This window comes from Acipenser ruthenus, chromosome 23 (assembly GCF_902713425.1).
Source record: "Acipenser ruthenus chromosome 23, fAciRut3.2 maternal haplotype, whole genome shotgun sequence".
NCBI lineage: Eukaryota > Metazoa > Chordata > Actinopteri > Acipenseriformes > Acipenseridae > Acipenser > Acipenser ruthenus.
Window position 1 is genome coordinate 21,249,579 of NC_081211.1, and position 288,358 is coordinate 21,537,936.

The window sequence follows — 288,358 nt, forward strand, 5'->3', positions numbered from 1 at the left end:
ACACCTTCAGGTTGAAATTCAAGTTCCAATCCTAAACCAGCAGTCCCCTTCACCGATAATATTTTTAAAAGCTAAATTAAACTGTGCTAATGTTACAAAACTAAGAAACAAACAACCCAAATGGTTAATACAAAGAACCAAAAATATTCCAAACAGGATTGTTATTTATCTTATAATAGTAACATTTTCATTCTTTTCCACAAATAATTGTGCTGATTGTATTTTGGTGTAACGTTTATTGATATGACCCCTAGTCTCACACCTCTCCATAAACACACAAATTTATAAGTGTGCTTCAAAGTAATGTTTATTACGATTTACCGGAACTAGACAGGACTGGACATCTATTTTTTTCAATTGGATGTGAAAGCCACAGGCTTCAGTCCTGTGATCACATAGTCTTAGTTTTGGAGAGGTGGAGAATCTATGCATATACTACAGTACATATGGCCTCCCACTAATGGGCTCAACAGTGGAGAAGCCAGGTGGTGTTGAAGCTCTTCGCACAGCCGCCTTCTCCTTCCTTGTTTCTGGAAACGTTCTGAGTTGAGCTGTGGAAGTGGTTGGTTCTGATGACTTGTGAGATTCCTTCTTGCCCTCTGCATTGTCTGGAATCAGCATGGGCTCAGTGGTGGTGTTTGTGGTGGTGGGGATGGAGGTTCTCCCCAACTCTTTCTGTGCCTCACCGGACTCTGCCACCAACATGGGCTCTGGGATGTTGGAAGCGGTGACGTTGGAGACTCTACGCACAGACTGGCGCCGCCTCGTGTCTCTGAATGCCTTGCGCTCCACCTCGTCCTCTAGGAGCTGCAGATGGGCAGTGCTCTCTGCCAGCATGTCCACCAGCAGCTCTGTGCGCACCTGCAGGTAGTTGTTCTCCTCCTCCAGGACTCGGTTCTTCTGCTTCAGATTCCGAAGGGCACGTTTGGACTTGCTGGGTCTCTCCCCTCCCTCTGATATCCACTTACCATTTTTGAAGGTGAGCTTCGTCCCGCCGAGGTTGAGTGCAGGAGGCCCAGGTTCCAGGCCCAGCTCTCCCGCTCGGGAGGTGTAATCCAGGATGTAGAGGGTGGAGAGGGAGGTGGCCTGTCTCCTAGGAGCCTTCTTCGGGTGGAAATTTGTGCGGAGACTATCAAACTCAACTGGCAAAGGATGGCTATAATTAGTTGAGGAGACAATACCGCACACCTTTGCCAGAAGATCCTTGAGGAAGTGCATGCTTTATCCAACGGCAAGCTGCTCAACTGTGGAAATATAAACCCAATCTATCACTGTCTGCTGTCTGCTAAATAGGACTCTTAAGGTGTATAATCTAACCCCCCTCCTCTCCCCTCTCTTCCCGTCCCAGGAATAACGGTTTAATTCTGCATACCAGCCAGACCCTAGCACGAGATCTCTATGCAGGCAGATGTGTTGCGTTGTCAGTAAAGTGATTGACAGACTTTAATTTACAGTATTACCTAAATAAAAAGGTGCTTCGCAGATTACCTAATCAATTACTGTTATTGTCGTTGCTACAGAAACAGGGGTAGAACTTTCACAATCAAGTTCTCATTCCAGAAGACAATGGCCATACAGTATTCTGAATTCTAAAAAAAAAAACTTGGCAAAAGAGAGGCTTCATTTGTTTATTATATTCTTATTATCTTACTATTGTTACTTTTATAAAATATATATTTAATACTATACTATCTAAATAGCATTTCTGTTTTGTAATACAGTAATTGAGGCTCCAGATGTATATGTGTATGTTAAATATCTGTAGTAGTGTATGTATGTAATTTGAAAACTTAATCAAAATGTTTAAACAGAATAGCAAGTCTTGTTATCAAAAGAGTTCTATTTCCAGATGTGGGGTCCTATTTTATCTACTCTGTCTCCAGATGTGGTTCTGTTTTTATTGCAATCTGCCCCCTTTCCAGATGTGTTCTTTCTGTTTTATCTGCAGATGCCATATGACGAATCCATAAAATTCAGTAAGATTGCCAGGCAGATGGCTTGGCATTCAGTTACTGTACAAGTATGGAGTGATAGATTGTGATTTAGTATACAAACAGTAAAAACTAAATTGGGTGTGGCATTTAATCAATGGTGATGTTCTTTATCTGTGTTACAGTAATATTTAGCAAATGAGACCCTGTTTTCTATTATTATAGATAGATATTTTAATATATTAACTAACTATAAATACAAAATGAACATTTTATACACATTAGTAATTAGTTGCTCACAGTTAACTAAAAATGTTCCTCTCAAAATCAAGCATGACACAGGTTTGTAAAGAGAAAAATAAACTGCTACATGTCACAGAACTAGCAGGAAACAACTACTGTAGGTATGAGCTGGAGGAAAAATGTCTTACTCAGTCTAAACTCCCATTTGGCAAGTTTAACAATTCCCTCATGCACGACAGTACAGCAAGCTGAGCAGTACCCAAAGCCTCCTTGTGCTACAGCGCCACACAGTGGGAAATATGTGTACATGCGATACAAGGGCTCAAACTCCGCCCACTCTTGAGCACTGCACCTTAACACAATCAGTGACGTGATACACACTCTGCAAAGCCAATATAGCGTGTACATCAAACCAAACACATGAAAGTAAACATGGACAAGTCACTGGGACTGTATTGAAAAATGGGTTAAAATTGATTTAAGACGGAACCTGCTTTAAACCAATGCAGATCTTTGACCAGTAATAACGGAAAGTCACAGTCAAGCAGACAATGTGCATTGCCATTTCTGTAGACCCAATGTGGTTGGAAGACTACGTTCTTGATTATGTTTCAAGATTTAGTTTGCTTCTGTTTTGTTGTTTTCCAGCAGATGGCGCTCACAGCTTTAATATTTTTGGAGCTTTGAATCGGTTGTGGGGATAATCATGGAAATAGTCAGAGTTGGGGCAATTCGTTATTTACGCGTTAATGTAATAATATTACTTTTGTCAATAACGAGGTAATATAACGCGTTCAACTTCTGATGGGAGTAGTAATATTACAGTTACTTTTTGCAAAAAAATAAACGACCTCGTCTCGTGTCACGCGCATGTCCGCCCAGCAGCCACTTAGTCGACACTCAGTTCAAATGAATTTCAGTGAGGGTGGCAAATATGAGATTGCAGTCGGATAAGAAAGGAGGCCAGTTGTAATCTTTAAATCAACGTAACCTCGACAGTATTAACGTGTGGCAAAAAGGAGGTAGGTAGCATTAAACAAATAATGTATTTAGTCCCTTAACAGTCTTTATGATTATATACAGTACTGTGCAAAAGTTTTAGGCAGGTGTGAAAAAATGCTGTAAAGTAAGAATGCTTTCAAAAATAGACGTTAATAGATTATATTTATCAATTAACTAAATGCAAAGTGAGTGAGCAGAAGAAAACTCTAAATCAAATCCATATTTGGTGTGACCACCCTTTGCCTTCAAAACAGCATCAATTCTTCTAGGTACACTTGCACAAAGTCAGGGATTTTGTAGGCATATAGTCAGGTGTATGATCAAACAATTATACCAAACAGGTGCTAATGATCATCAATTCAATATGTAGGTTGAAACACAATCATTAACTGAAACAGAAACAGCTGTGTAGGAGGAATAAAACTGGGTGAGGAACAGCCAAACTCAGCTAACAAGGTGAGGTTGCTGAAGACAGTTTACTGTCAAAAGTCATACACCATGGCAAGACTGAGCACAGCAACAAGACACAAGGTAGTTATACTGCATCAGCAAGATCTCTCCCAGGCAGAAATTTCAAGGTAGACAGGGGTTTCCAGATGTGCTGTCCAAGCTCTTTTGAAGAAGCACAAAGAAACGGGCAACGTTGAGGACCGTAGACGCAGTGGTCAGCCAAGGAAACTTACTGCAGCAGATGAAAGACACATCATGCTTACTTCCCTTCGCAATCGGAAGATGTCCAGCAGTGCCATCAGCTCAGAATTGGCAGAAAACAGTGGGACCCTGGTACACCCATCTACTGTCCGGAGACGTCTGGTCAGAAGTGGCCTTCATGGAAGACTTGCGGCCAAAAAGCCATACCTCCGACGTGGAAACAAGGCCAAGCGACTCAACTGTGCACGAAAACACAGGAACTGGGATGCAGAAAAATGGCAGCAGGTGCTCTGGACTGATGAGTCAAAATATTTGGCTGTAGCAGAAGGCAGTTTGTTCACCGAAGGGCTGGAGAGCGGTACACGAATGAGTGTCTGCAGGCAACAGTGAAGCATGGTGGAGGTTCCTTGCAAGTTTGGGGCTGCATTTCTGCAAATGGAGTTGGGGATTTGGTCAGAATTAATGGTCTCCTCAATGCTGAGAAGTACAGGCAGATACTTATCCATCATGCAATACTATCAGGGAGGCATCTGATTGGCTCCAAATTTATTCTGCAGCATGACAACGACCCCAAACATACAGCGAAAGTCATTAAGAACTATCTTCAGCTTAAAGGAGAACAAGGAGTCCTGGAAGTGATGGTATGGCCCCCACAGAGCCCTGATCTCAACATCATCGAGTCTGTCTGGGATTACATGAAGAGAGAGAAGTAACTGAGGCTACCTAAATCCACAGAAGAACTGTGGTTAGTTCTCCAAGATGTTTGGGCCAACCTACCTGCCGAGTTCCTTCAAAAACTGTGTGCAAGTGTACCTAGAAGAATTTATGCTGTTTTGAAGGCAAAGGGTGGTCACACCAAATATTGATTGGATGTAGATTTTTCTTCTGTTCACTCACTTTGCATTTTGTTAATTGATAAATATAAACTATTAACATGTCTATTTTTGAAAGCATTCTTACTTTACAGCATTTTTTCACACCTGCCTAAAACTTTTGCACAGTACTGTATATATATATACATATATATATATTATATATATATATATATATATATATATATATATATATATATATATATATATATATATGTGTGTGTGTGTATGTGTGTATATATATATATATATATATACACACATACACATACACAACGTATTACTCATGCACAACGAAAACAATGATTTAATGTCATACAAGACTTTGAAAGGCGCTTTATAAATAACAATAGATTTTGTGAAATTGATGTTCAAAACAATGTAATGTTAGGCACAAGTAAAGAACCCGCAGTTCTTACCTGCCTGTAAACTGACAATTCATGGTTGTACAGCTGCCTTGCTGTACCCGTCTGTAGACTGTTATGGGACTATAAACATTATTTATTTAATGCTACCTACCTCCTTTTCTCCACACGTTAATACTGTCGAGGTTATGCAATACTGTTGATTTAAAGATTACAACTGACCTCCTTTCTTCTCCGACTGCAATCTCATATTTGCCACCCTCACTGAAATTCATTTGAACTGAGTGTCGACTACAGTGGCTGGTGGGCGGACATGACATCACAGAAAGATGCGTTCTCGGTTATCTATCTGTCTGGTGCCTCTTATATCACACGAGTTCTAAAGGGATAGATTTTACTGTGGTCTAGACACATGCCTGGACACTGCTTATAAAAAAGTTTACACATAGTATATTTACTGTACATAAACAACGCTCCATAGGAAAAAAAACATTCTTAAGAAGACGTTTTGTTTTCACATTGAAGACAACATGCTTGCAGGCTGTTGGACAGGTTGCAGAGACCTTGTGGAATTCCTGCTCCCTGGATTTCAAGCCTTTGGATCACTCCTTGTGAGGCACCTGCCTTGTAGTCAGTAGTGTACACTCTAATATTACAGGACAAAAACATCACACTCCACCAATGAGACCCGGTTAGATTTTATTACACATTTTCTATGAGTTTATAATTAGTTAATACATTGTATGACCTGACAGTAAGGCCTTACCAAGTCTAGACTACCATTTTAATAGCTCTACTGCTAATACAAATGTTTACTCAGTGCATAAACTTCATTATAAAATGGCTTGGATAAATTAAGTGCTGTGATTGGCTGAACAAGATCACATGAACATGCGGTAATAATTGTCTTACCGCACGGCTATGACATCAAAGACCAACCAGATCTATTAATATTGCAGTGTTTCAATAACTCAGCATTTAAATAACTCAAAAATCTGTTTGTTTTTCATCTCTGTTACTAGGAATTACAGAAAAACTGGCAAATATACTGTGGTATTTATTTAGTCAGAGAACAGAACAAAGAAAACTGAGATTGCATTTTTGAGGAAATCTGTTCACTAACGATAAGGTTTTACAGAATTACAATGCTGGTGAAAGGTGGCTTTACGGGAAGCAAGTTCCTTGCCAAGTTGTTATTTTCTTTGTTCTGCAAATGTAGTTACTATCATGAACATTCAAATTAAAGTATGCAAATTACTAGTATGAGGTAAAACTATGCGAAACTACGTCAAGTAGATTAACTCTGTTATAGTTTTACCATAGAAATCTAATTGAGTGATTTTGAAAATAATGCTAAAATAATCATATACAAAATGTACATGTATATGTATTTGTTGTGTTCTTTTGAATTATTAGAATTTTCTTTTTTTGTATGGTGTCACATTCTTGATCAGGTCTCTGTTGAAAAGGAGATTTGAATCTCAATGGGACTTTCCTGGTTAAATAAAGGTTAAAAACTAATTTTAAAAAGAATACTGTCCCATATATAATGGATATACTGTGTATGTGTTTAAAATACAACAGAACTGAAGAACAGCGCATAAACTGCTAGTTAAAATACAGACACAGTATATATATATATATATATATATATATATATATATAAAGCTTTTTTAAAAAACGTACATAAAAAGGAGGCAGACTGCTCTTCTGAGTGAGTTTTGTGGATTATGATTGGAAATAACTTCAGATTTAGTTTTCTTAGTTTTTCTTACTGCTCGGTTTTATAATGTCTGCAGTCATACTTACTGGTTTTTATTGCAATATACAGGCAGTGGACAAAAAAATGAAACACCTGGGTAAATGAGGGACACCAAGTATATTGAAAGCAAGGGCTTCCACACAGGTGTGGCTCATGCGTTAATTAAGCAAATAACATCCCAGCATGCTTAGGGTCATGTACAAAAATGCTGGACAGGCCTGGTTGCCTATAATTATGGCTAGCATGGCTGCAAGAGGAGACCTCAGTGACTTTGAAAGAGGGGTGATTGTTGGGGCGCGCTTGACAGGAGCTTCAGTGACCAAGACAGCTCAACTTGCTGATGTTTCACGAGCAACGGTGTCTAAGGTGATGTCGGAATGGAACTCTGAGGGAAAGACATCAGCAAAGGGTAACAGTGGGCGGAAGCGCATACTCCAGGATCATGATATCTGTGCATTAATTCGAAGTGCAAGGCAAAACAGGCGAGCAACTGCTGAAGAGCGGCTTACAAGCTCCTAGTTAAAACACACAGACACAGAGGTTATATAAAAAAAAAATGAAAACAAAAACGCAATAATATTTCTGAGTGATTTCAGTCAACTGTAACACAGCACCCACTACCCAGTCCTCCTAGAATGGGATCCAATACGATCGGAGGAAGACTTTCAGTCCCTGAAGAAAAGCTACTCCGAAATAAATTTTGCTCAGGTCGCTGAGGACCCCCACTGTGGAGAAACCAATCAGAAGCCAGAGAACCCGAGCACTGAAGTACATTGGAGCCAGCCTGCGGACACAAGACACACAGAGAAGAGGATGGTTAGGGAGTAGAACATGGGACTGTAGTGCCAAAAGCACAAAGTTCAAAGACTGGCTTGGGAATTGTGACATTACAAGTGTCCCTTTCACTACAAACAGTTCTACTGTAATTAAGCAGTTTAAAGTTTATTCTGTTGTTCTAGATCATTGTTTAAATTCCATTCCTTATGATTTCTTTGGAGCTACCCTTTGAATATACACAAAGTTGCCAGCAATGTGCATGTTTGTTTTTGCAAATGTTTTGAGTTTATGCTTAAGATAATGCACTAAGATAATAACCACAACCACCTCCGGTACAGGGGACATTACAGACCCACGAGGCGGGGGGGGGGGGGGGGGGGGGTTCGTGATAAGGCTTGATTAAATCAATTAGGCAGGGGAAGAACAGAAACACATCATTTGTTAATGCTAGTATGAAAATAAATACATTATTATATCAAACTATTATAGTAATTACTGTAAGTATGAAAAAAGAATCTTAGTGCCACTGAAAGTACAGGTATTATAGTGCTCCCTCGCTATAAGGCTCTCGGTTATAACGCACCTACAACATGTCCCCCAATTCCCTATACTAGTGATTCATGCAATATTTCTACAGTAAATACAGTACCGGTGTTGTTCAAACTGTAAACAACTTCTCAGTCTAACCTCCGTTTCTGCCTCTCCTTTTTGATACAGTATCTGAACTTTAGAAAAGCTGTACTGACACGTTATAACACAGACATCTTATTCAGCATTTGTTTTATAACTAAATAAACTTTTTTTTTTTTGTAAAAAATATAGCATGGATTACTGCTTTCCCTTATTCATAAAGATCAACCCCTACACCCAAGCTTTAGTAGCCCAGGCCGCAACAAACTGGTGTTTATAGTGAAGGGATATCCTAACACCTTGTAGCCTCTTCAAAAATAAATAGATAACTGGCATAAAAAGACAATGTCATCAACCAGTCCAAAATATATGCTTTGCTCTTATTAGGACTAAAGTCATTGTATTTTGTATCTTGCTCTTAATTGTACTGTAATTCTTGATATGTATTTTTTGTATACAACTGTAAGTTATATCTTTATAAAGGCAGTTGTTACTTAAAGGATGCCTTTCCCTTGTGTTATTTAACCACAGGTTAATAATTACCACAAGGTTCCCAGTGGATATGCAGTAGTTTAGGAATATTACCTCACTAGCTACTACAAATATGCTTAGAGGGATTTGACACTTTGACAGATGAAACTTTCATTCTATGCTGACCATTAAAGCCACAAGCCTGTAATAACTGACCTAAGAACATAAGAAAAGTTTGGGAACACGAAAAGGCCATTTGGTCCATCAGGGTTCATCCTCGTTAGCACACCATTCTCCCCTATTGGGGGGGGGTGGGGGGGGGCGGGGGGTCTACGTTAAAAGCACAGAATCTAGTCTTTTTTAAAATGTTCCCAGTGTTTTAGACTTGACTTTGATTGTTCCAATTCAGTCATAGGTAACACTTGGTAAGAATGACTGTCCTCACAGCTAGTGCTGAAGAACGGAAGTCATTACCTCCCCTGAGAAGACTGGGCGTAGCCATGGAAGTATTGGTATCTGCCATACAGGTAGAGAAGTCCACAGAGAGGTGCAACAACTTGGAAAAGAAACAAGTTAAATAGCAGCTTTAGATTACTGATTTTATTATTATATTGATACATTTTGCAAGTATAGGATACACCATATATAACTTTGTACACCCAACACTTGACAGTTTCTTAGAACACTTATAAAACTCTTATAAAACGTCTCCCTGCTAAGTTGTGTTTAATGAGCCTGTTTCTGTAATTGCAGAATTTGCTATGGTTGTGCTCTCACATCTTTTTCCAGTGTGGCTTACACAGGATGCTTACCTTGGCTAAAATAGAGGCTAGCCACCCAGAGCATGGAGACGAAGAGTGGAAAATATTCTGCACAGTTCACCCTGAAAAAACAGTAACAAAAGCACTAAACACTATTAGATGTGATCAGTGATAATCCACAGTAGTGTAATTGAAATGCATGGATGTAGTCTAGGAATGTACTATGGAATGATTAGGCTGTCTGGCCCAGGAGTTCACTTTCTGCTTTCATTCCATCCCTGCATATCCTATACACCCCCTCACCATAGAAAATGCGCCTGGTAGTTTACAGCATCGGAAATAATTTAACAGAGGCTTGATATGTTTGGGACTGCAGACGGTGGCCTTAACATCGAGAATGACTTTACCTTGCCGTCTATAGGAGCAAATCAAAAAGTGGAGTTACTTCAAACCCCCCAGTTTGAAGCACTGCCGTATAATAATTTGACCGAATTGTTTATATACAAGCCAACCTGTAGCTGGACATTGTTTTTCTGCTAATAACACAAAGACTTACAAAAACACCACAACACTGGTATAGAGAGGAAGCCAAGGAAAGGCTTACTGTGCTCTGTAGACTCTCTCAAACTCCGGGGGCCCTGCAATGGACGGAGGAGACACAGAATATTTCCGCCTGGCATTGATCACTTGGAGGGAGAAGTAGGCTGGAACAAACAAGATGTGTTATACTTTGACACACTTCGTACCCGGATTGCGATTTCATAATTTGATGGTTAAATTATATATCCATTGTGGTGAATACATCCAAGTCCATAACGCATTACAGATGGGAGGTTGATCCCAAACAGTGTATAGAGGGTTTGCGTAGTGTAGTAGGTTCCTGGAGTGGGATGACTCTTTTAGCGAGGCTAGCTCACTTTAGATATTTTTTTTGTTTTCTTTATTAAATCTGACACTAGGGCTAACATTGCTGGTACCCTAGTGGCAGCCCCTGTATGTTATTAAATCTGCGTGCCTGTGTGGCGTATCAACACCCAATGCTCTGTGTCTGCCTCAGTATTGTTCAGCGATGACCCACACATGTAACAACCCCCCCCCCTTACATGCCTGAATTGTTGCTTTGTTAAAATGTGAAAAGTCTAGGAAACGTCTGAGAGCTTTAACAGATGATTACCAGGAAATTACTTTGTGTAATAAATCCAGATAGTTCAGTAATACAGTGCTGTATAGTAACAGTAACAAAAAGATGAGACAAACATGTTGGTCCTGGTCTACTGGCTAGCTGCCTTTAAAACACAGCAGATTAGTTCTGTGTGTCCCCGAGATGAACCATATGAACTATTGCACCGATATTATTTGCATAGATTACAATTAGCATTAAGACAAAACCCAAATGACATTTTGGGGGGTTATCTGATCAAACGTCAATCTTACGTCAATCTTGCTTATCTTATATTTTCAACCAGCCTCCAGCCACAAAACAGTAAAATTATTATTATGATGATGATGATGATGATGTGTAATTCTGGGTGCTAGGCATGTATTTTCCAAGATACAGTACATGGTAAACTTGAACATCCGGTGTTTAGTGAAAATGATACCCTTAGTTAATTGCACCATATAGTTATACAATACAATAGAGATTTATAAATTGTCTTCCGTGAAACACCTCAAAGCACCTTTAATTGAAGCCTCCCAGAGAACAGCAAGAGCACTGTGAGCATAGCTAGTTCACATGTAGTTATATTAGACAGGCTGTACCTGCTTGAGCCCATTGTGTTGATGAGTACTGTAATGAACTGCTTGAAAATCGAGGTTTTAAAACCACAAGAACATTTCTTAAGGGAGGAGGTTTTAGAAATGAGCATAGGAGTGTTCAACCTTAATCTGTGATTATTTCCCTGTTGAGGAGTTGCATACTGTTTTCATAGCAGCCTTTATAGTATCATAAGCATTATCATACAAGGCTGTTCAGTTCCAGGACTTGGGATTCTCCAAGTTCAGAATCAACGTAAATATAGAGAAAAATGCACCAGTGAAATGCAAAAAATAAAAAGCAATTAAAACAACATTTGAAGCTACTTCCTCCTTAACAAAATGTTGATGCTAAGAAGTATCCCTTTAATTATGTTTTTTGTTACTCATGCAAACAACTTTTGGGATTTCTAATCTTACAGTTTTTTTTAGGGCAGAATTTAAAGAAAAGAGGTACTTTTGCTTCCTTTGGGGCTTTTCTACTACATTATGAGGAAGGTCATGTAAATTTAAGTTTGCTGATTTATATAATAAATAAAGGAGCGAACAAGGAACAGCTTCTCTCTTGTGTCGATGAGAACAGTTTAGTAAATTTACAAGACGCACAGTACTGTACGAAAACTGTACTTAAAGCACATTTTAAAATAGTACTGTACTGTGCTCATTTTATGTTCTGCACTTGACATGACACCATTAACAATGAATACAGGTTAACCATTTTGTGATTTAATCTAATAAAATCACAGGCAGAAGACACAGGTACAGTAGGAACAACAACAACAACTTTCTTTTGTGATCATATTACAGTGCACTTGACAACTGAATTGTCCACAGACTATTTGTACATTTATTTTTAAGTTTGCGATATTTATGCCAATACTCTCTTTGCTAGGCATGATTTTACACACACACACACACACACACATATATATATATAACAGTGAGTTGTTGTTTTTTTTAAAAGCGCACACTCTACATTCGCTGACATGAATCCGTATTGGATTCTGCAGCACCCTTGACCACCAGTTGTTACAGATACAAGGGATGTACGTTACATACACGCAACGGAGCAGATCGCCTCCTATGGATTTTACCAGTGTTAACTTCTGTAAAAGTACCCTTATTATTTTCTCCATATACTTCAGATCTTCACTAAAACCTGTCAATCACTGAACATGTTTCAGAGGTTTTGCCATTAATTGTGATAACTTTAGTTTTATTCCTTGTTTCTTCAGCTGTACAATGACTGAATGGGCGGAGGTAAGCTATGCAGATTGCAGGCGAGTTGGATCAGACCCTAATAATGGTCAGTTTTAACAGGGAATCAGAAAGACTCAAAGGAAAAGTGGCAACCCAAACAACATACAAAAACAAACCCCTCAATTTAAGTAGGCGTGGCTTTAACAATTTATAATAACGTTTTATACGCAGTATATATTTATATAAATTTTGATTTTTGGACGCAAACAATTGTTCTTAGACAGAATTTGTTTTTATTCCAGATTTTTTTTTTTTTTTATGGTTACCTGGTAATTGTAGGCGGAATAAAATGCACAGATTTGAAATTCATATTCATTAATATTCTAAAGCTATGCATTTACAAAGAGAAAACAGTAGATTTTTACCTTGCTCCATTGCGCCTAACACCGTTACAGCAGCCACATACACCATCTGATCCAACATAATTCACTTTGTAGTTGAACTTCTGAGAACAAATGGAAAATATATCAGCTTCAACTATTAGTCACTAGATGATTTAAGAACAAGCCTGAGGGGATCTCCGCTCATCTGTTTCAATCGGCTAAGTGACGATATTATGAGGGTGCCTCCTCCAGGTTGCAGAATTTTAACATAGCGGTAGTGTTTGTTTTTTTTTGTTGTTGTTGTTTTGCCTCAACCATGAACAAGCAGGTTTCCAGCAGGGGTCGCATGCAGCCTATACACTCCATTCGTAAACTTGGTAATTTGACACATTTAAACCTTTTGGTACACCGTTTACTGCGGTGTCATTAACAAACCAGCACCATGGGGTGGTGTGTTTGGTTTTTCAGCAATTCATTTTAGTAAATGTTACAGTGTACTCCTGTATTATTTCTGTAACTTTAGTTACCTTGTCTGTATTTCTATTATCACCATTATATCATTTATATATGTAACTGTATTTAAATTATATATATATATATATATATATATATACCTACATTGCTAAATCATTCTTAACACATCTGTATTTTAACAAGACTAACCAAATTATTTTTGATGTAATGAAATAGTGCTGACGCCCATTCACAACTCTATAACAGAATCATCTGAAACCAGGTAATTTATGTATAGAATGTTTGTTTGTTTTTCTTTTGATTTGTTTTATCTCAATTAAATATGAATAAATATAACATACATAGGCTACTGTAGTTTATGTAAAAGCCTATACATCGGCACTAGAACGAAGAAAATACAATTTACTTATCATTTTGCTTATAAAAATTAACATTACATACAGTATAGGAAATGTTCAAAACAACACGTAAAAAACGAATGGAGCCGTGGTAAATGGCAGCTGAAATGATTTCCTTAAGCTTGCATTCACACTGCCCAGCTGTCTTGGTGCAATATCCACCCAAGCTAGCAAATACAAGCATGCTTAAAATATACGTTTTAAAAATTAAACCCTGCACCAAAAGAAAGCATGTCTTCAGCTGAGCAAGTAACTGATTTGACTTCGACTGATATGGAGACAGACAGGTAATAAAACATGCCAAGCAGTTTGGCGACAAGGAGGATAAAACACAATGTTTCTGAAACATGGTATTCAAATAAGTATTACAAATATTCAAATTATTATTAATAATAATAATAATAATAATAATAATAATAATAATAATAATAATAATAATAATAATAATCATCATCATCATACAAGCCGTTCCCATGATTATATGTTTGTGTGAGGTTCAGAAAGTGCTGGTTAAATTATTTTTAAAGGTGACGTTAGAGAGCAGATAGTATTTTGGTAAGTTCTTACACAGCATGTATTAATTTTAGTACGAGACAGTTAATTTGTTATTATTATTATTATTATTATTATTATTATTAACAATAATATGCACAGACCTATCACTTGTCGTTTTGTAAAATGTCTTTATGATGAAGCTCCATATTCAAACGAAAGACAATACATGGCTTTGCATTTGTAGATCTATTGTAGTAAATAACACATTTGTTGTAGTGCAAAACTAGTCTGTATTTGTAAAGAACTGTAGTGCTGACATAAAAAATCAACGTCACCAGCTTAACTGCATTAACCTTAAAAAAACCACACTTCCTGTGTACTTTTATTTACATTTAAAAAACGAAGTCTCTAACGTGCCCCAGCAAGTATTAGTTCCTCTCTTTGTTTACAAAATGTTTTTAAAAAGAAGAAAAAAAAAACTTAATAATGTAGGTTAGGAAACATCAATAATAATGTTGTTTTTATAAGCTCTGTAAAAAAAAAAAAAAAAAAAAAAAAAAAAAGTCATCAATGGAATATAATGCCATGGCTAAACATTTCATAAATAAAGTAAATTGACAGCAAAAATACGAGCATTCCACTGCTGTTTTAACACGATAGTACATTTAGATCAATGCAAGGAGAAAAGTTACCGACCACTTAGAAGTGTCGTTTCCACACTGGAAGTGAAGTATAATCAATTCAGAGAAGGCCCTTCTGTTAAAAGCTAATCTGGTTTATTAAGCTTTCTCCAATCACTTTACAGGACTAGAGAATTTGCTCAAAAGGGATAATCAAAATTTAAACATATAAAAAGTGGCATTCAACCTACTATCAGTGGTATACATATAATATAATCATCTGCAATACTGAACATCCTTCCTATATATTGTGTATCTAATACATTATTGGTAGAGTTTAAAGTTACAGGACATAAATAACATTCTTACATTGTAATAACTGGGTAAATACCAATGGTTTCTGCTATTAAATGGTACCAAAGCTAGTTGATTCTAGCATATAACTGATAGATTGTGACAAAGGCCTTCAAAAAGAATTGCCCTTCACTAAGAACCCATTCTTAAAGTAGATCCAGTTCTGATAATTTTCCCAATAGACAGTAACATGAACAGCAAAAATATTGATACACAGACTACATCTTTACTGTGCATTGTTGGAAGCATTTCTTTATACACGTGAGCCAGTGAAGTAACAACAAACTGCACAGGAGGTTATCCTTCAAGGGAAACCATTGCTGATAGAAAGTATTTCCTTTAAACGTTATCACAGATCGCTGACTTTGCTGATATTCAAACTCTACAACAACATGTTTACGTGTTGCATGGGCTGATGCTTTGAGAGGGTTCTGTATTGTTCCATTTTTTTTGTGTAAACGTGAGGATTATTTATGCAACCTTGTAGAGTCTGGGCAATCAATCCTCTTCTAGTATAGGATAATAATGAAAACTTTGCTCATTTGTATGGTTTTGTCTTGGTAGTATTTTGTTCATTAACTTTCACTTCATTATTATTACTACAATATATGATTTGTTCCACAAAAGTAAAAATACAAGCAGGCTAAGCACCTTTTGTGTTTGCAGCACCCAACACCAGCGTCACCCTATATAAAAGCATAGAGGTCAAATAAGTATTTGAAATACAAAAACACATGTGAATGATTTTCAATGGCATTACAAAGATTTATCTGGTATAGTTTGTATAAGTATTTTAAAGTTATTTACTGGATAATTAACTTTACATTTAACCCTTAACATACTACGCATTGGCTAAACCCAATTAAAACTTACATGGTCTCACACTGTTATGGAATTATGTAGTCACTGTAGACTGAACAGAAAATCCCAGGGTTTGCTTAATTACCAGAAAGCCAGATTCAGATTAGAAAGAAAACTGTTAGGCTATACAAATTGGTTATATTTTTCAACTACAGTGGTTTAGGACAAGAAAGTAGTGGTCTAGTGAATGCAGAAGATACAGTATTACTATTATTTCTTTATTTAGCAGACGCCTTTATCCAAGGCAACTTACAGAAACTAGGATGTGTGAACTATGCATCAGCTGCATAGTCACTTCTAACAACGTCCCACCCAAAAGACAGAGCACAAGGAGGTAACGTGACTTGCTCAGGGTCACACAGTGAGTCAGTGGCTGAGCGGGGAATTGAACCAGGGACCTCCTTGTTACAATCCCTTTTCTTTAAACCACTGGACCACAGCCTCCAGTATCTGGTCATGATGTTTTATCATTTTGGACAGGACTAAACATTTTCTTAGAAAACTCATTTTACTGACTTTTCCCCATTCCCTGGCACAGTGAAACCTAGAGAAAAATGCAGACAATGATATATGTTCTTCATTTAAAGAGTTGACTAGTGTAGTATATTCAGGAGAGTTTATTAAGTGTACTCACTGGGCCACCTGCCTTTGCATCAGTGTGTAATGGTTTCTTCAGGAACAACATGGTATGACACTTTCGAATAGTAATACAGACCTAATTAAAAAAACACACAAACACACTCTACTATTCTAAATGACTGTATTTAACCATTTTTCTTTTCTTCTAGTATAGGATAATAATGAAAACTTTGCTCATTTGTATGGTTTTGTCTTGGTAGTATTTTGTTAATTAACTTTCACTCCTTTCTCAGGCCGATGTGCAGACATACGAACTTGGACAGGAGTGGCTGCTGTGCTACCGTTTAAAGTACAAAATTCACAATTTATCCAAACTTTTTCAAATCTAATTTCGTTCTGCTGATAGAGCATACTGATCAAGGCATTCTGTTCTCATGAATGCATTTCATTTTCCATTACTAAAGCCTTTTTTCAATATTAGATCAATGACCTCCCTCATACCCAGCTTCCTGTAGCTTCTTCCTTCCCCTGTTTCCACCTCCTAAGATTTGGTGTGGTTTCAATCTCTTCATGACCTCTAAAAAGACAAGCATATTGCCTCATTTGAACAGTTCACACATAAACTGTAAGAGCTGAATATCCAAAATGTATTCCACCATTTTTCCTTGTCTTTTCTAGTCACCCTCTTTTGGATGCACCAGACATGGGCTGATTCAGCAAAAAAATTCTTCCGCACTTTAATCTGGTTTTGGGCCAGGTTGGCCCTCTTCTGGGCAACTATCTTGGAAATGAGTGGAAAACTGAAACCTGGAAATAAGAACATTGACACTCACTACTTCATACAACATTGCTTCACCTTGGGAACTATATACTGTTGAAATCTAATTTTTAAATATGTTTAAGTACGTGTCATTGATATCTACAAGTATGCAGGGATGTGCCTACATTCTAAACACTAAAAAACCCTCAACTTCCTACATCAAATATGCTTGTTTTGATTTTTAACTTGAATTAATGGGTTCTCAATGTAAAATATAAAAACACACCCCTTTACAGATTTAACTGGTATAATTTTAATAAATGTGAAGTCATTAATTGGATAACTAACTATCTATAAAGCTTTGTTTTTGTGATTTGTAATGTTGTCACCAATAGGCACTGAGTTGTAAAAGAGAGCAGGAGTGTGTGGAATATTTTGTTGGTTTCAGATCAGTTCATTGGAAGGTGGTGTCAAATTCATAAAATAAAAATAAAAAATTGCAAGGCAGTGTTAAACATCAGGGGCATAGTAAGTAAATCTAGCTTCATCCCACAGCACAGAGGAGTTCCAGCAGCAGTTATGATTGGTTATATTAATCTCTGCTGCACCTCACTGAACAGGGATCTTGGATAATAAGAGATGACTTGAAGTTTCCACAAGCATTAAAATTCATCAAAAAATGAATATATGCTTCAAAATTCATCAAAAAATGAATATATGATTCCACATGAACTCACTAGGGCAGCCTTATAGGGCCTGAGGTCAATGTCATATGGAGAGGCTTAAACATTTCATCGCTTGCAAGGTATTCCATGGGTACCCAAGACCATAAACCAATTCAAAAGTTTATTTATTTTTTGTTTAAAACAGCAGAATGCTTAAGCATTCTCCTAATTGTCCCTTTTTTATTATTGTGTACATCATTACTATATATTTGTTTTCCATGCCAACCTGTTATTAAATACTATAAAACATTTTAAATCCACCGTTCATCTGTACTGCACTTTAGATATAAGTTTGCATGATCGGCATCCGTGTTAACCTAGATGCATAAATTAATAAATGTTTAGTGGAAAAAAATGCATGGTAGCACCAAAATGATTAAAAAAACACTACATAACATGCACAATGCATGTAGATAGTCATCTATCTATTATTCCCTTACTACTGTACTTGGTTTTTAAGTATATCAACTTGGGCCCATTCATTTTGTCAAATGTGAAGACAAAACACAAAAATAGACTTGCAGTGTTATGCACTGATTTTCAGAACCTTGTTACTGACAGGGCTTATCACCAGGATACTGCAGTTCAACATCTTGCTAGTTTCCTTCCTTTTTCTAATTATTTTTATTTTAGCAGATGCCTTTATCCAAGGCGACTTACAGAGACTAGGGTGTGTGAACTATGCATCAGTTGCAGAGTCACTTACAACTACGTCTCACCCGAAAGATGGAGCACAAGGATGCCTAATTATCACTTTGCTGTTTTTTTAAGGTCAATGCTGTCTTAATCACATATCTTTTAATTTGACCATATCCTTGATCCCTTTTTTGTATAAAAGCATTTACATTGAAAATGTTTACCAAATAAGTGTTTATTCAATATTTACTTTAAAATATCAAAATTATTACATTTATTGGGTTTGCAGGTGTATCACTGGGCAAGTTTAGGGAAAAGCGCACACATTTTCCAGTCTTTTACTATCATTAGAACAAACTGGGCATGGTCCTAGATGCAATGTCCTATTGTAAGTGACTCTGCATATAATGCACAGTTCACAGCCTACCTCTGTAAAGCGCTTTGCGATAGTGGTCCACTGTGAAAGGCACTACATAAAATAAATATATTATTATTACTACAATATATGATTTGTTCCACAAAAGTAAAAATACAAGCAGGCTAAGCACCTTTTGTGTTTGCAGCACCCAACACCAGCGTCACCCTATATGAAAACATAGAGGTCAAATAAGTATTTGAAATACAAAAACACATGTGAATGATTTTCAATGGCATTACAAAGATTTATCTGGTATAGTTTGTATAAGTATTTTAAAGTTATTTACTGGATAATTCACTTTACATGTAACCCTTAACATACTACGCATTGGCTAAACCCAATTAAAACTTACATGGTCTCACTGTTATGGAATTATGTAGTCACTGTAGACTGAACAGAAAATCCCAGGGTTTGCTTAATTACCAGAAAGCCAGATTCAGATTAGAAAGAAAACTGTTAGGCTATACAAATTGGTTATATTTTTCAACTACAGTGGTTTAGGACAAGAAAGTAGTGGTCTAGTGAATGCAGAAGATACAGTATTACTATTATTTCTTTATTTAGCAGACGCCTTTATCCAAGGCAACTTACAGAAACTAGGATGTGTGAACTATGCATCAGCTGCATAGTCACTTCTAACAACGTCCCACCCGAAAGACAGAGCACAAGGAGGTAAAGTGACTTGCTCAGGGTCACACAGTGGGTCAGTGGCTGAGCGGGGAATTGAACCAGGGACCTCCTTGTTACAATCCCTTTTCTTTAAACCACTGGACCACAGCCTCCAGTATCTAGTCATAATGTTTCATCATTCTGGACAGGACTAAACATTTTCTTAGAAAACTCATTTTACTGACTTTTCCCCATTCCCTGGCACAGTGAAACCTAGAGAAAAATGCAGACAATGATATATGTTCTTCATTTAAAGAGTTGACTAGTGTAGTATATTCAGGAGAGTTTATTAAGTGTACTCACTGGGCCACCTGCCTTTGCATCAGTGTGTAATGGTTTCTTCAGGAACAACATGGTATGACACTTTCGAATAGTAATACAGACCTAATTAAAAAAACACACAAACACACTCTACTATTCTAAATGACTATTTAACCATTTATCTTTTACAGATATCCTCTAGTTATTAAAGTATAAAATACTTACAAAAACATCTGAACAATGTACATATAAAAATAGGATCTATTTTTTCCCTGACCATGAGGGAATACATACTTTCAAAAAGGATAATAGTATTATTTATATATATATATATATATATATATATATATATATATATATATATATATATATATATATATAATGTGACACACACAGGGTGATTAAAAAGTAAGTTTGCCACATCATTTATGTGGTAAACTTATTTAATCACCCTGTATATAACACATAAAAAACAGTTTTCTACAAGGAGCCTCGACATATACAAGGATGAACAAAATACTAACAAGTGAAACTTGATTATAATGCCCCCCACCTCCCACCTTTTTTTTTTTTTTTTTAAACAAGCCTCAGTTAAACATCTTTTTAAATCTTATTTCCACCCATTAAATATAATTCCGGGGGGGGGGGGGGGGGGGGGGTTATATATATATATATATATATAAAACACGACTTATTACAAGTCATAACTAAAAGGAATTGTGTGTTCATAATTTAATAAGTAATACAGTTTAAAGTTGTTGATTTTTGAGACCTGAAATTATTTAACTTTAAAACTAAGGATGATACACAAAATAGTGCAATAGCTTTGCGCAGACAAAAACAAGTTTTTGAATTTCTCAATTGCACTTAAATTCTTGACTGGGGTATTTATTTGATGACAGTGTTTCAATAGCGGCACACCCTGCAGCTTCAACCAAATGGATACTTCAGCAGACTTACTAATAAAATACAGCTTCACAAACCGACTGTGGAAAAGTGCAAGTTACCATGCAACCAGGAGTACACTGACTACAATGTTTTCCATGAAAAACAGTTTCAGGGCATTAATACAGCACCCACTCGATATATCGCCGATGTCGGGGTCCAATATAAATCTGCTATATATCGAGCGCCGCGACATAGCAAGAGACCCATAGAAAAACAAATAGGCTGACAAATACTGTACAACCACTCCTTCATTTTATCGGGGGCATCAGGGTCCAGTATAAATCCTCTACGCAACCTGTTTCTTCTAATTTTTCATATAAAAAGCAGCACACCATTTTAATTTGTAGAGCAGAGTGTAATTGCTTCTAATCCAACTTCAGTCTCCAATTAATTTCATGAGTCTTCCTCTCCTTTCTGAAATGCACAAACCCACTACATTGAAAGAATCCATTCCCAACAAAGGACTGCCTTGTGACTTTTGCTAGTGCATTGCTTCCACACGTGAACACCTCGTTGGCTAAAATAAAAACCGCTTCAGCAAGTAGATATTTAATTTGCTTTGTGTTATTGGTCAATACATGTGTATGATAACAGTACGATATTAATGCTTTGTTTTTAATTGTTTTGTATATTGTTGTTTGTGGTGTTCAGTACGAAATAAAACGAAAAGTAATTCTAAGTGTCTATGTATATTGCAGCGAAGGCATACGCAGTTAGACAGTAAAAATAGGGAGCCAATTCCAGGACCGCGATATATCCGAATTCGCAGCATATCGAGGGGCGATATAACGAGGGGTGGGTGTAGTTAGTTTCTAGGTCCTGGTTAAAATACATTATAATATACTGATGGCTGCGTTATGTAATTTGTTAATGATGAATTATGATTGTAAATACTGTGGACACAATAAGCAAGTTTGTTCATTTAAATATGATTGCCATAAATAAATTCTAGTTTTGCTTATGATTACAATACATTTGTAGTAGTTCATTTTTTGTTTACGTAGTACATTTGTGTTGCAATCTCATTCCGTATATAGGAAGTATAGCGTGAATCCAGAACTACTAAACACTCAACATTGCTACCTTTAGAAATTCTAAAAGAAACTAAATACATTTAAATGAATACAGTGAATCTCTCGCAGGGTCTTCAATGTTAAAATGTTTGTCACTGAATTTATTACGTTTCTTTTACTACTTCTATAAAGTATGGTGTGCAGTGTCCACCTTTCACCCCATTTAATACATTTTCAAACTAAACTTTATTTTCAGAATTAAGAGAAATAACCTTGGAAGTCATGCAAGATATGTTTTGATCTTATTTAAATTTCTATTAAATAAATAAATAAATACCCCCCCCCCCCAATTTCTACAAAAAAAATATGGCTCCCAAATAAGATTACATATCTTAAGTATTTTAACATGTGTAAAATGTGCTGTAACCTATTTGATTGGCTCTTGCAAAATAGTGAGCTCATTGCAGAGGTTTTTAATTGAGAGTATTCTCTGAAATACTCATCTTGTTTTCATGCCAGGTGAAAATCCAGCATTAAATCTAGACAGCATAAACTGCAGGGCCCAAAAGAAACAGTTATTTTCCCCCAGTACACAGTGAAATCAAACATGCTACGGCAATTCTTTACAGGATTACCAGCATTACCCCTTTGCAGGGATAACTTTATTATTTTTTAAAAGAGATACCTGGGCATCTGACATTCTTACATAAAAAGGGAGGGGGGACACTAAAAAAGCACGTACAGGTTTAAACAGAGCTGGACTGAGCTAAGGAATTTTTCAATCCCAGATTTTGGCTCCACACACTGGGCCAGCCAGCCAGCCATTTTGTTCATGGGCTTTAACACCAACTTAGGTATTCTGCCTTACAGTCACATACACACAAAGTGTTACAATTCCTGCATTGTAGCCCACATTAACTACTACATTGAAGAATAGTAATATATATATTTATTTAAAACATGTTCATCCCTGCATACATCATGGAATCAGTGTTTTAATACTGACCCACACGATCAGTAGTAATTTAATCATTGTCATTTCAAGTCCTGGAAACCACAGGTTTTTGGTCCTTTATAATTGTTTTTTTTTGTATAAAAGATTTTTACAAAATAGAAGTTTCTCTCTTCCACTCAGTGTTGAGTTCTTAATAACTCATCCAGATCATTCATCCACTCCTCTGTAGTCCTGTTTTTCATTAACGAGTCCATCAAGTCGCTTTCCCCAGGCAAACTCTGTAAGCTGCCCGACTGAGCACTGTAAATAAACGGCAGTTCCTGATTGGCTGGCCTTACTTGGTAACCCTGACTACAGTGAAGATTAGCCCGGTTAACCATTTGAGGGTTTTGAGCTTGACCAAAATTGGTCAGGTCAGGCATTGGCTGATTCATTCCAGATACAACTGGTTGCTGTGGTTGCTGCTGTTGAGAAGGAGGCTGGTTGGTCCTTTGCTGTGCCAAAGTTGGCATCATCTGCCCAGCAACAGCAGAGTTCATTGCAGCCATTGGCCGATTGACATTGAGGCCAGCTTGGCTAAACTGCTGATTGGCCATTTTTGGTGGCTGTTGCTGCATGTGAAAGCCAGTGTTATTAAATACTCCAAGACCGTTGTTTGCTCCCCCTGGTGTTTGGTTGTTCATACTCTGCATACCTTGGTGCTGCCAACTCTGAGCTTGGGCACCCATAGCATTGGGCATCCTTGCCATTTGCTGCTGCTTGATAAGTGCTTGATTAGTGGGTCCCTTGTGCAGCTGCTGTGTCGTTAAACCAGAACTGCCCATTAAGTTCTGCCTGTAGCCTGTTGGCACAGTGCTACTTTGGCCCATTCTCACAGGCTGTCTCTGCAACTGGGCATCACTCATGGCACTCTGCTGGGCTACGTGAGGGTGTAGCTGGTTGGCAGCACCCATGTTATTATACATTACCGGCTGGACATTATCCATGCTGTTGTAAGCAGGCATGTCCAATTCAGGTTGGTTTGCTGTGGGGTCAGCAGAGGAGGGGGCACCTGCTTGCCCTCTGCCCATCTGCATCATGCCCTGACTCTGGGGGAACATTCGCTGGTTGCTGGCACTCTGAGCTCCCAGGTTACCCATGTTGACCAGACCTTGAGAGGGTGCTACAAGGAACAGAGAGGAGTTGGGATTTACATAATGAAAGGGAAGGCAATTTTGAAGTACATGCATTTTCATCACAAATATAACATTAACTTATTGGCAGAAATCCTCATTTAAAAAGCAACACATCAAAACCTTCCCAACACTCCTCCTTTTTACACAAATATAAACTGAATTATTAAATGTCACTCTGCCTTTGAAATCTACAGTAACATGTAGCAATTATAATTTTTACAACTTCCTCATTTGAATTACTTCTCTGGCACTGTTTTTTCCCCCTGGATGTAAAACAGGCCTCCTATTTTGGTATTGTTAACAAAGACACCTTGTTGTTCCTATTACTGACAAACAAAGTTGGTCCACTGTTCACTCATTCAAATCACTGGTTTTGCGGGAGCACTTTGAATAAATGTGGTATTTATTTCCCTTTCATTATGTTTAAAGTAGTAAACCCCCCCCCCCTTCTTTTTTTTTTAAGCATTGAGACACATTTGTTTAAATATTTTTATTAAGGATCCTGAGAATATAATAATGGACCTCTAAATGTGATAGAAAAGAGATGTCGTAGCTTGCCTGTGCCTTGAAAGTGGTTGACCTGCTGTTGCTGCTGGTAGGGGTTTTGCTGTTGGTCCTGGTATTGGGGAGGAGGCCGTGTGAGGTGCCTCTGGAGCTGCTGCTCTTGTTGGTGACGCTGCTTTTCCTGAAATACACAAACAAAACTATTTAATACAAAAGAGGCAGGATATGTTGACCACTTGCCAATAAGGTATGAATTGCAAAAAAAGGGGACTGGGCCAATAAAACTGAACAAAAATCTATAAAGCAAGTCTTATTAATTAGTGGTTTTACGGGTAGTGTGTGAACTGATTACATTGAACCCTCAGGTTATGATACTGGGGGCAAAAAAAGAAAAATAAAATCCTTACCTGTTCTGCCATTAGCTGCTGTCGTTGTCCTATAAATAATTGTTTCTGCTTTTCCATAAGTTGCATGTGTTGCTGCTGCTGTTGAAGAACTGCTGCTTGTTGCTGGTTATTAAGATAGGTGGCATTGCCATGTTTCCCTACTAAGGCAGTAGCTGGTGGCTGGGGCCCCATGCCTGCAGTTGGGACAGGACCTGGAACCCGGGCGACAGTCTGCACAGAGTTTTGATCCTGTAAAAATATTCAATAAATAGAATTAAAATTGAATTATTATTGTTCCTGGTCCCAGTACAATAAGAAGTGGACAAGTAGTTCAGAAACAATAAAATAGGATTGAAAAAACAGAAATGCAGTAGAGCTTCGACCTGACAGCAACATAAGAATGATTAGCTGTATAATGCCGTTTCCACTGCCTGGTGCTCCCGGTATCTCATACTCAGTGTAGCCAAACTACTAAGAAAGTGTGTCATCACATAGCCAGGAGGTGTGTGTAGAAAAGAAACTGAGGGAAATTGCTACCACTGTGGCCATTTTTTTTTTATATAGGTAAAGCCCGCATATTACATTTTCTTTAAGCTTTACTGATTCACCGAAAGCAGAGAACTTTGTCAAATTGAACAATGTTCATCCAGCTTTGGCACACAAGACAAAAGTCTGCCGTCTCATTGTTTTCTTTTTTTATTCATGATAAACACAACAACCAAACCTGGCTGTTTGTTTGGTTGTGCTCTCCTTCTCAACCAGATTCCTTTGCATTTGTAATGCGCCTATGATCCCAACACTGACCAGAGAAAGAGGGGTGGCTGGTAAGCAACCAACATCCTCATGTTTAGAATTCATGTTTTGAAATATTGGAATAAAAAAACTAGTTTAAAAAAAAAAAAAAAAAAAAAAAAAGCAATACTGCCTACTGCCATCTAGTGACTACAGTACACATTGTTACTGTCGATTTATTTACAAGGTTGTTTTATTGGTCACAGCTTTCAGATTCATCACAAAAAATACATTGTAATTTACTGATATACGGTTTGGTACCAATGCTTTTTACATGAAAAGCTTTTTCACATATTTGCGGTTTAGGTATGTGATAAAGACGGTGTTTGTTAAATTCCTAACATACAGCATACTGTCCTACAAAAACAAACTAAGCTGCTACAGCATTATAGCATCATGGCTAACCTGCCATGACCACTAGCATTAAATATTATACAGTAGAACCTGAGCTTGTAAGACATGATACCCTCCATTAACCGACAGACCTCTGGTATGTGTCATTTACACTTGCTGCTACCAATTGAACGGTACTGATAGATTAAAAACCTCATGTGTTTGTGTGTGCTTTCTTGCCGTTTGTCTCGGGGTTAACACGTATGGTAAGAACTGTTTAAGGAATGCTGGTTCATAAATTGCCAAATGCTACATTACAGTGCTTTGTTTTGCAACAATTTGCAACGCTTCTCATTGTATAGTACAAGAGTAGTACTTCATTTTGGAGTTTTAGACACACTGATGTATCGGTTGATTTATAATGCCGATGTTAATAAAGCAACTACAATGTAGTATAACGATTCCCTCCGAGACACGATACTTTAACATATTCGATAGACCCCTGGAACCAACTAAATCAGATGACAGCTTGTACTGTAATGTTTAAATGAAATACAAATATAAAGCATCTTCAGCAAACTGAACCATGCCCCACCCACCCCATAAATATAGGTACACTATACTTCTGTCACTGGATGGGCAAAGCAAGAGAAAGATGGATCTTACCTGAGTTTGGGGCACAATAGGTCGGTACGGCAGCCCAGGTTTCTGTTTGATCATCCGTTTCTGTTCCTCGGTGAGATGAGCCAACTGCTGTTGCCTTTGCTGCTGCTGCAAATAAGCCAGCATGGCAGCTTTGTTCTGAGCCGGCGGAGTCACTCTTGGCCCTTGGTCCAACTCGTAGTGGGATAGAGGCTTGGTGTTCCTGTAGTTCAACACCGACACCTGGCTGTTGACAGAGTTTTGGTTCAAGCTTGTGGGCGGGTGGGCCATCACATTGGGGTTCGTGGAGGTTTGGAGGTATCCAGCGGTGGCCGCTTTGGGAGAATTCTTGTTCAGCACATTGGGCATCATCATCTGCTTGGAGTTGGAGAAGTCCTGCTGGTAAACAGATGGGCTGGTGGGCTTCTCCATGCCATAAGTTGCAGCTTGGGGCCAGTTGGGCTGGTGGTTGGTTTGATGGAATGTCTGAGCTTGCTGCTGCTGCTGCTGCTGCTGCTGCTGTACCTGTTGTTGCTGCTGTTGGTTCTGCATGAGCTGAGCCCTCTGCTGTTCCCGGGCTGCCAGCTGCTGAAGCTGCAGAGCCAAGGACAGCTCGTTGGAGGAAGGTTTAGGCAACAAGACATTCTGTGGCAGTTGCCTTTGGGGCTGGCTTGGAGGCTGCGAGTTAGGCATCGCTGGTGAAGAGGCTTTAATGGTGTTGGTCGAGGAAGGGGTGTGTTGTGGAGGACCAGAAGACATGGGCCTCACCTGCGGGGACACTGTCCGCTGCTCTTGGTCAAAAGATGTGGCTGCCGGGGAGAACTCTGCCTTGATGCTGACTGCATCCTGCGGCAAGAGTGTGTGCGTGGCTGGAGTCATGGGATCAGGGTCTTTCCGGTCTCCGAAGTCATCGTTGAAAATGTCCTGCATGTCCTCGTCTGGTACAGAGCGGTTGAGCTCCTCAATGAGCTCCTTCCACTCTTGCTCATTCAGATTCAGGTCAGGCATGAGGTTGCTGCCGGCCGGCGGCAAACTTGGCAAAATATCATCCTCCGGCTCCTGTTTGAACTCTTTGAGAAGAAATCGGTCATCCAGCTCCTGGTTCTCGCCTAGGCTGGGCTCATGAAGGCCTACAGTGTTTTTGTTGTTCAGCCGGTCCAGGCCCAAAGAATGATTCCCATTGGGTAGCAGCCTCTCCCTACTGCCAGAGTGCTTTGTGTCCAATTGGTGCAAGGGGGAGACAGGTGGTAAACCATTGGATACCCCGTTGATGGTGTTCTGAGGATCATCCAGCCGGGGCTTCTTGTTTGCAGAGTATGCATCTCCAAAACCGTTCGTTTGATCCCCATTCAGTGGAGATGAAGCATTCTCCAACTTCCTCTTAACCGTTTCTTGGAGCTTTAAAAAGAGAGAGATACAAATATATTAAACATGAAATAGTTAAATTGAGGACAAAGCATTAAAGGTAACAACCCATAAGTACAGAAATGAAACAAATGAATTCCTACAGTATAACCTGCTCAATACAAATTGGCACACACAATGATTCACTTTTAGTTTTAAGTGGACTCTGGCTCCCTCCAGTGGTAATTATGAAAGTTTTTTTGTTTGTTTTTTTTATGGACAACTTTATAAAACTTTATGAATAAAAGAAAATAGCAGGGTTGGCCGATTTAAATCACTTGACTTTTTTTTTAAATTATTGACGCACAAATGGAGTGAAGACGTAAAAATCATTTGCTTTGTTTATGTATTATGTAATTTAGTTTGGTATGTAACTATTCACAAACCACCATTTCCAACATCCTTAAATGTACAGTTTGGAGGTACTGTAGAGCTACAACTACGGTACTACAAAAAAAATTCCATACTTTAAAAAAAAAAAAAAAATTTAAATTAAAAAAAAAATATGATTTAAATCAAATAAATATGATTTATTACATTTTAAAAAAAAAATTTAAAAAAAATCATCAACCCTGGAAATTAGGCTACATAACTTGATAACAGAACTGGATAATCCAGTAAATGCAGTTAGCAGAAACAGGTGATGTGTCAAAATGCTCCCATGACTCATTACACATTTATAGTATCTGCAGAAAATAAATGTCTGCTTGACATTCTGGTAAGACCTTAAAATGTGTGTGTGTGTAGCCACCCCCGAATCCCCATCTACAGTACTGCATCCATAGAATTACAAGACTGTGACAGCATCATATGAAACTTCACACTATAACATGGCATGCAAAATATCCCACACACAGTGCTAATACTACAGACTATAAAAGTTTCTTATTGACATAGCCCATATGACTTGTAGCAATAGCACCATGATCCTGATAACATTACAAATGGTAACATATGTTAGGCCTTTCTTTCCGTGTTCATGTTATTTCTGACTAATTAATATGCTTGGCCTGTTGATTTTGTTGATGTTGATTTTACACTGCTACGTACCATACCATTCAGTGTCTCAACATACTGAAGTTCACCCACTAAACGTACTACAAATCTGAGAGAGAAGCTTAAACAGGGCCTGGTATCAGCCTCCATTGTTCACGTGATCAGTCAGAAGGGACGAATGCAAAGAGAAGGTGTTTTTGTACCCTGAAAAGGGAAATGGCAAGTGTCAGTGTCCATAAATAAGAGTAAGCATGACTTACTGGGGCTTGAATGGGGTTTTTACAAGCAATACAAAGACGATCAATGTTTCCCTTTCCATATTGTGTACATTGAATAGATCACAACCTCACTGGTAATAGCTGCTGTGTGCCAACACAAGCACTCCACAAATACAAATACTGCAGCTGTTATACTAACAAGCCAAAACAGCTCTTACCATGCGTGTTAACCCTGAGACAGAAACAGCAAGAAAGCACACACAAACACATTAGCTTTTTAGTACATCCTAAAAAAAAAAAACACATGGCTTAAATTTGATGAGGTATTGCATTGCAATTGCAGACCGACTTCTAACAAGCAAACAGAATTTACTGCTGTAGCGATTATATCCAACCCCATACTCTGCAATGCTTTTGGCAAATAACACTCTCAGCCGGTGCTCTTCCTTTCACACAGAAAGATAGCTGGCCGGCATTCAAATTCTTCATGATCTCAAGAAACCAGAATCCCAGTGGTGTCAGATTTATGGGGACTGAGGCAGTGAAATACAAAGACAATGAAGGCAGGCAGTCTCCTGAAGCCACATCATCCACGGTTCACAGATCCTCCCTACAATTAACATACAAGCTCAATAGGGATCGGATTCATTACTGTACTGTAGTTCTCCAGTAGTATACAGCAAACTTGCCACCAGACTTACACAACTAAAGTAGCAAGTTGGAGCACAACAACTGCAGTTCAGTCCAAAACTGAACAACAAAAAGTCTGAAAATGTTAAAAGAAATCACAGGTGTAGGAATTTAATCCAAAAAAGAGACAGGTCTGAAAAATTAATTCTAATCTGGTTCAAGATTTTACAGTACAGTATCTCTGTCTAGTTTAAGAAATAGAAAGAGCCATCACTGAAAACGATGATTAACACTGAAGGGATAATACAGTTTAAGATACAGGCAGGGCTCACACCTGCACCAGAAAACTTTACAGAAACATCCTCCCAGGTTGTTCTGTACAAAGGGTCAGGGTTGTCACCTTAAACAAAGGTCACATTTACAAAAGGAACCATAAAACAACAACACATGTCATTTTTCATAGGGAACTTTAAGGGACTTGGATATGTAAAATGTCCTGTCCCCTGGGACAGAAAACATACTTAGCTTGTTTAGGGGACAATCAAGGGATTCATTTTTTTTGCAGGATTTACACACGATCAACTTCTTGTGTCACCAGTCTTACGTGCAAATTTTAAACAATGCTGCTAACTACTAAACATTGTTTTAAAATACATTCATATACTTTTTTAAACTTTAAATGCCAGATCAGTGTGCATCAGGCATTAAAACAGCATCAAGCTAGTAAATAAGCAAGCAAGGATTTTCTCTCCATTCTAGTCCAATTCCATCTGTATTCTCAATGCAAGCACAGAAAAGACTAAATAATGTACTTCAAGATGCAAGTGTGCTTCCAAAAGCCCAACCAAAACCCAAACAATAAGCCTTTATTATAGCTATCTGTGTGTCAGTGTGAGAACTGTATGCACGCAGAGAGCACCCTGAATGAATTCACTGATTTGCAATTGCACAACTTTTGATCTCTCCTTTTGATGGTTGTTTGGAAGGGCAAAGGACTGACTCATCACTGCAACCAGCAAGCACACTAACTTAAGGCCTGAAACCAGAAAAATGAGTTTCCTCCTCCACATTCCCTTTCAGTCCAATACTCACCACCCGCCTCAAACCATGTGACCTAAACCACTTGAAACAAATTACATGTGTATAGACAGGGGGCCGCCAACAAGAAAGCAAAGCAGAAGTGAGTAAGCGTGCCGAATTCCTCCTCCAATACAGTAAAGACGGATTGCATTCTGAAGCTACACCAAAATGCTAAATCTAGGGAGGATTTGCAGGACTGGCTGAATTTAACTAAATACTATGCTTTACATTGAGTGAAAGTTTGTAAAGAAATAGGGTTAGGTTTACAGATGCCAGAACTATACTGTCTAATCTCCAGCATCACTGTAGCACACTTCCTTTTATCATTCTCCAATGGAGTCAATGAAATCATTTCCCATAACACAGACCTCTTGTGCAAGAACCCCTTCTCTAGAAATCTGCTGGTGGTAGTGTAACTTGAAAAAAAAACTGACCAAGTCTGACTACAACAAACCCAGATTGGGAAACAAAAATAGCTGATCCTGGTTGGGTAAACTGATCATTAACTGGCCACTGGCTTGCTTAACTATTTAATAACTTGTTCAGTTACCTTTGTCTGTGTGGTTGGATGTTGTATGTAGTTTTGTTTTAACCCTTCACAATTTTGCATAAAGAGAAAACATTTAATTCATACTTGACTGCACCCTTGTAGTTTCAAGACTTACATAAACAATATATAAAGTTGGAGGTGTGCAAACGAATCAAGCATGCTGTTTATGAACATACAAAGAAATTGTGAAATATCAGTTGATTCTGACTGTAAAACCAGTTTAACAGAAAATCACTGTCTGAATCATCAAGGCTTGCAGACAGCAGCTTGCAGACTCACTAGCAATCTGAAGAGAATCCGCCTTACTGTGGCTCAACTCATTTCCTGGTTCCAACTGATTTTAACGTTGTTGTTTTTTTTACCAGTCTAACTAGAATGACAAACCATCCCATGCTCACACAAATCAGGGCAAAAAAATAAGAAAACTTTCTTCAGTCTGCATTACATTTAGTATTTATGGTGCTAAGGAACTGATATTAGCCAAACATTCAATATTGGATTGTACAGAAAGTTTTAGATGGGGCGTACTCCATCACTGTAGCAAGAAAATGCATTGCTATACATATATACTGTACCTAAAACACGCAAAGTAAAAAAGTAAAGTTACCCTCTGTAAAATACCTAGCATTGTTTACTTAGAAACCATTAATTACATTGACTGTCAATGCACTTGGGCGAGTGTCAAAAAGGAGCAAGCCATTAAAGACAATAGCATGCATTCACACCAATACGCTGTATCCCGGCTGGAATTCAGAATGTGCTGCATCTGCACCAACTGCAAAGTCAGGATAATCCCATTTTGCAAATTTTGGCAGATCATGATGAGTAAATATCCCCAAAAGTTTAACTGATAGAATGAGCACCAAAATAACCATCAAACACCAACATGTTACAGTTACTGTAACAGTAACAACAACCCAAGCCTATCTGGTACAGTAGGCCAAGTTACATTAAATTTGACCAATTATGTATGGCAAATCTATTTGGTTAAAACTGTGTCTGAAATAACTTTGTTATCAACAGTATGGCAATCCAATAATCTAAAATATATTAAACTGCAAAGCAGTTAAGAGATATAGCTGTTGTACCTACATCTGGGCACAACCCCAACTGTCTGTCAGCACCCTTTGACTGCTCAATATACGGTACTGAGTGTGGATGCTAATGACACCCTTCAGCTAGTGTCCATCCCTTGATCCAGTACAAACTGTCAAAACACTGATACAGTAGCATCATCTCCGGTAACAAACCCAGATGGCATCTGCTTTTAAATCACGTGCCAATGTTTAGCAAAAGACAGAGCTAAAACATTTTCTGATATTGGCACCATTTGCTTTAACTATCAACATTAAGTTTGTGTTCACATGCCATGTTTGTTTAATATTAATAAGTTGATACAAAGTGGGAAAAACACAAAAAAGAATTGGTCATTTTTGAAAAACAGAATTTGCTATTCCCCAGAATGGAAAATCAGTAGCCCTACACTAACCATCCTAATCAATCAAGTGAAGAGAGCTGTTAAAGCTCCTGACCAGTCATAAATACTATAGCTGTTGACTGCAACAGCATAATAGATTAAATCGCCCTGACATGAAACTTCAGATGACCCTATCCACCAGGTGTTTCTCATATTAGGGATAGCACACAAATCTTTTGAACTTTTTTTCAAGTAAAAGGAAAGCATGTCCAGTGCAACACCTCTGCCAATTCTGTAGGATATACTGTAGCACTCAAATATAGTAAACTGGTTTGATTTTCTATTAGTCAAGAAATATGTAGACTTCCATGTAGGCTAGCATGACCTTAAAATGTACAGTACCCAGCATTGGCTCCTGACATTCAATGTTCATTGATTTGGGTTAACTGTGTATGTTTTGTGTCCCCCTGTTTTAAATAAATCCACTTTGGAATAAATATTTGTTCCTCTTTTCCTCAAAAAGATGAATGACTGTTCAAACAAAATGTTTCAGGGGGTTTAAGAAAAAAAAAGAAAGAAATGTGCAAAATAAGTAGCTTAAACAGTGTCATTTGCTACTGCCCTCCAGAAATAAGAAAAGGCTGCACAGAATCTGGCAATCAATATTGAAAAGCCCATTTTACGATGGAAACAAACAGGTCTCCTGTAGATAACCTCTGTGTTAGCAAAGTACTTCTACTTTTATTGCAAAACTGCATTTTGTTTCACAAGAAGGAAATTGCAAGTTTATGCACAGTCTAGGCAGATATGTATGTCTACTTTTGTCATCTCCCTTGATAAAATGAAGTTAACAAACTGTTCTCACTACAGAATTCATAGACTTGCATTCAGAAATTGATCCAGAAACAAGATATCAAAATAAGTGTGAAACACCTCAACAAATATACATTCTGTGTCGAGATCTGATATTGTAGCTTCAATGACTTTACATGAACTGTTCATGCAAAGTTTAATAAGAAAATCAGCCAGACAGTCACTGAGATACAGTAAGTAGGTCGCAATGAACTAGATTGAGAACTGCTGATACTTGTGGTAGTTTAATTACAATTTAACTTTTAGTTATGAAGTACAGGCAGACTGATGACACTTGCTATTTAATAAACAGGTATTATATTTAATAATTCACTTCCTGGAGATCTAAGAACTATACAGTGTAATCACTTCAATATTACCAGAGTAAAACTATCTAAATAGAGGACTAGTCCCAATGGATCTTCAGATCTCCAAATGATAAGGAGCAGGTAAGAGTGGTCTTAATGGAGATGAAGGAACTAGCTGAAACTTATTTACTTTCACAGTATTTTTATAGTGTCTACTCTACCTATTCCCTTCACTTTAATTAGTAATAATTTCTTGATTTCTACTGAAATAACCTTCAGAATTCTAATAAGATGTCTTTGTATGGTTGCAGAACAGTAGAACATAGCCTATCCTCCAAGATCAACAGTTTGAAATGCCCAATGGTATTAAGTAGATAAGATGATTGCCCTAAACTCTATAGCTGTGATCCACAAGACAATAAGTACTTCCTTGTGTAGTATACTACTGACACTGCAATACAAGAAAATGTGTGGCTAACAATTATATTTACTTGTAGGTAAGTACTTAATGTGTGTTATTCAAACGGTTTTGACGTAAAACAAAAGTGTAAACCTATTGTTACTGCTGCAGTCAAATCGTCAGTGGACTGCAATTATATAAACAATATTAAACTGTGGTTATCTATTTGCTAATAAACAGTAATGACTTCCTTTTTTTGTTAACATGTGGTACTGATGACAAAGGGATTTGATTGCTTTTATTCTTTTTTATTATTATTGTTATTTTTTGAGTACAGCATTACAGTACCTAATCAAATCTGTGCTAAAAGCTGAAGCAATAATTGGCACTGGAGACTGTGGGAACAGCATCAGTATCTCCCACAGTGAATCACAACACATATTGTAGCAGAAAATGCATTCCTGCTTTACGATTTTAGTCTCACCTAGTGGATTCTTTAATGGAAATATACATATAACGTGTCAAATATGAAATCTGGTGTGTTGCTTACCGCAATTAGGGTGCTGTTCCTGCTCTGCTCGGTAGCCCCACTATCCGGCACGTCAGAGTTGCTGCCTCCAGTGCCAGCCCCCCTTAATGCAGTCTGATCGGGAGCAGGCTGTGGCTGCCTGTGCTTGCTGCCTCGCTTGGCTTTGGTCTGGAGACAGCGCTGGTGCAGTGCAAAGGTGTGCTGTCTTTCCATCTCTAGCCGCTCCATAGCCGTGTTGTCGTAGCGGCTCTCGCAACCGCTGTGATGCCGCCGGCAAAGCTCGATCCGCCGCCTGAGCCTCTCCATCACCGCGCTGTGTCGCGGCACAACAAAATCCGCCATCATCAAAGGGCATGTAAATAATCAGTTCCCGACTAAGAGCTCTGGTTTAACTGGTGTCAGGCTAGAAAGATGGTGTGTTTCTATTGATTTATTAAACAAAAAAAATCATAACAAACTATGACAGGCGGAGACGTCCCTTGTTTCTGCAAAACTACATTCACAATGGATACTGCACGCCATAAAAAGTCGATGCGTTCTGTTCAGTCTACATGGTTTTGCAGTAACGACTCCAACTATTGAAGTGCAGTTTTTAATTTAACAACCCAGTCTCCTTAATATTGCTTGAAATACTTAACACAGGCAATGACAGAAATTATATAGACAGCGAGTTGAAAATACGTCCTACAAAAAAACAAAAATCATACTTCAAAATAAAACGAAATATATTTATTTAAAAAAAAAAAAAAAAAAACGAAACTGTAGGAGTAAAATCGTGACAACTGCTGCTAGGCTCCTGAAGCAAATCACAGCACATTCTCTTACTGACTGGAGACTATGTCTTGATACGATGGCAACAAAGTTTCGCATATTCAGCTACTCAATCACATACTCTCTAGTTTCAGCCGATCCACTATGAGCTTAAAAAAAAAAAAAAAAAAAACACTTAAGGAAACAAACCAAGAACACCTACATTAAATCAAAAAACATTTTAAAACTCACCGACAGTCAAACTAATAAGTAGTTTCGGGTTAGGTATAAAAAAATGAAAGTCTTGGAAACTGTACTTGTTTTCAGTTGCACAGAAACTTCTCACAAGTTATACACTGCAGTCCAACATGCTACAATCGAAGACCTCCGGATTTCTTTATTAACAACTGACGCTGATCTTGGCCAGTAAAACAATTAAAAACAATAGCAAAAAAAAAAAAAAAACCGCTGAAAATTACATCGACTAATAACAGGACATGCTTTATGAAAAAAAAAAAAAAGTTAATTTAAACTCACTTTTGTTACCCTGTCCGGTTCGATACAATACAGATTCAAAACACTGCCTGGCGCTTCCCCCAAATACACAATGAAAATTCACAGACCGATTTAAATACCAGGCACAGACATTGACAACCGTTGATTTAAAAAATATGTATATATACATATATGAAAATAACTTTTTTACTTAGTAGTTGCTGCTCATAAAGTATCTTCTTTGGACAATTACATGGATGTACACAAACAAAAAAAAGTGCATGTTAAGAAAAATAAAAACGCCGAATTACCAAAAAAAAAAGGCCACCAAAAAAAAAATACTGAAATTCCGAGGCCTGGATTAACATTTAAACAAATAATTATAAAAAAATATATATATCTGAAAATCCAAACAAACTCTTCCTCCCCTCGTTCGCTATTGTTTTCCAATGGACTCACTCTTCTACGACGCCATCTTGGACACAAGTTTTTTCCCTTTGCATCACAGCGGCGTCACAGCCTCTGTAAATCCCGCCCCTACGTACGATTGACACGTGCCAGAGTCAATTGGAGACCTCAGAATTTAATCACAGACCGTTATAAATCAATGCGCCCCCCTTCTCCGACAGAGAATGCAGGCCATACAAATGACATCTTGTTCAATTCAATGTTGTTAGTCAGAACCTGACATTTGTGGATAGATGTTGAAGCCAAGGCAGTGGACATTTCCACACCATATTCACGCAATACATGATATTAAGAAGAAAAAAAGCCAGTTAGCTACTTGATTTCAGTGTCACAGTCCCTGCATTCCTCAGTGGGATGCTACCTCAAAATTACACCCATTTATTTATTTATTTATTTATTTATTTATTTATTTAGTTTTGTTTCCACAAAACAATTAAACATGAATTATCTGTAACAAAGGTACAGTAAGAAAGTGAAGCTCAATAATCCGTGCTATTAAATATAACATAATTAATTTCGAGAAACACAATGCATTCGAGAGAGAGAGAGAGAGATCCAAATATTCATCAATCACTATAAATACTTAACAAAAAAGAAAGGTGATTGATAAACTGGAAAATCAATGTTTTAATAATTAGCTAGAAAAATAGTGACTTTTCAGTTTATCAATTACTCTTCTTATATATATATATATATATATATATATATATAGATAGATATAGATATATATATATATATATATATATATATATATATATATATATATATATATAGATATATATATATATAGATATATATATTGTGCAGTACTTGTCTTGTGTAGCACTGCTGTTGGAGATAATACTGACCCCTTCAGATGAGACAAGGTATAGAGGTTCTAAAACAACTCCTCCAGGAGATGATCCGATCCGTGCTTTAAAATTTAAAATCCACCTTCTTACTTATTAATTATAAGCACATCAAAGCTCCAGCTTTTCTTGTGTAGAAGATCTTTTGGTTCTTTGCTTAACTTTACGCAATTGAAGATATGCGATAGGCTGTGGATTTGATTTCAGCTTGACCATTGCAGTGAATCTGAGCTACAGCACAAACTTTTAATCTTCAGTTTATTATCATTTATCATCTCTCTCTCTCTCTCTCTCTCTCTCTCTCTCTCACTATATATATATATATATATATATATATATATATATATATATATATATATATATATAGCAGTGGGGATCAGATTCATTATGAAATAAAATGACAATTGTGAGCAATTGCTCTGTTAAATGCTGTGTTCATCATTACCTGTGCCTTGTGTAAATTCACGTATTACAGATAAGGAGTTGTTTTTTGCTGTGCATGTCACACCATTTACAGAGACTATAATGCTATTAAGTCTAATTTAAATTACAGCTTCTTTAGAGTGGAATGCATTACCTAACAAGGCATGCTCCTGCCTGAGGGACTGTGGTGTTTGTGATGTCTACTTGCACACTTGAGAAAGAGCCAGTTTCATCTCAATGAGTTGTTCCCTTTGAACATATTTCAAATAACAAATTTGACTACCAAAACGAAAGATAAAGAAGTTTTACGATGGTCTTTTACATGTCTTTGAAGGCCACACCAATATTTCCTTTAAATTACTTTGTAATTTATTGCTTGTCATTGTGGTGCACCACTCTAGGTCTTATAAACAATATACCAAATGACAGTCTCTTTTTCTTTCAGGTTCACAAAAGGCAGTCCTATCAGACAGGAGCACACACAGTGTTGATGAATGTGTGAACTAAATTCAAGTCACATCCAAAGTGCTAGTAGTGCAGCCAAGGCCTTTAAGAATATGCAAGCATCACTCTGGATCACGGCCAAGCAAACTGGAATCAAAGTATTACCATGTATCAGGCCAATAGAGGAGCTCAATGAAACATCCCCTAATACGACTCGGTTGATTATGTGACATCTAATCTGGTCCAAATCCCATTTGTATAACAATGACCCATTAGGAACCTGCTTTATTTGCTTATAATAGTTCCTAATATTGTGACCTTACCCTACAGGTAAACTTAAACATTAAAAAACAGGATTAGCCTTTAAAACCTAGAACTGTCCTGGTGAACTAAGACGGTCAGTTGCCCTATTGGGGGGTTTCAGAGGATGTACAAAAAAATGGTCTAAAAGAAAATAGGTGGTTCTGCAGCACACCCCATTCACAATCTCAAGAATAGCATTCAGAGTAAATGGATGCAAATAATATTTAACACACACACACACACACACAAATACAATAGACATAGCCAAATTGGCACAGACCAAGAAATTACTGTGCTTGCCACTTATCCATGTGATTGCCAGACAACAAACAAACAAACCCAGCTATTCAGTTGGGTATTAGATGGCACAGGAATACACACCCACAGGATTCATTAGAAACACTCTGACATCCTGTACTATTCATATGTATGTGCTGCAGGAAATGGGTACCTGTGCTTTGTATTGATGACTCAGGTAATGCAAACCACTCCCTGTTAATAGGCACACTCAGTATAGCCTTCATTTAAAATAAAACTTGAAAGCACGAAAAGATACAATGTGGATTTGTATTTAGGGATCTGAAATATAGTTCAAACTTTGTCTGTCACTCTATATACTGTATACAGTTGTAATCAAAAGTTTACATACCCCAATGGAAATGTATTGGAACTAAATTTCCTGTGCCATTAGAGGAAAAACAGCTCCATAGAAGGATATTACCATCTCCATGCTTGACAGTAGGTATGGTGTTCTTTTCTTTGTACGTCTCACCAGGCATTCTCCAAATGTAACGACTATCAGCGTGACCAAATAGCTCGATTTTTGTTTCATCACTCCACAAAACTTTTGACCAGAACTCATATCCATCATTCAAATGTCGTCTTGCAAACTTTCGGCAACTGTCCTTGTGATGTTTTCCTAAGAGTGGCTTTTTCCTTAGTCTGCGACCATTGAGACCGTCACCATGCAATACTCGACCTATGGTTGAAATGGAAACCCCAGTCCCACTTGCAGCCAATTCACTTTGAATATCTTTGGCAGTTAATCTCGGATTGTTATTAACCGTTCTCACAATTCTTCTACTTGTTCTTGGTGAAAGAACCTTCTTTCTTCCAGACCGAGGGAGTGTTGTGACAGTACCATGAGTCTTGTACTTCTTGATAATAGAAACAATAGTTGAAATTGGAATACTCAGACGCTTGGAAATCTTGTATCCTTCTCCAGCTTTATGACAATAAATAATTTTCTTTAGATAGCTCTTTACTTTTTCCCATACTTACTGGTAATGACAGCAATCATCCTATGCCTAACCCTTTTATACTCTCTAGGAATGTTCACCTACAATCCAGCATTTTCTAGACTTTTCTAGAATGAGGTTCTGCATTATTATATTGACATTTCTAGCACCTTGTAGACAATACGGGTATGAATACTTTTGAATTGCATTGTTTTTTTCTTAGTCAATTCCAATCTGTTCTACTATCTGTAGGAAGATAAGATGGACTCACTTGGTGGCTGATTAATTGCCATTAACTTAAAACTGCAGTATTTCACAAACATGCTCAGTACACGTGGGAATGCTTTCTACATTCACGAAACCATTGTTGACTTACCAGTTTGTTTATATCAGCTGCAGTCATTTCAGCTGAAGGCACACACGCTTCCACCATTCTGGTGGCTTGCATGGACCTCTTGCAGTCGCTCCCCTACTTGTAATACCACAACCACAGATGTGTTTAATAGACATTAACACAAAGGATGTTGTAAAATTCTCATTTTCACAACCAGAACATTTATTTTAAAAAACTACATTTAAGTGTTCAGATTATTTTTTTTTTTACAAGACAAGGTATACATTTTAAAATGAAAAGGTATGCATATTCCTGTTATAGTTGTTTTTTGAAAAGGTAGGGCCTGCTGTTAAAAAAAAAAAAAAAAAATCTATAGGTTTACTTTTGACTAGAATCCTGTGTTAAAAGGAAACACATGTTAAATATATTAAATATATGTTTACTTTGTGCAGATACTAAAATTTTACATTACCTTAATAAATATATATTTTTAAGTTCAAATCTTTGCAGCTGAAATTGTCTATTTTTAGCCGTGACTGTTGTGAATCTTACATATTCTTACCGTGACAAAATCACATCCCGAGATTTATTTCTAGCAGACAGCCTAAAAAAACCTTTTCAAATGCCAGCACTGTAGTATACTGTTTAGGAGTTTTTTTCTGATGTGAAGTTCATTGTAGCACTTTATAAAGGACACTTAGAAAAACACTAACAAGATGACAAGGCAAAATGCTTTTTTGAAATGGCATGCGACTGTAATAGCAGCAAGATATCACAATGGACCCTTTGTTTTACTTGACTCAAGCTGGGCAGGGACATCGTAACAGAATAAAACAGATCAGTACTTGGACTTGGCCTTGTTGATCTTCAGCGGTGCCCTCCGCTGACCCTGCCTTTATATAAAAATCAATTATATAATGCAGATCTGTTCTGTAACACAGCAGAACAACTGTTTGTCTGCTTAAATTAGATCTTTGGACAAGGGTTATCATTACAAATCACGAATATACTATACAGTGTGCAACCTATTTTCATAATCCTTCTAGACTATGAAGATACATGTATCTATATACAGTACTGTGTACTTCAATTACTTTCCATGAACCATCGACCTTTGCAAGTGTTCAATCATCAAGCATTATAGCAGAAGGCATTGAATATGGTTTTCCTTGCTAGACTCATAATCAGACCACTAAGATTTGAGGACAGCTTGTCGCACCAGCCCTCTCTTGTAAGATTTGAGGACAGCTTGTCGCACCAGTCCTCTCTTGTAAGATTTGAGGACAGCTTGTCGAACCAACCCTCTCTTGCAAGATTTGAGGACAGCTTGTTGCACCAGCCATCTCTTGTAAGTTGATTCTCCTATGGTGAAAGTGGAGTACTTTTTTTTATCAAGTATATGCAGTACTAAACACATTGATGGGATATTTTATGTACAATACTGTACATTTATTATTGTAAACTGAATTGGAAAGACAGTAAACTTTAACAAGCAAACCTACAACTACCAAACCAAATTGTTACGGAATTGACAAAGAAAACATCAGGTTATCAGTATTTTTATTTTTCAATAGCAAGTACATCTCATCTTTCTATTTATAAATGATAGCATTTGAAGTTCAGAACAGTTTCTTACTCTTTGTTATGATTTGGACATTACCTTTCTTCAGTGAGAAATTCAATTATTAAAACTTTTCTTTTGTCCCCACTCTTAAAATTGAATTTCAGATATCAAGAAATGTAATAGCTGACAAAATTTCATTTTAAATATGCTGAACTGATGATATCAAGAACAATACTTGTTTTCAACATCATCAATGTAGTTGTTAATGTTAAAAAAAGCATTGCAAAATGTTTCTATTGTTCTACTCTGCATGATTAAAGGTTCTGTAGGGTCCAGTATGCTACTGGTAAGGTACTCTGCAGGGCCCACGCCCATACAAAAACTCACCATAACTATACAAGATTGACAGGCAAGCCACTCAAATTACAGGGAATAGTACATGTGGGAAGATCTGTGGTTAGTAGGGAGTTCTAAGGAAAAGCAAATCCAGATCTTTTATCCCAGATTAGACAAGGTTGGGAGAAAATCAGCTAGTGCCCCCAATTCAAAACTATTTGAGGCATTGGATACTGGTTTACCAGGGATATTCATTTTCCACAGACACAATATTAATGTAGGATGGGGAAAGAACCCAGGCAAGATTGACTAAGCCTATTGTCTAAAAGGAAGGCAGATGAACAGTCTGTCCAAAGGGTTGGCAAAAAACCCTACTTGGTTAGAAAAATAAATATATTCAAAAGGATAAAGGGGGGAAATGCTACAGGGACCAGAGCAAGAGCCTCTTGTCCCTTAGCTCTCTGGAGCATAATTTAGCAGTCTTCCACCTCTGCATATCAAACAGGCTCCTTCTGTAGCAACAGGCATCCAAACAGACCCAAGGGAAAATAAATATCTATATTGTTCCCCAATCTGCCACATGATTTAAAAGTAGCTTATCAGGACAAAATCTGATGTCATTATATTATCCGCACTTCTTATTTAAGAATTTTCTCAAACTGTGTACATTTCATCTCCCCCATCCCATCATAATTACAGAATTACCTTAAAAATGAATGTATGTTAAAAAGATGTTTAACACTCCTAAGGCAAAAATCTATCACAAGTAAATACTGTACTTAGGTGTTGTAGGGTTAGGAAGGCTGGAACCAGCACACTAATGTTGTTTATATGGGCATCAATCACCAAACTAACTACATCTCCCAGCAGATTTTCAGGTACAGCCAAGTACAAATTAATCACATAACAAATACTCCTCAAAGTTACTTCAAAGTGCCTATTCTTAAGTCTTGGGGTTAGAGCTCAAAGGGCTTCCGATTCCACTGGCCAGGATGTTGTACACAGTGCAACTTAATTCATTAGTAACTTAAAAAAAAAAAAATACATTCTAGTCGTCTACAGAGGAGTTGCAGTGTAACTAGCAATAGTGTCATCAGTTATTTTGTACGTTTACTGTGAAGTAGTTCTAGATGGTGTTTGAGAAGTGCCGGCTGAATTGTATACATTTAAAATGGGCAAGCCATAGATTTAACATGATTTCTGCTAACCCAAGGTGAAATACATGTACATACAGTATACGGGGCTGGGTTAAACAGAATTATAGTACCACCAAGAGACATGTTAGTGATGCTATATTTATCGTTGCTATATAACATTGCCAATAAGTACAGCCATGCCTGTTCTTATTGGAGCAATCTCATGGAAGAGGGGTATTATTTGCACCATTAAGGCAAAGAAGATTAAACAGATTTATTTTATTTGAGATTTAAACCATCCAAACGTTACCATTGCTGCACTGGAATATATTTAGAGAGGTTAAATTTAGTGTATTTAAAATGTGTTTCAATGACGTGTGATGCTAGGACTATTTTAATGAGCAAGAAATAAAATGACAGATGAAGCTGGATAGACACGGGTGACTCTGTCGCAGTTAAGTCACACCCATTCAATAATACATTGGTGTGGAAAATTCCCAAACTGAGTCACAACATCAGCCCTTTGGTTCATTGCTCCCTGTCCTCCCTTCAATTTTAAATCAGCAATGATCGTCCTTGAGGTATATTTCTTTAGCATGGTGCTCTACAGGGAGATTCTGCTGTGCCTTTATATCCTAGGAGTGTCAAACCAAAACAGAACCCATTTCTTCCCACGAGTCTTTTTGTTTTCTTTGAAAGATGCATATCAGGAAACTGTCGTTTTACATTAAAACAATTTTAGAATGTGTTAAAGAATTAAAAAAAAAAAATTAAAACAAATGTTGAAACTACTATTAAAGTAACAATATATAAAACCCCCCTTTTTCACATTACATTCAAGAACTCATTCATCAATCCTGGCATTCAACTCCTCTTTTACAATAAGGCAGCTTTCTCTAACCTGGAGGGCAGGGGGAGGAGCAATTGGACTAAGCAACAGAGAAAAGAACATATCAAAACAAATGTTAAATTTAAGGATTGCAAAAAAGTGAAATTTCAGCTTTTGGATCTTGAGCTATTAACAGGAAATAAGTTAATGTGCTCAACCAAACCCTCCAGAGAACACTACTCCCAGAACAAAGCCCACCAATTAACGTCAAATTAAGTAAGGTTTGTCCCTTTTCAGACGACTTTTTTTTTTATGTATATCACTGTAAATACAAATGAGCTATGTAAACCGTGATATTCAATTCAAGTTTCCACCCACAAGCTTATAATGTTAAAGCCCTTGCTTTAACAGGAATGTTTCAAAATATGCAAGTTTAACCTGTGCCATGTACCTCTTGTTGCTTTATTTGAAACCATTACCTTTTGGCTAAATAAAAACATGCCACACTGCCTCCTACAGGCCACACATAGGTGAAACAAGCAAAGCACATTAGAAGCATAACAGTTGCCAGTGGCTCCTGCTAATTCAAACCCTGGAGGTGCCTGGTGTTATCTGTCTTTTGCTTGAGTAATAAAGATTTATTGGGGCGGGGGGGGGGGGGGGCCCAAGGCTAGTTTCTGCTGCATTAAAATGAACGGTTTTTTATCTAGTATTCTTTTTATAAAGCCAGTCTCTATTCTATTTGGAATCATGATGTCCATAGTTTGATTGTTTCCTTTTTTTGTGGTGATGGTTGTTGCTGCTGCAGTGAAATAGTCCAGAAGATGTTGCAAATTGAAGACTGCCAGACTGCTACTTGAGGTGGCTGTAGTTTAGTCTTTTCTCTGCTTTCTGTTTCTAGGGGATCTTCGTAAGACATCGTCGTCTTTTATCTAAAAGAAATATAAAAAAAAAAAAAGAGGAGAGGGAAATTCAACAAAGAGACAATGAGACACTGGGCCATTCTGCTTGATTCCACACAGGCTGTACTGAAATGCCATTTCAAATGCTTTTACAATCCTCCTCCTCCTTCAACCCGCAGCTGCTCACCATGGCTGCCTGGGCAGTTCAGCAATCAAATAAAAATGAGCACGTCACAACGTTCACACTCCACTGGCTGCCAGTCCTACTGCAAATCCATTTTTAAAAAGAAATGCAGTGAACTGTAACAATTCAATAACCTGCCTGTGCATCTGTCTCTTGTGAGAGATGAGGGTTTATTAAATTATATTAAAATGTTCTTATCAAGGTTCCCGAGGTAACCATATTAAAAAAGCTTCAGGTATTATTATTTTTTTAAATAGCTTTCTATTTATATCCGTGTACAAACTTGTTTGAATGACATAAGCTTTGCCTTATCACGTAGCAGTGACCACTGAAAACAAGCCGTTGTTCTCATTTCTTCCTTTCTTTATTCATTCACTCACACCAAAAGCTTACAGTAACCAAGACAACTTATAAATAATAACCACAGGCCCATTTACAAACAGGCACCAAAAGGGGACTTCTTAACTACAGTCAAGCAGAAAAACAGCTTGCTTCTTTGTAAATTCTTTGTGTAAGCCCTTTCAATTCCACATCTCTTTACCTCGTCCGTTTTGTTAGCAGCATCATCATCATCATCATTTTCTTCATCCTCTTCTTCCCCCTCGTCCTGGCTTTTGTTCGCAGGACTGTCCTCACCGTCACTTGTCTGCTTCTCTTCAGGAGCTGGGAGATGAGGACAAGTTTAACCACATATTCATACAAGGCTTTCATATCGAGGAAGAGAATATATGTTACAGCAGCTCCATTCTTAGAACCCCTAGAAAAAAGTACCATATAAACCCTGTGGACAAGAAAACGGAGTTCATAAAAAATGAATGAATGGTATTTGGTACTTCTTTAAAGTCAGGCTAAGGATAGCAGATGAATACTTAAAATCAAATCCCTAGACCCAGTGTATGTATTTCTACAAACTGGAGGTGGGTATTACAAAATGTAAAAAACTGGATACAGAAGTTTAGGTAAACCTTTCTGGTAATTTAAACCAGGGTTTCACTTCTATATAACCAAGGAGAATGGGTTACATACAGTTCTTACCTGGCTTCTCCTCCTCCGCCTCCACCTCCTCCTCCTGCTCTTCCCCCTCAGTTTTCTTCTCTTTCTCCTCTGCATCATCCTTCACATCAGGCTGTGGTGCATCTGTCTTCTTGTACTTGGCATCAGATGGAGTTTTCTATAGAATTAGAGGGGAAAAAGAAAGAAGAGTATCAATAAACAGTAAAGAAGAAAGTCTCACTAACTTTCTGCAGCAGTAATACATGCTGACAGCAGCGGCCAAACTGAAATTGCACAAGGGATCAGTAGGCATAATAGTTCTGACGAGTCCTGAAATCAGTAAACGCATGTCTATCTTTATACATTAACTGGACATCAGAATACGGGCCACAATTGTGCCAACTGAAGGGACATGCAACTATACTACACCCCACCACATACAGATGAAACAAGTGCAACATAGATCAATACTGAATCTACATCTCACCGCAACAAAACAAACCCCACCCTGCAAACATAACACAGTATAAAACATGTATACACTGGTCTGCATATACCACATTTAAAAAAAAATTAAATAAACATAAATAATATGCTAAAGCTGGAATATTAAGACTGGATGTATCCACCTCCCACAATCCCCGTGTCCCTCACCTTTCCAGAACAGCAGAAGACGACGATGAGGAAGACGGGCAGGGCCCCGGTGAGGACGTAGACCACCCAGAGCCAAGGACGCTCCTCTGCAGCCGTCATCATCTGACCCACCAGCCCGGGCTGCATGAAGGGACAACACAGGAGTCACACAAACTACTCTCAATTCAATTGCCATACAAGCAATTTTGTTACGTCAAGATCACAAAATACATTATCAGGATCTTGTGATCGACAACCAAAATAAAAACGTGTTCTCATCTTAATACTAAAGCATTGTTTAAAACAAAAACGCACTGATCAGATCTCCTCATCTCTAATACCACCTCGACATCTAGTGCCTAAAATCATTAGCGATATAATAAAACAAGGTTTAACATGCATCCCCTACCCTGACTAAATATAAAATTACTTAATATAAAAGGAGTACTTACACAGACCAACACCTTTAATCACCATATTCTGATACACCAAAGTAGGAATTATTTGCAGTTAACGAGTTTGTGTTCAGCAGCCCTTTGAGACCAGATACCCTCTTCATAACTCATCTCATCAGATTTAATAATTGCAGCTGCTAGAAACTAAAGACTAATTCAGAGCAGTTCAGTGTTCGAAAGGGAGCTGTTACCTCAGCGGCTCCCTCAGCTGCCTGCTTCAGACCCCAGCCATCGTTAGCCCACTGCTCTGCCACGGCACGGTCCGAGCACACAATGAAGTTATCGAAGAAGATGTCAGAGGTCATGGACCAGAGCTCCAGGCCCACGGCACTGAACGGGGTCATGCGGAAGGGATGCAGGTCCTCAAAGAAATCAGGGTTTGGGATCTTCCTTGGCTTCCACACTCCCTGCAGAGGAAGAGGCAATGGTTTTATTGGCAGCGTTGCATTTGGCTTCCTGGTGGTTTTTAAATGTCTTAACATTCCACACTAAATGACATTGCTAGCAGTAATATCTAAAATATGGTATGGTCATGGTTAGCAAGCAAAAAAAATAAAAAAAAAATAAAAAAATAAAAACACACTATACGAGTATCACTTTAAATCTTACATTGTACAGCTCAGGCCAAAAATTTAGGATCACCCTATATAACTAATTTTGCTTCATAAAGTCGAATGAAACTGCTGACTGATGTTTTTAACATACTGAATTGCATACCGCTTTGTAGTTTTCCATATACTTAACTGACAAATTGATCAATTTTACATTTCGAAATCTAACATGAAATACTGTACTACTATTATGGCTTCTGGTAGACTTTTGCAAGAACATTTCCTTTGACTACATGATGTTAAATAAACAAATCAGTTTTGTCCATATCATTTCTTTTTATTTTATTTATTTTATTAATGGAATGAATGTCTCAAACCTAAAATTCTAGGCGACGCAAAACTGTTGCAGAATACCAGCAGTTATATCGGTACTAGTCAAAGACTGCAGCTGAACCTTTGCTTGTCATTTCAGGAACTGTAAAGGCTCTATTACCTGGTAGTTGGGGTTGTCCATCATTGGTGCCTTCCACTTGCCCTTGTAGTCGGGGTTGTCGATCATGGGGCGCTCCCAGGTTCCACAGCCTGGCGCTGCCTCACATTTAGGGTTGGCAATCTGGGGGGCTTCCCACTCTCCGTCCATCTCTTCATCCCTGGGAGAGGAAAACAGAAACAGAGCTGCAGTGAAATCACCTGTACAAAAGTGAAGCGTTAATAAGGGTATTAAATAATAAATACACCTTCTGGATCTTTAACATTAAAACAGAAGGACATAGAGCTTGGGCATTTGATTCTTGTTTTATCCAAGGGCGATCAACTAGGTATATACAAATAAACCTTAATCACATGAACAGGCCAACTGCCATTCTTCAGAATTAATTGGTTCTCGTGTATTCACAAAGTTAATTAGAGTGCACCAAGCCTAGCAATGTACATTTTAAATGACATAAAACAAGTATATTGAAAATCGGTGTACACAAGCAGACATCACATCATAATGACGAGTGCTGAAATAACCTTGGCTAGAAAGTGAAAAACATTTGAGCAGTCCTGCAATAACTGGTGAACAGAAGATGCGAGCATCACACTGAAAAAAAAACAAAAGTCAGAAAAGCTGCCAAGAACCTATGCCTCCAGCACTGGTATTTGAACAGAGTTATAAAACTGAATAAGAAAGCCAGTATTTACCAGTCCTCGGGCTTGAGCGCGTCAGGGTCAGAAACATATTCAGACTCCTCATCCAGCCAGCCCTCTGGTTTGACAGCACTCTCGTCGGGGATCTTCGCTGGGGCATCTTCATCCCTTCAGGAGAAGAGAACAGAGAACAGTGAGTAAACTGGAACCAGACCTGCATACGTTCTGCACACCAATGGCTAACATGATTATGCACACACACTAAGCAATTTCTAGCAACACAAATCACCATCCACAATCACTGCAGCAGGATACATACAATATATATGCTTTAATGAACTAAGAGTAGTACAACACAAAAAATCCACCCTCTTTCGAGCACGGACTGCAGATATTTGTTTGCTGCTACCAACAGGACATCTTGCCGAGCCACAATAATGCACTCTTTGATATACAGACGTGCTCAAATGTGTTGGTACCCCTCCACAAAAAACGAAGAATGCATAATTTTCTCTGAAATAACTTGAAACTGACAAAAGTAATTGGCATCCACCATTGTTTATTCCATATTTAATAGAAATCAGACTTTGCTTTTGATATTTTATTCAACATAATATTGTAAATAATAAAACAAATGGAAATGGCATGGACAAAAATGATGGGACCGCTAACCTAATATTTTGTTGCACAACCTTTAGAGGCAATCACTGCAATCAAACGTTTTCTGTAGCTCTCAATGAGACTTCTGCACCTGTTAACAGGTAGTTTGGCCCACTCTTCCTGAGCAAACTGCTCCAGCTGTCTCAGGTTTGATGGATGCCTTCTCCAGACTGCAAGTTTCAGCTCTTTCCATAGATGTTCAATAGGATTCAGATCAGGACTCATAGAAGGCCACTTCAGAATAGTCCAATGTTTTGTTCTTATCCATTCTTGGGTGCTTTTAGCTGTGTGTTTTGGGTCATTATCCTGTTGGAGGACCCATGACCTGCGACTGAGACAGAGCTTTCTGACACTGGGCAGTACGTTTCGCTCCAGAATGCCTTGATAGTCTTGAGATTTCATTGTGCCCTGCACAGATTCAAGGCACCCCAAAACATAACCGAGCCTCCTCCATGTTTCACTGTAGGTATGGTGTTCTTTTCTTTGAAAGCTTCATTTTTTCGTCTGTGAACATAGAGCTAATGTGACTTGCCAAAAAGCTCCAGTTTTGACTCATCTGTCCAAAGGACATTTTCCCAGAAGGATTGTGGCTTGTCAATATGCATTTTAGCAAATTCCAGTCTGGCTTTTTCTTTCAAAAGTGGAGTCCTCCTGGGTCTTCTTCCATGGAGCCCACTTTCGCTCAAAAAGCGATGGATGGTGCGATCAGAAACTGACGTACCTTCACCTTGGAGTTCAGCTTGTATCTCTTTGGCAGTTATCCTTGGTTCTTTTTCTACCATTCGCACTATCCTTCTGTTCAATCTGGGGTCGATTTTCCTCTTGCGGCCGCGCCCAGGGAGGTTGGCTACAGTTCCATGGACCTTAAACTTCTTAATATTTGCAACTGTTGTCACAGGAACATCAAGCTGCTTGGAGATGGTCTTGTAGCCTTTACCTTTACCATGCTTGTCTATTATTTTCTTTCTGATCTCCTCAGACAACTCTCTCCTTTGCTTTCTCTGGTCCATGTTCAGTGTGGTGCACACAATGATACCAAACAGCACAGTGACTACTTTTCTCCATTTAAATAGGCTGAATGACTGATTACAAGATTAGAGACATGTGTGATACTAATTAAAGAAACTAATTAGTTTGAAATATCACCATAATCCAATTATTTATTATCTTTTCTAAGGGGTACCAACAAATGTGTCCAGGCCATTTTAGAATATCTTTGAAGAATAAGCAATAATTCATCTCTTTTCACAGCTTCTTTGCTTTATTCTATGACATACCAAAGGCATGCAAGTATACATGATAAAATAGCTTTTAATTTCATCACTTTTCAGGAAGAATGAAACATTATTTCAATGAGCTGTAAGGGTACCAACAAATTTGAGCACGTCTGTATATTCATTCTGGCCAGTGTCAAAGAAAGGTTACTTCCACTTTAGAAATTCAACATGAATGAAGACATTTGCAAAAAATGTGCCTACCAGTCCTCAGGTTTGACGGCGTCAGGATCCTGGATCTTGGGCCTCTCGTCCCAGTCTTCAGGCTTCTGGTCATCAGGGTCTTCAATCTCTGGCAGGGGGTTCACAGCAGGGCTCATATCGCTCAGCAGGTTCCCACTGTTGATCACTGTCTGGTCAACCAGGATCTCAAAACTGTTGTCGGGGTTCAAGACTAGAAAGAGAGGGGGAAACATACACGCAAGAAATGACAAAACACACTGGTCTATAAACAGATGAGAGCTCTCCTTAAAAGGATATTTTAATTCCAAGTGTCTGATACAGTAGAACCCGTCATATTTGATTTAATTGGTTCCATGAGTCCATCAGATATGTCAATATCTAATCTCAGACAGAGTGGTTTATTAACGTCAGGGGATTATAAATTAAAAATGTCAGTTACAACAGTGTGTCTGAAAACAAAGTACGGGACTGCACGTATACTATACAAAGAAAATCAGTGAAAGCAAAAAAAATATTGTTTCAGCGTTAACGGTATAGTAATTCTACTAATCCTTTGCTTTCTTTTATTTAGCATGGTTAAACTGGGCAGTTACGTAAAGTAATAGCATATTAAAAAAGTGAAACTGCATTCCCAAAGGTCTTTTTTATCTGCAACTGAATCCATTCTGTTCTGCAAAGAGCTGAATTTCCAGCTTTAAACCCATACTAAAATGTGCATTGATTAGTTTCCATCAGTACCGTTCAGTTGGTAGCAGCATGTGTAAATGACACCTGCCCTAGGTCCATCAGTTAAGAGGGTCTCGTATCTTACAGGATAAGAGAACAGGTTCAGCTGTACATTAAACTGTTGTACTACTTGTATATTGTATACACAAAGACCTCCATAATAGGAACAATATCTATACACACAGTATAGATTAGATCCAGGGGGAAAGCAAAAGCACATTCTGAAAGCATGTCACATACCCAAGGTGTAGAGATGGGTTTTCTTGTCGCTGTAGTACGTCCGGAGGTCAGTTTCTGACTTCTTGGCGTGCTTTTCCTCGTACTCTCCTGTTTTGGGGTTCTTGTGTCGGAAGATGAAGTGCAGTTTGTAATCCTCACCGCACTTGTCAGGGCCAAACATGATGGTGTATGAAGTCTTATCCACAAACTGATCCTACAAAAAAATAATAAACTAATGCTATTTTCACCAGAAAACAAACAAACAAACAAAACACATGCAATAATGAAGTCAAGCCTGCCCAAAACATGACTTAACATGTATGCATATCCACCAAGCTCACCCGTCATTTAAGATTCATTTGTTAGAAAGGACACAAAGATCAAACAAATAACTTCACTAAATACTGAGTTAAATAAATGTGATTGGAAAGTAGTTTTGTTCCATAAACTGCTCTAAAACGCACAAGCTCTTGTAAAATGTTTATGGTTTTGTTTTATTATTTCAGAGGCAGACAGGCTATGAATGATGTCAGATCAACAGGGATTACAGAACTAACCAGGTCCAGGTCTGGGGTTTTGGAGAGAAGTTTCACATAGGCACCACCACAGTCAATCCCATTCTGGAAATTCACCTCATACCTAAAAATAAAAAAAATGAAAAAATGTCACTGCTTACCATAATCAGTTCCAACAGGCTGGCCAACATTTACTCAATGCATTATCTATATAGCTGGGCCAAAGACAGCCAACCAACCTGCAAAAACAGACTTGGTTTTAAAAGATCAGGATATCTTGGTTCCAAATCTCAGAGCAAATATCCAACATTAAAAAAAGAAATGACAGATTGGCACTTACTGAACGATGAGAGGCTTGGTGTCAAAGACAAAAGGCCTCTTCAGTTTGCCAGAGATGGCGTGGTGCTTGGCCCGAGACTTCAGAACCAGACCTTTGTCCCCTGGAAGTCTGGAGCTCTTCATTTCTTCCACAGCCCACTGTCCTAAGAATCAGAAAGGGCAGATTTTCAATGTCACATTTAAACTCATCTGTTCCCTGAAGTGGCAAGCCATTCTCTTTAATAGGATTGTTTTAAAAACAAGGTTGAGACTACCGATGACCATTATGGTTCAAGACGAGATGGGTCATCAATGCTAGAATCATCCCAATTGGCACAGCGGGGTCTCATTCTCTTAACAGGCTATCAGGAAGGCTAACTGGATGGCTCAAGAGGCTCCCCATGTGTGTGTGTTTACACAGTGGCTGCTAATGGAAATACAAAGCACTTCAGTCTAGAGACAAAACACTGATCTTCCTATTTGAAAAAAATGGCCTTAATTAAGGCAAAAAGACATTATTTATTGTGCAGGAAAGTGTACATTCAAGTATTATAGGCTCTTGATGCAATTTGATGTCCAATGTGCTTCATATCAGATAAGCTTACCATCATACTTTGCGATCTCCTCGTCAGCGTCCTCCTTCTTAGCTTTTGACACAACCCATCTGAAAAAGGGTTGTAACAAGTTTTTTTACTTTCAAAGATTGAACAAAATCCAGCACATTTGTCTATACACTGCAACACAAGTTTAACAAATCTGGGCAAAGGACCACAGAAGGAACTGCCTGGCAGCATCCCTGAAGAAATCCTGTCACCTACACCCTTTGTACTGTGGTAAAAGTTTAATTTGCTCTTATTTTAAAATATATAGACTTACCCATCCAATGTTCCTTTATCGAAGGACTCGGCAAAGAACACATCCCCTGTTGGAACTGGAGGCTTATAGGTAACCTAGAGTAGAGGGAGATAGAGACAGAAAAACATATGAAAATAAAAACAAAAAAGGAAATCAACATGGACCATCTCCGTGTCTATCCCAAAGCTTGTCTTCAGATTTTATTTTCCTTTTCATTCCACTGCTTTCATATGTATACATGTACTTTGCATTGTCTAGACAATGACTTGCCATTCTTCCTGTCAAGGAGGGTAAATAATAATAAACCACCCCCTATTTAGGGTGTCATTTTGAGGCACAATCTCCCTCCTCCCTTTCCCACAGTGACTCACCCTGGGAGGGGGAGGGGAGCTGGGGGCGGCATCTTCACTCTCCACTGCTGCCTCATCTGCATCCCCCACCTCATCCTCCACATCGATGTCCACATCATCTCCTTCCTCCTGAGCCAGGGTAGCACTCCAACTCAGGCCCAGCAATAGGACACACAGCATCCACTTCAGTTCCATATTCTGCGGGGGAGAGGAATTGAGAAAGCATTAGAGGATCGAACCCAGAGCTGATAAACACTGCAAGCAGTTTGGCTTGTCACAAAGTCACAGCAGATGTGTTAAGTCTCTTCTTGGCATCCCACTCGTCTACCCAGTCCCAATGCTTAACACTGTTTGGGTAGCTGCGATTATCAAAGCCCAACCCCTCTTCTCCCCACCCACACACAAGCTAATGCATGAATGAACACAAGCCAGTGCATCAATGAGGCTGAAGCTGTTTTGGGTGTATGCATATTATTTGGACAAACTTATTATCTTGGGCACCCAGGCTCCCCCAGCGCTGGTTCCCATGACAACAGTCCCTAGGATCTGCACTCTCAGACTGTTTCTCTAATGAGATTAAAGCCCCAATGAGATTATCATCTCAAACACACAGGCCTACACCTCCCTTGGCTAGCTGTATTTACATATGGGAGGCAGGCTAGAATTGGTGGCAGGCTAAAGTCCCTTTCACACTGGCATGATCTACCCGGGTCAGAACCTACCCGGGGAGGACCCGGTGTCATGCGGGTCAGGTACGCAATTTCACACTGCTTTTGATAAAGCAGGGTTGACCTGGGTGACAAGACGCAAGTACACAATGTGCGTATCAATGCCCTGGAAGCAGCTTGTTACCGACCCAGGTATGTGGTTTCACACTACGTGGGATTGTGACCCCGGTTAGCCACGACCCGGGCAGGAGTGCCAGTGTGAAAGGGGCTTAATAGTATCTGCATTTGTGGTTCCAGAGGTAATGCAGCCCCCTATTTGAATAAGGATTACATAACGCTGAACACTGCGTTCAGTCGCAAATGCACAAATGGGTTTTCAGACATGGAAAAACAATCCAATCTGAGTGAATGCTTCCAGCACGTTAAATATGTCTGGTATGCTGGAGGCTCCAACGATAACACCTGGCCATGCTGCTTTAGGCACACGGCATGCCAACAAAAATCTGGGCAAGTTTAAGTGGACTGGATACAAATAAAAATGAACCTTAGTTACAGGTAGATTCATGACATTGGTCTTTCTATATTATACCAATTAAAATACACTAAAAGCTTGTATTAACTTTGAATGAAGTGTTTTTAAAATCTACTATAGAAGGCACAACCTGCATTAAATGTTCATATCGATACTGTAACTTACTACAAGCCCTGCAACTGGAAAGCGAATAGTGTCTGAAAATTACATTAAAAGGTAAGGCTCCATAAATTGACCTTCCTGCACTGGGAAAGAGTCTAGTCAAGCATAACATTGAAAAGCTGTAACGTGCGAGCCCCTTGATGAAACGTTTGTGCGGCTTCTTGTCTTGACACAGTCGAGCTGATTTATACGAGGGAGAGACATACTTTTTTTTGCTAATACTGCTAAAAATACAAACGCAGTATAATCAAGATACAACAAATCCTATACATACCAATCATTGCCAGTCTCGTAGTGAAAGAAACATCACACACTCAAGTATTATTTAACCATTTTATTCCATTGATTGGCGTTTAGGTACCAAACGCTAATTGCTTGCTGCATGAAGCACAATTGGCATTATTCTGAGATATGCGCATGCGTCAGCGGTTCATTGCATTTTGTCCGTGTGATTTACTTACGCTATTATTAATGTATTTTTAAAATGTGAACTTTCGGTATTATAAATGAGATGTCCTTTTGAAACATCAAAACACATCTCAAAATAAATGCAAAATTCAGCCGTGAGTCGTGAGTCAGCATTCATAAACAGCAGCTAGAGATTCAATTACTTCCGGATTGGATAGAAAATTAACAGCCCTGAGTCTGTGTGCAGTGAAGTATAGAAATATTTCAGTTTTGATGTGGCTGATGATGGAATAGTAACACAATACAACAAGACCTTGTTTTCTCCATGGATATTGTTAACAAATCTGTATACAAGTTTCATATTGCAATTGTGTTATTATATTTCTGTGTTTTGGAAGACCGATATTATCGAAATAAGTGCATGCTATCGATATACAATTTTGATATCGTTACCAGCCCCTAATTTATACCGTGTACTTTGAGCAAGACAAGCCTGAGAATGAGCAGCTGTATCAGTTCAATAATGAAGCCAAGGCAACATTTATAATGACATGGAACTGAATCTATATAAATACTGTTGCTGTTTACATGATTAACTGGACTTGAAGCCTAAATGATCGATTCCCTGACCCTCAATTCTACCCTTTGGCTAAAACATGAATCAAATTCCAGGCTCTGTGGGAAGCACATTAGCCTCTGAGGCAGCAGGCCTAAGGTTTGAATTCTACTCCGAGATAACTTGCAGCAGCCATCCCAAGATGCACAGATGACAAATCAGTCCCATCTGCTTTGCAAATGTAAAACAAATATCAGAAGTATAAGACCATGGGTGACTGCCCCAATCCTCAAAACCACAAAGCACTTAATTGGTGTCACAATCAAGCTAACCTACGCACTCAAGTGGCACATACAAACAGCAGCTCACGAGACACCTGCCTTTAATCAGACTTAACTGAAATCTCCAGGGAGGAATTACTGGGCTATTTAGCCACTGTTTTATTATCGGCTCTTGAAAACAAACAATCTGAACATGTCTTGGGTATGACCTGAAATATGCCTGGGAGTATTTAAATTGCACTATAAACTATTTACAGTATGATCAACATATAAAAGTCAAGGAGCTTCCTGCTGCTGTATGAGATCCAACCGATTTCCTCAGACTTGTTAAAGGGAGGGTGCACAATCCTTTCTACTGTATTGATGACAGCCCACAACTGGCTGTATTTAAGGAATATTTTTTAAAAGTACACCTGACAACATCTCTGCCCAATCTATCATAGAAAACTACCTACAGCAGACAGTTGACTTATGTGGTCTTAGTTTCTGTTTTGACATTTCACATTATCATATTCTTACTGCTCCACTGACCACTTTTTCTAACAGCAGTACTGTGGAGTATGTACTGAAAGAAGTTTAAACAGGAGACATAGTTGAGGTAAAACTGTCCCACCAAACAGTAACTATGCCTGTGCAAGTGAAAGAAGTTGAAATAGCCTTCCTCTGGAGAATGCCTAGTCAAAATCAGCCACTAACACTACATTCATTGACTCACCATTCAAATTTCAACAGCTGTCAACAGCCAATGGGGGAGGGTTACCCCCCCACCCCCCAAAAGCAGTATAGCAAGGGGAATCTAATGATTTGTCATGGAGGTAACTAAAGCGTTTCACTGCATTGTGTTGCAAGATGCAGCAACCTCAAAATCACCTGACCTACACAAAGATCCAAGTAAAGTACTCCATATTAGTGTACCCCCCCACAACACACAAACAGCTGGTTTTTAAAGTCAGTGAGAAACCCAACAAACCAGTTCCAGAAAAATAGGCCAAACCCTGTTTTCCATTAACTGACAGCTGTAATCATTTGTAACCAATAAATCCCTTTAACAATATCATCAATTGTATCTTCGCAATATACAATTATGTTACTGTATTTAAAATGAATCCCATTTTCTTGAAGTGTGAGATTTTAAAACCAGTACAACACATGTGTCCCCCTCTTTAATACCTAATTTTGCATCATAAAATAATGCTAATGATTAACTGTATAACTTTATAAGTATTTATATTTCCTGTGGATTTTATTCCAATTAACATTTTAGTACGGAATTCTGAAAATAAAAAAATACTACAACAACCCGATTTAAAACTGTACACTACCGGTAGATATTTAGAAATAGGATTTATTATTTTCAAAAGAAACGGTTTATAGAGTATTCCACCAAAACCCCTGTTTGATCATCAGCACCTGATAGACGAACAACGGTGTGTTGTCACACTGACGAGATTAAGCCATTCATCTTTCTATGTATTAGAACGAGGAAACGCATGTCGTCACCTAAATGACCTCTAGATATCGGTCTTTCAGTTTGTTTATAGTAATCCCAAACTGCTTTAACTTGCTGCCGTATCAAATCTTGGAATAACCAAACAGATACAAGACGTTAAAAAATGTTAGTCAGTAGTAGACTCCATGAATAATATTCCTTTCAACGAAGCCGGGCTATATCATTTACACTTTCACTAGTTCCGATAAGACAAGGTTTGGAAATAAACAGACAACGATGATTGGTCTTTCCCTTGGTTTTGCGACATTGCTATGGCGGTCGATTAAAAAATTCCTGCTTTACGGTACCAGTACTACCATTGAAGTACTGTAGTAGTACCTCATCGGATACGTAACAACATGTAACATTAATTAAATACCAGGTCATTATTGTTTAGTTAGTCCAATAAAAGCCATCGCCTGTCCGTCTCTTTGCCTATAAGACCATGCAAGAATCGCCTTCCGTTAATACACATTATAGTAGATTACCTGTTTTTTTACACATAAGAAAAACGCTAACTTTAAATGGACAGCATCAACGCTTACGCCAGTTCTGAGCCGACAGCAAGCCATACATAAACACACTACCAGTACCATCCCCCATCAGCACCGCATTTAGAAAATGAATATTTTACTTAGAAATCCGTTTTGTATTAAGATCTATTTTAAATTCCATCGTCTAAATATATAGCCTGTATATAGAGTGGATTCATTTCCTTACATGTTTTATACTGTAATACCAGTTATTACGTCAATAGCTCTTTACACTAGCGATGTTTTTAAGGGCACAATTTCGCATACTGAATATTCCACCTTCCACAAATAATGCAAACACATATTACGCTTATTGTGCAAATTATATATATATATATATATATATATATATATATATATATATATATATATTTCCATTGTCCTCATCATTACTTTTATTTGATTAATTACTTAAATATATTTTTGTCTTTTCACTCACCTCCCTTTTAGCTCAAACCACCTGGAACTGCTGCAGAGTCACGTGTGGGTTGCAATGAAGAAATCTCACGGCGTGGTTCCTCCCATAGCCTTCTCTGGTTGGCCGCTGCTGCCGAATTGACCACGCCCTCACCCAAAAATAAACTTTTGGTTGATTAATATTACTGTCACTCGCCAATAATGACCAGCCCCTCTAGCCTGCATCTCGTGGACGGCTTTGATTGGCCACGCAGATGGAGGAAGTGGTGAATGATTGGTTCTTGTGACGGAGGGGGTACGATTTGGAAAGAGGAAGCGGGGGCGGGGACAGAAAACCCGAGAATTCTATGATGTGTATCGAGGCAAAAGGTTGTGCTGCATAGTGAAGGCGTCTGTTGGGAAATGAATTAAGGAATTTGTTTTATACTCTGGCCGTCCAAAAGGGCACTTACTCCCCGTCTCCTCTGCTCAACCTGACTTTATTAATCTGTAGCTAACATTCATGTACATTCATGTACATTAGAACTTTCACTAACAGATAGCGTTGCGCGCACTCCATCACAAAGGACCGTTTCTTGCTCTTTAATCACTTCCGTGTTACTGTACACAAAACAAAGCACGATAACTTGGTTTTCTAGTAGTTTCTAATTGCATGCAATGTACATACAGACAATGCAAAATACCAGGCTACTTCTGAGGGTCATATATTCGGCCGATAAAAAAGGGAGGGGGAGGGGGCATTTTTAAAATGATAGCCCACCAAAATGGTCAAGAAGCAAATGCTGTTATCACAATGCAGAACGAAAGACTTTTAGTTTACCCGCTTTTAGTTTTTAAGTATGCATAAGGCGCTTTGCTTGGATGCAGATGAGCCATTGTTTTTTGTAATATAAACTGACAGTAATTGTTTACAGCTGAGAAATGCCTATGTGAGCAATGTCTTTTTGCACAAATGGTTTGGAATGTTTGGAGAACCTTAATGAGGTCAGACAGACGCCTGAGTTGAGATGAGGGTCATTTGAACAGTCTGTAAATATAGTATGAGTAATTATTTTTAGCATTTTCTAATGGGGAAATATTCAGCAGAATCTGCATTCTGAAACACGTACAGTACATATATACGTTTGATTATATATACAATAAATACCATTTTATTTTTTATTTTTATTTTAAATTAAATTAAGCTCTGATTCAATGACAGGCAGAAAAAAAGGATCATAGGTATGGTAACCAAATGAAGCATGTTCTTCTTTGTTTTGGCTTGAAAGACTGATTTATTAAGCAAACGCTGCTCACAATGACTTTCTTCCACCAGTTTTATTTTCACGTCTCACTTTAATAAGCTAAATGAGTGTTGTAGGATTGAACTGACAACCCCTCTGTTTAGGAGGCTGTGTGGTCCAGTGGTTAAAGAAAAGGGCTTGTAACCAAGAGGTCCCCGGTTCAAATCCCACCTCAGCCACTGACTCATTGTGTGACCCTGAGCAAGTCACTTAACCTCCTTGTGCTCCGTCTTTCGGGTGAGACATAATTGTAAGTGACTCTGCAGCTGATGCATAGTTCACACGCCCTAGTCTCTGTAAGTCGCCTTGGATAAAGGCGTCTGCTAAATAAACTTATAATAATAATAATAATAATGGTACAGCCATCAAGCTATAGGCATCAACTGTGTTAATCTAAGAAGAAGGGATTATAGGCCCTATTCACAATTTTTTTCAACAAGATGGCTAAGAAAGAAAAAAAAAAACTTCACTCAAATTAGAAGGCTGTCAGTAATCTCCACTCAGGTTGAAGACAAGTAACTACTCCAAAACTATTCTATAATGCAGTCTAGGGAAAATGCGCTTCGCACATCAGACCAGTGAACCAGTCCTGGACTTTGGTATGCCTCTATATAACTTTCTTTTGCATAAACACTGAAACTATTTATTTACTTGTAAGAGGGTTGGCTTTTTGGCCAAGTTACTTAGTGCTGAAGAGCTTTTAATATTTTTTCAACACCTGAGCTTGAAGAAAAGTTTCTAATTTGGTAAGCAATTTATGCATTTACTGCCAGCTTTAAATATGTTTTTTTTTTTTTAGTCAGAGTGCTCTGGGGTTGTTTGTTAAAGATGATTATAAAGTCTCTTGACCACCATACACTATGTTATGGATATATATTCCAGGCCAGTTGCTCGGGGCAACTGCAAATAGCCACTGTTTATCTCCAGGAGGGCTTCTGTCTTATAGGTAATATACTGTCCACCCCCACCTTTTATTGAGCTGAACATCTTTCAGTTATTTACATCACATTGTATGTCTGTTGCAAGACCATTGGAGAGAGTTGAAAGTGAGTTACATCATATTAACTAATTCAATACCAGGAAGTAACAGCAAGTTTTCCTCTAAAGCCTTGTATTGGAGATATCTGCATTGAAGTTTAAAATACAAGCAAAGAACCAAAAGCTATTAAATTAAAAGGGGAACAGGTTGTTGTGATAATTGCTTGCTATAAGAAAAACAATCTTTGTTTTGCAGGTTTAAGTTATTATACAGAATAAATGAGCCTATAGTTTTTTTTTTTTTTTTTCAAAAATCATAAAATAGGTCAACATAGTAACAGATAGCACAGCTTATTCCATATCAGTTGGAACATGTCTGAAAAATAAACCTGCCTGGTTGATTCTTATTTTGTGTGTAAATATCAATACAAATATATAGAACGGTAATTTAGTAGCTATTAAGAACAGAAACACTCCTCTCTCATCTCCTTTGCCTTTTCATCTTAATGAGAACCTAATGCACTGAATGGATGATTCAGTTTAATAAAGATGGATCATCAATTCAGTGCTTTTAGCAATCTGAAGATTCAGGGTTTATTTACTGAAGCAACAACTAATTACTTTTCTCTTTGCCCAATTGTAGTATTGAGATTTTCTCAGTTCCAGTCATTGTCTCTATGCATTTTATAATTAGTCAAATAATTAAAACGGCAAATCAATACACCATTTGATCTTAAACTGTTTCCCACCATCATGCTGTATCTTAATAGATATTTATAGTAGAGAAAAAACAATGACAGAACAGTTATTCTTCTTGTGCTACACAAAAACAGAACATCTTTTTTATCAGTGATTTCAGTTCTTTTATTACAATACACAAGTAGAAGATAACATGAAAGATCGTTTTATCTAAATGATACAAAATACAACACACAATATAATAGCAATGCATCCCAGTGCATCTCAGATAACAAGATTGTGGGATTTCAATAAAGGAAACCCAGTATTTCCACAGGCTGTTCCCAATTCCTGTTGATCTGGCCTTGCTGGGGTAAGCTCCAGTTGTTTGCAGAGTCTTGTGTCTGATCATCAAAACACACTTGATTTTCCAAGAGAACACAATGATAGATACTACTTTGTTGTTGTTTATTCTGTCTTGCATAGTTAATTTGATTCACCACATGTGCTGGTCCACACTTTCCAGTAACACTACAAATTCATGTGAGTTTCAGTGGTATACACCATGAAGGTAATATCTAAATACAGTGTTCATTTTTTTGTTAATATGTTAGTTTGACTTTAAAAGGTGACCACAAGTTTAGAATGGATCTCAATGAGACCTCACGGGGACAGCAAACTATTGTAATTCAATTCATGTCACACATATGGAGCCAGTATTTTGAAGTAGCCACTTTTTAAACAAATTGCCTTTTCAATAGCTATTTGTATAAATGAATGCAGGTACTGTACACACTGAAACAGGCTCTTGAAAGTGAAGTCTTTTAGGTAAATTAAAATGATCTTGGAGAGTGTGCTTACAAGCCATTGGCAAAGATCAGACAACTTTTGCTGGCAAATTTTCCAACTAACATTTTCAGAAAATGTTCTAGTAGCTTAAATTAAGATGGTTATCACACATGGTGTTGGCTTCATATGCTGCCTTATGTTTTATGGGCCACACATCACAATCTCTCTCTTATGCAAAAAGAATAATAAACACCTCATATTAGATCACTTAATTCTGCATGCTTCTCATAATATTGCAGAACTGTCAAGGTGTGCCTGAGATACAAATTGAGACCCAAGAATGCGGATGGATACAAGACCCAGGGACTGCAGTTGGATGCCAAATGGAAACAAGGAACTTCACAGCAGTGTTCAAAATACTTTGTATATAATTGGGAATAATGGAGTTACAGCACCTTCCAAGATACTTCAATAGCTGCAACCCCATTGGCACTCCATATAACTGAATAGAGCAATTACGTTTTGACGATTTGGACAAGTTCTCTGTACAGGATGTATATCTGGGGGGTGAGTGAGTTTGTACAGTTTCAATTGAGTTTTTTCCAATATCCCAGTATCAGCACTGAGTTCTTTGTACAGGATGTATATCTGGGGGGGTGAGTGAGTTTGTACAGTTTCAATTGAGTTTCTTCTAATATCTCAGTATCAGCACTGGGTTCTCTGTACAGGATTTGCTAGAATAGAATACGGAGCTCTCTGAAAATGTTTGATTCTTTTATCCAGCTTTATATTCCTAGGAGACTGATTGTACTCTGTTTTGATATGTGTTTAAGTGATATGATGATGACCTGTGTAACCTATAAATGTCACAATAGTATAATCACAATAAGAAAACCCAGCAGAGCTTACTCCGAGCAGAGCATCAATATTAATGAGACTGGCTGATGGATTTCACAGCTGTTGCAGGTGGATCAGAGAAAAAGCTGTTATACCACACATTCAAAAATGACCAATAGTTTATACCTCAGTTGAAAGTGAAATGGCAGTGTTGTGTGATTGTACATCATTCATTTCCACACACTATAATTTACAGTTCAGCAAACCTCAGCTAGCAGTAGGATTTCTATGGGTTTAATCAATCAAAAATAATTGATTTATAGTAGGTTTTCATAATCTTATTTTTTAATTAAGCAGATATGACAGTTATAGAATATAGCATTTTGAATTTGATCCTTGTTTTTTTTTTTTTTTTTTTAAATATTATTTTAAACATAGGGCTGGTTTTCAACACTTAGTTACTAGATTTACACTGCAGTAACAGAAATGTACATTTATTCACTTAAGTACAGCAAACCAGATCCATTAAATGAATGTGCCTTTCTATAACTATTATATCTAGACCTTGTATAATAATAATAATAATAATAATAATAATAATAATAATAATAATCATCACCATGTCACAATATAATGCTACATCTTATCTGGCAGTGAGAGAGTTGATGTGAAAAGGCTTTTTTTATATGTTGTGTATTTAAAATAATAATACAAAACTAAATTATAATTTGGCAAAAGGACAACATCATGTTTTGATTGGTTTAAAATATTGTAACTGGTAAAGATTTGATCATTAAAGGTGATGCAGTCAGTTTGTAAGTCAGTGGGTAACCTTTACATTATTACATTACTGTATTTTGAACCAAGTCTTCCATCCCCAAGCAGCATTCTTATTTATTATTTTTTTTTAATGGTCTGGGCTATCCAGCTAGCCCATTGTTATCACCAGTGTAATTACAAGTTTCCTTTATTCTCAACATACATTTATATACACATAATTACAGTTTATAAAATACAGCTATTTGAAACCGGTCCCACTTCTTCGTTATGTCTTTGTTTACAATTCAGGTAGGTCCTCAATTATTACAGTGACAACAATCCTGCTCTACCAACTTTGGGCCAGCAGGTGGCGCACTCAGCACGTGCTAGAGAAACAAAGTACTGTCGATGTAATGTTGTGACAACAAAGGCTTCCGTCCCCTATGGAACGGTCAGAGATTTCCAGAGGTATTGCAGCTGGAGGTCACTCTGCCTTCTTAATGAATACCTGAAATTAAAAGCAACATTAAAATCACTTTCTGTAGGCCAAGTACTGACGTACAGTATAAGGTGTTAAGATTAAGAGGTTAAAAATAATCTCTGAGATAGCCATCAAAATATTATTGTGCAGTCATTATTTATTCCCATTTTCTGTGTTTACTTTTAGATCAGTTTTTTGTAGATGTCCGTGTTTATCACTTATGTAAACATAGGCGCTTTAGCTTAAATGAACACCAGTACTGTAGTTTTAACACATTAAGATCATTTTATTTAGCAAGTGCAAATTGTCTGAGAGGAACAAAACAAAATCGCAATGGTACATAACTAGCAAGACTGGAAGGAGCAGTAAAAATTGCTTTACTTCAAAATGAGGCCTCAACATTTTTCTTTTCACAATGACTCAGACCTGAATATCAACTGTCTACTCCCAGTTACAGACAGACAGACGGACATACCTCACTGAGGGTAACCCAGACGGGCGAGTCCGTCAGGACAGACAGACGAATGGCCTCCAAGGGTCCAAAGGTGGCGTCAACCTCACCCTCCGCAATGCCATTCAAGAAAGTGCCTGAAACACAGGTCCACTGAACATTAGCCAACAGTCCAGCCTGCCCATGACTGTGTGGCTCCCTGAATTGACCAAGTCAGGGCGATACACAGTAACACATACATGCCTATTGAAATGACATCTCTGACTATAGATGCAGAAATGAAGCCAAGCCTGCAACATGGACAGCCCCAGGGAACCACAAGCATCTGACAACAGTTGTCCTTTTCAACTCTGCAGTGAGGCTCCACCGCAGCAGGACTGGGAGGCATGGTAACCGACCTGATGACATGATTCACCTTTTACCTTGCGAATCAGGTGTCAGGGTGGAACGTATTGATGTGACTATAAGCACATTCAATTATGTGCAAATATAACAGAAATTATTCAGGGACCTGGGATTCTTCCCAGATCCCAGTTTCTAGAGTAGAGATCTCCTTGCTTCACTGTTCTGCGCACAGGCACATGCACCTTTAGTCAATTACTTATAAAATACATTTATATATACACTACCGGTCAAAAGTTTTAGAACACCTCAATTTTTCCAGTTTTTATTGAAATTTACGCAGTTTAATGTCTCAATGTACTCTGAAATTAAAGCATAGAACAAATAAACAATTGGAGATAAAGAAATCATGGAATCGTTTTGTTTAACAAAATTTAATCTAAATTTTTGACTCATCAAAGTAGCCACCTTTTGCAGATATAACAGCCGAACACACTCTTGGCATTCTTTCTACAATGGAAATCAAATATTGTTCAGAAAGTTCTTCCCAACACTGTTGCAGAAGTTCCCACAAATGTGTTGCACTTGTAGGTTGCTTTGCTTTCACCCTTCTGTCCAGTTCATCCCAAACCAGCTCGATGGGGTTTAAGTCTGGAGACTGTGCTGGCCATTCCATGATTTGAAGCCTACCGTCTTGTTCTTTTCTTCTAAGGTAGTTCTGACATAGCCTGGAGGTATGTTTTGGGTCATTATCTTGCTCTAGGATGAACCCCTGACCAACTAGGCGTATACCAGAGGGTATTGCATGGCGCTGCAAAATGCTGTGGTAGCAGTTTTGGTTCAGGGTGCCACTCACTCTGTGCAAGTTGCTGACTCTGGATCCAGCAAAAGAGCCCCAGACCATCACGCTTCCTCCTCCATGTTTGACAGTTTGTGTCACACACCGAGGAACCATCCTTTCGCCTACTCGACGGCGTACAAAAACCCTGCGTGATGAACCGAAGATTTCAAATTTTGATTCATCGGTCCATAAGACCTTCTTCCAGTCTTCAGTAGTCCACTGGCGGTGCTTCATGGCCCAGGCAAGCCTCTTTTTCTTATTTTGCCATCTTAGCAATGGCTTTCTTACTGCCACTCGACCTGTCAAACCTGCAGCTCGAAGTCTTCTCTTCACAGTTGAAACAGACTTGCTTACTTCGACCAGTGTTAAGCTGTGCTTGAAGCTGTTGTCCTGTGAGCCGCCTATCACGCAAGCTGTTGACTCTCAGAAACTTGTCTTCTGATTCTGTTGTGGCTTTGGGTCTGCCAGATCTCTTCCTGTCAGAGTTTCCTCCAGTTTCCAAGTGCCTTTTGATGGTGTAGGAAACTGCACTCACTGACACCTTGGCTTTCTTTGCAATTTCTCTAAAGACCTACACTTTTAAGGGTTATAATGGTCTCTCTGTCTTCCTTTGTTAATTGCCTTTTTCTCGCCATTATGAGAGCAATATACTACTTCCTGCAGTACAATACTGTCCAAATAATGCTTAAGAGGGTGTAGTAACACAGTCTGTTCCAACACTGCTTTTATACAGACAGAGGGTTTGTAAGTAATCAACAAAAGTTGGGACACCTGTAGGAATTGTTAGCATCAACTTTCAAGGCTTAACCATTAGGGTATTAGAAACTGATGCAACTCTCCCTCCAGACAGACCTACCAATTCGGATGAACCCATCTTCTGTTCGCTGGTACTTGGGGGCTTTCTCTCTCCCCTCCTTCAAAGTTTCTTTATCAGACTGGATATTCTGGAGGAGATCAGCAAGAGGATGAGAAAGATTCGTGGAGATACACATACAGAAAAACAAAAAGAACTAGATTATGCAATCTGCTTTATTTCGATAATACTAGGCAGTGCTACGATCGTTTGGATTACATTTCCTCAGGTGTAAACTGTAGACAATTAGGGATATTGCCTCTGTCTTAACTGCCAGAGCTCTTCCAGTGAGGGCTTAAGGCAGGGGTTGACAATTGAATTTCATGGTGGGCCAAATGACCTGCAGGCAGCCGCAGAGCAGGCCACTTACAGTGTAGTTGTGTGTCCTTGTAAACTCCAAATACATATCCGTAAAAATAATATAGCATCTGTGTTGCATTTATTAAGAGACAAATTAGTTTACTTTAACATTCTGATATGTTGAAAGGGAAACGTAACTCACACCCACATCTGTCAAGTGGTTTTGAGTGACATATTGTGCGATTTGGCATTTCAACAAAATAATGAGGGGTGTGTATATTTTTGGAGGACTGCCCATATTATCGCTGTCAAGTCTGTCACACTTACACCTGATGTTTTAAAGCTGATTGCAAAAGTAAATACAAATGTATGCTACTTTAGGCCGGATTTGGCCCACGGGCCGCCATTTGCCAATCACTGGCTTAAGGGTTTGCTGAGGAGCAGGTGGATGGGAGTAGGCCGAGTTGTTGCCTCCAAGGAGGGATTTAAATCTGTGACCCCCCCCCCAAGAGTTATTTTTACTCTGGCACTGGGTGACCAGGTGGGAGAGAGAGAGTGCGGGTTTATGCTTGACAGGTTTATTTGCAACTCACATCGAAAGGAAGGACCTCGACTGTAGTGTTGAACAGCTTGTCCCCGGGGTGCTCAATGTTTCCACTGCGGAAGAAGTACCTGCAGGAAGAGATGAGAAACAAGAACAAGAGTCGGGGGAGAGAGAAAACCCTCCAGCGCCGAGATCTGAACCTTCTAATGTTCGTTTTCAGAAACACAAGGCCTATTCTGATGTATACTGCCCTGATGTTCTAAAAAAGTACAGACAGTGTTTCACACCTGCTATCATACATAATTGTTATTCATTTAAAAGTAGCCATGGCTAACACAAGACTGTCTTGCACTTCACCTGGAGTGTAAAACTGTACCCACCATCTCATTGGTTTCTTTCCTGTCAATAACCAATCAACTGCTTCCCCTATTGACTGACATGCTTTCAGCCATGCCGAGACACAGATGAGGTGAAAAATTCAAATAAGTGCAAACAGAAACCCGAAAATAAGGCATAGAAACGGAGAGCTTCCTTTAACCTACAGTAGTGACAGATGTTTTAAAATGAAAATACATGTGTTTCTTTCAAAACTGCACATTGGAGACCTGTGTAGCCAAGGGAAGTGCAAAACGGCTAAAATGTTTGTAATTCTTTTGTCATCTGCAATTACTTTAAATCTACTTTACAACAATAGTTCAGTTCACTCAATACAGCATCTGCGAGAATTATTATTTTATCATCCAACAACAACTATCTTAAAGCCACAGGGCCACATTTTGAAGCAATAAAAAAACTGATATAATATTATTGTTATTATTATTTTTTTTTAAACATTAAAATGATTTCTTTCCTGTCTGCAAATCTGCCTTGGTCTCGGATTAAAAGGGAAGTGATTTTAGTCATAATAGTCATCGCTAATCCTTCCTCTTGCTGTCTCGAGACAGCACACTAGGAAGGCAGTGTCTGGAAACAAGACAAAGGTTTCCTGGGATACTAACTTCTCTATGCGGACAGGCTGGAAGAAGCGGATGCGGATGAAGTCGCCTGCCACGGGAGTGAAGGCCCAGAAGAAGTCCTCCCCCAGGTAAGCCTTCTCCAGGGTGAAGTGCTGGTAAGTCTTAAGGCTGGTGGTCACCTCAGCAGGAGGGTTGGCGTGGCCCTTGTGGAGAGTCTGCTTCCCAAAGTCCTTGTCCTAGAAAGGGTGGAAACCAGAGACGCAAGATGAACATCATACCAGACTCTGGTGAGGCCTAGTAAAGTACCCTGTCCCTTCACATGCTTTGGTTTATTGAGCTCTTGCACTCCAATAACAAAAACAAAATTACCAAGCTTATCTAAACAGTTACATTTGTAAAAGTAATACAGTACAAATTGGGTGGCCTTTAGACTTCTTAAAATTTAACCTTCTAAGTTCTTTTAAGTTCTGCAAACTGACAATTTCATCTTCCTTTCTTAGAAAGAGTGCACATTGTACAAAGCTTTCATAACTCATGTCCAGAGGGGGTTATTAATTACATTTCATTTTCATTTTAAAATCATCCATTGTTTGGTTAAAATTCACATATTGAATATCTATAGCAACAATAGTCTGATTTTGCTGAGGATTTCTGCAGGTACTTTGACACAGATTAGTGCACAACTTCAACATGTTAAGGCGTTTATGCAGAGGTGCACTGAATCAAGCAACCTAATTTTTCCTGAATGCATACAGGATATAGATGAGTAAACATGCTAAATCTGTGCTGCTCTGTTTCTGTATCTGTGCAGTTCATATGGTGGTGTCTGCCACAACCCCTCCCCCAAAACAGAGAACAAATCCCAACCTTCAGCTTCTGGATTTTGCCGGCGAGGGAGGAGTGTGTCCCCACGTGCTGGAACAGGGATGGCTTGAACCGGATTCGAAGGTTTGCCTTCTGCCTGTCGCAGTGTTTCTGAGAACAACCAATCAGATTCCAAAATTATGGAAAAACAAATCCCTGTACTGGACTTTTAATATCCCAAAATATAAGAGACCATATAAAAAAATGATCTAATGGTGGGTTTTTCCGTAGTTTTGCAATGTGAAATAAAAAAGCAGCTGTTGATTTAATCCCACTGAAATACACAGCGAGCCAAGTTCATTATTATAACTCTTTGAAACACAGCCACTAGAAAATGGGACTAACCCTGATCTCTCTCGTCATCTGGGGTAAAACACAACATTTTCTGGTGGCGCAACTGGACTGTCTTCCAATTTCCTAACATTTCTTAAAATCAAGACAGTTTTAATTGACCGGTCATGAAAAAAAAAAAAATCTTTGCATAATGACCTATGCAACCTATGAAACGGATGTGGTTTGAACGCTGAATGAGGAAGCTTCAGTAGCAATCTCCTTTTCAAATCTCACAAGAAATCAATGGCTGGGGCAGCAGTAGTGGATTGAGTGAGCTGTGTAAACTATTTGATTTTCTGCCATGAAATGGGTTTAATTATTAAATAGCATTTATACCCAAGATACACGACAGCTCTCTACCGTAGTGATCTAATTTGGGCATTGAGTACAATACGGGGTATATTTAAATCCTATTCATACAGTTTCCTTTAAACTTGTAACCCTTATTTCCATCATTCTTGTATGGCATTCAGAGATTAAGAAGGGCAATGCATCATCCAGGCTGAGCGCTCACATGCCGTATTTAGATGCTGTTTATATCTAGGTAGGCTCCCAGTAGTTCAATGGAAGCACACCGTCTAATCTGAATCCAGATACTCACTGCATCCTTCTCTGGGTTGCACACTTTGACCCACAGGATGTGGTCCAGCAGCCAGTCAATGGGTTTGTCCTTGTAGAACATCAGCATGAACTCCACTATGAGAGATAGGTCGAGGGACTTGAACATCTTCCCTGAAGAACAACAACACGATGGCAACTTGGTAACACTGCAAAACCATCACAGCAAATCTGCAGTTTGAAATGAACAATGTGATACATAGGGAGGGAACCATTGCTATAAATTTGTAGTATGGTGTATGCATGCTTATTAAGAAAAAAAGATCATACAAACAGTAAAATAATTATGCTTAATTAAAAACACGAATTTACATATCACAGAAGTTTAGCACAACAAAGACTAAACAGGCGACTCCAAGTCCATTCATGGGTGATAAACGGACCAATAAATATGTGAAATTCAAGGTCATTATCAAAGACTCACAGTAACAGTCCCCTTACACTGACAGTGGAGCCAGACAAGTCATCTAGTTTATAAATGCTCACTAACAGCTGCTGCTGTAGTCCTAATCCATATTGATATACAACTGGAATTAAACCCTGTGCCTGCCACCGATTCATTACATTGTTTACCTCAGGTAGCATGAAATACCTCGCTGCTGCTAAGCATTCTTGTGTCTCCAGTTCTCATAATTGAAGAGGCTGCAGCCTAGATTGCAGTACTCTATTCTCTGCATTTAATCCGCTGGTTCAGAGATCCTAGCCCACAGCTCTTTGCATTCACTTTGCTGTCTCTCGATCCCTGCTTATTGAATCTGCTGTCATGGAACTGGCTGGCTCTGTCAAGGAAGTCTTCATACTGTAACATTTCAGTGACTTTCAGTTACACATGCCCTGTCAGTGGAAACCATTAATCTCCTTCTCTACTGCCTCGCCCCGGTATAAATCAGCTTCCAATCCAATTTAGCAAACACACTACCAGCAAAGGGCTTCAGCAGATAGCTATTTATAACATAAGGCTCCGGCATTCTGCAATGGCTTATCTGTTATTGTTCGATTAGATCCTTGCATCCAAATGAGACTGTTCGCCTCACTGAACAAAACACCTCTCAGCTCTGTAGCCCACGATTTACATTTAAACACAGACACACATGGAATGGGTAAGAGAACAAAGTTCACACGACTGGTTAATGTGCTATGCGAATGGCATTCCTGGCATTTTTCAATTGTTTGTCACAAATGGGAAAGACAGCAATTGGAACAGACTGTGATAGATATAGGTGCCTACTGATGGTGTTATGGCAGGTCTACTCCCTGTATGATCTGGCTTTGTGCCGAGAGCAGATTACTCCATTTGACCCACTGCCCTTTGTGGGATAGCAGACTCTGGCTTTACACCCTTGACTGGCATCAAACCTGTTGACTGCACTTAAAATGTCCTTTTTAACATCCAGGCAATTTGTGTCGACTATAATGGAAATTTCTCATATGCAGCACTTGTCCCTGCAGGGAGTTTTCAAAGGGTTCACAGTCATTAGGGAAAGATACTCTATATAGCCAAGCCTGGCTGCAAATAATAAACTGCAGCTTTTAGATATTCAAATCCACGTAAAATTGCCTGTCGATCAAAGTCCATCTGTACATACAAGTACCCACTGAACATTACATGATTATAATATTCATACTGTAGATTAATAGATGGATTTACAAATGGGTGCATCATACATACCTCTCTACATGGACTAGCAGAGAGATTTTCCCTATGGAAGGTACTATAGCAAAAACAGAACATGAATGAATACATACAGTACAGGCACCTACAAATAAGCAGATCTGTAAAACCTGTCAACAGAGCAGGGGATATGAATACCTTAAAAGGGGATTTTCCCCTCAATCATATATATATATATATATATATATATATATATATATATATATATATATATATATATATATATATATAGTGAGATAGCAGTTTGTGAGAGACAGCAGGGAGGGGGTTAAAACCTCCCTGCGAGAGAATGCACCTTTTGTCAATTGTTTGATTGTATTGCTTTATTGTTTCATTTAGTTTGCTAATTGTTTTATTGTTTAGTTTAATTGTTTTATTATTAATTATCATCCGCACCTGGGCGTTATTGGGGGAATTAGGTCCAGGTGTGGGGGTTTAAAAGGAGAGCAGGCAGTCTGCTCGAGGCTGCTGAGTAGAAGGAGGCAGGAGAGGTGCTCTGTCTCTGAGTAGCCAGAGAAAAAAAAGTAAGTGCGGTGTCAAACCGGTGTTTGTGTAAGGACGGGAAAACAGCTTAGCTGTCCCGTGTTAGGTAGTGTGTTCCTGAAAGTTGAGTTAGTGCTCCAAGAGGAGTTAGGTGTTTATTTTCATTTTGTATTTGTTTAGTTTGTGTTTATTAAAATATAGTGCATCAGCGCTTGAAAACGCCATTTCTGTGTGCTGGGTCGTGTTTTTAAAGGGGCAACGAACCCGAGTGAGTGCCGCTCGTTTACAATTATATATATATATATATATATATATAATTGATTGATTGCTCTTCCCTACTGCTGACTGAAGACCAAGTGTTGAAAGACTGTGACTGTGTGCACCTGCAACCATGCCTGTGTCATCTCTTCAAGCAGTTTCTACACTGTGAATTGGACTGGGGTATATATCTTACTATCAATTCAAAGCAATTCCTGCACATGAGATTTTGAGGAGGTGCCACTTAAACTGAATGCCGTCAAATTATTGAGTTCAGAATCTCCTTAACACAACAGCCCAGCCCCTTGGCGGTGTAATTCATGGCTGGAAGATCACAGTCTCTAGTCAAGAATTATGGTGTGTTCTTAAAAATCACAGGATGAGTTCATCCCAGCTGAGCACAAAGCATCATCTTTCAAGGTGCACTACAGAAAGAGAATTGATTTTCAGTGCTATACTAATATATGGTGTACTGTAAATGGGTCATATATTTTATATAAAATATATGGCATTACACTACATACAATGAACCTATCATTTAAACTGCTCCCAACAATTAAGGGCTCTTGTAGAATCCCCAAATAATACCCCTCGAGTATAAATGTTGGGCATGATTTCAATATAGGATTTATGATCGCATGGATACTGGTTTTCAACAAATGTCTTTGCAAAGTTTGAATTCAATTTGGGAGTGCGGTTAGCCAAAGCTCATCTGTATATGTGCAGTTGGTCAAAATGAGCTACATTCTGCTACCCCCAATAAATTGTACTAGGAATGTAGTGTTCCATCTGTTTTCAAGGTAAGAGGGACGTCTACGGAAATGCAACTAAAGCTGTGTCCTCACGTCACAGTATATTTACATGTGCATTATTCTGCACTGCCTCCCAACTCTCACAGGTCTTTTCGTTTGAGTGGTTTCTAAATTTCAAACAGGCTGTTTGTCTTTTCTAGGTCAGCCTATTAATCCCCCACCACCCCCCCAAAAAAAACCACTTATAATGAAAAAATCTAAACCAGTCTCCAAGATGCGATTTCCAATGCGCAAATGAACCAATTTCACGGCACCTGCCCTCGAAAGCTTCCCAGTCCCTTGATGGAGCTGGACCTCCATCTCCACAGGTGTCTGGAATCCTATTACACAGGCCATTCACCATTCATATTCACTCTGATTGAAAGTGGGGCTCTCTCTAGCAAGATGCAGGAACCCAACAGTGATCAGCAGGAGGCGCCAGTCTACCGGTCAGCATTTTAGCTGGAGATGTGTGTCTTTACGCTTTTTTAAAATCCTAATTTGAATTGCCGATCAAAGGGATTTTTAATTAAAACCGAACACGGTATGGAAATTGGTCATTTTGCAGTGAAAGATGTAGTCCTTAATTTCTCTCTTTATTAATTAAGTACCTCCTAAATCTGTCCACTCAGTATTATACATCCAAGAGAGAAAAAAAATAATATAACATGATGTACAATTCCATCATGTATGAATAAAAATAAAATGATATATATATTTTTTTCTAAATACTAGTTTTTTGCTATGGTAGTGTTTACACATATGCATTGGTTCTGTATACCATCTCAGTTAAAAGAAAGCAGTCAATGTGCTGAGAGAGAGAGAGAGAGAGAGAGAGAGAGAGAGAGAGAGAGAGAGAGAGAGAGAGAGAGAGAGAGAGAGAGAGAGAGAGAGAGAGAGAGCAGCGTCAGCGAGCAGCGTCACCAGTGCTGATAAAGTGATTAAGGAAACATCAACACATTACTATTCTTTTAAAAAGACAGGTAGAGAGAACTGTGAAAGTACAAGTCAAAGGCAGATCACTGACTTGGTATCCCTGGATGTCATTTTCAGTTTACGGAAGGTAAAAATTTGGCAGACTGTGCATTTTCCTGTATTTATATGTTGGCGTGTCATCCTGGTCTAGATACAACCTTTTTTTTTTTTGGTCAGCCCTCTCTTTCTTTCCTGTCTAACACATTCTTTGGCATGCAATAACCTGAGTGCTGAAGTACGTCACTCTCCTGTCCCCTAGATCAATTACCATCCCGTCTCTCTTTAAAGGACATGGCCTAAGATGAGTTTTCAAGGGAAACACTTTGAAAACAGCTTTATTTTTATGGCTTCATTCCTCCAGACTGACAGAATAAAAACATTTACAAGTTTACAAAATCATAGGCCAAGAGGGCAGCCTGCACCTTACATCCCACCAGGCACAGTCTGATGAAAACAGATGCAGTTACACACCTACTAAATTGATGGATATCAGAGAGCTACCCTTTTCATTCTTCTGCACCTCCAGCTAGGTGATTGCAATGAGTAAGGCTGTATTTTTTTCACAGTTATTTACAGATTTCACAATTGATGTGTAATATGTAGTTGTTCAGGAAAATTTATATTTCTCACTTAAAAATAAATACAGCAAACATTTTTCTTATTGACGTACTACCTGTTACACTGCATTTAGGAACCTGTCGGTCTAGTTTGCTTCCGGTAAATGGGTCAACACACTGCATAGCGCTGCATGATTTCTTTAAAATGTCTTCAACAACAGAGACGCCAACTGCAGCAAAGGTCAGAAATATTTCTGCTAAAGATCGCTCTGTCTAGTACAAGGGGACATTTCACGTTGTTATTTTAATATTTATTGATGTGTTTTTTTGTTGTTTGATAATTCACTGATGGTGAAAATAGAATGTCTTTAAAATGTGGACAACAATTTAGCATTTACTGTTTTTCAGGTAAGCATTTAAATATTTAGGAAGATTTGTTAAAATCTCTGTGGCTATTTAAAGAAATATAAAGAGTATAAAAAGATGGCTTTGAAGACTTTCCCTGCTCAAATTCCTCAGGTTTCACTCGGATTTTAAAGCTCTCCTTTCCATTTGTTAGCTTGAATGAACCTGTGGAAAGAATGGGCACCTGGGAGGCAGAAGGAGGAGTGCATATTTAAATCAAGATGTTTGAGTGCAGGCAGAATGAGTTGGGGAGGAACCAGCATTTCACAATGACATATTGAAATTTCTCACCTGAAAAGCAAGCTGCCTGGGGCTCAGGTTTAACAATAAGACAGCAGTTCAGAGATGAGGGGGGTGAGAGGGGAGCTTTTATATACAGAGTAAGACTATTTCTTTAAGATCACAGGTAGCTATGTGGTGCAGCAAGATTATCCACAAGCCTTTCAACTGGGTTTGAAATTAAAAGAGGTCACAAGTAAAATGGTGTCTGTGGTCCTGGTTTTGCATAAAAACAGTTCATTTATTTGAGATACAACAGTACCCTTCTACTCTTAACAGATCACAAGATCCTTTTGTCAGTGGCAAACTGCAGCAGGCTGGATGTAGTTTGCTGTGGTGCTCAAACAACTGCAACAGAGCTGTGTTATATTCGTGTTTGCCATGTGAAAGTGCAATTATAGAGCTTTTACAGCAAACAAATAAAAGTTGTTCTCAGTACAGGAATTAAGCAAAAAGACCAGACAGGCTGTGCATTGTTTGCTTTTGATCAGCAGTTGAAGGCAGTGCTTTAATCTTAGCCGAGTTATACTGTAGACATGGAAGGACTATCCTTGTCATGTTATAGGCCTAATGAGCAGTTTAGAAATGAATGCATAAGAACTTCATAAGAAAAATGGTCTGTTAATGTTTCCAATAAAGCAATATTCTACACTCCCAAACCGTTAATCTGCTGTGCCACACTGTGTTTAAATAAAGCACTCTCTATATACAAACTACAAATCAAGCCACTCGCAAATGGTCATAGATCTATTAATAATTACTATAACAATCTGCAATCGTGTGTATAAGTTCCCCCAACATAATGAAAGGCTTTTGATCTTCTTCAAATCAGTCAATACTTCTTAAGAGTTACCAGCTGTTATGGAAACAAATATCCATCCACACAAGAAAACATATATAAACAGTATATGTGGCACACATAGCAAGCTCTGTGCCACCCAACAACACCCTACAGTACTGTTTAATAGCCATCTATTGTGAAAATGAAATAATCCATAAGGCAGGCTAAGGACCAGCTGTTTGTAGCAATCAGATCACACCAGCTTCTAGAATAGAGGCAGAAGTATACTGTACAAGACTCACCAATTAAAAGGAGCACTGGGACACAGGGACCACTGACCCAAACAAGTCCAGAAATAAGAGATATCACAGGGCACGCCCAGAATAAACACAAGCTGGTGGGCTAATTTCCCTGGTTGGCATTTGTTTCTTTTGAAATAATCTATAACGAGTAGCATGAGCCTTGTGTATGATCTTTAAATAAATCTGTGAGAGCAGTGCACCTTAATGAGTGCTGAAGCACAGCATTCCCCACATTGTTTCACCTTAAATGAGCAATTATACAGTTGTTTCGCATTTCTCCGGTGCTCATTATATCCTATTATTTCACAGTGGAAAAAATAAATGTGTTTTGGAAAGCAAGCCCTCTTCCTTGAGACACAACAGAGTATTATATCATACCCACAAAACCTGGCTGACGGGAATGAAATTGAGATTGGCTTGGTTTTTTTAATCTAGACTCTCTTATCAAGCATTTCACCTGATTGCAATACAGATCCTTACTTTATCTATGTCTATTTTTTAAAAAAAATTCAGAGCGAGAGAGAGAGAGAGAGAGAGAGAGAGAGAGAGAGAGAGAGAGAGAGAGAGAGAGAGAGAGAGAGAGACTGGCTATTGAATGCAGCTTCTGAGTGTATCCAATCACAATAAGCAGCAGCAGCACCTGCCACCTGTGCCCCCCTACAGCCAATCAAATGATCTCATATTAAGACATGAGCGATGAGCAATGAATCGCTCTGCGACCAATTTTACAGGTCTGAAAATAAAATAAAACAAGTCACTATAGTTTATTCATTATTTTATAGACTCTATGGAGACCCAGAATTCCACTGTGACACAAAGGACCAGCCCATTGCCTAATTGTGGCTAAAAATAAATGTATTGCCATTGTAACTTAAGATGGAAACAAAAAATCTAGTGTATCAACTGACTGTGTTACCGTCAAATTGACATGAATTCTGGCTTTATTAGTAAACTGCATTTTTTCTTGGTCTGTTACTAACTGACAAACCACCCTATCACAAGACATGACAAGTTAATACGTCACATGTAAAGAGCAAATCTGTGTTTTGCTACAATTACATCTATGTTGCAGAAACCACCAGTTCAATAGAAAAGGGCCCTCATGTGGCAGTGTTTAAAAAACAAGAGAAGGTGAACAGATGGATTAAAAATGAAATGCAAATGAGAAATGCTACTTAATGACAGTGTCCAATTGGTAGCCAGACACCAGTATAGAATTAGAAGTGTTGGATTACTAAACATCCACCCTATCTATCTACTGAGCAAGCCCACAGTGTGTATATACAGAACATGTACATTTCATTACCACCAGAAATGAATGGTATAAAAATACATGTAGCCTTAGATTACTGCCACTAACTCCCCTTGCTGGTATTTAATCTTACCGAATGCACAAGTGGAGACAATACATACACAATCTAGCACTTCAAGTCAACATAGCTTGAATTCTCCAATCTTAAAAGCAGGTTCAAATCGATCCTGAATAGGCAAGGGCTGAATGAAAGGAGTCCAGCTGACCACCACCCCACCCTGGGCCTGAATCCCTCACCTATGAAGCCGAGCTGGGAGAACTCCAGGATCATCCACTCCTCGGAGGGCTGCTGCAGCGCAAAGTTTTTCATGGTGGTGAAGTAGTTGGGTCGAGCCACAATGTCATCTTCCAGCTGTGGGGAGAGGACAGCATTAAGAGCTGGAGACAGGAGTGCATACAGAGGAACAGGACAACTATAGGCCTACTCCAACCTTTAATCTGGTATGAAACGCCACACAACACAGACACAGTGGCCGACTGACTTCTGTTCTGTTTGACTGTTAATTGGAAATCCTCAGCCAAGCACACAGATAATACACTTTTAAATGAATCAGACATGTCGGTGAAAAGAAAGAAGATCCCTCTTTGTTCCTCTCTTGTTTAATATAGCTCTGTCAGAATGTGCAGTAGATCTATACAAAGGAGAGTGTTCATGCAAGTTAAGATATCTGAACATAATGTGTTGTACATTATGGTGCTCCCCAGTTATTTCACGACTGGATTAATGTGCTTATTTGGTGAATTCACGTTTGACGGTAATACATTCAGTCACTTTGCTTTGACGTTTTGATGTGGAAGTCTGATGTACACAGTAAGTACTGTACAAGGACAGCGGTATGTTATGAATCTGCATAACATTTTGGCTGTTGCAATTTCTTATCTAAAAAAACACTTCCCTAGGATGTCAGAAATTTCAGGAATTATACAGTTCAGATTAGCAATGGGGCAATTTCCAAGCAAAAAGAGAAATAAGTCTCACCTTTTTCTCACTCTGTTTTGTTAGTACTTTCGGGTTGTGTGTTTTAAGCCAGAGAAATTCTAGTTCCAAATGCAAATAACCTCATTCATATTAAAATACAGGAGGCTAAATGTTTGCGTCTCCAGTTTGGCCTTGCGAGTCGTACATCTTTCTTAAACTGGGTTTCCACATAGTTGTTAGGGTGTGTAAAAATCATAAAACCCCCCCAAAAAAACACATTCCATAAGAAAGTGCTGTGTACTGTCCTTGTACTATTTCTCAGTGCTGTCCACCGGGACTTCTGGAACTTCGTTATGTAGTATAGGAGTCGAGTCTTCTGGAACTTCGTTATGTAGTATAGGAGTCGAGTCTTCTGGAACTTCGTTATGTAGTATATGAGTCGAGTCTTCTGGAACTTCGTTATGTAGTATAGGAGTCGAGTCTTCTGGAACTTCGTTATGTAGTATAGGAGTCGAGTCTTCTGGAACTTTGTTATGTAGTATAGGAGTCGAGTCTTCTGGAACTTCGTTATGTAGTATATGAGTCGAGTCTTGCAGCAAGCTGCTTTTATGAATTGTATTTGTCTTTAACAAACCAATTTGTCTCCTCTTTTTCATGTTTTTAGACTTTAAAACAAATCTTGCTCAATGAATTTGCTCAAGCCTAGTGCCAGTGGTAGACAGCAGCAATAATACAGCTACGCTAATTTAATAGACATTTCGTTACAAACGTGACTTTTAGGTGGTACTTAACACTGACTGAAGAGTTTTTGGTTAATTGTACGGCTTTTTAGTGCGAGAAGACGAATTACCCACCCCTTAAAGTCGGAAAATGATTTAAACACGCACTTCCTATAGTGTGTGGAATGTGTGTGCTACATAATATAAAAAATGACTGTGGCCAGAAAGACGACTTTCTAAGCTGCATGGAAACCCGGCCAATGTCTGTACAGGAAGTGAATAAGAAGAGATAAGCAGAGTTAACTACAGTGAGTAGTGTCAAGCTTACCTGCACATAGTATGTCCCCTTGGACTGGGCATACATCATTAGAAAACAGTAGTCAAGATTCTGTTTCGTCCTCCATCTGCAGAACAAGACATTCACGAATTGAAAACACGTAAACAAGTTGAATACTTGAAGACAGAGCACATTCATGGCTCATTTCCTACATGCTAGTCATCTTCACCAATCACATTCCTCATTGTTTACCATACTTGCTGGGTAAGGAGTGGTTGACTTCTATTTAAGGATGGAACAGTTACCATTTCAAAACCGACACTTGCATAAAAAACTCCAAACCAAAAGAAACTCCAAAAAAAAAAAATGCGTAGGCAGCCCCAGCACTACTGCAGAGCTCACTGTATACTTTCCAGGCATGTTGACAGTTCATATTAAATATCCCTTCATTTTAATATAGCCACAAGTTATAGACCTACCACATTGATTCTGCCAGCCCCAGCACGATTTGTTGATGAAAAGCTCTGGTGCAACTAGCACTGTAGGCATACTGGAAGTTTTTGTTGAAAAAAAAAAAAAAAAAAAAAACATCCTAACAAGTGAAAAGCTCAAGCTGGAAGTTTTATAAAACATTTTATAAAACATCAAAACAATTGTAAAAAACAGCTTATATAGTTTTATAAGTGCTTTAAAAGAGACACCTTTGTCTTTCATGGCATCAAGTGCACAGAGCAGCACGTTTTGGTATTGTGAAGTGTCAGATAAGGCTTTATCAATGATTTCCTTTGTTTACTAGGATGTCACTGGTCACGATGGTATAAAAAAAAGGGAACGATTTTTTTCTATAACATACGTATTGTAATGATCCTCAAGTGAAAGCCCACAGCCCTGACTATGGTAATTCACAGCAGTCAACAGAAGGTTAAGCTTTCAAGGGGCAGTGGTTAAAAACCTGGTGCTAACAGAGGGAGATATCTTAAATACACAAACAACAATACACACATATTCACTATTCTAATACATTTGAACTGACTGGCCAAAACTTCTGAGCATATATATCTTGGTTAAATTGTACAGACTGTAGTTTATTGTTGTGAGTCATCCACCATTAAAAAGGAAAACCAATGCACCAGTTTACTTACCGTACTTAAGCCAGTGCTAAATTTGGTCTCAGTTGCTAGACAACATTAAATCAGCTTAATGCATTTTGCTTCCAATGCTTGACCACTCTTTTGATTTATATCGCTTGATGAGTTTATGCACTCAGATTTCTACAGCATTCAAGGAACTCAATCATCTGTGATAATCTCTCTGCTACATAATACTGGTGGGAATCAGTTTGTTTTTAATGAGCTGTAGATATCAATCTTTCAAAACAAGGTCTAGTGTGTATGTATCGATTTTAAGGCAACATTCTAGATGTAAATATCCAAACTCTAAACTATTAACAAAGAAAGAAGGAAACAAACAAACAAAAGCAACAAAAGAAAGCGAGAGAGATCTTTGAAAACTACACTAACATTTCTCATTTCTGTTTGTTTAATCTTTCACAGCAGGAGAGATCCTCGTGATAAAACATCCAGTTTTCCAGGGAGTCCTGGGAGACTCTGACAAGGGAGCTAGAGAGACGCAGACAAATCACCCTTAACAGACACAATACAAGCAATAACTACCGAATAAATCTTAAAGCTGCTTCCATTACTCCCGTACCGAGAGGGTTTTAACAGAAACATCTTTTAGTTAGGTGTAATGCATTCAGCTTCGTCCAACATCTCTCGTCATTTCAATAATGGAATACTTAAAGCTGCACAATCAGGTTGTATTTTATAGTAATAGAGGATTCTTATTTACTAGATTCATATTTACTAGATTCTTCCTTGCTTGGATTTCTGTATAGAAGTATTGAGGGTGTCACATAAGTGACGCATTATATAGCCATAACTTAATATTGGCGGTGTCACAAATTACTTCAGTTAGAATTAGGACTTCATAGATCTGTTTCAACTTAATTTTCAGATCTTTAGATGACAGAGAGGCAGATTAGAGAGACAAATACAGACTGTGCTAATTTTGTTTACAAAAAATTGTGTTTGGCTGAAACACGACATTGTGTCATCAGCAAAACAGCCTGGAAATAACATACAGCCAAACATGAACCAGACCCAGAATCACACCTAGCTCAATTTCTCTACTCTTGGCTTATATGTTTTTCATTTTTGTACACTGCAATTATAGTTATACCTCCTTTCAAACACACACAGTTTGTAACATACAACCCCACAAAGGATAAATAAATATGAAGTAAATCCGAGTGGAGAGTGGCTTCTTATGCTTTCTATATAAAACAATTCTTGCAAGCTAGTTTAATGTTTCACTATTTGTGGGAATCCCAGGAGCTGTGGAGGGGCTTGAAAACCACCTTCATATAGACTTCAATATCTAGGCCTGTCAATTGCTAAAAAATTAACATATAAACTTCCACCAAACTAACCCACAGAGACAAAACAGACCACACGAAGCAGTACAGTGACCATCTGTCACAGGATGGCTTGAGCAGTGACATCAGACCCGGAAGAAGACAGGACACAGACAGAACTGGCGAGTGATGAAATTGCGCTGATTTATTGTAAAATAAAAAAAAGGTTTAAACAGAAAACAAAACTCTGCATACAAAACAAAATGGCGCGGTGGCCAAAACAGACTATTGTGTTGGTTTAAAAGCTAGCACGCTAGCAACTGTTATTTATATTTTTTAATTACTCTCTCTCCCGTACCTCCTCACCGTACACCCAACCCCGTGTGCGTGATTTCATTCTTTCTTTTATACAGCTGTGCCGAGACTCGATTGCTAATCAATCATTCACTTGAATCTCTGCACAGACTGCACATTGACTGATTGTGCAATCCCCATGCCTAAAAACAAATACACATTTTACATCACCTGTGATACATAACCCACACTCTGTGCACCACTATAATAATACATATAACAGACAACATGAAACACACCACATACAACATAAAACACAAACTACGTGCAGGGGATCTGCCCGAACAGTCTGCCCACTCACAATATTCACTACGGGGGAGGGTATTGTAGAGCAATTGGGGGCAAGAGATATGGCGTCCGTCTGTCCTTTTAATTCCCAAGATTTAATCTAAACCTCTGTAAAAAGGATAGAACTCCTCAGTCAAGCACTTTTCAGTCTGAAGAGTTCGTATAAAGCTACTGTTTATGAAGTTTATACATAAGTTGTCATTTGTAAGACGAATGCCCTTTGTGAAACTACTGTTGTGTGTTTGTGTGAGTGACAAACAATATCCAAGAGCGAGTTTATTATTAGGGAGGGCCCTTTTTCGTATTGATTATCTCCTCTTAATTAATCCCTCTAAAATTCAAATGCGATTACTCAAGCTAGAAGGGACAGTTCTCTCCTAACGCTGGCCTACCTCTGGTCATTTTTACGGGTTAAGCTAAAAATATCTCTCTCTCTCCCAACCCCCTGAGAAAGATGAAATTCCCTTGTCAACATTTCTCTGTACAGAGAGCCCTGAATGCCCTCCAAGGAGTTTATTTTCAAGCAGCCAACCATTCTTCACTTCCATTCCCCATTCTACCAGCAGGAGCGCTGTGATCCAGACACCTCCAGCCTTTGTCTCCGAGCGAACCCCTCCTGGAATGATGGCACTGAAGCCGATGCTAACAGTTAGCTACAACAAAGGATCCACTTCTGCCAAGATATCTCTCTCCATATAAAAATCTTCTGCTTTAAAACAGACCTCATGAATTAAACATGGCATTAAGCAGCGCAGACCTGGGGATTATTTACTCCGGCTTGCCGTTTTATTAAACACAGCCATAAATCACGAGGACCAGGCCCAGCCATGTGATGCTAAAATTAGCACTGAGAGCAGTGTGGGTCAGGTTTAAAAGGCACGCACACACACACACACACACACACACACACACACATATTCACATGCATATAGACATATGAGAAAGTACACATACAAGGACACCAATGTAATGAAGTGCATACTTCAATATTGGAGGGACTGATTACAATTTTTTTAAAAAAATCTTTTAAATTTCATCCAAAGATAGATTTGCACAGGTGCATGCATGAATGTACAGATGCATCTAATCTTCAAAAGGTTGTGTCCCTGGGGACTGGCAAGACAACAAACACGCACGATGCTTTTGAAGGAGCCATTATTTTTTATCTGCACCAGCACTGTGCAAATGAGGCTCTTGTCAGCATAAAAAGTGTGTTTCTCACTAGTTGCCATCATTGTGCAGACCCATTAGGACAAACATTATTTATACACAAGTTACATACACTCACACAAAGCCGAATGCTTGTGATTATGTTAGTATGTATGAATTGTAATATGGTAGGAAAGTTCCTATAAATATGCTAGTAGACTAGCAGGCAAGCATGCCTCGTTTGGTCAAAATGCAGCAGAGAGAAGGCAGCAGCAAGGGTCCTGCTCGTCTCAGTGCACTGAGTGATGTGAAGTTAATTCGGGGGAGGGGGGGTTGGGGTGGTCAACTTCACCCTCATGCTTAAGAAAAATGTGGATCCTCCATAGCAGGTTTGAAATACCCACAATTGAGAAGGCCACTGCTATTTTAATTTTTTTGCACGGTTCAATTATATATATATATATATATATATATATATATATATATATATATATATATATATATATATATATATATATAATCATCAATGGATTAATCTCCCTGGTGATGGGTATATTGTTACTGGAAGATTTTGCTTCTTGCTTTTGAATAGTGTTCTCCGTGCATCGATTTTTGTCAATTATTACCTCTCCGATATTCAATTAGGAAAATGTATGCTGATTTCACCTCTAGAAAAGTTCCTTTTAATAAAAGCAGCAACAGTTGCATGAGATGAGTTGCCCCTACCTGACTCTCTCCTTGGGGTCTCCGAATGACTCCTTCAGTCGAGAAAAGTCAGGGTAGAAGTTCACAGAGGGGGAGATGATCTCCAGGAGGCCAGACTGGATCTCAATAGGAAACCTTGTGGATGAAAACATGCAAGATTGGCAGCCAGGTTTATATTAAACAAACAAAGTAATGATCTGGTTTAAATTTACAGCAACACACACAGTACCAACCACAACTAAATCTAACAGTACATAAAATCAGTGAGAAATGTTATTAAAAATCAATAAAAGGAGGACAATCAACTTGTGCTAGGTTTGTAGCATCTGTTTTTAGTGACTAATGTTACACCGCTAACAAAAAACAGCTTTGCTACCACATTATTAAACTTAAAAAGCTCAGATAATTTTGATTTTATTTAGAAAACTCTAAATAAAAAAAATAAATCAACTTGCATCTGCCAATTACTTTAACCCATTTAAGTGAAACCAACTGACTTGCCATTTTCTGCTTAAGAAATGAAAATTTAGTCTGAATTACATACATTTTTTGGTATCAAGGAAATTATACCTTCCCCTGTCGGTCACAAACGAGATATCATCTCTGAACGATTTTATCAAACACACAGGCAGGCTTGAAAAGGAGGCAGATTTTTCAATCCCATTCCAGTGACAGCAGGTATAACATGCAGAGACTCAGTAGAAATCCAATTTCTACATAATAACAGCCCTCTGATTTAAAAAAGGGGCAAAGTCGGGTGGATGGCTTTTACGCACCGTTGGAATTGCTGCTTATCTATCGGAGCAATCGCTCTGCCAGGGCTGGTTTAGGGACTTGTCAAAATGACAGAAACCAAGAAACCCGCCCGTCACCAAAGGTATTTAAATAAATAAAGTCTGCAAATACAAAATGAAAGATATAGGTACCTGACTCAATCAACTAGCCCTGCAACAAGTCAGGCTTCAGAAGCTAACAGGTCTAACATGCGGTGTAGTCTGATCTGGGACAAGTCTAGAGGAGGATTATCAGTTCCTTTCAAAGGAGAAGCACAAACTAAGTTCACTGGTATCTTAATTCATAGCCACGTTTCCCCATTTACACATGGAAATGTTTTGCCTTTTATGTTGAGTTCTAAAGTAATTGTAAATGCAGCTGTATTGGTTTGGTTTTCTTCCAGCTGTTGTTGTGTAGTCAGTACCACATCCGTGACAGACTTTGGTTGATCACAATGCAGCATAGGCTGGATGTCTTAAAAATCCTTCAGCACTCACAGGTGTTTTCTACAGTGCAAGGTTAAAGGATCTTCCCACTCTTTATATGATTTCTGAGAGGTTCCCAAGATAAAGCCTTTAATATCTCCATCATAACTAGCGTTCACGCAACTTTGTGTAACAAAAGTCCTTGTGTCAATTCTAGATGGAACACACACAGGAGGAGTGAGTCAACACTGCAGGACCTTTCCTCAACAATGCAGAATTACTTACAGGTGTTTCAAGTTGTCTGCCACACTGTTTGCATATTGCTGATCTGTCTGAAATACAAGAAGAATGTATTAATATAGTTGCACTGGTAAGTCTATTGTTTAATATTTTTTTTTTTTTTTTTTTTTTTTAGTCGAACATCCTAAGGTACAGTGGAATTTAGTAGATGATAAGACAGACATTTGTCCAGGGCTTAAAAATAAAACTTACAGTGAACAAATGGATATGAAACACTGTTATTTACGCAGCTACCCATTCCCAGTGTCTGCTCCGGCTTTTCATTTTGATTTGGGAACAAAAAATGTTGAACAGTTAGATAATACAGCAAGTTTTTATTAATTTAAAATCATCATAAAAAAAGTGTGTATGTGTATCGTGGGGCTTCATATGTCTCTGTCCTATGGTAGATGTACGGTAAGCTCAGTATTTTAACTATTATGACCTTTAGTTGAAATGTTTGTCATTGAATTTACTAAGTTTCTTTTAGTGTTTATAAAATGAGTGTTGTGATTGTAAAGATAGCTTGTAAAGAAAAAAAAAAACAAACATTTTTAAGGTGACTGAATACCCTCCACTGGCATCATCCGACTTACAAGTGTCATTGTCTTTTGTAACCCTCTTCACCTTTGGATGAAGGTACTCCTAAACTACTTTTGCATTCTCTAGCTGTCTGCGAGACTGCTTCAAGTGTTAGAGGAGACTCTGCAGTGTGTTCAGGAAACACAATTCTTTACCTTTACTTTACCCTACTCTCTGGCACACTTTCTACTGTGGTTAAGAACTCAACTGTCTCCCTACCCAGCCACATCCTAATGAGCTTCCTCTGGTTAAGACAGGAAGCTCTTTTCTCTTCTCTGCAAGGATATGCTCTCAGTCCCGCCCAGGTTACTGGAAACTGGCTAAATCAGCAGTCCATCAATCAATGCCCATTCCTTGCTTTTAGGTTTAACTCTTCCAGTGCCAGATACATTTTCTAAAACTAAGTATGTCATTAACATACGGTACATCCCCTCAGCTGTAAATAAAGAATTTAAACTGCTGGTAAGATGAAAATGTAGATCACCCCGGCCTCCGTACAGATTCTGACATGCTAAAACTTGCACTAAACAATGCCCTAACCAAGTTTAATCAATTGGTTAAGCACTTCTTTAGTTACATGTTCAAATGTAAGTGTGACTTGTGCAACATACTGGTAGTCAAGAGCAAAGAAATATAAAAAGCTTACAGTACATTAAGAAGTTGAATTTGTCGGTTTTGTTTTGATGAACATTTTGACATGGGCAGTGTTAAAATCTCTGAGTTGTTACATGACTAAGATTCATGTAATTCGATTTCATCATTAAGGATATTGCAGATACAAATTGGAGAGTAAGTCACATGGATCCAGGTTTAACCAGTGCATTTGTGGCATTTGCTACCTGTCCTTTTTCAATAAGAAATGCAGGATTACAAGTCTCCGAATGGTTACACTAATTAAGAGAGCTTCTAGTTTATCCACCCTCCGTACCTTAAAAGTTGAAGGTATATGACAGCAGCCTAAGGCATTGCCCCAGCCTCAGTGATGCTCTCAGACAGAAGGTTAGAAAAGGCTGAGAGAATGGGTAGGCAGGAAGCACCTGTGTCTGCCATTGATTGGTCATGCCTCAGAGCTGCCTGACCATTGACTGCTCATGGTTGACTATTCCTGCTGTCAGAGACCCAACAAGCTGAAACTAGAGAGCAGAAAGGCAGACATCTAGAGAGAACCAAGATTGCACTTTTTTTAAGTGAGATGTTGTTTGAGTGGGGTTCTGTTAGAAGTCCACGTTGACACCGGTGGGGTACAAAGGGGTCAGTGCATGCACTGTGATATCAACAGCATACAGTTTTAACAGCATTAATAGTGTTTTAAGATTCTGTTACTACTCTACTAGAGGAGTCTAAAGCAGAAAATAAGGTCAGCAGAGGAAGGTTCTCATGTGACTGCAACAACGTGGCTGCACAGTCTGCGTGATCAGTCTTAAACTGTTAGGCTGTCCCTTCGATAAGCTTTCCAGTCATTCATGTTGACATTGCTTGAGTATTTTTCCTGGATTTCGACTGACGCCACTTTGTTTGTATCCTGTCACCATGTGCAGTTTACGGTGATGTAAACAGGTGACACAGTCTGCCTAATGCATGTGTCTCATGATTACAGTCAAGGGGGCTCACATACTTTTTAAATAAACAAATGAAGTGTAGCTTGTTTCTGATAATTCTGCTCAATTCCTGAGTGTCTCAGACTATTAAATACGCAATTATTTCATTTCCAGCCAAGTCAGTCAGTCTGTTAAAAAAGTCATTAAAATAAGCCATTTTCAAACAAAGTGCTTCAAGGAAGCCTATCTTTAGCAGGATGATGATTAAAGCCGAATCAGAAGTCATATTTCTGTAAGGCTACCCCATTTCACGTGAATTAATTGCCAGATAAAAAGCAGACAATTCTATTAAAATCAGTCTGTTAGAAAGGCATTAGCAAAGCCAGCTAATGATTTCCTAATGCCCGTTGTTGCTTCTCAGCTCTGGAGGGGCTGTTGGTAAAAGAAAACCTTTTCTTTCAGAGCTGATCTTTTCCAAACTAAAATGTTTAAGATTTAGACAGTAGGGTTCCTGGGCTGTGATATGCTCCCGCTCTCAAAATGCAGAATCATCATTTGACATATCTTTTCAGGTGTTTGAATAATTACAGCTGGAAAAGTTCGTAGTAAGCAGAGGTGTAGCAAAAAATCAGCAACATTTGAGATGGTGCGGTTTCTAAAATAGAGTTGCTTTTACACTGACTGACCACATTAAAAGGGTAAACACTGTTATATACCCTAGTACAGTAGAACACACTAGTATCTTGAAACCGATAAAGGCATAACAACTGTGGGGGTGCCACGTTGAAGTTACAAATGAATTAAGTGTGGCTGCAGACCTAATTTTTCTCACTCATGCCTACTTGGTTTGTTGGTTTCTGTAATCAAATGATGATATTGAGCTGGTGGTTGTCCTGTCTTGTACCAGCCTGTGCAGCGAGTGTGAGTGTACGCATGTCCTCTGTATTTGAGCGGCTCACCTCAGCGATAAACACCACAATGACACAGTCCTCCTTCTCGGCGACAGTGAGCTCCGACATCAGTGAGTTGAGGGTGTCTGTCAGGTAGGAGTGGACCTCCCTCTTCACACTGGGGATTCCCATCACTATCGACACTGCCAACACACAACCAACCAGCACAGTCATTCAGTGGCTCCAATAGCTAAACAATACACCTATCTGAGATGCCATTTGTATCCTTTGTTTACAATAAAACACTACTAAAAAGAAGTTATATTTACAACGCCGGCTGGTGTGTCAACCACCTTCTTAAATATGTAAAGATTTTATTTTAAAAACGTATGTGACATAGCGCCTTAATTATCCTCATAACTGGGTACATCTCACATCCCTACAGAAGGACCTGGTCCTCTCTCCCCTGCTCCCCTCACCTCCTGTCCTCCCCTGGCCCACGTGCACGGCCGGCTGCAGGCTGTTCTCCTTTGCCAGCAGGTGGGGGAGGTGGTGGAAGATGGTGGGCAGCTGAAGCACATTCTTATTGGTGACGTTCCACAGCTTCAGCTTGGTTTCATCTAGAAGAAAGCAGAGGTTAGTGAAAACGTGAGCACCAACATCTCTTACCAATACAAAACAAGGTGCCCAAACCCCTGAACAAGTGGTTCCCCAAGTAACAATAATGATTAACAGGCAACCCCCAAAACAGTACGCGAGTAACATTCACCCCTTGTAATTCAATACTAGGGGTTTCAATAGGATGAAAAAATGCCTACATTTAACGTATGTGCATACAGATGAATGGGTAGGTTCCACTTTGTATTCCTAGATTCTCCCAGTAACTTTTGATAAAAGAAACGTGAACACAATTGGAGAAGTGGTTCTCAAGATGAAAATGCACACAGGATTTGCACTACTTTCCCCATCGCCAGGGATAGGCAATCACCAGTAAGTTGCTTGCTGCTGTTGCCACAGAACAGTAGCACACCCCAGTACAGCAGAATACCTGACAGGCTGCTCCAGGTGTGGTTAATGTCCCTCAGTGCCTGCTTCTCAGCAATGGCCCTCTTGATCTCATCCAGGACCAGGTTGAGCTCCTTGGATCGCTTCAGGTTCTCCTGCTCCGCAGTGTGGAGCCGGTCCCTCAGTGCCAAGAACTCCCGCTGGTAGATATCCACCACATCACCTGGAGAAGAGAACAGAGGAAGCAGGAGCAGTTAGCTCAGGCAGGAAACTTACATGCTTGTTTATAAGGAGGCCACAATATTTTCTGCACATATTTTTGACTACCTCTTGACAGATGGCACTCTTGAAAAACATTTAGGCACAGCAGTAATGCAAAGTGGTCTACTGACTTTAAAAACTACTTTCAATTGTAAGCATTTTCCAGTAGAACGGCCCACTTTAGATAAGGGTTTCCAGGAATGTTTCCATAGCTATTCTGATGCTCTTCAAGACTGCTTTATAACAAGGGCCTCATTCAAGCAGTAAGAAAATCAGGTTCAGAAAAAATCCTAATTCAAGCTTGATTCAAATCCAGGCCCTCAGTGCTGAAAGGCTTGTGCATGAACCTACAGCGCCCACTAGCCTCCACGGTAAGCTTGTGATAATATCAGGCAAGACAGCATTCTGGGGAAAAAAGGCAGGATGTTCTAAATCCTTAATGCAATTTGACCCCAAATCTCACCACTAATCCCCATGCACTCTCCCTACCTTCAAGATGCACACAGCAAATGAAATCCACCCTCAGAGATTTATTACCCACAGCTGACCTCATTCTTATTCTATTTCAGTCAAAAAGACCAATCATGACAAGCAGGCAGTATACAGAAGAGAAAACTGAAGGAAAAGCCCCAAATCTGAGCCAAAAAACATTTCATAGACAACAAGGCATTTGCATAATGCTGCGGTAATCCGATATAAAAGGGCACAATATGATGTTGAATTACTTCAGACCACCCTGTATTACTGTAATCTTCATACATTAAAACCAGCCTAACACATTTCTGTCAATGGTATTTAGTATTGTTAAATATATGAGCCTTCTGTGTATTACTCGATTATAAATCCATTTTCTGCCAATTTGTTTTAATAAAACTTAAATATCTAATTCTCTCTCCATTTGTTGGGTATCTGATACTGTTCTTTGGTTAAATATTCCTCATTCCCTCAGAGTTGGAAATTGATCATTTTGAAACCATAGTCTATCCTGAATACACTGCATGGTTAAGAGGGAAGGGATAAGTGACGGATGACACATTACTGCAAAGCCTTTACAGCAACGCTTCCAATATTATTATGCTACTGGAGATGCATTGCCTGGCCACTTCATTAGGATGCATTTACTTGATTGGATTTGGCATCGACCCAGTTTGGGGCACATTCTCCACTCTTACCCTGGGTCCTCAGATTACTCTGAACAAATGGCTGTAGTTTACTTAAGCATAGTTCCATATCAGGTCCACCCAACAATTCCGCATATCAGATCAGAAATTTCAGGAATCCACCATGGCCACCAAAATCCCTGGATTTCAATCTAATTGAGCATGTTTTGGGATGAACGATGAACGGTGAATTTATCCCTACCTGTCTGCCTACCTCTGAATTGAACAACATCAATATCTTAGGGAAGGATGAGTCTTACAATGTAATTAAATTTAATAAAAATCAAACTTGCCACACAGAAAGGTATTAAATCGGATTAAAGTTCGGAGTGCACTCATGCCTCAAGATGTATTCATCATAATGCTTTAACACCAAAATAGCAGCAGGGGGTGCAGTTAATTGGGACAGAACAGATCACATGATTTGTACCACTTAAAGGGCACAGAGTAAGCCTCTTCCAGCACAACCTACTTGGACCTATTAACTCTAGAGACCAAGACAAACATCAGGTAGAGTATGATGGTGTGTCAGTACTATCAAAACTTTCCACTTACAATAGAATAAAAACAATGTGAAATGCACACAAAATGGCCATGTATTTAACAATTGGGGTTAACTTGGCCTGTTTTTACTGCAATGGAATTTTCTAGCAATATGAATATAAAAAGGGAGGCCAAGTTGCATTCCCTAGTTCATCTCAATCTCTACAGGTATGCCAAATTTCATGAAGGTCTGTTTTTGGTGCTTCCAAAAAAACCACACACACACACACACACACACACACACACACACAGAGACCGGAATATCAAGAAGGTGGACTGCTTATTTCTCCCAATCTTTAAATAGGAGAGTGCTTTTTTCATTTGTTTCTTCAATTATATTCAAGTAAATGTGAATAATCTAATTTAATTACATTTTATAAAAAGGCACCTGCGTTTGTGTAATTATTATTTTGTGTATGCACAGAAAGCTGTTCCACTCTGATCAAATTAAGACACTTATGTCGACTGAAATTAAAATAATTCCAACAAAAACTAAAAAAAGTCACAAAAGGCCCTTGGGAGAACGACGTGTTTTACAACAGATACAGCCCTACATCAGCTGTTGTTGACAGGAATGAGTATGAAGGACCTCTGAGTTCTGATTCAGGGGCTCCAAAAAAATCCCAAGGAAGACAAAAAGAACGGAAGTAGCACTCAAGTCTCAACAGTATTCTGAAAGTTCAAAACCTTGATTGTAAATGGTGATCTTCCAACACCGGTTATTAAATCACACTTCCCCACAAATCCAACATCTGCTGTGTGAGAGAGGATAAATGTGTTGTGTTTACGGCTTGAGCCTTCTAAGGCTCCTTTACAGTGATAAGAGTTTTTATATTCTAGGCTTACCAGGGGGATAATTGCAACTGAACTGAAATCAGATGGCTGAGAGGAGCTTTGATTAGACAGTCTGATTCATCAGGACTTGTGTTTAGAGTTTAGTATATTCTAGGTAGGCAGACACTTGCCAACGTTTTAAAGAAATGACTGGAAAAAAACCTACTGGAGAACACTAAAAAAACACGATGCATAAAATGGGCTTCTGAAGATATCAAAATGCAAGGAAAAGCAATTGTCAACCCAAGATCTGGACAGAATCTCACCAACCCCCTTCAGTTCAACCACTTGAAGATTAAATCAGCACACATTCCTTTATTTTTAATGCTGGAAAAAAGGTTTGTTGGGTAGGATCTATACACAGAAAATGCAGACCTGTTCAGGGAGAAACCAGACACTTCCTGCAGTCTCCATTTAACTCCCAGCACCTCCAGTACAGATTTCCTTCCCACAATCCAATGGCTTCCCAATTGCTGGAAATTAAACTTTAATCTGGATCACACATGCCGATAATTTTCCATTAAGTCATTACATTGTATACAACGGTGTGTTACCTGTGCCAATTTGAGAAAACGCCACATTCCAGTTTCAATCTGGAAAATGGAAGGAAAATAGGTTTCAAATATATAGCAAAAGCATCCAAGAAATAAGCAGCAAATGAGAAAGTCTTTGTTTTTACCACTGAGCAGATACAGCACAGACTTAATATGTACTTCCCCCAGAACAATCTTGCCCTGGAGGGACCAACATTACAGAGGGCTTGAGTGTAGTTCAGTTTTAGTCTGAGATACTGCTTGCAAAAGTGCCAATCAGTGCCTTAAAAACAGCCACAAGATTGAATTTAAATTCCTACCAACTTGGTTAGATTTAATACAGTGCCCTACAGTAAATACCTTCGTCAGTCTATTGAGTCAACAGCCTTTCCATGTAGACCTTTAAAAAATAAACAGCTGGATGAATGAAGTGTTTGTTGAAGGTACATTCCAAGTACAGCAGTTAAACCTTTTCAGATTAAAGCCAAACTTTAGATAAACTCGCATCACACCTTGACTGAAACTGTGCCCTTCCCACAAGCAGACCTCCCCTCTGGTTAATATTTTAAAAGGTTCAATGTACAAATTAACTAGCAGGCCACTGTTTTGGCCCACTTGTGTTTTCCAGTCATTCAAACTTAAAGTTGTACAATCATCTGTATGTCCACATACTAACATTTACTGACATGAATTACAATCAAATTCCCCCTTTTTTTGTTTCATCGTTCTCTTGTTAACACTTTTTGTATAACAAGTCTTGAGGGTTCAAGCATTAAATAACTCGTTTTCATTTCTAAATAGATTTGTCTTGCATTCCAATCAAATCTAAAAAGTCGACAGAACGAGTAACCAAATCGCACAGTTCCCAATTCAACTGTGTTGCTGAGCTTGCTAGAAGGAATCCAGATAGTTAATTTAGGTCTGAGTGAACCCTATCTAATCCAGCCCCTCTACATACTGTGATTCTGTATAATTTGGGCATGATTTGTTGACCAAATACATATTGAAATGAACGGTGCAATAGAGTCTCCAATTTGGAACCTGGCATGATTTTTAAGTCTCTTCTGTCTAAAACTAGTATAAGTTTAAAACTAGTATAAAAAGAAAACAAAGTGTTGCATATATATTCCCATATCCTGCCAGCGTCATTCTGAATTGTGCAATTGTGAGCATCCGCACAATGAGCATATCTGTGGCCATATATAGAGGTTTACATATCAGACTTCTCATCAGCTCTCCTTTGAAACACTTTCTGAAAACAGTTTTGTTGGGAAAATTCTCTCGAGGGTGCATTTGAACACAAACTCACAATCTGACTATTTTAACAGTGCCATATGGAAATGCAAAGTGCCTGTGAATCCATGATTTATATGCAACGCAGACTTTGCAGAAGTAGTTTTTATTTTGTTGTTTTTGTCTGCCACTGCTTTTTTTAAAAATAACATTTAGGTATTTTTCCAGCACTGCATTTGGCTGAGAAGCCCAGTCAGAAGACTAAACGTAATTCTGTAGTTGCAAGTTGTAATAAATGAATGCACCGAAAGTATAACACTGCAGAGAGGTTATTTATTCTGCAAACTGTCTGCTTAAAAGCATTTTGGTGTGAGGAGGATTTCAATTATTACTTTTTATATAATGTTCCAACACATTGATTATATGAAGACCAGATCTAATGCTTAATTTTTAAACACTCAAATCAGAACAAATAAACAAACTACATTTACTGCCCATTGTTTTAGGACTCGCACCCAATACTGGGTTGGTAGTGACCCATGGAGGCATCTTGCGGCCACAGATTCAAGTTCATCCATTGGATGCTCAATTGTTCTGGCCAAGGAAGAAGACTGAAATCTTTTTCTTTAAGGGGCAACACCAGCACGGCGGCGGGTTGAATTTTCACCTTGAAAGGTACCCAGTCCCTCAGCATTGTGGGGTGGATCATCTACAATTGTCAGGAACACACAGGAAGTTGTTCAGCCTTCCAGTGGAATCAAAGTAAAGTCCCAATTTAAAGACAATACGTTTCACTGTAGCCCTTGGGATGAAATTGTTGGCTAGGTGGCTATTTTTTATTTATTTATTTATTTTATGGTTTTTTTTTAATTAGCAGTGGGAGAAAACCTCTTCAGCAAGTACAGTAGAATCTGCCAGAACTGACGTATGCTGAATCTACTAGGTTGGATACTAATGAGAGCATAACAAATACTTTTCAAGAAAGCTCTGAGACTTTGTATAAATGGATGTTATATTTTTAAATGCTGCAATAACAGTTCTGTTTGTGAAGCATCCACACTATAATTTGACAGAACAGGTGGTTTATTTGCACTGTGCGGGGCCTTATTTTCCCCCATTGGTGCTTGAGCCCCGGAGCACTCATAGAATCACCGCCTGTGCTCCTGTTATCAGTGATTAAAGCCTGGTTTTCAAACACACTGATTATCGCTCACCAGTACTGTATTGGTATAAGAAAACTGTGTTTTAAAAAAGTAATTTCAGCTTCCAATCACTTAAATATACTGACGATAATGTAAACAACACCAAGCTACAGACAGCAAGTCCCAAGCTTTAAATGTGTTACTGTTTATAGATAAGAACTCAGCTTTATTATGAATATATTGTGTTATTATGTTTTAAGCAACATACTACGATAATGTTCATTATGGTAATTGTTTTTTTATTAGTTTTAAAATGTGGCCTATTACCACGTTTGTACAACCGGCCCCCTTTGCTCATGACATCACAAACGTAAAACGTTTATCTTTATGCTATTTTATTGTTTCATTCTGCGTGTGTATTATGTTTTCTGTAAAGCACCTTGGGGTCTATGACGTAAGGTGCTATATAAATGACAAATAAAATAAATAAATTAAGTGGGGTTGGCATTGCCGGGGAGATGAAGGGAGGTTTCAGTTCAGTGACTGTTTTCTAAGCATTATATGTGAATGCTTATTCACCATTGCTACACCCCGTTAGAAAATTGACTTCCCTGCATTTTTTTAACGCAAGACTGAATGTGAGAGTATGTGTGTATGTTTGTTTTAAGTACTCGCCCAGACGACTACTGAGATACAGACATCAACTAGTCCTCATCAGATTTAATTAGCCTCGGGCGAGCAGGCAAGAGTTTCTAACCCTGCATTATATTTTATGCCATCTTAAAAAAAATAAAAAAAATAAATAAATATAAAAAAAAACCACACACATTTCCTACATACCTACCCAACTTTAGAAACAGCCAGGTATGTGATATGTGTCTGAGAGTTCACTCTGTGAGCTAAAAGTTACACTACATCATATGCTACTCCCACTAAATAGCTTTAGAACACATGGAGCAGTTTACTTTTGAAACAGCTACTGAAATGGTAGTTTTGTGCTTGTTTAAGACTTTGTTTTGCTTTTTTTTATCATTTCCACTGACAATGTTCTGCTTTATCCCTTACCCGGTCATAAGACTCCTTAAGCAACACCCACAGAAGCAGCTGCTTGGAGAAGGGGCCAGATTTATTTTGTCACAAAGTGAAATCCCACGCTGGGATTGAAACTGGACAAGGGTTTACGCACAGCACTAAAGCAAAGGGCTGAAGTGTGTTGGGCCTCCATGCCAGAGAGTTGAATGTGCTGACCAACACCCTGAAGGCAGTGCTACTGCTGTTCACAATCTCATGACGTGGGTAACTTGCTTTTAGATATTGTTTTGTCTGTACAAATAATGCATCATTCAGCTGTAGACACTGGGTGACGGATTGGAGAAAGTGGATCTCAAGGCAGCCCATAGGTCACAGTTTATTTTTCCATTAAGCTGGCACAGCCAGTTTGTTTACAAGCGGGATCCAGGAAACCAAGAATTAGACAAACACACATTTGTACTATTCTCACGCACATTTCTCATTTCTCAGTGATTACATATACTTTAAAAACAAGAAAATAATTAATTATATTTAAATTGTGAAGCTGCATTTCAGATATCAAATGGTAACCGATTCCAGAAGTCAGGCACTCTGAACCAGTCAAGTCTGTTTTTTGTTCTCAGAAGAGAGATTTTCAATTTACATTGAAGTGTTCCTTAAAATATAACCCTCATTAAAAGAAACTGCAACAGTAAAAGACCAGAATACATCAGACAGTGAGGAACAGAACCACGACAGCTCAAGCCAAAGGGGTTGACCTTGAGCAAAACAGTAAGTGACTGGAGGACTTTGACAGATTTCAAGTGCAACTAAATAATTTGAAGATTTTTTTTATTTGGCAGCAGGAGCTTTCAGCATAATAGACAAAAGCATGTATAAATAAGGAGAAACATACAATTTAAGAGGAATTCAAATTCATAAACTCATTCAGATACAAAATATAAAAAACACATTCTGTTTAATATTCTGGGTGCAACAGAGTTAAAGTTCATGTTGGTTATATGGAATTAAAGAATTGCTAGATTGATTCAGTGAACACTTAATGTCCATTATATATTACATTTTGTTTTTCATTAAAAAATAAAAAAATAAAAAAATAAAAAAATAAAAAAATAAATAAATAAATAAATAAATAAATAAATAAATAAATAAATAATAATAATAATAATAATAATAATAATAATAATAATAATAATAATAATGTGGTCTAGTTAGTTCTAAAGTAAACTACCAGAAAATTGGGTTATACATTTTAGTCAGTGAGTAATGTAAATTTAACTTGATAATTGTATTTATTTTTGCTAATTTAATTTCGGAATATAGTTCATAATACTGACTGTTTGATGTAATCTTCCTAGCTCAGAAAAATTTAACATATTGGACTGTTAATTACAAACTGGCAAAAAAAATTAGTCAATCCTGTGTCCAATTTCTTTATTGAAAACTGAAGATGGAACCACAACATCAGAAACAGCGAAAGAACCAACAAAAAAAATTAATAAAAAATAAAACAACATTTCCTCCAGTACTTCCAGCTCACCCATACAAAACAAGACTGGGCAAACTTGGGAATGAAGTAATTCAGATGACAACTAGCAAACTGGATCAAATTCCCCAATGCCAGCAGTTTGAGTCATTCATTGGTCGCATTTCATCTTGTTTACTTTTAAAATGTAATCTTGGATGCCTGCAGTGCTGCTTCCTTTATGTACAGTGCTTTACTGTAGGAACTCCCTTGGCTAATTTACTGTTTTCTATTTCTCAATATACTTTAATCTACATCCAATTATTTTACCCCTTTCCTCCCCGATTTAGACTATCCAATGATGTACCCTCATCGTAGCTACTCCCCTCAACAGTTAGGAGAAGGTCAGAAGATCCTATCACACTACCAGCTCAACTGCCTCTTTATACCCAGAAGCTCTACAACAGCTGCTGGTGTGCTACCAGCCCCTGAAGGACCAAAGACAGCCCTGCAGGTGACCACTAGTGCTCATTAAGCATCTGCCCAGTAGGGGGGCGTACAGAAACACTCTGACAACCTGCCTCCCCAAACTAAGAGCACCGGGCCAATCCAAAGATCAGCAACTTGGCACAGCCAGGATGTGAACCTGAGCTTCCCTGATTGTATGACTCACTCTACTAACCACACGGTCCACCAGGTGAGCCACTGGGATTCCAAAGCTACAGTTTTTAACTTGTGGCTCGTAAGGCTGATTGAAGTTATGATTCAAAGAACAGCTACACCTGGAACTTGCTTCTACTGAGAAACGGCTCCCAGATACATCATGTGTTACAGTAGATGATAAAACAGCAATCACATCTCTCCAGGGGTCGTTTAAATATTAGCAGAGCAGACTGGGTGACACAGAGCTAGGACTTCAGTCCCAGGTCAGGACAACAGCATGTGTGAGTGTTTATTTAGAGCATTCAGACAAGGTTAGTCTTTGCCTTTGCAAACTCACTTCTAAAAATGCCAATGTGGTTCTTAAACTTGGTCTAAAGTTCTAACTCCTACATTATGTAAAGAATGTTTTTTTTTTTTTTTTAATGTCTGTTGGATTCAATTGCTTTCCGAATTGAATTTGTTTTGGGTTTTGGAATAACCACATATGACAAATGAATGTGACTCCAGGGGCAGACAGCACACTGCTCAAGAAACATTTGGAAAGCAAATCAACTTTAACATGTGCAATACATTATTATTGAGTTTTGTGTGCTGAAAAACTTACAAAGCTTGTTCAAAAGGTTTGAGTCACATTAACAAAGGCTCTCTTTGAGGATGCTCTTAATATAGCACAGTGACTGAACTGAACTGCGATGCTGCTGGGGAAACCACAACTATTTTGTTTTTACTAAACTGCTCTAATTGGCCACAGTCTACAGCTCTAGCAACTGAGACTTCGATTTGCAAAAGCAATTCACCGGGTAGCACCTTTAACTGTTCAATATATTCTCCCTTCCATGTCCTGTTCTCTCGACTCGTGACCGTGTTTGTTTACTGATAGCACGAAATTGGGAGCTGCGGAACGACAGATAAGGACTCGGGTTCATACCTTTCCTGGTACTGAGGAAATAAAGAACATAATATTCAGCTTCAGAAATGGAGTACAACAAACCACAAACACGTGCTCTATTAGTAACAGACTGGTCACACCACATTTACATAAAGCATGTCCAGCATAAGCACGCACCTATACACAAATACAACTGAATCTAGTTTCGATAAGCTAAAACAGAAGCACAAACGCATGCTACATAGCAAATCACCTATTTCAGATAACCGTCCCCTTAACCCTGTACTTCATTAACATAATTAATTACAAGCCACACAGGACACCCTAATTTAGTATTTACAATTGTGAATGGAAGTCATAAAAAGTGCAGTATGATTCTAGAGATAAATTCAGAAGCAGAACTGGTCCTGTAAGAAGATATTCATTTGGGGGGGCGGGGGAGGGGGGGAGCTGTCAGGGAGCTCAGAGGCTGTGTCAGGTTCACTTACTCAGTTACTTTCACCATACCACCTCCTTCCAGGCAACCCAGACAGATACACAAATCAGGCAGCTCAGTTTTATATGGATTTTACAAGAGCTTAAGAGAAATTAAAAAGAAAGAAATGTCATCATACTTTCAAGCAATCATTTAGCAAAGATACATTTCCCTTATGGCCAACATTCATTTAGAAATATAAAACTCATTTTAGAAATGACTGTAGTCCCAGTTTTGTATATATAAAAAAATAACATATATTAAGTGTGTACATATTTTCTATGATACTGTAAAATGTTTTACCCTAAAACAATAAAATGGGGTTCCATTCTATAAACCACTTAACCTTGAGCTTTTTGGTTTATGACACTCTCATTCTCCCCTATCTATAATTACTTCATTATAATGCACTTCGAGACATCTATTATCCAAATTAGCATCATGATTATCACTGGGGTTAACAGACCTGCAATGGCTCTGATTCTCTTGTGCCTGTACAGGATGCACGCTGTGTCTTGTCTCCTGTAACTACACGCATCCCTTATAGCCTCACCAACACATCACTTTGTTTTGTTGTTTAAAATCGCTGATGTCCTGTTGGCTAAAATCCCAGACAATCTCTGTTACTGCAGATCTTCTCTCCAGATTACACAGCCCTTCCTACTCGCAAAGCAAAGTCTCCATCTGGGAAAAACGCCAGACTAGAATTCAGCTTCCAGAGACAAACCAGCCTCCTAAACAGGCATCTATGAAAATCACAGCTCAATCCAAAAGGCCCTGCTCTTTGAGTCCTCATAAATGCGCCAGGCCTCTTTGCTACTGACCGAGGGAGAACGCCTTTCCAATGCCACTTTGAATAGAAAATATCAAAGTGATTGTCCGGTATGTGCTTCCTAAGTATACACACATGCGTGTATATATGTATACTTAAGAATGGATGGGGGATTAAATCCTAGATTTAACTTTGACAATGTTGATTTGGCTGCAAATTGAGTATATTACTGCTCAACAGCTTTGGCTACTACGGATTCAGTGACAGGAAAATTCAATTTTCCTGATTAATCTAATGGATCATGTGTCACAAATCCATAGTTTTGAGATGAATTTAAAAATTAACCAATTTGAAGACCAAAAGATGATCTCAAAGAGAAGTTTTGGCTGTGGTTTCTCAAGCATCAGTTGAAGTAGTTGAAGCCGCACCTCTGTGAAACTGAGAAAGGTGCATCTCAAGTTTCTTAGTTACTCGGGTTGTAATAGTAGTAGTAGCAACACATTCTTGCTCATACTATTAAATATTGGTCCAAGGGGATTGACACTTTGGCAAATGAAACTTCAGTTCTACAACATGAACAGTGCTTCAAAAAGTACTACAGCACTAAGAAATGTAATGTGTGTAAATCCTCACCTTATAAAAGTTTACTATAGTAAAAGCACAGCAGTGTAATTAAATAAACTGAAAGCATGGTAAAGCATAGGTGAGAATTATAAAGCCCAAAGCAGAATTGGTAAAGCACATTACAAAACAACTAAATTCATAGTATAACCATGGGAAAAAGTGCAAAATTACTGAGCAAAAATACTGTGGTAAACTTTTATAAGCGTCAGCAGAGCCCTGCTTCATTGGCAAAATGGTTTTGGGAGTACAGTGCTTCTGTATGCATGGATTATCCCATCTTCTCAGCAAGATCAACTAGAACTAAGGAAGACATTGCTGGATATGGTGTTGGCCATTTTATGAGGTGAACTGTGCTTGTGAAGGACAGGAGAGCTTAAACTTGGCATGGAGAAAATGTGGGAGTTATTTATACAATTCACAGCTGCTGTGAAGTTTGTTTTTAGGACAGGGACACCTGCCATGCACTAGATAAAAGCAATTGCTTTTAAAGATAAAAAAAACTGTTCAATTTCCTTTCTATTGTTCAGCTTTAGTCCCAAGGGAACTGTTACTTCATTCCCGAGGCCCAATGGTTCACATCCTGAACGAAACAAAAACACATGCAACAGAATGCAGATTTAAGTATGCCACAGTTTTACTCTAATAAATCACAATAACCACACCAGTTGTTATGTATCTTCTTATAACACAAGATTAAGTGAATGTGTTATTTTAAATTCAAGTCGCAATCATTTTTGAGACATGTATCAAAATATTAAAATGCAGAACCGTGTTACTGTTCAGGAAAACAAATAATTCCAAAGGATTTAAAGCCACCTGTGTATTTTCCTTTAAATGGTAAACATTACAGGTTTGTAATATGAAGAGGCAATCACAAACTCTCTTCCTCCGCTCCAGTCCAGTACCTGTGTGTGTGTGTGTTACAGATAGCCCCCGCCCCCCTAATCTGTGAGGTTTAATACCAGCTGCAGTACTGCAGTTCACAGTGTAACACCTCATCCCATTAAAGCATCATTAAATACACCTTAACGCTCTAAAGGGATTGGAAGATTATTACAAGATTATTACATGAAGTCTCTCCTGATTAGAACACACACAATAATTGCTTTTACTTAACTGGCTGGTTGCCTGCTTGCCTTAATCTTAACACTTGCTGTGCTGATGTTAATCGTATGAATACAATTAATCGCTTTGTCTGGAGGCAAATGCTCTAGAAACATCAGCGCTTGCAGGAACCTCTACACACAAACCTAATTGTAACCCTGGGATGGAAATATGATTCTCGTTGCATAGCAGTTTGATCCAGTCCTGGTTTTCCTTGGAGTTTAAATCAGACATACCTGAGCTTATTACCTATACACGGAGGCTAATTAAACTTGTATCAAAACCTGGAAAGGATGACTGCTATGCAATGGGAGTTTATCTCCATTCCTGTTACTGTTAATCACACTTTTACCCCAAACTTTGAACTTTCTCCTAATCTATTAGAATGTAAAACTGTTATTCAGTACCCTCCTCAGCACAACTGAAATAATATTCTCTACACAACAGACAATATTCAAAGTGTGCAACTCCCATGGCATTTAATATAAGCATAAATCAATAACCTGCAGGAACACACAGACCACTAGTTACAATAGAAACACATGAAATGTTTTACATATATGAAGCTTGGGCCAGCCTTCCATTTTTGCTTTGTGCAAAGCGTTCGCTTGTTGCAGGAGCTGTGGATTGTGTTCCACTCTTGGGAAATTGCCCTCTGAGGTGCCTATTTTAAACCAGATAATTAAGAAGCAAAGGAAAATGTTAAACAAACAACATGTTTACTCTAGCGTCTAGGTATATCACCAAGCAAAACAATGTCAATGTCTGTGCAGAAGTGTTTCTGAGTTGCAAGAAGAGCAGAGGCAAACAGCAGGTTTTCACAGTAATTGATGTAGTTAGAAATTAGAATCCTAGTGGTAAAAATGATTTCCGTAGATGTATTACAGTGTTTCTCTAATGAAGAATAAGAGCAGACAATGGTCTGTGCACAGCATATCTCTTACACAGTACAACAGGTCAGGCGCTTCCTAGTCACTTGGGAAGATAAAAAGGGAACAGCTTGGTTGCCGTGGTAACATCTCCTTGCCTGACTCCTGCTTAGCTTGCTTCTCAAATGTCACAGTAAGATCTAAATTCAGGAAATTAAATAAATAAATAAATATTGGTTGTAACTGGAGCGTTGATTTCTACTGGCTACTTTTCTCTCTCGTTCTAAATTGACTATCTTGTCAAATGAGTGACCACAATGGATCAGAATGATTTGATTGTGCTCTGCAGTTAGAGGCTCTTAAGGTAATGAATTACTCTCTGTATACATTCTGTATTAAGAGTAGGTAGCATGAAGCAGCATTCATACAGAGTTAGGTGGGGGGGGGGGGGGTCATCAATTACTGCAAACTAGCACAGGAGATCTTGAGATCTGAACTCAGAACCTTTTGGTTCTAGAACAAGGACAATTACTGGTGAGCTAAGGAAATGGCTTCTTCGGTTAAGACAGTAGCTATTCCATATATTCCTTTCTGATTAATCTCCCTCCCATTAACCAGGACTATGGATGACAATGGATTAAATACAGAGTTCTGTGATTTTTCTGTGGTTCTCAAACCAGGCAAATGGGGTCTGTAAGCTAAAATGCTATGTATGGAGTATTTTATAATTTATTTAAGCAAGACATTATTTATATAGTAAATTTTTATGTTGACAAATAGTTTTTAGTTTTTGGAACAAATGTGCTTTATCTGGATAGATCTGTCAATTAGGTAAAAATAGATATTTGTACTACCAATCAAAAAGGGATGTTTAAATAAAACACAATAAGATCTGGCAACTCATTTTACACCAAAAGATGTATCTCCTTATTCCCCATCGTTCTCTTTTAGTTTCTCAACCTAATCATTATATATTTGTCTTTCATATCTTTCTAAGCATCTAAAATCTGAAGTGTATATTCAATGCATCGACGTGCATCGACGTGCCGAGATTCTTACTTGTTAAGACAAAGAAACGGAAGTGCTGTCGGTGCCGATTAAGAAATAGAGGGAACATTTACAAATAATTAGAAATAGAACAGAGATTTCGGTCTACTTCGATGTACACCGCCCGGATCAGGAAACATGCGGTCGGAACTGCAGGAGACATTAGATAAATCACAAACTACTGTAATATAAAATCAATTAGATTTAAAAACAAAAACACAATGGCAACAGAGTTCTGAATAATTTAGAATGACTGATCCATGGATAGAAGAATGCTGTTTTCTAAGCAGGGTATTGTTACTCAAGGCTTAGACAGTATAATAAAAGGACTGTTTCCCAAAGACTTATTTTATTTTGAAGAGCATTGATTCTTTGCATCCTTCAAAGTTCTGGCCAAATGCCAGTTGAGATGTTATTTTGGAAGTGTGAGGTTTTATAATGAATTAACACATCTGAGCTTGTTACCTCTGCAACATTGGGGATTAAAGTCATAGTAAAACACAAACTGGAGGGTTTTTCTTGCTATCCCTACAAATGTATGATCATATTTACACCAGAAAGGCATCCAGTTTAATTTTCACCTTCAGCTCAGACATGAAACTCTTATCATCCCCAGATTTGAATGAGGTATCAAGAGGGGAAGGACAGTGTAGTATGAAGCACTCAAAAGGAGTTAGGTAAACATAACCAGTACAAGCACATATAGAGGGTCCTCACGAACAAGTAATACATGCACAGAAAAGGAAAGGTTATAAATAGTTTTGAAGTTCATCAGATTAGAACCAAATGCAATCCAAACATCTACAGAAGGCTAGGAGTCTGTGATAAAAGTGTGGTAAAGGTGCAAACCAAAAACAGAAGGTTTTGGTAGTTTCAAAAGCTTTCAGATTGAACATACTGGGTGACTCATAAAACAACATATAAACCCCAACAATACCCTGCCACTTTGGGAATTATTAGAGATAACTGAAAGGTTTGGGTAATATCTGGCAATTCCCGATGTCAAGGGTATTACTGTTTTATAGGTGGACTGGCTAGGTAAAAAAAAAAAAGGAAGTTCACGATACAGGAAGAAGTGCCATCATGTCTTGCAGTGCATTGAATGATTTCCTTGTATATTATGAACACAGCCTTTAATTTGCCTGTATTCTGGTTTGAGTCAAGCACTCAGTATGCAGTGGAGTATCTAATTTCACTTACTACAGTAGTTAACAGCATTGCAGGGGTGTGTGAACATGGTGTAATGAACCAATCTATGGTATAAGTCTAGATTATACTGCCCAGAAAATATGCAAAGGCAATTCATAAACAACACACACCATGAAAAAAAAAAAAAGTATAACATTATAGATATTGGCATGACACATGGTAACTTATTTAGTTAGATATAAAAAATGTCAGGAACACCTTTAAAAACACAGCTTTTCAGTTTACCTGTGAAGTGTCCAATAGGTAAAACAGGCAATATAAATTGTCACTATATACGAATTATTAAAAAAATTCTAATTAGTCAAGGCATGGGCAATCAGAATGTATCGAAGCATAATGATGCATAGTCACACGAGAGAGAGAGAGAGAGGAGAGAAAGACAGGGGGCTATAACGCCCGAAGCCACAGGCTTATATAGTAAATAACTTGCCCCTTTTTCGTAGTGATTAAGGTGGCAGCTCTCACCAACACCATCTTCTTTCTTTAAATAATAAAAAGTCAAAACACCAGGATGGACGGAAAAGCTGTTGCGTGTGTTTATTTTTTTCAAAACCAATCCAAAAAAAAATCTAAATAGGGACAGACTAAACCTGTTTACACCAACCAAAAACAAACAAGTTATTTATTTGTTTTGTCAGTTTCTTTCTTTCTCTCTCCCTCACTTCAATCCCCTCCAATTCTCCCTCAGCCACACATTTCCCCCAATGTGCTTTTAAAGGTCAAACAATCATTTAAATTAACCGATATCACTAAACAATTAATTATACAATTTAGAATGTTCCATTCTTGCACGGGTATAGTGACTGCACTTTGTAAGGGAGTATTACACTATCCAAACCCATTATTTATTTTACCAGGAAAGTTCCCATTGAGAATGAAGCCCTGTGTACAAGAGGGTCCCGGTTCCAGAATGGTCAATGGGAATTCTTTGAAATATGCAACCAAGTTTGTATGAGCCGAGGTTACTGTCTACAAGTGTGAAAGTGCAAGCTCAGACCACTTCGCACAGTGCCAGTAAAAGTACCCACAGGTATTTCAGTGGTATTCACACACATTTACAAGAGCTACTCTGGCTGGTAAACAGGCCTGTTCACAACGCCAACGCCCCTGTGCTGCTGTACTACCTGGAAGAAAAAACAAAGTGTCAAACTTACTCTGGACATGGGCTTCTCTACTGTCTGGGTTCAGCTGATCTCCCACCATCTTGAAGCCAACAAGATAGTGTGAAACCCTCATTAAGACACCATGCAAGCACGTTGTTAGAGAGCCAGGAGAAACAAAGTTCCTAGGTAAATATTTATGAGGCACAAAAAAGGCAGCTTATCAGGAATGTTAAATCAACTGTATAATGCCAATGCATTTTTGGCTCCAGATGGGTCCTTTTAAAAACACCAGTTTGGTGCCAGCAATATGGCTTCTACAAGTGAATATCAAACTGATACCATGTTATTCTACACATATTCATGCTTGCATATGGTATTTAAAATTCAGAGGAGCATATACACAGATCTGCTGCCTGTCCACAAAAGGAATTAAACTGCACCATGCTCGAGTGGCCCTGATGCCTGGCAATATGAAACCTGCTGACCCTTATAAGAGGTACAATTCAGCTCCAATCGCTGACACTGTGCCTCCTCCTTCAAAGAGTAAAGTGAGATCTGGAGTGGCAGCTCATTAATGAGGAGTCCTGTAAGGAGAGGTTTCATATGCATTATCAACTGCTGCCTAATATTGTCACAGATAACAGCCGACTGGAAAAACCACAGATCACTGCAACCCAGGAGGCTTACACTAAAGGACTGAGAAATGAGGTACACCCTGACACTTCAGGCTGCTGCACAGAAAAGAAAGGCTGCTTGCAGCTGCCCGACAGCATGGGGTCGCCTCAAGCAATAATTGTGAACAGCAAGACTGCAGGTTCGTTTGAAGGTTGTAATGAGCGAGGGATGTTAAGAAGAAGAAACAAATTAAAAACACCACAGGTTGTCAAAAGTGCCCTTGCAGAATAAAAAGTAGCCTCACGGAATGACTGAGAGGTGTATTTTGAAAGTGTATGTATGGTGGGTATACTGTCAGCATATTTATACTAAGCATTTCAGCAAGGTGCTTTGACTTGGACTCCTTATCAATTCATTCTGTCATTGAATGGTACATTTCTACTCTTTCTGCTGCAACGCTCTCTGTAAAATTGGAAACCCAGATGGGTATTTAAGAAAGCATCTATCAGGTATGGAGGAGGCAGTTTTCAAAGCAGAAGCTAATTAAAATGGAATCTGCTGTAGAGCAGGTGATCACAGCAGTGATGGCTTGTGAGGGGAGGCACTGCCTACTCAATCTTGAAATAAATAAGCTGTTTTATATATTTATTTAAATGTACTATAACAATAAACACATAGCTTTAACGCAGAGGCAGATGCCTGATCCAAATTCTCCACTCAGTCACCGTTGTACGATCGGAGGAGGCAGATGTGCTCTTGTCCCCTCTGTAGTTATGATTAGTACATCTATTAGCCAATCATATTCTTCAGCTGGCTTGCATGGAACGCTGAGTAAAGCCATCTAAAAAAATAGCCAAAGGGAGCATGCCGCCCCTCCCCTCCCCTTTTGCCTGTTTTAGCCAATCACCAGACGTGTGCCCTCCCACATTGATGACCTCGGAATCTAATACTGATGAGAGTGAAAGTACTTAGCGAATGCATACAGATTGATAAATCTAAATTTTAATACATTTAAAATTATATATATATATATATATATATATATATATATATAAATTAAGAGTACTGTTTCTTTATTCTAATTGTAATGTACCTTGCTCCGGGATTAAAGTATGGCTGAATTGCTTCCATTTTTGTTAAATATCACATGTACAGAACAGTATAGAAATATTTTGTTGGCCATTTATTTATTTAAGTTTAGTAAATGAAGTCGATAGGATGTGCTTGATTTTTTGTGTCTTCCTTCTGCTTTTAAGAAATTTGTTTAGAAAATATTTTATGCAAAATATGGTAAAGTGACGTGGTCTTGAAATCTAAAAGCTATATTAAATGTTGTATACAGTGAATTTTAAACATACACTGGCAGTGTGTAACAGTTACATTTATTAGAATAAACTATGATGGTCTTCTGTTTTCTTTTCCATGCTGGCTAGTGGAAAAAATGTGTTTAACAGACGTTTTGGGATAAAACGTTAAGAAAAGTGTTGTCAGACAGAATAATATGATTCTACTGCTGCTGGGGGCTTAAGGGGACCCTTAGCCCTATGTCTTTTTTTGCCTCCCATTTTTTTGGCCACTGTGATCCAGTGGTGGAAAGTCTCCTACACTGTAGGTACCAGTTCAATTATTTCAACTCTTCCTACAGGGATGTGGGAGTCAGACCCCAGAGCGTCATTGCATGGCTTCTCGGACTCAGAAAAAACACTTGTGGCTCTTATCAAAATAACCAGGTGGTGCTTCCCACACAGCACTATAATTGCCTGTTTTGCAGCAGTAAGTGAAATGCGGTCCCTGAAGGCAATAAAGTGAGCCAGACCCTGGGGACAGCTCTGGTAGAGCATGCCATTTCACTAGAAATGAGAGATACAGCACTGAATGCACTTTTATTTTGAGAACAAGTAAACAGACTGAAAAAAGCACAAGTCGCTATAATTTAAAACTATGTACACCTTTTATTGTGTAATTATTTTTGATCAATTGCTAATCAATGTTATCCTTTTTCCAACCCAATTTGAAATGCCCCTATACAAATGATAATTACCGATCAAGAGGACTGAAGATGAATGGGCCCGTTGCCAAGCTGATCACCTCTTTACACCCACCAAACCCAAGCAACAGCTTTTACCAAGCTAGTGAATCCTGGGAAATCGCTGCCTGAACCTGTGGGGGATGACTGGCCAGTTACAAGTTTCTACATGATGCTATCAAGTCATTTCAAATGGGGCAGAAAACCAGGGTACAATTGAGCACACAGGGTTTAAAACCAGGAGGAAAGGACAACAAAGGGTTAGCTACTACCAACCTTCACAAGCACTGGCTTACACTTTACAGCAGGTGCATATGACCTTGGGGACTAAATGATGACTTTGAATTGTGAGTTGAATGAGAACGGCACTATTCAAAACTGAACAAGGCAAATCAATGTGTACTGAGACTGTGCTACTTGAGGGACCATGCTTAACAATCTGCTTTCTGGATAAGAAATTCCTCAAAGCACTTTCTGCAGAAAAGCAGCGTTTCAGACTGTGTGCTGCAAGCAAAGGTTCAAATTTGTACTTACAAGATCTTACAAAACATGTAGTAGATTAGATACCAGAGCAAACACTGCAGACGCAAGGGCAACCCTGGCTAAAAACTGTACAGTAACAAACCTGGAAAGCAAACGGTACTGCAAATTTCCCCTTTTGTTCTGACTACTTTCATCAGAATACACCGACTGGAGGCAACACAGGAGAAGGGTTACTTAAAGATAAGACAAAATGTTGGATTAATGCAAGATTAACCTGGCAATACAGCAATAATACAGATTTCCTAGAAGGGAGCGCTGTCTGGCACATTCCGAATAAGGGTCACTGTGGCTTGGCGAGGAGAACCAGCCCCAGTTGGTTTTCTTCAATAGCCTGCAGGAATGCTCCCTATTGTGCAACAGGTATTGGAACCTTCAAGTTCTAAACTGCATGGCTCCTGCAGTATTGCCTTTGCTAGGTAAGACCCTGGGGAGCCCATAGTAAATCATGGTGACTTTTTACATACATGACACGCAGTAAATTACATAGTAGCTGGAGCAAACACAGGATGCAGATCCATAACCTTCCTATGTAACACTTGTGTGTGTACATTTTTACAATTCCCCATGTTGGCACATTTTTATTTTGTGCTTTCTCGTCTTCCTATTAAAAATAATGTGAAATCGTTTATATCATCAAAAAAAAATGCCAAGAGTGTACTTTATTCTTTGTTTCTTGTGTATCCTATTATATTCCATTGCAACCCAGGGTCCTATACAATCTATTGTGTTTTGTACAGTACTGGGGGTTAGATATAAATCATAATGAATGCTTTGGGGATTTCATATTGCTGTTATAAAACATGATGGTAGTATGCATAAATAAATGATATTTGTAGTTAAAGTCCTGTGGAAAGTATGCAGAGTGTATTGTGCGTCAGTAACTGAAAGCTATCATGGGACCTGCAATATGTATGATTTAATTTACTGGCAGCCGCTGTATCTCCAAGAGTTCTAGAAACAAGTAGCAGACACCATCACTCGAGCCACACAATAAGCATTACAGCTGTGTAAACACTGCAGCCCTACACAATGCTTATGCTGCTATTTTCTACTTCAAACCCATCTGTCCTACAAGATAAAGATGCAAATAAGAAGTGTTTTTACAATTGAAATTCTTTGCCTTTGTTAACGTTGGCGTTGCTGTCATGTCTCGTGTGCACTTGTGGCAGGTTGTTGTGTGGAGAGGCTGCCAATGTATTTTAATGCAGCCTAGGTTTTACAAGCATTTGCTGGTTATTTTCACTACCTGGCAATGGTGTTGAACAAGGATTGACCATTCGGTGGATATGTATAGCGAGATTAGATTCAGGAGCTGTCCAGTTTTGCTTCTGTTGGCTGTGTGTGTGTACTGAGGATAAGAAATGGGTAAGCCAATTAAAAAGCAGCTTTAAACAGTACTGCATTGGGATCCAGTGACTAAGTGCATTCTGGGCATTAGGCCCATTGGCGTAAGTGGGCAGTACTTGATACTATACTGTGATGTTTTTGTACATTGTTTTCCTCCAGTTAAAAACATATGAAGCCAAGCAGCAGGCAGTGGGATCAGTTCACAGCACTGGGTACCCTGCCTTCCTGGAACAACATTCAAATCTCACTTTCTCTTTACATTTGAATAACACCTGCACAGTACCAGATTGTTATCCATGATAACAACTCATTCAACACTACAGACCTCTAACGGGGCTTGATAAGAAACTGGTTTTTCATGATTTTCAAAGAGTGACCTTGGGCGAATGACCTTTGTTTATGCAGGAGTTGCTTTGCTAATTATAATGCTGATTTTGATCACAGGTGCGAACCACAGTCAAGCCTGCTGAAGCTGGTTCTGATCTACAAAGATTTCAGCTAAAGGTGTCATCCATGGAGGCGGGCTTTGTTCTGTATATAACCTCTGTAGACTTGTATTTCGTGACTCTCACTCAATGCATTTCCACCGATAAAGTCCTGTAGATTTGGACCTGCAGTTTTGTTTGTTCAAGATTGTACCTACAGCTTTGCATGTGACTGCGTGCTGTACTGTCTTTTGGATTTGCTTTGTTCCTTAATTAAACTCTTCTGACTGAAGATTACCTGAAGACTGCCTTATTATTTTTAAGGAGTAAAGCAAATCTTACAGTGCTACTGTAATTACATTATGGGGCAAATTGGAGCCACGACCATGATGTCTTATAACCGACTCTGTGGAATAAAGGGAGGGCACCTTATTAGTGCTTAAGTTACACACTAGCAGTGCTATGACAAGAGTATTCGTTATAATGCAGTAGCGGCTGGTGAATTCCAAGACATGTAGGGCGTTAATATAAAAATTAAAAATCTATATATATATATTTATATATTAAGAAGGATGGGTTTCGGTAGAGTACCTTTTTTCAAAGCTACATGCATACAGTAACTACAGATTGGGGGAAACAGTCACAAAAAATAAATTAAAAAAAGGTAAGTAACACGATAACGTTTCTCTTTCACACGCACATTATATATCACAATTAACATAATACAATCAGGAATTTTAATACAGCACAATAATATGTAACAGACAAGTCTGTACGAGCATCATCTTATATCTTAAATCAAACTGTGCTCGCCTAGTGACGGCTGTTTTACCCACAAAACACTGCGCCTGGGCGACAGATAACGCGCCCCACAGAGCACTGAACACATACAGGCATTGCCATTCAACAAAGAGCTCAGCAATCACTGCTGCGCATGTGCTACAGGGGCGGCAGGGAAACAATCCAAGGTCCTTGCTGCACATGCTCATGCTTGTTTGCAGTGGTAGCAGTAGGCAATGTAATAGCAGTAATGATTTCCGGAATGATGTTACTAGCAGCCAGCGACAAAATTATCATTGAATTCAAACTGGTGGGGCGCTGCCCCAACACACCTTATATTATTATTAAAAATTATTTTGATTTATTTGTCAAGAACATCACCCCCTGCTTCCAAGACTGAATGGCAGAATATTAAAGTAGTTAAAAATGCAAAAAAACAAATGATAGACCAGGTTTAAATTATTGTTTTATTTGATCATTTTTAGCACTACTAAAATATATTATAATTATGTGTTTCAAGCTACGAATGGAGTGCAGAATACATGACAAGTTTACAGTCAGGTAACAATAAACGGCAAAAGGAAAAGTGAAATGTGTGGTTCAGCTACAGTTTCAAGGCTGCCTTCAAAAGGTTAATAATTAATGAAGTTATTTAAGTGTGATTTTATGGCTTAACTATTTCACTGTGGAAGCCGCTGCGTTAGAACACAATAACGGAACGCAAGTTAGAACAAGAGGCGGCTATTTCACCCATCAATGTTCATTCGGGTCCTCATAGCTGAGGGCTACTAAAATATCCAGATAAATAAGAGTAATAACATAGTTACAAATGAGAGGCGGCCATTTGGAGTGCTCGGAGGGAATTTCAATTTTGAAACAAACTGCAGGGGGGGGGGAGGAGCTACAGAAGTAACTAGCTAAAAACCCATTTCAACATAACCAATAAGCTAGTGGTATATGTTGTTAATGCTGCAGTATAAACTGGCAAACCTTGAAGACTGTTACTAAGTATCCTTAATGACCAACATAGTTTACTGCTCCAGTTAATGACTGTTTCGAGTCTGTCATCAGCGGGTAAATGAACTGCCTTCCTGTCTACGTGCACGCCGAATTAAATATTTACACTTCAAAGATAAAGACTTGATGATTTCTATCTTTTAAATGGAAAGACCCCTGGGGTTCTACAATGACGCATGGTCATATTGTACAGTATGTTGATCACTTGGAATCTATATGCTGTGTAATACACTGATTCGTTGAACAGAATAGATCACCTGTTTCCCTGAAGACTTTCTTCTGCATCCTCAGTGATATATACTAATTCCCAAAGAGAAACAGGAGTGCAGTTATTATGCGTAGAAGCACTGGTTCCCTTATTGTCATTGCAATCTTTTTACTGAATTAATTCGCACTGTGGCTGAAAACCAAATCAACATTCAACACAGCCAGGAAACAGAAAACAATTAAATAAAAAAAAAATGAGTTTAAAACAACTCTAAGTGGGTAGAAAACTACAGATCTGCAAAAAAAATGCAGTCTGCAGCTGATTTAAACAGACGCTACTTTCAAAGAAAACGAGAACTGTCATTAGTTAACAGTTTAGCATTGGGGCTAGCCTGGTATCACAAAAGAGTCATTCAATAAAGAGTTAATTCATCTTGAAATAGTCCACATCCACAGGGATCGCTCCAGGTAGATCAGAAGCAACGATGCAAAGTTGAAACAAAAACCTGAGGTTGTTTATGGGTGCCTGTAAAAATGTCAATCCCAATTGACAATGGAACCCCTACTCAAGATGAACTGTTACCATATTAAGCAGCTGGTATAAAGTATTGGCTACATCCCGCATTTAGTTTTTAATACCAGATGATAATAAATTAAGGGATCCCAATTACAGAACATTTTTAGTCATTTGGTTGTTGCATTTCTAGAGAAGGCAACATACCACACTGAAAGTGAAGCCGAGCATCTTTGTCTGGCTGCTGTGGGTCTCTGTCCATTACTCATTTTTGTATCCATGAGTAATCATGTTCCCTATGCTGTTGCCTATAATCAGCCAAATCTGGCCCACTGAAGTGATTTTGTAGCTCCCCACCAGACGTGCAGAGGGAGAGGAGGGATGAACGCCACTCTTCATGAGCAGTGAATGGAGGGTTTTGTGGCACTGCAAACACACCATATTATCAATGGGGATGCTCTTCAGACTTGTCCAGACTTAAGCTTCTGACAAGGGCCTGCTGGCATGTGTCTTCAGGATGCTAGCCAGTCAAAAAGATAATACCTTCTTCAGCCAACCAGTTCTCAGCAACCATTGCCTATAGCTCTTTTATTTCTTCTTTCTCAACACCAACTGTAACGAGAACAAAGATAGCAGCCAAATCTCAGGAATATTTGTGTTGAAGTGCAGCTGCTCCGAAAAGTACTTGGACAACGCAACTGGTTGGTGGTGCTTGGGTTGAGGAGCAGTGGTTTTATCGGGGTAGAACATTTCGTGGTCCTTAACCCTGCTGAGATGACTTGGTATGCCTGAAGAGATTGATTACCAATGTGGAATCTGCCTACTGTAGATTAATAAAATATTCATGATACTGTACCAGTGTTGGAAGATACCATAAAAAAATACTATAACAAAAAACACAAGGCATTTAAAAGAAAATCCATATTGTATTGATACAAATGAAGGTGTTGTCCTGTTGTTCTTGTCTTGACTAGTCCTGCAGCTCTCAGAACTTATTTAAAACTCCTGAATACGCACACCCATCAATGAGGCTTCCTTGTTGTTTTTTATGACTGTTTTTAGCTGCATTAAAAGGCAGAGAAAATGTAGAATTTGCTTTAATAATTCATGGCTGCCTTGACACAAAGGGGTTATTTTCAGGATTCCTGCACACTAGGGAAGGTGTCTTTAGCTGATTCCCATTACCAAGACACTTACACACAAAAAAAGATTAAGAAACATGCACAAGAAAGACGGCGAGGTACCATGAGATAGCCGTGCACATCTTGAGGAGTTATGAGGTGCGTGGAAAATCTCCATCTGCTGCTCCAACACTGAAAATGATTCAGCACATTACATTGTTTATGATTAGGGCTGGGACATGCCTAGAACAGTGAAAGCTGGTATATTTATATTTTAGTGAAAGAGATTTAGCCAAGGAGCAGCTTGCTTCCTTCAGGAAGGATGTACATGCAGACACTATTGAGTTTAAATAAGAACCTGAGGCCCTGTCTTACTCTCTTGTAAGTTATTGCTATTAGAAAATGTTTTTGAAAAGTGCTTAAGACTAGAAAGGTCCCCAGGCAATATAATACACATTTACAATAACAGTAGGCCAATCAGAAAGCTAGCCAAGATAAATTAGTTCAATAATTTAAACTGTGTCTGTAAACACACACGGGAAAGTACTACCTGTTATTTGGAGGTTTTGACGCCCTTTTTGACCAAGGCTGCATCTGACAGCACCCTTACGGGACACTGGCCATCTATGCTGTAATCCATGTCTGAATTTATTCTGGGGTCCATTTCCAATGTCATGAGCCATACCTTAACTAAATCACAGCTCACTTTTATTAGTTCATCCCATTTTCATGGTTTCCTGACTCTCATTCTATAGGTCACCTGCAAGATAAAAACTACAGTGAATATCTGTATTTTTTAAATGAGATGCGTGGAAAATCTCCATCTGCTGCTCCAATGCTGAAAATGATACAGCACTACAAGCAAATACATTTTTACATGTATTCCTGCAAAAAAGTGGACAGATGGGACAATTGAACCCTAAACTAACTACTGACTCCAGAGAGCTGTGAGGCAAAGGCATTGGAGAGCCAGGACACAACTTTCACTTACATAGGAATACAATTTGTGAATTATTTCAAAGCACTGGCTGCAGCCACACACTCAGCAAAAGCACCTGGAAGGTAAAAATGATGACAGACAGACATGTTTTAAGATGGTTTTATGATTGTGCTGCTGTCCACTGCGGAACAACTTTAGACCATTGTGGACATTTAACTCATAATGAACTAACTCAGAAGAAGAGATGAGAAGATGAAGAGAGACACCTTGCTAATGAACACTCAATTCAGGCGCTGCACTGCATCTGTTTCAAAGGCTAGTGGGTAAAGGGTCAAATGGTTGCACTGGAATTAATTCGAGCATACTATAAAAATAAATCAAATATTTTTTTTAAAAATGTCAACTGGCAGAACACTAGGAAAAGAAAATGGTTAAGCAAGGTTTTTAATTTTACTTGTTTCCTGTTCTTGGTTCTGTCGTTAATATTTGGGAACTCTATTTTGAAAGCATTGTGTTGTGGCTACCAGCCTCATTGTCATATAAAATGTAAAAAAGCTGAAGCTGTCTGGGAAGGTTTGAGACCAAACATGGTATTACTGGGTTGGATACCTTGACACAGACTGCTCTTTGCCTCCCCCTCTCTACACATTTCATGGCGTATCCAATTCCCTGACACTGCCTCGAGGTACATGCAGGCCTCACTTTACATTTCCTTAACAGACAATGGAAGTGCCCTAACAGTTCTGAATATAGCCGATTCAGCTCCGATTTCCATGAGCTCCGGTTTGTCAGCCCCAGTCCCAGGACGATCACAGCTCAGTGAGAATCTGTCATCTATTGAGCTGTTTAACCAAAGGAAAGCCAATATGAGGCTGCCCACCTTCTGACCAAGGGAAGGAAATTAACAGAAACATGAACTCAAATCTGATATCCACTTCTACAATAAAAGTACAGAAGTGTTGTAGTAAGAAGGGGACAGGGGGACAGAGGGGACGATGGGACACAGTTGAAAACATTACATTGGATCACAGTGGTCCAGTGGTTAAAGAAAAGGGCTTGTAACCAGGAGGTCCCCAGTTCAAATCCCACCTCAGCCACTGACTCATTGTGTGACCCTGAGCAGGTCACTTAACCTCCTTGTGCTCTGTCTTTCGGGTGAGACGTAATTCTAAGTGTCTCTGATGCATAGTTCACACACCCTAGTCTCTGTAAGTCGCCTTGGATAAAGGCGTCTGCTAAATAAACAAATAATAATAATAATAATAATAATAATAATCACCAATACAAGACTACTGGCGAACTTTTTAATGATCAACAAAGTGTACCATTTACATGGAATGGCAGCTAAGCCTATTAATAGAAGTTTTACAAGAAAATTGTAAAAATTATATTCTGCTATATGGTTTGTGATAGAAAAAAACTCTAAAAGCACTCTTTTGTAGCTACAATTTTATTATTATTATTATTATTATTATTATTATTATTATTAAATTTAAATGATAGGTAGGTGAGCGAAGGAAGTTTACCTCAAAACCTACAGTATAAAGAATGTTTTATTGATTGCTATAGTTTGGAATAAACACTATGTGCCTTTGCAAACAAAGAAGTATCCATTTTGTGCAATGAGACAAGCATTGTGTAACTACCTGGGCTTTAATGCAGGGTTAAATTCCAAAACTATACTTTGCAAAACTAACAGCTGGATTTTGGTGAAATACCTAACTCAAAATTGTTCAGAACAATGAATAACTTCTCCACCTTTTTCTGTAGAATTCCAATACATCTGTGCAAGGTCGAAATGACCTTATCTTTTGACCCGTCTTTATAGAGCAGTCTGTCGGATTGGATAATTGGATTGCATGCTGCTGTAGATTCTGGAAAGGTTTAGAAAACAGAGGTATCTAAGATTCTATCCACCGCAGGCAATACAGTAAGAAGTCTGGTATATCCGACAAGCTGTCTTCTGCTGACCACCACCAAATAAAGAACGTGGGAACACCCCGGCGCTTTATATTCTCCCGTTAAACAATTACTGTTCGTTTTCAGTTCAACTCTGTCTAGTCTTTTTCTGTAACAATACAGTTTGATTGTCTGATACTGTATCACCACTCTCAATTGATTTCTGAATGGTGACTAGTTAACTGCCACTATAAACGGCACTTCTAATGCATTTAAATGATGGCTTAATTATGTTGTGTCAAAGTAAGTGGCCCACAATTATGAAAGAAATTGTAAATGCATACTTCCTGAAAGAAAGACTCGGCTGCTGTGCAATTCCTTAGTCACTCAAAGAATATGTCTCTTAATCAAAATAGTTAATTCTGTTGCACAAACACCCGTTTTGTTTTAACGTGGTCCATGCCTTTGCAATTATGCATAGATTATTAAACTGGTAACGGCCTTTGTCCCCCTGCGTCTTTGTAAAATAGATTAATTGTTAACGAAATTGACTAGTTAACAAAATAACTGCACAAAGCACAATATTTACTAAAAAAAAAAAAAAAAAAAAAAAATGTAGACATTACTAGACTCATTACTGTGTCTTTGGCTAAACGGCAGAAATGCACATGCCAGCATACTACAGAGATCTGTCAAGTGGTCGAAAAAGCTATTGGAAATTCCACAAGGGCCCACACGTCTACTCGATGGAAATTGAATTGATTTGTATCAGGTTTATTTACCGAGAGCGTGATTGACAGGGGAACAACTAGAGCCCTCTGTTCTAAACACGATCCATGGCTATATAATTAATCATCTTGTTCGCTTTAGGTTACAATGATTCTTAATACAAGGGGTTACGTTTCCTTTCTCTGGTTTTAAAAGGAAAGTTAAATTACCCTTTAAATAACATAACAACGAAACAGCAATTAGCCTACCCGTTAAAGCCTCAATCAAACAGTTACACACAATGCAGTTAAAGTGTTTCTACTGATCCACTGCGCTATACACTACAGGTACCATAATGGCAAAAAAGGATGATATATCGAGTAGGCTTACCCAATAAAATAGCTTTAAGACCCAAATTGAGACGCACTAATACAGCACTTGTATTCCGGCTAATGTAACTGAAATTATATTAACACAAGATAATAAATTGATCCAGTCATAGTCATGCTGCATATGAAATACAATGACCAAGGTAAGCTGTACAATAAAATAAATAATAAAAGACACTCGAGACAAGTAGCCTATATAGATAACTCAACCACAAAGGAAACGTAAAACAACTGCTTTGAAAAACGCTGAAATAAATATGAATTATTATTAGTATTATAACATACCGCTCACACAAAACGCATTTGTAAATATCCCATCTTGAGAAACGTTTACCTTTCGGGTTGCTGAATGCAGTGTACCAGGAAATCGAGATGAAGCCGCAAAGACAGAACAAGAAGACAGTTAGGAAGGTGCCATTTCGGAGCCTCATCTCCGGATCCCGGGGACCATGTCCGAACCGAAAGCGGGGTAGCGGTTGCTCTGCTCGGTTGCTTTCCGCCAGGAGAGGGAGAATTCAGAAGGCGGTGTACTAGCAAGGATTATTTTTCCACTAGTGTCAGATCATGCACACAGCACCGTGGGCGCAGGGAGATTGGGGAGGAGAGTTGAGAAAGGGGGAGAGGGTTTGTTTCACGGGGGCGGTGTGAGGAGGACCTTAAAGAGAAAGTCTCCTTTTGTTAAAATACAGTTTCCTCTGCTGCGCAACGGATACACATGGCATCATTATCTTTTTTTATTATTTTTTTATTTACTGTCAATATTTGCACTTTAATTAGTTTTGAGTTCAGACGTTTTTTACACTTTTGTGTAGGACATTATATCCAAATATTATTGTCGAAATTGTAATTAACCTCGAAATCTGATTCCTGTATCATGCAAAATGATGAGCAAATACAACAAGCGTATACAGGGTGCTCTTTTGGTTCAGTCTGTTGTCGCGCCTGTTAAACTAATGGCCCAAAAGTATCAAAGGAAGCTGGTCCGAAACAAGAGTGAACCTGGAATAAGAACGATGCTGCGAACCAAGAGACAGGGGTGCAACACATATTGTATTTGATGTATTTGCTTACGATTGTAAGTCGCCCTGGATAAGGGCGTCTGCTAAGAAATAAATAATAATAATAATAATAATAATAATAATAATAATAATAATAATATTGGCAACCGAAGTCGAAGTAAAAGAATGTGCTTACTAGCCGGTTCGTAAATTAGAAGACCTGTCAACTCTCCCGTATTCACCGGGAGTCTCCCGTATTTTTTAGCCTTCTACTGGACATCTCCCGGGACAGATTTTCTCCCGTATTTTGCTCAAAACTCTACTGTTAAACCCCCTTATGTCAGCAAACCTTTAATGTCGGCAAAAGTCGGGGTCGGTGTGTGGTTGCTGCAATCCCAGTCTTACCTAGCAGGGTTTAGGACCCAGGGGAGGCCTGTGGCAGGCATGCGTGCAGTGCGCTGCAATAGGCCAACTAACATTTTAAGACCCGCATCCCCTACAGGTAAAGGTTTGGGCTGAAATTCGAATCAATCAATCGATCAATCAATCAATCAATCTTTATTTTATATAGCGCCTTAGTGGCTCACCATCACAAAGCGCTTTACATCCATAATACTTTAAATACAGAGAAATGCATAATACATGCTATACAGTAATAATAATAATAATAATAATAATAATAAAGCACAATACATTAAATACAGTGGAAAGTGCAGAATACATGATAGTAGCATAATAAATTAAATAGTAGCAGCAACACAGCAGCTAATAGCAGATATCAGGCTTAAAGAGCATTGCAAGCAAGAGAGAACAGGTGGGTCTTGAGAGTGGATTTAAAGTGAGCGACGGTGGGGACATCACACACCAAAGCTGGGAGAGAATTCCAGAGTCGGAGCCATGAAGCTAAACGAGCGTTCTCCAAGTGTGGTGCACTTTTGCTTGGGGATAACAAGCAGGCCAGAGTCGGAGGAGCTCAGCATGCAGCTCAGCATGCAGCCAGGGATATAGCGGGGCAGCAGGTTGAGGAGGTACTCTGGACCTGTGTGATGAAGGGCATTGTAGGTGAGCAAGGAGAGTTTTGAAAATAATCCTGAATTTTGCAGGTAGCCAATTAAAACGCGTCACTTACCTCTCGTCTGGCAACCTCTTAGGTGCTCCTGGTATTTTTTTTTTCTCGAAAGCTCATTTCATTACGAGTCGAACGAGGTGATAATGGCAGCTGAGCCCAGGGTGATTTTTCTGGTCATATTCACTTTGGGTTTACCTTTACCAGGGCACAGCTCGAGGGGGAGGGGGGGGGGGGGGGGGGGGGCATTAAATTGTAAAAAAAATAACAAAGCGTACATTGTACAAAGGTAAGATTTTGTGGCAAATTGATTTATTTGTTAGAATGTGTTTACAGGAATACCCAGCTAGCACACAACGTTGCTACAAGGTTGCTGATAGGTTGTGGTTTGGTTATGTCAGATATAAATTTGCAGTTAAATAACGTTTTCACATGGGATTCAGTGAAGTGTTTTGTGTAATTTCCAGGATGAAGCAGCACAAGATGATCAGGAAGTGTACAATTTACATTGTAGAAGCTGTCTGTGTACATTTAAGCTGTATAATTAAACAAAGGGTTCCCATTGGCTAAAGTGAATGTGCATAATTCCTCAAAGAAAGGCTATGTCACATGGCAACAGTGATGTAAATGACTAGATCACGGTGACATGTTTTAATTCTGTGAGCAATTAAATATATAGCCTATAAAACTGGAACACACACACACACACATAATATATATATATATATATATATATATATATATATATATATATATATATATATATATATATAAAACAATGCTAAGCAGGGAAGGAAAGTATTTCTCTGTTAACATTTGTTTATAGGGGTTATAGCTAATGAAATAATTCCATATTCCTTACTTGTCATGCAGTTCCATACTCTATTTAGGTATGTACTCTATTTAGGTAAATATATATCTGATACTAAAAGACGTTCATGTTAAAGTGATCTATTATTAGCCAAGTCAAAGTTACTTTAATTAGATAAAATCTTCTACATAATGAATCTAGAAAGATCAAACTATACACAGGACTAAACTAAGCTATATTAGTAGGGAAACATCGCCACCTTGTGCAGTATTGATAGAACAGAATATTTCAAAAGCTTCAGAGTGTAATTTGTAATTTCATACTTGATTTAATAAAACAAAAGCACAACATAAATATATCATATCCCGCTATTGATGGAATTTATTTTCATGTTATTTAAAGTTATTTTAAAAAGAACAAACAAAGCAAAACTCAAACCTTTAAACAAACAAAACAAAGTCTCTCTCTCTCTCTCTCTCTCTCTCTCTCTCTCTCTCTCTCTCTCTCTCTCTCTCACTCACACACACACACACACACACACACTGCTGTGCAAAAGTCTTAGACATGTTGCATTTTTCTACTCTGATGCATTATGAGCAAAAACAATTTACTCAAAGCCACCGCTAGTGTTTTCTACTATTATAACAACCTTGACTTGCATAAAGAAGGAAAAACATTGAGTGAAATAGCTCGCATCACTCGATTTTCAAGGTTTAGTATCAGAAGCATAATCAACAAGTACATAGAAACATCATCTGTAATTGACAAACCCAGGACTGGAAGACCCAAAAAGCTGTCTAACAATGATAAGCAATACTTGAAGATAATATCCTTAAGGAACAGAAAGAAGACAAGCGTTGAATTGACAGCAGAACTGGCAGAAAGCACAGGTGTCCTTGTCCATCCAGCAACAGTACAAAGGTCACGCTTAAAATCAGGACTTAAAGGATGTGTTGCAGTAAGAATACCTCTGTTAAGAAAGGGGAACACGACTAAAAGGCTACAATATGCACAAGAACACAGACATTGGACTATGGAACAATGGTCAGAGGTGTTTTGGACTGTTGATGGATGACCTTTGTCATACTATGTTTTGTAATAAAATAAATAGGGTGACTGAAACAAATGTTTATTCTGTATGAATAATTTTTGTCTGGTTAGGGCTCTGGACTCCTGACCAGAGGGTTGTGGGTTCAATCCCAGGTGGGGGACACTCCTGCTGTACCCTTGAGCAAGGTACTTTTCCTAGATTACTCCAGTAAAAACCCATCTGTATAAATGGGTAATTGTATGTAAAAATAATGTGATATCTTGTAACAATTATAAGGCACCCTGGATAAGGGTGTCGAATGTTCCTGCCCCAACAATATAAATAAATAAAGCAAAACAATAAGGGTCTTGTGCAAAAATAAAATCTAATACTTGTTCATACAGTTTAACAGAAGAGGGCAGGAGGAATCACGAATATAAAATACATACTTGCCATTAATTCATTGTTTTACTTGTATAAAAAATAGAAACAAGTTGAAGTTAAAAAAAAAAACCGTGGTTATAATATAACACGTCCACTGGTTGGTTGCATTGTGTTACATCATGCGGCAGATTTGATAAAAAAAAACAAAAAAACAAAAAAACTAGTAGGCCTGCTTGTTAGATATGTAGTTTCTAGAACCCTCCTGAATTTTCGTTAGCGATTTGTCATCTGTGTATGTAACCATTTATTACCTGTGAGCTAATGTCTGAATGTGATGTAGGGAAAGGGCATGGTGACCATATGACGCATATGAGTCAAAGTCAGATGACTGAGTTCCTCAAGATAATTATACAAGGGGGGATCAAGGGGGTGCTTCAAGGGACACAGATGACGTATTTGTTTGGTTTTTTGACCAATTCCTGATAAAAGAAAAAAATAGGCCTATGACACAGCAGTTACAATCACCCTTGCTGTTTTACAAAACAGGGCCATTTTGTCTTTAATATGCATCTCAACCTTTTCAACTTTTCTGCTTTAGATACTTTAGGACACCAGAGAAAAGTTAGATCTTCTAGACCCAAGTTTCAGTCGTCCCTTTAATTTGACATAAAAAACAACAACAAAAGATGGCAATGCAATGTACTGTTACTCATGGCTTGTCAGCTATGTAGCTAGCTTCAAAGAAAAAAAATACCAAATGTATTTATGTATTTGCAAAATAAATACATGGATATGTTAATGTAAATGTGTATGTATGTATGTAATACTGTATTTATGTAACTTAATGATAATTAATGCATTACTAATCGTTCTCTGTACTTAATCATTATCTGCTACGTGAATATGTTACTGGATTGGTTAAGGGAGCAAACTGGTTCCGTCCTAGTTTAATGTTTATTTTAGAATAGTGTCAGCTCCTATGAAGAGAGTTAGAAAAATCTGCTTTGTCATTCATCGTCCATCCCAAATCCCCTTGCGGTACCCTTGTGTTTACAAATCTGCAAAAACGTAGTTTGCATACAACAACTGATCGGCTTTTTTGGTACATAAAGTGGAATTTCCCTTTATTTAATAAACAGTCAGTTATTGCTCTCTCATTTGTTTTTTGCTGAATAACACTGGAAGACATCTTGATTGGCCAGGATATATAAAAGGGAGGCGGACCCGAACACAACAAAACCAGAGCGTAAGCTGAGGACGAAACAAACGTCTCAGACTGCATTGAAAACAATACAGGCGAGTCCCGTGACAGCATAGAGAGAATTTCAAGCTGCGCAACAGCTTTTTGAACCGGTCTAGCTAAACTGAGGAGCGAAAGTAATACAAGTGACAATGTCGATGACTGTAAAGGCCTATCTCCTTGGTAAGGAAGATGCCCACAGGGAAATTCGCAGGTTTACCGTGGATCAAGGGGTTTCGAGCAGCTTCGAATACCTGTCCAGAAAAGTGGTGGAGGTGTTCCAGTGTCTGAAGAGTGTGAACTTCAATATGTACTACAAAGGTAAGTGTGGAGGAGGGGAACCACAACTGGATTGACAATGCATAGAGCAGCTTCGAGGTCTATTTATACAGTTTTGTAGATGGAAATTAGCGAAACAGATTAAATGTAAAATATTTACAGTAATATGAAATCTCCTAAGTGGGTGTATTTTGTATTCCAGAACCTTATTTAATTTATACACTCCGTACATTATTACTGTGTCCACTGGAACAGCCTTGCCCTTACATGATCAATAGCACCTGTAATTTTCACTTTCCACCCCGCTGTCCGTGTAAGAAGAAAACCTGCTAATACTATGCGGTGGAAACTATATAGAATGACCCAGTAAAGATTCCGGAACTGAAAACGTGTAGCCTGCTGTTTTGGTGACCACAGAAGAGTTTTGGGTTTGTGTAACAACGCACTGGGCGAATGAGAAAAGGGGGAGATTCTCCTTACAATATTTGCTTGTGTTTATAGAAATAAAAAAAAATAATAACAAACTATAATTATGTATCAATTTGTGAAAGATACAACGCAGTGGTTACGTTTTCGTAAGTTGTTACAAAGTTTCCGTATAGCATCAAAGGCTTTGAATTTTAAACCGTTTTGTAAGTGAGACACTGTCTTGTTTTACGCTTTAACAGTGGGTAACATTCTGTTGAGATTTCCACTTCTCGCCGATCAGTACCCTGTAAAAGCGTGCTGTTTTCATGTATTTCATTGTAAACAAGAAGTCATTTTATTTAGTTAAAAAAAAAAAAAAAAAACATTTCACACTGCAATACCAATGCCCACTGCTTTAAAAGTACAAAATGCAATATAAGGTACATGTTTATGAAAAACAAGTAGATTTAACAGAAGTTACAGTATAACATACCTTTATAAAGTTTATTAGCTAAAAGGCTGGTCAACTAAGAGTTAACATGTGTTTTCTTACTGTACTGTAGGTGCCTTGTGCAAAACAAGTTCAGTCTTATTCATAAGGACAGCAGTGTGGAGTAGTGGTTAGGGCTCTGGACTCTTGACCGGAGGGTTGTGGGTTCAATCCCCAGTGGGGGACACTGCTGTTGTACCCTTGAGCAAGGTACTTTACCTAGATTGCTCCAGTAAAAACCCAACTGTATAAATGGGTAATTGTATGTAAAAATAATGTGATATCTGTATAATGTGAAATAATGTATAATGTGATATCTTGTAACAATTGTAAGTCGCCCTGGATAAGGGCGTCTGCTAAGAAATAAATAATAATAATAATAAAATAATAAGTTATGAAACCAGATTTCAGTAGATATAAGCAATGTACCTGTGCTGGCCCTGCGGGCACAAAGTGAATAAACTAAAGTATGTACTGTATCTCGGACGATCTGCCAGCCCAGAGATCATGTTGTGTCCATGGTGGCGCCAACACAGATTATTTGCCTGGTTCCCAGCTAGAACGTGCATTTTTCAATGCAACAGTACTGGTCTTGTAATGTGATGCAAACTTGACAGACATAGATAACAGACAGATTATTCTGAACTCGGATGACCTGCGTAGAAATGGATGAAACCCGATATGATTGAACACCTGTATGCAAAATCCTGTGACACTTAAGAAAAGAAGAATATGAAGCCATTTGAAGAGTCAAAGGCTTGGTTTAATTTATTTTGCCTTGCTCGTTATGTACTGATTCAAGTGCAATCGCTGCAATACAAGGGGGCAAGTGGTGAGTTTTTGAAATTGAAATGCTTAATTTTTTTGCAGATGAGGATGGAGACATGATCGCGTTCTCCTCCGACAATGAGCTGATGATGGGACTGTCCTGTGTGAAGGACGACACCTTCCGCATCTTTATTAAAGGTAGGCTCAGCCATTCTATGATCAAGTCTTCTAATATTATGCACAGTGAAGTGTAACATCCCAGATAAATGATCATCATATTAAAATACATGATTTACACAAGCAGCCATAACTTACAAAATATCGTATTGCTTGTAATATTCATTTTGTATTTCATGAGAAAAGATGATGTACTACTGCCTGTACTTATCTGTGTCTCTCTCTACGTCTCCTGAACTGTAAATGCTTAATGCAGGATGACTTGGTAAAAGAGTGATTAAACTACACTTCACACTATTGGTATACAAAAATATGTAAAATGGGTTTTAGTTCAGTAATTTAGAGACTGCCTAGAGCCAGATGTATTGTATAATGTATTCTAAACCACCTTTAAGAACATTACCTTGCTCTAGACATTCCCAACTCTCTGACATAATCTCTGTGCAGCTTGGTGTACAGCATCATTAATTAATACATCAGGGATGGGGAACCCTGATCCTGGAGGGTCAGTGTCCCTCCTGGTGTTTGTTCCAACTGACCAATTTAAGCTTCTAATAAGCACTTAATTGGTTCAGTTAATTTTAGGGTACAGTTGGAACAAAAAACAGCAGGGACACTGGCCCTCCAGAACCAGGGTTGCCCATCCCTTCTAATTTTTATATATATATATATATATATATTATATATATATATATATATATATATATATATATATATATATATATATATAAAACAAGAGAGAGATCTCTTAATCTTTTGCAGATTTTCTATTCCGTTTCAATCAACCTGACAGTACATGATTTTCATTCCTAGATAAGAAAGAGAATAAGCGTGAGTTTCAACCCGGTGCAGCACAGGGCACGGATAGGTCCTGCCCTTTTCCACCTAAGCCCTACCCTAACATGGTGCACCCCATGGTGACATGCGATGGCTGCGAGGGTCAGGTCGTGGGCACGCGCTTCAAGTGCACTGTCTGCCCAGACTATGACCTGTGTTCCCCCTGCCAGGCGAAGGGGCTTCATCGGGAGCATCCTCTCCTCCCCATCTGGGCTCCCTTTCAGAACATGTCGGAGGTGAGGAGCGGCTCCACCACACATTAACTCTGTGTCTGAGGGCTTTAGTTTGAAGGATCTGTCACAAGGTGAACTGCTCAAGAGCAAGAAGTCAGTTTAGCGTAGAAACTGCAACCGGCTTGAGACTTGCATACTGCATCTGCATAAGCGGATACAATACAATAAAGAGGGATGATTAGTAAGGCTGTACAATTAATCCATTTTACAATTAATTTACACTGCGTCACATTTTACATTTAATTTTAACATAAAACTTGTTGACTAAATTCAGTGAAAGAACCTCATAACAGTATTTTTTAGTTTAATAAAGTATAATGCCGGATAGGATTGGTATTTTTGATACACATTTAATTTGTTTGACGAAGTGTGTTTTGTGGACAAGTTCCTTACAGTATAAATCTGTTGGCTGTTTTGAATTTCTTAGTTTTAAAGCAGCTTATTTGGACTGTTTCCCCAGTGTTGACGTTGTTGTGTTCCTGCTTTCAGTGGCTCCCTAGGGGGAAGTGGATGCGCAAGATGAGACATGGCTTTCCCCACTGCATGTGGGCCGGAGCCCAGAACAGGCCCCACTGCAGCCAGCCTGGCCCACAGCCTGCTCAAGAGAACGCTACGGGAGAGCCAGGTGAGGCAACCCAGTTAAAACCTAACATTTATATTCCATGCAGGTTTGCTGGTACAGCTCTTCTTTTAGCAATTCAGCTCTTTCAGAGTAGCTTTCAGTTAACAGGATTTACACAGGTTAACAAGAGAGACTATTACTATCTCATAGACAGGCACTACTTTAATATTTAATGATTTGCTTACCTTGAGCCAATATTTTTTCCCCCCCAATTTGTAGCAGGAGCTTCTGAAAACCAGGCCAGTGTGGATTTTCTGAGAAACATTGGAGAGGGTGTGGCAGCTTCGCTGAGCCAGCTGGGTAAATATCTTCCAGCAGTCTTGTCATATGACTTAATTTCACATAAACATCCTGTTCATTACAGTGGATAACTATCCAGGGGTGACATTCACCCAATATAAATCCGAACTATGTGACTGCTAATTCAAATTATTACTCTCGTTTTTGTACATTGTTTGCTTAGTAGTTGGTGCACATGTCTGTTAGCAAGTAGGTTACTGCATTGCATGCAAAGAATGTAGTCGTCTTCAAGCTCTGGTCTAATGCTCTCATTTTTCCTGCAGGCATCGATGTTGACATTGACGTGGAGCATGGTGGGAAGAGGGAAAAAGTGACCCCGACCAAGCCTTCCTTTGATGGAACCCCTACTGCAGACAATGGAAAAACAGAAAAGGGTGGGGCGAGCAGCGCTGCAGAGCCCATGGACAGCGACTTGGCAGCAGACGGGCATAGCGATGGAATACAAACGGACAACAATGGAGCCTCCAAGGTGCATGTTTAAATCGACATTGCTTCTTTTGTAATAAAACCAAGATATAAAATTAAAAGCACCTGATTCCGTTCTTCTACTATTGAAATGTTCTATCCGGCCGACCATAATTAAACAGTGAAAGCCTGTGTTTCCAACACGTTTGCATGAGCTGTAATCATTTTGCTGCTGTTTCTACAGGGGCAGAAAGAACCAGGCTGTGATGAGGAGTGGACCCACCTGTCCCCGAAGGAAGTAGACCCCTCGACCGGGGAGCTGCAGTCTCTCAGAATGGAAGAGTTAGACGAGGGGCCCAGCTCCCTAAACCCCTCCCTGCAGGGCGCCACCGGGCTGAGAGAGGCTGCTCTTTACCCACACCTGCCACAAAGTAAGCCTTCATTATTATCCATCAAGCAAGTAAATTAAATCAAATGGTGATAATGTTGTATAAAGGATTCAAATCAGGATGTCTGAAAAGATATTTATAATATTGTACAAATAATTGTTTAGCAAAATAATAAAGGCAAGGTACATAGTCCAAGGTATTAGACCATCGGGTGAACATCTGTGTATCTAACATTACATTGAAAGACTGCAGAACTACACTTTTGATGCTAAGTCTAGCCTTCTATATCTGCATTGTAGTTTAATTTGCTCACACCGTAGTGTGGTGTATTGATATACTTTGTTAGGGTGTGGTTTGACTGTGCTGTATTGCCTGTTTTCAGATGCAGACCCACGCTTGGTCGAGTCTCTTGCTCAGATGCTGTCGATGGGATTCAGTGATGAAGGTGGCTGGCTGACTCGGCTCCTCCAAACCAAGGACTATGACATCGGGTCAGCACTGGACGCCGTCCATTACTCCAAAACCACTGCTCCGCCCCGCAAATAGAAATGAGCCTGTCTGCCCAGAGCTTCAGAGAAATAGTGTTTCCTGCATTCCACTGACCTGTAGCCACTTCAGCACACTACACTGGCAATAAACTACACCAAGTTGCGTCATTACATTACTGACTGATTGATTGATTTGTGTTATACGGTTTTCATTCGCCACAGGAGGATGTCCCAGTAAATCACGAGCTCTGACAGGGACAAGTGGTTTATGTAAGGACATCCTCCTAAGGAGAATAAAAACTCTATACCACAAACAGTCAGTATTCTTTTTATACTACAAGTACGGACTTGAAACCAGAGGGAAAGTTGGTCTATAATTTAAAGAAATACTGAAGGAATTATCAAAATGTCAATTAAAAATACATTTAACAAAATAGTAATGTCCTTCTAAACTGTGTAAAGCAAATGTCCGAAAGTTAAACATTGTTAGTTTTGTTTGCTGAAGTATGTTTTGGCTTCTATTAAAATAAACTGGGCAAAGGTTATTACCCATTATAACTATATACATGGAAATTTCAATATAATACTCTGATCTTTATGTTTCTGTCCTATCTGCAAATAAACACTGCTTGAGAAGCAAAACATTGGTTTGGATTAATTTATGAATTTGAATTGTTTAATTTATTACTTTTATTTGAAGGCATACTTACGTGAACAGGAAATACCAAATATATATTTTTTTAAATCAGAGTTTTGCTTAAACATTGTAGAAGAACAAACCATGCTGATGGTGCAGTGGAACAAACCACTGAACTCGGACAAGCTAAGCCATCGACATCAGCAACTCAGGTTAAAAGGTCTCATCAAAGTCCTCATCTGTCTGGAACAGCGAGCAGAATGAAGGCTGCAAGGGATCAGTTGTAAGTGCTTGAGTAGAGACAATGGGTGAAACAAAGGAAGATGTTGGCTGTGTGCAAGATGGAGGAAACTCGTTAGACAAACCACCTTCTGCAGTTAATTTAGACCTCTTCCTCTGCAAAGCTTTATCTACTAATGTCAAGGATCCTGTTCCCTTGAGCTGTGAAGGCATGTCTAGTGCACTGCAAAAAGCCAAGGGAGTTGTGAAGGTTTGTGAATGCTGAAGATCCTTCTCTGATTGAGGGGAAAAGTCTGACTCATCTTCTCTTGTGGTAGAAGGAAGGAACCTTTCCCACTTGGAAGCTGTCATCCCAGTAGAGTTGTTTGTACAGTACTCTGGAATGGTTGAATCCTTAAGTCCCAGAGAGGTTTTCTTATTAGCAGTAGCTTTAGGAGGAGGCAATGGTTGACCCAAGATCATAGATTTACCAGCATTTTCTTTCAAAGATATCAGATCTTTTTTATCCTGCGGTGAAGGTCTTCCCCAGTTCTGTGATATACAGGAAACAGGTTTACAACAAAATAAATATACATCGTGTTCATATTCTGAATGTACATTAATACAAGTTTCTTCTGCTTTGTTTGAACATACAAATCAATAAGGGTATTTGTGTAAAAGCATCTTACAGGTTCAGCATACATGTAGAAAACTAATCTTAAACTCTTAACCACCCCCAACTGCCCTTTACAAACATGTCTTCTCCCTTGTCCTTCTTACCTCCCATTGCCTGGCTTTCTTCCACCTGGTCCTGAACTCACAATGATCGGAGTTAACAGACTCTTCGAGGGATGGATTACAAGAGTTCCAGTCTTTTTCACATTTCCTGACATTTTAAAAGGAATCACTATTAACTATCACTGTATCGGGACAAATGCCTTGTTTTAGATTCTTTGAGGAAGTAAAGGGAAAGATGTTGGATTAGAATATGTATCTCAGACTAAAACTGAAATTTGGACTTTGGTGCCCCTTTCTACTTGAATGAAAAATGATGGTACAAAAGCTTAGTGAATCTATTTCAATTTACCTAAGTGTCTATTGACCTATACAGACACTGATTAAAAATCAGGACTCTTAAGCGCAGAAACATAGATTGTGAATTAGCTGTCAGATTCCTGACCGCAAAAAGAACAGGAAATGGCCCATCAGCTTAACAAGGTTATATTTTTTTAATGCACTGATGTTTACACAGTTCAATCAAGGTCACAAGCAATCAGCACAAATAAACAGTGACAAAACCTTCTCTGAACGTTCATAAATGTACTCATGGCAAACTGCCAACAAGCTGGCACAGCTTGTTCAGGTGGAATTTGTTTTCTTGTGTTTATCCTGAAGGTTTAAACATTTAAAACTAATACAGGGACAAAGGGCTTTTTTTATATTAGGTGCCATGGTCTATAAAATAAGTAGAGACTATGCAGTTAAATATCTTTTTAATAAGCTGGCATATTGGACACCTCGTGGTAATGCTTTTTGTGTTGGTTCAGTAAATTTGTGGGAAAGAAATAATAATAATAATAATAATAATAATAATAATAATAATAATAATAATAAAACCTTGTACCTCTGATTCCTCTTGACCACTCTCTTCTCTGTGTAAAAGTGATCCTTGTCTGTGTACACATTCTCCTCTTCATCCACCAACCCCTCTTCTACTGCTGGCTCTCCACGGCTATTATCCAGGAACTTAGTCCAGCGGCTGATCCCAGCTCCAGCATCTGTAGCCTATAAGAATAGTTATATTAACAACACATTAGCAGCTTATTAAAATTCACTATGGCTGTAAAGTGTAAATTTAGAGCAAACAGTACGGACCCATGTCAGTATCTTATGCATATATTCAACTATGTACAGTACAACCAGACCCTGATTCTTGTGCTGCAGAATGTCCTACTCATGTTTAATCACAACTGGATAAGCAGTTGTCAAGATGAAACTCTCCACCATATCCCCATCGGCACTGATGTGAATTCCACTGGGACATAACAATTACATTATGGGATATGAAACCACTCTATTTCTTTTTTTAAATTATACAAAAGTGATAGATCAAGTTGCATTCCCTGAGCCTCACATATTGCATAATGCAACACCAAATACAAATAAAAACAAAGACTACCACTGCTGCATTTGGGCTCTCAAAGGCCAAGAACAAGATACACTGAGACCTGACATACTTATGAACAGAATGAATTACTTTAACACTGAAATATTATTTTTTGCCCCCCAAATGATTGTGAAAATAAACGATCTGCAGTGGAGATGTCCTACCCGTTGACTGTTAATGCTCAAACAGTCATCTTGTGGTAGGATTTCCTCAGGAAACTCATCTTCTTGTCCACTTCATTTGGAAAAACATTTAAAAAAAAAAATAAAAACATAGTTTTTTTTACACTGTACAACAAAAAAAAAAAAATTTCCACCAAACGATTTTTTAAAAACAGAGTAGCGGTAATAGTTTTCAATTAAAGAGTTATTTTTCTTTATAAACTGTTATCAAAATAATGTAATGCAATTATTTGTCAACTTCCTTAACAATGTAAGTGATTAGTCGTCTTGACAGTTTTACCACACGTTTATTTCAGCTGCCTGAGTCGCTTCTCCCTGCATCATATTCAGTTTCTGTACATGGCCCCGGCAGTCTGCGCCAGACCCCTGTCCATAAACCTGAATATAAAAAAATACACGTTAATATTCCCATGCAACGTTACTTTATTAACACGTCTACAGTATCATCCTGCTCTAGATTGACTGCATGTCTCATAAGGACGTACATTTTCGCACACAGACGGTTCTGGAGTAGTGAGAGAGACACTTATTGATTTCATTTGGTTTCATTTAATCTGAACTGAATGCTCCATAGAAGAACAGCTCACAAAACGGCCAGCTATACACAGAAATTGATAATAACAGTTGTCCATTCTTGGAGGATACTACATACCACATTCTAAAAGGGTAACTTAATGATAATTGCCGTAGTTTTGATAATGAAACACAGCCATGTGATGGATACACACAGATACCCTGGGGTTAAAATGCAAATACTGTTATGTGATTTTTATTATTATTATATATTTTTTACATACCTTTATTATTGATTGCTTTTCCCCGCAAATTTTGCAGTTCCATTTCTTACACTTTTTCACCTGTTAAGAAATCCAACAACATGTGTCAATACTGTATTAGTTTTCTAAACAAGTGCCCGCATGATTCAGAATTAATTTATAATATTCATTCTGCATAATGTAGTCTCAGCCTCTAATAAAGCCGGTCTACAATATGTAAAGCATGTGTTTGAACGTCTGTCGTCAAGTGATAATTTCTATATGTACATTAAACACAACTGCAATTTACCTGATGGACCTGGAAGGTTTTACAGGAAAAACATCTGAGAACATGAAACTCTTGCACCATGGTGTGTTATTTTTTTAATTTATTTTTTTAATGTTTCCCGGTTTTTGTTCGAACTTTATCGACATCAAGAGAGACCACTATTTCTTTCTACATTAATAATCAAACACTGCCCCCCTCTGGCTCGGAGGGATTTAGTCATGTGCTGGTATTTTCTGTCATCCTTGGATTTTAGTTCTTGTGAAATTCCTTATACTTTGACTACAATGTAAGAACAATTCAGTATTTATTAATAATTTAGAGTTTTTCTAGGGTGATTAGTTATCTTATAAAAATATTTAATTAACGTGTTACAAGATCGAGGATTTACTATGAACACATACACACAGTAGACACAAGGGATGTTTAATCAATAGTAGTATTTAATTAAGTACATAAATTTTAAACAGAATTCAGAAAAATAATGTTCTTCGTTTCTATGTACAGAAACACAATTTAAAGCTCTCATAATGCGCCAAACAGCTAGCAGGTTTGTGAAATATTGCTAAACTCACATAGACTCACACAGCCTAAACTGAAATTATTATTTATTTCTTAACCGATGCCCTTATCCAGGGCGACTTACAATTGTTACAAGATATCACATTATTTTTACATACAGTTACCCATTTATACAGTTGGGTTATTTACTGGAGCAATCTAGGTAAAGTACCTTGCTCAAGGGTACAGAAGTATCTGGGATTGAACCCATGACCCTCCGGTCAAGAGTCCAGAGCCCTAACCACTACTCCACACTGCTGCCCGTAGTGCAGACAATCTTAGAATATATCACATTAAGCTTACTAATGGTATATAGATTAAGGATAAAGCAATTTTACTTTTAAAATATATTCTTCATACAACAATATGAGGTAGATTACTTATAGTTACTTCATGAAGTTTCCCTAAAAGTTGTTTCATATGCAAGGTGTGCAAACTAAATAATATTTCAATTCAATGTGAATGTGTTACAATTAATGAATGTAGTTCCATGAAAGGAAAATGCAACTGGAATTATACTCAACTGTTCCTTGAAGCTTAGACTTTTGGTTGGCTGGTTTGGAAACTCAATATGTTGAAGTGTCCTGTATAAAAGGCTCTCCTCTCAGCAATGTCTTCAATCCCCCAATATGATCAACAAACAGCTGCAACGAAGTCTTCAATCCCAATAGGATCCACACACAGCTGCAACAAAGTCTTCAGTCCTCGGTATAGGATCCACAACAGTACCTGTCCGCTCTGTCCTCTTCGCTGAATCTTTAGCTACGCAGGTAGCAGGGCACAGTCTCTTTTGGATACTGTGGTTTTAGGTGCACAGCAGACTCAGACTGGTTTGTCTGATAACAGTCTCTAAGTTTTATAGCTGTCCAGCCAGGCTTCAATCTCTTCGCATTTGGTTGTCGATTCACTTGCAGCTTGCTTGCTCTTCTTGGGTCCTGTTTTCAGGATCAGAGTTGCTGCTTCCTTTAACAGGGTGACAGCACCTTGTTTAGCAATCGATATGGAGCAAAAAAATGTTTAGTTTTGCCTAGATATTTACAGTCTTTCCACTCCTTCGAAGGAATTGGAAATTATATTTTAGAGACATGGAAAAAAAGGAAACAACCAAGAAGCATTTTAAATCAGTATTTTTTATTTTGTTTTATTAGGGATCATAGATATCATTGCCATACAGTACATACAGATAATTAAAAACCTCAGTTAAGCACTGAACAACAGTTTGTAAATAAATAATAAATTGGTTGTTTTAATAATAAAGAGGAGGTTCAGCAGTGACAGGTTACATAAACTGTGACTGGTATTCATAAACGGAATGCCTTAAATACTTGGATGGTTCTAGTAAAGCTTAAAAAAGAAACAGAAATGTGTTATTTTATAATCCATATTTTGCCTTTGATCACTTTTTGAGCAGCATTTTCATTTAAGTGCAGGAACAAACCCATGTAGCACCATGCTACAGTATGTGGCTTTCTGGCCATCATAAAGCTTGCAAACCCAGTTAATAAAAGAACGAAAGTACTGCAGTTTGTCTCAGTCGTCTCATATTCCCTGGTTACATACGGTTCTCAACCAACTCTTGTGTCTGAGGGAGTATTTATGCAGAACTGTCATACATTAGTAACATGGGATGGTCGTTTTCATTTTGGATTCTAATGGCATCCATAACTGTTCAGAACGCAATAGTGCTAAATATAGATATAATTAAAGTAATAGATTGACAAAACATCAATTTCTTCAATGTAAAAAAAAATAAAAGCCTTTTTGACATTCTGTCACTGTAACCTAAACAAACAGTCACATGATAAAGGTCAGCAACAGCTGTGCTGGGTAAACAAAGCTGTAAACAGAGAAGAAAATAGACTTCTGTTTGCTGAACATTTAACAGAAGTTGGGATTTTCAACATTGTCTAAGAGAATCTTCTTCAAATGTGTAAACTCTACTGGTTCAGTCAAGTGAGGCACTGCGCTTTCAAACCTCCCACATGGAGGCTAAATGGTCATGAATATTAAACGATCCTGCATGTGTGTGTCTTACAGCAGTATTAATCCAAAGCTGCAGACTCATTAGGGGACCAGATCATCCTTACATTTTCTAGGCTGCTTGTTTAAAATTAATTAAAATGGACCTGCAACAGATCTGTGACATTTTCTTAAAACAAATAAATAGATTTGGTTTATCTGTGGGATAAACCCAATCAAACTATTGAAAACCCATTCAGGTAGAGATGCATTATTAAAAATCTAGCCACAATGCACAGCTTATTGGCATGACTACAGTTAACAATATTTTAGGTTACAAAAAATAAATTAATTATGACACGATGATAAAGCTCTCCCACTTCTGGCTAAATTTTTCACCATTTGTGGAACAACAAGAAAAGACTGCAAATTGGTCAATGGGTACGACGTGTTCAAGATACAGAGCAAAACAAGTTAATAATAATAGAAAAAACAAATAAACTACAACGAAGAAACATTTCACAACACCAATGCAAAGATCTCAGATCTCCTGCTTTTAAAATACTTACGTCTCTTTGAAAAGCAACAGCATTGGAAATGCACTGCAGAGTTTAAACATACTGAAATAGCTCTGCCCACCTTAAAACATGAGAACTGGTTGCTTGACACACGTACTGTAAAGATGTTTAAACTGACAGAGCAGCTGATACAAATTCAGGAGTAGAGTGGTGTAGGTTACCTTTCAATACATTGCCAAACAACCTGTGCAGTATTATTAGTATTCGGTGGAGCTAAAACAATATCTTCTTCATCTAAAACACAAGCACTTAGTCACAGCACACTTCTTAAACTAGTGTTACACACAGCACTGGTACACGCGTGTAGCGAGCAAGCCCCCAGCAAAGCGCTTTAACTACAAAGACACGAGACAGGAGGCCTGCATTCACAAGAGAAGGAGGCATCTGTCAGAAGTCATCTTTGCAAACTGCATTGTGGAGCCGTCAGAAGCCATTACCAGGCTGGTTTGTAAGCTGACCAAATTGTCTGAGATGCGAGCAGCAAGCGCGTGCCCTGATAAGTAGAAGTGATCTGAGAAGCCAAGGGCACATGCACTTCCTTATCCTTTTTTTTCAGTTCTAAAGCTGAACAATAGTGCTTTCTCATTTAAAAAGGACAGCATGTTGCACTGGCAGACAAGTTACTGTAAGCTGTATTATAAGAATATGTATACCACTGTGCTCCAGTGTGTCTAATATTAGAAAACAAACCATGCTTTAAAACACAAACAATCCACAATAGAATTGATTTCTTATGATCATACTATGTGTTACTGTACAACTATAAAAAAAAAAAAAAGATTTCTTAAACTTTGCTGTGATTAAAGAATAAATAGCTTCAAATACAATTTTACATTTTCTGCCTATTACTGATGGGCAAAAGCTCACCAGTATAACATGACACAGCCACACTGTTACAGACACTGCTATACTGAAACCAATCATCAGGATTCCACCAGGCTAAGGGGTTGATTTGCCAGGATAAGTCATAATGCCTTCAGTCTGTCAACGAGACTGTCAAGCTTACCAATTATGACAGAACTGGATGTGTGTGAGAACAGTACTGTCAAAATCATAGGAACTTAGAATGGCTGAATCTTGTTCCATGAATTATAATCTACAATACAACAGGCGGCTCCAATAGTGCTGAATGGCCAGAAACATGCAATTGAACTGGCAAACGCCATAACCGCTCACAATGACATGAATAGAAAAAACGGCCGAAGTGAAATTAAGAGGTGGGATTGAATGCAAATGCTGTACACCCAACTGAGCGAAAAAGAAAATGAAAGGGAAAAAAAAGGCATACAAAATTTAAAGTTTTTGTAACTTATTCAATTGAAATGAACCGCTATAAAACACCGTATTATTTACCTGCTGCATTAAGGACACTGTTCTGAGCAGAACACAGAAAAAACACCTTGATGCCGCTGTGCAAACCCAAAATTATAAAAATCGGTAATGTTGACACCTATGGAGTTCTGTTCTCTCTTCTATACTGTTTATACTTTATGTGTGTACTTTAGACACACTATAATCAATGCATTCAAATACCACATGCACAGACTCACATATTCCTCACCTTATCAGGCAGCAAATGATTTTTCCTTCTCACAGGCTGTAAAAGTGCTAGAATATGTATGACTATCCAAGCACACACATTCTTAATGCTTTATGACAGATATGGACAGAATTAATGAGCATGTGTATACAGACACATGTTTAGATACATACATACACACTTACGTACCGTATACTTCATACAAACTAACATTGCAAAAGATAGGTATTTATATAGATACTTTAAAATTAAAAATGAAGTGTGCCTGAAGCCAGCATGTGAGGCTGAAAGCTGATGCCTGCAGCAGGGCAAGCATTAACCAATCATAAATCCAGCCCCGGATGAGAGTCTGGAGGAGTTTTTTTTTTTTTTTTTAAGGGCAAGCGAGGGTGCTTTGGAGCCTGGAGTCGTGTCAAAGATCACCTCTGGGATTTCCCGTCATTCCACCTCAGGTGGGGCATTCAGCCCGAAAGCAGCGAGAGCTCACAGTCGCTGGAGGAGCTGACCTGCCTCTCAATGGTCCTTTGGCCCTTGCAGTCGGCTATTTTGATGCGAATGTCTTTCCGTTTCTCAAAGAAGTCGACCAGGGGCGTCTCAGTCAGGATGGAGGCCAGGATCTGCTCGAAGGAGATGGACCAATCAGCATCCAGGGTGCTGCACGTTCGCTGCTCTCCGCAGCCAATCAGGACCGTGTCCTCAGCAATGTCCTCACACTGCAGGGAGCTAGCGCTCACGATCGAGAAAGAAGAAACTGAAGTGTCGTCTTTGGCTTCCTCATCTGATGTGGGCGGCTGAGGGCTCTCTGCCTGCTCTACTGGGGCCTCTGGAGCCTGGACCTCGCCTGGATTCCCTCCCTTGCTTTCCTCTTGCATACTGGTAGAGGGCTCCTTCTCTAGAGCAGGCAGTTTAAGAGAAGCAGGGTGTGTTCTGTGGTGGTTCTCTGGCTTCTTTGGGGTGTGGTTTGTGAACTTCTTGCCAACTTCTCCGATTCTCAGAAGAAGGCTTGCCACTGTTGCGATGGAGTGATACAGCTCCTGCTCAGAAGGGTCTTGGCTGAACATGTTGTACAGGGTTTTACAGAGCTCGATGAACTGTTCCTGGAGTATACAAAGAGACAGAGAACAAGTTAACAAAAACAGAGCCTGCAGGTATTTTAAAACAGGAGCATGAAAATATAGGACATTAAAATACATTTGGCAATCATTCTAAACCTGACAAAATGAAATTAACAAACTGTTAGTCACACCTTTCTCTTACTAAAATGGTGTGCTCCAGACCGACTGTTGTCTCCCAGCTGTAATTTGTGTCTCTTGCCGTGATGAGACACAAACTACACATGAAAAAGGGAGTTCGCATTGTACCTGGTTCATTTTGGGCAGGTCTTTGATGGTCTCTTTTTTTTGCTCCTTCTCTTTGGCCCACATGCGAAGGTAATACCGGTAATCCTGGATCTTCTCCTCTGGAAAGGAGAAGAAACACAATGGTCGCTGTCGCTATCTCTATAATCATGTACAAATAATGGGTGCTTTTGAGTGTAATAGTCTAATAGACGGAGGGCATTATTTCAAAATGAAGGCTGCTTTTGTAGACCAAGGGTTTTGGTTACAAAAACAACCCTGATTGTGCAACAACCCTCTCGACTATTGGCATTACAGAACACATTTCTACCACCAGACAGTAGTTTATGGTCACTGCTACACATCAGTTATAATTTGTATAATTTATTGTCAAATATTAATACTAATAACAATTGTTAAAATTCAGTATTGCAATGGTAATGGCAAATATAGACAGCACCACCTTCACAAAATAGCAAATAAGAATTTTTGCTCTCTCAGACCTCACCAAACCTTGTTTTCAACACTGTATAATTGTGTAATTTAGTTTATTCTTTAATTTCAACAGCAGGTTACCTTTCTTCTGTTTAGAGTCGTCATTCCTTGTCTCGTCTCTGGGTTCTGCAGCCTGCAGATTCGTTGCTAGGGGAAGCAGACAGCAAGTAAACATTGAGAGGGATAACGAAGAGTTCGCCAACAGTCAGCTGCAACAATGATCTGCAGGAAAGCTCTGTAACTCTAAACCGTCAATGCTATTTCGAGGTTCAAGCACTTCCGAGGCAGGACTTTGACCCAAAAGACCTGTAGCTTATTTTCATACCCTGTCTACACTATCATCAAGGCGTACTGTTACTGAACTAGGCAGTCTACATTAAGAAAAATAGACTCAAAAGGTATCATCGCAACTCAGCACCCGTCCATGGGCCTTTTAAATGCTGCCCTCTTGGCCACAGAGATCAGAGGGACCAACCTGAGCCCCCTTCCTGAAGCAGGAAGTCCAGGTCGGAGATGAAAGAAGTCTCTGGAACAGCGGAAAGAGAAATACAATGTAAAGAAAATGCACAGAAAAGGTAAAGCAAGGTAAAGAATGTAAAGAAAATGTAAAGCTCATGCAACAGTAAGGATGTTCTGCACACTGATGAAAGACTTCAACTATTCAGCGTAGCTGACTGACCTTGTGGACTGGGGTCATCCGTGAAGTATTGAGTGGCTTCTAGTGCTGACTCTGCTTCCTCTGGACACAGAGCTGAGGGAAAGAAACAGGCACAATTAAAATCACAGGCTTACAACACACACAGCTGGTTTCAATAACCTTGGACTACCGGTACCTAATGTTACTTTACTTTTTTTCTTTTAAAATGAAAAACAGAAAACAGGTGCCGCTCTCGGACTTCACCCGAATCAATCATTCAGTGACAGGCTGCTATGCCAAGTGCCTTTGTGACGTCCCTGTATATCAAAGGTTGACAGTGTCCTTTGTATACGATTTGCATGTCCAATGAAAGTGCATGACAGCGAGTCCCAGGTATATAACATTAAGAAGATCGTATCATTGTTCTAATTTCGTCATACCTGGAGGCAGGTGGAGTTTGTAAAGCATCTTTAATTTCTCAGTCAGATCTCCGTGGTACATCCCACCTGGCAGAGAAATCAATTTACATTATAATTATTATGATCAATATTTGAGATCACATCATTTCAAAGTTCTACATTAAATAATCTGACCCAGTTTCTTTAAATATAACAGAAAAAAAGTCTAGTCTTTTGATAAAGTACGGTGATGGGAGATAAAGCACAGCTTGATAAAGTAGATCACCCCCAACATAACCAAGCCCATGTTCTATTTAAAAATCGAGTCCAAATATCAGAACTCTCAAAGACATTGCCAAAAATCAGAGGAACAAATAGTTTGTATCAGATACTTATGAAAGCTGCCACTACTAATAAATAGAGTATGTGGGTTTTAAACATCAGTAACCCAAGTACTGACTATACCAGAGGGGATGTTGTTCATTTGTCTTAACCAGTAATGCACACGATTGCAATAACACTTAAGAACCCATATGCTTTTTTCCTAAACCACACAGATCTGTTACCAACAAAACAGAGCACAGGTGCAACATACAAAATAAATACAAATAAACTGATGAATGGATTGGTGCGTACTGAGGCCAGTGACGAATTCCTTGAAGTTGATGAGGCTGTCCTTGTTGTGGTCGAGCAGGCGGAAGAGGCGGGCAGCGAGGACGGGGGTGTGCGTCCCGCAGCCCCAGGGGGTCAGTGCTCCGAACAGCTGGCTGAACTGACCCAGGTCGATGCGATACTGCTCCAGGTAGGGCAGGCTGGGGTCATGGTGCTCCGCCGCACTCGAGCTCGCTCCCCAGTAGCAAGTCATGATGTGCTTCGCCTGCAAACCACAGAACAGCACATTGGATTTAAAACATATAGGCCCACTGTAGAGGTAAGAAGATTCTCAAGTCTTCCGACAGGAAATAGAAACCGTATATTAAAATACTTTATGGTTTAATTGTTCTTTTAAAATAGCATTATCAGTGTATTTTCCTTTCAGAAAGAAGAACTCTAAACACTCAAAGGAAATACTGTAACCTTTTGGGGTGCAGACAATCTAATCATATGTGCTGTCATACATACTGTGCACACAACAATGTTGGGAGCAGCAATGCTGGACATGTGTTGGCACCCTTTGCTGTAGAATAAATATGACAGAGAGAGATACTTCCACTCCAGCGCAGAGTCCACTAACCTTGAAAAGCACATAGAGCTCCTCCAGCTCCTCAATGGTGAAGGCAGAGTCAGTCATGATGGAGCGTACCTGCGGACACAGGGAAGGGGTTTCAGCCTCCACTGCTGCCAACATTAACTACCAAGAAACTCGCACATAACTATTAATGGAGTTGTTTCTCAGATTAAACATTGCAGTATTCCAGGTAAAATGGGTTCATACTCAGTTCTGCAAGTCGATAGTAATAGACACAAGCACTACGCACCACACTCCTCTTGGCTGTGTCCTCCAGTGACTGGATCACTTTCAGTCTCTGTTTAAACCTCATCTGCTCAATGACGTCTGCACGCAGGCTGCCAAACTTCTGCAAGGAAGATATGAGATTGAGACAGAAAGCATGCATCAGACAGTGCTTGGTGGCAACTCTCAAACACAGACTTACAGGTGCTACTTCAGTGCGTCAGTGTTCTCGAATAATATATGATGATGATGATGATGATGATGATGATGATGATGATGATGATGATGATGATTCGACCTGTAATGCAAGACCTTGGAGAATAAAATACTTTTCACTTAAATGAAAACTAGATTTTTTATTCTAAGAATTACCATATATAAAATTCTAATTTTCAGACACAGGCAGTAAGGTTCTAGGTGTGATGGGTTATTGAAAACATCTTGGAAACTTTGTATGCATTTGAAACACACAATGTTATTGGTCGTTTGAGCATTAAAAATAAATTCCACTACAGGTGGAATGGTAAGAAATAAATAATATAATAATAATATAATAATACCCACTTTAGTTAAAGGGTTTAGGTTCTGTGTGCCACAGTGCTCAGTCCCATCCAGATGCACAAATGAGATCAGAAGCAAGACTGCACACCAACCTCGTAGGATGCCTTTATGAGTTCGAAGACATCTATTTCAGGAGGGGGTTCATCTCCACTGGTCAGTAATGCATGGAGGTGAGGGATGGGTGGCGACACGGTCTGCTTGTTAACAACATTGTCCAGGTACCTAATATTTAAACAAACAGGACAAAGACCAGAAAAATGGATTCAGTAATATCTCATAATAAAGTATTTTAAAACGTATAGCCCACACCACGCCAAGGCTGTAGGTACAAAATTCTAGCCGTCAGCACCATGAAAAAAAGATGACCTAAATCCACTGTCTGTACATGTAAAAATGCAAGTATGGTATCATATGGATGGACAGGTTCCTCAATATATCTCTAGGTTCTCCAAAAAGGTCCTAATCAAGTTTTACAACAACTGTAAAACTGGTTCCAGGGATGGAAATAAGATTGCTTTTAAAACAGCAGTTTCACCCACTCCAGGTTTTAATATGTGCTTGATGTGCCCCAGTGTCTTCGTTAACATGCTCAGGTGTGTTTTATTAAGCTCACAGTAAAACCAGGAATGGATCAAACTACTGTGTAATGGGAGATGTATTTCAATCCCTGGGTTGTCTTGATATAAGTAAATATGTAAGAGTGACATTCTGTAAGTTTGTATATGGACAGTCATCTTATATCTCCTGACTCAATACCTTCAATACCACTTGCTAAAGAATGTCCTAATGAGTGGTTCCCTTGATATCTGTAACGCATGACATCACACCTACGTCCTGTATTTGCAGGTGTCTTCAGTATATCCCTGTCGTCAGGGGTATATGAATCCAAACAGGCGGAATTTATCATCTCGTACTATTAGGGTCTGCATTCCAGCCAGAGACCCCAGAGACCCCAGGCCTGTGCACTGACCTGCCCAGGATGGTCATGGCCTCTCCCTCGTCATTGCAGCCCAGCAGCTGATCCATGTTGGCGTGCAGCACAGCCAGGGACACCTGGAAGATGAGCTTGATGCCCTCGTAGAAGAAGCAGTCGACCACCAGCACTGCACTCTCAAAGGGCATGACGCTGAGGAAGAGGGTGAGGAACCAGGACAGCGAGATGGTGGAGATGACCCCCAGATCCTGCATGTGCTCGTACAGCAGGGGCAGGCACTCCCGCGTCAGCTCCTCGAACACCCCCTGATCCACCAGGGCACCTGGGAGCACAGACGCACACGACTCGTCAGCTTTTACAAGGGCTTTTTAATGTAAAACACCAAACAAACTAACTTTACCACACCAACGCGTTTTACTGCAGTGTTATTTTTAAGATATGTCATTGGCATGCAGTAAAACTATAACACACATTTATTGACGTGTATACACATAGTTATAAATGCATGGAATAGCCCATCAGTCATGAAGTAGGATCTAAAACATTGGGAACATTTAAAAAAGGACTAGATTCTGTGCTTTTAAACGAGATCCCCAGGTATGGGAGAATGGTGTGCTAACAAGGCACAGGCCTCGATGGGCCGAATGACCTTTTCTCGTTCCTGAACTTTTCTTATGTTCTTGGCTTTATTAGTTTTACCTCCATCCATCCATACATCCTTTTCCCCTGATAATTATATAAAATACATGCTGCAGGTGTCAGTCATAAGAAAGCCACAATGACCTACATCTACAATATCGAATAACCAATGCCGATATGACTTTAAATTGTAAGTGTAACTGTACAGGAAACGGTGCATAAGTGTGGCAGTATTTAGATAATTAAAAATGACCTCCTATCCCTGTATCCCCCCAAGGGGGTCACATCTAGCACACATGTTTTGCCATGTGTGCATACTAAAATGCAGTTTATATCCCTAGGAGTGTCTTGGCTGTGTTAACAGCAATCTGCTCTACTCACCCACCACCCGGGTGTTGTAATAATCTGGCAGCATCCTCTCACACAGAGCCACCAGCAGCCAGAAGGCCTCCTCCTCAGTGCAGTACAGCAGCAGAACCGAAGTGACAATGTTCATAGCCTGGAAAGACAAGAGTCCAGGGTTAGCCCCTGATTACAGTACTGTGCGTGCACTTAAAACCTGCCTGTTACTTGCAGCAGTACCACAATCTTGATCACAGAAGCACAACACATACAAGTCTGTTGAATCCCGTGCTCTGAGCCCCATGCTCTGACCTGGCAGTAGCCGATGCCTGGGTTGCGGTAGGCGTAGGCGGTGAGGACGCGGCGCAGAGCAGCGATGCCCATCTCGTTCTGGAAGGCGCGGTGCTCAGGCATGGAGCGGTGCAGGTCCCTCTCAATCTCCTCCGTGGCCAGAGTGCACCGGCCCATAGACTGCTCTACCAGATCGGCGTAGTACCCAGGGTGCATCGCCATGTCGTTCAGGCCACCTGCAGGGGGCGAAATAGTTTCCATTAGTTACAATAGTGTCAGTGTTAACTCCTATTCTATATACAGTAAAAGTTACAGAATGATTTATTTTCTTTTTTAAAAGAAGTGAATGACAACACAAGCACACATCTGTATACTAGTAGATTATCAATTAAATACAATAAAAAAAAATAAAAAAGAAACAAGTTACACCAATGAAAGAGACACAGGGTTTACTGTTCAGTTCATCCAAGTCAAATGTACGTCACACTGTCATCAGTTCTTTTTCTTTTTCACAGCAATGTTAAATCTGACCTTTTCATGTTGAGGATAAAGAGCTGCTCTTCATCAGGGAAAGACTGGGTGGAGTACAGAGCTGAAACGTCACAGCGAACACTCACTAGTGCTTCAGACTAAATCACTGAGCAGTGCAAACTCAATTTTTCACTTCGGTTTTATCTTCTTTTGAAACATGAAACAGCGTGCAGATTGCCAGACCTCTATATCAGGCTGGCTTTATTCCTAGAGCACCACAATACATATTTCACATGTGTATCAATTTTGTTTAATTATTAATGTTTTAGTAAATAAGTAGCTCACTGGGCATAGCCATATTCAGGAACCATATCCATAAGGCACACGTCAGCAAGTGTGATTTAATGCTGCTCTTAATACATTACAAATCAATTACCTATCGATCCGGACAGTTTCCTTATCAGATTGTACAATCTTAAAATGAAATGGTAGTCAGATCCACTCTTCTGAGTACAGACTTTTTTTTGCATTACAAGGAACTGCAAAGCCAGCTGTCACTAATGCAAGCAGGGCAGAGGCTTCTCAATGTAACCCCTTAGTTTTTACATCAGTATTTATGAAGCTACAGTACGGCCATCAAATATGACTGCGGTCAGCATAATTATAGTCTATGATGAATTAAACAATAAAAGTACAGTCTGCGCCTCTTTATCGGGACGCCTCGGGAGAAGTACAAATATCCGGAATAAGCGGCTGTCCCAAAAACGAGAGGCATTTGAGACGACATGTGGTCTTTGCAACAGCAGCCTGAGAACCCACAGAGGACTCGGCTCATTCACATGGTTTACACAATTTATGCAAGTCAAGGGTTTTCACTGTACTGTGCTACGCGAAACTGTCGTGACCTGAAAAGCGATCTCCGTTCATCATTTGGAAATACTGTATCCCAATTAAACAAAGTGACGTCCCAATTAAATGAAGAACCGTCTCCCAGAGTTGTATCCCATTTAAGCAGGCATCCCGATTAGGCGGCGCCAACTGTATCAATTTCTATACAATTATGATGCATTTAATTAAATTTAAATTAATAAAAGATAAAACCCTGTTCACCGATGACTGGGTCATGTCATATATTCATGAGCAGCAATCTATATGTTTGGAGAGCACACAAGGAGAGAAGGGTGTGCAGTCATGAAATTACCTGAGAAGAGCAGCCACAGCTCCCCACGCAAGCCCTCTGGAATGCCATTTAGCACTAGATCTCGGGTCCTGGATGTGCGATACATGCACACCCCCCGACCAAACTCAAAGAAGTGAATGTTCCACGACTCCTCCTTCATCTTCTCCTTTGCCTTTTCAAAAAACAACACACAAAAAGACAAAACGGTTACCGATTATGTTTAAAAGTGCATAAGTAACCCACCACTGACAGCGAGCCGCGCAGAGGAGGAGAAACCCTTGCTTGAGACTCACCGCCTTGGGCCCCAGCTCCTCGGGGGCGTCCCTCTTGAAGATGCTCAGCAGACCCCGGGTAGCGGTGGCCAGGTCAGGGCTGTAGTATTGGGCAGGCCGGCTCTCCAGGGAAGAGGGGGGGCTGCTGGAGGCTGGGAATACAGGGCTGGAGGGGTCCTGCAAGCAGATGTCAAAAATATTTTAAAAAGCATTTTGGAAGTAAAGTCATGCAATAAAAAAGGAGCAATATTTATTCAGGTGATTTAATACAGAGGTTCTCAAACTTCAGAGTTTTGGTGTTTGGGGGATCCCTTTTTAAAGAAAATATATATTGGGATCCCCAACTGAAAACTGAAGAAATGACAAATCCCAAACCAAGCAACAAAACTGCACTGCAATAAAAGTGATGTAGATGTTTGATGTATATTTTCTGTTTACATACATTTAATACTGTAATTACCAGTATGTGGTTTTGCAGACCCCAGTTTGAGAACTAATGATTTAAGAGGCAATCCAGACTTTGTGTAACAGTTTGTGGGTCATTATTTCACACTGAATACAGACTAACAGGGGCTTCAAGCCTTATGCTCAAATCTGTATCAATTCTCAGAGGTTACATGTCAAATTCCTTGTTACATAGTGAGCCGCTCACATGCTGTTCTTTACTATTATGCTGTTGCTTATCTGGAGTGCGCTGCAGGAAGTCAGAGATTCTCTGGACCAGGAAGTCCCGGTCCTTCAGGTTGGCAAACAGGAAGGTCATCTTGTTCTTGGTGCTGATGGACAGTGGGCTGGGCAGGACACTAGAGCTGTCTGCCTTCTCCACTACTGACACCTGGTGGGGGGGGTACATGTTTTAATAAACAGTTTAATCTACAGTGAATGTGTGTACCAGCACTGCTTCTTTATAATGGAAATAATATCCTTATTCTCACTATTCTTTAATTTCATATCAGTATTGTATGCTAAGCATGACACCTGATTGCACACGTTTTAGTGACATCCATTTACAAAGCGAGTTTTTATTCAGAAATCAATCTCTCACACCAAGGATGGAGGATGACAGCTAGAGATGGTTAGGGATTGCACTGGCCTCTCGGAGTGGGATGATGAGGTGACACAGGTCTTCCCCCTTGCTAGAGAAACAGATGTAGTTGTTGGAGACGAACATCTGTCCCACAATGTGCATCTTGCTGAAGGGAGTCCAAAGGGTGCAGTCCGTGTGCCCGTCCAGCTTCTCGCTCTGGGGCAGCCTGAAGGTGGCCCGGTACCTCTCGTTCTTCGCTCTGGCATCCAGGTCCCTGAAATCAGTAAGCCGCACCAACTTGAGGTTGACAATGTCAACAGGGTAGAGTGTGGTTGATCCTGAATATAATAGGACCCTATCTAGGTACACATATTCTCCAGCTGATGCCTTGGAGGCTTAGTGGGCAGTAAGCTTGCCTCTTGTTTATTGTACCCCACAGCCAGGGGACAACCTTATTTGTATTTATTTAAGTGTGTGTGTGTGTGTGTGTGTGTGTGTGTGTATATATGAATATGAGAGAGCGAGAGAGAGCGAGAGCGAGAGAGGGGAGAGGAGAGATTACCTGACACTGAATATTCGACAAACACCATTGTATGTGGGATAGAATGTGCTGCATCACGATCTATCCAGCAGATTAGCAATAAAACTGTGATTCAAGGTCTCACAGCTTACATTGAATTAAGCACCTCCTCACCACAACAACGGCTGCTCGCTTCCCTTCCCTTTGCTTCCTCAAACCACCAGGGAGAGGTTGCCTCTTCACAAACAAGCTTATACTGCACCGTATGTCTGCAATGAATAGTATGTACTCTAATAAGAATGAGGGCCCTCAAATCTGCACTGCTGTAGTTCAATAATGACAGATACTACTTCCTAAACGTTCTTCACTTGCATTAAAGATTGCTTAAAATCAGGGTCACTTTCTACAATACATCACAGTACAGTTGTATGTAGGTAGGTAGTTAGGTGTTCTGTGTGTCCACCTCAGAACAATGTGAGAGTGACTGTGTACCTCTTCAGTGTGGAGATGTTCTTGTGGGCCTTGCGCGGCTTGGGCAGAGAGCGGTCAGCGGAGAAGGCCTCGTTGTCAAGTAGCTGCCGCATAGCGATGTTGGCGAGCTGCTCCATCAGCTTGAAGGTCTCGTTGATGTTGAGGAACATGGAGAAGTAGTCCTCGGTGTCCCGCGTGCTCACTCGGATGCTCTCCGGGAACAGCAGCGTGGCGTTCTTCTCAAGCTGAGTCACGTCTGTCCACTGGATGACCAGCGTCACTGGGAGACAAACAGTACAGCATTCACAGCTAACTGTACAGTGCAGCGGGACAGGTATCTGCTGAACGATGGAGCTCCTTTTAAAAGGTTGATGTAAAGTTGTAGAAGATCTGATTAGCCAATCTAGACTGACTTGTGTAAATGACTTGTGGTCTGGGGGAAAATTGTTACAAATGTGTTACAAAATAGGATGTTAAAAGTGTGCAATGTGTATTTTGGATAATAGATGACATTAAGCAGGTTGTAGGTCAGAAGAACAGAACCATTTTTGATGTCATATACAATAAAGGTGGACTCTTATTTTTCTGTCCTGTGTGTACCTGCTCACAACTTCCCCCCCAACCCCCCCAACGGCCTTCTAAAATGTATTCAAATAGAGTAAACCAGTCGGTAGGTTGGGGAAAAAATGAATCATTTAATTGCAAGACAGATTAAACACAGCTGTGTTAAAAAAAATAAAGGGGTCTTCTTGCCATCTAACTCGGAGGGTAGTCCTAATCCTATATCCTCACAGTGAAACAGACTAGCTGCAGTACAGTTCACAGTCCTTATCTCCACACTCTCACCTTCCTTTCCCAGCAGGAAGGAGTAGAAGCAGAGGTGATTGACACTCAGGTAGACCCAGCCCTGGCGAGGGACCCGCCCCTTCCAGTAGCTGCAGGAGTAGTAATTCACCAGCTTCTCCTCGTCCGGCATTCCGAACAGCTTCCGCATCTTCAGCTCCGCCTCACGGAACTTCCCAGAATCCTCGTCCTCAGGAACCTCCTTATTCTTGTTCTCCTCGGCAATGATGCCCTGAAATCCCCAAAAAACACACTATCATCCCCGGCCTGTGGGTACAGTACACTCTCAGACAGCATACTGTAGAGCTGGGATGGCTGATTGGAGCATTGAAATGGTTATCCACACCAATTGAAGAGCAGTTCCAGCCATCTGGCCCTTCACTTTAAGGTGGCATGTGCAAAAATACATGTGTGATTAATATGCATTATCCATTTTTTGTGATGAATCTGGTCTCTTATTGGCTGGGGGTGGTCATTATCTGCCAAGAATGAACTAGTTTCAGCTCCAACCAGTAAATCATACAGTTAAAATTCCAATAATAAAGGCTACTCTACTGCACCAGCAGCACGTTTGAAGGATGCTTTAAAAAATGAAACTGAGGCATTAAAGGTCACAAATCGGAAGTGGAGTTTTTGGAGTAAACAAAAAACAAACAAAGACTGACTTTATTTAGTGTGATTAACTGAGAAAGAGGTCACTGTCTACTGGGACCGCACTGATTTCTCAGGGATTAACACCATGTGCAGGACAATATTCTAGGTCTACCCGTTACCACACAACCGAACCACCAACATGCAAGCCCATAGTGTACCTGGATCTTGCCCTTGACGAAGGTAGTGATGTCCTCCTCATTGTCGAAAATGGACAGAGTCTGCAGCAGGTTCGCTTCCAGCCAATCCCAGTGCTCTGTGATCTCCTTTCGAGAGGAGCCTGAGGGAGGAGGACAGGACAGCCTGGTTTTACAACTGGAGCAGTAAAGAGGGGTTGAGAAAAACCAAATGTTCAGCTGTCGATTTTTATTTCCAGACTTTATTGCAGACTAGTGCTGCATGAAAATGTTATTTGATTAGTCAGTTCAAGGGTCATTGGTTTTGAATGGGCTAAATTTACCATTCAAAGTGAAAAAAAAACTGAAGAGACAGTTTCTAGGGTTTGTGTAGATTGCTGTTCTCCAGAGTCCAAGAAAAGGAGCAATGATCACAAATCCAAGCAGCTGTTTCTTCACTTGACTGCAAGCACCTAATTTCTGTGAAGAGCTCAATCCGAATAATCGGTTCATGTAGCACTACTAGGTGTCAAAGTTCTTTTTTATCATAACACAGCTAGATGATTTGCATCGATCAATATTGTGTTCAGTATGTTTATACATGCGTGTCATTTCCTGTAAAGCAACATGGCTCAGTATGGCTCTGTGGAGTATCCATTTGCACATGCGGATGCCCGGTCCTCACCACAGGCAATGCTCCAGTAGATCTGTGAATCGTGCGTTTGATGAAGAATCCTGTAGGGGGCGACTCTCGCACTGGAGTCAAGCACCACATCCAGGGTGCCCACCAGCAGACCTGAACACAAAATAAACCAGTTTAAAAAAGCAACTAGAAGCAATTCACATCTGTGCACCCAGTCAGGAATCTTAACAGACTGTGCATACAGTAGAACATGAGACAATTCTTAAATTTAAAGAAAACACTACTTTTATTTATTCAATATTAATGCCAGAGTACAAGATATGTTTTATGCTTAATAATAAGCTAACAGATATCATTTCACACAGTTTGAGCAGCCAGAACCACTTAGCTTCACTTTGCAATAATTCTGGCTCTTATACAGGAAGAGACACTTTACACACCAATAAAGGGGCATTCAGAACAGAAAATTGAAGGCACTTTTTTACACAGAGAACTGTGAGTGTCTGGAACCAACTCCCCAGTAATGTTGTTGAAGCTGACACCCTGGGATCCTTCAAGAAGCTGCTTGATGAGATTCCGGGATCAATAAGCAACTAACAACGAAACGAGCAAGATGGGCCGAATGGCCTCCACTCGTTTTGTAAACTTCATGAGTCTGTTTCATGTCAATCCTCCTCTGCAGCTAATTCAAATGCTAATATCTCCAAATGCAGTAAAAGCTTAGCAATGTGTGGTAGGCATAGGTAATGCCCAGCGAGGTAAGGTAAAGTATATTAACTGGTAAATGCATAGTACTGTACCTGTATAACCATAGGAAAAGCATAGTAAAACTGCAAATAAACTGTGGTAAACTTTTATAAGGGCTAAGATGGCTGCCATATTATGGCCATCTTCTATTGAGATTACTACAGTATAAGATGGATGCAGTATATTATTGTAACTTTTCCTATGAGTTAATTTTTTTATGCTGTTTTGAAGGCAAAGGGTGGTCACACCAAATATGGATTTGATTTAGAGTTTTCTTCTGTTCACTCACTTTGCATTTAGTTAATTGATAAATATAATCTATTAACATGTCTATTTTTGAAAGCATTCTTACTTTACAGCATTTTTTCACACCTGCCTAAAACTTTTGCACAGTACTGTATATATATATATATTTTTTTTTATTTGTTTATTTAGCAGACGCCTTTATCCAAGACGACTTACAGAGACTAGGGTATGTGAACTGTGCATCAGCTGCAGAGTCACTTACAATTATGTCTCACCCGAAAGACGGAGCACAAGGAGGTTAAGTGACTTGCTCAGGGTCACACAATGAGTCAGTGGCTGAGGTGGGATTTGAACCGGGGACCTCCTGGTTATAAGCCCTTTTCTTTAACCACTGGACCACACAGTCTCTCTCTCTCTGTCTCTCTCTCTGTCTCTCTCTCTCATAATTGCATGTCAAAGATTAAAAATTACTGCTGATCTGAATTACATCAATTTTGACTTACAGACAAACCAAACAAACAATACACAAGCTGTCTTAATTTGACAAATACATACAGTTTGGATGTGGTATCTGATTAAGTACTGTATAGCTGGGTACCCTGCAGTATTAACAGTAAATGAATAATGAAAAACGTTACATTTTCTAGGGTGAATTTAACTGGAGACACAGTAGAAATCCCTTCCTGTTTGGTTTTCCCAGCCCTATGTATTCTTCCTGTCTGGATTAAAAAGGCCAAACTAAGTATAAATGGTTCACTATATTTTCGACATACAGGATCTGTTTCTTGCATGTTCACTCGCTAAATGCAACGGGGTTATATTAGTTTATAAACAATTACACCGACGCTTTTAGCACAGTACTTTTAGGTCAAAATACAAAATGTGTCTTGCAGATACATTCTAAAATGAAAACGCTTGCAAACCTTGTTACGAAACCTCCTGTCTGAAGCTTCCTGAAGATTAAACATTTCAACAGTAATTCTAAGATTAGGCTAATATATTATTTTTTCCCCCATCCCTTTTTAAGTTTTCACATCAGTGGGTTAGTTCTAGAATCATGTCATGTTATTGTTATGTGCAGACGCGTGGGGTCTCACAGGTAGTGAAGAAAACGCCACAATGTTGTTATGGTAATTGTTTCTCAGAAGCATTTTATTATTTTTATTATTATTATTTTACCTTATTGTTTTGTAACAAAAGAAGTACGTACATTAACTAAGAGATCAGTGTAGTTAACTTCACCTGACTTGACAAAATATCGTAGAGTTCACATACAAGTTCTCAGCAAACCTCTCCCACCTAGTACGTGCAATCGTCAGTAAAACGGCTGGTGATGTCACCAATATTGTTTATTTTTATAATTATTTTGATGTCTTACCGGCGATTCCCCCTCCTTTTCCGTGTCCTTTTCTTCGCTGGAGAATAAAGAAGGGGTTCGCCCTCTCGCTAACCCAGAGCGCGTTAGCCAGTAAAACCTCCTCTGGAACGATCCACATTTGCCCGTTTAAAAACCCTCTTGTTACAAATTAAAAGGGGCCTTCTTCTTGTGCTTGTGCACTGGTAAAATGTATCGATTGCCGTTTGAAGTCGTTTTGGTGCTAGACTTTCGGCTCTACTCCATGGGCCGTCAGTGTATTCGTGTGTGTTGTCGGTGCAGAATATAGCTGTCCCCTTTCGGCGCTGACGAAAACACAGCTCAACATTTCTCACGTGACACTGCAATTTGCAGTCAGCAACCCTGCTGCTGTAGACAAGTAAGGCTAAAGGGTGCAATTTGCAATGAAAATTCCTTGAAGTGTGCATTTCCGGTGTGAGGCATGAAACAGAAATAGGCATATTGCATGTAAATATACTTATTTATACATTATCTTAAACAGAAAGTTGGAATACGTACGTTTTGTAGGTTGTGTCACATTAACTTGCAGAAATATGAAGGTGCAACATCTGTGGTAATACTGTATATGTAAGCGTGTGTATTGCAAAAAAATAAATAAATAAATAAATAAATAAATAATAACAAAATCATTTATTATTGTGTCGTGTGTACATTTGGAGATGAAAAAATACGTTATGTATATTGTATCCTGACTTCCAGCAGTTGCAAATGAGTTTGTGAGACAAATCTGCCAAACTGAGAAGGAAGTGACAAGCTGGATGGGATGTAGCTGCTCTCAGTTGAAGCAGGGAGTAGCCAAGTATGTACTTACTGTGTCACTTCCTCCTTATACAGTACACAGTGGAGCATGTTTTCAATATTTAATGAACTAGGAAATAGAGAAAAGAGAGACAACCTGGAGTAAACAGTAGTGTAACATACAGGGGTCAGTGCTTCCTCAGTAGCATAATTAGAAATGAGTGAAAAGTGGGGGTTAGCAAACAGTACTGTAACAGGAAAGTGAAGGAAAGAAACAATATCATAATAATGCATCTGTAGTAGTTATTTTCATAGGCTCTATGTGCAATCTCTTTCTTTATTGCAGTTTTTGCTGCAGTTGTTTGTCATTAAATACTGTCCCAAGCAAGTGAAAAGAATGTATCCTTAGGGCCACATCAAGACCTTTAAACAAATATGAAATTGGCACTTAAATTTGGTGAAAGAAAAATCTAATGTTGCAGAACATACAATGCTAGCAACTCAGATGGTTATTCATAAGTGAAGTAGGTACAACGTGCATGATGTATGATATGGATAATAAAATAAATGGGTACCAAATAATTAGGTCTCAGCCTGAACAATTTGAAATCAGATATACGTTTGAGATTTCTACAAAACACTGGGTGGGAAATGAATATAACGTTTTAAGTGTAGGCCTCATTCTTCCTTTTGCTGTTTTGCTGTCTGTTGATAAGCATCGGAAGTTAAACTAGTTTAGTATATGGGGGGCACTTTTAAAAAAAATACACACACAAGCTCCAAGAGTTGCCTCAATTAACTTTTATTTGAAATATGTTACATAAGTAAATGTTATCTTGTAGGAATACACTAATATTAACATAATATTGGCAGATAACACTTAATTACAACAGTTGACTGTACACATATCAAAATGTTCAGTGTATATAGTTATCGCTGCTTGCTATCCTTACATTGTATACTGCAAGTTTTATATTGGTTTTAGCTTTGATTGTCAGTACAACTGTCCAGAAGTGTAGCTCTACAGTTCTGAAGTTGTTTCAGAGGCGAGTCTTCCCTATCTCTTTGGCTGCCAGTACAGTATGGCACAAGTCCAGGGGTCAACAGTCTGATTTCTCCCCTGTAGTTTCCAGATTGGCGAGAAATGGGCATACATTTTTGTGGGGGTGTGGGGGACAGAGTGTGTTACCTTACCGGAGTGTCTCTTACAGTGCTTAACTCAATCACCTCCCTTCACAGTTGGAAACATAAATAGTTAAATCTCTTAGTGCTGGTCACTTTGATTAATGGTAATAATGATGCCGGTCACTGGATTCAAAGATCTGTGCTGGTTTGGGGGAGGTGTGTCACCACCCACAGGAAGGAAAACCACAATGCAGCACAGGGTAATCGCAGGACACACTGCTGGACTAGGGCAACAGCCATTGTGAGGCAGAGGCAGACATACCTGCAACTGCATCACTCTCATGTCACCCAGCAGTGGTTGCTACAACTCAGTAGAGTTCAGACCCCTGTAAATCGACAAAGGGGACTAAAACACAGGGGAGAGCGGACATACAGTACAGAATTTGGACCCCCTCTGAAAATTAATTTAAAAAAAAAATTACAACCCTATCACAAACGCAATCGTGTTAACCCTACATCACACCATGTTACAGGATGTAGATTTATAATGATTTGAATATCCCCCCTCTTATAAAAGACAGGACATTCACTTCATGGAAAACTATGGAGAAACACTGCTTTTATTATTGTCACCAGAGCCCCTCCCCCCAAACGGTACAAATAGTAACGAATATCACTGTACCCCTTCAACACATATTCAACATGTACACGAAAAGTTTCAATGTATATTGGTATTTTACATTTTACACAAAGGTTGCAGGTAGCATTACAGATTTAAGCTTTAGCTTGTTGGCCTGTTGGCTTTGGAAAAAAGCAAAAGGAGTTGAAATAAACTCTGAACAGAAGAATGAGACTGTGAGGACATGGGCTTCAAAGGTCTCTTCCAGAATGAAGGAAGCAAATTACAGTAATTCGGAAATCAGTACATACTGATATATGGAAAATGATTATGTACAGAACCCTAAAAGAGAAGTAACATGTACCGTACTGTAGTTCTCCAGCTCCTTTTATGGATATGCAAAAATCAGGGTAAAAACATCTTCCTACATCCTCCTACATTCACCTTCTATTCTAATGACATTTTGGCGCCATTCAGTAGTTAAATGTTACAACTGCTGCCTCACTGAAAGTGAATGCAACTTCACATATACAGCCACATGGTGGTCGAATGTTTTCACACCCAGTCCCATTTGTCAGGTTTTCCCAAACTCCCTGTTTCATTTTTGTTTGAATCACTTGTCAATCAAAATGTCTGTTTAAACTGCAACTCACACTTTTTGAATTCCGCTTGTTGTGCAGTATTGAATGTTTCAACACAGAAATACATTCGCAGCATTCATTTAATTAGAAACTAAACTGTGTGTGTTTGTGTATAAAAGCTCAGATAACATATACAGTAGGAGTGGATCTGCATACGTATTAAGTACTGTATTTATTGTATATACCTACATACAAACCTACTCTACATACAAACACACTGACTGTACACATACGTAAAACCAAGGGACGACCACTTGTTTCACAAACATACCACATGTTTAAATAATAAAGTGCAACACAATGCCACTCTCCTTGTTTTTGAAAAGTTTAATCTCTAGTTTGTATACTGCAAAACACACAGAGAGAGAGAGAGAGAGAGAGAGAGAGAGATAGATTTAAAGGCACACAGTGAAACACAGATATTGAACCAAAAGCCTCAAGCAAAACATAACAAGCGGCCATTACATGAACAAAGTACCAGGTTATTTTAAACAACAAAACAGTACCAACTCTATTGTGCATATCTGCATGGCCTTGGGTGCTGTGGAACGTTTCTATAGAACAGTCAAGTTTAAAATAAACTCATTTGGAATGAAACACTCAATTCCAAACCTTTACATCCTGTGGATATGTTTATGTGAAAATATATTTTATAAGCCTCTTTGCATTACTCTACTGCTACCAAATAAGCATTCCAAACACTTAACTTGGCCTAAATAACAATTAAAATGAGTAAAATATGCAATAAGAAATCCTTCTGAAAAAATACTGGAGCTGATAGTGTCTCAACCACCAATGAACTTACCAGACTTACCAGACTTCACTACCGTGGTCAACTGCAAATTCATAATACTGTATTGTACTCAAAAGCTGCCGTATTGAGCTTTTCCTCGACGACGTTACAGTAGAATCCTGTCTCATTTAGGGGACAGGTTGTGTTGCTTTTGATCCCAACATTTGCTAAATAAATGGCCCAGCCTTAGCATGCTACCCAGGCAGTGTTGTATATATGGCTTTGTGAACTACTGCTCTGAACTTGAGACTATCCCTGATCAGCAGCTGCTTCCAGCAGTGAGCCATTCATATTTAATGGGTTAGTCATATCAATTATAAATAATACATTGATTCGGTATATGCATTTTGATTAATATCTCTAGTTTAATGGTGTTTTGCAGCATCATTTATACAATTGTTTTACACTGGCCACAAACAAAGATAGGGCATTTTAAATTCCAAATGTGTTTCTTCTTCAGAATCTCCATACTTTTAAACTACCTATGAAGCAATAGCAGTCCGATTGTATGGAGTTTAATCAGGTGTTAAATAACTACCTCCCCCCCATTGTCGTTGTGACATCTCAATTAAATCCACATCCATTCAAAATAGCACAGGACGCCAGTTGATTAGGGGAGAGGGGAGAACTGATCTTTGAAAAACAGTAATAAAATACATAATAACTGGGAAATTACAATATCAGTCTGCACCCTTACCATAACCCCTTTAGCTGCTTGTGGTGGGACACTTAAGCAATGCTGCTTTCACAAAAGAATGTTTTGCCAGGTTGAGCCCAGTCAGGTACAACACAATGAACTAAATCTTGAAAAACCTTTTCCTTTTTGAGACCTTCCCTCCAACAACCTAACAACTACCTGCAGCTCCCTGTCTTTTATAGATGAATAAACACCAAATTTAAGGGGCAACTTGAGCGACACTGCAGAGAGAGCATTAAAGAGCTTACAGGTTTCAGGAGGAAAACAACAAGACAGAGAGGACAGGAAGGAAGTTGTGTATGGAGATGTATCAGTTACCACAGGATTTATCCGCGCTCTGATACTGGGTATTCCTGGCTCAGTATTGTAATACCCAAAATAAGGTCAGGATGATACAGCAGGCCAGTCTCCCCGGAATCGTCCACTGTGACAGCTCTGACCAGATAGGAATAGCAGTTTTTTTTGGAAGAGGAACAAAAATGGTTAGCTAATAATATTTCAGATGGGCTATTTAAATCCACTCAAAACACAGGGTTATTAGGTAATCAGTCAAATTTAAGAAAGAGGATTGATTTGGTCAAAATGTTTGCCTCTCGTTACAATTTTCTGCTTAAAAAATAAACGACGCTAGAGCACACTCTTAACAAAAGCAAAAACCATCCAGTCATTCCAGCACAAATAGTAATCATAATTAAAAATAACATTAAATTAAAAATAAATCAAGTATGTACATGTACACAGAAAACAAAATAACACCCTCAGGATTGTTAGGGCACATTCTGTAAGAATTGATGTTGCAGGTATGCCTCGCAGCGCAGGGATTGTACTCCCATAGTTTGTCATTGTGCTGTATTTTTTTCTTCTCGTTTTTTCGTTGTGCATCTGAGAGGGGAAAGCCAGAGAGGCAGACAGGAGGTAATCTCAAGACTTATTATCGTCGTAAAGGTCCAGGGAAGGCTGGATGTCCGGAAGCTCGAACTCGCAGACCAAGTTTCGAGGGGATAGGGAGCTGCGGCTGAAGAAATGACCACCTGTGGTGAGAGGAGGGAGAAGAAGAGTGTTGAGTAGATGACAACACAGTGACACTGGTATCAAAGACCATCTGTCTGCAGCTACAGAATGAATTCATGTGTATTGTATACATTGTATGATAACAATGGACTTTTTCCCCTTTAAATTGGAGGAACTTTAATCATTAATCTAAAGTTTTTAGCCACTATTCTATGCTTGTGTTATTTGTTCAGTTTTTCAGACACCTAATCACTAATTCAACTTAGCAGGCACTCAGATGCTAGTGATAGACTTAATGCATCTGAATGAACTGGCCTTGTATTACTGTCATCACAACCAATTATTCACTGTGTTGGACATGAATGTTTAATTGGTGAGCTCTAAAAATCAATTTTTGCCGTTCTTCCTATGAATCATTTAAGCATCTTTTGGGTAGAAACCCAAGTACCAAGTACCCATATTTCAAAGGAAGCCTCCAATGATGGCTTATTAAGCAAATGATTTCAATTAGATGGTACTGCCTGCTGATCTAGCGGATTGGGCTACAATATACAAGTAAGAATAGCTACTACAGTAGCTGCTACAGGCAGCAGATCTGCATCGGATAAAAGTAACAGGAAGTTTGACTGTCCTCCAAAAATCTGAGTGACAAATGTCTACAATCTTTGTAATACTAATACAACAACTAATCACAGTTTTATTATATGTAAAATGACTACAGGAAACTATATTGATTTATAACTCCACAGTGTGTTGAATAGCATTAAAACCAACATTCGTGAAAAGTTAAATCAAATTTGAACAAATGGTTCTGATTTCATTAGCTATGATGATGGACACAAGAGAAACAAATCTGCTTAAGAGGTGGCACAGAACATGAAACCATGTACGAGATGTTATCTGGAACAGTATCAGTATATCCATTTTTTAACAGTTTGCTAGACTAATATCCAAGGATCTAAATTTAAACCATGTTTAATTATGTATGTAAGTCTTGTGGGAACATTTCTTATTACTATGGAATGTCTAATCCAGAGTCGTCAAATCTTTTTTGACAGAAAGAGCTGTATTGGTGACCGCAGAGCCAAAAAAATCTAATAAAAATAAAATCAAAGTTGAACTAGACTCAGATCGCATCAGCATTTGTGGGCTCATTACACTTACACAGCATTTGTTTTTGTACTTTGAATGGCTTCTCCCAAAACTACTGAATAGCCAATCTTCATCTGTGAATTAAGAGAGCCATATTGTGGAGCTTAATGAGACACCCATATGCCAGCCCTGGTCTACTCAATCTATTTATCCAAACGTTCAGAGTGTATTTACGGTAGTTTAACACCGAAGCATGAACTGGATGAAATCAATTCCTGTCACAGTGTGAGAATGAGAGCTGCTCTTTCACCCCTAGGCTAGGATGATGGTGTCCTTGGCAGGTTTGAGCCACACGCTGGACTATGTGGAAAACTTTCTTTTTCACTGCTTGCGTTGCCAATATACTGCAGATCTTTTCACAAATAATCACAAAAGGTTTAAGTCCCACAGCTTCCTCTGGTGATAAGAAACAGAAAATATTTGACTGTATATCAACAATGATGGAAACTCAGCTGTGGGCCATTCACAATGAGTTGATGTCATTCATATTCTGTGGAACAAAGGGACACCATTTACAAGTGGATTTTTTTTTTTTTTTTTTTTTTTTTTAAACTTTAATAGTTAAAGCACATAGACATTGCACATAAAACACATGATTAAACTACCTTTACAAAACCGTAAAAATATATAAAAAATGAAAACATGCTGGTCCTCAATTGCCAGTATTTGTGTTTCAGTCACTATGCTGGAGTCTTCAACACCACTCGGCTCTGCAAAATAAAAACGGGAAGAAACCGTATGAGAGAAATCGGATCTTACAGCCACTGACTGCACACAAAACAGAAATTAACAGTGGTGGTTAAATTCTGCTTAAATTCAATTTAAATTATGTTCTAAAAACAGATAAATTACCAGTTTTTTAGACCCATGGTTAAAACCAAAACCTGGACTTTTAACAATAGCCAGGAATAGAGTTAAGAAGCAATCCAAAGACAGCGAATATAAACTGGAAATCAGAGTGTTTGAAACCCTGACTTGACAATCCACAAATTACCTCAAAACAAATTATTTTTGGTATTTACTTTGTGATATGAACATAAAACCCTGGATTCTAGGAAGCACCACACTTTGTGTACATGCAGGCCCAGACATATATAACACAAAGATGAATTATGTTTTATTGCCAGTGGTTATATTTTCTTAGTACTACTGTAAATGTTCTTTAAATGACCATTTTGAAATGGGCTGCATGATTTTGTTTCTTTTGGTATAAACTTGGATTCTAAATGATCAAAAACATTTGGTTTTCATTGGCTTTATTAAATGTATTCAAACATCTAGTCAAGTTCTACAAAGCCTACAAACCCCACTTTAAAAAGACACAAGACCCTATTTTTAAACAAGTGTTTTAATGATATGAAACTTCTGAGAAAAAGTTACTAGTTTTTGTTTTATTATTAAAAGTATAACATTGCAGCTAATGTAATATAAAAAAATAAATGCTGCGAGTACTTACACGTTTGTAGAGTAGCTAAAAGTGGCTTTGATGATCATATAGCAGAGAGTGAGGGCACTGAGCAGGCCAAAGCTGGCGATAATAAACCACTCTTCTGTTGACAAAGCAAAGGGGAAGTCACTCTAGAGGAGCTACGCTATTTGAGAAAGATGCCCAAGATGCCCATTGAAAGTCCAGCGACAGAGGGAGAGGATGGCCAGAGCCGCAGCATCAGAAGAGAGCGAGGAGAGCTCGTCCGGGATAAAAAGCAAGAGAGTGGAAATCGGCGAGATAGAGACAGCGTGTGTTAACTTAGAGAACAGAGGTGATGCTGAGAGAACACAGGAGGACACTTTGAGCACCAAGCTGGGCACCCCTTCTCTCAGAGGTTACAAGAAGTGAAAGAAGAACACTGTGAGAGATACAAGATCAGAGCAAAGGGAATTCAAGTACATTTCAACAGGTGTGCGAGAAGAAATGTGCTATTTGTTTCCGTCTCGCTTCGTAACACCTACAAAAATAAGCTGCAATACAATATCCAACCACATGGTGGCATGTGTTTTCTTTTTGAAGAAATTCCATAAAAAACAAAAAACTGTCATCTAAAAAGTGCAGTTGCAACAGAAACAACAGAAGCAGCACAGTGAAAGAAAAAGCAAAAAATGCCAATTTGAAGCAAATAGTTATTGCTGAAATTCTAAAGCAATTTTCACCATGTGCAAAGTTTACATTACATACAAAAATGCTGTCAACTTGGTGAAAAATGTCACATATTACAGTATAGGCTGATATGCTCAGGCATAGGGACCGATACATAAGATAATGCATAGTACTTCAATGCAGGATTTTAGCAGTTGAAGTTATCTTAGCCCCCTGGTATTTGTACATGACAAAGAAACCATGAAATTTCCACAGAAAACAGTACATACCTAAAAATAAGCCCATGTGCCGTTTGTGCAATACTACAGTACTTCAAAAGTTGTGGTTTAGTGCTGCTAGCTGTCATGTCTGCCAAAGTGGAACACAGCCTCTAGATCAGGGGTGGGCAATCCTGGTTCTTGAGGGCCGGTGTCCCTCCTGGCTTTTGTTCCAACTGTGCTCTAAATTACTTAATTGTACTGATTAATACCAATTATTGGTCTAATTAAGTAATTTAGAGCACAGTTGGAACAAAAGCCAGGAGGGACACCGGCCCTCCAGGACCAGGATTGCCCACCCCTGCTCTAGATCATGTGGTCATGTCATTTGTATGTTGATTCTGGTGAAATACTGATCCGGCACATTTGTAACTTACAGTTGTTCTATCATTAGTTTTCAAATAAATGTACCCTTGAAATTAACGCTAATTTTGAAGCAGCACAAAATTCCTAGATGCGGGTCAACTGAACCCTGCTAATTTCCCATACTGTATAACAGGGCTACTCAACCCTGGTCCTGGAGGGCCGCTGTCCCTCCTGGTTTTTGTTCTAACTGTACACTAAATTAATTGGACCAATTAAGCTTCTAATAAGCACTTAATTGGTCCAATTAAGTAATTTAGGGTATAGTTGGAATAAAAGCTATGAGGGACAGCGACCCCCAGGAACCAGGGTTGAGTAGTCCTGTTGTACATTAAGCTCTTACATTGTGAAAAATGAATATGAATGAATATCAATATATAGCTAGAGCTGGCAAAACATATATGATACTGAAACTTTTTAAAAGCATTGCCTTCACTTTATATCTGATGATTCTAAACCATTGAAATGTTTCCTACTTGCAGGTTTTCAATGTGCCATAGTATACTAGCCTTCATATGTGATGGCGTCTGACAGCTTTCTCCCTCTTGCCTGAAAGCATTAGTGTGGCATTGTGGTTGAAATCGAAGATTGGCAGCTGTGAAACCCTGGGCTGACTCTGCACAGCCAGGGGCTAACTGTGTATCCCTGAGGGGAAGATCATTGCATTTTTGGGGCATCAGTCTAATAACCTTTACTGAGAGTCGTGTTTACTTTCATAATTTTAATAAAATGAAAATAAAATGCCTTCCTAAAAAGGAAAAGCAAGACTGGCTTTATACCAATTGCTATCTAAAATAATTTCCCACACATACTCCAAAGTCACATAAAAACAAAAACAAAACAGATATCATTTTACAGCCTACTAAGTAAACAGGATATTTCATACATATTACACTACAGTACAATTCAAAACAGAACTACTGTATCTTCCTGGAACTGTACTTCATAGCTCAGAACAAAAATACGTAAGTGTTAAGTACATTGCTTGTTTTTATCTGGTATCAATTCTTAAATGTGTAGATTTCTTAACTGAAGAAACTGATTCATTTCCCGAGCCACAGCTATACTTGATTTTCCCTACTTCAGTTCAGTAAATAGTTATTAGTTGCAGCACTACAATCCCCATATACCATTTAACTCCTTCAACACTGTAGGCCTGTAAATAAGACCTTGACAAATAACTTCCCTCAGCACAGCGGTCATTTTTATGTGACTTATTTCATACAAGACCCTGAGTTATAGTTTTCTTTTCGCAAGGAGTTAAAAGTGGCACTAAGCTGAAGAACATTATATCAGACAATGTAAAACTGCACATTCTTGCAGGCTTAAATGAACAAACATGGTCTCTTCTACTGGAAAGGGGGGAGTCTCATCAGGGCCGAATTTTCTGCTCTTGCGGCAAAACTGATCAAATTTCCTCTTTCGATTCTGCTGGAGAAATAGGACTCTCTGCATTTAAAAGCAAGTTTGTTTGCTTCCTTAATAAGAACATGATTTGCTTTTAGACATTAAGAGGAACGAGTGATGAGAGACCTATATTATTAATGTTATGATTGCTTGTTACAGCACTTTCATAATCTAGCTTTGAGCTATCAAGTCTCCCTCGAAAGCTGACATGAATTTCTTGTTAATCCTGGTAGCCAAGAAATGCTCTTAAAATGTCAAATTTCATTATTAAAATCAAATTAGCAGCATTGCCTGCAGCTACTGTTTACTTTTCAACATTGTCAGCATCCAGTAAATGAGAACAGCAATAACAGAAGTGAAGAGGGGAGGAGGAGGGGAGTGGGGGGTGGGTATCTCTGATAGGATTTTGTTTTTAGTTGGTTCTACTTGCCCCAAGTTACAGGTTTGTGAGAAGACTGAAGGAAGATGAGCAGCAAGACAGTTTACTGAGCTGGGAGATGAGATGAGATAAGATAAACACCATCCACTAGACCACATTTACCATCAAAACAGTTGTTTAAATGCTGTATGTAACCTGGCGGCTTCTGTATTGGCTTCTTAATTATCGTACTGTAACCAATCACATGACAGAAATGACACAAATAGGTCAGCATGAGATCAATTCTGAGTAAATCTGTGACAAAGTAAAAATTTCATCACGCTTCCATAAGATATAACTACAAAAATGTAAACATAATACACAGACAGCCACACCTTGACCTACATTACATTTTACAGCATGTTGAGCTACTCTTGTAACAAATGTCCTGGCAAGATTTCATTAGCCCAATTTGAAGCCTGACATATGTACAGCAGATCCCCAGAAAGAGATAACTACAACCTGCTTTTAACTCCTAAGGGGACGATCAAAAAGGGGTCTTGATGGACAGACAGTGATTTAAAGTAACGCTGGAAACATATATCCAGGTAATCCTGTTAAACCGGTGGTCTTTAATCCAGATTTTACTTTGCCTTTACATTCTACAGTTTTAAAATGAACACATCTTAACCCATTGTTGGACAGTTTCTCAGAGATATTACATTACCGTCTATACTAGTTTGTAGAAAGAGTAAGTTTAGGCATCAGACCATGAAGCTTTAAAAAAAAGAAAGAATAATACTGGAATCCCAGATCAGCAGATGTTAGGCCACATGGATATAAGGCGCAAGCAAAGCTTTTGTCAACTTGACGTCATTTCTTGGTAAGTTTTATTATGATTGCATGTTCATGTTGTATTGTATCTAGTATATTACAGTACAGTGCAGTTACCAGCCTTTTAAAATCAACATAGCAAAGTTAGCTAATGTGAATTGTATGTGACTAGACAGGGTTCACAGGGAAATGTCATTCATTGATTAATGCTCGCAGGTTATCATAAAGTTTCTAATGGAAAAGGTAATTCTCAGGGCGACACTCAAAAGCATCCATAAGGTCCAGTGCATTGGCAAAGTTAAAGTTATGCTGACAAGGACGGGCTCTTACTGGTGACGGCGATGTTAATCTCTCCAGAGCGAGACGTCAGCTCTGCCTCCAAAGGGATCTGGGACGTCCCAGAATGTCTCAGGGGCTCCATGCTGATTGAGTTTTCATTGGTTGAATCTCCTAGAATTGATCTCTGACTGGATGTCTGACTTCTGGATATCATGTCCATGTCAAAGGCAACATTGTCCACACAAGGTAGGTTTGGCTTTAATAAAACAACAAAAACAACAAAACTGTGGTCAATATAGATTGAATCAATTGTGCAAAAAACCTTTGCATGCAACCTATTTATTACAAAGTGTGTTTCAATAACATTTCTCCCACTAGGTGGCACCAGCAACCAGTTTATTTCAAATATGAAAAAAACAAAAAAACTGTGGTTTACTGATAACGGATACTGACTATTTGGTAAATAATAATAATAATAATAATAATAATAATAATAATAATAATAATAATAATATAAAAATACAGGAAATGACTGTCGTTACTCTTGTGTGCAAAAGCCACAAAAACATGGAGTATATTCACACATGAACAAACAAACGGGAAAGATTTTAGCCAAGACTCAAACTTAATGCAGTGTTTTTAAAGATTCAGGGTTGAGAAGGAAACAGTACCCAACTATGGAAAGGCTGATCATGCTTACCATAATCCCGAGGGCCTTGAGAATGTTGAGCTTGCACATGGGGCAGGTACAGTGTTCGTTCAGCCAGGGGTCCACACACATCTTATGGAAGACATGCCTGAAGAAAAACAAAACCAAACATGTTGAATGTTATTCAAATGTAGGATATGGATAACCAATAGATAGAAGGTTCTCGTCATCTTCTCTAACTGTCCTATGGGCTGCAGACCCCCACTGCCCCTTGTTCTTTCAGATATACAGTTTCATCAGTTGCATACTAAGGCTTGGGGTTGAGAACCACAGAGAAATAACATCTGTGTCCTGTGACTGACTTTCACTAGTGAAATGGAATCCCTTTATTTGTTTTAATACAGTCCATTACCAGCATGTGTCTTCAAGGTATGTGTGCATCCAACAGCTGTGCTGCCCTGGCTCTTACCATTTGTTTTATAGTGCCGTTGTCATCTCATCTGAATGAGATGACAACTGTCACACATTAACACACACGCACCATGCTGGGTTGTGGCTCAGTGCCCTACAGGGCTGGCTCAAAGAATCTGCTACCTACCTGTGACGAGGAGAGAAGGAATCTGAGCGGCAAGTCTACCTTCCAACCAGGAAGGGACCTAGGTAAGGTTGGAGGTACGCTTTTACAGAGATGACCCGACTTGATGGTAGCATGGAACCGGAAGTCGGCCATTTTGGAAAAAGAACATAGTTGCGAGACTGCAAAACAAACCCTTTTTTTTGTTTGTTTTGTGTTTGTGATTACAGAACAATGGAGACTTGTGAGCTGCCACCATGGAGCCAGCATATACACCTGGAGCACCACTACCCCCCTGTACAGCACTCACCACTCGGAGCACTTTTCTGTACGATACAGGATTTATAACGTGTGATTATAATTTATTAATATTTCTGTTTGGGACCGTATAACCCCTATACCATTACTGGTTTATTGTTTTATTAAAATAGACGTTTTTGAACAACTGAACTGCTGTTTGGACACTCAATCCTTCAAATCAAGAGTGACTTGAATCATTGCTGAAATAATCAAGATTCTTTTGCTTAATGGTAACAGGATTAATTCACTTATTTCAAAACTTGTAGCTTTTACCCCTTACAGATGGATTTGCACTTTCTTGGCTTAGCGTCATGGAGTCTTCTGTTCTAATGCAGAAAACAGTCTCTCATTTGTACATGTATGCATCAGGGACGTCCACGTATTTATATTCCATTAAAGCTCTTTCAGGCGAATTAAGATATTAGTAGTTTGGTCCACTTACAAGCACCTCAAATTAATAAAACACTTGAAATAACTAAATTATTAGATCTTACTAGAACAGAACCCCACAGCAGGTGTGACTGTGTTTGATAAAAAAATATTTAGTTAGCTATTATCCTGAAGCTGGATGCAAACGTGTCTTCTTTGACCCAAATTTGTGCAGGTAACATGCCAAGACACCAACCACCGATTCACACCTTGACACAGATCCTGGGACCTATTTCAGTGAACATACATATGCCTGAATATTTTACATAGGGATGCCCTGCAAAAAGCAATCCAATTTCTGAGTGTCTTTAGTTTGAGTTGAGTAAGCTTTGAAAGCTGACTTTACCTAGCAAGAGCATTAGTAAGTAACCTAATATTCTCTGTAGGAACCTAGAGAGACACTAAGGCTCCAAAAGACATCATTCTGGCTGCAGCTGTACAATAATTAACTTCTAACCGTCAGCTCCTGGCAGACCCCCAACCAAGAAGGGACAAAAAAGGCAGACTCCTTTGTACCCGTGCAGATACATGAGAAACTAGCACACAGGTGCTGCATGTGTACAGCAATATATACAATTTGTCAAGTTAATTTAAATTAAAATAGAAAACTGCATCTGAATTGAACAGCTAGTTGTTCTATAGGAAACACATTCCTTTTAAAAGGAAAGTTTTTCTCTTTGGGAATATGTTGGTTAAGAGAATGCCGCTGCTCTCTGGTACTGAATCACTTCCTGTGCTGTAGGTCACAAAGTCGGACTGCGGCTATTATCTAGACTAGGTACCAGGAAGAAGCAGCTTCTACATGTCTGCATTATTGTAAAAAAAGAAATAAAAGAATTAACAACCAAAAGCATGAAAAGATCTTTAGCACCATTGATAACACCGTGTAACAAATTATTATTATTTTTTTTGTTCCTGGGTAGTAAGTGTTATTTCCCAATTGCTTATGCCTCAAAAGTATAGAAAATGGCTATTATTCCCCACAAACTTTGCTTTTGTGACCAGGACAGTGATATTTTGAAATGTACCTATTTTCCAGAACATTCCAGATAGATTCAGTGCTGAGTAAACTTGGAGTAACTTCTAGACTTTCTAGAACTTTCCAGTAATACCAATAGTAGTATAAATACAGGGGCCTTAAGCCCACCAGTTCAGTTTAGTTCCAGCTGCCTAAGTGGATACATATCTACATTTTTCTGAGATGGCATCAAGGTCATAGGAGACTTCAAAATGGTGGCATTCCTGATGGGTCTCCAAGGCGGTTTTACCAAGTTTCCCTGCTATCTTTGCCTTTGGGACAGCAGGGACACCAATGCGCTCTACCACAGGTGGGACTGGCCACAGCAGACTGAGTTCTCTGTGGGGAGAAACAACGTCAAGTGGGAGCCACTGGTGAACCCCCGGAAGGTGCTGATGCCACCACTGCACATCAAATTGGGCCTTATGAAACAATTTGTCAGAGCTCTAGAAAAGGAGTCGGCAGCCTTCAAGTACCTTCAAGACTTCTTCCCTAAGCTGTCTGAGGCAAAGGTCAAAGCCGGTGTCTTCGTCGGACCACAGATAAAGAAGATCCTGGAGTGCAATGAATTCCCCAAGAAGCTCACTAGTAAGGAGAAAGCGGCTTGGAACAGCTTTGTCGCAGTGGTTCGGGGCTTCCTGGGCAATCACAAGGCCGAAAACTATGTGGAGCTGGTTGAGACTCTGGTGAAGAACTACGGCACAATGGGCTGTAGGATGTCCCTCAAAGTCCATATCCTTGATGCTCATCTTGATAAATTCAAGGAGAACATGGGAGCGTACTCGGAGGAGCAAGGCGAGCGCTTCCACCAGGATATACTTGACTTTGAACGCCGCTACCAAGGACAGTATAACGAGAACATGATGGGAGACTACATTTGGGGGCTGATTCGTGAAAGTGATTTACAGTATAATCATAAATTTCGAAAAACTACTCACTTCTAAATCTTTTGTAGTCATTTTTGTATTACTTTAGTATAAATACATATTAATTTGGATTCATATGTTGTTTTTTTCTGACTTTATGTGAACGAAAAGACACAAATTTGCCCGTTTTCTCATTGGAAATAGGTAAATTTCAAAATATCACTGTCCTGGTCACAAAAGCAAAGTTTGTGGGGAATAATAGCCATTTTCTATACTTTTGAGGCATAAGCAATTAGGAAATAACACTTACTACCCAGGAACAAAAATTGTGTTACATAGTGTAATGTCACATGCTCTAATATTCCTTTAAGGAAAAAGAAAGGAGAAGCAACACAGCTGTTTCCAGATGTATAACAAAAAACTATGTCAGAATTCATAACATGTGTATTGTGTCAGACCAGAGTTTATTGTCTTGTTTATTAGTCATCCTCTGCATAGATTTCAAAACGATACTGCATACTGTATAAATTGAGAACAAACAAACTATACTAGATTACTGCCTGTACTCCGAAAATGTATTTTTTTTAATGATGTTTTTATTCACATGTTCCGGCGGACGCGTTCATACAAACATCCACAGAAAGACTTTGCAGGGGCTTGGCATGACTGTGGCAGCCTTTCAGCTAAACAGCCACACACAGCTTTTGCTCACATATCATTTTGATGCCGGGGAATGGAGGAGAGTCACTTGTTACCAGATCAGGACAAAACTCTGGTCCCTCAAGAAATGACAACATTCCAGTGAAAGCAATGTGCTTCAATAGAGAAGATTTATCAGGCAGTCATGAGATGGAGCACGTTTTAAATTACTTGTAAAACCATTTCTATTTTTAAAACTGATATAAAAAGCTGCACAAGGTTACATGGCAGTCATACCTGAGAAGCATGGCAGATGAAATAGTTCATTATGCATCGTATGTCTTGTGGGAATGGATACTACTATTCAAACAACCACCATCCATCAGCCAAGTCCCGTCAGCAAGAGAGGTCAGCTTTGAGTGTCCTGAAGAGCACACATCTCTGTCTGCCCCAATCCCAAATTTTAGTCCAATATAGACCCAACTGGATAAACTTGACCCACCCCAGCCTTTCTTTTCAGTACAGTACTTAAGATTCAACTATTTGATTAATCTTTATTTATTGCCATGTCTTTTTCTTTGCGAGTCTCAATTAAACCTTAATTAAATCGATGATTCGCCCTGGTGCCTATTTAGAGACTTACGTACTGTACCTACATTAGTGACCCAGTATCACATGCTCTCCCTGTGCTTTGCTAGTCTAAAGCTGTTGTGTTTGTTTTTATTGAGATGAGAAATGTCAGAATCTAAAACAAACAAAAAAAAAACACACAACACTTTCTCAATGCATGTATGCATTCAATGTTTTCAGTTGTATTTTGTACAAATACACTTTTTATGAATACTAAAGTGTTCTCAATGCATTGATTAAGTAGATTATTACCAGACCGATAATCGTTTTGGAAAATGAAGTGTATGCATGCTAGTGAATACCAGCTTAGATCTGTAGAAAGGACTCCCTTTCTTCCCTCAGCTCGAACAGCCTTCAGCTACGCACATCAACAAAAACAATGATCAGTGAAAAATGGCAGAAACATTACCATAGCTCACTAAAACTTAAAGCAGAAGCAATTTATTTTGTATATAATAATTTTAAAATAATAAACTCATTTCATTTCGTTACCAAAGCAAAAATGCAGTAGTTTTAATCTCAGCTATTAGGTAGAAAACTGCCCTCATATAACCTAATAAAATAAGGGAGGGCTGCATTCCTACCAGAAAACAAGCTTAGGCTAATTCTTATTTAAGTTATCTGATACCATGGAGATGGGAATGATATCACTGCTTCTACTAAATGTCAATAGGCATAAAGCACCCCAATGCAATTAGGCTCCAATTACCCCAATGCTGAACTGAAGGACCATAGCTGTGTAAAACACATTACAATGCCATTAGGGAAGGTCTGGATGTGAACCCTGGTAGTTTTGCTAACACAATAAAGAACATAAATGTGAATGTTGACATGTATTGAAAGTGTACAGTAAATTGAACATTATCATGGCACTGGAAAAAACAGCTACATAAATAAATCAAACATTCATGATCATTTCTATTCTTTAAAAGGTGTATTGTGCACAATACAGCTTTGATCTTAAGTATTGCTACTAGTGATGCAGCAACTCATTGATCGTTTATTTTGCAAGCCTCACTGAATCAATAATTGATTGATTAATCGACCTGATGATCATGCTTTCCTTGTGCAGTGCATGACTAAAGCTCTTTTGTTGTAATGTGTTTCGTGATGAGAAACGGCAGAATCTAATAAAAAATAAAAAAACAGACATCTCACTGGGGTGGAAATACCAAGATTCTTGGTGTTTGGTCCAAGGGTCAGACTATCTTTAGATCTAAAACCAATCGAGCATTGCTGGAATTGAAGAGGCTGTTGAAAAGAAGACAGCCTTCAAGAGCTATGCAACTGAAACTGATTATCAAAATATATCCCTTAGAGTTGTTCAAAATGCTTGGCACATGCTATGTATGACAGTCACCTAGAAGCTGTGACAAATCCAAAGGGCCCATTTTTAAAACCAGTACTTATCTTCAAGACTTGTCTTTACAAAACAAATTGTTGCTATTTTTTATTCTGTGCTATTGGTTAAAAATAGGTATTGCAATTGAAAGTTATATGATTGAAAGTTAATTATTTAATAAACTTGTAAGTACATTCAGGCAGTAAATGATTGCTACAAAAGCACACCCTGTTTCTATCCCTTATTATATTTCACTGCAAGTAAAAACAATGAATACAGTGTAGAAGACGATGGGTTTGGTTGCTCTGTTGTTACAGGGCTGGTTTTTCATGTGCGAGGTAAAAATGAATGTACCTCATTAGAGGTTTTCTGACCACTTTCTGCAAACTGCACTGCGAGTGACTTTACAATGTCAAATTTACCCTAATGTGTGTGAATCTGTTGTGTTTGAAACTCGCGTGCAAGTCTATGGTTTATAAAACAACTAGATTCGACTTTAAGAATAACTTTTCTAGTTGAAGCACATTAAAAACAAGTTTCTTTAAATATATGTTCATACGTACACCAGCTTCCACTAAATCCCTAAAACACCCAAATGTTTTGCAGATTACCCCAATCATTAGGTTTCTATACACTGACAATCTTCCCAAACAGATTGCATAAAGAAAACAAGTCCGCTTGGTTGTGTAAAAGAAGGTTGACAGTTTACTTGGGAGTCTGCGGCAAAGGGGACAAGCTGCACTCGAATGAATGAGCATGCAAAGTGATGAACAGTAGTGCAACTCCCCTTAGGGCCAGCTGCTATGGTTATGAAGTATGCTCTCTGTAAACCATGTATTTATACTATATATATCCACTTAATGGGGTTCTGAGTCTTCATTAGACACCCACCTCACCAATATGTGTATCTGGTGTAAAACCTGGCAAGGCAATTGTCCACATCACAAAAACACCACACAATTTGGCACACTTAGTAGCCTATGCTGAGAAAGGCATAGGAATGAATGTCAGGGAGTGTTCCGTGTTCATTGAGTGTGATTACAAAGCTCTCAAGGCACCATTAACATAACATTGTATGTTAATTTGTGTGCTCATAGTAGGCAGACTTACTTGCAAGGTAGAATGCGAACCACATCATTTAGCTTGTATCCTTCAATGCAAACTGCACAGTGGTTAAAGTCTGGGTCTGTTTCCTGAAAAATAGACAAAACAATAATGATTTTAGGATATACACAGTACAAACATACCACATGTACCGAAAAAACATTTAACCAGTAAAGAGCAAATGAGATGAGTCTTGTTCTTGTTTCCCGTGGGTTCCTATAACTGGTAACAGTAGTGGCTGGGCCTGATCAAGAAAGATGAAATAATTACTCTACACCAAGATAACATGGCTGCTTGGATGTTTATATCTTACAGCACTATGGAGATAGCCAGGAAGAGCATATTATGTACTTCTTAGAATTTTGAAGCAAGTGCAAAGTGTGTTTGAAAGAGGAAATAATAGCAAGTAGCATACCGATCCTATCTACAATAAGGCTATTTCTCACTAGATTAATAATATTGGATACATCTTTGCACTTGCATCTGTATCAGGCCTGTGGAATTTAATTACACAAGGTTCTTCCTAGATTGTGATGTCTTTAGACTGAATAAATATATAAACCGTACAGTGTAGATCAGTTTATAACAGTTACAGTAAGGTACGTGTACAAACGTGGCTAAGTGTGGCTGTCTAATGTCTGGGAGCTCTGAACCAAAAAGAATACTCGGTTGGGAAACAGAAGGGTTAAAAAGAGCACAACCACTTCAGCTGCTTTATATAGACAGTGCTTCCTTTCCTCTTGCGCCTCAATTAGCCTGCTCTTTAACCTTCCAAATGAACACTGTGCATTTTACAACTGCACATCACTCTGCTCATTCTTCCAGTGAATGCGTGCACACAGTGTAACCCAGCAAGGTATGCAAGACGATAAAGAAAATGGAGAGGGAGAGAAGAGAAATGTGGATCACTGGAGCATCACTTATGTAGCGCTGACACCCAGAAAACTTGCTGCCAGAAAAGAAAAGAAGGAAGCAAGGACATTAAAACCTCAACGGGAGACAGGAATAGCAACCAGGCCCCTTGAAACTCAGGGATCAATGGCTCACTAAATAAACAGGGAGAAGCAGGCATGTTCTGGAGAATGAGAGAGATATTTTTTAAATACTTGTGCTGAAACACCACGTATGGGTAATTACACTCAGGACATCCTATTTATAATTCACTATTGCTGTTGACTGCAGGTAGACCTGCAGCTGGTATATTAATTCTGGTTCTACTCCAGGAAATGTACCCTGTGCACTGCCTATTATGCTCGTGGGTACCTCAGGGTATCCAGCAAGGCCTTACACATCAGTGTGAGCTGCAGAATGGTTTTGGCATGGCTTGTCTATAGTATGTGCAGTTAGAGCCCAGAATCCCTTTGCTGAGTGTGTAACCCGCTGAGCCACACAGATCCTGCAGCTTTACTGCCTTGTCAGCAGTGATTCATTTCTAGTTCTGTCTGCTTGGTTGCCGTAACCTGGAATTATCTCCCTTTCTTTTTTTTTCTCCTCTCAAACATGCAGACTAGACCCTGGCTTTAGAGCTTTGACACATTCAACAACTGTTTGGCAGTTAAATGATTGGCAACAGTTAGAATCAGTCAGGGCATTAACTTCTCTCATAAAACCATAACATATTTCCTGATATAAATGCAGCCCAAAACATTTTCCCCGTCATGGCTATGAATGACAAATTAGAGCTGTCGGTATCATAAAAAGTAAATTATCATGCCCTACTGCATAGAATAGCACATTGCAAGAAACGGCAATGCATAGTTTCATGGGAACCAAACATTTGTCAGTCCTGTCAGAAAGACTAACCCCAAATAAACTACTTGCATCATGCTCCAAGTGGGATTAGGAAGACAGAGAAAAATGTAAAGACGTTAAGGGAAGTGACACAGTGATAATCCCCCATCCTCCAGTGATTATGGATTGTTGATGTGTCAGAGACCAGTTTAAAAAAAACAAAAAAAACAAGAGATCAATAAATAGCTTGAGTTAACTTCACTTTCAAGAGACAGTGCATAAATTATGTAAAGGCCATATCTTGACAGCTCATGGTCCACCAAAGGTCCATGAAGGAGTGATGTTGCAATACTTCTGTGCTGCCTGTTTATGAGAAATCTCAGGGCTTCAGAATAACACAAAGAGAGACACCAAAAGGGCAGACTAAAGTAAATCACTTCAGTAACATTTAAAAAAGTTATCCTGTCAAAGTCAATATTTAGACGGTACATTTTATTGCAGTTATTAAGAGGACATTTTCCTCAAGAGTGCCACAGCAGTATATTCCTGTTAGCTGTGAGGCACTGCATCTCACATTATGTATCAATCTATCTCAGTGAATATTGTAGACCCTGACTCATTTTGTGAGCTTCAATTATTGATCCATTCCACCACTGAAGTTCTCATCTTAAATCAAACAGTTCTTACTCAAAAAAGGGTGGTTTAATATAGCAGCTTCCAGTAGTATTAGAGAACACCCAACATCCAAATGCTATTATGGGTTTACAGTACCTGCATCCAACTATAGCCATATATCAGTCCAATTATTACAGACATTTTAACCATTTAAAAAGGCTACTATATTTGTAACCACATTTCATACATGTACATGTGCTGGTAACAAAATAACTTTCTACAGATAATGTACTAGTTAAATAATATAGGTGTAGGTTTTAAAGTTGTTTTGAATTGATTTTAGGCTGTGTCCATTTGGTTTTCTTTAGTTTATGAACCACATGCTTGCATTCTGACTCATTTACTGTAATGCTCGATTTAGAAATTGCATCTCTCAATAGCTAGCTCTAAAATAAGTGTAAAACTCAGAGGGCGCTGATGCTGGTGTTACAGTGCAGGGGAGGATGTGGGTGGTGTGCTAATGTGTGCGGTTATACTAAAACAATCTCAATTCTCAATAGATTGCATAACTTTTTGGAGTAAAAGGCACAAAGTATCATTCCTTACTTACTGCCAGCATACATTGTATGGATCATGCTGAGCTTGGTACTGGCTACAGGTGACTAATTCAATTACTCACTAAAAGAACTGTTTTTTCAGGACTAGGTTATCATTCCTGTGATGCACAGACACACACACACACTCCCTACAAATGGTGGCCAAAACGTCCCTCATAGGCAGATAAACTGCTTTGAAGAAACACTTTGCATTCCACACTGAGCAAGAAGCAATTCTACAATTAGACCTGCACTATACATGAAAAGAGGCAATAGAGAGATACACTGCCGAGTTTAAATATGCATGGGGCGGCCACCTTATCTGAATCATCTTTGTAGATCATATCCTGTAGATAATGATGTATTACAGCTAAAGCCATAAGGATCCCATTTTGTATAGCTTTGAAAGTGCAATGTATTATTTATGTAAAGAGCACTCCTTACCTTGACCTGCCCCAAGTGCTCTGGCTCACAGCACTGTATTGATTCCAGATTCTGAACTTCAATTAACCTTTTAACATAACTGTAAAAAGTGTGGGTATTATTAGAATCCAACCCTGAAAATTACAGACTGGCCCTTGAGAGTCCTGGCTTTGTGTGAGGGATTCTGTGCTACTGTGGGGCAAAATATTCACAATCAGATACATATACAGCTGCTAACAGAGTCTTTCTACAGTCACTAAAAATCGTCACAACCCACTCAGTCAATCAAGATAGTCTATTTCAGAACAATGCATTGTCAGACACTGCATGCCCAATCTTTCTCCCTGTGATGTCGGACAAAAATTATTTGTCTTTACATGGCAGAACATACTGTATCACATGTGAGCATGTTTTTTTTTTTTTTTTTTTTTGACAAACGCTAAAGAGCGTTCTGTGGATAAACATTTTAAACAACGTTCTTTTTTGTAATTGAATTGACCCTTACCTTGTCACCCTTTTTCACAGTCCGAGTGGAAAGCTTGCTTATGGCTTTTTTAGCTGCATCTCCAAGTCGGCGCTGAAACAAAACAATTATAATTTATAAAGCTTGCTGGAACCAAAGCTTAGTACAAATGCTCCTTGAAGTATAACGACTATTTGGATAGATAGTATTCAGAAAATGGACATGTCAACAATTGTTAAAAATTAAGTCATTTTAATTGTTTACATTTCCTTTACTATTTAGTTCTAGGTTCTGTTTCAAGCTTGTTTGGAGAATCCTATGTGGTGGGCCTGAACAGCCTTCCTCATTCCATTCAAATCATGTGACAACATGAACATTCAACACAGGCAGCCACCTACTTGCTCTGCTTGTCTAGGTAGGGGTGACTCCAAGCAGCTCAAAGCCAGGTAAAGGCAGAACAATGATCTCTCAATAGTGGAGCAATGTAACCCTGAACTACTCAGAACGACTGCACCCTCCCTATAATAGTAAGGGAAATGTATAAAGGAGATTAAATTACATTTGAAGATACTCCTTAAAAGATCCAAAAACAAGACTTTCCAGGTACAGTATCATTTTATAGTTACAGTGATGGAAACGATTAAAGTGTAAATGTGAAGTCTGTAATGTTCAGTAGTAGGACTGAATCTTGGAACATGCAATTCTGCACCGCAGTGCCTTACTAGGCTTTGAACAAAGACTGTTATGTCTAAATGCCAAAAGGGGCACATGGCTGCCAAAGCAAAGCTAAAATATGTGAAACTCTCAGCAGACAATTTGCTCCTCACTTGATTCTGTGCGGTGCACACCAATTGCATATTTGGAAAAGTCACTTTGAAGAGCTGTCAGGAGTATTGTTCAACGGGCAGTACAACGAGTACAGTTTGACTGCTTAAGTGACCAATACCTTTCCAAATTCGGGTCTTTTCTAAAAGCACTTGTTGAAAAACAGCAGGTTTCTGAGTCACATTTAATCCAGTGTTTCACAAATTTCTCATATGCACGAATCTTCAGTTTTTAAATCTCGAATGCTGAATTTTCAAGCACAAGTAAATGTACATACAGTACTTTTCTAAGTGATACTGGTATCCTGCATCTATTCTGCCTTGCATAGTCAGCTTCCTTGCATGCAACTAGCCAACATTGTAAATTAAAAGCTCATTACTTCCTGGATGGTTGTACCACTTAAAAGACACCTTTAGATAAGTGGATAATTTAAGAATACCTTCTTAGGGATCAATAACGTTTATACCTTGAAGTGTTTAACATTAATCACTGACAAAACACAAGTACAGGAGAATGCCCAGAAGATATGTACACTGGCAGAATCTAGTTTTCGTAATTTCTATTCTTGAAATATTCTCAAGTACAAGAAAACCATGTCCTTCTCCTAGATATTTCCACTCAGTGTTCTTTGAAGTACCAAATCACATTTAACACATCGGCAAGCTCACCCAAAAGGACGGCAGTATATAAAGTTCCTTCATTTCATTAATACCAGCTTATCTGAACTGCTTCCTGTAACTACTTCTCACAACAGCAACAAAAAAAGGATACAATTCTCAAACTACATTTTAAACATGCAGTCTGACAAATTCCTACGAATTTTTTTAAGTGTCCTCCTAACACGAACTGCCATCGAACAGTTTGATTTTCATTTTCCTTCCTCCATTTTTAAACTGCAGATGAACAAAAAAGATCTCACTGATGAACTTGGGGATATTGGAAGTATCTACTTGTTGAGCAGAACACATAGAGCATTGCTTATGTTGCTGAACTGACATTTACTAACTGCTCATCCACTAAAGTTTGTACTGACTTTTCACAAAATTAACCAGGTATAATGTGGTCAGGCTGGGGCAGAAATCCTGTAAATCCTGAACATAAAGCTGAAGGAGCACACTTTTTTAAAACTTCAGTTTTTAATGATAACAATAAACAAAGGCTTCTTTTGCTTTTACGTCTCTTGCTTTCTCAGGCAGTGATTTATCTACTTCTCAGCAGCAGTAGTGTCTTTTCACCTCCATAGAAACATGGTACAAGGCGCATGAGTTACATTCTGGGAATATTAAACCCAGTACAGGGTTGAACCCAGTACACATGAAAAAACTGTTTCCATAACTTTATTATGTTTGTTTTATGCATGTAGGTTAGCTTCAGAAAATCATGTGTGCACACATCTTTCCATCCACACAAACAAATTATGTGTTTTCAACAAACTTAAGTTGGATGTAAACCCAGTTAATGGTTACCTAGCAATCTGAAGCCATGCATGAATAGTACTCTGTAAAGCTACATGCTTTTGATTCTCAGTAGATAAAATAGGTATTTTGGTTTTACGGTATTGCATACCCAGATTGGCAATCAGGAATCAGGTCACAGGACTATCACAGCTTGTACCTGTAGACTTGGTTATTAAAAAATGATTGGGCCACACACACCGTTTACCTTGGCTGGTCAGAATGAGCGACTGTCATACAAGGTTGCCCTAGTCCTGCTGGTAATCATTCCTCTAAAAGAATAGCTAAAGTATCACGGTTTTTTAGATGCAGTTTTCTTCCAGCCGACTTAAGGAGAGACAATAGATCACTGCAGGAGGAGAAGTCAGATCACACATTGAATGGCCACTTGCCAGACCCCAGGATATGGGCACAGATCATTTTGATTCTCACATTTCATTAGCAAAAGCCATCTTCAGTTAGCTGATCTCTACAGAGCTTATATATGGCAGGAACTAAAATCCAGAAACCATTAATTATACAGTACTCTGTCTGACTTCCACATCACACTGCGTGACTCAGACATTACATTGACAGTCCCTGTAAGTAAAAGAGTTCTCAGATCATGGATGGGTATTTCTATGAATTTTAATTACTGGATCCGCTTAAGTCGACAACATCCCTGGGGAGATAAACTGGATTTTAATATGGGTCTGGAATGGCTCAAATTTCTTATTTCTCAACATTCATTTTGTTTGAGAAATACTATTGAATTTCCTCAATTCTCCCACTTTCCTTTTTAGCACATATCTGACCAAGAATAGCCAATGCAAACAAATGAGGTCACGGATGTGACCACACACACACTAGATAGTATTATAATCCCTTCTGGTTCTTCCTGTCAGCAGTTTTTTGTCTATATTTTGGACATGCAGGCTAGCAGAGCTAAAGCAGAAGCAGGATGATTCATAAACAGGATTATTTATATCTAGATTCCAGAAAGTGGCAACGAAACCAGGTTACACCATCTCATCACCGCGCTGCTAATTCAAGCTACCGCAGGTTACAACTTTCCACTTGAGGAACAAACTATAAGGCAAAATTCTGCTCTTCAAACTTTTACATTGGTTTCCATCAGTACTGTAAAAACAACAACAAAACAGTAGTTCAAGTACATCTGGGAAAACTGTGAGAATGGGTTTTGACAGTCAGTTAAAACTGTTTGCAACGCAGTTCAAAGCTATAACCCACCGCAGAGTCTGAGAACAGGTGTGCTATCCGGTTATCAGTCATCTGTCTCTCTGGGGACAAAATGTCACAATTCAGTTTTCTGTATCAGCACAGAGGATGTGCATGTGTAGATGTGGAATATGTATCAATATGTTTGCATAAATGCACGTCTGACCATTTAATATACAGTATGTACATTGGTTGGATATGTATTTTTGTATATGCATTTATCTCTGCAAGCAAAATGTGTGCATATGCATGCGCAAGTGTGCACAAGCAATACAATGTACATGCATGCAGACATGATGTACCAGTAAATGCTCTGATATGGAAGGTTAGATGCTATGCGGTTATACGTACACAAGCATGTGTTTACATTTTATGAATTAGCATGTTGACAAGCATGCAAGCCTTGGAACAAATTACAGCATTACCAGACAGATAACTGACTGCAACAACAGTGAATGATTTAGCAAAAGCTAAAAGGTATGAATAAAAGGACAAGTCTATAAGATGGCAGGTAATGCCTGCTGCATAGATTATCATGCCTATTAATTAAGTACAGGAGTGGGTTCAGAAGTGAAGTCTGACAATGTGAGAGTTCAATTAAGATGATCTTAGTATTTTGAAAGACAGAATGTAAAACCCCATTTACTGTAATTTGGAGCAAAACAATTGCACACACACTTGCGACGCCCTGGCCTAAAATTTCAATAATAATGAAACCAGCACACATGAACACAGTATACACGGGGGAATGCACGGGAAAGCAGCAGATGGTCTGGTGCACTTTTTACAACCTAATGCTGTAATCTGAGTAGACTGCACTGTACGAGTTACCTTTTATATGCTTTTATAAAAGGTATCTTCCCCCTTGTGCTTGAGAATTTGATCATTCACTCTGTGGATTATTTAAAGGAAATCCTCTGGTTATTTTCATCCTTTTGCTTTTAGGCTACCCACATTGATTAAAGATAATTTGACAGGAAAGCCCAAACAGACATGCTGGTCTCTGGAGCCACTATTCCCTGCACAACCCCCAGAATTATTTTGGATTATGGTGGCTACTCCATGCATGGGGTCAGAAAATCAATCCAACATCTTTAACTGTGACAGTACATGCTGACGATAGCGCTCAATAAGTGAAAAGGGAAAATAGGTTGGTGCTACTTTTCTCTGAAATAGTAATTTTCTACTTCCATTTCACAACAGTTAATCCTGATTCAGTCTGATGCTGTTTATTTAGTAAACCATTGCTACACATGGAGAGCCTTCTCTTGGATGTGTACCTTAGTTATCAGGCTAAAAGCCACTAATGTAACAAAAAAGACTGATATTTTTTAACTCATTGCAGACATGGCAAGTTTTTTCCCCATACAGTATAAACTAAAGCATGTTACCTCTACTTTTCTTTAGTTTACAAAAATATGAATGGGATTTTACCTCTGGGTTATGTGGATGCCGTTTATAATAAAAAGGTACCCTGCTATTCAGCACAGCAAAAATAGAACAGGATTCAGGTTTCAGAACATCTTAGTTATTAAATCTTCTTGCTACTGACTTTAAAGCTTAATTTATTGTTGCTTTAGAGGCGGTTAGTTGAAACAAAGCAGCTACAAAACAGAATAAATGACTTTTTTTGTACAAAACACCCTTATTTCAGTATGCTGTGCCTTTCATCTAGGAACACCTGGCATTTAAGAAAGAGCTGTTGGAGAGTAAGGCCTGTTAATTTTTTATGAGCATCAAATTTTCATAAGGCTTCTCTTAACCTTAAAAAAAGGCTGTTGCTGTCCCTTTTAAACCCCAACATCTCTGAAGATACGCAGGATGACACACACACACACACACACACACACCCACCCTCTGGCAGCTTTTCACTCTTACTGTGGATCTCTTCCACACAACATCAGACTGGTTTCTAGGATTTAAGTCTAATAGGAATCAATAGTCTTAGTAACAGAAGAAATATAAAACAAAAGTCCATCTTTGATCAGTTTGACAACTTTATGGTATTTGGTTCACTTATCACAACATATCTGTTAAAACAGTTATCATACACCTACAGCAATAATACTAGAAGTTAAAAAGTTAGTTAGTAGTCTTGGCAAGAGACTTCCATCAGGCTGATGATGTAGACTAGCTCTGCATACAAATGTCCGGTAATAAAGTACTGTCAACATAAACCAATAAGATACTGTAAAAACATGTGCACCATTTGCCATATGAGGAATGGCAAATGGTTGGATGACCAGTTCTCTGGATATATTGAAAAATGTGGCATAAAGGACAGGCAAGCGACTCCACTATATCCCTGACTCTGAGGAGGCCTCTGGGGGATGAATACAAAAGGATGCACAAAAGGTTTATGACCAAGGAACTGGCTTATGGAGGCAATTCTACAGAAACGCACCTGGCTCCTGTCGCGAGCGTTGGAATAGCGGATCTTCTGGATGAAGTAGAATATGAGCCAGGCGGAGGAGATGATCATGAGCACGATGAAAGAGATGGAGACAAAGACCAGCGATCCTCGGTTGATGTTCTTCATCATGCTGCGCGTCCCCACCATAATGGATACCATCACTGTCAGGTGGTTCTCGATGTAGCTCAGGAGCTCCTTGCCTTTGGACTCTGTGATCATCACCACCACAATGTCCCCGGTACCTGCAACAGACATCTCCGTTTACAATACTGTAGGAAATCCAGAATATTACAGTCAGCATTTCAGTTTGAAATACTGTTGTATGTCAGTCTAAAAAAAAATTAAAAAAATTAAAATGGACACCTTTTGCGATGTCTACCACTGAAAGAAATTATTTTAAGCAGTAGTCATTGAGGAATGGTTGAGCGTCCCTCCAGTTTACAGACCCAGAGTTTCGTATGAATTTCAGAGTTTTGTTCAGCCCTCTTGAATTGTTAGTGTGCCCAATCACAAGTTATAAACAAATATCTTTAGATAAAAGATCTATGACGCTCTGATGACTGAACAGTCCCCAATACATATATTTAGAGTGGTGCAGTACTAAGAAATGATGATAAAAGCAGGCTGTACTGCAATGCTTCTCTCATCAACCCTTGGCAGATTTTACCATTGATTTCACTGAAATCAGGGTCAACATGGCTGCTAGGAGGCTGGGTATGATTGGGACTGCATTTAAACTAAAGTCAATTTGTTGGGCATGGTCATCCAATCCCAATGTGTCAATCCAACTCTTTTAAAAGGAAGTTTCTTCTCATATGCTGTGCTTTCTAATCAAAAGCAATATAGACTCCGACATTTTGTCCTTGCATTGTGGTTAGTATTAAGAACATCATGACAATGAAGTGGAAAGCTTTTAAACTAATGCAGCCCAAGATAATTGTAATGCTAATATGTCAGGAACAACTGTAGCCAGTTTTTTTTTCCTTTTAATGTGTATACATTTAAAGGAATCCATAAAAAAGCCCAAAAAAATAGCTTTATACTGCCTCCATGTATTTCAGTGCTATTACACTGTTTATGACAAATCCTGGGTTTTATACTTAGAATGTAATGTCTGTTTATAACGTAGTCTCTCACAGTTTAGCTATCTGCACATTCTGCTTTAGCTTTATCAACACAGGCATCCTTCACTCTGGAAGCAGAATGTAATTGGACAGTCTAAGCTTAGTTACAGCTCTAGAACTAAAATAACATTTAAAGGATAATGCCTTCTGAGGGTATATTCTTTAGTATGCACTCAAGAGGCAATAGATTTATAATGCAACACAACACTATTATTTTTTCAATAAAATGTAATCACAGTACTAACTAATAAAGTGGTATAGCTAATTCTAATGGAATACATGCACTCATTTAATATAGGTTCATTTTTAAATAGAACCTGTTAAGTACAAGCACAGTAATCCATCGCGTATCCACCTGTCACATATCCACCCTAACCGTTTACCCACCATAATCAAGCTCTTCAGCAACGTTTATTATTATTGAACAGAGAAGATTAGTTCAGAGATTGTAGATCCCATCAAAGTTTTCGTACACTGTGTTGTATGTGCTCTGTGCGCTACCATTGCTGGTAGTGTCACGTGAGCTGTTCAGTGTGTTGACTTGATGTGTAAATAAATTCTGTTCACCTGCGGGGTGTATCAACTTCAACCTCCGTCTCGATCTCCTACCCACCCACCCACACGGCAGAAGGCTGTCACAAGCATTTATACCCTGCATTTTTCTAAACAAGGGATTTAGGGGAGCTCCCTAATAAAAGCTGAACAATGCAAGAGAAGCAAATTAAACAACTCTTACGCAGGTAAAATGTGCTGGCTAGTAAACAGATCCAGACAAAAAAAAAGCTAGTATGAAGCATATTTGGAGAAAATCCACAAAAGCCAACAGCAAAATATTTTGCTGTTTACTGCTATTTCATAAACATACCCTACGAGTCAAAAGAAAATAATAACATGATATTGAATTACTCTCCTGTTGGTCTATTAGTCAGTATTGATTAATCCAACAAAGTAAAGCAATTATGCACTTCTGGGGATCATACTTAGACTACAGTACACACAGGAACACCTGCCATAGCACTGTCAACAGGACACAGGGCCACCACGAGCCAGAATGCCACTTATTTGACATGGCAAGTGCGAAGGGAGTTAACATTGTTCTGGTGTCAAAACCTTATTGATGACTTTCTCTAAATCCTTCAGGGGAGTGAAGGATGGAAACGTGTTGTGAAACATCAGTGACTTAATACAGTGCCTGTTAATTCTCTATAACAACGTCCGTCACGACACATAATGACCTGCAGCAGGGAGATGCAGCTTTTACTGCACGTATTATTCTACATTTATACAAGACTGTGTGCTACAAATGCACAAAACTGTGTGCTACAAAATGACAGGTGTTCACCCCAGAAGCAACAAAGCATATCATCATGAGATGGTTCAAACAAGCCCAGGCAGGTGAGTAACAATTCAGATCACATACTGCAAAGCTTGATGGGTGGGGATACATTTCACAGATTATGACTGGAAGCTGTAAAATGCCTGTGTTCAAAACAGATTAATTTATAGCAAATTCCTCTTCTACCAGTACATCTGTGGGTTAACCATCTTCTGTAATTATTAACTGCACTAAACTTGTATCCTGACATTGAACAGTTGAGAGCATCTAATTACTGTATGGTATATTATATAACTCTGAAAAACAATGCACAAATACACTAGAAAATAGGAACCTGAATTTGCATTTTTCATAAATGGTTTTGTAACAGCCCCCCCCCCACCCTTCCATCAAGTTCAATAATCTGAACTTTAAAATAAAATCTTATACAAAAAAAGACCACTTTAGAATACTGCAAGCTTAGATGTTTTTATGAGATTGTATACCCCACGAATTAAAGATGCATATCAGTTTTAAACCCAGTATAAATAATATTTCCTTGTGTATGTATACTTCTTTAACTTTGAGATATAGGATTTCATTTGACCACAGAGATTCTGTGAGCAAGTGACTTATTCACGATGCTACTGAAGAAACATGCTTTGGACAGCTAAGGTAATGGGTTCAGTCTTTAACATTTAATAGGAATGTAAACTTGTAACCACAGTTAAAAGTAAACATCTATGACCCTCATTCCAGTGAGCAAGACTAATGACCTTACATATGACCAAAGTCAAAACTGCAGTAGTATAATATATAAACCCAAAACAATCCAAAAATCACAGAAAGCATCAACACGCAAGACATTGCTCCCTATTAATTGCAACCCTTTGTGAAAAACTATTTTGCCAGATTACTTGCACTTGCAGAACTGATAGAGTGCAGCCTCTGAATTGGTGTATATGCTTCCAGATAAGAACATTATAACAAGGGAACACCATACTAACACTCTTAAGAATTCACATTATATATTCCTCTACTGCTCAACGGCAAAAACATCCAAACACTTTAATCACTACAGGTAAAAAAAAAAAAAAAACCACAAACTCCATTTGGCTATTTCTTGTACTTTATACAACTGAGTTTAACCGTGGAAGATTAGCTGGTGTTACTAGGTTATAAACAAGCCAATGCATGACCTTTTGAAAACAGTGGAGTTCTCATTTTACACAATGATGTGTGTAACGTCAAAACACTTGGAAAAACATCTTTAACCCTTAAGCACTAATCAAACAGACATGTACACAGCTGTTCTGAATCAGTGGTTTAAGCGGCTCAGGGAAAAAGGCATGCACAGCTCAGCAAGAAAGCCTTCACTTTTGCAGGCGCAATCCAATTTTTAAATTAACTTGTCTATTAGGGAGATATGATGTTGCAGCTTAATCTGAAAAGCTACACATAAAACATGTGATTTCTTTCTGCAAGTTTATTTGTTGAGCTGATGAGGGTTAAAAATGAATGCCTCATTACGGTCATGTTCAAACAGTAATATTTTTTCTTTAAAACTGTCAAAATAATAAAAAATCATAATGAATTTTTGCATATTGTAGTCTATCAAATATATGAATGTCCAAGGTATAGCCTAAAATTAACACTCACATGCTTTTCAATGTCAATAATGCTGTGGGAGAGGTGTACTGCAAAAACAATACATACAGTAGTCATGTATAAATGATTGAGTAGCAATAAGGAACCATCTGTTCTGTACATTATCAGTAATTTGAGGATATTGAAAGCCGAAGGACACAGTAAAAGGTCCCACAATCCCTCTTTCTATCCTCACGTCTGGGATAATGTAAGCTACAGAGCGTTTATTACTGTCTACTACCACTACTCTCATGTCCTACTTCTCATTATGTTTTAGCAATATTGTATTGGCCTAGTTCCTAGCCCATGTTTCTCTTTTTTTGCTTTGTTTATTCAAAACTCCTATCAAGAAATATCAACAAAAAGATATGTGGATTTTCAAATTTAACAGAAGAATGAGCTGATCCTGCAAACTTCCTTCAGAACCACTGTTCTGTTAAACTCAGAAAACACTATATTTCATTCGGACCATGCAAACTTCCTTTCATAGCCTTGTTTATATAAAATCTCAACAGATCACGTCATCATTTTGGTTTTCTTTTTTTGGCAACAAACTCCAAGAGTCACGTCTGATTAAGTGATCCATGGAGCAAAGTGTGGTGCTGCACAGTGTGCAAACTGTAAAAACCCTACAGCCTTCTTTAAGAAGTACCAGTTGATCACCCCATTTTTACCGTTTTACTAAATCTTTGGCATTAATTTATACTTAGAACTATCTATAATCAACTCAAGCCTTGTACAACCTATCAACACACTGCACTCAATAGATAGCAAGACCAGGCCCTTTAAGATTAAAAACAGGGGATGTTTGATAAGATAGCATGTTATTAATGCAAAGCTGGGATACCTATAATAATAATAATAATAATAATAATAATAATAATAATAATAATATTATGAAGTATGGTACAATTATTAAACTACAATTCTGAACTGATGTACAGCAACTCTAATCTTTGTGTGTGTGTGTGTGTGTGTATATATATATATATATATATATATATATATATATATATATATATAGAGAGAGAGAGAGAGAGAGAGAGAGAGATATATATATATATATATATATATATATAAAGATGATAGTTGTCCCCCGCATCATACATTTTCTCACACAGATATTTCCTGTAGAGCTATAATCTGAAGGTTTGATGTTCGCTCATTTAGTGTATGCTTTCATATTTGCCTTTCATGTAATCAGCTCCATCGTGAGCATTGCTGTTTATACGTCTGACCATTTTGTACTTTGTAGATAAAATACAATTTAAACATGCAAATACCATACTAACACACTAGTATATATACACTATAGGTTTGTAGCATGCAGTGGATGCTGATTTGGAAATAGCTGAACAGAACAAGGATTTCAAAACCAGATAATGTGATATCAGTGATATGAACATCATAATATTGGTAAATGATAAGTATTAGTACATCTATTACTGTAAAACAATTATATTTTAAATCCCACCACCTCTACTCTTTAGGATTATGGCACATTCATATGCAGGGAAATATATTTATTTCATGAACCATGACAAACTATTACACATGCAGTTTTCACTTCTAAGCAATTGTAGGTTTAAACCATATTCCAGATCTGAAGAGCACTGAAAACCTTTACATAGTGTCCTTGAGCTGGTCTCATTTTCCTCCTGCAGAGGCTGATGCTGGTACGCAGATTACAGTGCATAAAAAGGTGCTCCTTTCCTGAGGCACATGGGTCTGGATAGCGAGTAACCAAATAAAGAAGTTATAGAATTGACAGGGACCAGGAAGAACAAAACAGAGATAGTAGATTCTATTTCTCTTAAACAATCACAAAAAGAATTACATTATTCCTACAAAATGGTCGCTCCTAAGAGTCTTCGAAGGATGAAACAGGCAACTTCAGAAACTTTTATGGTTCATTCCCTCCGACTCCCTGTAATTTGAGCACACATTTATAATGCAGAGAAGTGTGCTTCTCTTAGGAATGGAATCGTGGTACCCAGCTTGTCCTACAGTACCAAGATGAATGATTTATGTACAAAACCAGTACGGAAATACTGAAATGCCCTGTCAGCTTTTTCTTCATTATTAATGTGAAACGATCTCAAAAACAATGCCCTTGTAAGCCACTAGCTCTGTGTTTAACATCAAAGCAGCTCTATGAAACAAGAAGATTCAAGGGTCATTACTGTGAAAAAAACGTATTTTGTAAACGTTGTAATTTAATTAAATGTGTACAGCCATATCTTTGCGATTTCTGACCCTATTTTTTTCTTAATATTATCATTTTGGTTTCCCTATGCTGAGTTTTCAGCTTTGTCAATAGGACACAATATGCTAGTTTCTCAAAGTGTTTGACTCCAAATTGTAATTAGTCTAAAAGAAAACTCAATTTACAATTCTGAAATAATTCACACTCCCCTTGATTAAATCTCTGAGCTGTTTATTTCTGATTTAGTAACTTTATTTGTTGCTTTTAACTACATGAAAAAAATCGAGGTAATGACATTCTATAATAAATTGAACCCAGAACCCAATGACAATGTCAGCTGGTAAATCTGTATTAGAGATTGGACATCACTCAATACCCCATGCAATATTTTTTTTAAATCTCTAGTGAGCAACTTTTTTTTGCTGCTGAGAAGAGAGCGAGAGAAGACAGCAGCTATGTGGAATTCCTTTCAGTTTGACGGCTCACGTCAACTGGACGTGTATTATGGGAAATATCAATTGGATGAGCCCATTGAAAAAACTGCTCAGCAGTTATTAATGTAAACTTACATATGGGTGGCGCCACTGTATCCAGTGGGGAGATATAAAGGCAAAGGCCTGACAAGGTACACCTCTGTCCTTCAGGTCCTACCTGTGTGCGCCATGGTGATGGTCTCTTCCTTGGACATGTTGTTGTAGATGACGACAGCAGAGGCGTTGAACGCGGCCGCTCTCAGGATCTTCTCCTTGAAGGTGCAGTTTCCTCTATGCAGCAGTGCAACCCAGTGCTTGGTATTGGGAGGGACAAGAAAGCGAGTCTGACGGTCACAACCCAGACGGTCTGCAACTTCAAAAAAAACAAAACATGATAAATAACTAAAGGGTCACCTCAAGAGAGGAAGACAGCATGACCTGTGGTGCAGTAATTGATTCATACATATCCATTATATGTCATTTAGACTCCGAGATGTATTTAAAATAACCGTCTGTATTTATGATGGATGAACACTAGCAGAGAATCTATTTCAAACTGCATTTCCTAATCTTCCATGCTGTCTGCCGGGGATGCTATTTATATCATTAAAGTGTACATTTGGTAAAAACTGTATTTTGATGGATTTTTGGGATGTTCTTGTATGTGTCAGTGCGTATGTGTAAACATATTCTTTTGTTTTCCCCCAGTTTTTTTCTGATCACTTTCACTGCATAAAGGCAGACCACATTGTTCCTTCCTGATGACTTGCTACCTGCACTGGCAACATAATTATTTGGCATACAAGAGCTTCTCAATACCACACTCTATGTCAGAGCTCCCAAACTGTTTTTATTATTATTTGTAATACTTTCCAAGTCCTAAATTTGAAAACGAAAGCATGTATGATAAAGCTTTTCTAGCTGCTTCCACTTTTTTTTTAGTATTCCAGACACGTTTTCATTTCACAGTAGCAGTGTTTAGACACACTTCTCTAAACATTAGCAGAGTTTCAGCAGTGATCACTTTATAAATGTTTTGGTACATTTTGTACTGTTCACACAGGTAAAATGATTGTCACATAATACGATATACATTAATACGATATAATGTACTGTACAATCAGTACCTTTTTTTTTATTGCAGATCTCAATCAGATCCAGTGCTGTTCAACCCTCACACATTTAATCTTTCAGTTTCCTGAAATCCCTCTCATTACAGTTCTTGCTTTGGATTGTATATGAGATTAACATTTTGAGGTCAATCCTTTACTGATAAAATCAGACCTTGGAAGTGTATGTTATAAAGACGACAGACAGAGGAAAGACTCAATATCAAGACAAGTAAAAACAGATGCCCTGTCGACTCTTTCAGCTCTTCATTCATCAGTAGTACAGTAACACATTACTGCTACTTGCACGCTGGGAACTGCTTTTACTGTAGCACACCCTATAATATATAAATATTTTTTTAAAACAATTTCCCAGGAATGTATTGCCATTGTTTACACCCAGTAAGAAAACTACTAAAATCAAGATCACACTTTGTTTTGATGTGCTTATTATAGGTCATCAGCCACTTTTATCATCAACCTCTTGAGTCTAAAGCAGATTGTCCCTGAACATCATGATGGCATGCATAAGGCTCTATTGGCATCACATGAAATGTTGCACAATGACATTCAGTTTAGCTTGCCAAGTTACATGAAGCTTTTAAAATGTCATTCATTACTGAACATTCTAGTGCTGCAGCTAGTATAGCACGACAGACCATAATTCAGCATAACCAGCCAATCAGATGTCAGTTAGACAAAATGTTTATGTAAAAGAAAAAGATAGAGAATGAACAGTATCGACTCATCTTCAAACAGTAATCAACAGAAGGTACCAGCCCAGTTGTTAAAACATGACTTGTTTTGTATAGTCAACAGACCTTTTCCCATTTGCTCATATTGTCTTATGTAATTAATGTTGCCATTTTTCAGTAGGATTCCCCTATTTCATGTAGCTTTTTGGACCCAGCACAGTATTTGCTGTGACTGTTTATTTACACAGGAACCCCGCTGAGCACAAGGTATTATGGGTGACTACGTAATCCCAAATGATGGACAAGAAGGAGTTCTCATGGAAGTGGGAAGCAATGAGGGTGCTAAGCAATAAGGATAGACTTTCACAGTATTTCTTACTGCGGTCATGCCTTTCCTCTGTAGCTGGCACAGAGGGCCCAATTCGCTAAATATCTTTATGCTGGCTCATCACTCTTCATGATCTTTGGCCACAAGCTTAGGCTCTAGCCAGGGATTTAAACACGTGATGAGAATGCAGTGACTTCCAGAATCACAGAGGCAGAGCAGAAGATCGCTTTACAGTATACTGTACAAAATCCCTCACAGTCTCTCATCTAACAATACGTTTTTACTGTGTCAAAACAATGCCTCAAAACACATAATCTGGAATATAGAAACAAAACCAACAAAACTATGCAATTATTACTGTTATCATGACAGGGTCATTCCATTCCAAATCAGCAAATCCAGTCATAGTCCATAATGCTATAATCCCCCAAATCACTATTTCCTAGCTGCATAATTGTCAGGGATAGTTTTATAACGAACCCTTGCTAATTTCAGCTATACCCTCATATAGCTTTTAAATGGGAATGACTTGTGAATGGTCTTAAAGTGTTACAGAACACCCTGCTGTGTAAAAAAAATAAAAAAATAAAAAAAACCAACAACAAAAACAAACATCTTAAAATCTATTTGATCTTTGTATTGTCCGTATTTCAGCAAAACATTTTAAAAATAGTCCCAATTGTTCTGATATTCTTTAATCTCACACCTTCGGTCATAGGAATACATTTCCCAACTTGGAAGCATTTATCACAAGAAGCAGAATTTATCCTATAATCATTGCAGTGTTCTGTATCTAGATAATGAGGCTGCATTACAGTATGAAACTTCCATAAAATACCCTTTAAGAATATATGCATTCATTTACTAAATTACTCACAATATTCAGTATTTCCAATATCCAATATAAAAGCAAGCAACATAGCTTATATATTATATATATATATATATATATATATATATATATATATATATATATATATATATATATATATATATATATATACACACACACACATTTCCTCAGTAACAGAACATGTAGGCTGATGATAGTCATAGTCCACTGCCTCTACTGCACAGCGAACAGAACGGATGTAAGGGACGGTAAGCCACCCCCTGGAGCAGCGGTCAAGGACAGCTGGAGGTAAGAGAAACAGAAGAAGGCTGCAGGAAGATGATGCTCCCTGTGCTGCAAGTGAGAGGAGGGGGATAGGAGAAGACAAGATGCTGAACAGTATTAATGGACTGCATACATGCTTCAGGCAGAGCCCAACAAATGAAATCCTAAAAAAAATGTTTTATGGTTCATTTTCAACATCTTTGCAAATAATTGGCTTCCGTAAATCTATAGGCTCGGTTCAACATATTTTTTTTTATAAAATGTACTTTTTTTCATAATCTAATTACACACAGACTTGCAATAAAAATTTTTTTTAAAAAAATCACATTTTACAGAAATACAAAACATTGACAATATGAATGTAAAGCTGACACAGTTATAACTCCAGGAGTGAAATGAACTAAAGCCAACAATCATGATTTTAAAGTGTCACACGAAGCCTTCACCATGTTAAAAGACGCTGACACTATCCAAAACAAGACATCTTACTCACAGATAGACAGACACATTACAAAGCTGATTTTCTTCTGAGAGTAATGATTCTAAAGTGATTATATAACAAGTGGAAGGCACAAGTCAGGATTGTATTACAGACCCCCCCCCCCCTGGCGTTTCAGTGCATCCACTCCAGACCTGTGGGTAACAAGACTTCTATCACTGCCCCTCACAATCTGCTGGATTTAACCCCCCACCTCTGACATTTACAGTGAGCAATGTCTCCACATCTTTGTACTGCAAGGGACTGTCAGCTTACTGATAAAAACACCAAGTAAAACAGAGGACCACGGGTTTACAGGGGGGAAAGAAAAAAAGAGATGGGTTACACCTCTTAAGAACATTGATGCGGTTTTAATTATGAAATAACTTTATATATATCAAGTGCAAGAAGGAAAGAAGTATTGTCAGTATCATGAAAAAATAGACCACCAAGGCCTACATCCACATCTATGTGCATGTATAATACAAGTACATACCGTGGAGTGGTTCCTCCACATATCCCCGGATTTTGATATTCTCAGTAAATTGTGCTTAAGAATGTCCTCAACCAAGTTTCCTCATAATTCAATATTTCTCTGTATGTCAAACATATATACATACCTAATATGCGTAAGTGCACCTCTATTATAACCCTGTCATAAGGGAAGGATTGTAAAATATGTTTAGAAGCTTTTGAATGACAAAAACATGGCATGCATTGTTAGTATGACTAATGAAATGCTATCCTAGGGTTAGTTGCAGGAGGCAGTTGTCTTATTGTTCTGGGTAGCTCCTACTAAAGTAGTTTTACAGTATCCTATTAATTATTTAATTTCTCTTGAAAAGTGTCTTTAAAAGAATTCAGTATAATAAATGTCTTCTTATACAACGACAGAAGCTATAGATAACACACTAAATAAAGCACTGAAAAGGGAAGACATATGGAAGAAATGTGCCTATAAAAATAAAGAAAGCTACTCCACCACTTCCTTGCATCTCCTTTAAAAACAAAATGCACAGCTTGCAATTAAGTGTCACAGTCACCCCTGTGCTGCTCAATGTGACTCACTGGCTTTCATATCCTAAATATAACAATGTCCTGTATTCCTTCAAGCCAATTTAAAAATGATACTTCTACCTGGAGGTCATATATCCTCAAAGGCAAAAAAATAAATAATAAAATCTCTGGAAATCAGCCCATTTGTGACTCCCGAGTAAAACCCAAAAAATAAAACCCAAAAGAAATACTTAAAGACTGCGCCGGAAAACAAAATACTAACACAAACACATACAAAAACCTTGTATTACAAACTGGGATCTCTGTTGAAAAAAAACAATCAAAACACTACTATAATCAAAAGTAAGTTTAGTCTCGATTACAGACCACCTTCTTAAACTGCATATTATTATTATTTATTTCTTAGCAGACGCCCTTATCCAGGGCGACTTACAATTGTTAGAAGATATCACAGGGTTTTTACTGGAGCAATCTAGGTAAAGTACCTTGCTCAAGGGTACAACAGCAGTGACCCCCACTGGGGATTGAACCCACGACCCTCCGGTCAAGAGTCCAGAGCCCTAACCACTACTCCACACTGCTGCATAGTAAGAACATCATTTTTTTTTTAAATCACATTAACAGTTTTATTTTCCTTTCACAAAAAAATGGTGCTAATTGCACTTTAGACTTTGATGGAGCTGAACACTAGTGTTTTGTGAGGCTGGAAAGGACTGTAAAGCAGTATTCCTTATCAACATTACAGATACAGAGCCACAGGCTGTTTTGTCAGAGGTTCACTGGCACTGTACTGCTGTGACTACAGGGAGATCAGTAGTAGACAGAACCAGTCATTACATATATGGAGGGTCTCTTAACCTACAGATAAATGTACAAGATTATCTGTAAAGAAGTGCAATTGATATATTTGTATAAAAATGGGGAGTTTATATGATTATACTCAATGCTATCCCAATGCTCTGTAGGATGCTACGCAGTTATCATGTTCACCATGTACAACAGTGCTGCAGACAGATGGACATTTTCAGTGCTTATGGGTTCATGTTTTGAATGACATAGCTTAAAAGGGAGCTCAATAGGAGTCATAATCGATAGAATCAGGATCACTTTTTCACAGTGGTAATAAATGGCTTGATAATTGACCATGGCGACAGTTAATGAAAGTCAATAATCTACAGGCAATGGAGAAGACATTAATGCTTTTAAATATAAAAAGTTAGATTTTGGACTGGATCGCCTAAGCTTCTTGAAATGTAGGTTGCTTTTTAAAGCATTCTAAAGATTCTAAATTCCCTTTATCTTTCAGAGATGTAAGGCTTTCAATAGTTACTGTTGTGGTTTATTTTTAAAATTTTTTAGATGTTTTATAAATGGGACTTGACTAGTCATACACTGTTAACAGAGCTGTTTGCAATACATTAAATAGACATGCAGTGTGAAAAATATTAGTCACCGCAGGCAAGTACAAACAGTGCTGTATGGTCGTGGTAGGAGAGTTCCAGAGGCCTGGACTACAGCCACCTCCAGCACTATCACCAGCTATCCATCACTTTCTGCTTTCTGAGGACTAGGATCAATACCAGTATCTGGGAAATCGGGATCATCATGTGAAATCTGTACTGGGGGTGTGGATTCAATTCAATGACAATTACCTCCAGAAAAGATGTGTTCACTGTAAGAATGTGTTCTACTAAACTTCCTGCATAAATTACCTTCTGTATGTACAGTCTTCTAACATGTTAACATGTTTTGTGCTGCGAAACAATTTGCAAAAAAAAAAGTGATGTTTATTGAAATACTGTATTTGTTTTTTACTTAATTATCAATAATGAACCACATACACCATTATTAGTAGTAGTATGAGCAGTACAGTAATAGTACTTGTTAGTAGCAGTACTTAATACTCATTTTCCTAATACTATTTTACTTTTTTGGTATTTTAAAGTGTCACACGAAGCCTTCACCATGTTAAAAGACGCTGACACTATCCAAAACAAGACATCTTACTCACAGATAGACAGACACATTACAAAGCTGATTTTCTTCTGAGAGTAATGATTCTAAAGTGATTATATAACAAGTGGAAGGCACAAGTCAGGATTGTATTACAGACCCCCCCCCCCCCTGGCGTTTCAGTGCATCCACTCCAGACCTGTGGGTAACAAGACTTCTATCACTGCCCCTCACAATCTGCTGGATTTAACCCCCCACCTCTGACATTTACAGTGAGCAATGTCTCCACATCTTTGTACTGCAAGGGACTGTCAGCTTACTGATAAAAACACCAAGTAAAACAGAGGACCACGGGTTTACAGGGGGGAAAGAAAAAAAGAGATGGGTTACACCTCTTAAGAACATTGATGCGGTTTTAATTATGAAATAACTTTATATATATCAAGTGCAAGAAGGAAAGAAGTATTGTCAGTATCATGAAAAAATAGACCACCAAGGCCTACATCCACATCTATGTGCATGTATAATACAAGTACATACCGTGGAGTGGTTCCTCCACATATCCCCGGATTTTGATATTCTCAGTAAATTGTGCTTAAGAATGTCCTCAACCAAGTTTCCTCATAATTCAATATTTCTCTGTATGTCAAACATATATACATACCTAATATGCGTAAGTGCACCTCTATTATAACCCTGTCATAAGGGAAGGATTGTAAAATATGTTTAGAAGCTTTTGAATGACAAAAACATGGCATGCATTGTTAGTATGACTAATGAAATGCTATCCTAGGGTTAGTTGCAGGAGGCAGTTGTCGTATTGTTCTGGGTAGCTCCTACTAAAGTAGTTTTACAGTATCCTATTAATTATTTAATTTCTCTTGAAAAGTGTCTTTAAAAGTATTCAGTATAATAAATGTCTTCTTATACAACGACAGAAGCTATAGATAACACACTAAATAAAGCACTGAAAAGGGAAGACATATGGAAGAAATGTGCCTATAAAAATAAAGAAAGCTACTCCACCACTTCCTGCATCTCCTTTAAAAACAAAATGCACAGCTTGCAATTAAGTGTCACAGTCACCCCTGTGCTGCTCAATGTGACTCACTGGCTTTCATATCCTAAATATAACAATGTCCTGTATTCCTTCAAGCCAATTTAAAAATGATACTTCTACCTGGAGGTCATATATCCTCAAAGGCAAAAAAATAAATAATAAAATCTCTGGAAATCAGCCCATTTGTGACTCCCGAGTAAAACCCAAAAAATAAAACCCAAAAGAAATACTTAAAGACTGCGCCGGAAAACAAAATACTAACACAAACACATACAAAAACCTTGTATTACAAACTGGGATCTCTGTTGAAAAAAAACAATCAAAACACTACTATAATCAAAAGTAAGTTTAGTCTCGATTACAGACCACCTTCTTAAACTGCATATTATTATTATTTATTTCTTAGCAGACGCCCTTATCCAGGGCGACTTACAATTGTTAGAAGATATCACAGGGTTTTTACTGGAGCAATCTAGGTAAAGTACCTTGCTCAAGGGTACAACAGCAGTGACCCCCACTGGGGATTGAACCCACGACCCTCCGGTCAAGAGTCCAGAGCCCTAACCACTACTCCACACTGCTGCATAGTAAGAACATCATTTTTTTTTTAAATCACATTAACAGTTTTATTTTCCTTTCACAAAAAAATGGTGCTAATTGCACTTTAGACTTTGATGGAGCTGAACACTAGTGTTTTGTGAGGCTGGAAAGGACTGTAAAGCAGTATTCCTTATCAACATTACAGATACAGAGCCACAGGCTGTTTTGTCAGAGGTTCACTGGCACTGTACTGCTGTGACTACAGGGAGATCAGTAGTAGACAGAACCAGTCATTACATATATGGAGGGTCTCTTAACCTACAGATAAATGTACAAGATTATCTGTAAAGAAGTGCAATTGATATATTTGTATAAAAATGGGGAGTTTATATGATTATACTCAATGCTATCCCAATGCTCTGTAGGATGCTACGCAGTTATCATGTTCACCATGTACAACAGTGCTGCAGACAGATGGACATTTTCAGTGCTTATGGGTTCATGTTTTGAATGACATAGCTTAAAAGGGAGCTCAATAGGAGTCATAATCGATAGAATCAGGATCACTTTTTCACAGTGGTAATAAATGGCTTGATAATTGACCATGGCGACAGTTAATGAAAGTCAATAATCTACAGGCAATGGAGAAGACATTAATGCTTTTAAATATAAAAAGTTAGATTTTGGACTGGATCGCCTAAGCTTCTTGAAATGTAGGTTGCTTTTTAAAGCATTCTAAAGATTCTAAATTCCCTTTATCTTTCAGAGATGTAAGGCTTTCAATAGTTACTGTTGTGGTTTATTTTTAAAATTTTTTAGATGTTTTATAAATGGGACTTGACTAGTCATACACTGTTAACAGAGCTGTTTGCAATACATTAAATAGACATGCAGTGTGAAAAATATTAGTCACCGCAGGCAAGTACAAACAGTGCTGTATGGTCGTGGTAGGAGAGTTCCAGAGGCCTGGACTACAGCCACCTCCAGCACTATCACCAGCTATCCATCACTTTCTGCTTTCTGAGGACTAGGATCAATACCAGTATCTGGGAAATCGGGATCATCATGTGAAATCTGTACTGGGGGTGTGGATTCAATTCAATGACAATTACCTCCAGAAAAGATGTGTTCACTGTAAGAATGTGTTCTACTAAACTTCCTGCATAAATTACCTTCTGTATGTACAGTCTTCTAACATGTTAACATGTTTTGTGCTGCGAAACAATTTGCAAAAAAAAAAGTGATGTTTATTGAAATACTGTATTTGTTTTTTACTTAATTATCAATAATGAACCACATACACCATTATTAGTAGTAGTATGAGCAGTACAGTAATAGTACTTGTTAGTAGCAGTACTTAATACTCATTTTCCTAATACTATTTTACTTTTTTGGTATTTTAAGCATGTTTCTTTTTTTAATTAATAAGCATTATTAGTATTTGTTTTTTGTTACATACAATAAAATACAGTACAGTATATGTGAGAAAGTTATAAAGTACAGTATTAGCCAAGATCCGTTTTGACAGCATTAGGAACAGTCCAATACAGTCAGTATTCATTTGTTTTGTCTGATGCTACTTCTCATTCTTCATGCAATATGAATTTTATTCGCACACTAGTAAACCTGTCCAAGGGTTCCCCATTGTGTTGGTTTGATATAGGTGACCACTCCACACTACATCATACACCACACAACACTTGCATTAACACTTCCCAGAGGTGGAGGAAGAGTTTGAAACTGCTGCAGTGTGAAAGGATAAACACAGGCAGGGAAAATTAAACGACACGAAGGAAAGAACAGCAAGTCAGCACCAGATCTTTAACCTTGTATGCAACCCAATAACAGGGATTCTTTTTCCTTCTCGGCGCATTCGGTTCTCTAGTGCCTGAGGCTAAACCCATCTGAAGATTTTTTTTATCAAACTGTCAATAATCTAGTCTATGGACTACTTGTGTTACTAAAATGCTTAAGTGCACATAAAGTCGGACTAATGTTGGGACATTGCCTTAGTGAAAAGTGTTAACCATACACTAAAAACTAAAACTCCTAAACCTGGTGTCTCATGTTTAACATACATCATTTAAATCCATACTGTAGCTTTACATAACATGACAATCCTTATACACTGTCAGAACTTAGAGGCTGAGCTTCATACAGACCAAAGGTACTGGGCTAGGATGTTAAAAGGGGTCTGAATGGTTAAAGTTCCATTTAAAAAAGATTAAACTCCATAGGAGGCTAAAAAGACAGCTACTGCATAATGTGAAATAATAATTATGTTAGTAAAATACACCCACCACGACTGTAAAATCATAATTACAGCTATTAGTCCATGATAAAACTGCAGGACCACCACATTCACTATGTGCACATGTCAAAATTTAAGTGTGAAAAACACAGAAACGGTTCCTCCGTATTTCCCAGATTCTGATCAACATCTTCTCATGAATAAACCAAGTTATACCTCAATAAGCTGTTCTCAAGTGTGGCATATACAGTACACAGTACGTAATGCAGGCAGACATATCCCAATATTCTGTGTGCCAAAGAATGCCCAAACCAAGTTCCATTTCACTTGGATAATTGGTTCTATTTATTTGTACAACTCAAAAGTATTACATAAGCACGGACACCTCCACAATACACGATGCCTGCTGCTGGTCACTGAGACATGAGCAGAGACTGGACCAGCCTACACATAGCTTTGAATGTCTTAGCTTTCCAAAAATGAGGAACTTATTTGAATTGCTAAACAAAAAATCAAAAAACAAAAAAACACAACATCTCACAAAAACTTGCCAGGAGATTAAACAGACAATTTCCTCTTTTTAATAGCCACACTTTCACAGAAGAGCTCTGCTGTAATCCATTCTTCAACATGAAAACATGCATACTTTGACACTGTACATTATAGTTTTTATATGTATTGATATTTTCAATTGTAGCAATACTGTTTTGCTTGTTTAAAAAACTATGCTTTATGTGCAGACATTTTTTTAGGATTAAAAATGAATGCATTTTGTAGGTCGGAGTGAAGTGTGAGACATTATAGGCATAGGACAGATTTAATCTGGGTTATTCCAACACAAGTAAACCAAGTGGGGTTGCTCAACCACCTTATGTCAATGACTTGCATCTATTAATTATTGTTGGAAAGTCCACTAGCAATGACACTAGCAATATTTGTGTAGATCATGTAGAAAAATGTATTCAAAAGGTCATCAAAATGGGAAAGTCTGCGGTCATGTTTGCATCATGTGGAGCACAGGTCTTCTTCAGCATGCACACCTTTCATGGAACCTTTTTCTACATCACAAGTGGTGTGGGCATTACCAACCGCAACTGGAAGAAAGTAAACATCTCCCTAGAATTTGGTCCACTTCAGCTGGAATGAGCCAAATATAAATTATCGCAAACCAACACATACTGTATTAAACAAATAAGAAAAAGGGTTTCAGGTAGCACAAGAGCAAAGCTTTTGTTTGCATAACAGGGTCAGGAGGTATATTTCAACCTTGACAGGCAATGGAAGCCAAGCGCTACAGTGTGGCAATAGGAGGCGATACAATTGTTTAACATCTTGATGGTCAATTAAGTTCAGTGGAATCAACTGAAGCGTTCATGACTGCAGAACCTGCTGTGCAAGCTTAAGGGGTCAGTTTTGTTTTGTGAAAGAAAGCTTATCAGTGAAATGAATTCCTCACTGTATATTAACAGACATCCGTAACATAAAGTAGAACACTATTACCAATTTCAACTGTAAGCAGATGTAAAAATGTAAGTTTGACATATAGACATATTGTTGTCTTGTAATCTTGTGTAAAGTATGTACAGACCAGGTTTGTTACCATTGTAAAAGTGTTTTATTTATTTTTTAACTGCCTGTTTGGTCACATGTAACATAAAAAAGGTTTATATTTATACGCCATACCTAGGGGATGAGTAATGATTAGTTGTAATGATTGTGAGAGTAAAACGATTAGAAATGGAACCAGCATAAAAGATTATTTGGCTGTCACTGTAGTTGCTGTTCCGTCTTGATGGCAGCGCGTTGTCCTTCTTCATTTTTAGAAAGGGAAACAGTGATGCAATTTGATTCTAGTTTTCTAATGCGACAGTGTAGATGCTGTGAAACTCAGGAAAGAACAAAAACGCAGCACTCCGATTGGCTGAAACACTTTACAGCCGGGGTCTCCAATCCTGATCCTGGAGGGCCGGGGTCCCTGTAATTAAGTAATTTAGGGTACAGTTGGAACAAAAACCAGGAAGGACACCAGCCCTCCAGGACCAGGACTGGAGACCCCTGCTTTACAGCATGGTGATGCAGAGTCGTTATCGGCATGAGAAAGGATGTTGGTGTGGTTCAGTTGTGCGTACCATGTGAAAGATTTCTGGGGGTGTTCCTGTTCAAAACTATATAGATATAATAAGTGTTGCATACAGAAAGACAAACTGTCAAACAACCTCTACATAACCTGTTAGAATTTGACTGACTCAATAACTTGTTCTAAATAATATTCCTATCGAAGCCTGTTAGTCTTCTTGTCTTGAAACCTGACAAGACTCATCTTGTGTCATGCAATCATTGTGAGCGAGTAAGAGGTAAGGGAGTGCCAGACATAAATTAATAAGCAAATCTCTGCATGAAAATGGCTCTATTAATCACAACAGCATTCACTTTAAGATGGCACAGTGCAGTGGCCTTCTGTACAAATAAGTATCAATCAAGGAAGCAAAACAGGGGTCTATTTAAAAAAAAAAAAAAAAAGAGTCTACAGACCCCGTGTTTTTGAAAACTCTGAATAGCTGTTATTTGCTGCCTAGTATAATGTAACAGCATCAACCACCACCAGAAGCTACTGCTGAAGGTGGGCTCCAAAAAACGGCATTACTGCAGAATGATTTATAGGCTGTCAAAACTCATGTTAATGGATTCCTCCTTGGCACTGTGAAAACCCATTGCTGCAATAAGCATGTGGAGGTAAATGGCAACTGTGTTACTGGGATTGAAACAAAGACTCTTATTACACAGGCATCTCTGTTTATCTCCTATACAAAAGATTAGGTTTCACCACAACTGGATAAGCAATTCTCTAGAAAACCAGTGCATCCTGACACACATGGTTATTTTTACTATTGTTTTATTACACATTTATTTATTTTTTTAAGATTGCCCATTATTTTACCCCCGATTTTCTCCCCATTTTAGAATGTACAATTCTGTTCTGTCGCAGCAAATCCCCACATAGCTCTGCAGAACTGAAGGTTCATTGAGCGTCCTCCTATCAATGACCAAGCCGATTTCTTGTTTTACATCCAGGAACTCAAGAGCAGATGTCAGACAGCTGCTGGTCCCTGGAGGGCAAAGTCCACTCCTGCAAGTGTCCACCTGAGCTCACCAGGTGCCTGGCTAGTGGGGTCTGCTGTAGCACAATATGGAGAAACAGTCCCTGCCACTTTCACCTCCCTTACCTGCGGGAGCACCACAGCCAATGTGACGCTCCCTCCGCGATCCCCAGCGAAGATTGGCAACTTTGCACAGCCAGACATACAGGGTCCTCTTAATTGCAAAATTCATATGAAACCAAAAGTTTACCTGATTATACCCGAATGGAATCTGAAAGGTCTACAGAAGGCTTGGAGTACTATTTGAAGTGTTCACTATGTAGAGCATGAGAGATGGATAGATAAACCTACAGACCCTAAAAATACTGTTTAACTGATACTTGTGAATGGACCACTACATGTCTGTTGTTTGAGTATGACCTCCCAGCAGGGGATAACAAGTGGTGACTGACACAAAAGGCTAGATTTTCAAAGCTATTTATTAAACCATTTGCACATTTTTAGATGGAAGTATACAGCTAATTTCTGTTGATTTTCCCCATGTCTCTCACTACAAGCTTTTAGAGTGTCCCATTACAAGCACCCATCATGCATTTTGTCTTGCTCAACCTGGGCTAAAGCATGTTGACCCACATCCTGAAGTGGGTCGCTGTTGACCCAGGTACATGTTTCACACTACGCAGGATTGTGACCCGGGTAGCAAATAGGTCTTGGTAAAACAGGGTGATTTCATAGATTCTGGGAGTCACTATCTGGGTGTTTTTTTACCCTAGCTTTTCTACTAGGTATATAGAAAGAACAATCAGGACAAAACATTACATAAATGGGTTAAGCCTCAACTTTAAACACAGATGCTTTCAAACTGCAACCCACCCACACCTCCCCACCCCCATTACTGCTTAAATCAATCATAATTGGATTCAATTCCTTTTAAATAAAATGCAATGCGTTTGTCCATCATGCATCTGGGTTTGTTTCCAAAGTAAATGTGCACAGCACTGCACACTCCCTCTGAAACAATACTTTGCAGGCATTTATCTTACTCTATTTTAAAAGTTGAAGTGCCCCTTTTGGTTTAAAAAAAAATGCTTACAAATGCTTAAGAAGTAACCTTTTAAGAAGGCGGTTAAAGACATCAGCTGTGGTTGTTTCCTATAAAACTTAATCCATAAAAGTAAAACGCTATTTAAAAAAAAAATGATTCAATTTTGCTTCCAGTGCTATAACAGAGTTTGGAAATAGAGGTTTATAACCTCCCGCTGGTGCAGATAGTAGCAGGATCACACTTATATAACTCACAGAGTGTTGTAACAACACAGTGGTTGCTTACAGCATAACTGACTGCAGATATGTAGCTGCAACCTAGAGTGCTCGTGCTTAACCTCCCACACTTGGCAGCCTGTCAGGAAAGACATCTGCTTCAATTTTACAGAACATGTGAAGGATGTTACAAATTTCGCAAAAAAAAAAAAAAAAAAAAAGATTCTTGCCCAGGACATGAGCTCAGACTGCACTCGAACACCTGTGGGTATTTTTCTGATAAAATATTTAACTACATTCAAATTCAGAATAACGTTTTTTTTTTAGGTTTGTTTTCAACTGGTTTATGTTTCCTGGTTTATAGGTACACACTTAAAGTAATTTTCCTCTCAAAACTTACATACAATTCACAATTTAAAGCAAACATATTGTTTTGTTGTTCAGTTGTCTTTCAAAGCTTGGTTTATGTAATAAAAAATCATAAAAGACATTCTCCATCCATACAGTACCAGTGTTTTCCTGTCTGTCACTAACTTGCAAACAAATATTATCTTGCTACTACTTGTAGAATATCCTCAAACTCTAGAATAGGCCAAAAGCCGAAAGAATGAGGTTCTGTTTTCTTGGGTTTACAAAAAAAAAAAAAAACATTTTACAGGAAACACCTACACAGCTGACATTTTCATAGGCAGTGAGGTTAAACAATTTTGAAGCTCTGTTGTTTAAACAACAGTATGGAACATTTTAAAATACTGCTGGGACACATTCAAATATTTTAACAAAAACATGCTTGAAATGTATTAGGTGTCAAAAATATAATTTATAAAAGACTGTATAAAAAGTGATATTATGGCAAGGAAACCAATACATAAATGACTGAAATTAATAACACATATTCTATTGTTTTTTTCCCCTTATTTATATTGGTAGATTGATAGGGTACTGAGTTTATTTTACTCCCAAGAGATTTTTTTTACTGTAAAATGGGACGAATATTTTAACAGTTAAACAAAAATCCCAGCTGTAGTTTAAAGTTTTATCCCCATGAGTTATTGGTTTGTAAAAACGGCCTGATGCCAGTTAACAAAAAAAAGAAAAATAAATAATTAAAAAAATAGGATTTCCTATTTCTTATTGTAGCTACACGGTACAATGTGATTTGTTTTTAAGACCCACATACTGTAGGTTAACTGACAATTTACTGTAGATTTGTATAATGATTTTGAAAAGGAAACCTACATTACATTAAAAAAATATGAATATTTAAACGTCACACATGTTCACTGCAAAATTCTATTGTACTGCAGTAGATTAAAGGACATCATCTGCTGATAATAGAGGTCACCACAATATAGTTCTGATTATATTAAAAAGGTAAGCACAACCATTATCTAGCAGTAATTACCATGCCAACAGTAGCCTGCAAATCTCTTTATTGTGTATGGCAGTAATTGCGTTTAGGGTATAAAGCAAAGATTACCACATTACTTGACAATCCTTTATGGCACTCAAATAAGGATGTCTGAATAATAAAGCGTGATCCACAATTTCTATTTAAATATATATATATATATATATATATATATATATATATATATATATATATATATATATATATATTTATATAAAATCCCAGCTGTAGTTTAAAGTTTTATCCCCATGAGTTATTGGTTTGTAAAAACGGCCTGATGCCAGTTAACAAAAAAAAGAAAAATAAATAATTAAAAAAATAGGATTTCCTATTTCTTATTGTAGCTACACGGTACAATGTGATTTGTTTCTGGCACTTTGAGCTAAAATATATATATATATATATATATATATATATATATATATATATATATATATATTACAATGGGTACGTATGCTAGAGATGTTCTGTTATGGAAGCAAATTCTTTAGGTTATGGTGCACATTGTGAAACGACACTGAAAATGTCTCTTCAAATATAAATAAACAGCACATTGCAGAATGCATTCCAGCGATTTTTATATGTCCTTAAAGGCCCACCTACAAGTGATATTTTGTTTAGGTAATTATACATGGCGCCTGGTCGCTAATACATGTTTGACTATCAATGAATCGGAATGCACTTATTCTGGCAGATGAAGTCATCACAGAGATTGCTACTTACTGCAGTTACCCTTTTCAGTCATGCCTAATGCAGCAGTAGATGTTTGAGGTTTTTCATTTCAATTACTAGTGAATAAAACACTCTATCACAATTACCATCTCCGAAGGGTCATTAAAATAAACTTACATTAACGGATACAATCTTTAGATCGTCTCCAAAGTAAAATAAATATGACAGTTAAAACGTAAATAAGAGTAACTGCAGACATACAGCATTAGAGACAACAGAGAATGCATCTAAAACTCCCATTGCATTGCAGTTTGAAACAGATTGTACAATTTTCAATATGACTGGACAAGTCTACTCACACAACAGAGATGGATATACAACTCCTGTTGGGTTAATCAGTCAAAAGTATTTGCCTTAGCATGTCTATTACAATTGTATAAAACGGCAGAATGGCCGGTAAGCAGTAAAATTCTTATTCCACCCTTAAATATATTTTAGGATTCCAATAGTTGTATAATATAAATCTAGTGTATCTGTGTGACAAATTACGTTTTGACTACCGACACAAAGAAATTGGAATGGAAAATGAAATACTGATCATGTGTACCCATAATGATATTGCGACATTTTAATGGATATATATATATATATATATATATATATATATATATATATATATATATATATATATATATATATATATATATTGGACCATGAGTTTACATTACATTCTAGTTATTCTTCAACACGGAAGAGAATGGAATACCACCACTAGAATCAGAATTCATTAAAAGAGAATACACTGACCTCCATTAATTGGTACTGGTGCTATTATCGTTCCTTTAGCTTCAGTCTTGGGGGAATCTTGGCCGTATTGCCCCTCAATTCTCCAGAAAAGCTTAGGCGTGTTCCCGTTGGAATCCAAGAGAGTAACGTTCAACAAAGCAGGAATGTGAACGGCAGGTCCGTCCTTGTTGGGAGAGTTGTCTGCCTGAGCAGGTATTACACACCTGGGCAGCACAGTCAACACCAGCACGGCGGAGACACAGTTATATATAATTGCAGCTGACCTCTTCTTCAGCATCTTTGAATAGTCTTGTATCCCCCCTTTGTCCCTGTCTTTATTCAGGCATCCAACGTGCTATTTACGTTGACCACAGACAAATAGCTGAAGCGATAGTTCTTATCCTATAAGAATTAGCTCCAGAGAGGGTCCTAGGATTTTAAAACACCTCGTTTCTTCTTTACATCATTTTCACCGTGCACCCTGTTCAGCGCCTGTAGTACGAAAAGCGTAATTAAACACAACCGATTTTAAACAACGCTATTAATAACAACTTAAAATGTATGACTACGCGTCTTCCATAATAATTAATTTAATAATTTGTTGGCAATTATTGATTCTCATATGGTATTGTTTTCCTAAGACATGCTGCAATTTAAAAAATAAAATACTCTAGGCATGATGTTTTAATTACTAAATGTACACTATTAAATACATGGAGATGTATAAGATATAAACCTATTTTCAAATTGGCAGTTTCAAACAAAATTGCACTTTTTCTGGAATACAAAAGAGTGTAACTATATGGATGACTTATTATTGTTATTTTAAAACAATCAGCAAATTATTATATATGTTCAATTGGCAGGTAAGGTAACGACACAAACTGCATATGAATACGGGTATACCTAGACTGAAACTCATTATTTTTTACACTGACTTCTGTTCCAATAGAATAAAAGATATACCCACCTTTTCTATTAAAATAGCACCGAATTACATTAACCCACAAAGTTAAGTCCAGGAACTCGTTGTTCTTTGAATACAGTTTTGTGTTTGCTAAATGGACTCAAATAGAATCTGTAAAAAAATCCAGACTTCTTTTTTCTCGACTAACACGGCACACCTCCCTGCGCAAGCGCGCACACGTGTACAAGTAGGGTAGGGAGACACAGCAGCGTGCGCGGCCACAAGTAATGTGTGCCACACAGCGCATGCGTGTGTAAGGGTGATGGTGGCATTTATACAAATGTGTTTGTTTGCATCAGCTGACAATGACGAGTCCACCCAGAAGCTACAACACACGCCTGCCATTGTTCACGGCTTGCAATGCGCACAGTCAATATAATGGTGTTCCAGCTGTGCTTTCCATACTGTTGTTTCTAGCAGCTGCAGCAGTGAGTGTGGACTGGCCATATATTGGTATAAAACACTGTACCATTGTACTTGGTATCAAATAGGTGCTAAGGTATTTGGGTCACTATGTAATATGTGTTAGGGCATCTTCAGGGTAGTACACTGGTATCATTTTAAAGGACACTGGCACCTGTAAAAGGAAAATAAGGAACACTTCCAAAAATAGTGAATTTCTAATAGTTTGTATTGTTGATCTTGTTTTTATTCTTTTTATATGCATGGCACTTTTTTTACGCAATACATATTTTGATCAATAAAGATAATTACTGCCCTTTAGCATGTATTTGTGTATCTTACGGTCAAATGCTGCTGTCTTTTTTGTTACTAAACTCATAGTGTCTCTAGTGTTCAAATGTTGTACTGTATCAAGAAATGGAAAAACATTTTTTTTTTTCTAACCTTAGGTCTAGCATTTTCTAGCCTTAGGCTTAGCATTCTGGGATACTAATAAGACTTGCAAAGCAGTTTGAACCATTTAATTACTTAGTCTAAAGTAAATAAGAAACGTCTTGAAGGAGATCTAACCAATCATTTAAAATCAATGTTCTTACATCCTGCCTCCACAGACAGCATCATCACTAAAAACGGGTTTGTTTCTTGTTTTTATTAAACTGTTTCTTTCTGGTAGTATATCTAAACACGTTCTGTTAAATCAGAAAGTATCAGCAACGTGTACTTCTAAAGCATTATTCCAGACGGGTAACCTTTTCGATATGTATTTATCTTTACATTGGTAAGGAGAGCCATCTGTTGGTAGTATCTGGTAGTACAGCCAACCATGCTGTAGTAGAGAAGTGAGGAAGCACCAGCTATGCAAATATTAACTCATTTACATGGTTTAAAAAATACTTTAGTGGTATTCAGTGTATTTTACCCGACTCTCATAACCAATCAAAATCATTATTTCTAGTTGCTTATCACACTTTCATTGCATGGTTTCACGTGAGAATGAATGGTTTCTGATTTAAGAATGAAATAATATACAGTTTTATAGACTTTCACTTCCACTGTAAAATCGCTTTTAATTTCACCTGGAAAGTGAAGGTCTCACTACCCCTTTCATTGCCTTCTTTCATATCATTAAGTAACCACCGACGTCCCTACTGACTGACTGACGTGCTCTGACCACAAATACCTGGCTGAGGAAGTGTAGGTATAACAGGCACCCTGAAAGCCACGCATACAAACAGAGCTTTACTTACTCATTTTAGATTTATTACGAGTGTTCACAGCTATGGCCAAAAGCTTTGCAACACCTACAATTTTAAGATTGAACGGAACATGGGAAAGATCGGGGGGGGGGGGGGGGGGGGGGGAATGGAGATATAGGATTGAGACATAATAATAATAAAAAAGTTAAATAAAATATCAAAATTATGGCTACAAAATGATATCGCAAAAGTCTACTGGAAGCCATAATAGCAGTACAGTATTTCATGTTAGATTTCGAAATGTCACATTTTTCATGTGAAATATATGGAAAACTACACAGTTATATGTAATTCAATATGTTAACATAACCTTATTCGGCAGGTTTCAGTAGTTAATTCTATAGGGCGATGCTAAACTTTTGGCCATAGCTGTAGATCTACTTGGTAACAACATTGCAATAGTTTAACTAGTACTGGATAGGCAGTGATGGAGTTTGTAAGTGTCACGTAATTAATCAAAACCCTTGAGTCTGGCACGGTGTGGAGAATACATAAAATAAATACTGGTGTTCAGGGAGGCTCCTTGTGTAATCTGTTGTTGCAAATACCCACTGACTGTGACTACAGCACAGAGGAGTGGAAAAAGGCAGACATGGAGGCAAGTCCATTTTATATTAGAGACATTAAAATGGCCCATGGTGAGCCCAGATTAGTGTATTTATGTGAGCAGACTGAGATGGATAACTACAGGACTTTCCATAACTGTCCTGCAGGGGATTCTGCAAGACTTGGTTTGAGAGTGAGCCATTCCAATAATAAACAAGCTTCTCTAAGACACCCAGATAGTCGTTTTGACAAGTGCCCGCTAAGACAGGGCCCATTTAAGAAGAAAGTTTGTACAGTTTGCTCCCCTGGAACATGTTTTGTTTATACTGAGGTTAGTTCAGGAGAGCCAGTGTTTAACTTCAATGGAAAGGAAATAATAAGAGCAACCTGCCTCAAGTGTAAACAGCCAGTAGACTGGGGAGCCATGGGAAGCATGGTATGTCTGCAGTGTAGGGAATTGACTGAGGGAGTTACAGTAAATTACAGATGTCAACCAGAGAGAGATCACCATACCTGTGATGCAAGATACTGGATGCCTGGGGCCAGCCTTGCTGTTTGAGGGAGAAGAGGAGAACAGAAAAAGATGAGGTCCCTCTTGACCTGAAGAGAAGAGCTTGCTTGCTGCTAAATAGTTTTTATCATAAAGTATAGTTGCATACTGCATTTTCTATAATTAAAATAAACCTACGCTTTCTGGTCACTAGCAGCAGTTTTCTCTAAAGGATGAATTATAGTTGTCTTTTCTTTTAACATCTTTTCAGCGAAGCAGCAACACCTCAACTACTTACTAACTAATCATTTTCACTGAAAAACAAACTTATACCCAGTAACATCCATCTAGACAGTGTATTTTTATCGGTCAAAAAGTCAGGGTGTGGTTTGGTCTTGTAGTATTGCTCGCTAGAGGTGTTTTTTTTTGAGGAAGTAGACTGAAATCTGTTTTCTGTGAAGGTGTTACAAGATGCATAACTAACATAATAACTTATTAATTAAATGTGATAAGCTTATGATTTATATTTACTTAAACTAATACATTCTAATTATATTTACTTAGAGTAGTATGTGCATTCTGCTTAAACATGTTAAATATTTTGTAGTATGAATCTAAACATTTAGGTAAGCTTGATAGCTAGCAGACACATTGTAACCACATACTGCATGAGCAAAGGGGTTGTGGTGACGCCATGAAAGGTGGGTAGGCAACTGAAAAATTGGACATAAAAACTTTAATCAAACAATACCAAAGCGTTCTTTTTCCGATCCTCAACTGAACTCGTGAGAATTTGAACCCAGCCTCTGTAATTGAATCCTGATTTGAGACTTTACCTACTGACTGACATCACCAAGCCACTCTGAATCAATTGCAGGGGAAGCATATATTTATTGCCTGAACTATAGATGTCTTAAATATGATCACATTAGTTTACTGTAAAGCTACGTCTTAGTTGGTGCTTATCTTGGCGAGAGCCGAGTTCAAATCAGCATGAAGTTTTAACATCTACTCTCGTGTAATGGAAATCATGAAGATCTGGATACGTCCAGTGACTGCTGTAAATAGTACAGCTGGCAACAAGGGAAAGACCTTGTGACAGCCTGGAGAGACAGCTGACAGGAGGAAAGCACCCCATTGGGGCTGGTAAGGGTTAGCTACCCTTGTCGGCAGTATCCAGCTCTGTGTTTACAGGATGCTGGAGACACCCGCCCAAGGCTTCTAAGAAATTAAAGAGAAAAATACCCCTAGAGTCTGCGAGAGCGGGGGCGGAAGATGACTCAGCGTTGGACAACACGATTAACGACTTAGGAACGGAAACGGATATGAGTATGGAGAGTACTTCATAAAAGACTAGTTCAAGATCTGCAGTTAGCAAAGACATGGAACTCCAGGTTTGTGTCTGCGGCTGGAGCAAGGTGACAATGGTCAGGGGTTCGAAGATTCATCAAGGGAGAATGAAATGCTTGAGGGAGAAGGGACAAGGGCCTCGCATTGATCAGTACTTCTTACGAAGTCAGTCAAGTCAGTCGAATGAAATCCAGCGATAGGAAGCAAACCACAGTTCGCAGGATATCAGCACCCCTGTCATAGACGTGAGGAGGACTTGCATGGACACAGTTAGTGATGAACCTAATGATCCTTGTGAACCCGGTCAGACAAACCAGCATAAGAGAGAAAAGAACCTCAACGGTTCACAAGCCTGGAGTTAAATGGCCAAGAGCTTGTGAGAAAACTGCATGGGACACAGTAAACACAGATCTCTGCGTTGCATTGGAAAGATTAAGTGGAACAGTTGAAAAGAAGCTGGATAAATTTGGGGACATCATCTACGCATATGGAAGTGAGAGGTTTGGAGTTGAAAAAAGGAAGGAAAAAGTACAAACTATTCCTGGAAAGTCTAGACGGCAGCAGGAGATTGAACGCTTAGTTAGAGAAAGGAGACAGCTGAGGAAGCAATGGAGAAGAGCAGAACAAAGTCAGAAGGAGGGACTCAATCTCTTACAAAGGGTCATAAAAGATAAGCTTGCAACATTGCGCAGAGCTGAGCGCCTACGGAAACGCTACAAAAAGAAGGAGCGTGCAAGAACTTTTATAAAGACCCATTCAAATTTGTAAAGAAGTTATTCACCAGTGAGAAGAATGGCACACTAAAAGCATCTAAGGTTGAGCTGGAGAGATATTTGGAGGAAACACATACAGATTCAAAAAGGCAGGAGCCTATGTCAATTCCGTCAGACATCCCACCTATCAATCCACCAGAATACCAAATGGAGGACTGTGCACCTAAGTGTAAAGAAGTAGAGCAAGCTGTGAAAAAAGCAAGGGCTTCATCATCTCCAGGGCCTAATGGAGTTCCGTACAGAGTGTACAAGAGTGCTTCAGGAGTTCTACGAATTCTGTGGAAATTGATGAAAGTGGCATGGGAAAAACAGGTTGTACCAAGAGCATGGTGCCGAGCAGGTGGAGTCTTTATACCTAAAGAAAAAGATTCTACAAGCATCAGTCAGTTTCGTCCTATTTCCCTATTAAACGTAGAAGGCAAGATTTTCTTCAGCATTATTACTCAGAGATTGTCAACTTACCTATTAAAGAACTGCTTCATTGACACTTCAATACAAAAAGCGGGCATTCCAGGTTTCCCAGGATGCTTAGATCACATCAGTGTGATCTGGCAACAAATTCAATCAGCTAAAGGAGAGGAAGGAGCTCCATGTGACATTCCTGGATTTGGCTAATGCATATGGTTCAGTGCCACATGAACTTCTTTGGGCAGCATTTGATTTTTTCAGTGTACCGATGACAATAACAAATTTAGTGAAAGCCTACTTTGGAGATTTGCAATTTAGTTTTTCAACTTCAGAATTCAGCACTACATGGCAATGCCTAGAGGTTGGAATAATGGCAGGATGCACCATTTCTCCACTGGCTTTTACCATGGCAATGGAAGTAATCATTAGGGCATCAAAATGGGTAGTAGGAGGAGAGCGCTTGGCTTCTGGAATGCGACTACCACCAATTCGAGCATACATGGACGACATGACAACCATGACTACAACAGTAGCCTGCACTAATCGGTTATTGGGCAAAGTAACCAATAACATTGAATGGGCATGAATGCAATTCAAGCCCACTAAATCAAGGAGCATCTCTATAATTAAAGGCAAAGTAGTAGATAAAACATTCTTCATTAATGGTGAGGCAATACCAACAGTGTCTGAGAAGCCAGTGAAGAGTCTTGGGAGATGGTACGACGGGGATCTAAAGGACACAGTTCGTGTGGGAGAAGTTAGACAACAAGCAGTGGAAGGGTTGAAGAGCATAGACAGCTGCGCTCTACCAGGCAAACTAAAACTCTGGTGCTTTCAGTTTGGTCTACTGCCGAGGTTGCTGTGGCCACTGACTGTGTACGAGGTTTCTTTGACAACAGTAGAGAAGCTGGAAGCTTTAATCAGTTCATACATCAGGAAATGGTTGAGAGTTCCACGCTGCCTCAGCAGAGTGGGACTTTATGGTAAAGGAATACTGCAGCTACCAGTCTCTGCTCTAACCGAGGAGTTTAAGTGCACCAAGGTCAGACTGGAAATAGCATTAGTAGAGTCACGCGACAAATGTGTAAGGGAGGCAGCACCTGTGTTGAAAACTGGAAGAAAGTGGGCGGCAAAGAAAGCTGTGGAAGATGCAAAGGCTGCCCTTCGAATTGGTGATATCATGGGGCAAGTTCAGCATGGAAGAGGGGGTCTTGGTGTCAGTTCAGCTCCTCCTACATGGCACAAGGCAGCCCCAGCTCAAAGGAGGAAGCTGGTAGTCAACGAGGTGCAAAAGCAGGAGGATGAGGTGTATAAAGGCCATTTCCCAGGCCAAGCAGGGAGAATGGATGAGATGGGAGAGTGTGGAACAACGCAAGATTGGCTGGCAAGACCTATGGTCAATGGAACAGAGCAGGATCAGTTTCCTCATCAGGTCAACATATGACGTTCTCCCATCACCACAGAACCTAAACCTCTGGGTAGGAGAGGATCCCTCATGTCCTTTCTGTTCATCACCTGCAACATTAAGGCACATTTTGACAGGATGTAAGGTGGCTCTTAGCCAAGGACGGTTTACTTGGCGCCATGACCAGGTGCTGCGATGTTTGGCCTTAGCATTGGAAGACAAACGTAACATGACCAATAAGTTGCCACCTGTTCCATCAAAACATTACACACAAAAGACAACATTCCTCCGCCCAGGAGAGCAACCACCAAGAAAAGGTGTTAAAACCAATCCTCGCCCAGGACAACTGGAAGCTGCTAGACTGGAAAATGCTGGCAGATGTTGGTCAACGGCTTATTTTTCCACCTGAGATTGCCACCACTAACCTTCGACCAGATATTGTCTTGTGGTCTGGATCAGCACGCCTTGCTGTAGATGAGGTGTACGAGAGGAAGAAACTGTGGTATGCTCAACTAGCCACTGAAGCGGAACAGTGAGGATGGAGAGTCCGGATTTACCCAGTGGAAGTGTGTTGTGGAGGATTTGTGGCACACTCTACAACCCGGTTTCTCAGAGACGTCGGATTCAGTGGCCAAGAGTTGCGTCGCACAGTGAAGAACTTATCTGAAGCAGCAGAGAGGAGCAGCAACTGGCTGTGGTTGAGACGGAAAGATTCTGGCTGGGGATCTCAAGCACAATAGAAAGAAAGAAACGCTGATGTACAGGTAAGTAAGCTGGGCTGAGTTGAGTGGGGGACGGAGGGGGGTGATGCTGGGACGCCAGAATCACCGTCGAGCCCTCTTGAGGTGTCTGGGGCTAGTCGACGAAACACTGAGGATGGAAGGTGCCCACTTGAAGACCCCAGAGATGTACCCTACTTAGCTCAATCTAGACGGTTGTCAAGCTGATGCGCTGGGGAGGCCGCACTGTGGTTGATCCCTGGAGCCAGCATCGCAGCCGTTGTGTGTGCTGATGCACCAGGGAGGCAAAATCAGCTGATCCCTGGAGCCAGCATTACACTTCAGCCATTAACACCAGACAGAAGGATATCTACATCATCATATGGAAGGAAACGTAAATGGATGGAGACACATTTGGATCACATTAGTTTACTGTAAAGCTACATCTTAGTTGGTGCTTATCTTGGCGAGAGCCGAGTTCAAATCAGCATGAAGTTTTAACATCTACTCTCGTGTAATGGAAATCATACATGCATTATGTAAGGTGGTTTAGTTAGATTAGTATTCCTGACTGAAAGCAGTAACTGGTTTTAATTGTTTCTTGTTCGATTGTTCTTTAATACTTTATCATATTCTTCAAACATGATAAAACATTGTTAGAAACTTAAGTCATGAAACACTTGTATTATTGTGGCAGTAATACAAGTATCGTGTCTGTGTTTGTCTCTCATAATGTTTAGTGGATTCAGTGTATTCATTTAGCTCAGGCCCAGTGCATGAAAATTAACCACTAGGAGTACTATTCCTTATCTTCATAAGACTCGAACGAGACATGAGCAAGTGTTTAGCCTGGAGACTGCAGACTCATGAGAAGCCTAGAGATGAAGCTGGGAGGTTTTTCTATCTTGGTACACCCTTGTGTTTTCAGGTTTTGCAAACATACAGGGGCTGATGTAAGGATAGGTGCAGTGCAAACTATTGCGGATGCAAAATCAAACTTGCCTAGCGGAAAGGCAATTATTTTGCACTACGGCCTATGTGAGCTGAAGACTGACAATGCAATTTACTCAACACGCACAAATAATGAGCCGCAATCATGATAATGAGGGTTGCAATGAGAGCCGCCTGTGCATTGAGCTATTTAGCGGCCACACTTACAACCCAGAGGTAAGTTATAAGTACAGAGAGCAGTAGGCGCTGTATGACATTTGTGGAGCATGAAAATCAAACCAAACAAAGAAAAATGTCAAAGGAAGGGCAGCAAAGTGCTCTTGGTGCACAGAAAGAAAACAAAAGTTTTCTGAGGAATAGCTGAGAGTCCTTATGGCTGAGGTCACTCAACATGAAATTGAGTTATTTGGAAAAGCCTCAGCCATCAGTTATGCTACCAAAGAGGCCATATGGTCCTCTATAGTGGAGAAAGTCAATGCTGTCGGTGTTACCAGAGGACAGTCAACCAGGTGATGAAAAGGTGGCAGTAGCTCGCTCCATGGGAATTATTAGCTCGCTCCATGGGATTTATTAGCCCACTGAAAAGCATTGGATCACCAAAATATGAGTAGGGGCTGGACGTCGGCTCAGTTCATGACAACAGAACTAAAACAGAATGGGTTTGGTCACAGTTCAAGTGTCCACAGAGGTTTTATTAACAAAATAACAATCTCAGCTCCAGGTTTTCAATGTAGTCTTCCTGATATTATTATTATTATTATTATTATTATTATTATTATTATTATTATTATTTATTTCTTAGCAGACGCTAAGAAATAATAAGATATTGTGTGTAACATGAGAGCTCCAGGCAGCAACATGCCAGCTACCTGCAGCAGTTACTACATACAAATAGCTGCAACATGGCAAGCACATTTTATTTGCCATTGCACCCATATATAATGCACACCTATCGTTGATCTTTAAAAGGCCAATGAGACTTCCCCTATAAACTAGGCCTATTTGACACTGCTGTAATCTCTTGAATTAGAAGATGAATGCATCACTATGCAATAATGATGTTTACATTACCGACACTGCCTTGCATAATCTGATGAATTATTTTACATGTAAAGGTTACCTTTACATGAACCTTTACAAGTAACTCACAATCCACCACATTATATATAAAAACATAACACTGAATGAGAACATTAACACACTTTAGACAGCATATACTCCACTGGTAATTTATCAGTAGTATGGATGCAGTCTTAAGTGAGATACAGGTACCAATTTGTAATATGGCAGATGCAGTAATGAGTCATTTAGTTTATCACAACAGGTTATTGTATTCTACAGGAAGAGTACAAAATGTTCCCGTGCTATGTGTTATTTTCAGATTCAAGTTCTGAAATTCATTCCACCCAAAGTAGGAAATATTGTTTCCTTTGCAACTTTGAAAGAACCATCACATCTCTATTCGCATGCAATGTGATTTGACTTTTTCAGGAAACTGGACATTCTTTTTTTATTTTTATTTTTTTTTATAAGAGAACTGGATCAGTGTGTGTCCACCTCCAATGTCTGGTGATCTGTCATTGACTATTTGATTTACTTTGCACTTATTTTAAAAGCTGATTTTATTGATTTTGTAGTATAGTACTGTACCTGACATGTCTTAATATATAGTACAAGAAACAGTGAAATCAATGGGGAAAAAAATCAATGTTTTTTTCTGTTAGCTCCAGTGTCAGACCTTGGCATCACAGATGATACCAAAATATGGAGCACTGTAGGCCTAGGAAATCTCATCCTTCATGGGGGTCTGGCCCTGTGGGCCTCCAACCATGACTAGCAAAACAGCATGGCATCTACAATACAATACAATACAATACAATACAATACAAATGTATTTTTATATAGTGCCCTTCATGCCATGGCATCGTAGAGCGTTGTACAAAGTTAAAAACAAAACAAGAGAGCTCAAGATAGCTATCAGGTATATATGTATATTAGTTACAACTAATTATATAAAAGCACATTAAAAAAGTATGTTTTCAATTTAGAATGAAAATAATCCAATGTTTCAACCTGTCTAATGGTAACTGGAATACAGTACCACAAGTGAGGCGCACAACAGCAAAAAGCTCTCGTTCCAGTTGATAATGTAAGACAACGTTTTAGAACAACTAAAAGTTCTGTATTTTCTGATCTCAAAGAACGAGTAGGAATATGCAGAGTTAGTAGTTATTGCAGATAGGATGTTCCTAATCCATGACGGACCTTTTAAGTTATTACAGCAACTTTAAAATCAATTCGGTAGCTCACTGGTAACCAATGTAAGGATGTGAGCACTGGAGTAATGTGTTGAGAACGACGAATATGAGAAAGAAGTCTGGCAGCTGCATTCTGGACAGGCTGAAGCCGTCTAAGTTTAGTGACAGGTATACCAACAAACAAAGTATTGCAATAATCTAGACGAAAAGTTATAAATGCATTTATCAAAATCTCTGCATCCCTCTTATCCAGCACAGACTTTAATTTGGCAACATTTCTCAAATGATAAAAAGCTATTCTGACAACAGAATTATTATAAAAATCAAGATAACACCCAGGTTCTTCGCTCGGCTCTAGTGAAAGGTAAAATGGAATTGCCATCAAAAATAATATTGATTGGATTACATTTCGCTAAACCTGTTTTTCAACCAGTGTGTATCCATCCATGATCGGACCTCAGTTAAACACTTTGTAGGAGTATTTACCATACATACCACATCTGCCTGCGTTGGAAATGACGCCCAGTCTATATATGTCTATAGATGTGTAAATATGTAGCTTGACTGGTATTTGAAAATAAATGTTAGCTTGTTCTGGGGGGACATATAAGTACGACATAGTGCATTTGATTTATTATTGTCATTGGTATTAGTTATCATTATTTTTCATTGTGAGGCTCTCTGTTGTTAAGTGATAAGTGTTTTCTAAAGCGCATCCTGAAGAGGTGTTTTTTTAAGATAGCAGAAACCCGGTTTCCTCAAATTTTAAGCAGATTTCCTGCATTTCAGATACCCATCTGAATGCATTTCCTACTGAGCTCTAATGTTGTATTACAAATAACAGGCTGTCCAATGGATGGTTCTTGAGCCCTACAGTAGATGGCTCTTTTGATTTAGAAGTGCAGTATCTCATTGAGGCTGTTGATGGGTTTGAAAAGAACAGAAAGGTAAACTGTTGTGCTTGGTGCAAAGTATAGTGAAAATGCACAAATACCTTAGTTAGAATCTAGTTAACCATTTTATATAGCTACTATTTAGTTAGATTTTTAGTTTTAGTAAAACAAACTTGTTTAAGGTTACAAGTGGAAATATTTGCCACTGGTTGTCAATAAGCCCAGCAGTCAGTAAGGTTGGACCACTCTGGCATAGGATATAGTCATGGGTGCAGTGATATTTCCTTACCAGTTGATATAGATGTGGACATGGAGAGGGTAAAAACGTATCTTATTTTATCAGCACTTATTTGCTGCAGTATGTGGTAGGCTGTGTGTGTCATTTGCACCTAAGCTATATAACAGTATAGTCACAGTTAAGCAGTAGTTTGTGTATTAAGGGTTTGTGAGTATGCACTTTTAATGGAAACATTAAAAACTGTACAGTTCCGTTGCCTTCCATCATTTTGTTGTCCCAATGTTTAAAATGAGTGCCATCATTGCATTGATGTGTAGATGCATTATTTTCCTGGCTGAATGAGTTTACTGGAACCCAGTATTGAGTTTAATTCTGCAGATACCAGTTACATTTGTCTCCTGCTATTCATGACTAGCAAGCAATTCTATAGAGCCTCCCTGCTTTATAAAGCTCACGCTGATGGTTATTCTGTTTTATGGATGTTATTTGTATGGTATGTAGCATATACTTCTAATGGTGTACACAGTGCTGCTGCTTGTCATATGATGTCATTACAGCAATGTTATAAGGCTGCTTTTAAAAACACATGGAATTTACCATGGATTTCAAATTATGTTACTTCACTAGAGTTTAATAGACAACACAGTTTAATTTCATTACATTTACATTTGCGTGTAAAGTCTTGAATCTTCTGGAAAGTATTTTTTGTGCCATTAAAGCTGAAACTCATGAGTTGTTTACTTCGGTATTGATTTATTACATGATAATTATACATGGAACATTTCTGGACTGATGTTAAAAAATTGATAAAAGTCTAGTAGAGTTTCATGGATAATATTTGTATTGATCAGCTATAGGGCTGTTTACAAAAGTACCTAACCAGAGTTTTACAATCCATGTTCTTACCTTTATGTTAACGTGATCAGCATGATCACAGGTCAACCTTCTGTTCTGTTCTGTTGCTTTGATTTAATACTTCAAGGTGGAATATGCAGATATTTCAGAACAATATAAAAGTGAAGTGAGCACTGAGGTTCTGGTTAGTTATCTGTGTTCCTGTAATCTGATCTGAGGACCTGTGTTTTATACTATTCCAATCTGTTTTGTGTTTTCCAGCCATTTGAACACATTGCCAGACCAAAATCAATCTCTATTTTAAACACACTGCAGCAACCAAAAATATGATACATGTATCAGGAATGAATTTTGCAAGTGAATGTATTTCAGTTAGCTGTATCCACAATATCTGATTGAGTGGGATCCAAAGAAATCAGATTACTTGAAGCGCTATTGTGGCAGGGCAAAAGCCCTACATGTAAATAGTGTGTGTGGGTGTTGGGAATACGTGCACACTAATTGCAATTATGGAGCATCTGGCAGGGCAGGGCCCTGCTTGTAAATAGTATGACTTGTGTGTTGGTGGTGGTGGTTGGCAAGGAGGGGGTTAATATCCTCCCTGCCATAAAACATGTGAGAATGTGGCTGGAGCCTTAATTTAATGATTAATAGTTAATTAGGCTCCAGCCACATGGTATTTAAGGAGGAGAAAATGCTTTGTTTGGGGTAGATGTTTGACATGAGTGTTTTGGACACTGGTCATTGAAGGTCATTGAAGGTCATTGAAGGTCATTGAAGGTCATTGCTCAGCCGGAATAGTAGAATTTGTTTAGTATTTGTGTTGTGTAAACCTTTGTTTCTGTGTTTGTTTTGTTAATTAACATGCACAGCAGTGCTTTGAACTGCAGCTTCCAAGCCTCTGAGTCTCGTTTCTGCCGATAACATCTGGGGCCTGCTGCTATCCTGTTACAGCTATAAATGAAATTAGCTTAAGGATGGCTTAGCAAATGTATACAGGAACCCAGAAGCTTCTTTTACTTTGGCCCCTGCATAGAAACAGGTGAAATAACCACTTCAAACATCTCAACTGGATTCCCATTGTTGAGGTCTGGGTTAACCATATTCTACCCACATGTTTTTCATTTGAATCATGTGATTTTCTGGCAAAGGTCTAACTGCTGAAAACAATAACATAACAAATGTTTGTTTATCTATTCCTGCATCCTCTTAAAATACAGAAATGATCTAATGGGAAGTCCTGTGTGTTAGCATCCTAGTTCTCGGGTCATTGCAGTGTAATGTTTTTTGAAATGTACAGTAATTGTTAGGAGTTTAAATCCATTCCATATGAGCAATCCTGCACTCTAATGGGTGGTGAATTATTTATACAAGAATAAGTAAATTATATTTCAGAGCACTATAAAAGCATAAGCTTAGTGGTACTTGCTTTCTTACTAAAAGTGCTGTCATTTGTTAAAGGCAAGCATGCAACATCCCCCAGCAGTTGCTGCCGAGATTCTCTGCATGGTGTGAAGACTTGGCCATACATTGAGACTGCATGTTCTGCATCCACTGAATTGGTTGGATGTGTAAAACCAAGGCGACACTAGTCTACATGTCGCTAGAAAATGTAGAATTAAATCTGTTGCTTCAAATTTTAGGGGACGCTATTGTACAGCGTTGAAACTGCAGATAGAATGTTGATGGACAACACAGAGACAATAAATAGGTGTTTCCTATCAAATTGTTTTTAGAGTTTTTTTAGTGTCCACAATTTTCACCAGCATTTTTTGTCAATATAATAAAATAAACTGTGTTCTTAGATGTGTGAGATTATATGTGTGTGTGTGGTTGCATCACTAACATTTACCATTACCCTCCTCCATTTTTGTTCTGAATTTGTTATTTTTGCCTTGAATGTTATGTTTTATTTGTGTTGAAATGTGTGTTTTTTTTCTTTATTATTTTGAACAGAATTCCTAATTATGCCAGGTGAAGATTTATTTTTTCCGAATACAACTCAGATATCTGTAACTGTGTAACAATATTTGCAAGCTGTGTCAGCTGAACTGAAAAACTGAAACTGCTTTAAACCAAAAATAGGACTCCATTTTATCCATTACTATTAAGTTGCATCAAATGAAAGCCTGAGACCAAATCACGACTGTAAACAAAACTTGGAAACTTATTCACGTACCGTTGCAGCTTCTAACCCTTTACTATCCTGTCACAGTGCACAACAATGTTTAGTACTCTTTCATAAAGGAGGTCATTAGAGTTTAACATGCTTGGAATAGACATTTCAGATTATGGTCCCTTTTCAGCTGCATCATGTTTGATGTCATCTTGTTCAAATGATCATGTATGGTAATCAATAATCAGATTTAGGATCTTTCCTAGAACAGGATCTATGATCCACATTGCTGGAGGTGTGGAAGTATAAATACTTACTCTGAAAATTGTATTTGGTTTTCTATTGGTGGAGGCCAGGCTCAGCATGTGTTTTCACTATCCATCTCTTCCTGTGTATACATCATGGTTTCCTGTTAGCAAGACACATCAGTCTTTGAAGAGGACCCAACCCCTATACCAGCCAGCCACCTACCCAACAAACCCCCCCGACCCCAATCTAAAAAAATAACACCCTGTAAAGACCGTTTCTAAACCTTTTGGTGCAGCTTTTGAAATATTGACATCACTAGTAAAAGGAAGAAAGGACAACATCTCACCACAGATCTTCAGTACACAGCAGTTATTAAAAAATGTTCCGGGTATTCAGAGGCTGGATTTGAATTTGTCAATTACATTATTAATCACGTGGATAAATGCATGCATAAATAAATAAATGTGGTAAGGCAGAAAATGTCCGTCCCCACCCCCAAGAATGCAAATGCTACATTATCAAGGCCTTTCCAGTAACACCAAATTGTCTTTAGCACACATTACCAAACCAGAAATAAACAACTCAGAAGTTTAATTTAGGGGCTTAAAAGTTTCTTCATTTTAGAATTATAATTGGTGTTTTCTCTTTTTAGAAAGGAGAAAACACCAGAAAAAAAGTTTTGAGAATCTACATTGAACATTGTACAAGAAACAAATGGTTTGTTTGAGCAAATGAATATCTACAATACAGCAGACTACAGTTATAAAGTGCTGGAGTGACAAATATATATTAATACTGTCCTTTGAATTTACTGGCAATGCACCAGGGTGTCAATTAAAGGGCGGTTATCTAAAAAAAAGGTCACAAAGCTTCATGCTTATGAGCTGGTTTCCTGTGCAGCAGACTTAATGATAAAAGGCTGGGCTAGTTCTCTACTAGAAACACTGTCAGTAGCCTCTCTCTGGTTAGTACAAGAACTGGAGGAAATCAGAAGCAACTGCAATGGATTCTCCTCGCATTCCACCAGCATTCTTCACTGTGTTGCTGTTTGTGTCTCTGCAGACACTGGGTTGTGCAAAGCAGGACTGTTCTGGCCCCAGTAAGTGTAATTATTGTTTTTTTTATTTGTTAATCATTTCTATTTACCATGTTGGCATTTACTGTAGGCAAAAACTGAAGTCACTACTGTACACCTCAACACGAATACTACATGGCAGCAATTCCTAGCAATTAAAGGTATATTATTTTTTGTAAAATATATAGAGATGGTTATAAAGATGAAAATCACATAATTTGGGATTAAAGTTGGAGATATGAAATTCAGTGGCTTTCTCTGTGTTGTACTACATTTGCAATTTATGTGTAATTTGAAGTTTATGCAAACGCTTCTCTTGAGTGGTCACAGTGGCACATTTCATCTAAATCACATTTTAGGTCATATTCCAAAAGCTAGTAAACTAATGTAACAACTTTCTAGAGCCATCTACTTGTTTGGATGCTGACAACATCGCAGAAAATGGATACACTTCAAAATGCATGTGCAACATACTGTACATATTTACCAAGCAATCTGTTAAGACTTTTTTGTACTGTAGCTATTTTGCTGTAAATACATGTATTCAGTTATGTAAGAAAAGCACAGTGTAGTAAATATACCTGCATTTTGAAGTCTCAAAGTATGTAGGCAGGTGATTTGCTTGTGTCCTGGTACAGTAATTATTTTATGATATTTTGGAATGGTCATATTTATTTTCCATTGCATATACAACAGATACTGTACACGCTATGGATACTAAAAGCCCTTGATCTGGTAATTCTTTAAATTGGTAAAAAATAAAACCGTATATAATGGACCAGTTTAGCAAAAGTACATTTGTACGGTGTTTTTCGGTTTTCAAAGTAAATAAACCGTTCTGATTAGTTGTGGTTAATTACATTTGTGAACTTGACTTTTCCAAATTGTACATACTGTAACGTATTTTATGACTTCCATCTATGTGAACTTGACATGAAAACACTGTTTCAGAGAAATGACACAAGTAACACAGTACAAGGGTTAAAAGAAAACTATGTGGGCTTTTCAAAAAGCAGCTGTGCTTCTTCTTTACTTACCACAAGACCTCCAACACTTGTACAAGAGTAAAATAGTTAAGCCGCAGACTGTAACATTGCTGTAAAAAGTAAATGGTTTGGAGGGCAGCAATTGCATATTTATCAAAACACATTTATGATATCCTGAAGTTCAATTTACAACTGACTTGACAGCTACAGTTATTTTTGAACACTCCATCGATCTAAGGCTGTGTTCTTCGTAGCAACATCAACATACATTTTAGAATTTCAAAGCTCTCGACTTCAAATTGGCATATTTTTTTTTCTGAAAGGAACAACCCCCCTCTAATTTACTATTCTTAAACTAGAAAAAAAAACTAATTGCGTATTATTACTAACACAATTGTGTAATTGTGTTAGTAATAATAATATGATTTTGATTGTTTCTTTTTAACATCTACAGTGTGACCCAAACATGTTTTTGGTTGAATATGTACAACATTTTTCCATGGTTTAGGCTACCAGTTTATTTACATTATCCAAGGTCATTTTAGCTATTATTATTATTATTATTATTATTATTATTATTATTATTATTTATTTCTTAGCAGACGCCCTTATCCAGGGCGACTTACAATCGTAAGCAAATACATTTCAAGTATCACAGTACAAGTAATAATACAATTAAGAGCAAGATAAATACAATGACTTTAGTTCAAGCAAGTACAAGTGTGACAAAATACAATTCAATAATACAGTAGATAACAGTGTCAGTGATAGTTACATCAGGATATGATTAAATACAAAATACTACAGATTAAACACTTGCCAGATTACAGTACTCTGAAGTACAGGATTAAATGCCGTAAAATAGGGGGCAGATAAGAGCAAGTAAAGAAATTTAAGGAAGGGTGGTAAGAGTTCTACAGGTGCTGTCTGAAGAGGTGAGTCTTGAGGAGGCACCGGAATATGGTCAGGGACTGGGCAGTCCTGACATCTGTAGGAAGGTCATTCCACCACTGCGGAGCTACAGAGACATAAACTTCCCCTCTGCCTGAACACTGTCTTAATGAAACTAAACAGCCTTCCTACTGTTACTGCTGTGGGTAGAATGAAAGACATTTTGTGCATTCCGTATAATGTGTTTTATATCTGTCTATTTATACAATTGTAATAAACATGTATTTTTTTTTGTGTGTGCAAAAGCTGGACGATCATTCAATGTCTACAAGTGCAATGGAACTTCATTTCTGGAGGAATCGGCTAAGGAGCACCTGGAGGGCCCTTCCTCCTCGCTGCTGATCCCCTTTCTTTACCTGGTGGTGATCTTCATTGGACTCCCTGCCAACATGCTAGCCTTATGGGTCCTGATAGCCAAAACCAAAAAGATGCCTTCCACCTCCTTCCTCATCAACCTGTCAGTTGCAGACCTTCTACTGATCCTGGTCTTGCCATTCAAGATCTTCTACCACTTCAGTGGCAATGACTGGGTTTTTGGGGAGATCTTGTGCAGACTTATGACCACTTTCTTCTACGGCAACATGTATTGCTCCATCCTTTGCCTCATGTTCATCAGCATTGACAGGTATATTGCCCTGGTCCATCCGTTTTCAGCCAAAACCTTACGAAGCAAGAAAATGGCTTCCTACCTCTGCGTTGGGGTTTGGTTTTTAGTGATAGGCGCCATGTTGCCGTTAGGTTTAACCCAACAATCCTACAGCTTTAAAGAACCCAACATCACCACGTGCCATGATGCTCTGCTCAAGGAAAAACAAGCAAATTTCTTCTTCCCTTACTTTGCGAGCCTCTTTGCCGTCGGATTTGTTGCCCCCTTTTGCCTCATTGTGTTCTGCAATTGCGCTGTCCTGCGAGCTCTCATCCTGAGCGAGAAGCGATATGTCCATGCAGCCAAAATCACTGCTTTGGTTCTATTGGTCTTTGTGGTGTGCTTTGCTCCCAGCAACATCATCCTGATTCTCCACTACTCTGAATTCCAAATGGTACAGAAGCACAGTGACCTGTACCTCCCTTACATGATCAGCCTGGCTCTCAGCACTTTCAACAGCTGCATTGACCCTTTCATTTATTATTACATATCTGAGGATTTCAGAGCCAAGGCTGGAAGCACAGTGAGATGCTGTAGAAAGAAGACCTCTTACAGATTAGGGACCAGTTCCAGGAAAACTGAAACTGGCTCTTTATCACAGCCATCAACGTTCAAAGTAACTGTGTAGTCTTCTGTGGATAGATAATGATGTATTCGATTGTACAATTCCAATACTTATGTAAGCTGTAACAAAACATAAACACAAGAAGGCCTTTTATAAACCTAATCTGGCCCTGACTTAAATTTGTATTGTGAATTGTAATATAAAAACTGGTTGATTGATAACTTCCAAGTGCTATATAATATACAACATGTTACTTGTATTAATCTTCTATAAGCATGTATAATACGTAGTGTTGGAGAGTAATGCAATACTGTAATCTGATTACATGTTTCATTAACTTGTAATTGTAATGGTTTCTTTTTCAGACGGGTATGTAATTACAGTACATAAAATAAAACTAAGGCTAATGCATAACATAGAAATAATAAAAAGATTCACCTTACTAGAAAATGCTGCCAGAGGATATAACTATGATGTTGGTTTCATCGACAGTTTTAAATGTCTGCAGAAGGATTTGGGTAAGATAGCTGTATAAATGTATTTTTATTGTGTTGCATTTTTGTAATTTCTGTTTCTTGCTGAAAAACCTCAAAGACTTTTGTTTTTAGCAAATTAACTTAAATAAATCTTCACAATATATAGTTTTTTTTAAAAAAAGATGTTTAATGCTGGCAATTTATATGATGTATATGATAGCATTAATGTTGAATTTAGAGCTGTGGCATGCTTGGTAGCACAAGTAACATGACTACCCCTTTGCTGTAGTTCAAACTCCCTCTATTTTACTGCTTTATGGTTGATGGTTATAGTGTTTTATGGATGTTATTTGTATGGCATGTAACATACTTTTAATGGTGTACACAGTGCTGCTGCTTGTCATGATGTAATTAGAACAATGTAATAAAGCTGCTTATAAAAACATGTGGAATTTACCATGAATTTCAGATTGTTACTTCGCTAGAGTTTAGTAAGGCAACTCTATTTAATTTCATTACATTTGCATGTAAAGCCTTGAATCTTCTGGAAAGTTTTTTCTTGCCATTAAACTTGAAACTTATGAGTTATTTTAAAGACTGTTTACTTCGGTAATGATTTATTACATAATGTGTATCCATGGAACATCTCTGTACTGATAATAAAGAATTTACAAAAGTCAAGTACAGTTTTATATTTGCATTGCTCAGATATAGAGCTGCTTACAAGAGTACCAGACAGTTTTACAAAAATTCTTACCTTGTATTCCCGTTATCAGCATGATCACAGACCAACCTTCGGTTCTGTTAAAGATCTTTGCTTTGATTTAATACTTCAAGGAGGAATATGCAGATATTTCAGCACAATATAAAACTGAAGTGAGCACTGAGGTTCAGGTTAGTTTTCTGTGTTCCTGTAATCTGATCTGAGGATCTGCATTTTATTCAGTCATTTAAACACATTACCTGACCCAAAGTGCAAACAGACCCAAAATACAAATGCTACATAATCAGCACAGGGTTAATCTTGAAGTATAGGGTCATATCTGACATTACTGAGAGCTAAATGCTGTAACGGCATTCCCAACTCCAAATAGGCTCTGCTGTAACAATGTTTTACAGCAAAGAGATATAGTCAAGCTCTTTAGCACACTGCAACAACCAAAAATAGGGAACTGCTAGGAGTATACGCAAACCTACAGCAACATGATATCAGAAATTAATTTCATTTAGCTGCATTCACAACATATGATTGAGTGGGATCCAAAGAAATTAAATTACTTAAAGCACTGTAAATTAAATGAGTTTAACGACGGCTAAGCAGATGTATAGAAAGTCTCAAGAACCCAGCGCGTCTGTTACTTTGGCCCTTGCTTAGCAACAGATGTGTAAACCACCATTTAAAACAATACTCAGCTGGATTCCCATGGGGGAGAAAACAAGTCTAGGTTAACCATATTTTATCCACATGTGGAAAAGGTCTGACTGCTTAAAACAACTTAACAAATATGTGTTTAGATTTATTTCTGCATGTCCTTAAAATATGGAAATTAATCTAAAGTCGTCACTGCTCTGTGTGTCCGTATCCTGGTCCTCTGGTCTTGCTGCATCGCGTTGGGTTCAGGTCGGAATGTGAACTTTTGTTGCGGTTTGGGTGCGGGTGAAAAAAATGTAATTTTTGGGTCTGAATTTGAATCGCCAAAAATGTTTTCTGTCCTTTCAGCGTACTCTTCTGTAACCCTTTCCCAAATAATGTATTAGAAGGTAAATTATTATTAGTTTATTTAGCAGACGCCTTTATCCAAGGCGACTTACAGAGACTAGGGTGTGTGAACTTATGCATCAGCTGCAGAGTCACTTACAATTGCATCTCACCCAAAAGACGGAGCACAAGGAGGTTAAGTGACTTGCTCAGGGTCACACAATGAATCAGTGGCTGAGGTGGGATTTGAACCGGGGACCTCCTGGTTACAAGCCCTTTTCTTTAACCACTGGACCACACAGCCTGTACTGGTGTTTCCTGCACTAAAACAAGAGGCGATGAGGTAGGAGTCAGCTGACTACGCAGTGCTCTCGCTTGTTTGATACGTCGCAAGATCCTTTTATCATGTCTGCTTGGTGATATTAAAAATGTTTGTGAATGAGGTGAAACAAAAGATAGCGCAGGGATTATATCATGTAGTGATAATAGTTTGTGAAGTAAATCAGAAGTGTGGAATTATTTTGGAATCCTAGCGAATGAAAATAACATATGCCTGGATTCGTTGCTTGTAAAACCTGTCATGTTTTTGTGAACGACAGCCACAAAACTTGTACATCTCTGCAAAAGCACAGGTGTAGCTCCTTTTCAACTGGTGGCATGAAAATATATCCAGACCACAATATGCTCTATAGCCTATTGTACAAACTCAATCTGTGGAGAATGGTAGATACACCTGTGTGTGAATGTGAGAGTCAGTTGACGCAGGCAGTAGGTAAAGAACAAACCATTGTGGGTTCAGGTCGGGTTGCAGATATTACTAAAGCGGGTTGTCATGGGTAAGAAGACGGTGTTGCAGCGGGTTGCGGGTTAGGGTTGGGTCCTGTAGTAGCGGGTCCGGGTCGGAAGCGGGTCATAAAAATCAGACCAGTGCAGGAATCTTGCAGTGTACTTCCTGCTATGTGAAAACCAGGCAGTTTATGGACATTTACAATAATTGTTAGGAATTTAAATCCATTCCATATGAGCTAAAATAGGTTTACTATTCAATCACAACAGAGAGAAATGCTGCACTCTAATGGGTGGTGAATTATGTATACAAGACTGCTCTTGCCTGGTTTTCCCCATACCTCTTTGACCGCATGTACCAGATGTCCTGGCTTGGCTCACCCTCTGCCTTGTTCTCTCTTTCTACAGATGTCCCCCAAGGCTCATCTCCCAGGACCCCTCCTGTTTTCTCTCTACATCCACTCCCTTGGTTCCCTCATCTCCTCCCATGGCTTCTCATATCATCTCTATGCTGATGATGCCCAGATATTTCTCTCCTTTCCCCCCTCTGACTCCCACATCTCCTCTCGTATCTCTACCTGTCTCTTGGCCATCTTGTCCTGGATGCACTTGCATCATCTTAAACTCAACTTAAACTCAACCTCTCCAAATCAGACCTCCTTTTATTCCCCATCTTCCTCCCCCACCACTGATCTCTTTATATCTATTCCTCTTGAATTCACCACCCTCTCTCCCTCCTCATCCACCAAGAACCTCAGTGCCACCCTCAACCCCTCCCTCTCCTACTCTCATCTCTACTCTGGCACGCTCCTGTAGTTTCTTCCTCAGCAACATAAACAGAATTTGCCCGTTCCTCAACGACTACTCCACACAGCTCCTAATACAGGCCCTGGTACTGTCCCGCCTTGACTAATACAACTCCCTCCTGGAGGGCCTCCCTGCTTCCGCTATCCATCTGCTCCCGCTCACCCAAAAACTCTGCTGCTTGCCTTGTCTTTTCCCTTTCCTCGCTTCTCCCACGCTGCTCCGCTCCTTCCACTGGCTCCCTATCGCTTCTTGCATCCAATTCAAGACTCTTGTTCTTGCCTATCACTGTCTCAACCTTTCTGCACCCTCCTACCTCCAGACTATTATTTCCTCCTACAGCAGATTAGCTGTAATCCCCCTCTGCTCCTCTGCCTCCAGAGCCTGCTACAGCAGATTAGCTGTAATCCCCCTCTGCTCCTCTGCCTCCAGAGCCTGCTCCTTCTCCACCCTTGTCCCTCAGTAGTGGAACGACTTACCCATGGATATCATGACTGCTCAGTCCCTGACCGGAGCCTCTGCAAGACACACCTGTTCAGACAGCATCTGTAAACCTCACATACTGGACTATATGGCACCCAACTGTATCAGTACTTGCATCATCTTGCACTTGCACTTAACTACTCCATACTTTGCTGTATTCTACTACTGCTCTCAATCATAATTATAAATTCTGTATCCTGTACTTGATTTTACTCTTAAAGGTAACCGTATTCACTTTTTTTTTTGTAATTGCTCTTATTTGAAATCATTCCTATTCACTTATTGTACTTATCATTTGCTCTTAATTGAATTTACTCATATAACCAAATATTTGTAAGTTTAACTGCTCTTAGTCGTAATCACTCTCAAACGTAATTATTTACTGTAATTTTCTCAATTGCTATTACCTGTAATGTGATACTTTGTAACAACTGTAAGTCGGCTAAGAAATAGCCTAAATGATAATAATGAAGAATGAATTGACTTTAGCTGGGACTCAGACACTTTAGCTGGGACCAGTTTGAATTGCAACTGCTCACTGAGTCATTGGGGAATCCTATATTGAATATGAATTAAATTAATTTAACATTCAGGTTTGTGTCTGCATTTCAGGATAATGCCACAAAGCTTCATGCTTACGAGTTGGTTTCCTGTGCCACAGACTTAATGATAAAAAGCTGGGCTAGTTCTCTACTAAAAACACTGTCAATACCCTCTCCCTGGTTCATATAGGAACAGCGGAAATAAGAAGCAACTGCAATGGATTCTCCTGGCATGCCACCAACATTCTTCACTGTGTTGCTGTTTGTGTCTCTGCAGACACTGGGTTGTGCAAAGCAGGACATTTCTGGCCCCAGTAAGTGTAATTCTTTATATTTAAATAATTGTTATTTTGCCTGTTAGCATTAAATGTAGACAAACTGAAAAGCCACTACATTACTGTACACCTCAACATGAATACTGTATAGCTGCAATGCCAAGCACATAAAGGTATTTCGTTTTGTAAAAATGGTATTTATATAATTGTAATAACATTCTTTATTTTCTTTTGTGTGTGCATTAGCTGGACAATCATTCATTTTCTACAAATGCAAAGGAACTACAATGCTGGAGGAATTGAATAAGGAGCACCTGAAGGACCCTTCCTCCTCGCTGCTGATCCCCTCTCTTTACCTAGTGGTGATCTTCATTGGATTCCCTGCCAACATGTTAGCCCTATAAAGACACCTATAAAACCTGCAGGATAGGGGCAATCCAGGACCAGGATTGGATACCCCTGCTCTACAGTATAGTGTATGAAACTCCTAACCCTAAACTATGCATTAATGGATGTACAGTAACCAATTACAGATTATACTCCAATCCAATCATCCAATCTGTTATAATACAGCTGGTCTAGTGCATTAACTACATGTACTGTTATTACTAAGACAAATGCCTATATAAATTATAGTGTGAAAACAATACATATTAGCTCTATTTTCTGTATAGCAGTATAAACTGCCTGTCTTGTGAAGAATAATCAAAGAGCTGCAGGAATTGATATCCAATGGTTATCAGCAGAGCCATGGCCTGCTGGTGAGATAAGAGGGTGACACAGCAACAGAATTGTCATAATTAACGTCTGGGTCATATGAACACGAAGACTCAAAATGAATTGCTTCTTTCAAGGTCATCTAGTAGCCATTTGCTTTGGTAGGTCTTTTTTTTGGGGGGGAATAGTTTCATGATTAGTTTTACATGCAGTTCGGTATGATAAATGAGAATGTGAATACTGGTGATTTTATTACTTGAGTTTTCTTAAAGAGAAAGGGCTAAATTCTCAAAGCTATTTACTCCAAACGGTCATTTGTGCATTTTGTCTGAAAGAAAAATAATAATGACTTGCATTTCTAAAATGAAGGATAAACCATTTTAGACTAATCACAAGCCCTCTAAATTAAATGTATGAGTTGTTCATTTCTGTGTTGGTAACTTTATTGGGTGTGTTTCTACTATCTGAAAAAAAGTGCTCATGACAATTTGAAGAAAATGGTTTTGAGAATCTATCTCAACGTGGCCTTAAATTTCCTTTTCATTTTATGATGCTTGCAATTCTTAGGAGTAGTTACTCAAATACGGTGTTTTTTGATTTTATGATGTTTGTGTTGAGATGCTTTCACAAGTTGCCTGCCATGTATTCTGAAAGTCTGTTGATAGAAGTAAGAACCAACACCATCTTGTGATCTGTCCCTTTGAATCAGGTTTCACTTGGCTTTGCTGGAGTGCTCTATAATGAATGACGCTGGTGATTACTAATATAAAGACACTTTGCCTGCTCTATCCAACAATACAAACTGTATGTCAAAGCAGACAATTGGATCTGAAGAGGAGCTCCTGCACTGATAGCACAGACTTATTAAAATGCCATTTTGAGTAACTGCTATTAGTACCACTCAAAATGAAATTTGAAGCTACTTTATTGCCAATGTCTGGAATACTGTACTATTGGAACCATATATAGTTTCACTTCATTAAATTAGTATTCTGCTGTACTGTAGATGCAAATCAATTATTAATTATAATGTTTTTAGCAATAATCTAATTGTCATGCTGCTTTAAAATATGGAGGGTCAAAAGATATAACACAGGGAGGAATAGTGTGTTAGTCAGTAAAATAGTGTATGAACTCCTGAACTGAAAGTGAATATTATTAACAGCGCTCAGCATATCACCATTGCACAGGCAGGATATTCCCAGTGAGCTGTTAAAAGAACCAATAAACTAGTCAAGTTGTTATTGTGTTACTGAACAGACATGTAATCCTTTTATTAGGGACATGGGATCATATTAACAATCTTTAAAAAAAAAAAAAAACTCTATATAATTAATTTTGTTTGATACCTAAGACTTAGGTAAAAACTTGATATCCACAAAGGACAATGCATTAACAGCATAGATTACATAGTCTGAATGCGTAAATGGGATTGGAAAACTTTCATTCTAAATTGATGCTGGTTTTAGTTTAACTGTGATTGAAATTCTGCCAGACACAACAGAAACAACCACAATTAGGGGTTATGAGAATAAGTTAGTGAGAACAGCTGTAATAAAAAGACATGTTATCATACTGAATGTTTTCTACATATAAGAAACTAACAGATACAATATTGAATCTGTTGTGTACCAATCCCAGATTACCATCTAAGGAAGAATATGCCAAACATCTCAAATAAGATCTGAATATACTGCAGGGCTGTACAACCAGAGCACACACACATTTATAATTTTGGAGAGTGCATTAAGGCTTGCCTGACACCTAGTGGCAATAAGGAAATCTACAACATCTTTGTAAAGTCATCTGTGGTAAACACTCAATGTTGCTGAGTTTAGAAATCCTAAAAGAAACTTAAATTCAATGACAAACGTTTCAACTAGAAGTAATGGCAAAAATCAATTTCACCACAAGGGTGGTCTCTTAGGTGAAGTGTTCTCTTAGGAGGTGCTCCTATACACAGAGACTACTGTACTGAAGCACTTGTTAAAAAGTTAAGAAAAGATAAGTACATGAAAGACAGACATTTTTATTTTTATTATTATTATTATTATTATTATTATTATTATTATTATTATTATTATTATTATTATTATTATTATTATTATCATTATTATAGGTGGACTGAAGTGGCCTGATGGTAGAGACCACACACAATACCCTTAACTCCATAGAGTCTGTCAACGTAAAAGAACTGTGCTAAAAAGACATTCTGAGCAAAGGCAGTTAAACATATATACTGTGGCAGGGCAGAGCCCTGCTGGTAACATGTACTATTATTTAAATGTATTTGTATAATTTAAATGTATTGGGTTGGTTTGTTATTGTTTGGCAGCATGGATGGGGTTAAAGCCCCATCACTCAAACGCGTGCAAAATGTGCCTGTCTCCGGATTGATTAATTTATTGCTAATTCGGAGATGTATCACGTGCATAAAAGCACAGCAGATGCTCATAGTGGAGTGGGTGTTCAAAGAGGAGGAAGGAGGGGGAGAGAGTGAAGGAGAAAGATTAAAAAAAAGAACAATTGCTACTCGTGTTGGAAGGACCAGTACGATGCTTGTTTTGGGTGAAGGGATTATTTTGGTGTTTTTGTTTGAACCTTTATTTTGCTCTGTGAGCAGTGTTTTTGTCTGCCTTTGTGATTTCATTTTTATAATTTAATAAATACACACACCAAAGCTTCAACTCGCATGTACCTGTGTGTGTGTCTCTGTGAACTTCCCGATCTGGGGACTTCACCACTCAGTTGTCCTGTCACATATACGTATTCTAGAACACTATTTGGGAATGGCATGTAGACTTTATGCATCACATTGAAGCCCAGGATGCTTGAGACAACTTTCTGGCAACTGCGGCAGAAACAAGTTGTTATGACATTTTTAAGCAATCATATGTTGACGTTATTGCTTATAATAATAATCTGGAAAATGTTGCTTGACAAGTTGACTTAATTACCTGAAAGTATGAAGTCCTGCATGTTTATGACTCCATGTTGTATTTCTTATTCAGCGTTTCTTTCCCTGACTCCACAAAGCCTTTTGGAGGAGACAGAATTTGAGCCAGCTCATGAGCCAAGTAATGAGCATGTCAGGATTGACTATTGTGGTAAATTCTCCTTTGCCGTCACGTTTCCTCTATGTTGTCTGCTCAGTCATGCCTTTTGATCTATGCCATGTACATATTTGAAGATGTACTGTTTTGACTATTACACTACTATTGAAATAGTGACATCATATTTGTAATAATGTCTTAGGGTTCAATTTGAATAATGATGCCGCTAGTCTTAAAGTACCAAATAACAAAAACTATGATCACTGCCTGTAATTATTTAAAGCCAACATGCATTAAACACCACAAAACATTAGCTGTGTTGACTGCAGTTTGTGCTCAGTTAAAGATAGTTACATTTGTCCAGAGCAAAGCATTGGTGGACAATGCCTTGGTTTAACTGACCGTCAAAAATATAGTTACCTTATACCGTGCTGCACATTATGCAATGAACTTCTTGTACTTAAAAAAAGGTTACCAGTCTTGTCATTATTCAGTCTTATAACTAAGCCACCTCCTTTTCTCTGTTGTATAGAAAGCCTGATTGTGATTGTAGGTGCTGTGTTTTCCATGATGATAATAGTCACCATCATCCTGGGAATTTGCTTTGTGTCCAGAAGACGACGGGTGAGTGTCCAAAGTAAATGTATATTTTCCAGTGTAAATTTTCATGTTAATTTTGCAGTATTTCCACGCTTTTCCCATGAGTATTTGACATAGTTTACCATGGTTTGCTGTATTTTTTATATGCTTTACAATGATTACCTATGATTTTACCATGCTTTCACTAAGCTTCATTACATTTTGGTATGCTTTTATGGAAAAATTTTATAAAACGTAACTCTGTTTTAAAAATAATAATAGTAATTTTAAAAATTGCTTTGTTAATTCTAGTTATAATGCTTAATGTTAACTTGCTATATATATATATATATATATATATATATATATATATATATATATATATATATATATATATATATATATATAGCCAGGTGTATAGTAAACAACATACTGACTGTGTTTCATTAAACTGAACGTCCATTTTCTTAATTTAACATTTAAAATCATTTCTCCATGCAGGTTGCTAAAAACGAAGAGACAATAGCAGACTGAGCCCTCATTGTGTTCATCGGTTTTAACTACAACAGCTTGTAGATTTAGATGTGTTCCATCTGTATTACATCATGAGCATGTCATATTCTATACTGTCATTCTACTCTCATTTCTGCATTTTGCAGCTGTTATTTCTTCAGCAGTAAAACTCTGATGGTTGACAAAATGATGGTTGACAATATGCCCTTTCTAAAAATAACCTTTGGTGCTTGTCTGCAGCTCTTCCCTTTAGCATTCTGTTTAAACACTGGCTTGACGACAACAATAAAAAAATAAAAAAAAAAATCTGTGTTATTCATAGAGGACTTCTTCAACAGTAAGCTTAAACTTAAGCCAAGTTACAATTACAAGTCTAAAGAAAATATATGTATATATTCATAGTTGCCCCTTTTTTTATTTCATTCATTACAAAATATCATAACAAACACAAGGTGTGTTGCTATGTTATAATTATTTGAATGTTGTTCAGCTGGCATGATTTAGGAGACTGTTGGCACAGCCAGTTTCACAACCAAAACGGAAACGGATTACAAGAGCAAGGATTGAGACAGACACTGAATTCTGTTTGGTAACCAGTATGTTTATACCCAACCTGCTGAAGAGAACAAAGGGGATATCTCTTACTTTCAATGCCACTTAATCTAAAACGTGAATTATTGTTTGTGATGGGGTGCTAGCTCGCCCCTATAAATTTGTGTTTTGTTATTGTTGTTAGTTTTACTGTTTTAAGCCACACGTGGTGTCAGAAGCGGGATAGCGCCACGTGTGGCAGGATGACAGAGGTTTGAGGCTCAGAGACAGTGGAAGGGGCAAAATAATTATCTTTATTAAACAAAAAATAATCAAATAAATAGGCACAAGGGCCAACAAAAAGGTTCAAACAAAATACAGAAATGTAGGCTGGGCATTCGCCTTCACTACAGTTTCTTTCTCAAAACTAAACAGCACAGCACACCAACAAACAAACTCACCCCAAAAAAAACACTTCCCACACAAAGGGTTTCACCTGCCCTTTATACTCTGTGGCTGGAGCCCAATTAACTAATAATTAACAATTAAGCACTTAAGGCTCCAGCCACATTCTCACATGTATTTTTACAGGGAGGAACTTAACCCCCTCCCTGCCAATCCAAAACAAACCAAGAATCACAAAAACATAATGAAAACAGTAAAAATAACAACAATAACAAAACACAAATTTATAGGGGCGAGCTAGCACCCCATCACATTGTTGCATATTCAACATAACTTGAACTAAGAGATGTTTATTCAAACTTTTAACATGAGTAAGGCTCAACTGGAAGTCTTCTAGTAAAAATTCAAATATTCAACAGCATCTCCCTTGATTAACTGTATGATGTTTTTTGTTATGTCTTTCTACCTTCTAGTGTTCTCCCTCCTGGTGCCCTTCCTAACTGTTTTGAAATGGCCCCACGCTCATGTTTGCCGTTTAACTGCATGTCAAGTTATGTTGAACATACAATAGGACATATATTAAATATATATCATCTGTTGACACACCAGTATAATCAATATCACAGCACAGTCTATTTATATTCACAAACGTTCTCAATCATCATTACTTTTGTATACAAATTGTAATTCAAATAGCTCAATAGGTAATTGAATGCATTTATAATACAAAACTCTATTTTTACAAATAAATCTGATACTAACATTTCATAACATTTGTCTATTTAAAAAGTCTTTATGATGTACCTACCTAGCTTGGGATTATATACATTCTAATTTAAGTCCATTATCACAGTTACATGCTGAAAATTCATACTAGGATGTGTTGAGTAAAAAGAGGATCCTACAAATTTCAGGAATAAAACAAAACCACAACGACCAAAACCACAAACTGCTTTTATATAAGAAGCACCTGTTGTAATTAAACAATCTGTTTTTACAGGTTCCCCTTTTTATTGTGGTGGAGCATATGTTAGTTAGTATTTGCAATAAGATGACATACCACTGCACTGCATTCCAATGTAGTATTAACACACCTTATATACGTAAAGAAACTGAGAAAACGTTTCTATTGTAATAATGAGTGCAGGCAGAGCCGCGTGTCTGTCATCGGATTATTGTTCGGGACTGTTTATGTGTGTCAGACCATGCTTTGCAAGCCACTCAGAGCATGCAACTTGCAGAGACTTGCTCGAGACTGTTTGGCACTAGTACTTAATTGCTGGCACACAGGACTTACACGTGAGGGCAATGCACGGGACTTTTTATTTTTTATGTACATATTATTTTTTGTCATGGTTGTCATAAAGTATTATTATTATTATTATTATTTATTTCTTAGCAGACGCTCTTATCCAGGGCGACTTACAGTTGTTACAAGACATCACATTATTTTTACATACAATTACATTATTTTTTACACATTATTTTTACATACAATTACCCATTTATACAGTTGTTTTTTTTACTGGAGCAATCTAGGTAAAGTACCTTGCTCAATGGTACAGCAGCACACTGCTGCTAAAGTAAGTATAAAATGATAGTTACTAATAGAAGGTGGAGTCTTCAAAGTGAGAGGAAGTGGCTGCTGGGATCAGTGAAGCAACCTTGCCCTGCCCACTCAAGGAAATAGAGAATAGATACATCTGGTATGTACCTACAGAACAGAAAAGGCTTGCAGTGAATACCCTCTGCTAAACTGTGGTGCTGAAACTCAACCAGCTGCTCACTGTCAAAGTGTTTGCTGAGAAGCAGTCTGTAAGTATTCAGGATGAAGACTGTCATTATCCTGGCTGTCATCTTTTCAACTGGTAAGTGTCACACATTATTTTGTTTTTTCTGTGTCATATTGGTTAGATTTATCTCCTCATTGCTGAGTTTCCAGTGTTCCAATCTTGTATTCAAGCTTACCTACTGGAGAGGAACTCCCTAAAACATTACTTCTTTTAAAAAAGTTCCTTATAGGTTACAAAGCTGTTGAATTATCTATGTATTTATATTTTGTAATTTTGAAACAGTGAAAAAAAAGTTAATTTGGGGGAAAAAGTGTACTGTTATATTTAGAGTATAACAAGCACACTGCATATCACGCACATCTGAGATATATTGTTACATTACGTTTATAATGCTGCTTTCTTGTATGCAATCAAAAACACCATAGTATATTACACAGAATACGTAAACCCTTATATAATGCTCATATTTGTTACTCAAATTTCGAAAATTGCGCATTATATACCAAACTTTACGGTACTACTTTTTTGTTCTGAAGACATCCTCCCCTATTTTCTCAGTATTGAATATTAATATTACTCCTTAAAAAGGAATACAGTATGTGCAAGCCAAGATGGGCACATTAAAGAAGTTAGGCTATCATTCACTATGTGAAACATGAACCTGATCATGTTAGTGATTCATTATAATTTGTATACCGTCCCTTGTTATTGGAATTACGGTGCAATGATACAGTTGCTAACATTGATTACAAAAACAGTATCAGTAGTACCCTTACATAAAATGTCATAACTAATGTAAATATACTTAGAACAACTAGTCATTCAAATTAGAACACTTAATGTATGTTTTACAAAGTACAGATATTTATTTTTTTACCCCGTTCTCAACAATGATAAAGCCATTGTGAAAATGTTTCCTGCACCCACTGCCACTAAATACTGAACAGTGACAGGCTGACTACTAGCCATCTTCACTGTTATCACGGATTTCACAATTTCTGGGAAATGTGTTACTGTAGAGAACAATGATCAATTTCAATGTGGCAACACTGTTCTAGTATTTGCAAAAAGATGACATGCCACTGCATTCCAATATAGTATTAACACACCTTATTTATATACGCAAAGAAACTGAAGGGAAAAAAAATGTTTCTATTGTAACACAGGCGGAACCATGTGCCTGTGGCCAGATTGTTGTTCAGGACTGTTTATGCGTGTCGTACCTTGCTCTGCAAGCCAGAGCTCAGAGCATGCAACTTGCAGAGACATCCTCGAGAATTAATTGCTGGCACACAGAACTTACACGTGAGGGCAATGAATGGCACTTTGCTAAAGAGCTTGCCCTTCCTAAACTAATGGATGCAACCTTGCACCAGCGATGACCTCTCGCCAGTGTGGGAAAGGTGGACAATGGACTGAGCGATGCACTGGTTAGAGGCAGGGGGAGGAAACCGGGGTGGGCTTCTGATTGGGTAGAGCATTTACAGAGTTTCAACTGTGTATATCTGTGGGGCTATTTAAGGAGAGCTTGTGAGCTACTCAGGGGTGATGTAAGGAGTGTTGATGAGAGCCGTGCTGACGATCGTCTGAACCTGTTTGCTGTCTGTACTACAAATAAAAATCAAGTGATAGTGTTTTTTTTTTATTTAAGTAAATAGGAATCTAAAATATATATTTCGCCATTTTTTATTATGAAACGATAAGGCTGACATCTTGATTAGTATCACACGAAAACACAGTTTAAAAAAATCATATTAATAACACTGAAATGAGTAGTTAAATGGACACTGCCCCTGATTCAAACAAAAACATGCCGTTATATATTACCACATTGATTTTGAACAAGCTTTAAAATGCTTCTCTCTATATAAACCACAGTTTTAAAGGGCATCATACGATATTTTTTCATATGCCGTAGTTGAGAAGAAATTATGACAGTATTTCTGTACGTTACTATAATTCTCATACTTTAGAAAAATGATTGCGTGACCTACATTTGTAAGACAGGGTAAAAAGGTAAAAAGGAGGGAAGTACATTAGGGAGAATTAGAAAGAACCATGCCCACTAGAGCAGGTGGTAAAAGGCTCTAAGGCTCTTAACACTAGAACGACCAGGGCGGTCATTTTGACCGTTTTTGGAATTTAAATTTAAATTGCTGTGTGTGTGTTTAAGATAAGGAGGGGTGCTTTCCTGACTTTTCCTAAATATATGTACTAATTACCCTGACAAAGAAAGAATCGCGTAGCTGCAAAAATTAGGGAGATAAAATACTATCATACCTATTCCGACCAGGAGCGGTCAAATTGACCGATATATATATAAAACATATTATAACAATTGTTATAACAAATGTTGCGATATTATTTGTGTTTATCAGTCGGGACTTGCAGCCATGTATTGAAGTTTGATTATATCAGTCTGCATTCCTCAAGTGAGCGGTCAGTTGACAATCAGCCTTAACAGGTCACAGTGCCAGGCTGTCTATTTGGTGCCGGAAGCCTGGGTTACTGTTGATAGCTGTGCCAGATGCTCAAAGACAGTCTGTGGTAAGGGTAGTGCATATTTTGATAAGTGCAGGATCTGTGTGATTTGTGCCAGCACTTTGACTTTGTAAACGATTATAAATGAAGCTCATTCTGTTCAAATGTTTATTTATTCATGTTATTTCGATTATAGTATGTCTGTATATAAATGCATAGCTTCTGTTGTGTATATGTGATTTGTTATGTAGGCAATATAAACCCATTTATTTAAAAAAAGACATTTATTTAAATCGTTTCAGTTGTACAGTTTTGTATGTATGTGATATACCTATATATATACACAAATTTATTTTCAAATATTTGTTTATTTCCATTTTTTGAGGTTGCACGTTATGTAATAGAAACACATTTCTGTTCAAATTATATTACATTTTTTTGTCCTTTCTTATTTGTTTGTCCTTTCATGATATATTTATGTTGTTTTTAATACACGGGTCAAATTGACCGGTCATGGTTGTTCGAGGTATGCCTATAAACGTGGTCGTTCTACTGTCCCTATACAGCAGTTAAAGCTGTTACTGTTTTCTTGCAGTGCTCTGCAGTATGTCCTATGCAGATCATGTTTGTATGAGCCAAGGGGGCCAATGTCAGCACACCTCCCAGTTCTGCAAAGGGACCTACATCAGTGGACTCTGTGAGGGGCCTGCTAAACGCCAGTGCTGCCTGAATGGTAATGTGTGCAGACCCTGTTTTTATTTATTTATACTACATGTACATTTTGAATGTTAGAATTTAAAGTCCAAACTAAAAATTCTGATCTGGGGATCTGCCAATTTCTTGCTCCTTTTTTACAAGGAATAAAGAAGAGAGTAAACATTAAACATTTTTTTTATCAACTTCAAATACGGCTTAAAAACTTACCAATAATAACAATGCCACGATACCTAGCCATGTTTCATTTACAAAACTGACTTTAAATTTAGTATCATGAAAGTGTTAGTTTGTGATCTGATGTGTGATGTGTTGTGTGGGTGTTTTTTACAGAGGCAGCCCTGCTGAAGTTTGGAGTCTTATGCAATGGCTACAGTGGGAATGTTAAAAGGAGATGCGACAGCTATGGCTGTGGTAACTATGGAGCCAAACGGTAATGTCTAAATGCGTGTCACTAGGGAAAGCTTTTGCTCCGCCAGTTGCATGCTCAAAGCCTGGCAGAGCTCATTTACCCTGTTAGAATGTATGTATGCTAATGTCTAACTATTTCTCACTATATTTATGTAGTCGGCAGCGGTGGTCATCTCCACAAAGGACTTGACATTAAGTGTTCAGATGGTTCCACTGTTTACGCTCCATTTGATGCTAAACTTAATGGCCAGGCTAGACCCTATGGTAATGGAAATCTGATTGATGATGGCATCACCCTCAGTGGCAAAGGTAAACATTTGGCCATCTACTGTGCTCTATATGCATAACGATGCACTATGTGCAACACACAATATATATTCAAACTGTTTTAGTATATTTGGTGCTTGCTGTAATGAAATATCTGGCATTCAAATCTACATTCCTATAGACCATCAACGGGAAAATATAACAGCCCTGGTTCTATTTATTTTTTTATGTAGCATTTACTGCACTTACTTTAAATTCTTTAAAAGCATCACAGAAAATCTATTTCCCCTCTGGTTGCATTTTTGAGATGTTGCCAGATAATATTAAAGAAATACATTCTGAGAAAATACCACATATGTTGTGCATAGAATTCAGATTTTACCCTTCATTTTAAGGCTCGATAGATGGCGAAAGTCCATTAAACAAAAGCAATCCCCCGAGACATATGAAGAGGAATCAAATCTCTAACTCTTACCCTTTCTCTTGTAGGTGTGTGTGTCAAGCTCTTCTATGTGAAGCCCTTTAATTACAGAGGCAATGTGAAGAAGGGAGACAAGATTGGAAACCTTCTCCCCATGCAGAAGGTCTACTCAGGCATCACCTCACACATTCATGTTCAGATGTGCGACAAGTCTGACCCCACCCCCTACCTGTGAATCCAGCAATGACACCAGCAGAGGCCCAGTCAGCTGTCCCTTACAGCACTAACCGTCTGCACAGCAGGCAGCTTCAGCAAGAGCAAGATGCAATGATTGCAATATGAAACCATTTTTATAACTCTATTAAATGAGCCTCTATAGCAATTGCAAAAAATAAATAAATAAAAAAAAGGCTTGCCTGGTGAATACTGTGTGGTTTCAATAGCTTTCCAAAAACACATTTCCAAAAACTTTACTTCAGGTGTCCGATGCTGTGAATTTTAACAGATAGCGCTGCTCTCCAGGCTTGTTTTCACTTTTTACTATTGTTAATCCTCTTGTTAAAGATTTTTTTGGATGGAGGGGCTTGAATATGAAAATACTGCATTCTTTTAAACACTACGGATGTGCCCAGTGGCTCACCTTGTAAAAGCAGTGCTGACTGGGGACCAATAGGGAGTGCCGCATTGATGCAGGGTTTGGGTGGGGCCTCATTGTGATTCAACAACCACTACTGGTCAGCTGCCCAGCGAATCCAATCAGAGACTTCCCAAGCCTGAGACGATTGACTTGACAGCGGGAATGAAGGTTGCACATTAATCTTCAACTGGGTCCCCAAAAGGCTAAAAATGCAAAACACACTTAACAAAGCACAAATATGTTAAGAGGTATTCATTAAAAAAAAATACCGATGTGTTCGAAACATTTAGAAGTATGTTGTTGCCATCCATCATTATTATAAAATCACACACGCACAGCTTCAGACAATTACTTTCCTCCCCCAATTAATTAACTGATTATCTAATTAAGTTGTCCAGTTTTCTTATGACAAGTAAGGTGAGAACTGTATACTGCCCCTATTGCACTCATTATTCACATCAAAGACAACCTATAATTGTGCTGTCAAAAATGTAATACCACAAAGCCTAGTCTGAGGCCCTAGTTTTAAGTGCCTGAAGTTCACTGGTACAGTTTAATTTGACACTGATTGCCTTATAGTAATGAAAATGAAAAACAAACAGCATGCAGCAAAAAAAGAAAAATTACAGCTATGAGAGACCCGAATACAACACCCAAATGCAACACGATGGGATTATGTCCCGCTCCAGTCCTTAAAGACTAATACTTAAAGAGCAAATAGCTTTAAGTGCCATTTGAATTGTTTTCAAATTCCCTTTGTTATTTGATGGTGTTTGCAATTCTGAGTTCTGTTTCTTCAATACTGAATCATTCTCATTTTCTCTGAATCTGCCTTTCCCTGGCTTTGAGCTTGCCTAGAAAATCAGGCCAACCTTCCCTAATTCCATTCAAATGACGTGGCAAGGTGGCTTTTCAACTGTCTCAGCCCAACCTACTCTACATATAGATAGATAGAAAGACCAGGTGGGGCTGACACAGCTGAAAAGCCACTTTGTCACATGATTTGAATGATTCTCCTGAAAAGATCAACGCATGTTCAAAGCGAGGCGAAGGCAGACTTACATAAAAATGATAACTCAATATGGGAACGTCAGAATCCAAAATCACTTAGAATGATTGCAAATCCCCTAAAACAGCAAGGGAGAAGTAACAAATCAATGATCATGATATTTGAAACGCCTACTCTTTGAGTTGGGAATAGCTATCCTGTCAATATCTGTGACATAATATATTCTGTTGTGAGGTGCATTAAAAACAACACACAAGCACAGACAGACATCCCAGGACCTGGGCTCCATACAACCCCCCTGCACTATAACAGCTGGTTGTTGGTTGCGTATGCTTTCAGGTGAAGTTTCATTTTTCATTTCTAATACTCTGGTAATTCAAGCAGTTGCTTTGTCTCTAATTCAGGTCCTGCTCCTGGGTTCATTAACCTGTTATCCTGCACTTCTCATGGTCATGTTCAAGAAAACACATGTTGTGAGTAACTTGTCTCCAGATAACATTTTCCTATGTTAAGTGTTGCACTGGTCTGGGATGAAAATAATATAGTTTTATTAGATCATATTCAGCAGCAGAAAATAACCTCGCAATTACGTTTCTTTCTGTAACCATGGAAACAGCCAACATTGGGAGATAATGGAAGATAAAGACCGATTAAAACGATTCTCCATTGTTGTATGATCTCTGAATAGTGCAACTTTAAATCAGTCAATGGCTTGAAAATGTGCAGATTCTGCACAGGGGCAAGTATGTTTCAGAAGGGAGGAAGCTAGTGTTCCTACTGCTAAAACAGTTTGTCACAGTCAGTGTAGTATGATACACTGCCGTTACGGATTCTGACCGCTGTCGGTGAGAGGATTTGAGGTTAAAAGCTCCAATACCACGAATGCAGACAAGCCTGGCTCTTTTGCCTAGTGGTTAAGACACTAGCTTGCGATGTTAAATTTGATTTTCTGAAACTACATGAATCTTAGTTTCTGCTTTTGAATTAATAACCACTCAGATTTCACAAGAGGCAACACAAGAAGCCAACTACTTTTAAAGGGCCTTCCCTGCCAAAAAAATCTTCATTGATATATCATATCAATTATATCCCCCATCTTCATATTGTAGTGGTAATGGCTGTGCCCCTATAGGAGTGTCACTTTTGTGATCTGTTATAGCAGCTGTATACCACAAGAGGGCAGCAAAGGAAAGGCTATAGAGGAATACAGGCCTAATACAACTCCACCTGACTTGCCTATAATAAAGCTATTCTATGCACACGGCCATCCAGCTACCTGTTCTCTACCCAGTTTACCCCTCCAGTGGTGACGGCTGGCACAAGTCCACCTGTCCATTTTCGTTTAAAACCTCTACCGATTTGCAAATGAAAACTAGGCTTTGATCCCCTAAATAGCATCCTGTATGTACCTGAGCAATGTTTCTCATCAAGTCCACCTCAACAGGGCACCTTTCCTACATGATAGTGAAACTATCCACAGTGTGTCTGTGGCTCAAAGTGCCTGTCACATTTCTTGGTCCGTATACCCTGTATCTCAATCTAATTGTGCATCTGTGTTACGCACTTGAATGCCTCTCTACAGTTCTATAATAAAGAGAGTAATAGGTGGCAGGGACTGTAATATAACAATGTCAAATTCCCTATAGGCAATCTAATGGATAAACATGGAATTTTCATGGTATTTTAAAAACATGTAATTGACAGAAGCATATCGGTTCTATACACTAAGTAAAGGTACTAATATCAAAGTCAATTACATAGCACAGATAAAAAAAGCATGCATTTTTGTTAAATTTATACAGGGAAAAGGCTTCAGTATATGTAATAAGAATATATTAAAAAAAAAAAAAAGTTTCAGGAACCAATTGTTGAAAATATCTTTGTTTCATAGTCAATAGGTGTTTTGGTGTTTTTTTTATTTTTTATTTTTTTATTTGCATACCAGTACAAACCAGTAGAAACTCAATCAAACTAGTTTGCCAACAGGAGCTGTAACCAGCAGCCCAACTTATTTGTGAAGTGGGGGCCTGAGCCCTGAACTAATCTTCATTGGAGTTGCTGGCTGAGCTAAGCTGTTGCCACTGCAGGGTTATTGAGTAAGGTAATTAAATCCCGGAGCAGTGTTTCACATCGCGCTGCCTTTTTAAGAAAATGATTAAGGTTTCCTAAAACCGTCTGCTCACCAGCAGGAACCAATTGGATGTGCTGAATTGGAAAGTTTGCAAGGCAAGTAGGACAGGATGAAATCCACTTTAAACAATATTAACAGGTGTAGTCTTGCTTGCTTTCCGCACTTGCAAATGTTATTTCCATCCTAGCTGTATATTCACAGATATAAAAGGAGACCAGAGTATAATTAAAAGGGACAGTTCCGTAATAAGAGTATAACCCTGACTTTGTACACCAGTTTTAGCTGCATTCATTTGTGACGATGCCAGCTAATTCTCCTGTTCATATTAACACAGCAACATTCGCCGCTAACAAAAATCTGGTTGGACATTTTCTTTCAAAAAATAAATTAAATAAAAACAATTGCTGATACAATATGACACTACCAGCTGTGAAACAGCTTTGCAAATAGAATGCACTTTGTAACAATGCAGTTACATTTAAAGTTAAATTATAAATAATTTAAACGAGGAATGATTTTGTCTAAAATATAGGGGTTTTACTTGATTAATGATTCATTGATTAATCACACCTGTGGGCTTTGATCGATTAAAAAAAAAAAAAAAGATTGATTAATCTTGTCTACCTGAGTGCGGTATCAAAAAAAACAGTGAGCGAAAAAAAGAAATCTTGAAAAAAGTCCAGTTACATCCAGTTACATGGATGCAAATATTTTCAAACTGTCAAATTACATGTAAGTAAATATAGATATATTAAACATTAGCTGGCATTTGAAACATTTGCAATCAACAGCATTATGTTAATACTTTGTATTACTTGTAATTGTCTTTCAATACAATTTCATATCACAAGCAAACAGGTGTGATTAATCAATTAATCGATCACAGATTGGATTTTGAATCCACCAATAGAAAATGTCCAGATTAAAACCCCTACTATAATATATACTTTTTTGCCCTACCCCTTTAAAAGCTGTTGTGTAAACCTGCGTTAAGTACTTTAAGTAGACAAGCAGTGATCTCCAGTGGGACCAGTGATAATTTGCCATATTTTTAAAGTTTTTTCTCCAGTCTTTATTTAACTTTCATTTTGAAAGCTGTAAAACACCTGTTACTGTAATATTACAAAACTAGAACCAGACCACTAAATTATATATTTCATGTACTCTTAAGCATTCTCAAGTTTTATTTTGTTTTCATTTTTTAACATTAACATGTTTTTTTCTTCTTGCAAAAAATCTAAATAAAAATAAGAGTTAATTAAAGAATGAAGGAGACCCTTTGAAAACAGGGCCCAGTGTTTCAAGATCTCACAAGAGGTTAGAAAATGGATAAACAATCACACTTTAGACCATTTCACATTATAATAAACATTGGTTACATTGAAAGATACAGTACTAATGAGATGCTATTCACCGTAACCTTAAATGTACTGTAACTTGGACAATAACTTGATAACAGTTTGTACACATTTCCATCCAAATGTTCTTCCTGGTGTTAAATGTAATGACATTTTCAAAATAAGCACCTACACTAAACAGCTAATTGCCTCAGCACCATGCTGGCAAAATTGAAAACACTACAGGCACCTACACTGGCAACTGCCTGAAACTTAGTTCACTTACTGCAACACGAGGGTTATTCTAATTCCTGTGGAGTTACAGCTGTGTTATAAAGTACCTGGATTCGGCAGGGGACTGACAGAAAAGAATAGCTGGATAACAGCCAGTTTCTCGATATTAACAATTCAGGTCGGTACAATCTTTCAAATGTGAATGAGAACAGAAGCCAAATGTTTCTGAGCACAGTAGCAGTACGTTTATGTAAAGGCAGGTGAACAGATTGACTGGTATAACCCAGTTACTGGGCAAGTAGTTACAGGGCCAGTTACAGATCACTTTTTGGCAGTAATTAAGCTTATTTGCCGAATCAGTCTGCAGTCTGAGCAAGGGTGATATTGGTATTAGTCAAGAAAAATAACTGAATTTCGGCTGAAATGAAGTACAGTGATCCGTCGCGTATCCACCCGTCACATAGCCACCCTAACCGTTTACCCAACATGATCAAGCTCTTCAGCAACGTTTATTATTATTGAACAGAGAAGATTAGTTCAGAGATTGTAGATCCCACTAAAGTTTTAGTACAACTGTTCAGTGTGTTGATATGTAAATAAATCCTGTTCGCCTGCGGGGGGCGTATCAACTTCAACCTGCGTCTCAATCTCCTGCCTGTCACTCAGCAGTGAATGCACGCTCCCACACTGCAGACGGCTACCCTGTCACAAGCATTAATACCCTGTATCGCGACAGACTACTGTATGACTAGTAATATGTTCTTTGGTTACCCATTGAGTTGTAATTTTACTGCTTACTCTAGTTATATAGGAACTACACACCTTTGACACCTGTTGTTGCCCATGCTCAACTAGAAAAGGTCAACATATATTAATTTGGTGCACTCAGTAAAGTTATAGAATAAACAAGTGATTTCCATGCAATGGCCATTAGGTTTGGTTGCTGAATTGTGTTCTTCACTGTGTTAATCAAAAACGTAATGCAGATAAAGTACATCACCATGTCCATGGAGACGAGCCAACTGTATGAGGACTCCCGCAGCCTGTCAAGGCACTGTGGGCTACATCTGGTACAACACAAAGCAAAGTGTGAACCAGATGTTCGGTGATTTCAAGTCCAGATGTCCTCAGGCACAGGCACTTTTTATCTAGTCCTGTCCAGGCGTCTGTAGAGGCCACATTAAAGTATAGTGTTTAAGATAGAGTACTATTCACATTATTCTGGCAGACATCTACTGTACCTTTAGTAGTAGCTCTGAGAGAGAGAGAGAGAGAGAGAGAGAGAGAGAGAGAGAGAGAGAGAGAGAGAGTGAGAGAGAGAGAGAGAGAGAGAGAGAGAGAGAGAGAGAGAGATGTGCTAATATGTTTATCGAGTGCAAGTGAGCTTGTTAAGGGCTCTAGCTATTTATGTTCCCAGATCCGAAGCAGAGATAAATGGTTATTTCTCTAAAACCAATTTTAGAGTGGCAGAAAAAAAAGCCAAATGGATTTGCTGTGCCTCTGTGCAGGGATTTGCGCTCCAAAGACTATAAACCTTAGTGACAGCCTAAAATGTGTGGTCGAGCTGGGCAACTGTGCAATTTACTTTTATGCCAAACATTTATTACCACCTTTACTTTCCTTCTGTCTTTTCTCTTTTAGCTTCGGCTTCTTTCTTCCTTCGTTTGGAGACACTGTTGGCCTGGTTTTGTCAATAGTTCTCAAGTCACTGCTGTCGTTTGAAATCAATATCTCTCATTAAAGTATTTAATATCTCAAGCTTGCGAAGCATTGGAATTACAGACACATGGCTAATCCATTACAGTGTCTTTGTGAAATTGTTTTTTTTAAGCCCGTAACTATTGCTATCCGTTTTAATGATCATTCCTGTTACTGTACGGTTTTATGTGCTGAATGTTTACTAGCTTTGCATACTACTGTGTGAGGTTATGTCTATATCTTAATGGAAGGCATGTTTTTGATTTATTTCTAATAAATACAATTGGCTCTATAAAACAAAATGCAAGCTTTGCACTACGCTGGCAAGCAGCACAGAAAAAATGGTCTTTGTTTCGGTAAACAGTATGGCTTTCAAAGTGTAATAACCAAGACTATTATTACCTCTTGTTGCCATAACAACATTCACTTATGCTTTGTTGTTGACATTGTGTTTTCCAGACTTTATTTTCATATACTACATCTTTCCACAACAAAATGGTAACCCTTGGTTTAGAATTACCAGAGTTACCAAACAAATCACCTTAAAAGACACGTAACATGTTTACCATTTTGTGTTCGATGTCAGGACAACATTTAATGATTACCATGACCATATACTGACAAGTTAATCACTGTCTATTAATTTATTGTCTGTCAAGAATATATCCCTGGATTTAGTGAAAAAAACTGCCTTACTCCCTCTTTATAGAGCAAGAAGTTTCAAACAATCCACTTACTCATGACATTTAAATCATTTGATAAACTGTCCTTTCAGCTTGGCAGGACCCACCTACTCACCCTGTCTATACATTAGTGGTGCAATCGGCACCCTCATTCCATATTCGATTATCGTATAGACATTTATCAACGATAATCAATGCGTTGATGTTTGATTTTTCAAAATAATGAACAAGCATTCGTTTTTTTAGCAGGACTTGAGTTTCTAACAACTGAAAATAATATGCGTGCGTCTAATGGTACCTGCAAACAATGTATTATTTTTCCCTCTCCTTCTTCTCCGTGGTGCAGTCAATTCTCCTCGAAGACAAGTTTAATTACCTAGCACAGGCTTCTAAATCTTTTTATGAGTGTGTGCCTGGCTGCTGCTTGCAATATCATTTAAAAGATATTGGCCAGTGCCGCCTGGCCCCTCGAAGGAAAATTAGGACCGTAAAGAAGAGCGAGATGTGTTTAGAGACTGCCTCGCTATGGATTTTACTGACTCTCCAAGCCCCACAATTTATCTCCATAACAAACCCTGCATATATTTCCCAAATCGTTCGGGCAGATTTAACGGTTTTAGTTCTTGTTTTTAAGGTGGTTAATTGGGATGTTGGGGAAAAAAACATTTTTCATACATTACAGAGGGGATCTCTGTACAGATGCATCTCCCCTAGTGTATTTCTGATTATTTAATGATACTAGGTACAAGTCTGTATTGACTACAAATATTTTGGAGGCAGTCCCTATTTGTATTTTAAGAAGTTCATGTGAGATGTGTAGAGTCTTTATTTTGATACTGCTTTTATGTGGTTATTTCGTACAGTCCTTATGTAATGTTTTGTCACCTGAAAACTGTCACTTGCCTGTTGTTGATTTCTCCTCTCCCGATCACTGTGGAGTTTGCATGTTCTATATCTTTTGGATGTTGAAGTAGGGGAATGCATTTTTTTTTCTATCCTGTGTACTGCTGCAGGAAATAGTGATGCAATAAGTGGAACTTTCTATCTAAGCCAGACCTCAATCAATGCCCCAGCATGCGGCATGGATGAAATGTGTAATAGAGGCCTTGTCAACTCTGACAACATTAAAAGTATCACTCCTCAAAAGAAAAGCAGCAATGTTAATGCACACATTATTTCCTAGGAATAGCCCCCAGACCATTTGAAAGGTTCCTATGCTTTTACCATAATACAAGTCTATAAAATGAGGTTGTGATGAAACACTGTCATTAAAAAGTTCACTCTTCACTCTTTGGAGCATGATAGCCACGCTTCTTAACGCTCTGCATGAACAGATGTGTGATATAGCTGTACTGTCTGTTGAAATACATGGGGTGCTAACAACTTGGTATATTTGGAAGTTACACTGGATGTATGACACTACTAATCAGTGTAAAACACTCTAATGTGTGTGAGGAGATACTGCAATCTCTTGAAATGTATTGTTGCTAAGATTTTAAAAAATGTGCAAAAAAAATAGTGATATTGTTAATAACATTTTAAATTTGCACGCATATTTAATAGCGTAAGGCTCATTCTCTAATTACAATTTTGAGATCTCTATCCTTTTTTTGCTAACTATCTTTTTGACACAAATAAAAAGCAGGTTCCAGCAATTGGTACTTAATGTGTTTTAAACTGTATTAAAAGTGATGTACAATCAAGAATGAGTCTGGCTTGATTTACTATTTTATTGGTTAGCTTCTGGAAGAAACACATTGGAAGGTACAGTGACACCACCAAACAGAGGACAGTTGTTACGGAATTAAGACTCCTATCAAGGCTTGAACCAGTGTCACTAGAACTCACTGAGCTGCAGAGCATTAACTTGTTGAGCTAGATGGCCAGGTATTTCCTTCCAATTTTTTTTTCTTTTCCTTCTTGGAGTGTCTAAAAGATATGAAATGGGTAGAAACAGTCTGAGCCTCCACTAACGCATTTATGCACTTCAATAAGAAGCAATGAAAGTCAGTGGGCTTCTGTTTGCCGCTTCGCTGGAAAGCAATAATCCATCTGAGTTTTATTGCAAGATGGATTTGCCATCAGGACTACAATTCAATGTAGCTGCCTAATCAGGTATTGCTTCTGCCTCCCCCACAGCAGCAGGTTCAATTAAGGCGTAAAAAAAAAAACCCAAACATGTTATGGATGGATCGGTGGGATAATTCGTTATTGATGCTGCTCTGTTGGTCTCATTGAAGTCCATTAATTGCTGCCGTTGATTGATAGCCAGCTCAAAGGCATCAATTAGTTCTTTTGCTCGCCTTGTTCCCAGGCAATCCGCTCCGGATATTCTCTCAATCCTGGTGTCTTGTAGAGATGCCCCTTTCAGAACGCTTTCTTTCTGTACCCCTGGTCTCATTAATAATGTCTAAGAGGCTGGGCTGAGAAAGATTGCATCTGTGCTTTGCCTAGTCTTTCCTTAAACAAATAATGAGTTGCTTTTGTTTAGCAGTTTGGCTGCTGCTTGCACCTTCAGTATATAGTGTAGATATAGATATATAATCACGTTGCTGTTTTATATGTAGCTAACGCATATTTCTGTTATGGGGTTTGTGACCTCACAGTACAGTATGGTTATTAGAAGAATGCCATTAGAACACTAAGAGCTTGCTAGACTGGTTTACTGGTATGACATGCTCTACAAAACAAATAAATATTCCTTAAAATAGTCCCTAAACTTTTGTCAATTGTGCCCATGATGCCAATATTTTAACAGCATCTCTGTCTTCTTTTTTAATTTCCCATTATTCATATGGCTCCCTTCATTTCTTTCCCTTCATATGCCCTGTGGTCTCCAGGCAGCTCAATACTTCAAGCCTGGCCCACTTCAGCTCTGTACATATTAGTAATCATACCTCCAGGCACTTGCCTACTAGCACTCCCGTACTAAAGGTGCTTGGGAAAGACTGCAACCTTGCTGGGGAGTGCTCCAGGAAACAGACTGATGATTATTTTCTGAACGAAAGAAAGGAAGAGAATTTGAAACACAAAAATAAATACCTACTCCAAAACTAACCGTACAGACAAGTTCACAGGAGGTCCAAAAGAGGTTTTAAGCCACCTTTTGGACAATAAAGACCTCCCAGTAACACTGTGAAACACATTATTCTCCACAGTTCCAGAATCCTACCTGCACAACATATTTTTTAATAGTGCCCATCGAACACTGCTATGGCTTGTGACTGTTCAAAATTCCCAAGGGGTGAAAAGAATTAGCTTTACTTCTGAAGGGGAGTAATGTAAGGGAAACAACAAGTCTTCTGCAAACAGCATTAGTCTGTAAGAGGTCCTATGGCTCGTTACAGGCTCATCTATGAAAGAGAAGCAGTCATTTTGTAAAACACCCCTTTTCTTAAAATGAATTATGTATGCTCCAGGTTTTCTTAATGCAGTCCTCACTGGCCTCTGATACTTTATGGCTTGTAACACATTACCTCTTTCTAAAGAGCCTCAGGAAGACACAAGCAAAGACAACCATTCGACACTGGAAAAGGCTCAGTGGGAAAAGTTTCCTTATGATATTTAAAAACAAAAATAATGCAATAAACGGCACATATAAATGTTGCATATTTATCTTTGTCTGTGTTCTGGGAAGTGGAAATGTGTGCTGCATGTGGGTGTTTAGGTGTTTTCTGTGCTGCTGCAAACAAGTATGCAGTGCAGTCTAAATACACACTAGTGTTGTGCACTCACTCTCCAGTTAGACCACAGTCTCTTGATGGGGTTCAAAGCTCAGCATTACATTTCTTTTTCTTTCCCTGGTCAGAAGCACAGAATACATTGAAAATGATTGCATTAAGTAGCAAAGCCCCTGCAACCCATTTCTTAATTAACAGGTTTCTTGATATTTCAATAAAGAACCCGCAAAAAAAACCAAAACTGTAAGGTGACTGATTTATTACAGTATTTTGTGAGCTCCTAAAAATATTATCTGATGAACAGATCCCTAACCCTGATACCACTGTGTACTTACATATATTGTACAAAAAGATTAAGTACATTAAGTACATTGTAACTATGCATAATGACATTGTAATTATGTGTAAGCACACTAAGTAACTACTATGTAAATACACAGTAATTTGAGACACAATGTAAAATGTTACCCACTTTTAGCATTCAAATCATGGAACAGGAAAGTGATATTTTTATTGTACATGTTATGTACATAGAGTTCTTTTTTGACCATTTTTCATAAGGTTTATCATTTGAAAACGGTTTAATTCTCGCTTGTCAGGCAAAAAAAGTCTGGGATATAATCTGGTCACTAATTAACCCCTGCACATTACACTCATTAGACAAAACATTTTCATCATTCAAAATGCTGACATGATTTTAAAAAAATCCTACTGATCATACATTGGCCACCTTAAAAGGAAACCAAGGTTGCTAAACAATTTTCTGCCATGTCTCTGTTGCCCACTGAATTTTAATAGTTAACAACGAAGGTAAAACATAATTAAAAAGCTAACAAAAAAAGGAAAGAATACTGCACATGTGTAGCTCCAGTTCTTGCACAGAACAAGTTTCTCTCTTTCTGTAGTTATCAGTCACCTGGGAGGAATAGCTGAGTTAATAGTCTTCAGCTCTGCTCAGATAATTAGCCATCGATTGCGGCGGGTGTCTTGCTGTGGGCTCCACACACCCCACTGGAGAGATAATTGCCATATTTTCCCCAGAAAGCAGCGGGGGGCCAGGGAGGAGATGAATCTCCAGCTCTGCAAGGGGTCTTTGTTTTTGGAAGAACGTCATTAGCTTTTATGATCATTGATATCCTTCAGTTTATTACGTTCCCACTGAGTTAAACTCCATGAGATTTCCTTGCCGTTTACTGTGCTTTTCACTGCCTGGCTATTGGTTACATTCAACATGTGTTTTATTGGCAGCTTACATATTCATGGATCTAGTTATGACTATTTTATTATAATTTAATATACAAAAGCTGCAAGTCATTTTTGTCACGATGAGCAGATCTGACCTGTTTTTAAAGTGGGTTGTTATTAGGTACTTGGTTGGTAAGTCCTGTTTTCCTAATTTCAGTGACATTGTTTCTCTGAGTTGTTGATCGAAAGAGGTTGTGGGGGTCAAAGACTCTGCTATAATATTTGAAATCCTAGCAGTAAATGGGGCAGTAAAGTCATCCCCCCCAAAAAATTGTTCACCTAGGCAAGGTTGAAAAAAAAATGCAACAAATTTGGCAAAGATCTGAACCCTCCATTTGCATTACGTAGCATAGGACACACAGGGGCTGGTGGAAGAATCCACACACATAATTATATTTGTAATTAAACACTGAAGTGAGAATCTCACACACACGGTTCCTAGGAACATTACAAAGCTTTATATTGAGTTACAAAAGGTCAGCCATTTACAGAACTTCCCATCTCCTGCCTTATACCAGGAGGCTGTATCCGTTCTGAGAAACTGATTCACTTATTATATTAAAACACATTTCCTGCTGTATTGAAGCCTCTTAACCTTTTTTGTTATGTTATGTCTGCAATATCAAAGGAGACAAGCCTTCTGGTGTCCTAAAGAGATTAGAACCAGGCTCAAATGGACACCAGTAACAGTGTCAAAACATAAAGGTCAGAGGAACTAGATTGTATTTACACAAAGGACTGCAATGCTTAGGTTTCTAGCAGCAAGAAAAAGGCAAGCTTTTAGAAATACTGATTCTTAGAAATCTCTCAAGAGTTGCTCAAGTTTGGTTACCCTAGGCTGTTGAATCAAGGTAATACCGTATTTCGAACCATCCTTATCAGATAAGCCCTTTTCTTAATATTGTTACAGACAAATAGTAGCTATAGGTTTCAGCTGGAAGGCATTTATGTAACTTTTAGTGAGGCAGCATATTTTAAACTGTCAGGTGACTTGCACAGAGAAGCAAAGGGACACTGTCACACTGTTATGCTCACATTTTGAAGCAGTTCAATTCCTCCAGCCAGAAAGTGACTGGATTCAGAGACTATAAAAAGCTCAAACAGAACACCACACTGTAATAACACAGTAACTACAAATATGGTTGTATAGTTACAACACAACACTGTTTCAAAATTACAAAATTAAAAATGTTGTCAGTTGCCATTGTCTTTTGTAATAACACTGTATTTACACAGGCAGTTCTGTATTTGCAATTTATAACCCTGCATTTTATATAGTATATTTTAAACTGCATAAAACAGTACAAATGAAAATATTATACTGTCTTATGAACATAACCTACATATAAACATTTCTATAAGATTGCATTGAAAAACCCATATGTATTAAAGGATTGAGAAACATAAGCAATATAATGACCAATATCCTAGCTCCTGAAAGGCAAACAGATTTTAAAAGCTATTTTATTGCAATGCAATATAATTTTGCAGTAAAATAAACAGGAAAGTAAGCCTATGTTGTGTGAAAGAAAACAGATATCAGATTTGCTCGTAGATCAGTAAAAAAGGAAATCAGTGAATAATGCCATTTGAAAAACAAGTTTTGTTTTGTACCAACGAGCAACACAAAATGCCTGCAGCAGCAAAACTTGAAGTGGCAAGCGGCAAAACACATTGGACATTTTAATGCACATTGTAAAGTAAAGCACATTGAAACTTTGCTCCAGTGAGGTTGCTGGCCTTGTCCTAGTTTTAAGACATACAAAGAAGGACATTTTTACATTGACCTCATATTCTATATGCTCCTGTTGTATATGCTTGGTCTCTTCATGGGTACCCGTCTATCTGATTTGACATTGCCCTGGTGTGGGGCATGTTTTCCTGGTATACCCTGGGTCCCTTGATTACTCTGAAAGGCTGAAGCATTGTGTGGATAATGTCCAGCTAACAATGCTGCGTGTGTACTCTGATGGCGATGTCTATTTTCATGGTGATAATGAATCCATCCACTGTTCCAAAAATTACACTAAAGAATATGACTCCATCACCTACCATTTGTTGTGTGTACAGAACTGGAAAGTCAGGAAAGGTGGTCTAATGGTCTGCTGAGACCTGATAAAAGATGATCTTTTTATTACATATTACAGTTCAACTACTGGTTGGTTTCCTAACAGATACAATTGTTCTTGTCCTGCACAAATGTAGCTATATAGTAAAGCATGCTGTAGTAATAGCATTGTAAAAACATGGTAAAGTAAAGATGAGTATGGTAAAAATTACAAATTGAACTTTTATGAGGAATACCATTGATTTTTAATTATTAATTACTCTACAGTTAGATTTTGAAACAAAACAATAAACCCCAAAATAGAGAGAATATATAATGAATAGCAACCATATTTACAGTAAGAAACACAAAAATCAGTTTTTAAATAATGTGTGAATTAAAATTGAGTAGGTTCTTTATCACTAGGAAACTAGATCATAAGACATTACTATTGCTCTTGTCTATGGTCCACTAGTAGTTCTCAGTCCAGTGCTTATAATTCCCAGTGACCATTAAAAGAAAAAGGATACATCACCTTTTTGCAAAGAACATCCAATACCAAGGAGCTGCCTTTAGGTAAGAATGGCATTTTGGGAAATTGACAAGTAAGAAGAAGTCGAGGATGGGGGTACATTTCTCTCTATCTACAATCTGAAATGGCAGATACACAGCATCCAAAGATTGAGAATGGAAAAAAAGGTAATTTACAGAGCGCTATTGGAATGTAATTGAACTGAAAAGCTAATATTTCTTTACTTAATTAATACCTGCCATTAAGATGGCAGGCCTAATAGGAGCAGAAGCTCATTTTAAAAGATCTTTAATGGGTTTCTTGTGTTAGATTAGGTTGTGGAGAAACAGGATTGTGGTGGAGATGAATGACATTCTTAACTTTGCTCCTCCCCTTTGTAATTCTTTTTTTTTATGGTAGGGATAGGTGCTTGGTGGCACAGCATGCTAATATAGGAGCCTTTCACCACTAGATAACTGAGATTGAAATTGCAAACAGAGATCAGCTCTTGTAATAAGATAAAACAATAACAGTTCCAGGACACAATACGTACTGTTAACTGTTGTCTCCCTAATCCTGCATTGCCTTTCTGCCTTAATGAATATACACATTTTAATTAAGATAGAATAGATAGATATCCATGCAAGGTTTATTGAATGTATCTGAGTGGTCCCCAAGTTATAGGGACAGTCTCTGAGTTGCCAAACCAATCAAACCAACCTTGCAAGTCAGTTGGCAACATGTTTACTCCTTTTACTTTGCTACACTAAACAATCCTGTTTTATGGCCACTGACTTGGGCCTTAATGCTGCATTCGATACCATAAACCACACCATTCTAATTAACCGTTTGGAATGCTGTGTGGGTATTACTGGCATTGTCTTACAGTGATTCCGATCATACTTGTCAGATCGTAGGCAGTGTGTTTCTATGGGCGACTTTACATCTGATCCTAGCCCGGTATCTACAGGTGTGCCACAGGGCTCTATTTTAGGACCCTTACTTTTTAATATCTATATGCTGCCATTTGTACAGATTATACGTCATCGTGGTGTGAGTTTTCACTCATATGCAGATGACACACAATTGTATTTTCAGACCACACCTGATACAAATGTGGCCGTTTCGGCTCTTGATAATTGTCTGACTGAGATTAAAACTTGGATGCGGCAAAACTTCCTACAATTAAATAGCGATAAAACCGAAGTAATGCTACTTGGCTCTCCTCGACAACTTAGGAATTTAGACTTTTTTAACATAGTGATCGATGGGCTTAAAGTTAAACCTAGCTCTGTAGTTAGGAATCTTGGTGTGGTCTTTGATCCGAGCCTTACTTTCGAGTCACATATCTGGAAGGTATACTTTTTTTACTTTTTTCACCTTTGTAACATTGCTTGTCTGTGCTCTATGTTGTCTGTGCCTGATGCAGAGAGGCTGGTTCATGTCTTTGTTTCTTCCCGGCTCGATTATTGCAACATGTTGTTTGCAGGTGTCTCCAAGGCTGCTATCAGCAGGCTACAATATATTCAGAACTCCGCTGCTTGCATTTTCACTGGCACTAAACTGGGTGCCCATATTACAGCGGTTCTTGCATCTCTGCACTGGTTGCAGGATTGATTTTAAAATACTGTTGTTAACCTATAAGGCTCTGAACGGTTTAGCTCCATGTTACATTGCTGAATTGCTTACACGTTACACACCCATACGTAATCTATGTTCCTCATCCTGGCAATACCCAAAACTAAGCTTCGCTCCATGGGCAATAGGGCCTTTTGCCACTATGCGCCCAAACTTTGGAACAACCTTCCTCAATCTATCAGGGATGCTAAGACCATTGATGCTTTTAAAAAACAGTTAAAGACACACTTTTATGTTCAGGCATTTTTATCATGATTTGGTTTTTGATTTGTGTAATTTCTTGTTATGTTATGTATACTCTTAATATGCTGTATGTATATATGGTTCTCTGTGTTTTTTTGTTTTTGTTTGTACAGTGCTTTGAGATGTGTGCATTTAGGCACTTTATAAAATAAAGATTATTAATATTATATTATTATTATTATTATACTTCTGGGATTTGTGGAGATTAAATGTTCTGAAAAAATTGAAATCTATACCAAAATTATGCATGTTCTTCTCACAAAGTATCTCTCATCTTCAGATAATACCCTTACTCTGCTTCATCCAATTCACAGAGAAATCTCTGAGGTACAATGTGTAAAATAACCTTTTTGCTGCAAATTATCACTTTGCAGTTGGCCTATTCCTTGGTGACAGAACTGTGGTAACTCACTAATAATCATGGAATACATAACATAACAGGCTGTATTACTCAAGAGCAAAGGCAGGCTCAGAAGAAGCCAAACTCACACATAACAAAACAACAGGAACATTACAAAGCCAGGTGGAAGACTATGCTTCAACGTGCAAATGTCTAAGTTTTATACTCCAAAGTTGAAATCAAAGGAGCTAAAACCATGCCTCTATTCTGGGATAATTATTCAGTTCCTTTATATGAACGTTCTGGAAAAACAAAATTGAAAACCACAATGGAAGAGAAAAGGTTTATCATCCTTTTAGAAATGTTTGCAACATAAAGGAGTCTTTTTTTCCAGTCTAAGAACCATGTACATTTCTAGCAGAAGGGTGATAACAGTCATTTTACAGGCCTCTTTACGGATCTTTAAATAGTGATTGTCGTGGAATATAGGAAAGTGATTTATTAAAAGTTTTTTCTTTAAAAATGTACACTTTAGTCACTAAACTGCAACCAGAATGCAAAATAAACAAGTGCTTGCTGGGGTCAATTGTTTATAGGCTGTTTTGTTAAACAGAAAGGTTCCAGACGGTTAAAATACTATCAAAAACATGAGTCATAAAAATGATTTTAAAAAGTAAGAATGCCCCATAAAAATGTTTCTACTGCTAAAGATTAACATGGCCCACTGTGAATCAACAAAGAGCGCTCTATCAAACTGAAACAAACTGGATTGTGCATCTACAATCCATTCACCTTGATAGGTACAGTAGAAGTTTTATACCCACAAATACATATTGTATAATGTAATATTACATATTAAAAGATAGCTAACTTTACACATACATTATAAAATAACAATGTTACTTTGTTGGCCTACTTTAGCGTTTGGCGTATTGTTATTCCACAGTGGTGCATTCTTTGTGCCTTGCCAATGCAAATCGCTGATGGTGCTTTCATGACAGATGAAGCCGAGTTGAGACCACCAGATCTCATTACATACCCACTCTCAAACAGACAGCAAATGAAAACAACTCTGGGTAGCCACTGACCTTGGCTGAAATCCAACCAGTAAGCAACATTTTATACTGGCACTTCTGTTGTGAGTGTGGAAATGCGCCCAGAAACGCTCTCCCTCTCCCTCCCTAGCTGTTATAGCTTGGCCTGCATCAGCAAGTAGCATCAATTCACTTACCATCACAACATCAACAACAACAAAAACAACCTTCTGCTGCCTTAGCATGGCCAATTTTTCTTCTAAAGAAAAACTACAAAGAACAAAAGACACATTAGTCACGTCTGCTTTACAGGTTCAGTTATAGAATTTCTTTACACTGGGTTTGATTTCATGAACAAGAGTCTAGAACAGTTTCATGAATGTCACATTTACTATAATTAGGGCTTCTGATAACCAATAAAAAACAATAAAACATGCCCGATACAAAAAGGAAATCGGTGTATAGCCAATAAACACGAGATAAACTTGCATCTATCACTGCAAGTTTTTGCATCTTGCAATTTTGCATCTTGTGACAGAAAAACAAAACAAAACGCCCAAGCATTTTGGAAAGTGACCAAAAACAATAATCTCATACTGTATACAAAAAGCACGAGCCCTGAAAAAAATGATTTACATACAACTCAAAACAGTTCAAAATAAGCACGGAAAAATGAAATGAATAAAAACCAAAAAAAAACAGAAGCCCTGGATATAATCTTTTATTCACCGTGATACAACAACAACAACAACAACATATTTCTAGAAACACATATGTGCTTGTAATACACTGTAATAGCATTTGTGGACAGCAGCTGTGTGATATTTTTATGTAATTAAACATGTAGTTGCACTTTGACTGCGTAAATATATTTGCAATTACTGTGCTATTACTGCGTTACTGCTATTAGGAGTATATATTTTTATACAATTGAAGTCGTCTCAAAATCACGCACTATGATTTAATCTGACACAGAGTCAAGACAGCAACATGTAGTAAGCGTGCTTGCTAAATTTAGCACAAAAAGCATCCCTTTATTTATAGCCCTCGTTACTGATATATGGGTCTGTAACATATTCAATCTTAAGGTTAATGGAGAATTTCTTAAGATGGCTTCTTAGTTGTGGCTTGATTCTTTATGTTTGTGGTTGGTCCCTGTGTAGAACAAGTAAAATAACTACTACACAGCGGACATATTACAGTATCGGCCGCATAAAAACGACCCTTAATCACCTGGAATACTAATTCTTATATATTATCGAGCACAGGTGGCCAAACGGTAGCTCCCGGGCAGTTCAAGTGTGGCTCCTGGCAGATGCCTAGGGCCCAAAGGCATTGTGCACAAACTGGAAGAACAAACTGGAAGAACAAACTGGACTTCACTTACTGACATTTGAACCGAGGCAGTCTATAACGCTTGTGTTCACACAAAATCAAACTGGCTGACCCGGAACTTACTCTCGCTCACTTTTGCGAGGCGACGCAAGTAAATCCCAGGCCAGTCAGTTTGATTTTGCTTGAATACAGCAAACGATGTCTCTTTCAGGTTATACAGTGCCTTGCGAAAGTATTCGGCCCCCTTGAACTTTGCGACCTTTTGCCACATTTCAGGCTTCAAACATAAAGATATGAAACTGTAATTTTTTGTGAAGAATCAACAACAAGTGGGACACAATCATGAAGTGGAACGAAATTTATTGGATATTTCAAACTTTTTTAACAAATAAAAAACTGAAAAATTGGGCGTGCAAAATTATTCAGCCCCTTTACTTTCAGTGCAGCAAACTCTCTCCAGAAGTTCAGTGAGGATCTCTGAATGATCCAATGTTGACCTAAATGACTAATGATGATAAATAGAATCCACCTGTGTGTAATCAAGTCTCCGTATAAATGCACCTGCAATGTGATCGTCTCAGAGGTCCGTTTAAAGCGCAGAGAGCATCATGAAGAACAAGGAACACACCAGGCAGGTCCGAGATACTGTTGTGGAGAAGTTTAAAGCCGGATTTGGATACAAAAAGATTTCCCAAGCTTTAAACATCCCAAGGAGCACTTTGCAAGCGATAATATTGAAATGGAAGGAGTATCAGACCACTGCAAATCTACCAAGACCTGGCCGTCCCTCTAAACTTTCAGCTCATACAAGGAGAAGACTGATCAGAGATGCAGCCAAGAGGCCCATGATCACTCTGGATGAACTGCAGAGATCTACAGCTGAGGTGGGAGACTCTGTCCATAGGACAACAATCAGTCGTATACTGCACAAATCTGGCCTTTATGGAAGAGTGGCAAGAAGAAAGCCATTTCTTAAAGATATCCATAAAAAGTGTCGTTTACAGTTTGCCACAAGCCACCTGGGAGACACACCAAACATGTGGAAGAAGGTGCTCTGGTCAGATGAAACCAAAATCGAACTTTTTGGCAACAATGCAAAACGTTATGTTTGGCGTAAAAGCAACACAGCTCATCACCCTGAACACACCATCCCCACTGTCAAACATGGTGGTGGCAGCATCATGGTTTGGGCCTGCTTTTCTTCAGCAGGGACAGGGAAGATGGTTAAAATTGATGGGAAGATGGATGGAGCCAAATACAGGACCATTCTGGAAGAAAACCTGATGGAGTCTGCAAAAGACCTGAGACTGGGACGGAGATTTGTCTTCCAACAAGACAATGATCCAAAACATAAAGCAAAATCTACAATGGAATGGTTCACAAATAAACATATCCAGGTGTTAGAATGGCCAAGTCAAAGTCCAGACCTGAATCCAATCGAGAATCTGTGGAAAGAACTGAAAACTGCTGTTCACAAATGCTCTCCATCCAACCTCACTGAGCTCGAGCTGTTTTGCAAGGAGGAATGGGCAAAAATTTCAGTCTCTCGATGTGCAAAACTGATAGAGACATACCCCAAGCGACTTACAGCTGTAATCGCAGCAAAAGGTGGCGCTACAAAGTATTAACTTAAGGGGGCTGAATAATTTTGCACGCCCAATTTTTCAGTTTTTTATTTGTTAAAAAAGTTTGAAATATCCAATAAATTTCGTTCCACTTCATGATTGTGTCCCACTTGTTGTTGATTCTTCACAAAAAATTACAGTTTCATATCTTTATGTTTGAAGCCTGAAATGTGGCAAAAGGTCGCAAAGTTCAAGGGGGCCGAATACTTTCGCAAGGCACTGTATATAATAGGGCTCTTCATTTTCGTTTTTTTTATTTTTGGTCACGTAATGCTCCTTTAAAGTTATATTGTGCCGACTCAGTTTCTAAATTAAACTCTTGGAAAAGAGTTGATTGTGAAACAAGATCACTTTTGTTTTTTTCTCCTGTAACTTGAATGAGACGATGATTCTGTTCCATTGATAATGTAAAAAATAAATAAAAAATAAAAATAAGGCAGCTCCCTATAGTTAAATTATTTTTCCTGGATTTAAAATCTTAAAGCTATAACCTGTTTTACGAATAACAGTTTCATCTTAATTACAATTTATTTAAATCAATTTAACTTCACTTGCTGTTTGTGTTTGGTTTGAATTAAAAATAAGGAGCTGCCTTTTTTACATTATCAATTATAGTCATAGTCATTATAATCATAGTCTCAAAGAAGTTACGGGAGAAAAAAATTAAATCAACTTGTTTCACAATCAACATTGAGTCGGCTCAAAAAAAAGGGGCATCATGTGATCAAAAATAAAAACCGAAAATGAATTGGACTATTGCTCGTGCCAAACGTCCTTATTCAGATGAATGAATCTTTTTATAAAATTTGAGTGTTGGCGCGAGACTAGAGAATGCATGTTTAAATTTTATATTGCAGGTCTAAAATTAATATTATATTTACATATCATATGTCTCGTCATGAGCAGGTACTGTAATCCCTTTCAAAATACAATGCATTTGTCATCCACAAAGCTCTCAAAAGTATTTAATATACAGAGCAGTCATACAAAAAAACGATTTTTTTTTTAAATGAGAATTTAGCTCTTCAAGGGAAGATCTTGTTAAAAAAAATCCTTACAACAGTGTGTCTTTTTATGTGGTATTTTTGGTGAAATCAGTGCCACACCAAAAGTGCCACACCACTTTTTTAAATCGCAAATGCTTTTATTTTATGAAAACTGTAAATATATATATATATATATATATATATATATATATATATATATATATATATATATATATATATATATGTATATATATATATATATATATATATATATACTGTATATTAAAGGGTTGCCTCATGAACTTAAGAAAGATATCTAAAGAGCAAACCAATGTCATGGAGTCAACTTACTGTTTCAATTTCCCCAGAGGAACCATTAACGTAAACCTCATAAACTTAACATATGCATAAACACAAGCTGTTTCAAATTCCTCCCCCTGTAACATCAACGCTCAAGCTCCCCTTTCCATTAGGAGGCAGTGTGTCCCTGCCTCTGCTGCCACCTCTTTTACATTGCACATGTTTTTTTTTTTTTTAGCAGTGTGTCATTTCTTATTTCTATATTTCTGAAAAATAATGTACTTATGATTAATATGCTCTGTTTGTTTTACTTAAGCACAACAGCCATAAAGAGTTACAGGGCACTGAACTAGAAAATAACATTTGGAAAATAACTCTTCACCAACCAATCTTGCTGACCTTTTAAACGTAATTATTTTACACTTTACCATTGCAGAAAAAAAATGTATGCTGGTTTACTAGTGTCATGCTTTTTGTGATCTCCTGTTTCTTCTTCTTTATTTTTGTGTCATTCTACTTACATATAATTCAGCCCATTGTCAACACGTATCTCCAAGCTAGATTTACCAGACTGCAACCAGGGCTGGTTCTATTAAATGCAAAGTGTTGCATGATTGTCACAAACATGCCAGATGAATGAATGAAAAAACTGTTGTCGTACCTATCGCAGTCAGCAACCAGATGGTTTTGGGAGTCTTGCTTATATAGTCTACAAATCAAGGGAAGTTATACTTAGGGTGCATGATGCATTTGTAATAAGTTCACTTATTTTCTTTATTCACTGCAAATTGTTAATTACTTTTTCTATTTAGACTTTATTTAAATGATTTGTTGTGCATTTTTCTTTTGAATGAACACTTAATATGTGGTGATGTCACTTCTCCTACTGAATCAAATTGATTGATTGGAGATTGGTATGTTTAACTGAATAACTGTATAAATACATCTGAGGGTTTCACATTCAAGGAGACCATTTTCAGAGTGCCCCGTTGCTGGAACTTTGTGAAAGAGGAGAAAGGAGCAAAGGTGTTCTGCTTCCTCGGAAAAGAAATAGGAAAGGGAATTGTTGTCGTATATATCCAGTTCTCTATACCGTGCTCCCCAACACTATTCTATAGCGTACCACCCCTGCAATCTGGCTCTAGTGCTACATTATGTCTCACACCTCAGCTCTTAAAGAAGACATGTTTCAATTTCAGGTAAAATTGATAGCAATATACAGTGATTCTGCTGTCATCTTTGTGTCCTGTCTGCTTGTGCTGTTTACATTATTTATTGTAAGCATGTTTAGATGCTTTTCAGTTGGAAGGTGGAACACAATTCCAATGCACCAGCTAGGCGCTGTAGGGCGCTGTGCTATTGATTGCTTCTTCTTAAAATCCAATGGCCAAAATGGAGTCCTGGCTGTTTTTCAAAGTACTCAATTCCGTGATTTGATGAGGACTGTAGGACATTCCTAGAAATTATATTTGTATCTCAGTGGATCTATTCTGTCATACATCTTCAATAAAGATTCAGTCACATAGGAGTCATGCCTTGTGTGAAGGCACTTGGAGGGAGAGCAAGTTGGTTAGCAACGCTTATCCAGAAATCCTGTGACACAATGTGCAATGTGCTAATCAAGCTATTTTAAAAACGTCTAGATTAATTAAGCTTAACTAGTGTCCAGAATGACTGGTTTGTGTGTCTTGGGGGTATTATTCTTAAAGTAAAAAAAAATCTGCATGTCCAATTAAATTCTTGTATTAGCAGTGAATATTATTGCTGACAACTCCCCACTTGCACTTAATTAAATACAGTTAAAATCAATTATTTTAAGTCTCTTGTTAACACAGTCCAAATAATATTAGGCAGTGGATACTATCGTAATAATAATAGGCAGGATTTTTTTTTCTATTCATTGTAATCCCTTCAGGGTGAAACATGTTTAACTGCAATGGACAAAATAGTGCAGAATATGCAGTAGCAGGATTTAATGGTGTATGCCTGTTAGCTTTAAAAACTTGGCAGTCCTCAGCTCTAACCATCACACTAAGCACTTTTCTTAAATATGCTCTAATCACTAGCCCCCTGTATTTCTAGCCTTCATATGGAACACAAACATGTAAAAAGCTTTGGGAAAAAGAAGAGGTTGTTGGGTTGTCCATCAAGGCGGGCTCCTTGCTAGCACATCATTATCTGCAGTGCAGTATCTAATTGTATTTTTTTTCCTTCTTTTTACCCTTGTATTTTACTTTTACAACTTCACCTGATAAACTATTCCATGCATTTTGTAAAAGTGCTTCCTACACTACCTGCTATTTTGAGCTTACATGTGCTTACCTTTCATTTGTGCCTTCTGACCTCTTTTATATGCCATTAAGGCTTCCAGTCCTCAGATATTCCTGCAGAAGTAGTGGATCTACACACCAACTGAACACAGCAGTTGTTAAATGACCTGCTCTGAGAGTATATGTACCTCTAGGGTCCCCTCCAGCACTTCTACACATAACCTGATCACTCATAATCTTATGAGCTGTTAATACAGCATAGCTACCTGTTTCCTGTTATCTACACTTTAGGCCATTTCCTTGGCCCTGATGTTAATCAATGAAACTTTAGCAAAACAAACACAAACAAATGTTAAACACATTCCCCTTTTTGCTTGAAAGGGAATTTAAATTAAAAAGCAAATTAAACTTCATTTCTATTATTCCTAATCCAGGACGCTACCTCCTCTGTCATTAAAAGGCGTACAACAATCACAGAACGGCAACCAAAAGCTCAAAGGTGATAAATGGACAATTTATGCTCTAACCACAAGTGTAATCCGCTTGCAGTCCTCAGTTCTAACTACTAGACCACATTGATTCCTAGCTTTAACCACTAGGTCAGTCTGCCTCCCAGTCCCGGTCACTCACCTTCAAGGCCAACCTGCTTCTTGACCCAAATGTCACATGTCTGCCTTGAAGAAAAAATCTGACATTGACTTATATCCTAACGGCAGGTTTCTGAGTTTGAATATGCTAACAAGCTTCCATTATGTCTTTTACTTGCATTAGTTAGAGTAATTTCATTCTATAACGTTTTATAAAGAAAGAAAAGGTAGGGTTCTGTCAAGTGCACATTAACCTTGATAGAACAGCTTTTTCTTCACTAAGTGCTCTGTGCTGCTTTTGTCATTCCAAAATGATAGAACATCAGCGTGACAAAGTACAAAAAATGAAGAAAAAAAAAAAATCCTCCTGCAACGGCACATTAGATAAACTGTAAAATGAAACCGCATGGAGAGATGAGGTATGCTTATTGTCTTCATCAATGCTGTCTTTCAAAGCCTTGTTTGAAAGATCAGTGCTATGCCACAGTGAAATGGCTGATTAAAGCAAAGCCATTTCCATTGTAATTTTATTTTTCATTGAAATAACCTTCGTTTACAAATAATTAAATCGTTTACTTTGTCTAACAATTTCAAATTTGCATTAACTCCCACAACACCATTAAGTTGAAAATGGAACTGCCCAGCTGTAGAACATTGCAATAGGGATCTGTACTTTTTACATGGTATCACAATATTGCATGGATCAATTCACACTGGTAATGTATTGCAGAAATAAAGTATCATGTCTATATAAGTGCTTATGAGAAAGAACGCTCAGTATTTATTCCAAATCCATCATGTTACCATTGCTGTTAAAGCTATGGTCTGCTTCAGCTATGGATTTTTAATACACTGGTATTTTAAAGGTAACTTTCTTTTGTATGGATCACATGCTGTGTTTCAATGGAATTCCATGCTCCCTCTGATTTATAAAGGTAGTATGGTCATGACTCCCATACCACCACAATGCCATTACAGCAGCACAGGTATTCTCTTTAAATACTCCTGACTACAGTGTTATAAAGGGGCAGCACTGTACATGAAGACCGAAAGTAACATTGGTACAGTTATTCTAAACCATCTACACAATAAGAAATCAACCTTTTTTCTTTTTTTTAATAGCATTTCTTAGGTACAAATTCATAAAACTGTGTACATCGTTCAGCAGCCTGAACAGCTCAGCTTCAGTTATCTCAAACTGCATAACACTCTCTTTAACAATGAGTGATCTTTATTGCTAATAGCGTTTCATGTGTTGGGAAACCTGTATGGAAACCAGTAACAACTTGTTCTGGTCACCAGAAAGCCTGCAGTTATTTACATGTCCAGTATAGGGCAGCAGTGTGGAGTAGTGGTTAGGGCTCTGGACTCTTGACCGGAGGAACATGGGTTTAATCCCAGCTGGGGGACACTGCTGCTGTACCCTTGAACAAGGTACTTTACCAAGATTGCTCCAGTAAAAAAAACAACTGTATAAATGGGTAATTGTATGTAAAAATAATGTGATATCTTGTAACAATTGTAAGTTGCCCTGGATAAGGGTGTCTGCTAAGAAATAAATAATAATATTGAGAGTATGATGTATAAAGCTTTGTCAGCACAGTTTTTCCCCCTTTTGTTTCCATAGCGAAAGACACAGAGTAGGTTAATTAATGGGAGTGGCTGCAGGTAGCCTCCTCCCTAATAAAAATCAATGTGTACATTTGACAGAGAAGATTAATTGTTTTAATCAGTGTGGGTACAAGGGGGAACATCTGAGGTTCGTTGTAAGTTATGAGCGGCTGTTTTGTACGAAAATTGTAGCGCCAAGCTTCATTGACTAACTTAATGTGAATCTTTCACGTGTCAAATATTAAATTAATAAACTAAGGGAAGGTCGGTGTTCCTTTCATAATTACTTTTTTTTTTTAAAGAAGAGGGATTTGAATAGTGTACAAAATAAACGTAGGAGGATATCAACCAGAATATGCTAGAGAATACAAATATGCAACTTGGTATTCACAGTACAACTAGGCTGTGGAAATCATATTTTGAGATACATAGTGGAGAGTATTGGGTTTAATGTAGGTAGTATTTTAAGTAACTCTTATGCTTTATTTTATATTGTATTGTTTTTCTCCAGGATAAATGCCTTATTATGTAACATATCATTTTCAAGCCGGTCCTCAGACAATACACACACAACCATCATGTAATTGATCAATAAAGCATTCCTTTATTCATTCATAAAATAAAAAAAATTCCTAAAACTGTATTCATAGCTCATATATTTAATCATAACTTTAAAAAAAAAAAAAAAAAAAAAAAAATGCATTTTGATTTTAAAATACAGCAATTTCAAAAACAAAGATTGAGGTAATCTTTTCCCTAAAACAGGTGCAGTTATCTGTCTCTCAGACACTGCATTAAGAAAGAGAATGGTTATATGTTCCTCCAGCCATCTGGTAAGTGATTTTAACTGAGAGAGAAGAGACAGAAGAAACCAAGGAGTAGTTCCTGTTTTAAGCAATTAGGAAACATTGCCTGGGCCCAGCTTATATCTATTCATGTTTTTTTTCAAATAGTGGCTCGCCACTTAATTTAGATCTGTAAAACCTGCATGGCAGTATTGCAAAATCCAGCTCCTTTCCCTGATGCTTATCTGCGTATCAGCAGCTGAGCAGTTTGAATCCAGTCACATTTAATTGCAGATAACACCAATGATATGCTGTGCCTGTGCAATATTGACTTGGTATTTCCAATAAATGTCTCAGTAGGTTTCACTGATATAGCAAAAAAAAACCTGTCAGTAAGCAGTATAAATTCAGGCCTGTAGGTGTAAAGGTATCACAGGGATTACAGATTCTGAAGAATAATCATAATCTAGGATAAGGTACAAAGGCATCAAAGAGCAGTCGGAAATTACCGGTACATGCAATATGACACCCTTAACATGTATTCTGCAATTAAGATGCATCTCCCTGATGCAAGTCAGTTTCAGTCACAATGGAATCTTAGGACATTTTTTATATAGACAGAGAAGGTAGATGGCAGAGCTGACAGATCATTATCACATAATCTGCACAGAATGAGGGAGCAGATGAATGCAATCATGCTGAATTAGAGAACGATGATAATAACTCAATATTGGATCAGCATAAACAAGAGCTGACAAGAATGATTGCAAACACCATAAAATAGTAAAGTAGGTCAAATAAAGTCACATTTAAAGATACAGTAGTTGCTGTTCATGTATTGTTTTTGCCTCATTTGTGTCTTGCTAATTTGATTATACTGTTTTAATTCAGAGGAAAAAAAATGTGTGCATACAGTACATTTCCTGCATTACCCACAAGAGGAAAATAAATTCTGAAACCTGAATTATACATTATAATAGAATATAAAGAAAAGTGAGGAGAAACACATCAATGTACTGATTGGATGCAATTATTGATAGATGTATGTTACTGTAAAAACATTAAGGCAAAATGTACCTGCTGTCAGACTTCTTGTGGGCTCAGTTATTTGCTCCTTTGTGGTGTGAAGGAAGGCTGTTAAAAAAAATGATAAAATGGGTCCTGCAATGAAACAGATTGTAGGAACCAATCTACAAATGAATGCCAAAGCCTCACAGACCATTAAGAAACCACCAACAGTGCTGTGTAGATCTGTGGTCATCATGTTTATATTCAAAACAATCCACCCTGTTTAAGTGGCTTTATTCTGTCTTGCCATGCACCCTTATCTTCAATGGCAATGCATTACTGAGGTGCAATGAGCTCACAAAGGCAGGTACAATGGTGTGAGCCATTAAGAGCATTGTACAGCCGAGGAAACATTTGTATATGTTGACACCTGAATGGCATTTCAATGCCATTGTATTAGGACTGTTTCACATCCATTATGTTGCTGGTACGTCCATGGTCTGCTCTTGGTTTTGAAACTGTTTTATTATGGTAATACTTTGGTACTTTAAATTCACTTTTCTGTAAGGGTGATAGCATCACATACTGAGTTTCTATGGTTGCATATTGTGGTCTTGCTCATTTAATCGCTCCATTATAAGAAACGTGTTTAAGCCATTGTATTTAAGACACAATTATGAGTGAATATTTTTTTGAATTATTGATCTAGTTTCTGCTATTATTTTTTAGATTGTGTCTTTGCTGTATCACAGTAAAATATTAGTAATACAATAAATAGTAAGTTGACAAGCATGCCACTAAAACAGTAGGTTACATTTCTTCAGCTTCACAATTATGCTTTTAAATATTAAAATGTTAAAGTAAATTTCTTCCATCATATTTACTGTTTTGCTCCAGTTGGAGATAAATATATTTTGCTTCCCTCCTGTGTTAAAGAAAACTTGGAGTAAGTTAAGGAAAATAACATAATCCTACACCAAATAACGATTTTCCTAAAGCAGGATTCCATTTTATAAGCTTTCAAATTCTCTAACACATGGGCCCCGCAAACAGATCCATATAAAACAGTAAAGGCAGCCATTAAGAAAACACAACAGGCTCCAAACCTGAAAACAAAATACATCACAGCAAAAGGTTGAACTGTAAAACACATAAAATACTTACCATTATAATTGGAACCAACTTTATAACAAACAGCCAACAGGCACAGTGTTTTGCATTTGCAGTATAACAGTGATAACCAAAGGCTCTCTTGAGTAATCTTGGCAATGACCTAACTCAACTCAGCCCGAGTAATGGTATTTACACACTCCAGAGGATGCTTGATATTTGGAGTATGAAGTGATAAGCAATCTATAGTTGTATGATAGAGGAAATGAATCTATTTTTCCAGGGTCTCTTGTTATATAATAATTGCTAGCATCTCAAAGCTAATATGACTGTACATAATAAGAAAGTATACAGATGTATTACTCTGTGTCATAATGTCTTGGTTGTAACATCCACGGGAACATGTCATTACTTGTTCACAGACTTATGTAAATATTTCATGCCATTTTAACATGGAAGATCATGCACGCTTCCAGTAGCATCTACCCATTAACTTATCCTACACCTTTAACTTAATCCTAAAGTCACTATCAAAATGCAAAAAAGTCTAATCAGTCCCCCAGCAGTCCGATTGAGATAGTATTCTCTATACAAGAGATCCTATTCAAAGTGTAGAGCATTTATACGTATCAACAACCTGCCTAAGTTTCAAACACAATTCCATGCTGTTTTCCTTCAATATTATTATTATTATTATTTATTTCTTAGCAGACGCCCTTATCCAGGGCGACTTACAATTGTTACAAGATATCACATTATTTTACATACAATTACCCATTTATACAGTTGGGTTTTTACTGGAGCAATCTAGGTAAAGTACCTTGCTCAAGGGTACAACAGCAGTGTCCCCCACTGGGGATTGAACCCACAACCCTCCGGTCAAGAGTCCAGAGCCCTAACCACTACTCCACACTGCTGCCCAATAATGCCCTTCCTGAGCAATAATGCAGCTAGACGATACTACTGGTGCTCTAGTTCTGCTGGTGCAACTGGTATCTACAGATAAAACTATGTCTGTATAAGGAAACTAAGTCAAGTGGATAAACTTCTTGGCTTGCGCCTTCATCAGCGATGTTTCTAATGCTAAAAGGAGGTAAGGAAAAGCATTTAATAACCCTCGTCATTACTCTTTAAATAAAGTCCATTGCTAGTATGGTTTTACATATGTACAGTAAAAAGATGTATATTCCATAGCTGAACAAGATCATTAAAAAAGTCCTTCGGCTTCTTTAAACACAAGGTGACAAACCATTAATCATTAATGCAAGAAAAGCCATATTTATGTCCTTTTTGAGGGCAAGTTTGAATAAATAATACGACTGGAGAACAATCCTACCTAAGGCATTTTTCATTTTTCCTGTATTGATTTGTTTAATAACCAGGCTATCAGTCACTGCTATATCTTACTAATAAATCTGGGACACACAGAATCAGACAGAAACTGGGGATTTCATATTGTATTGGAGAATTTAAGGCAGAATGTGTGAGATACTTTGGGTTGGTTTTCTGTAAAGGACAATGTGTAAGTCATAAAGTACAATACTCTCAGCTGGTTTCACAGACCCCTGTTAGCTCTAGTCTTGGAATACTTTACCTAAAATAACATTAGTTAGTCCAAGATTAAAACCTGGGTCTGTGAAACCAGCCATCAGAGTGGAAGCAGCACATAACTTAAAAGGGGGAAACAACTAAAACTTATCTTATAATAGCTACTCAGTAACTGTACACTATAGTCTCTCTCACTAGGGAACAAAGAAAATAGTAAATCAAGTTATACGTTTTTGAATTGAGGTTTGGCAGGGATGGAGTTAAAATCCCATCCCTGCGAAATTCCATGTGCAGAATGTGGCTGGGTCCTAATTGATTAATTGATTGTCAATTAGACCCAGCCACATGGTATAAAAGAAAAGCCAGCGTTTGTTCAGAGTTTCAGTTAGTTTAGGAGGAGTTTAGGTTGTCTGCCCTGTTGCTGCACTGAGGTAGCGTAGCTTGGGTGTTGCATTACTTATTTTTAGATATTTTGCTTCTTAGTTTTGTTAAGAAAAATCTGCAGCAAGCGCTGAACGGCATTCTTCTGCAGCTGCTATTCCTGCCACTAGCCAGCCTTGTCCGCAACAGTAACCTTAGTGTTATCACATTCATCGAAATATATTTTAAATGTATAAGTACTCATACAATCACAATTTTTGTTCTTTTTCAGGTCTGGACCACTATGACAAACAAGTGACTTTTTTCCATTCATTAATTTCTTAGCTAGAATTATTTTTTCTAGACCAAGAATATGAATTTGTAACTCAGAGCTATCCATTCCCAACAGATAAGGAATTTTGGGGCACAGTCTTGTAATATGTGATGCTTCAGTTCATTTTTTAGATAAATATACAATGTTGAAATAAAATCTCTTCACACAAGATATTGGGCACTGCAACACAGAATATATATGGATATTTATTTATGTAGTACAAAATAAAATTTTAAACATACAAAAAGGTGGTTATTTCTACTAGATCAAAATGCTTGGAAAAGTAAATCAAACCGCGTAAGGTTTAATTAAGATACGCAATGGCATTTTTTATGCATGATTTATTTTGAAGGGGCACGTTTATTGGAAGTGCAATGGAAGTTCATGCAACAGTGGAAGTTGTTTTATATTTTAATTAACATTATAATTTTGCTGAAACATAATCAATTTCATCAAGGAAAAGTAGAAAACCTGACATTTTGCACTGTCCCAGTGACTGGATTCCCATGGTTGTAAAATGTGCTTCCTCTTATAGAAATAATAGAGACAGAAGGGCCAAGCAATCGATTTTTTAACCTCAACAATGATAGAAGTCAAGGCCCAGTTCATTGTGGTGCAGACAATCCCTCAAATCTCTTTTGTTCTTTATGGTTTCCAACTTTGTTGAACATCACAAGCTTAGAAAGTGAAAAGTCAATGCTGAACTAGGAATGCAGGAACACCCACCGGTCTCATCAGGAAGGTTTAAAATAAACAATGGTTCAGCTCCGTATTTAAAGTCTCTCCTCTGTTATTGAACAATCACTCACTGAAAGATTGCAACAATTCCAATACTGAATATGTTAAAAGACAAAGCACTAGGGTGCAGCTAATTATCTTCAATTAAACTCAGTCTGAATTTTATTTTCAGGGCCTATATATAAGTCAGTGGTGGGAAAATGTGAAAGCAGTTCATAATCCCTGATAACCTGCCTCCTTATAATGATATAACAAAGTATAGCAGAAAAATAATTAAAGCAGAACATGAAGGAACATTTGATTTTATTATATATTATACAATAGCAATGACACTTGAGACAGGATAGCATGTCTCAGGCTCTTTATCTCTGACAAATCCTGATGTTTGGGATATTATTGTTTAAGCTGTTATTAGTTTGTTTTCTAAACATAAAATTAAAAATAGGTTTTACAAACAGAAAATAAATGGTTGGATAAATCTTGTCCAAGATACTTGTCCACAAAAGGACCAATCCAATAATGTACTGGAATCTTTATAGGGGCTGTTTATTAAAAAAAAAACAACAAAAAAAAAACAAAAACAACAAAAAATATATATATATATATATATATTGTTTTATCAGAATACATTATAACATAAAAAACACATGGTCCATAATCATAAGTGTTAAAATGCCTATATATTTTTGTTTCTGACTTTAATGAATAAAACATAATCCTGCAATATAACCCTGGGCATGAAGCTGAATTATTTATATATTCAATATTTATAACTTTAAGAAATTAATTTTAAAGTTTTAAAATAATTTCCCTCTGCTGATGAGCAGTTAATTTCGAGTTGATAACTTTTTAAGTAATCAAATAGAAATGACAGTTTTCTTGCAGAAACTTTCAGGTTTCAGCATTTCTCACAGTATTAGAGCGTTTTTTATGTTTAAGTAATTTATATCCCCATCTATCCAGTCTATGAAGAACATGATATGCATATACTTTAAAAGCCTTAAAGGTATTATCTTCAAATACCATTATAATATTATAGAATGGAATACTTGATAGGGCATAATATATAATCAATATAGATTTTTGAATTGGTTTTGGGGCAGTAGTGTTATCCAGTGCAGGTCTAAAATCAAGGAGACCAATTTTATTGTATGATAATACTGTATATTCCGAGATGCAGGTTATCTGATATATTCTAGATTTCTTAAAAATAGATCAAATGTATTCATTGTTTTTCTTTGTCTTTTTCTGAAATTCATCATCGTTAGCATCGTGACGTCTCTCTTGCAACAATTACAGAAATGGGAACATGGAGTTATTGAAGCTGTGAGCTGCCATTTGTGGAGGGGGTTAGAAGGCAGGGTGAACCAGGTCTGAAAAAGAACGTCTATCAGTTTCAAACACAGGGCCTCGAGGACAGTTTTATCTAGTCGAGGTTACCACTTGGAATGAAGGGTTTTCAAGTTTTTCTATTTGAAAAACAAAGGCCAGACACAGTCATGTCCCAATTAGAACCTATCAGAAGCAACAACACTTATAAATGTATTTAAAACAGTGTAGTTTGTGAGCTACAGTAGATGAAACCAAAGAGCCAGCAGTAGATCTTTCGCAGTTACAACTTCAGAGTCGTTAGAAGCAAAGAATGCACTAGACTGCATGCCTAAAACAATAAAGGCAGCCCTGTGACAGGTACAAATATACATCACTGATTTCAAAACAAGAAAATATGTCCTTCCCTCACCTTTACAACCGAATACAAATGAACTGTTGTACCGATGCACTAAACTGACAATGAAAATTGTCACTGTCAGTTTCCGGCCTCGGTAAGGCAGTTAAAATGACAGTACACCAGAAGAAAAAGGGAAATTTGCTTCCAGCTTTTAAAACATTAAATGTGAATGTGCATTGACGTTGACTGGTACTCAGTTGAAAAGGTGAAATTAACACATTAATGAATGGATTCATTTAATACCTGCCACTTAATACTTTGTAAATATATCAGCACACCCCTACTTTCCATATGCTTACACTACACTTTACCCAGCCTTGAATATTGCAGTACACCTAAAACAAGTTGACTGCGCATGCTATTGATTTCTGTTATTTTCCAGGAAAGTTTTGTCCCTTCCCTTTCTGAGTTTGGGGCTTGCTTTTTCATTATCCTTGAAACTGAAGGTATTAAGTTGTCTCAGTTGTCATTTCAGATGACAGGTAGTAACCTGCTGTGCTGAGAAGGGAGTCAATAGTGGGTTCAGTCGCCAACAGCCCACAGGATACTGTCAGTTTGCTTCACTCTCTGAGGAGGGAGGCTCACTCTTATACATTTTGATCATGTAATTGTGAAACTAGAAACACGTTGACAAATCCGCCAGGGAAGGCAGAGTAGCTTACTGTTTACAGTTAGAGGAAAATAAAGGGCATGTTAGTTTTGTGGTTAAAACTGTAAATCAAGAGGCATCTCTGTACTAAAAAAAAAAATGATAGCTGTTCAAGGGCGAAATAATAGTTAAATAAAGTTGTATTGTCACTAACTTTTCATGATTTTTTTCTATAAGTTCATTTTTTAAAGGATTGTTGTACAGTACTTCTCTTAATGAATGAACTATTGAAATTCACTAGCTTCAACACAGCCAATTAATCTTCTATACTGAAACACAGCAAGCTTTTGGGATGGCACATTTCCTTGGAATAAACACCACGGAGGACCGTGTTCAATTAATTAAAAACAATACAATACAATCATGTTCCTGAAAACAGGAGCTGGTCACTCAAGAAAAGCCTTTCCAATGCATCCTTTATCCTGAAGGCTGTCACCATGCAAGACACTGGTAACAACTAAAGTACCTTGCAGCTCTTTTGTGAGACTATAATTGAGATGTTAGTGAAGCAGACAACTAATCGCACATGTGCACAGGCTGTCCCCGTAAGGTATAAGGACCAGAATTGTTTTAGTCTAAAGCAACAGATGCTCCAAAGCTACTGAATACTTGATGAAATGGTCCAATCTGGGAATGTCCATCTGGAATTGTGTGGCGTCTGACCAGCAGTAGCCAGGTGTGACGAGGCGAAATAGCCCCCGTCGACTTCCCTCCCTAACCTTACGGGAGCTAAATACAGCACGATCTGCAGGTCTCCAGCTTAGCAACTTGGTACACGCAGGATTCCAACAGCATTCACAAAGCTCACCCTGCTCTCCAAACAGCAGTGCTTTCACGAAGATAGCCTCTAGTGACTCCATTGTAGGCCTGTGTATTACTGTATGTGAAATTGAAATACATTATCGTATTGTTTTTAATAAGAAACATTCTATTACAATAACAATACGAACGTTGCAAATGGTACACAAGATCTAAAATACAGCATGTACATCATTTGTCAAAAATAATGAAAATAATGAATGGAATTTAAAAAAATTACAAATACTAGTTAAATTGTTTATAATACTGTATATCAGAACACCAAAGCTAAACTGTTATGCATATACAGTATTGCACTTGGAGTCGCCCAATCCACACAGAGATATAGTGTACATAAATGTGGAAACCCTTGAAAACCTGAATAGTGTGTGTCACTGCAGTATCCACAAAAGCAACTGTTATTCCTGCTTCTTCACAGTGTTAATTAACCACAGGCAAGTAGGTGTCTGAAGACGGTTCAACATGTCATGTTAAAATAAACGAACAGAAATAGAAAACACATGAATATACGTCACTAGCTGCTTTCACAGGTAGAATATGTATAGCTGTAAAATATAGTAATAGAAAATATTTGTTTTACATACATTGATTTTGAGTGTCTCTAACTGTAATGTAATTGAACAGTTTTTACTGTACCAGTAGATCATGTTTTACATGTTGCTCACCTGTTCTACCATTGTTCCTTCGTATATAAATATTACATGCCCACTGAACATCGATTGGAAAACCTATTTGTTTCTCTGCAGCTTCAATGGTTTTTCCATTGGGTTAAATGGTTGTGCTTCTTACAAAGGGGGACACTCTGAACTGGATCATTAAGAGGGCTTAAACGTAGAAACACCATCATGCATCTTGAAAGGGTCCCCTGTAAGCTTAAGATGGTGTCCTCTTGCTTTGCAAACCAATGAATCACCCTGATGCTCGTGGACAGAACATTTAGTTTGCAGTGACTGAAATGTAACCTGAAGATTTTATCCTTCTGCTCCTAAACAGCAACTTAGCATTACACATGCAGAGAGGGTATTTGCTGTGGGAAACCTAAGCTTAAGATACCGTCCTCTTGGTCATAAACAATGAATCAATGTAATGCACATAGACAGGACACTTAGAATTAAAGCAACTTTAATAACCAAATAGTGTGTGTGGTACCCATACATAATGTAATTTAGGATTTTCTGACTGGTTTATCGCTGTAGGAAGTATCAATTTGTAGAGGACATCATTACTTACCTGTCGTTTCTGTTGGTTTGAAGGTAGCAAGTGATAAAGAGATCACAAGTTTCTTGTGGATTACCCAGTTATTGTATTGTAACAGTTATACGTGATATTTAAATGGCTAATCAAGGGGTAGAAGTTATAATAATTAAAAGTTTAAATAACTTTTATTGTTAACAACCGAAAGTGAAACCAAGTACAATATTTAACAGTAAATCAATAAGAGTTTGTGATACAGTGTTTCCTGGAGGGAATGTTTTAGCAGTAGCACAGTTCCGCCCCTGTAAGAAAGCAGGTGGCTTGTTCTGGTGTGCTCATGTTATGCAGCGAGCGAACAGTCAGTGAGTTAATGTTGAATGCCTGCAATATTGGATTAAAATCATCTTGTTGAAGACAATGGTCTCGATTTTCTAAACCCACATGAAGCCTCTGAAAAGTCTTACAGTATTAACAAAATATCATACTGGAGGTTTAAGCAGTTGTTTAAGAGAATGGCACTTCAGATTTCCGCATTTTCACGGAATTTTAAATGAAAAAAACAAGCGTCTCTAACTACACCGTAATTACACTGTATTTTAACACAGTCATTAGACATACAGTGCTACATGGTTGTGTAGTTACAATGTAACATCATTCTTAATTACAAAATGCAAAATATTGATGTAGTTGCTAACGTTGCTTGTAGTTATACTGTTAATACATATGCTAATACATATGAATATGTAACTATTCACCACTCCCCTTCATCCCCCGCCCAACCCAGCTCAACATTTAAATTAGTAACCACACTTCAAAACCACTGGAAAGGTACAGAGACTAAAGTGAGGGGACTAAAAGCAAGATGTTGTGGTTTAGCCAGGCTTTGAATGCACTTGACAAAAAACATAAAATGAGAAAAAAAGACACATGGGAGACCTTTGTCTTAGCCCATGAACACAAAACATTTGTTTGTATGTAATTTATTGTGAACTCTCTGTGGTTTTAACCAGATCAGTAATGTAACGGTAACATCCTGCTACAGCTACAGCAGGCTACTCGATCAATCCCCTTCCATGTTCTGTGACTGTGACTGCGTTTTCAGAATTAGAGAGACATCAGTTTGATTTTAAGAAACAGGTGAGTCTGGGCATAAAATACTTTATCATGAATTTACCTCAATCAAGACTTGTTAATAGCTGCAGGGAAAAGGTGCTTCAGCTAAGAAACAGAAGGGGGGAATTAAAAAAAATGTCTGTCATTTCATTGCCGGGAGGAAGTGAAAGGAATGAAGGATGAACAACTTGACTTCAATGTTCATTATCTGAAGGGCTCTGTGGTGCTGAGTTCATTAAGAGTTCCCCTCTGGTAATGAAACTCTGTGAGCGGCGAACAATCTCCCTGACATCTTGATAAGAGAGCATTAAGAAATAGAAGAGTTGCTTTCTTGTCATCCCTGCATCTCCTTCTGATTAAAATCAATTTAAATTGATGCCCACCTCCCAATCCTCTTCTCTTAGACACCCTTTGAAGGCTATTGCTCCATTTGAGTAAATGCCAGTTGGAAGCTTGTCTCGCTGGTGGAGTATCAAGGGGCTATCAGCATTTTGTCTCATCCCTATATTTTTTTAATTAAATCCGAATGAGTGGAAAAAATATTAAAAAGTAATTAGAGTTGGGATGTAGAGACATTATTAACCTCCGGACTGTCAAAGCCCAATAATGACAAAGATTTAATGAGAAAGGACCGCAGATGCCCACTCAAAAACCAGGGAAGCTTTTAAAAGAACAATCCATTGTAAGATCTAAGAACTATTCCAGTTTTATGGAAGCATAGTTACAATGTAAGTAGCATAGTGTAATGAGGTATTAATCAAGAGTCTGAAAATGTCTAACCCTTTTTTTTAAATGTATAAAAACACACTTTGGACATGTACATGTTATGTGGCTGCAAAACGATTCTGTGTTGCATCTTCATGTTCAGAAACAACACTGCTTAACCAAAGATTGTAACAGAGCAATGCATAGTAAACTTGCAATTGTTACTATGGCACATCAGGAGGCATATGGCATTCCGTTAATGCTGCAGTCCAAAGGTTAAAGAAAACTGCTAAACAGTATCATTTAATTGTGCTATCCTAAAATTGCCAAGGACATCAATTATCTTTATCACAGTTTTTTTTTTATTTTTTATTTGTCAACTAATTAATTAATTTAAATTAAGCCAGTGATTCATCAGGCATTCCGCTGTAAGTTGCTGGTTGGCATTCACTGCCAATTGCTGCCCTTGTTCCTGAACAACCCTGCTGGTATACTCACTAATTGGACTTGCCCAAAGCTAACAGATTTTGTGTTCCAGGACTGAGAGGAAAGCAAGCTTCTGAGACAATTAAATACCAAACAGGAGTGTATCACAAGGCAACCCACACATTGGGAACCAAACACAGATGGGGTTTCTGGAAGTGTGGCAAACAAAGCTTTTAAAAAGTGAACTACTTTAACTATGGAAATGAGGGACTAGTGGGCACAGTGGATTAATGGCTTAGCTTATGCTTGTTCTCTTTGACCCAGGGCCACGTTTGCCTCCATTAAATAGGAGAGAAACAACTCACAATACTAAACCCAGCTTGTTTCTTGGCAGTTTTATAAAAGCTTTATAAATCCTTTTTTCTCCTTACCAATTCAATGAAACACAAACCAGGCCCATTATGTTAAAGAAAAGCCAGGTAATGGCTAGACATTGAGGTGGCCATGGAGAACTGGTTTCCGGCCTTGATTTTAAACAGTATTTTAAGAGAGGTCCTCATTGAACCTAACAGCAGCAACTACACTTATAATTTCACTCAGAATGTCAATGGCAAAGCATTCTAAACATGTAAACCAGAATAGGTTTTATAAACAGACGATGTTAATATCTGGGTTTTGTCTGTTTTTACTTACATTTAAAGCAATGTCTAGAGATGGAGGTGGCCATGGAGAAGTGGTTTTAGGCCTTGATTTTAAACATTATTAGACTCTAATATCAGTATTGTTTTTACTAGGAAGTTCTGTCAGCTGGGAATTTGAAAGCCCAACCAGTCTGTGTCTTAAGTGACCCTTGTTGACGTAGATACTGATGAAGTTGAGTCACAAGTTCCCAGAGGTAACCACTGTAGAGCCAAGGCCGCTGTATTATAGGTAAGTAAGTTAACATTTCAATTCCTGAATTTTACTGGAACCAGGAAGATTATTCAACACGTCTGCTTTGAATCCCTTACTGTCAGAATCTTCCCAGGTTCTCAGTGAAGTCTAATTCTGTATT

The 288,358-nt window shown here is 38.2% G+C and overlaps 11 protein-coding genes across 22 annotated transcripts; 3 read left to right on the forward strand and 8 right to left on the reverse strand.

Moving 5' to 3' along the window:
- Nucleotides 1–297: 297 nt before the first annotated feature.
- Nucleotides 298–1,218, reverse strand: LOC117412797 (uncharacterized). Its single transcript, XM_034021372.3, has one exon. It carries the CDS (start codon nt 1,216–1,218, stop codon nt 436–438), a length of 783 nt encoding a protein of 260 aa, XP_033877263.3. The 3' UTR covers nt 298–435.
- A 4,528-nt stretch (nt 1,219–5,746) lies between these two features.
- LOC117413502 (leukotriene C4 synthase-like) lies at nt 5,747–14,421 on the reverse strand. 2 transcript variants are annotated; one of them, XM_034908408.2, is made up of 6 exons: nt 14,332–14,421; nt 12,846–12,925; nt 10,070–10,169; nt 9,517–9,587; nt 9,179–9,260; nt 5,747–7,610 (listed from the first exon to the last, which is right to left on the reverse strand). In XM_034908408.2, exons 2-6 carry the CDS (start codon nt 12,901–12,903, stop codon nt 7,457–7,459), a joined length of 465 nt encoding a protein of 154 aa, XP_034764299.2. In that variant the 5' UTR covers nt 12,904–12,925; nt 14,332–14,421; the 3' UTR covers nt 5,747–7,456. The 2 variants fall into 2 exon arrangements, with proteins under 2 accessions (XP_034764299.2, XP_058852792.1); XM_058996809.1 differs by lacking the exon at nt 14,332–14,421 and having other exon boundaries at nt 12,846–13,055.
- An 8,208-nt stretch (nt 14,422–22,629) lies between these two features.
- Nucleotides 22,630–36,987, reverse strand: LOC117413020 (mastermind-like protein 1). Of its 5 annotated transcripts, none has more exons than XM_058996810.1 (6): nt 36,890–36,987; nt 35,207–35,498; nt 26,826–28,199; nt 25,056–25,283; nt 24,703–24,829; nt 22,630–24,131 (listed from the first exon to the last, which is right to left on the reverse strand). In XM_058996810.1, the coding sequence occupies exons 1-6, from the start codon at nt 36,931–36,933 to the stop codon at nt 23,146–23,148; spliced, it is 3,051 nt and encodes a 1,016-aa protein (XP_058852793.1). In that variant the 5' UTR covers nt 36,934–36,987; the 3' UTR covers nt 22,630–23,145. The 5 variants fall into 5 exon arrangements, with proteins under 5 accessions (XP_058852793.1, XP_058852794.1, XP_033877607.3 ...); XM_058996811.1 differs by having other exon boundaries at nt 36,642–36,973; XM_034021716.3 differs by having other exon boundaries at nt 36,473–36,973.
- Nucleotides 36,988–42,031: 5,044 nt separating this feature from the next.
- On the reverse strand, nt 42,032–59,462 carry LOC117413280 (calnexin). 2 transcript variants are annotated; one of them, XM_034022225.3, is made up of 15 exons: nt 59,371–59,462; nt 54,324–54,500; nt 53,974–54,047; nt 53,703–53,761; nt 53,120–53,261; nt 52,822–52,903; nt 52,286–52,478; nt 51,341–51,530; nt 49,257–49,370; nt 48,565–48,721; nt 47,712–47,927; nt 47,087–47,206; nt 46,475–46,610; nt 45,981–46,102; nt 42,032–45,285 (listed from the first exon to the last, which is right to left on the reverse strand). In XM_034022225.3, the coding sequence occupies exons 2-15, from the start codon at nt 54,495–54,497 to the stop codon at nt 45,226–45,228; spliced, it is 1,839 nt and encodes a 612-aa protein (XP_033878116.2). In that variant the 5' UTR covers nt 54,498–54,500; nt 59,371–59,462; the 3' UTR covers nt 42,032–45,225. The 2 variants fall into 2 exon arrangements, with proteins under 2 accessions (XP_033878116.2, XP_033878115.2); XM_034022224.3 differs by having other exon boundaries at nt 46,466–46,610.
- Nucleotides 59,463–62,908: 3,446 nt separating this feature from the next.
- Nucleotides 62,909–121,527, reverse strand: LOC117413264 (alpha-1,3-mannosyl-glycoprotein 4-beta-N-acetylglucosaminyltransferase B). Its single transcript, XM_058996813.1, has 15 exons — nt 121,214–121,527; nt 91,434–91,613; nt 90,865–91,005; nt 90,455–90,588; nt 87,382–87,428; nt 85,919–86,032; nt 81,037–81,112; nt 79,308–79,422; nt 71,239–71,369; nt 70,308–70,415; nt 69,483–69,676; nt 68,534–68,612; nt 67,644–67,731; nt 65,629–65,741; nt 62,909–65,180 (listed from the first exon to the last, which is right to left on the reverse strand). The coding sequence occupies exons 1-15, from the start codon at nt 121,308–121,310 to the stop codon at nt 65,157–65,159; spliced, it is 1,641 nt and encodes a 546-aa protein (XP_058852796.1). The 5' UTR covers nt 121,311–121,527; the 3' UTR covers nt 62,909–65,156.
- A 4,709-nt stretch (nt 121,528–126,236) lies between these two features.
- LOC131699635 (sequestosome-1-like) lies at nt 126,237–132,451 on the forward strand. Of its 2 annotated transcripts, none has more exons than XM_058996815.1 (8): nt 126,237–126,729; nt 128,456–128,551; nt 129,344–129,603; nt 130,090–130,225; nt 130,445–130,522; nt 130,786–130,991; nt 131,172–131,358; nt 131,699–132,451. In XM_058996815.1, exons 1-8 carry the CDS (start codon nt 126,561–126,563, stop codon nt 131,860–131,862), a joined length of 1,296 nt encoding a protein of 431 aa, XP_058852798.1. In that variant the 5' UTR covers nt 126,237–126,560; the 3' UTR covers nt 131,863–132,451. The 2 variants fall into 2 exon arrangements, with proteins under 2 accessions (XP_058852798.1, XP_058852797.1); XM_058996814.1 differs by having other exon boundaries at nt 126,239–126,729; nt 130,442–130,522.
- A 19-nt stretch (nt 132,452–132,470) lies between these two features.
- Nucleotides 132,471–136,235, reverse strand: LOC117412936 (MRN complex-interacting protein). Of its 2 annotated transcripts, XM_058996816.1 has the most exons (7): nt 136,075–136,235; nt 135,807–135,866; nt 135,290–135,387; nt 134,992–135,061; nt 134,285–134,445; nt 133,441–133,546; nt 132,471–133,212 (listed from the first exon to the last, which is right to left on the reverse strand). In XM_058996816.1, the coding sequence occupies exons 1-7, from the start codon at nt 136,132–136,134 to the stop codon at nt 132,655–132,657; spliced, it is 1,113 nt and encodes a 370-aa protein (XP_058852799.1). In that variant the 5' UTR covers nt 136,135–136,235; the 3' UTR covers nt 132,471–132,654. The 2 variants fall into 2 exon arrangements, with proteins under 2 accessions (XP_058852799.1, XP_058852800.1); XM_058996817.1 differs by lacking the exon at nt 133,441–133,546 and having other exon boundaries at nt 133,039–133,212; nt 136,075–136,232.
- A 1,488-nt stretch (nt 136,236–137,723) lies between these two features.
- LOC131699636 (TBC1 domain family member 9B-like) lies at nt 137,724–156,933 on the reverse strand. 2 transcript variants are annotated; one of them, XM_058996818.1, is made up of 22 exons: nt 156,341–156,933; nt 154,012–154,122; nt 153,372–153,490; nt 152,563–152,791; nt 151,738–151,996; nt 150,792–150,999; nt 150,351–150,533; nt 149,720–149,875; nt 149,448–149,598; nt 147,797–148,011; nt 147,524–147,641; nt 146,540–146,825; nt 145,662–145,791; nt 145,034–145,132; nt 144,790–144,858; nt 144,192–144,432; nt 143,598–143,663; nt 143,200–143,271; nt 142,996–143,046; nt 142,602–142,667; nt 142,050–142,147; nt 137,724–141,785 (listed from the first exon to the last, which is right to left on the reverse strand). In XM_058996818.1, the coding sequence occupies exons 1-22, from the start codon at nt 156,456–156,458 to the stop codon at nt 141,150–141,152; spliced, it is 3,681 nt and encodes a 1,226-aa protein (XP_058852801.1). In that variant the 5' UTR covers nt 156,459–156,933; the 3' UTR covers nt 137,724–141,149. The 2 variants fall into 2 exon arrangements, with proteins under 2 accessions (XP_058852801.1, XP_058852802.1); XM_058996819.1 differs by lacking the exon at nt 142,996–143,046 and having other exon boundaries at nt 156,341–156,932.
- A 2,860-nt stretch (nt 156,934–159,793) lies between these two features.
- On the reverse strand, nt 159,794–211,746 carry LOC131699637 (E3 ubiquitin-protein ligase RNF130-like). 3 transcript variants are annotated; one of them, XM_058996822.1, is made up of 10 exons: nt 211,527–211,745; nt 210,578–211,048; nt 192,960–193,148; nt 186,008–186,258; nt 180,149–180,220; nt 176,285–176,367; nt 169,428–169,524; nt 168,779–168,983; nt 164,591–164,684; nt 163,681–163,844 (listed from the first exon to the last, which is right to left on the reverse strand). In XM_058996822.1, exons 2-10 carry the CDS (start codon nt 210,852–210,854, stop codon nt 163,829–163,831), a joined length of 1,284 nt encoding a protein of 427 aa, XP_058852805.1. In that variant the 5' UTR covers nt 210,855–211,048; nt 211,527–211,745; the 3' UTR covers nt 163,681–163,828. The 3 variants fall into 3 exon arrangements, with proteins under 3 accessions (XP_058852804.1, XP_058852805.1, XP_058852803.1); XM_058996820.1 differs by having other exon boundaries at nt 192,960–193,154; nt 211,527–211,744; XM_058996821.1 differs by lacking the exons at nt 163,681–163,844; nt 164,591–164,684 and adding an exon at nt 159,794–162,002 and having other exon boundaries at nt 192,960–193,154; nt 211,527–211,746.
- Nucleotides 211,747–227,388: 15,642 nt separating this feature from the next.
- Nucleotides 227,389–231,782, forward strand: LOC117973631 (proteinase-activated receptor 3-like). The gene is made up of 2 exons (XM_058996823.1): nt 227,389–227,531; nt 229,691–231,782. Exons 1-2 carry the CDS (start codon nt 227,435–227,437, stop codon nt 230,716–230,718), a joined length of 1,125 nt encoding a protein of 374 aa, XP_058852806.1. The 5' UTR covers nt 227,389–227,434; the 3' UTR covers nt 230,719–231,782.
- An 11,442-nt stretch (nt 231,783–243,224) lies between these two features.
- LOC117413165 (leukocyte cell-derived chemotaxin-2-like) lies at nt 243,225–248,029 on the forward strand. The gene is made up of 5 exons (XM_058996824.1): nt 243,225–243,386; nt 246,388–246,525; nt 246,840–246,939; nt 247,081–247,226; nt 247,674–248,029. Exons 1-5 carry the CDS (start codon nt 243,347–243,349, stop codon nt 247,838–247,840), a joined length of 591 nt encoding a protein of 196 aa, XP_058852807.1. The 5' UTR covers nt 243,225–243,346; the 3' UTR covers nt 247,841–248,029.
- The last annotated feature ends 40,329 nt before the right edge of the window (nt 248,030–288,358 follow it).

Coding starts and splice junctions, on each gene's coding strand:
- LOC117412797 (XM_034021372.3), bottom strand. CDS start 1,218: ATGCACTTCCTCAAGGATCTTCTGGCAAAGGTGTGCGGTATTGTCTCC.
- LOC117413502 (XM_034908408.2), bottom strand. CDS start 12,903: ATGTTGGATCAGATGGTGTATGTGGCTGCTGTAACGGTGTTAGGCGCA. Junction 9,588..10,069: donor GAGAGAGTCTACAGAGCACA/GTAAGCCTTTCC, acceptor CTGTTTTTTCAG/GGTGAACTGTGCAGAATATT. Junction 9,261..9,516: donor TAGCCTCTATTTTAGCCAAG/GTAAGCATCCTG, acceptor TTCTTTTCCAAG/TTGTTGCACCTCTCTGTGGA.
- LOC117413020 (XM_058996810.1), bottom strand. CDS start 36,933: ATGCAAAGGGAAAAAACTTGTGTCCAAGATGGCGTCGTAGAAGA. Junction 25,284..26,825: donor CTATTGTGCCCCAAACTCAG/GTAAGATCCATC, acceptor ATATTTTTACAG/GATCAAAACTCTGTGCAGAC. Junction 24,132..24,702: donor CAACCACTTTCAAGGCACAG/GCAAGCTACGAC, acceptor TGTTCCTTGTAG/CACCCTCTCAAGGTCTGGTC.
- LOC117413280 (XM_034022224.3), bottom strand. CDS start 54,497: ATGGAACTGAAGTGGATGCTGTGTGTCCTATTGCTGGGCCTGAGTTGG. Junction 51,531..52,285: donor AACCCATCTCTACACCTTGG/GTATGTGACATG, acceptor CTCTCTTTCTAG/TCTTGAACCCCGACAACAGT. Junction 46,611..47,086: donor TCTTCTGCTGTTCTGGAAAG/GTGAGGGACACG, acceptor CTAATTCTATAG/AAAACTCCATCTGATGCCAA.
- LOC117413264 (XM_058996813.1), bottom strand. CDS start 121,310: ATGAGGCTCCGAAATGGCACCTTCCTAACTGTCTTCTTGTTCTGTCTT. Junction 79,423..81,036: donor AGGGGACATACTATGTGCAG/GTAAGCTTGACA, acceptor CTCTCCCCACAG/CTGGAAGATGACATTGTGGC. Junction 65,742..67,643: donor AGATGGGTTCATCCGAATTG/GTAGGTCTGTCT, acceptor CCTGTGTTTCAG/GCACTTTCTTGAATGGCATT.
- LOC131699635 (XM_058996814.1), top strand. CDS start 126,561: ATGTCGATGACTGTAAAGGCCTATCTCCTTGGTAAGGAAGATGCCCAC. Junction 130,523..130,785: donor AGCTTCGCTGAGCCAGCTGG/GTAAATATCTTC, acceptor TTTTTCCTGCAG/GCATCGATGTTGACATTGAC. Junction 131,359..131,698: donor TTACCCACACCTGCCACAAA/GTAAGCCTTCAT, acceptor GCCTGTTTTCAG/ATGCAGACCCACGCTTGGTC.
- LOC117412936 (XM_058996816.1), bottom strand. CDS start 136,134: ATGGTGCAAGAGTTTCATGTTCTCAGATGTTTTTCCTGTAAAACCTTC. Junction 135,062..135,289: donor GCAGCTGAAATAAACGTGTG/GTAAAACTGTCA, acceptor TTCCAAATGAAG/TGGACAAGAAGATGAGTTTC. Junction 134,446..134,991: donor TGAGCATTAACAGTCAACGG/GTAGGACATCTC, acceptor CTATTCTTATAG/GCTACAGATGCTGGAGCTGG.
- LOC131699636 (XM_058996818.1), bottom strand. CDS start 156,458: ATGTGGATCGTTCCAGAGGAGGTTTTACTGGCTAACGCGCTCTGGGTT. Junction 149,599..149,719: donor AGGAGCTGGGGCCCAAGGCG/GTGAGTCTCAAG, acceptor TTTTTTGAAAAG/GCAAAGGAGAAGATGAAGGA. Junction 143,047..143,199: donor GGATGACCCCAGTCCACAAG/GTCAGTCAGCTA, acceptor CCGCTGTTCCAG/AGACTTCTTTCATCTCCGAC.
- LOC131699637 (XM_058996821.1), bottom strand. CDS start 210,854: ATGCTGAAGAAGAGGTCAGCTGCAATTATATATAACTGTGTCTCCGCC. Junction 168,984..169,427: donor TCAAGGCCCTCGGGATTATG/GTAAGCATGATC, acceptor GTTTTATTAAAG/CCAAACCTACCTTGTGTGGA. Junction 162,003..168,778: donor GATTAACATCGCCGTCACCA/GTAAGAGCCCGT, acceptor CTCTCACCACAG/GTGGTCATTTCTTCAGCCGC.
- LOC117973631 (XM_058996823.1), top strand. CDS start 227,435: ATGGATTCTCCTCGCATTCCACCAGCATTCTTCACTGTGTTGCTGTTT. Junction 227,532..229,690: donor GCAGGACTGTTCTGGCCCCA/GTAAGTGTAATT, acceptor TGTGTGCAAAAG/CTGGACGATCATTCAATGTC.
- LOC117413165 (XM_058996824.1), top strand. CDS start 243,347: ATGAAGACTGTCATTATCCTGGCTGTCATCTTTTCAACTG. Junction 243,387..246,387: donor GGCTGTCATCTTTTCAACTG/GTAAGTGTCACA, acceptor GTTTTCTTGCAG/TGCTCTGCAGTATGTCCTAT. Junction 247,227..247,673: donor CATCACCCTCAGTGGCAAAG/GTAAACATTTGG, acceptor TTTCTCTTGTAG/GTGTGTGTGTCAAGCTCTTC.